The 235989-nt window shown below is 45.0% G+C and overlaps 8 protein-coding genes across 12 annotated transcripts; 3 read left to right on the top strand and 5 right to left on the bottom strand.

Annotated features, from left to right (window-relative positions):
• Positions 1-12486: 12486 nt before the first annotated feature.
• Positions 12487-61298, bottom strand: YLPM1 (YLP motif containing 1). Of its 2 annotated transcripts, XM_089658935.1 has the most exons (21): positions 60858-61298; positions 58425-58625; positions 52571-52765; positions 44314-45347; positions 38587-43146; positions 38285-38393; positions 36980-37175; positions 36710-36811; positions 34703-34859; positions 34499-34611; positions 34289-34425; positions 34141-34203; positions 33025-33144; positions 32768-32944; positions 32239-32322; positions 32077-32160; positions 31779-31862; positions 28339-28390; positions 13638-13765; positions 13349-13499; positions 12487-12940 (listed from the first exon to the last, which is right to left on the bottom strand). In XM_089658935.1, the coding sequence occupies exons 1-20, from the start codon at positions 61257-61259 to the stop codon at positions 13353-13355; spliced, it is 8145 nt and encodes a 2714-aa protein (XP_089515061.1). In that variant the 5' UTR covers positions 61260-61298; the 3' UTR covers positions 12487-12940; positions 13349-13352. The 2 variants fall into 2 exon arrangements, with proteins under 2 accessions (XP_089515061.1, XP_089515062.1); XM_089658936.1 differs by lacking the exon at positions 58425-58625.
• A 20705-nt stretch (positions 61299-82003) lies between these two features.
• Positions 82004-86610, bottom strand: FCF1 (FCF1 rRNA-processing protein). Its single transcript, XM_089658932.1, has 8 exons — positions 86544-86610; positions 86293-86360; positions 84627-84698; positions 84356-84504; positions 83953-84025; positions 83089-83176; positions 82478-82572; positions 82004-82391 (listed from the first exon to the last, which is right to left on the bottom strand). Exons 1-8 carry the CDS (start codon positions 86544-86546, stop codon positions 82343-82345), a joined length of 597 nt encoding a protein of 198 aa, XP_089515058.1. The 5' UTR covers positions 86547-86610; the 3' UTR covers positions 82004-82342.
• AREL1 (apoptosis resistant E3 ubiquitin protein ligase 1) lies at positions 86592-104777 on the top strand. 3 transcript variants are annotated; one of them, XM_089658929.1, is made up of 20 exons: positions 86592-86703; positions 91921-91961; positions 92146-92280; positions 92561-92787; positions 92865-93102; positions 93189-93352; positions 93437-93608; positions 94417-94634; positions 94711-94788; positions 95093-95234; positions 95475-95596; positions 95826-95901; positions 95989-96098; positions 96305-96484; positions 97596-97721; positions 97872-98001; positions 98145-98203; positions 99815-99904; positions 99996-100171; positions 104399-104777. In XM_089658929.1, exons 3-20 carry the CDS (start codon positions 92265-92267, stop codon positions 104499-104501), a joined length of 2427 nt encoding a protein of 808 aa, XP_089515055.1. In that variant the 5' UTR covers positions 86592-86703; positions 91921-91961; positions 92146-92264; the 3' UTR covers positions 104502-104777. The 3 variants fall into 3 exon arrangements, with proteins under 3 accessions (XP_089515055.1, XP_089515056.1, XP_089515057.1); XM_089658930.1 differs by having other exon boundaries at positions 86659-86753; XM_089658931.1 differs by lacking the exon at positions 86592-86703 and adding an exon at positions 86713-86781.
• On the bottom strand, positions 104667-111457 carry LOC149440113 (NPC intracellular cholesterol transporter 2-like). The gene is made up of 5 exons (XM_089658933.1): positions 111327-111457; positions 107889-107975; positions 107632-107739; positions 106897-107069; positions 104667-104989 (listed from the first exon to the last, which is right to left on the bottom strand). The coding sequence occupies exons 2-5, from the start codon at positions 107965-107967 to the stop codon at positions 104900-104902; spliced, it is 450 nt and encodes a 149-aa protein (XP_089515059.1). The 5' UTR covers positions 107968-107975; positions 111327-111457; the 3' UTR covers positions 104667-104899.
• On the top strand, positions 111377-125293 carry ISCA2 (iron-sulfur cluster assembly 2). Its single transcript, XM_089658934.1, has 4 exons — positions 111377-111498; positions 117043-117142; positions 124439-124554; positions 124640-125293. Exons 1-4 carry the CDS (start codon positions 111452-111454, stop codon positions 124812-124814), a joined length of 438 nt encoding a protein of 145 aa, XP_089515060.1. The 5' UTR covers positions 111377-111451; the 3' UTR covers positions 124815-125293.
• A 25612-nt stretch (positions 125294-150905) lies between these two features.
• On the bottom strand, positions 150906-160705 carry LOC149440111 (NPC intracellular cholesterol transporter 2-like). Its single transcript, XM_089658942.1, has 4 exons — positions 160605-160705; positions 152492-152595; positions 152017-152166; positions 150906-150994 (listed from the first exon to the last, which is right to left on the bottom strand). The coding sequence occupies exons 1-4, from the start codon at positions 160691-160693 to the stop codon at positions 150906-150908; spliced, it is 432 nt and encodes a 143-aa protein (XP_089515068.1). The 5' UTR covers positions 160694-160705.
• Positions 160706-170026: 9321 nt separating this feature from the next.
• On the top strand, positions 170027-190181 carry ABCD4 (ATP binding cassette subfamily D member 4). The gene is made up of 19 exons (XM_089658928.1): positions 170027-170150; positions 173694-173812; positions 174680-174807; positions 175345-175484; positions 175614-175730; positions 178236-178361; positions 178860-178910; positions 179250-179344; positions 179441-179562; positions 181586-181677; positions 182486-182563; positions 183780-183985; positions 184248-184339; positions 184528-184564; positions 185191-185240; positions 187608-187660; positions 187757-187833; positions 188626-188741; positions 190018-190181. Exons 1-19 carry the CDS (start codon positions 170038-170040, stop codon positions 190084-190086), a joined length of 1881 nt encoding a protein of 626 aa, XP_089515054.1. The 5' UTR covers positions 170027-170037; the 3' UTR covers positions 190087-190181.
• A 2344-nt stretch (positions 190182-192525) lies between these two features.
• VSX2 (visual system homeobox 2) lies at positions 192526-229953 on the bottom strand. 2 transcript variants are annotated; one of them, XM_089658926.1, is made up of 5 exons: positions 229631-229953; positions 203102-203183; positions 202286-202409; positions 194771-194951; positions 192526-193329 (listed from the first exon to the last, which is right to left on the bottom strand). In XM_089658926.1, exons 1-5 carry the CDS (start codon positions 229908-229910, stop codon positions 192977-192979), a joined length of 1020 nt encoding a protein of 339 aa, XP_089515052.1. In that variant the 5' UTR covers positions 229911-229953; the 3' UTR covers positions 192526-192976. The 2 variants fall into 2 exon arrangements, with proteins under 2 accessions (XP_089515052.1, XP_089515053.1); XM_089658927.1 differs by having other exon boundaries at positions 192526-193266.
• Positions 229954-235989: the final 6036 nt, after the last annotated feature.

Here is a 235989-nt window from a genome sequence, read left to right as displayed (position 1 = left end):
GGGTGAGAACCTTCTTCCCTCAGCCTGGGCATTGAAAATGGGTCATGGATGGGTGTACCAGCATGACAATGACCCAAAACACAGCCAAGGCAACAAAGGAGTGGCTCAAGAAGAAGCACATTAACGTCCTGGAGTGGCATAGCCAGTCTCCAGCCCTGAATCCAATTGAAAATCTGTGGAGGGAGCTGAAAGTTCGAGTTGCCAAACGTCAGCCACCAAACCTTAATGACTTGGAGAGGATCTGCCAAGAGGAGTGGGCCAAAATCCCTCCTGAGATGTGTGCAAACCTGGTGGCCAACTACAGGAAACGTCTGACCTCTGTGATTGCCAACAAGGGATTTGCCACCAAGTACTAAGTCATGTTTTGTGAAGGGGATCAAATACTTATTTCCCTCATGAACATGCAAATCAGTCATCATTTGTTAGACATGCATTTCTGCTGAATTTTTGTTGCTATTCTGTCTCTCAGTGTTACAATACACCAAACATTCGATTTTTAGACTGATCATTTCTTTGGGAGTGGGCAAACATTCAAAATCAGCAGGGGAGCAAATACCTATTTCCTTCATTGTATATACTGCGGTCCTAACATTGTGCACCTTGCTGTAAAGGTTAGTTATAGGTTGGGGCAGTTGCCATTTTTTTGTATTGGAATTACGCACAGGGACGCACTGGATGTCACGTGTGTCCCTGTGCCCTAAAAGCGGAGTTCCACCCAAAAGGGGAAGTTCCGCTTTAAAGATTGGTCCCCCGCTCCCCATTAAAGATTGGCACCTTTGGGGAGCGGGTACTCGCAATTGATAGGTACCCGTTCCCACTTCCTCTGTGATTGCCTAGGCGATCGGAAGCAGAAGTTGTCCTCTCCCCTCCCTTCCCGTAGTGCTGTGGGATACATGACAGGTCCCAGAAGAGGACGGGGCCATTCAGGAAGTGCAGAGCTACTCGCACATGCGCAGTGGGCACTCAGCTGTGAAGCCTCAATCTGTCACAGCTAGGTGCCCACACTGAAGATGCCGACGCCTGGAATACAGGACAGTCGGTAAAACAGGCTGCGGCAGGGGGATCATGGGGCAGGTAAGTAGCTGTTTTTTAAGTCAGCAGCTACAGTTTTTGTAGCTGCTGACTTTTTTTTTGCAGTGTGAGTGGAACTCTGCTTTAAGGAGGGGTGGGTTCCCTCTAGGCACACCTTCCTTTGACCTATCCATTGTTATATGGGCTCCTACTATGAAGGCTCTGTAAGTTTTAAAGTTTGGATCATAGTATATACAGTGGTCCCTTGTCGTGGGCACTGCAGCTTATGCATACATTTGCAAATGTGTGCAAACAATACCCTTTGGTTTTACCATAAACTGTTAGATGGGACCAATTTGCTTGTTTTGCAGGCTGGCTGGTGCATATACTGGAAAATCTTTTGTTTGCGAGGTGCATTGCCTTTCCATGTGCACCTTGCTGCAAAGGCCAGTTATAGGTTGGGGTGGTTGCCATTTTTTGTTCAGTTGGTTAATCTATTGAGGGCCACACATGAGAAGAGAGAAAGCACATGCAGCATAAAAACCAGTGAGAGCTGCACACAAGGACAGAGAGGGCTGCAGGTGGGCCATAAACCCCTAGAGGTCACAGAGAAAAGAGAAGGCTGCATCTGGCCCATAAACCCTTGAGTGCCACAGGTAAGGACAGAGAGGCCTATGAACAAATATGTGCTGCAGAGAAAGAGATTTAAGGGTTGACTGCAGCCCGAAAACCACGAAGGGCTGAGAGGAATGGGATGCATGCAGCCCTTAAACCACTGAGGGCCGCAGAGAAGGGAGAAGGTGGCATTAAAACCAAGGGCCACAAGCACGCATTAAAATAGGAAGGGCCAAAGAGGAGGGAGAGGGCCACAGACAAGAAGCAGGAGGGCTGTATTCAGCTCATCTATGACTAAGGGGTGCAGAGAAGGAGAGAGGAGGCCACCTGGGCACACAAACAATTGGGGGCCGTTTGCAGCCCATAAACCACTAAGGGCCATAGAGAAGTAGGGAGAGAGCCAAAACAGCCCATAAGCCAGGGCTGCATGTGGCCCATAAACCACTGAGGGCTACAAGGGACTGAGAGGGCAGTCAAGGCGGCCACAGACAAGGAGGGAGAGGGCTGTAAGTGGCCCATAAACTACTAAAGGGAAAAGGAGGGAGAGAGACACATGCTACCCATAAACCACTGAGGGAGGAATGTGGCCATTAAAGCTGCAAAGGAAGAGGTTTCCTGTGGCTCCTAAACTGCAGAGGGCTGCATACATCCTATAAACTGAAGTGCTGCAGAGAACGAAGGAAAGGGCCATAAACTACTGAAGGCTGCAACATGCAGCATATAAACTCCTGAGGATGACAGACGAGGGAGAAGGCCGCATGCGGCACTCAGTGGTTTAGGGGTCCTTAAACCACTAAGGGTTGCAAACAAGGAGTGAGAGAGGGCCGCATGTGGCACTTAGACCACTGCTTAACGCACAGAAAGAGGGAAATACATGCAGCCCATGAACCACTGAGGGGCACAGGGGAGGGGGCCATATGCGGTCAATAAACCAGGGGGCCGTATGCAGCCAATAAACCAGAGGGCCGCAGACAAGGGAGAGAGTTGCATGCAGCTCATAAACTACTAAGTGCCACAGGGAAGGGAATGGGCACCATGTGGTTCATAAACTACTGGAGGTTGCAGACAAGGAGAGGGCCGTATGCAGCCCATAAACCATTGATGGCTGCAGTACAGGATGGAGAGGGACATAAGCAGCCCATAAACCTCTGAGGGCCACATGCGGCCTATAAACCAAGAGGATTGCATGTTGCTAATAAACTGACAGCAGATATGGGAGGGCCACATTCGGCCCATGAACCATGAGAGCAGCAAACATGGAGATAGAGGGCCACAAAGAGGCAGGGGGCCAGATGCAGTGCATAAAGCCTTGAGGGCTGCATACAAGGAGGAAGAAGAGTGCACATGACCCATACATCACTAAGGGCTGTAGACAAGGAGAGAGCGAGGTGGAGCAGGAAGACGTCTGTGTACAGTCCATAAATCACTGTAAGCCACAATGAAAGAGGGCTGCATGTTGCCCATAAACCACTGAGGGCCACATGCATTTCAGGACTTATTAAGGGTTGCAGAGAAGGAGAAAGGAGGGCCACATGCTGCTCATAAATCCCTCAAGACCACATGGAAGGACATTTCAGCATCCATTTACCAGATTTTTAAGGCCGTCAACCGCTCTTCTGTTCACACGTTTAAGTTTCACTGGGCAGATGTTCAGGCCGCCTCTTATGCCAGTTTTAGGCATAAGGTACTACAAGCTGCTCTCCGAGTCTGTTGAGCCTGCCTTGACCCATTTTGTTAAGTGGGCCTGTTCCCATTGTTCACTGTGTAGCTCATCTCTCAGGTGCACTGCTTCTGGACGTTCAACAGTAAAGTCTAAAAGGTCCTGTGCGATACAACTAATAAAATAGGATTTTTGACTGCCTGTAAAATCCATTTCTTGGTGTACAGTACAGAACTCAAGACCTTCCACTCTATTCTTTATAATCTCCCCATTGCTTGCTACAAAACCAAAACTAATTGGGAATGGGAGAGGTTATGGAGAGGATGTCCCAGCAGCTTTCCTTTTTATCCAGTGTCCCATTACTTGAAGGTAGCTGCATATAACCCATGTTTAACTCTTTCCCACCGGCACACAGGTATATGTGGCCTCTCAGCGGGTAGGCCTTAACACCAAGAGGCCCAAAGTACCCAAAAAAAAAACAGAACTATGTCGAGAGCATGCATGGTGACCGTTCCCGGCAGTTAACGGAAAGCTTCCGATCTCTACCTGCCATCGGGAGCCTTCCAATCATGTGACTGCTGTAGCAGCCAATCACGGTGGTCACATGATTACAAAAGCCCACCCCACATCTGAAACTCCTTAAAGGGCCAGGAGGTGCCAGCGCAGAGGAGGTTAAAGACTCTAAAGTCTTGTACTGTACTCCAAGAAACAGATTTTCCAAGAAACCCTTTTTCTGACTTATCCCCATGGCAGCAAAACTACCCAAACTGGTGGTATTTTAAGCTGTTGAGAACCAGGGTTTAATGGCAAGCCTACATTTATTAACATCTAGAGCTATGGCATAGAGGGGGTGGAGCTCACCTATGCATATGCTGCTCATGAAAATATGTCAGAAAAGAAAAGTAATGGTATTTGTCGCACATCCAACCACTTTTTGGTCATACTTCTTTTCTAAGTCACAAGAGTGCAATTAGTTCTGCACACCTGTGACCCAGATTTAGCCAAGAGTGGGCTAAAGCCTGTGATCAGCTGACGTCACAGAGCCACTCAAGGCTCTGGAAAGATCCCAAGTCTAATGTTGGATTCCACCCAAATGCCTGAATGGCAGCTGGACTTGCCTCTCAGTGCGCCAGTGAGAGCCTGAGCCAACCGTTCCCATCCCCTCCACAGCCCAGCACTCCAGTGAGCCCTGGAGGGACAGAGCAGAGTGAAGGTGACTGACAGTCACCACTCTCTGTTCAGCGAGAACTGAGTGATCAGTGGTCATGCGATCCCTTAGTTCTCGGTCTTCAAGCCAGCAGTGGACAGCTGAGCCCCATAAGTGAGTATGATATATTTTATTTCTTAGTTCCACACTTCTTTAAGGAGAGGGGAGTTTGCTGCCCTTAAACTGTTCTTTCCTCCAACTCTCCTGAAAGACTCTGCATTGCTGGGGGACTCGGCTTTTTGCTTAAACTTCCCTCTTCTGAAATACCTTGCACGTTGTCATGGAGTGCCTGCTCCTCTTCTGCAAATCCCCCACCAGGAAAGTGACCCCCCGCCAGGAGTTCCGGCACGGGGCCGCCGACCTGTTGCCGCGCCCCCCGGCAGGAGCAGCGCAGGCACGAGGCTTCCCACGCCCTGCACCCGCCGGGGACAAAGGCCGCGCTCTCGAGAGTGTGGTCCGTGTCAAGGGGGCATGCCTCGTTGCCAGGGCAACCGAAAAGCGTCCTGGGCCGGCCTTAAAAAGGCCAGCGTGGGACCTGGCCGGCATCTTCCGCCGCTGCTGTCCACGCAGCTGTTGGGAGGTCCGGGTTGGGACTGGACCTCTGCAGCCATCCCTGCTGAGCACTCTGCATAATACTCCAGGTCGGGACTATTACCCGCTGCCACTCTGCCTAATACTCCGGGTCGGGACTATTACCCGCTGCCACTCTGCCTAATACTCCGGGTCGGGACTATTACCCGCTGCCACTCTGCCTAATACTCTGGGTCGGGAGTACCCGCTGCCACTCTGCCTAATACTCTGGGTCGGGAGTACCCGCTGCCACTCTGCCTAATACTCTGGGTCGGGAGTACCCGCTGCCACTCTGCCTAATACTCCGGGTCGGGACTATTACCCGCTGCCACTCTGCCTAATACTCCGGGTCGGGACTATTACCCGCTGCCACTCTGCCTAATACTCCGGGTCGGGACTATTACCCGCTGCCACTCTGCCTAATACTCCGGGTCGGGACTATTACCCGCTGCCACTCTGCCTAATACTCTGGGTCGGGAGTACCCGCTGCCACTCTGCCTAATACTCTGGGTCGGGAGTACCCGCTGCCACTCTGCCTAATACTCTGGGTCGGGAGTACCCGCTGCCACTCTGCCTAATACTCCGGGTCGGGACTATTACCCGCTGCCACTCTGCCTAATACTCCGGGTCGGGACTATTACCCGCTGCCACTCTGCCTAATACTCCGGGTCGGGACTATTACCCGCTGCCACTCTGCCTAATACTCTGGGTCGGGAGTACCCGCTGCCACTCTGCCTAATACTCCGGGTCGGGAGTACCCGCTGCCACTCTGCCTAATACTCCGGGTCGGGAGTACCCGCTGCCACTCTGCCTAATACTCCGGGTCGGGAGTACCCGCTGCCACTCTGCCTAATACTCCGGGTCGGGAGTACCCGCTGCCACTCTGCCTAATACTCCGGGTCGGGAGTACCCGCTGCCACTCTGCCTAATACTCCGGGTCGGGAGTACCCGCTGCCACTCTGCCTAATACTCCGGGTCGGGAGTACCCGCTGCCACTCTGCCTAATACTCTGGGTCAGGACTATTAGCCGCTGGCACTCTGCCTAATACTCCAGGGCCAGGATTACCCGTTGCTGCTGTGTGCCAGAACTACCTGCTGTGGGTCCCACGATACTCTGCCTAATACTCCGGGGCCAGGATTACCCATTGCTGCTGTGTTCCAGAACTACCTGCTGTGGGTCCCACGGTACTCTGTCTATTACACTGGGGCTAGGATTACCTGTTGCTGCTGTGTGCCAGAACTAACTGCTGTGTAGATTACCTGCCGTGTACTGAGGGTTGTCGTTGCCTGCTGCCGGCCACTGGGAGCCAGAAGGGACCCCTGCCAGAACTGTGAGTGTCTATACCCCTGCCTGGACTGTCCGAGACCCCCCCCCTTACTTTCCCCTGCCTGGACTGTCCGTGAGCCCCTCCATTACCCTGCCTGGATTACAATTTACCAGACTCCAATGTTGCCCACCTGGGGGCGGTTTACAATTACTTCAGCTCCGCCCTCTATTTCCCTTGTTTGGGTACCCGGATGCTACCTTCCTACCGATTGTCTCACATATGTCAATAAAGCTTTGTGTGTTTATCATCCTCCGTGTATGTTCTGTCCTGCCTACACTCCCATCTACCACCTCTAGAGAACTTTGTTCCTTCTCCTGAAATACTCTGCACAACTGGCGGACTTTGCTCCTTCCTCTTTATCAAACTCTCCACCCCTGAAATATTCTGCACTGCTGAAGGATTCTACTTCTACCTCTAACATTCCTGAAACACTCTGTACCACTGAAGGATTCTGCTTCTTCCTCTAACTCTCCTCTACTGAAATTATCTGCTTTGCTGGAGTGCTCTGCTCATTCCTTTAACCCTCTTGAAATACTCTGCATCGCCAGAGTACTCCTTCCTCTAACTTTCCTCTCCTGAAGTGCCATACTGGAGGACGCTGCTGCTTCTGACTCTTCTTCTGGAATTGAAATAAAAGTGCAGCGCTAGAAAATATATGTGACAATATAAAAAAAATGATCAGAGAAAGTCCCAACAACGGTGACTTAGGGTAACAATGCACACTAACCAGAAGTGCACATTAAAAGTACAGTGTAGGAAGGATGGAGTTCATAAAGTAGTCATCAGCATGGGAAGGGTAGATGTATTCCCTTGGTCAGTGAAGGTCCACACCAAATGGTACAGAGCTGGGCAGAAGAAATCCACTAGATGGTAGAAAACGATCGCTGCTCCACCAAAAAAGCACTGCTCCTCCACTGTGCACAAACGATATCTGGGAGAAAAGGTGCTCCCCACTGGGTGAAGATCTGTAGCCAGCAGGAATCATGAGCGGTCTGGTTCCTCCAGGCTGTGACCGCTCATGATTCCTGCTGGCTACAGATCTTCACCCAGTAGGGAGCACCTTTTCTCCCAGATATCGTTTGTGCACAGAGGAGCAGTGCTTTTTTGGTGGAGCAGCGATCGTTTTCTACCATCTAGTGGATTTCTTCTGCCCAGCTCTGTACCATCGTGTGGACCTTCACTTACCAAGAGAATACATCTACCCTTCCCATGCTGATGATTACTTTATGAACTCCATCCTTCCTACACTGCACTTTTAATGTGCACTTCTGGTTAGTGTGCATTGTTACCCTAGGTCACCATTGGGACTTTCTCTGATCACTTTTATATATTGTGTCACATTTATATATTTTCTAGCGCTGCACTATTATTTTATTTTCACGTGAGGATTTTTTTGGTTATCCTGTGTGCCTTAGCTGCTTGTACATTGAAAGCGCTCACTTATTATTCTGTTTTATATCTTCTTCTGAAATACTCTGCAGTGGGAGACTCTGCCCCTCCATCATACCAGAAATGCCATTCAGAAGTTTTCTCATCTTTCCCAGAATGGCAGAGACTGTCATTTTATTGTTCTATTAATAAACATTCTGAGACCAGTAGGATTGTTTTGAGGTTTTAATAAACATAATGCAAGAAGATATAATCCATCCAGTTGTCATCTGTGTTTTTAAGAACATGAACTTTGAAGCTATTCCTGTCCATTTACCATCAAAAGCTGGAGCCCCATCCTCCCTTCATATTGAAATAGGTTAAAAATATTTTTGAAATGGATAAGATGAAAAAAAAAAAAAAACCCACACACTGGATGATGAGAAGTGGTGGGGTTTAACAGTGAACACACACAAAAAAAAAATAAGCAGGGGCCCAAAGCTGGCCAACAACACAATACATATTAGGTCAGGAGAGCAGATATATCTGGATCAGTACAGTGCTGCATCCTTCTACTAGATACTGGTGAATAAAAAAAAACTTGTGTGTCACATATTGGACATGGCTCAGCCATCATTTTATTCTAGTGAAAACTGAGTCGGGATTGTCATTTCATTTCGGCGACTCACTCTAGCAATGTTAACTTTGTATTTTTGTTATATGAATAATAACATGGACTATGTCACTAATCCATTCTGTGAATACTGCAAACTTGTATCTTTCAATTTGAAATACTTCTTTCAGCGACTTGAAAAGGTATCAAATAATGGAAATAAAGAGCCATTTTTTTTTAAGAGGAAGTAAAAAAGAGCACTAATTGGTGCAGTCCTCTGAAGAATAATGTAATTAGCGGAGGGATATTTACTATCTAGCAAGAACTGTCATCTTGAGAAACCAAGTCAGTTGGAGACACAGACCCAAGCCCCCAGTACACAGATAGCCCCCTAATGCCCAGTGTCACAGGTAGGAATGACACATTCAATTAGCTTACCAGCAATTTGGAACCTTGATATACTGTAGACCAGGAGTAAAATGGTCATTGTTTCCACACAAGCTCTGCTGGGGACAATCTCTAGGATATTCCTCTCCCAGGAAAGTCCTGGGCGACATGGAGAAGTCCAGCTTCCTGAAGAGTCCTGGAGGATATTGGAACTTCATCTGCTGGGAGAAACATTGATTACATGGGTCACTCTGCCAGAAGACTACTGGAGACTTGAATGTCCAGCTGGTGAGATACCCATGGAAGAAGTGGACGTCCAACTTCCCAGATAAATGTAGGTGTCCATATAGTGGGAGACGTGAATGTCCAGCTGCTGAGGGCCTCTTGGAAGATGCAGGGAAATACATCTGCCAGGGGCCTCATGAAGAACAATATATTATAGATTTGCTGGGGGACTCATAGAGGACACTAAGACGTCTATCTGCCATGGAACTCATGAAGGACACAGGGCTGTACATTTTCTGGAAGATTTATAGGACACATGGAAGTTCTTCTGTTGAGGTACTCATGGAGGAAACCGTGACATCCAGCTGCTGTGGGACTCGTAGAGGATATGGTAACATCCAGTTGCATGGGATTAGTGGCGGACACTGACATCCAGCTGCTGTGAGACTTGTGCAGGACACAGTGACACTCAGCTGCCATAGGACTTGTGCAGGACACAGGCATCCAGCTGGCAGAGGACATGGGGTTGCCCATTTGTTGGGAGACGTCCATGTGTTGTGGACTCCTGGAAAACATGGGGACAATCATCTGACAGGAAGATCTGAAGGACATGGGTAAGTTCATTTGCTGGGAGACTTCCGTCTGCCTGAGGACACAGGAATATCCATGTGCTAGGAAAATCATGGAGGACGTAGGGCATCCAAAATAAATACATTAACAGCAGGTAAAGTTTCCTAATTTAACGCATGTGTTATAACAATAGAACTTTACAAGTCCAAATGTAAAATGCACCTTGCAGTGAGAACATTAACCTTGCAGCAAAAAAAAGTGTTCAACCATACGTGAGCCTAGTTCTCGGATCCACAGTCAGTCACAAATCTGATGCATACCATTGCTGTTAAACGTCTGGTCTGGGCTTCTGAAACATCTATTTTCACAAAATAATTATACTTCGGCATTACTGTCCATGGGTTTGAGAAACCCAACAGCATTGTCCTGGTACACACAGGCTTGGGTATGGATACCAATTCCAGGGATGGAGTTTCACTTTCCCTCTTCCAGTAGTTGAAACTTTTAAGGGAAAAATTGGTCTACACAGGTTAGGAAAGCACTTTATTGCTTCAATATCTTCATATTCTGTGCAAATCCTAAAAACTTCAAAGCAGGCAAAGGAAAGTATGCTTTCTGTGCCTCAGATGTCCAACTTTGCACCTCCCCATTTCAGTGCTCAGGATGGCCATTTGATTCCTTGACCGCCTCTGATGTTAACAGTCCTAGTCTACAATCTCCTCCTCCACCATCCAGGAAACCCATTCTCATGTCCTCTTCAGTGCTTCTTCTGTATATATAATTACATGGTTGAATAAAGACACCAGTCCATCCAGTTCAACCAGTGCGTGTGTTAGTTGGTAATGTTGACTCCCACGCTGCCATCTTCATCAAATGCAGTCTGAACCTGCTAATGTTCCAACATAATCAAAACAAACCTCTAATAGACGTCCCAGTGCGACCCCCATCAACTTCAGCCTTCTTCGGTTACATTACAGTGCAGGAACTAGCTACCCTTGCCTTCTGCTTTTCCAGCATTGCCACCATCAACTTTGGGCCAATAATGTTCCTATTTGGTCACCAGTTAACAGCATATTAATAGTGTAGTATAACTCACCATCTTTGATTTATTTTCTTTTTTTACACAATGTGATCACCAATATTCTCAGCCTCTTTATGTTTTAGTTGGGGGCACTGGATGTCTCAGCCTTCTTATATTGCAATGTGGTCACCATTATCTTGAGCCTTCTTACATGCAGGAATGTTCCCCACCAATCTTGGTCGCCTGACTTGTCAAATCACCAACCTTAGCATTGTGATGTTGCAGTGTAGCCACAAGATACCATTTGCCTTCAGACAACTGCAAGGTTTAGATAATAGTTACTGTCCAGCGTTGTCATTCTTGAGCCTATTGGCATTCTGGGAAAAAAAAAAATCAGCAAAATTCTCATCCCCATGATTCTGTATCATATTCCCAGAGCTTAAATATATATAAAATACGGCTTCTACATGTACTTGTATATTTTTTTAATAACATAATTTGTTTGTGTCTGTTGTAAAAGTTTATCTTGCCCTATCACAAAATTTGTTCTAGATTTTGGTATTCATTAAACACACACGAGCACAATCTATGGAGTACAGTTTGTCATCTTCGTAGGATGCACACAGCAGGTAGCCAGTTACAAATACTAGAAATACTTTCCTTTATTCAGTTGCATCTGATTGTTAGAGTTATGAACATTTCTGCCCACTTGAACTAAAAATATGGATGTTATTTTAGATTTCCAAAGTTTTGCCAAAGTTTGTTTCCCATCAAAAAATTATACGGTGCCCTAAAAGTCCAGTGTAAAAGTGAAATCTATTGAGACACCTTCCAGCGCAGTCACATCGCTTTAATGGTCCCACGAGGGTACAGCCTTCCACCTCCACTTTGTTCAGCAACAATCATCTTCCGATACTATAGCCAGGAAGATCCTACATCTTCTGTCACTACTTCGACAAGGACAAGCCAGAACAAGGCACTGAAGAGGTGGAGAGAACCCAGACCTTGTATCAAACCCCTTATAGAGATCTTCTACTCTGATCCTAGTATGTGTCTACTAGAGAAGTTTGACAAGAAAGGCTTGCCGAAATCAGATGTCTTGTGTGACAGAATCCAATTATGTATGTGTGGGGTTTGTGGCATATGGTTTGAGATTTGCTCCCTCCTCTTCCTTCTCACAAATCAGAGTGCACAATTATAGAAATAGATCGTGAACAGTGACGCGCGCACGAGAAAAGAAAACCACAAGTGGATTACATAAAATGTTAGCAAATCATTAGGAACAAGCAACATGCAAAAATTAAAGCATTTTGCTACAAAGTGTAACAGTGAATATGGCAGAATATATAGTCTTCAGCTATTGTTTATTAGTCTCACTGTAGCAGAATTGTACAACAAACCGAGAGATAAAGTATCACCAAAGTTCTCATCTGAAGTCACTTTTTATGTCTCGAGAGATCGCGCAGACACAAGGACAAATCTTCTCCATCAGAATCACCTTCTTCCTTACACTGAGGATCCAGACAGCCACATGGAATTCAGGAATAATATCTTCTCCATCAAAATCACTTTCTTCCTTACAATGACTCAGGATGCAGAGCCACGCGTGGATTTCAGAGACAATATCTTCTTTATCAGAATCATCTTCTTCCTTGCAATGGCTGAGGACGCAGAGACACACATGGAATTCAGGGACATCATCTTCACCATCAGAATCACTTTCTTCTCATGAACTCCATATGCACGTTTCTTGGTCGTGATTGTGAAGAAGACCATAACTCCCACGTGACGACCGCGTGAAAATAGAAGTCAGAATATGACACTCTTCTAACCAGGTTCCACGTAGTTTCCAGGAGATTCAATTTTCCACAAGGCTTTGTGAGCAGGCGCTAAAGAGGACACTGCACAGAATGACTAAAAAAGGATTTTATTTATATTAAAAAGCAACATACAAATGAATGCCGAAAAACGCACAGCGAAGTCTAACAAGGATTAAGAAGTAAGCTTCATTCAGACGTTGTGAGCACCACCTGGTATCTTCAGCATCAATGTTACAATAATCCATCTTCCAGAAAAACTGATGTCTACCATGTGTATCTGAAATCTTCCTGGTCAGATAAAATAAATGAAACCACCAATGACATTAAATGTGTGTCCACAGAATTTATTTCTCCAGTAAACCACTTTAAAGGAACTACACCGAATATAAAATTGAACACATGCACATTTCCTGGGACAATAATATTACTACAACCGATTCTAAGACATTGCATCATGTAGTTTTACTTTACATAACAAAATAAAATAAAATATTTGTAGGGATAGAAGTGCATCCACTACCGTCTTCACTGCATTCTGAGGGCACCTGGAAGACAAAAAATCCTCCTTAGAAGTGCAAATAACATGGCAAGAGCTGAATTTCACAGAACAGATACATTATTTAATGGTACTACCAGATAGAAATGAAAAAAAAGGAGCCTAATAATTCTACAAATCAAACCACCAGCTTCAAGTAAAACACTGACAAAACTTAAAACATTATCAGCCATTTATACAGATGTGATCTTGAAGGGGTTGATTTATTAAACTGGAAAGTGCAAAATGTGGTGCACCTCTGCATAGAAACCAATCAGCTTAGTATTTTTTTCTTTTTGCTACACCATGCACAGCTGCACCAGATTTTGCATGCTCTACTTTTAGTAAATCAACCACTAAGTGGCTGAGAGAAACAATGGCGAAAGCACACAGCTTGGGATTTATACACATCACTCACCACCTCAAATGTATTTGGTGCGGTTCAGTGCTCGCTCCGCCAAGTGTCCACTTTTATCAGTTATCTTATCCCAATCCGTCTGGCCAACAACAAAGCCGATGGCCCTTTTCCGATCAGCATCTTTCTTTTCTTCCAGATCGGCCCATCTGACCTGGTGAAACAAGCAACAATCAAAACTTGAAGCAACAGACAGGATATAGAAAATGTATATGGTGACTAGCTATAACAAAATGCCATGGCTTCCTCAAGCACAATATTTTTGAATGACATGGCTTTGAATCTGCTTTACCCTCTTTTTCCCGGGCTCAGACTCCCGCGTGTCATAATCATCCGGAAGTTGTAGGTAATCTTCCATTCGGCTAGCCACTGATTCGTAGTCCCGCTTCCTCTTGTTGACCTTTAAGCCATCCAGCTTATCTGGGGAGAAAGAAGTTATGTTGGGTTACAAACCCTCCTAATAACACTGGACCATTTAGTTACATACAGTCCTGCCCAGGGGAACCAACCAGAGTCCAGTATGTGAAGAGAACTAAATGGTTAGTATGGGCAGTACAGCATGGCCACTTCTGAAGATTTGCTGAGCCACAGATACTATTGGAACTCGTAGCCCAACGTCTTCTCAAACACAGCCTTAACGTTTGAATACAGTGCTGCTCAAACGCATGCATTCAAATAGAAAACATGGCATGTGCCTGCAGTTCACACACCTCAATAGGACAGCTGCACTCGAAGATATGCAAGGCATGCCAGGTCAAACTCGGCCACTGAACTGCTGCCGCCTATGCAGATTCATTGAGGTTAATTGCAATTTGCTGACCTGTATTTCAAATGTCCATTAACAGCAGGAAACCAACGCACAACTACAAGAGAGCTTAAGATTTGTTTTAGTGCTAGCAGAGCAGGGACCCTGCTGTCATTACGATACAGTGCCAATGTGAAACGTCTTCAGTGTGGCCTACTGCGCTATCATCTGCTATGTGATCACGGTGTAGAACAGATAAAGCAATGTAGGAATCTGATTCGGATATACTGACATTGCCATCTGCCATTGGATTTCTCTCTCTGTTCTGCAATTTTTGCAGTGTTTACCTGAAAGTAACTTTTAAATATACATTTTATTTTCTTATAAGTCTGCTCTACACATTGCTATTGCCATGTAATGCAAACCCTAACTTACACACTTGTTCCAGGTCAGGACTGAAAGCATTGGTACAAGAAAGTCAGCATGATGACCAGGCAACTGGTATTTTGAAGCAGCAATGGCAGCCTTCACACTTCTCAGTTTCCTGTGAGGCAGAACTGTCGGCAAAAATCTAAATACACACCTGAATACACTGTATTGCCCAAAGCATTAGGCCAGCCCTCCAAATCATTGGATTCAGGTGTTCCAATCACCTCCTTGGCTACAAGTGTATAAAATCAAGCACCGAGGCATGCTTCTACAAACATCTGTAAAGGAATAGATCGCTCTCAGGAGCTCAGTGAATTCAAGCGTGGTACCGTGATAGGTTGCCACCTGTGCAATAAGTCCACCCATAAAATTCCACCCATAAAATTCTTGCTACTAAATATTCCATGGTTAACTGTTAGTGGTATTATAACAAAATGGAAACAACTGGGAACAGCAACTCAGCCACCAAGTGGTAGGCCACGTAACATGACAGAACAGGGTCAGCGCATGCTGAAGCGCAGAGTGCGCTGAAGTCGCCAACTGTCTGCAGAGTCAATAGCTAAAGACCTCCAAACTTTGTATGGCCTTCAGATTAGCACAATAGTGCATAGAGAGCTTCATGGAATGGGTTTCCATGGCCGAGCAGCTGCATCCAAGCCTTCCATCACCAAGTGCAATGCAAAGCGTCGGAGGAGACGTGTTCTCTGGAGTGACCAGTCACGCTTCTGTCTAGCAATCTGATGGACGTGTCTGGGTTTGGCGGTTGTCAGGAGAACAGTACTTGCCTGACTGCATTGTGCCAAGTGTAAAGTTTGGTGGAGGGGGGATTATGGTGTGGGGTTGCTTTTCTGGAGTTGGGGTTGGCCCCTTCGTTCCATTGAAGGGAACTCTTAAGGCGTCAGCATACCAAGACATTTTGGACAATTTCATGCTCCCAACTTTGTGGGAAGAGTTTGGGGATAGTCCCTTCCTGTTCCAACATGGCTGCACACCAGTGCACAAAGCAAGGTCCATAAAGACATGGATGAGCGAGTTTGGGGTGGAGGACCTTGACTAGCCTGCACAGGGTCCTGACCTCAACCCCATAGAACACCTTTGGGATAAATTAGAGTGGAGACTGTGAGCCAGGCCTCAGGCCTCCACCCCCTCCCCCAACATCAGTGCCTGACCTCACAAATATGCTTCTGAAAGAATGGTCAAACCTTCCCATAGGCACTCCTAAACCTTGTGGACGGCCTTCCCAGAAGAGTTGAAGCTGTTATAGCTGCAAAGGGCGGGGCCAACTCAATATGGAACCCTACAGACTAAGACTGGGAGGCCATTAAAGTTCATGTGCGTGTAAAGGTAGACGTCCCAATACTTTTGGCAATATAGTGTATAAAATATGGGAGGTAGTTAACCTACCAAAGGACAATTGCAACATGTACACAACTCCGCAAGACAGCACAGCCAACTTGGTGACTACACTTTATTGCACTAAAGCAATATAGCTGTTACCAACTCCCCACAATCCTATGACTGGACAATGAGGGAGAAGCACATTAATCATGGGGACCAGCAACCTGTAGATCGCAGCCAGGTGACTGGTGGATTGCGATATGGGCTTGCTGACTGACCGTCCCAGAGCATCAGGGTGTAATGCAGAGGGACTACTTGTAAAGTTTGAACTGTAGAAGGAAGCAAGAGCTGTATAAGCCGATGTCCCCTCTGTAGTGCCGGCTCCTGTGCCATGCAGAGTGAGACCAACTGCACTCCACTTCTTATCCCGCCTAGCGGTCTCCAGAGAGTATCAGCAGCAGGAAAGAAGAGATCTTCAGGTCAGTGTCGAGCGATATACTTGGCATATTAGTATAGGGCTGCTTTCACACGGATATGCTGCGGTTTACCCACACAGTGGGTGCAGTGCAGTGTACCGGCAACTTTCCTGCTAATTTGCGGTGCTTAACACCTTCCATGCATGACCCATTCAAGTGAATTAGGTTGCTCTGCAACCTTGTATAGCAAACAAGGGGTTAAAGCAGGCAGCATTGGGTTGCTTTCTCACCAATAGTTTTAACACCTTGGACCCCACAGAAGCATTCAGTTGCGTGGAGCTTGTAGAGTGGCCCCATGGGTTGTGATTGGCAGAAGGTAGCACCCACCAAAAGTAACAGGGGTTTAATTTCTGCTGCAGCATGTGTACATCTTTGGCTGCTGCCTCAGCAGCTAAGGGGAGTGTAGAGATTGGGGTAAGTTAAACTGCGACTCAACCGCAGAGTTTTACCACCTAACAACTTTACATGTGAACAAGCTGTAAAGGTGCCACTGTCAAAATGTAACCAAGGGCCCATTCACAAGTGCAGCAGGCACTGCTGATCCACTGAAAAGGGATCCGAGTGTGTTTGACAGGTATTGAGGAGGTGATATTTTACCTCCTCACCACTTGATTTAAACCCATGATTGCTGTGCAATGCACTCAACTGCAACATGGTAGTATGGCAATTAGAGGTTTAAATCAGGTGTGAGGAGGAGACATTGTGCCCATTGATCTTTGACTTCTCCCTTGTTGTTCAGGTAGATCTGCACCTCTTTGAGGTTGCCTACCCCTGCTAATAATCAGTATGGATATATATAAGGGTTTACAACCAGTTTGAATCTAGAATTGTGTAAGTCAGCCACTAGAAGGAGCTGTCTGGGCTCAGCACAGGCACTCCTCTCCTTAAATCAGTAAGGCAAGGAGTACAATGCTTTTAGTAGCAAAAATAAAATAAATAATAATCAAAAGGCATTTTGCACCACAGTACAGAAGAAGAGAGCCAGTACATGTAATAAGATATCGCGATGCTCCTATTGACAGTACACGCAGTACACACAGAAACAAGGATCTTAAATCAAGAGTAGGTATAGATGAGGTTATCCACATCAAGAAGATCTCTTACATGTTTATCTAAAGCCAATTTTTTTCCTCCCATTTTGGATGGAGTAGGGGGATGGTTAAAACTGCTGTCAGATTCTTAATTTTCTCTCAGTGGGGAAATTTCTCCTAATTTCCTGTTCTAAAGACTCAACAGCAAGTAAAAAGATCTCTTTTCAATATGAAGGAAATCCCCTTGCAGACAGATTCCACAGAAACAAGCGTCCCCTTTGGAAGAGTTTTCTGCTATTCCCATTGGTGAATCTCCCCTGACTTTTATTCCTGAAGACTTTGCTGACCAGAACAATTGTGGAGATCGAATCTCCTTAACATGGACACAAACAATAAAAACTCAACATTGGTTCTAACCTCTCACCACTACTTCCAAATCTGAAACAAAAGTTTACATATCCTTTGAAAAAACATTGAAAGGACTAAACATTCTCTCTGCATTAACGTTGGACATACATGGGCTGAACGAAAAAAGTCCTAACAGATTCCTCCTATACAGAGCGGACGGACTGTGGCGGCTCTTTTATAATCAACAGCCTGCACCACCAGCTGTCAAAATACCTGAACACTGGCTGCATCCAACAACTTTCCGCTCGGCTCCTTCAATTTTTCAACTGCATTATGTCGGGGAGGAAGGGGTACGGCGGATACCCACTAAGCGAATTACAGACTGTTCATCAGGACCTGGCCAAAAACCACACAGTGCATGGCCAGGTTTTGCTGAAATTTTACTTTGATTCTGTAAAATATCACCCAGGCACCCTTTTCATTGGTGAAAGGCTCCCTTTAAGGAGCCCACCAAACACCCCCCACATTAAAGTGGTAGTAAACCCTGCTTGCTCACTTGATCTCAGGGGTGTCAAACTGGCGTCTCTCCAGCTGTTTCGAAACTACAAGTCCCATCATGCCCCTGCCTTTGGGAGCCATGCTTGTAACTGTCAGTCTTGCAATTCCTCATGGGACTTTTAGTTTGCCAACAGCTGGAGGGCTGCCAGTTTGACACCCGTGCTGTAGGCAATAGGAAAATCACCTAAACGTGCATGGCTTAGAAGATGTCCACCACTTATGCAGCCAGTGATGTCACCAATGCATGCGCACTGCGTTGTGAAGGAATGACATTGTCCCTTCAGTGAGCTGCGGCAATGGCATCCGTAGTGACGACACTGCGGCTCCGCCATTCAAATGGCTGGAGCCCGTGAACCCGGAAGATGGAGGAAATCTTGACATCGGTGACAGTGTGCCGTTGGAGCGCTTAGATTTAAGGCAAGTCTTTCATAATGTGCTAGTATGAGATCCATACTAGCACATTATGCCCAATTTGCAGGGGAAAGATTTTTTTTGTTTTATAAACAGCCTTTACTACCGCTTTAACTCTATTTATGCCAATCAAATTTGCAAACATAGCATCCACCGTATAGGCCTTGCTCTTGCAGTCCTAAGTGCTCTATTACAATTACTTTGCCATTGATTGCCAAAAGAGGTCTTCAACCATTCGGTATACAGAAAGCATCCCTTAGATAGATCCTAGGTCACTACGTGTACCCACCAACCAATACAAACAGGGGTGTACAGCGCCAATTAAAGGAACAGTAAACGTAACATTCTTCACACAAAGCAGTAATGGTAACAATTCTTCATGGATAGATATGCGGCCGCTTTGACAATACAATAATCCGCATATTAATTGCTGCACAGTCACCTGCATCATCAATATCCTGGCCACAGTCAGGAAGACGCCTGTATGTATGAAAATCACCTTCCTCCAGTGGTCCCAGGTCAGGAAATGGAAATGTGATTGTTTAACATGTACAAATTTTAGCTTTCATTTAACCTCCCTGGTGGTCTAACTAATCAATATTTTTGAATGTCAAAGCAGTGTCAAACATTGTTTTGCATGGAAACTTGTTGTTTTATATTGTAGGCCTGTAATTCTTAGGAATAACTCTTAAATCTGTCCGAACGAGTCTAGTAAACATCCCGGGTAAGAAAGTTTGAAACACGAAATCATAAATTATAATAATTTAAAAAATATAATAAATTTAATTCAATAATATAATCAAACCAAAAACACTGAAATTTGAAATAGAGCGCCAAGTTCGCACATCACTGAGCAAAGTCGCAGAATCGTTTTCAGTGTCTGATGAGGAATTTCCCCCACGAATCATTATCACTCAATTCTGCAAGTGATTCTAATTTACTATCGCTGTTTTCTAGCCGGTCTAAAACCGCTTTTGATCTAAAGGGACGCTTTTTGGATGCCATGAACGTTCTCAAGTTTCCAGGCAGAAAGAACGGTAAAAGTGCAGGCAGGGCACTGCACAAAGCACTCGGGACAACATTTAGGTGAAATGGTTTGATACAGTAATGTAAGCCCAAGAAATTACAATGTATTGTGTGTATGTCATGTTTTTACTTTTTTTGAATCTCCCACCAGTTCCGCCCCCCCCTGCGTACAGACGATCGCAGGGAACAGAACCTGAAAGATGGATACCGGCATCGGCCGGAGGACACAGCGGGAGGACATAGGGGGATCACAGGACAAGGTAAGGATCGGGGGATAACAGGACAAAGTAAGGATCGGGGGATCACAGGACAAAGTAAGGATCGGGGGATAACAGGACAAAGTAAGGATCGGGGGATCGCAGGACAAAGTAAGGATCGGGGGATCGCAGGACAAAGTAAGGATCGGGGGATCGCAGGACAAAGTAAGGATCGGGGGATCGCAGGACAAAGTAAGGATCGGGGGATCGCAGGACAAAGTAAGGATCGGGGGATCGCAGGAGAAGCACTATAGAGTAATCCTGAGTGTGGCTCGGGGTGACAGCTTTTGGTACTGTAAATTAACCCCGAGCCACACTCAGGATTACCACTAGGAAGGTAAACTGCTTTTAGGAGGTTAAAGGCCAAGACGAAAACACTTTAATGATGATATTTCAAAGCAGAAAATGTGAAAGACATATTTGGCATTTTATATGCAACAGTTAATGAAGTGCTTTCTGGTGCCCATTAGGCTGCAGCACCAGCCAGCTGAACCCTGCCACCCATGACAGCCAGCTTTTTTCCTCCACTGACAGTCAGCTAATTTCCCCACCTTCATCAATGCCACTTATCCCTCCCCCTTACTAAAAGCTCACCCCCTAAAAAAAAAAAAAAAAAAACACACACAAGGCCTTAACCACCAGTACCACTTGATACAGCATTCAGCTCCACCCACCCACAGCCTGTCATAGACTTTGACAGGCTGCCTACAGTGGGGATGAACGCTACACCTGTTCCTCCCGGTGCCACTCACCCCTGAGAAACTGGGGAAGAGATGATAGGTCAGGACACTAGAGAGGACTCCCACCCATGGGAGACCAGGGAATACATGATAAATCGGTAACCCACAAGACACCAGGAAGGAGATAAGAGACTGAGACAAGGCAAGATGCCCACCCAAGGGACACCAGGAAGGGGATGACAGACCACCCACAGGACACTAGTGAGGAGAGCGAGAAGACAACTGATCACCCACCCACAGGACATAGGGGAGGACAGCAAAGTCTTCCAATACCTTATGATAACAAAGTCTACTTCAAAATAGAGCACATATAAAATAGGTAAATCATGACTTGGTGGGTGGGGGAACAAAGAGAGCACGCCACTAGTCATCAGGTGGATAAATGATCAGATATGGTGGGTGGGGGAACAAAGAGAGCACGCCACTAGTCATCAGGTGGATAAATGATCGGATACGCAATGCTATGTGTCCATTACATGAATAAATTACATTACATACATGCAGAAGCCAGTGAGTAAAAGGTTATCATCACTTCCAGTGCTACAGATTACAAGATATGGGAGAGAAAAGATCTGCGGTGCCTTCTGTTAGTGAGCAATTCGGGTAACAGCAATAGATCACTTGTATAAAAGGGCCACAGTGTATTTATCCATCCCCCTATACATTTCAGCTTATTCCGGGAGTATCAAAAACTCACACAAGTGCAATTCAGAATTTAAATGGATTACAGACTTGCGAAAATTGCATTATGCCATTTTCTGTCTACACAAAGCTAACGTGATCAAATCTTAATGTTACATTAGCGATTTACAGACTAGGGGGACAGAACGTTTTACAGCCAAATCGGAGAAGGAACTGGGGAAGATTACTTCCCAACCAGCCAATCGGAGAAGCTGGAGAAGAAAACTTCTCAAAACAGCCAATCAGCAAAGGAGCTGGGGGAAGAGAACTTCACATGGTTAGAGAAGGAACTGGAGGAAAAAGCTCCATACAAAACCAATCAGGGAAATAGCTGGGGAAGGATAACACCTTAAACAGCCAATCAGGTGAAGGAGATGGGGGGTGGGTGGGTGGAAACTCCTCACACAGCCAATTAGGGAATGTGCTGGGGGGACAGGAAGCTTCACACAGCCAATTAGGGAATGTTCTGGGGGGACAGGAAGCCTTACACAGCCAATTAGGGAATGTGCTGGGGGGACAGGAAGCCTTACACAGCCAATTAGGGAATGAGCTGGGGGGACAGGAAGCCTCACAGCCAATTAGGGAATGTGCTGGGGGGACAGGAAGCCTCACACAGCCAATTAGGGAATGTGCTGGGGGGACAGGAAGCCTCACAGCCAATTAGGAAATGTGCTGGGGGGACAGAAAGCCTCACACAGCCAATTAGGGAATGTGCTGGGGGGACAGAAAGCCTCACACAGCCAATTAGGGAATGTGCTGGGAGGACAGAAAGCCTCACACAGCCAACACTGAGGAATGATCACTTGGAGTGAACTTCTCATTCTAATAGAACATGGATTCATACAAAACAAAATGTAATAAGAAAGCAAATGTACAAAAACAAACTGATGTTCACGTGAGGAGCTACACTTGCAATGGTCAAATGCTCTAGGCTGCTGGTGGGTGGAGCAGTAAACTGCCCCCAAGGATCCTAGGTAGAGCAAGTTATGGTGTGAACACCCACATGATCAGTGCCTGTGTGCACATGGACACATAGGAGAACATGCTGGGGAGTTTATTGGCTTTAGAAAAAAAATAACACCAAAAGCCAAAAACAGCCACCCAGAGTGCATGGGGACCAACTGCTTAATGTTGTTAGAGTTCAGCTTTAATTTGTTTTTCAAGTCCATCTAAATCTGCAAGTGCATCTATCACCATCCTCTTCCCAGACTGACAATGATGCTTTGCAAGGGTGGCTATATTGCTTCTCCATAGATACAGTGGAGGACTGTAGCCTTCCTAAGACAGGAAGTGTGTTACTGGCTGGATTAATAAGTAAAAGCCCAAAAAAAAACAAAAAAAAACTAATGCAGCCACCAAATATAGGAAACTACTACATCACAATGTATTACATTTTTGTTTTGTGGTTTAGATGAGCTTTAATGTGTTCCCTTGGATCAACATGAATTATGGAGCTGCAAAAATGCAGACAACGCTATGCACTGGGCATGATTATTTTAAATGTGCTTGAATTTTACCTTCAGTTCATAAAATACAGGCCCGCAGTATGATTTTACTTTAAAATGACAGGTTTTATCAAATTACAGCAACACTTTTCCATTACAGATTCCCACAAATCACAATATTTGTAAAGTTCAGCTATGGTTTTGGATGGATATAAATATCCCCTTACGTCCTCGCTACAGACATTGAATCACAATGTAACCCTGATACAATGGGAGACCACACATTCTGAGATAGGGTTGGCCCCAGAGGAGCCATATATATATCTATATTTATATATCTATCTGCCAGAGACTTCCTGTCCTCCTCATACCCCTCCATCAGACATAAAATGTGAGCTGAGACATTCATTTATGACTTTCTAGATTTTACAAATTTAGTGTTTAAATATCAAATATGAAATAAAAATGCAGTGTTAGTAATTGTGTATCAATCACAAAACGTTCCAATAACATTGTACACTTTGCATAGAAATCCCCCAACATACACAGATGTGTAAATATCCCGTCCAATCAGAAAAAGGTTCTGTCTTTAATCACAATAAGATTTCTCAAACCAATTTGATTTAAAAAAAAAAAAAATGTATTAAAAGATGACCATGTGTGTAGTGTGATTGTATAAATTTAAATTTCTCTATGCCAGTCACGATCTGTGTGTGTGGGGTCAAATAAAACTCATTTTCTACAAATCACCGTTGGAACATAGAAGCCTGTGAACTGGCTATAAGGTACTGTGTGCAACCGTGCATAAATATGAAAATGGGAAGTGGTAATCAATAATTGAATCATCACTTTGTCCATGACTGATGTAGAAGTCCGCTATGTAATTGGTTACGATACTATGGATACTGATCCTGTAATGTGATTTAAAAAAAAAAAAAAGTGGCCAAGATATGGTGCGGTATGCAGCCCGCTTGATGGATATGAAGGGAGATTCTGGCCAGGTATTGACACTTTCTAGGAGCGTCTCACTCCTCCAACCAGGGTGGATAAAAATCAATGATTTTTTAAAAAAAAAAAAAATCAAAAAAAATCTGATTTTTTTGATTTAAATCGGATTTTTTGATTTAAATCGGATTTTTTTGAATAAAATGCTTTTTGAGGAAAATATATTACCATCCAAAGGTTATTCCATCATGAAATAAAGATTAGTTTTTTAATTATGTAGAATAAGGCTGTATATGTTTAATTTTTTTGGTAAATAAATTCCATGAATCCATTCACAATGTCATGCTCTTCCAGAGGTTTTTGTACGATTATTGGGCAGTTTCTCTGCCTACAAGATATTATCACAGATGCTCAGTTTACTTTTGCAGTTCTCAAAACTGAATTGGACTCAGCGGAGATCACATGCCTCTTCTTCACAGCAAAAATGTTATAACATGAACAGAGTTAAGAAAAAGACCTTCATCCTAACTTCTACAAACCTATGAATACAGAATCAACCCCTTCACTGCTAAGTTTCAAGAAGTTCAGTGAATAGAAGAGAAACAATATTTTTCTGATTGTTTGGAGTGGAATAGATCTGCACAAGAAGAACGTGAAACTAAGTGTGAGGAGGAAGGGGCTGACAGTCTAAGTTTCTTCAAATATATATATTTTGTTTAGCCAAATTAGTTACAAACATGGATGTTTAAGCAAATCACATATGTGGAATGTTATTGTTTCAGATGAATAAATCTATTTAAATTGTTATTATTAAGGGAATGATTATTTTTCTCCTTCCTAAGTACAACAGAAAAGTTGTCCAAATATGAATGATTAACCTATTAAACTGGGGATAAAAAACTAATATGAAAAGTTGTTATTCTAAAAATCTTCATCTACTTGTATATTAAAGTTATACCAGCAAGAATTAGTCTTCATGTAGAAAACTAGGATTTACATCAAGCCTTACTGACTAGTGATTTAAATCGTGATTTAAATCAAATCCACCCTGCCTCCAACGTCCCACCAAGCAACACATCTCACAATGCTGCAAATGGAAAGGGGCTTTTCTTCTGACCAGCAAGAATTTAAGGTGACATATACGGTAATCTGAAGAATTGCTTCTCTTAAAACACAGCTGACATTATAAATAATATAATAAAACAAAACCTTGTGTCAATTTCTTTGTTATAGACTACAATTTAGTCATCTATTCATTCTTAAAGAGATTGTAATAGCATAGTTTAAAAAAAAAACAAAAAACAACAAACACGTCATACTTACCTGCTCTGTGTAATGGTTTTGCATACAGCAGCCCCGATCATCCACTTCTAGGGTCCCCGCTGGTGCTCTTTCCCCTTGCCATGGGCTCTCATAAGCAAACCGCTTGCTATGGGGGCACTTAGGCAGGCTTGCTCCTGAGCCAGCTCTGTGTGTCCAAAAGACAGACTGACTGAGTACGGCTCAGCCCCGCCCCGCCCCGGATTCACTGGCTGGGCTTGAGAGCAGTGGGAACCACTGAGCCAGTGAGGAGTGAGAGAGCCTCTGCTCTCATGCACATTGTTGGATGGATATAGGGCTCGGGTACACAAAAAGAGAATGCATTAAGGTTAAAAAAAAACAAAAAACAAAAAAAACCTTCTGCCTTTAGAACCACTTTAAATTTACTGGGTTTATGTGAAAGTTGCCAACATCACAACTATACAACGCCAAAAAAATTAGTAGCATTGGATTAAGTACATAAACCCGCCACAGAGGGGGATTGGAACAAAAGGCTCGTCCAATAGGAAGAGAAATGCATTTACCGTGCCCATGCTCTGGGATGGTGGGTAGGCAAGCCCAGATTGCAATCAACGGGTTTGCCAACCCGCTATCCCAGAGCACCAGAGTGCATGGAGCCGGCAGCGGAGGAAGCAGGCGGCTACGGATGGAACAGCAGACACATACGATGATGCATCCTCTGTAGCGCAGAATCCTGTCCCATGCGGAGTGATACCAAGTGCACTTCATCTGGGAGCTTTCTAGCAGCATGGAGAGTGATGCCACCAGAAGCTGGAAGAACAAAAAGGTCAGTGTATTAAACATCACATACACTGCACTTTAGCAATGGACATATTAGCACATAAAAAAAAGGGCTATTAGGCTGCTTTCACACTGACCCATAGGTGTAGTGCACCTGCGGGTTAGCTGCATAGAGCCATAGACTTCTATTATATCTTGTGGATTTAGTTTGGAAAGCCGCAGGTGCACTGCACTGTACCAGCGGTGCAGGTAAACCGCAGCACATCAATGTGAAAGCAGCCTTATAGGAGGCTCAGGACAGTAAGGGCTAGTTTACATTTGCGGTTCGGGGGGGGGGGGGCATAAAATCCCATAGTTCATTGTGGCTCGCAGCCTGTTATCGGATTACTTTAGAGGCCCTCACTCTTTAAAACCTTGTCTAGAACTAAATGAACTACTTATAAAGTTCTAAGACCTATTTTTGCATGAATGTGTTAAGGATTATTATGGTCCGTCCTGTTATTTATGGCCCAGCCTTAGTGTATATATATTTAATTTAAAGGTTTCTTTTATACTTCATAGGCTACATGAGTTGCTGTCTCCGTGATCTGGCTTTGGGCATACCTGCATTCCCTTGTGCATACACTATTCCTGATGACTGCTGAGGGTCTATGACCCTAAAGATAAGGCATTTGCTCATCTCTCAGTTTTTTTTGTGGCAGCACATTTAATAGATAAGTACGGCTATTAATGAAGTAGACATACAAATAACATTGTGGATATGATTATTTATATGTTGCATATCTTTTTGTACATTGACAAACCCTTTTGAACAGATTGAAACACGTTGGGATTTTCTGGCTGGGGAACAGTCTGTGAAGAAATACTTGTATGGGGTATATTGTGATTTAATTCTCGCCAGCTACAAATAGGTTTCGCAATATTATAAAAGATGTAATACTCAGCCAAGAGTGTGTTTTTTAATGTAAATTTTAAACAGTTTATGATAAAATATATATTGTATTTTTTAATATATATTCTGTTTTGCCATTTAAAGTCCCATAGGAGGTCACAATTGGTAGAATAGCAATAATTAGAATTTCAAGATTTATCATTTTTAGTGCATATATTTCACCTCTATAAACACAGCAGCCAATATATCAACATATGCAATAGCAAAAATTAAATCACGGAGAACACAGCCCATCCATTCACTACAGACTTCACTGAGAAAGAAGCCTTCGGTTCACAAGTGACAGCAGTGAGAATTTAAAGTGGTTGTAAACCTCTGAATGAAAAATTAGCAAAGCATATCTTCTATAGTGTGTGCTTGCCTCAATCCAAAGACCCTATTGTGATTTTTATCTGCTCTCTCCTTCCCCAGGAGTCACTTCTGAGAATTTAACTCCTCACCAAACCCCCCCAAGAGACAGCCCCACCCCCTCCAGCACACAGTAGGTGATTGACAGCCTCAGATTTGTATGCTCCCCTATGAGATTGTGTAAAGGGGGGCATGTCCATTCCTTCACTGAAGTCTCAGATGACACTCGATCTCTGATGAGCAGTGTGTGATTTCAGATCCCCACCCTCTGTCTTCTTTAGCTGAGAAATGTTGTGCTATAGGAGGCTATGGAGAAGAGAGTGCTACAGATAAGCAGGTACAACTTATGTAGAAGGATTGTTTTATCTGTGTGTGGCACCTGATGTCAGTCACTTCAGTAGGTATATGTAAGGGTTTGCAACCACCTTAACTGTGTGTCAGGGTTAAAAAAAATAAAAATTAAAGTGTAAATCTCTGAATTCAAGCATGTTATATCCCTTTAAACAAGCTGCAAGCACACAAAAATAACTGCCGATTTTACACCTTACTCTTTCACAAATATAGTATGCTCCTACCTTCGACGTGACATTTGGTGTATTCTCAACTCTGAATTCCAAAACACATGGGGTCAGCCCTATCTACTTCATTTCTGAGGAATTACAAAGAACACAGACCCTCTTCTCATCTATATAACACCTCCTTATGAACGAGCAGAGAGTGGCGGAATTTACCAGCTCTGGAAATTTCTGGAAAGTTCAACAGGTATTGTTTGAACAGATGACAAAACACTTAATGGGGTATTTAACAAAGCAAAAGGGAGCAAATAAGAAGTTCATTGCAAGCATTTATATATATAGGAACATGTTTATACAGAACACTGCATAAATACCAAATAGAAAAATCTGGTGCATGCGCATTAAAGAGTCCAGCCTTTCCATTCAGTATACCCTGCCCCATCATTGGCGGAGCTTTAACTCTGGTCTTTCACCACACTGAGAAGCAGCCAGTCTCCGCAGACACCGGCTATTTCATAATTTCTTATCATTGTTGACAATTCAAGATAGTTTCCTGTGGAACGTGTTGTAATATACAATTACTATTCCCCATAAGCAATCAATGCCTGTGACATCAGTCCCAATCCAGGGACATCACCCGGCATGTGAGTTTACCTAGCAATGACATCAGCTCCAGGCAACACTTACCCAGTTTAGCTTCAGAGGTATCCATCTCCCACTTGCTTTTCGGAAGATAGCCCTGTGTCACAGGAAATAAAAACTGCAAGGGTTAACAGGAAGCATGCAATCAGCAGAGGAATGCCTTTATATATCAGGAGACCATCTGTGCAACAATGTGCCCACATAGCCTTGTTACACTCTGAACCAAATCCAACATACACAGCTTAGTAAGGACTGGGCGAGGGTCCGGAAGCCCAAACATTGGCACAAGGAATGTGGTTGGCAGGCAGGGGCAGGGCTGGTGAAGTGTGGCAGAAGAGGCTGGTGACGCGAATGGATGGGCAAGGCAGGCGAGGGTCCGGTGACGCGAATGGGCGGGCGAGGGTCCGATGATACGAATGGGCGGGAAAAGGTCCGGTGACGCGAATAAGCGGCCAAGGCAGGCGAGGGTTATGGTGACGCAAATGGGCGGGCCAAGGCAGGGGAGAGTCTGGTGATGCGAATGGGCGGGCCAAGGCAGGGGAGGGTCCGGTGATGCGAATGGGCGAGCCAAGGCAGGGGAGGGTCCGGTGACGCGAATGGACAACCAAGGCAGGTGAGGGTCCGGTGACGCGAATAGGCAGATGGGTGGCCAAGTGTTAACAGGAAGCATGCAATCAGCAGAGAAATGCCTTTTGTGCAACAATGTGCCCACAAAGCCTTGTTACACTCTGAACCAAATCCAAAATACACAGGTTAATAATTACTGGGCTCTCTCCGGAAGCCCAAACACACTGGCACAAGGAATGTGGATGGCAGGCAGGGGCAGGGTTTGTGAAGTGTGACAGGAGAGGCTGGTAAAGCAAATGGACGAGGAAGGCGAGGGTCTTGTGACGCGAACGGGCGGGAAAGGCAGGCGAGGGTCCGGTGACGCGAATGGGCGGGAAAGGCAGGCAGGCGAGGGTACGGTGACGCGAATGGGCAGGCAGGTGAGGGTCCGGCGACAAAAATTGGTGGGCAGGCGGGAGAGGGTCCCGTGACACTAATGGGCGGGGAGGCGGGAGAGGGTCCCGTGACTCTAATGGGCGGGGAGGCGGGAGAGGGTCCCGTGACTCTAATGGGCGGGGAGGCGGGAGAGGGTCCCGTGACTCTAATGGGCGGGGAGGCGGGAGAGGGTCCCGTGACTCTAATGGGCGGGGAGGCGGGAGAGGGTCCCGTGACTCTAATGGGCGGGGAGGCGGGAGAGGGTCCCGTGACTCTAATGGGCGGGGAGGCGGGAGAGGGTCCCGTGACTCTAATGGGCGGGGAGGCGGGAGAGGGTCCCGTGACTCTAATGGGCGGGGAGGCGGGAGAGGGTCCCGTGACTCTAATGGGCGGGGAGGCGGGAGAGGGTCCCGTGACTCTAATGGGCGGGGAGGCGGGAGAGGGTCCCGTGACTCTAATGGGCGGGGAGGCGGGAGAGGGTCCCGTGACTCTAATGGGCGGGGAGGCGGGAGAGGGTCCCGTGACTCTAATGGGCGGGGAGGCGGGAGAGGGTCCCGTGACTCTAATGGGCGGGGAGGCGGGAGAGGGTCCCGTGACTCTAATGGGCGGGGAGGCGGGAGAGGGTCCCGTGACTCTAATGGGCGGGGAGGCGGGAGAGGGTCCCGTGACTCTAATGGGCGGGGAGGCGGGAGAGGGTCCCGTGACTCTAATGGGCGGGGAGGCGGGAGAGGGTCCCGTGACTCTAATGGGCGGGGAGGCGGGAGAGGGTCCCGTGACTCTAATGGGCGGGGAGGCGGGAGAGGGTCCCGTGACTCTAATGGGCGGGGAGGCGGGAGAGGGTCCCGTGACTCTAATGGGCGGGGAGGCGGGAGAGGGTCCCGTGACTCTAATGGGCGGGGAGGCGGGAGAGGGTCCCGTGACACTAATGGGCGGGGAGGCGGGAGAGGGTCCCGTGACACTAATGGGCGGGGAGGCGGGAGAGGGTCCCGTGACACTAATGGGCGGGGAGGCGGGAGAGGGTCCCGTGACACTAATGGGCGGGGAGGCGGGAGAGGGTCCCGTGACACTAATGGGCGGGGAGGCGGGAGAGGGTCCCGTGACACTAATGGGCGGGGAGGCGGGAGAGGGTCCCGTGACACTAATGGGCGGGGAGGCGGGAGAGGGTCCCGTGACACTAATGGGCGGGGAGGCGGGAGAGGGTCCCGTGACACTAATGGGCGGGGAGGCGGGAGAGGGTCCCGTGACACTAATGGGCGGGGAGGCGGGAGAGGGTCCCGTGACACTAATGGGCGGGGAGGCGGGAGAGGGTCCCGTGACACTAATGGGCGGGGAGGCGGGAGAGGGTCCCGTGACACTAATGGGCGGGGAGGCGGGAGAGGGTCCCGTGACACTAATGGGCGGGGAGGCGGGAGAGGGTCCCGTGACACTAATGGGCGGGGAGGCGGGAGAGGGTCCCGTGACACTAATGGGCGGGGAGGCGGGAGAGGGTCCCGTGACACTAATGGGCGGGGAGGCAGGAGAGGGTCCCGTGACACTAACGGGCGGGCGCGCAGGCGAGGGTCCCTTGACACTAATGGGTGGGCGGGCGCGCAGGCGAGGGTCCCTTGACACTAATGGGTGGGCGGGCGAGGGTCCCTTGACACTAATGGGTGGGCGGGCAGGCGAGGGTCCCTTGACACTAATGGGTGGGCGGGCAGGCGAGGGTCCCTTGACACTAATGGGTGGGCGGGCAGGCAGGCGAGGGTCCCTTGACACTAATGGGTGGGTGGGCAGGCAGGCAGGCGAGGGTCCCTTGACACTAATGGGTGGGAAGACAAGCGAGGGTCCCTTGACACTAATGGGCAGGTAGACAAGTGAGGGTCCCTTGACACTAATGGGCAGGTAGACAAGTGAGGGTCCCTTGACACTAATGGGCAGGTAGACAAGTGAGGGTCCCTTGACACTAATGGGCAGGTAGACAAGTGAGGGTCCCTTGACACTAAAGGGCGGGCAGGTAGGAGATGGTCCGGTGACACTAATGAACAGGCAGGCAGGAGATGGTCCGGTTACACTAATGGGTAGGAAGGCAGGAGAGGGTCCAGTGACATTAACGGGTGGGCAGGCAGGAGAAGTTCCGGTAGAACAAATGGGCAAGCAGGCAGGAGAAGGTACAGTGACACAGGTGGAAGGACAGAGGCTGATGACACAAGCAGAAGGGGGTCAGTGATGTGAATAGACAGGCGATGGTGTGTGGGGTGATCTGAAAGGAAGAGAGACGGATATTAGATAGACAAAAAACAGGCTGCATTTAAGGGTCATACAGGATGTTGGGGCAGGAAGGAGTAAGCCTGTAGTAAAATGGTAAACTGGTATATCAGGTACAGAGCTGGCAGCAACAGGATCCTATATGTCCTGGAAGATTTATCAAGTATTATTTGGAAACCTTCAGTATGCACGGGAAATATATTATATAGAACATCTCCTACAGTTCTCCGTGCGTTGCAAGACACTGCAGCCTCTCCTACCCGATCGTTGTCGTCCTCTTCAGCTGCCTCCTTCTTCTCATCTTTTTGTGGCTCCACTGATGGCTCAGAATCCTCCATTTCAACCTGTGGAGTCAGACACAAGCAGCTCAGCTATCATACAAGATATTAATGAACAAGAATCCTCAACATCCCACAGCCAGGAATCCAAAATGTCCATTTTCCCACCACATCCGACAACCAGGAATCCAACCTTCTCCTCCCCTAATATTCCCAGTAGGAGGAAGCACACAGTTTAGGGTGGAGTCCAGATGTCACCCCCCCCCCCCCAGATAATTACCTCTTCAATTGCGGCATCCTGAAGCAAAGATCGGATGTCCAAGCGGATCATGTGACGTGGAGCCGGCTCCCAATTGTCAAACATCTAGGGAGAGAAGAAGAGGGTAAGGAACGGACCAGACCCCACACAGCAGGGATCAGCAGATACTCCCACAGTATTTACCTTATTTATGTCCTTCAGCTTTCGGCCATGCACATTTCGCTTTCCACAGATCTGTGTGTCCACAGTGATCTCAGCTAGATAGACCTAAAGCAGTAAGAGCAGATTTTATAAAATAGGAAATGAAAGAAAAGTCTTTGGGAAGGGGGGACAATTCTACCAAGGGCAATGTAAAGAACAGTCCTGGAGGGGGTTAGTATATAATGGGGAATGTAAAGCACAGTACTGGGTGTCATTACATAACGGGGTATATGTAAAGGGCTATCCTGGATGGTTATAATACAATAACGCAAGTTCTAGAAGTCCCTGGAGGGGCCCATTATATAAAAGGGAATGCAAAGGACAATCCTGGAGTTTCATTTATAATTATGGTATGTAAAAGGACAGACAGGGGGGGGGGGGTAGCTGGGCATTATATAATGAGAAATTGAAAGGACAATCCTAGGGGATTTTAGTAAAGAAAATATAATAGGACAGTCCTGGGGTGCCATGAAATATAATAGGTTTTAAGTAATTGGTGAATTCACTGCACCTCAAATCCTTTAGTCTTGGCAGCACTCCAGAATTGCTCAAAATGGCGCACGCGATCATGGATACTGTCCAGTATAATGAACGGGAAGAAGCCATCATCCAGAGTTTTCTTGAAAGTCTTCAACATGCCGCTACGATACGTTTCCTCCATTTCTGGCTCATATTCATAATCCATAACCTGAAGCAACAAAAACAATTGCGTGTCACGGTGTGGGAGAGTACAAAAGGACCCCCTTCCTCACCTCTCTCTCTACTCACCTTTGTCTTAATTTTTTTCCCTGATTCTGGATCTTTTTCAACCTTTTCCACCTCCGTGATGAAATAATCGTCAAGACTCAAGACCCTGGGGGCAGATCCACCATACTCCACCTCTTTGTCCTGTGTAACAACATAAAAGAAGACAGTGAGGGGGGGTTCCTGTTTTGTTACATGCCAGGGAAACCCATAGACTACAACATGGGGAAATGTCCTGAAGTCAGTCAATGGGTTATATTGTGATGGATTTGGTAAAATGCCTATTTCGTTTCCTATTGAATATATATATATATATATATATATATATATATATATATATATATATATATATATATATATATATATATATATATCTATATCTATATATATATATATATATATATATATATATATATATATATACGCTATTTCTAGAAGTTTTATAAATATTTACTTTTATACTTTAATACATATGTTGTGTGAATATTTTCTGCCTGCTGGGCTTTGTGGTACTATAAGAAATCTTTGCTTAAGAAATGTCTGCTCACACACACTGCCCCCCTCCCACCATGCCAACTTGAAACAAAGGAATGTTGTTTTCCTATAAGATAAGGCCTGGAAGAATATCACACCTATACCATGACGGAGATTGTTTTCGTGTGGAAATGACCAAAGACTAATATAATGCTTATGCTGTTGTCACATGACTCTTGCATCATTTTGCATATATAAGCTCACTTTCTCATTATAATAAACTAGAAGTATTCATAGACTGAACTTGTGTGTCAGCGTGAGTCTCTTCCAGTGTGCGCACATTCCAAAGCTAGCGTCATTAGGACAGGAACAGATAAGCACTGGACGATTCAGTCCTTGACTAAATCAATATGATACCTTGAAACCAGAGACTGATAGGGGTCTCCCCTTGCAGACACCAGTGATCAATAAGTCTCCCCCTACTGGCCACCAGGTACCAGTAAGAGTCTCTCCCTGTTAACAGAGCTATCAGTATCAGTGACAGATAGAAGCCGCCTTTATGCTAGCAGGGCCTCTCTTGACAGATAGTCTAGAGTCTACCCTGCTGGCAAAGTCCTCCACTGACAGGTAGGAATCTTTCCCTGCTGGAACTGAACACGCACTCACCCTAATCAGTTTGGCAACATGCGTTTTCCCACTTCCTGGCAAACCCCTCATGATTACCACAATCTGAAAGAGACAATTTGTGCTCATTAATGGAATAAAAAATAGTGAAATACACAGCAGAGATATATGGGTATAAAAGCTGACTTACACGATCAGGCCGACTCTCTCGTCCAGGTTTCTTAAGAAGATCGTCTACATTTTTGGTCTCCGGCTTCTTCTCTGGTGGCGGGACAGGCAAGGGAGGTGGTATGACAGGTCGTTCCTCTGGGAAATTCCTACCTCTTCCTGCCAAGACACAAATAGTATATTTTCTGCTCCTCCTAATAAGACACAGGCGTAGTGTGTCAGTCAGCCTTACCTCCATACGATGGGGGGGCCACCTCATATCCCGGCCGATCCACCTTCCGATCATATGGTGGTTTGTCTGAGGTGCTACGTCGGCTCGAGCCATCTTTGTCACGGTAGGAAGACCTACAAAAAGGTATGCAGGCGATTGTGAAATTTATGTTTTTGTTTTTTTTTACACCCTGATAAGCTTTGAACTCAAAAGATGATCACACACCGGTCATCTCTAGAATGACGATCACGATCCCTCTCATGGTCAGCTCGGTCTCTATCCAAGCGATCCCGATCATAATCTCGCCGATCCGCACTTTTCATCCTTTCATAGTAGGGATCCCGGTCCCTGAAGTCACGGTCAAATGAATCTATCAAAAAATCTAAAAAGGAGGAAAAGCTTCAGTGCTGACCTATTTCTGGAGGTAGGGAAGACAAAGAAAAGGCACAAAACACGTACACAATACCAGATGACATGCATGATGAAAAGGAAACTGCTAGAAAATGGGGTGCAGTTAAAAGAATGAGGGTTTGGTTTTGTCTTTTTTTTATTATTATAAAATCATACTTACCTAGGTGGAAGCAGCTTCAGTCCAATACTGTATTTATCCCAAGCTGGCGCTAAGACTGAGAACTGAGTGATTAAAGACCGCTGATCACTCAATTCTCAGTGCTACTCTCTGCTCTGCCATGCCCCCATGCTCACTGGAGCACTGGGCTGTGAAGGGGCAGAAGCTGGCTCAGGCTCTCAGCGTATCGCTGAGAGGCTGAGCCAGGTGCCAATCCAGGGATCTGGATGGATCCCGACTTTAAAGTCTGGATCTTTCCCCAGCATGGACTGCCTGATTGACATCAGTCGACAGCGGACTTTTAGCCCGCTGCTGGCTAAAAACGGGTCACAGGAGTGCAAAACAAACTGCACTCCTGTGATCCACAGGAGTACAGCCAAACAAGCTTTTACTACCTGCAGACCGCCTACTGCAGTTTTACTGTGGCAGAGCGGCCCTACTGTGCCAGATCATGTACATAATTGTGATCTGGCATTTTCAGATTGGGGGCGCATGCCACCCCTTCTGTGCCGGTATTCAATACAGCAATAATTTATGGCCAGGACCTGCTGATTGGCTTAGCGAATGACAGTTAAGAGCCCTGTGTTGCCAAACAGGGCTCTGAACAGAGAGCAGCAGTGTTGCCATTTTATTATTAGTAGTAAAAGCAGCACATACTCCACACATTACACATTAGACACACTGTTGATTGCCCCTAGATGTTAAGCCCTTCCCAGCCAGTGTCAGTAGTACCGTGTCAGTGTATACTGTCAGCACTGATCACTGTATTACTGTCACTGGAGATGTCAGTGTCATTTAGTCAGTTCCCACCCAGTCAGTTAGTGTCAGAATGCCCACCGCACCATCACAATCCCACTATAAGTTGCTGATCACTGCTATTACTAGTATAAAAAAAAAAAAATGAAATTCCAGTATATTTACACACCTACATACCCTTGTTCGTAAACGCTACAGCTTTCGCATACACCAATTAATATACACTTATTGGGATTTTTTTTTTCTTTTTAACCAAAGTCAAATAACAGAATACATTTGTCTTAAGTTTATGAAAACATTAGATTTTTTATTGGATGCGTTTTATTATAAAATTGAAAATATTGCGGGTTTTTTTTTTTTTTCAAATTTTTCAGGTTTTTTTTGTTTATATAATAAAAAATTAAAAACCCAGGGTGATCAAATAACCAAAAGATAGCTCTATTTGTGTGAAAAAAATTATATAAATTTAATGCGGGTAGTGTTGCATGACCACACAATTGACAGTTAAAGAAGTGCAGTGCTGAATAGCAAAAAAAATGCCCTGGTCATGAAGGGGGTAAAATATTCCAGAGCTGAAGTGGTTATAAAACTGTCACACTCAAGGAGCAGTTATGAAGTGACCCATGTGATGCAGGCACTGGTGACATGATACAAGGGTTATAGTGTGACATGTAGCACTGCAGGTGACCTGGCAGGTATAGTGTGACACACATGCAGCATAGACAGGCTAGATCACAGAAGGGGAAGCCGTTATAGTGTGACACACGGTGCTCATACAATGGACACACAAGCAGCACAGATAGGTACCACTGACAGAAGGGTAACAGTGACAGTGTGACACGCATGCAGTGTGGAGGGAGCTACATGTCTGTCTAGAACTCACAGATGGTCATCAGCGTAGCACTCACCTTTCTGGAAGGGGGGTATTCCACCTCTGTCCATTGCTGGCTCTGGAAGTAGCATAACCCGCTCACCGTAGGGAGTCTGCTCCACTTTCCCAATAGCAAGCTCTAAGAAAGAAACATAGCATGAGTCCCAAGTGCACCACATAGCACGTACAGAGGATAGTAATGAAGTGGTCCCAAGTACAGCAGACAGTGCATACAGAGGACAAAAATGGGGGATACAGGACGACAGTAATGGGGTGTATAGAGGATGGCAATGGAGGGGCTCCTCACCTCGGCCATGAGCATAGTCCACAGTTTGGTGAATTCCAGAAAGTTTGGAACCCACAGGAAGGCCAGCAGAATGGCCCCCCCTCCTCTCTTCTTCCCAAAGATCACTGAACTGGTCACCAATAGCTCTACCACCTACTGAAGATGCCAAAGTGGAGGATGCTGGGTCCATTCCAGTCACAGGAACATTAGGTAGTGGCTGACAGGAAACAAAACTCATCATCAGTGTTTTCAAAATCTCCTATTGCTAAAGCTCAACTTCAGTCAAACGTGAAGTCCACAAATACATACATTTAGGGCTAATCAGTTGCAAAATGTTTTGTAATTCTGTTAAGCCAGTTTTGTGATTCACACAGCATTGGTACCCTGCATAATCAGAGGGTGATGCTGTTATTTTCTAACTTGCCAATGATTCTCTGCAAGAACATTATTCTACTTTTGCGACTCTCTGCATTCTCCTCTCACGCAAGCTGTCTCAACGTCTTCCCCCTCTAACTGCCAGCTCTTGAAACACCTCCCTCTCCAGCCCATGCAAGCCCTAAATTAGCCCCCTCTCCAGACCCCCCCCCCACACTTTCTCTCCAGCCCCCCACCTGCCCACACCTACTCTGACTACAAGCCCACAGCCCATAAATCAGCTGTCTCCAGACCCCAGCGCCTAAACCTGCTACTAGCTCCCAGCACCTCAACCTGCTCGCGCTCCAGCCCCCCCACGCCTCAACCTGCTCCAGCTCCCAGTGCCTCCCACACAAGTTACATTTCTGTATTCCAAACATTGACAACCAATGATAACTTGTGCCATAATTACACAACTCTACACAATGCTCAGGTTTTTCCAGAGTCACTACAATCTTAAAATTGGAGCTCCACCAAAAAGGGGAAGTTCCGCTTTAATACATTGTCCCCCGCTTCCCGTAAATGATTGGCACCTTTGGGGATCGGGTACCCGAATTTGACAGGTACCTGGTGCGATCACCTAAGGCGATTGGAAGCAGAAGTTGTCCTCCCCGTAGTCTTATGGGACATGTGACAGGTCCATTCTTCTGGGAAACAGACAGGGGCCATTCATAAAGCGCAGCGCTACCAACGCATGTGCAGTGGGCACCCGGCTGTGAAGCCGCAAGCTGTCGCAGCCGGGTGCCCACACTGAAAATGCCGGCGCCAGGTAGAGACGACATGGTGAGGACACCACTGGATCGTGGGACAGGTGTCTATTTTAAAAGTCAGCTACAGTTTTTGTAGTTGATGACTTTTTTTTTTTTAAATCAACTAGAACTCTGCTTTAAGACATACATTACTAAAACCTACCTGTTGTAGTTTCCCACTGGCCTGAACAGCAGCCATTTTTCCAGTCGAGTTTGATGGCTCTGGATCGCCAAAAAAGTTTTTCAAATTATCCAGCTGCTCCTTCTGCTCCCTTTACAAATCAAATAGAAAATTAAATGCACAATTCACAGAACTATTCATGAAATTCCTATATTTCCTTTAGCACTCTTTTTTAGATGATGTGGAGCATAAGAACTTTTAGAAAAATCTTCTTTACACAGGGATATAAAGGGAAAAAAAAAAAAAAAAAAAAAAGGATCTGTGTTAGCACCGGCATTACCCACCTGAGCATTTTCAGCTCTTGTGCCGCTTTCAGAATGATCTCATGTTGTCGCTGACTCAGTGCTAGAACACCTGTTGCGCCAGGCTCTCCTCCTGGTAACCCTGGCTGTTCAGGAAGAGCCCCTGAAGCTGAATCAACAGGAAGTTGAGGTTCAAGTGGATTCGGGCCTTCGCTCACTCTTCCTTCACGTGGATACCATCGACCATCCTTGAGCTCCAATTCTGATCTTTCAGGAAGCAAATCAGGATTTCGGTCGTCATGCCACAGAGGGCGTTCTGGATATTCTCTAATACGAAGCTCACCACGATCACGGAAATCTCTATCTGACAACTCTCTATCCAATCTCCACCTATCATCCAAATATCTCTCAATTGGTGGGAGTGGAGGTAGAGGGGAACGTGCTCGGACAGGAGAATATGGACGATGTGGAGACAAAGGCCTTCGAGCTGACAACCTCTCTCTATCCCGAAGTGGTAAATCAAGGTCTTCTGGAATCCTGGAAAAGTCTCTATCAAGATCCAGTTCAAATACATAAGGTCTTTCTAGCCTGTTGTGATTTATAACTCTGTCTAGGTCCCTGTCTAGATATCGATCATACCAAGGATCACGTCTTACATCTATATCATGAGGAAGGTGTGGTGGCCGTAAGGGCAGTCGTTCATCTCTCATATATATATCCAGAAATGGATCTCGTAGGTTATCTAATTCACGAGCTCTCCAAAATCTCTCTCTTTCCCAATCATCCAACCTCCCTTCCTCTAGTGCAAAATCCCTTCTTCGTGCCTCTAATGGTGGATCCGCAGAAAATCTCTCTCTATCAGGAAACCTTGGTTCTCTAGGGAAAGGCTCTCGGCCAAATGGCGGTGGCTCATTCAAACCTTCTCTAAATGAAGGTCTCTCCTCTGGCAAGTGCCCTCGTGGCTCAAAGCCTCTGTCATCTAAATCATCCATCACCTCACGACTACCTGGTCTGGGTGGAGGTCGACCACGCATAAACCCTCTTGCTCTTCCTCTCCCACGGTGATCAAATCGCACATCATAATTTTCTGGCCAATCCTGCGCAAAAGGTTCTGGCTCAAAGGATGCATCATCTTCTCTAAAGCCACCTGGCCTGCCTGGCTCATTGTGGAAATAACCTCCTGCATCATCATCCTCTTCCTCAGGAAATTCTGGTCTGCCATGACGACCCTCTGGACCATGTGAATAATTTTCCCCCATTACAGCTTCTTCATCTTCCTCGTTATAGGGGTCCTCACACATAGGATCAGCTCCCCTGGAAGGATCATAAATCTCACTGTCCTCACCTTGATCCATTCTTTCTAGAGGATCTTCCCAAGCAGAAAAGGGTCCCCCAGGAGCACCAGGTCTAATAGGATGACCTGCCCTCGGCCCACCCATTCTAACTGGAGGAGGTGCCCTCGGTCCACCCATTCTAACTGGAGGAGCTCCCCTTGGCCCACCTGGCCTAACTGGAGGAGCTGCTCTCGGCCCACCTGGCCTGATTGGAAGATCTGCCCTCGGACCACCCGGCCTAACTGGAAAAGCTGCCCTCGGCCCACCCGGCCTGATTGGAGGGGCTGCCCTTGGTCCACCCGGCCTGATTGGAGGGGCTGCCCTTGGCCCACCCGGCCTGATTGGAGGGGCTGCCCTTGGCCCACCCGGCCTAATTGGAGCTCCCCTTGGTCCAGTTGGCCTAACAGGTGCAGCCCAAGGGTCAACTGCCCTAACTGGAGGAGCCCAAGGGTCACCTGGCCTAACAGGTGGCATTGAATGAGGAGCTTGTGGCCTGAATGGTGGAGTGGCATAGGGTGGAAAAGGGCCAACTATCCCAGTAGTAGGAGTGGGGAGCAGACCACCTGACCTACTAGGGAAAGAAATCTGAAAAGCATCCTGTTTTCCTAAGGAACGTGAACTATCAGTAGGCTCTTCTGGCTTACTGGCCATGGATAGGGTAGGGACTGGGACATTTGATTTAGCAGCCTCGGGAGCTGAAGTCTGTGTCACTATAGGCTTGCTGAGACCAGGCAAATCTATTTCACGCTTATCAGATGTACTTGTATTCCCTATTTGACCAGTACCCTTTGATGCATCTGAATGAACCGATGATGCAGACAATGGCTCATTTACTTTACTCAGGTCAGGCAAGGTTTGGTCACCCGATGGATCAGTTTTAGGCAAGTCTGAAGCTTTTGTTTTATCTTTATTGGTATCTGCAGCTTCCACTGGTTTGTGCATCTCAGAAGGTGGTGAGGTTTCAGTTTTTGAAGCATCTTGGACAGCTGAACCATCTGCTTTTTTAGGTGCACCATCCTTCGGGGGCTCATCCACTTGTTTCATTTCAACATCTTGCTGCTCTTTTTTTGAATCTTTCTGATCACCAGGAAAAGAATCAGCACTTAGAGAGACATCTGTCTCTTTAAAAATGTGCTTCTTGAATTGGCTTTGATAACTTTTAGTAGGAACATTTGAAGTGCTACCCTGTATTTCAGACTTCTCTAAAGGAGAATCTCCCAGCAAAGGAGGCCTATTCCCCCCATCACCTCTCCCCCGTGGCCAGTCAGGTCTCCCTTTTCTATCACCTGAGCCCCACCTATCACTGAAGGGAACCCGGTTATCTCGATTGTCATGTAAGGGAATATCTGCAGCACCAAAATTGTCTTTATCAGCATGGCTCCAATTATCCCGACGCGGACCATCAAAATCCCCAAATCTTTTCTGTTGTTGAGAAGAGGACATCTCAGGGGTACTAAAGCGGTCTCCAGGAGAAGGAAGCATCGCAGGGCCCTTAAAAGGATCCCCAGCAGGAGGAGGCATCTCTGGGCCCTTAAAGCGATCCCCAGAAGGAGGAGGGATCTCGCTGTCCCTAAAATTGTCCCCAGATGGAAGGGGCATCTCAGGACCCTTAAAATTGTCCCCAGTAGCAGGTTTCACCTCAGGGCCCTTAAAACGGTTTCCAGGAGCAGGTGACACCTCAGGGCCCTTAAAACGGTTTCCAGGAGCAGGTGACACCTCAGGGCCCTTAAAACGGTCTTCAGGGGTAAGGGGCATCTCAGAACCCTTAAAACGGTCCCCAGGAGGAGGGGGCATCTCAGAGCCTCTAAAACGGTCCCCAAGATGAGGGGGCATCTCAGGGCCTCTAAAACGATCTTCAGGGTGAGGGGACGTCTCAGGGCCCCTAAACCGGTCCCCTGGAGGTGGCATCCCAGGGCCCCTAAAATGGTCCCCAGGAGCAGGGGGCATCCCAGGGCCCTTAAACCGGTCCGCAGAAGGAGGGGGCATCCCAGGGCCCTTAAAACGGTCCGCAGGAGGAGGGGGCATCCCAGGGCCCTTAAACCGGTCCCCAGGAGGAGGGGGCATCCCAGAGCCCTTAAAACGGTCCACAGGAGGAGGGGGCATCCCAGGGCCCTTACGCCAGTCAGGAACATCAGGGCCACCAAAGCGGTTATGAGCTTGAGGTAGCTCAGGACCACCAAATTGGTCCTGAGGGGTAGGAATATCAGATCCTCCAAATTGGTGACGGGGAGGTGGCATTTTGGGGTCTCTAAAGCCTTCCTGATATGAGGAAACTTCAGGACTTTCAAAGCGTTCCTGTGAAGGTGGTTGCTCAGAACCTCTGAAGCCTTCTTGAGGTGGTGGTTGTTCGGAGTTTCCAAAGTGGTCACGAACAAGTGGCTGCTCCGGGCCTCCCATGTGGTCCTGAGATGGCAGCTCAGGGCCCCCAAAGTGGTCTCTTGAGAAAGTCTCAGGATAGCCAAAACTCGATGGTCGACCTTCTGGAGCACCAAACCTGTGTCTAGGATGGCTTTCAGGAAATGGAAACCTGCCCCGTGGTGGCATAGAAGGAAATCTAGCTCTACCCCTTGCCTGCAGGTCTGGTGCATTGTACCTAAAGCGTTGAGAACCATCAGGGTGGCCAAACCTATCCTGAAAAGGAATTTCAGGAGCACCATGCTGGTCATATGGTGGACCCATCCCATCTCCATATCTTTCATAGGGAGCAACTTCAGGACCTCCAAACCTGTTCGGTCCAGAACTCTGGGTATTCCCAAATCTGTCCATAGGGGTCGAATTCTCTACACCCCACCTGTCTTGAAAATTGCTCCGCCTATCACTGGACTGTTCATTGGATGTACTCCACCTACTCTCAGGAGGTTGATCCCATTTATTTCCCATGTTATCACCTTGACTACCCCTCTTGTTAAACTGAGGACCATCAGGCCTATTCCACATTTCCGCTGGGTAGTTTGATTCTCTATCTGACACTGGTCCAGGAGGGTAATCAGACATTTCCTTGGCTTCTGTTTCTGAAACATGAGGTGGTTTAGGTCTTTCCCAGGACTGATTAGGATTGTCTTTTGGCCTGTCCCATTTGTTAGCTGGAACCATATGATCACTAGTTTCTAAATACTGCTTGGATGGGTCTGCGGGGGTGGACTGGTCTTTATTTTCATTTGTCCAGTGCTGGTTCTCCTTGTCGTGTGTAGGATGGTAGCCATGGAAACCAAGTGACCCAGGAGGGGGGAAATGGGGAGGTGCAAAGCCATGTCCCTGTGCTGGAAATCTGCAAAAACCAAGATACAAATTGATAGTGCAGCAGACAGAAAACAAGACACACACTAATACATGTCTTTTGGCTCTTTTCCATTTCCTATATTTTCTGCACAATATGAATCTGACAATGCTGTGAAAAAAGGGAGAAAAAGTGTGCGCCCACTAAGCATAGCAATAAAATCATCCACTTTCTTAAAGTTACAATTGGCAACTCACTGGGTTAACATATAAAAGGCATATAAACACAAATACCCGCTGTCAGCCCCACTGACGTCTCTTCCAACTTGTGCAGACACCATGCTCTGTGGGGAAGACTCAGGACTGCTGGAAACTGAAACACGAAATGACAGTAACCATCCTGGAGTGCACAGGGGAGCAGTTGTGGAAGTCATGTCACATGGGTTGCCCTGTGGGCGCAGTTACAGGTTTCAGAGCTCCCTGCTCTCTTCTCAGGCCAAGTAGCCATTTTAACAAAGTGGATAATTTTAATGCTACACTTAGTGGGTGCCCCCTTTTCTTTTTGTTCCATTATAGAGGACTCTGGGGTGGCTGACCTATTTGAGCCTGTGGACAGCATTACAGGGCTATATGTTCAAGTTGGACTTCAGTGCGAACACTCAGCAGGTTGAAAGGGGCCAGCAGCTCAACTGCATGTACTTCACAATTTCTGTACAAGAAGCCACCCCATACCTCCTACCAGCCTACTGGTCTTCGCTGCTTCACAGGGAGGTTTAAGGGGGCAAAACCAGGCTTGAATAGGAAACCGAACCATTCGTTGTTTTGACATGGGATTTTTATTGATCATATTTGTTCAGAACCCACCAAACCTTGTGAATGGACAGCGAAGGAGCAGCAGCTCACTGATGAGGTAATTCTTCTACTTTTATCTCATGCTAGCATTGAGTGCGGCATACGGATGCCATAAAACAGATCTCTGTAGGCATACATTTCATGATTCTTTTAGTACAGAGCTGGAATTCTAGCTGGGATTCTTGAATCCTCCTACACAGTACTGACCAGATCACCATTCTGAACACAGAAGGAATACTCTACAGACACCATGGTGAACACACTGTTGGTGATATAGCAGCATATCAGATTCTTTCATTACAGCTCTCATTTTCTAAACATGAGGCCTTCTCGGCAAAGATTATTCTTTAGCTATAAACACACTTACCTTGATTCTCTGGGCCCTTCGTATGGCCCCCCTGCCATCATGCTAGGAGGCGTGGGAGGGACAGTGGGCGTCAACTCCTGATCAGGGACAGGTGGAAGCCCAGGTGGGTTTGAAAATTTGGTGTGTTCACTTTGCTTGTCCAAGCCAGAAGGAAATTCAGATGGGAGATTATGGGAAGGCACGGGAGGGGCACTCTGGCCCAGTGGTGGTTTAACATTCTTCATAGTCTGCTGTGCCTGATAAGACAGTCCGCTAGATAGAGTCTGATTTCCAGGAATGAATGATCCTGCAGGTACTGGTGGATCTGTTGCTGCTGGAGGCATTGTGGAGGGTGCAGATGACATGACAGATGAGCTGGTGATTGCGGCAGGAGTACTGTCTGAAGTGGACGATGCAGCCATGGGAACAGATAAGGTGGTTTCAGGTTCTGGGGCAGAGGCTCCTACTGGAGGGGGTGGCTGGGTATCGGTGGCAGGGGGTAGAGGTGGTTGAGGTGGTTGTAAAACGTCGGCTGAGGGGGAACTGACAGGTGGTGGAGGGGGTGGAGCACTGGATGACGGAGGAAGAGGTGGAGCAGTCACAGGTGGAAGAGGAGGCGTAGCTTCAGAATATGTAGTTGCAGGTGGGAGAGAGGGAGGTGGGCCAGGACCATACACTGGTGCCACGGGAGCGGTATAGGGAGGCTGTATGCTCACTCCTGTGGGCAGAGCTGTAGGAACAGCCGGGGACATAACTGGCGAATATGTTGGGTACTGGGGTACCATGGCAATGCCTCCTATATAGTGACTGCCACCAAACTGCTGCTTTAAGCTTTTCAGTGAGGCAATTTTGTCCTTTAGATGAGTCTTCGTCGATTTTATGTGGGTCTGCCAGGATGCCCACTGAACTTGGTACTCCTGCAGCTGATCCTTGTGGGGGTAGGTCTGCAGTAACTCCTGCCACTTCTTGAACTGATTCTCCCATTCTTGGTACAGTGGCACAAGCTGCTTCTGCTGCATCTCATAGTGCTGCAACTGGACATCTACAGTCATGGCCTGTACAGAGGAAATGGAGACTGACGTGAGGACTGTGGACACTAGATCTATTGCTGACCCCAAAAGACACAAGACTGATGTCACCTACTATAGGGGCAGCGAGTACATCAGGCTACAACTCCTTGATTTACCTTATAGGAAGAAAATCCATAAGCTGACATTGCACCCCCCCCCCCCCCCCCCCATCTGAATACACAGATCAGAAGTTTAGACTTTCAAACCTGCACGTAGGTTTCAGGTCAGTGACCCAAACTACTGAAGCCACCGAAAAAGCATGACAGAAAAAACACTACCACTTTCAGAAGGAGCTTGGCAATAGCAGCCAACATTTAAGTACAGGTTCCCTTTAAATTTATACCTAGGAGGATAATTACACCAGCACATAAACTTTGGTTGTGTTCATTTGACACTTATTTCACAGCAATGCTTTTTGGAGGTTCCAGAGCTGTGATGTGAAGGTCCCTGTGTGGTGCTGGGACTCGGATATCTGTTCTCACCATAAAATCCTTTTTTGGAGCCCAATGAGGGACATAGGAAATCAAATACTGGCCAGTTATACTGTTGCCTACAGGAGAACACTGGTAAACAACAGAACTCTAAGACAGCAGGTATAACTCATCCTATCAGTATGCTTCAGTTTGTGGCAAAGTAGTGCCAAGAGCATGCTCAAAAAACGCAAAGGAATGGGACCTGAAAACTCAAGTGGATACCAAGAAAATGTTTTTACTAGTGGGGCACTGAAATGAAAATTCTGTTACCGAAAATTCAAAATGCAATTGGCCGAAAAAGCGAAATGCGCAGTTTTTAAAAATGAATATATACATTTTTTGGAAAAAAATACACCTTGACTAAAACAAAAAAAGAAAAAGAATTATATACCCCAATTGTTTTGTAAAATATGTAAGAGGATGTTACGGCGAGTAAATATATACCAAACATGTCACTCTTTAAAATTGTGCACGCTCGTGGAATGGCGTGACACTGCGGTACTTAAAAATATCCATGTGTGATGCTTTAAAAACTTTCTACTAGAGATGAGCGAATTATTCAAAAATTCGATTCGGCTGATTCACCGAATTTGAGGAAGAAATTCGATTCGATGCGAATTAATTCGCTACGAATTTAACTTATTAAAAGGGTTTCTAGGCTTCAGAGAGCCTTTAAATTAGTGCAGAACACTGTACCTTTAATTTAAATGCCCTTGGAGATGAGGAAGGACAAGGAGAAGGATGAGAAGAAGGAGAAGGAGAAGGATGAGAAGAAGGAGAAGGAGAAGGATGAGAAGAAGGAGAAGGAGAAGGATGAGAAGAAGGAGAAGGATGAGAAGGAGAAGGATGAGAAGAAGGAGAAGGATGAGAAGAAGGAGAAGGATGAGAAGAAGGAGAAGAAGGATGAGAAGAAGGAGAAGAAGGATGAGAAGAAGGAGAAGGATGAGAAGAAGGATGAGAAGGATGAGAAGAAGGATGAGAAGAAGGAGAAGGATGAGAAGAAGGAGAAGGATGAGAAGAAGGAGAAGGATGAGAAGAAGGAGAAGGATGAGAAGAAGGAGAAGGATGAGAAGAAGGAGAAGGATGAGAAGAAGGAGAAGGATGAGAAGAAGGAGAAGGATGAGAAGAAGGAGAAGGATGAGAAGAAGGAGAAGGATGAGAAGGATGAGAAGAAGGAGAAGGATGAGAAGAAGGAGAAGGATGAGAAGAAGGAGAAGGATGAGAAGAAGGAGAAGGATGAGAAGAAGGAGAAGGAGAAGGATGAGAAGAAGGAGAAGGAGAAGGATGAGAAGAAGGAGAAGGAGAAGGATGAGAAGAAGGAGAAGGAGAAGGATGAGAAGAAGGAGAAGGAGAAGGATGAGAAGAAGGAGAAGGAGAAGGATGAGAAGAAGGAGAAGGAGAAGGATGAGAAGAAGGAGAAGGAGAAGGATGAGAAGAAGGAGAAGGAGAAGGATGAGAAGAAGGAGAAGGAGAAGGATGAGAAGAAGGAGAAGGAGAAGGATGAGAAGAAGGAGAAGGATGAGAAGAAGGAGAAGGATGAGAAGAAGGAGAAGGATGAGAAGAAGGAGAAGGATGAGAAGAAGGATGAGAAGAAGGAGAAGGATGAGAAGAAGGATGAGAAGAAGGAGAAGGATGAGAAGAAGGATGAGGAGAAGGAGAAGGAGAAGGAGAAGAAGGAGGAGAAGGAGGAGAAGGAGAAGGAGAAGATAGGCTATTTCTGACAGTTCTGTGACATTCCCTCCATACAGCGGTTGTCTCATCCTCAGAAGAAGAAGAGGATGATGAGGATGAAGAGGAAGAAGAAGAAGTAGGATGAAAATAAGAAGAATTCCAAGCCGGCAAAAAGTGTATCTGCAGAGCTCCTCTAAGTTTATCTGCAGAATAGAGGAGCTCTGCAGATACACTTTTTGCCGGCTTGGAATTCTTCTTATTTTCATCCTACTTCTTCTTCTTCTTCATCCTCATCCTCAGAAGAAGAAGAAGAGGATGAAGAAGAAGAAGTAGGATGAAAATAAGAAGAATTCCAAGCCGGCAAAAAGTGTATCTGCAGAGCTCCTCTAAGTGTATCTGCAGAATAGAGGAGCTCTGCAGATACACTTTTTGCCGGCTTGGAATTCTTCTTATTTTCATCCTACTTCTTCTTTTTCTTCTTCTTCATCCTCAGAAGAAGAAGAAGAGGATGAGGATGAAGAGGAAGAAGAAGAAGAAGAAGAAGAAGTAGGATGAAAATAAGAAGAATTCCAAGCCGGCAAAAAGTGTATCTGCAGAGCTCCTCTAAGTGTATCTGCAGAATAGAGGAGCTCTGCAGATACACTTTTTGCCGGCTTGGAATTCTTCTTATTTTCATCCTACTTCTTCTTCTTCTTCTTCATCCTCATCCTCTTCTTCTTCTGAGGATGAGGAGGAAGAAGAAGAAGAAGAAGAAGTAGGGTGAAAATAAGAATAATTCCAAACCGGCAAAAAGTGTATCTGCAGAGTTCCTCTATTTCTGACAGTTCTCTGACTTTCACATTTACAGCGGTTGAAACATTGTATCTGTTTCCGAATAAAAACATCTGTATCCTAAATGGAAACAAATAGATACAATGTTTCAACCGCTGTACATGTGAAGGAACTGTCAGAAATAGCGGAGCTCTCTGCAGGGACACTTTTGCCGGCTGATCGGGAAAAATCCGATTCGCGCACCCGAAGTAGGCTAATATTCGGATTCGACGCGAATCGAATTTTTCCTGAAATTCGAATCGAATTCCACTTCGCCTGGTTCGATTCGCTCATCTCTACTTTCTACAGGTAAGCAGTGTAAAGTTACAGAGGAGGTCTAGTGTGAGAATTATTGCTCTTGCTCTGACGTTCGTGGCGATACCCCACGTGTGTGTGAGCATGGAGGGGGGGTTGTGGGAGCACTTTAAACTTTTTATTTTTTTTAATTTTTTTTTTTTTGCACTGTCCCTTTAAAAAAAATGTTTATCACTTTTATTCTTATCACAGGAAATGCATGCATCCCTTGTGATAGAAATAATTAGTGACATGTCCTCTTTATGGAGAGATAAGGGGCCCATAAGACAATGTAAAGCATCGGATCAAAAAAAGCGTTGATCTAGTGCTTTAGAAAAAAAAAAAAAAATGGACGGAACGGGAAGTGACATCACTCTGGTCCTCCAAGGGCATAGAGATGAGTGGCGGCCATCTTTCCTTCACTCATCTCTATGCCCAGCGCCGGGATGGATGGTTTCTCAGGTAAGGCTGAGAAATACCGAGTGGCGGTAGCAACGGGCGGGGGCGGCTGCAAGTGGGCAGTGGTGAGGGGTGGGGTTTGTATCGGTGCTTTTTTTTTTTTCTCATTGCGGCCAACAGCCGAAAGGGGTGTTTTCGGCCAAAATGTTTTACGTCAATTCAATAATCCTATTTTCTCCTTCGCTGAGGGACACAGGAAGTCACATGGTCTGCATGTCCAGAAACAGTGAAAACAGACAGACAGACTAGCAGATGGCAGCCTTGCAAATCTGAATAACAGTAGACTGATTCCAAACAGAACAAGAAGCACTTAAAGTTGAAATATGCTCACCTTGGTTCCAGCGATGCGTTGTCCTGGAGTTCCCCGCTGGCCGCTGACATCTTTAAGTGGCTAGCTTCCAGGTATCAAACACCAGCCGCTTTCATTGGTTGGGGTGAAGTCACACTCCTGATCGTACACGGGCGTTCCATCAGCTTTGGCATTGTCGAATTTCCAGTGAGCTGTGCATGTGCAGCTCACTGTACAAGAGTAGACAGGCAGATAGGCAATTTTAATGCAGAAGACAAAAAGCATGTCTCTTCTGCATTAAAAATACTGCCTGTTCGCCCATTTTTATTTATTGCCTACCACTTTAATCTACTAGAGTGTCTTGATAAGTGATTGTTGACCCCTGTCCTTCAGACCATAAGCTTGAATGATGGCATGTCTGAGCCATCGAGAAATAGTGGAAACAAGAAGCTGGATCAGAAACGACTCCTCCTTTTTGAAGGAAGCAGAGGCTGTGGGGTGAATTCGTAAAGTATGGACGACATTCAGACAACAAAGGAAATCTTCCAATGGACTGGAACCAGACAGAAGAATGGAAGAACTATATCCTGGTTAAGGCTAAAGGCCAAAACTACCTTAGGAAGTTCAGGGCCTCAACACCATGTTCTCCTTTTGCAAGATCATAAAGTGTTACTCACAGGATAAAGCTGCCAGCTCAGCCACTTATCCCTCAGAGGTGATGGTGACAAGAATCTTATGAGGGTGGAAAGGGAAATATCTCTGATAGGTCCAAAGGGTCGTTTTTAAAATGCAAGGACGACAAAATTCCAATGGGATCACCGAGGAAGCCATCCTGCACAGACGTTTCTTCTTTGGAAAGGAAAGACTCTGGCTTGAGCTATATCTAGGACTAGACCCAACCAATATATTCTAAAGCAAGCCATAGATTATACAATTTTTTTTCTCTTCCACCAGAAAGAAAATTGCTTGATTACTCCACCAACACAATCAGTGTTGATATGGGGAATATCAGTATTCTGCTGGTGAGGAGTCTTCCCAGCTGGCAGAACACACTGATCACTGGCTGCCGGCAGTAATCAAATGCAAAAAATTAGACAGGCTTGTTGTACTGAAGTCAATCAATGGACTACAGTATAACCAGCCTGCCCATAGATGGATGGAAGAGCCAGTCCCTGCTGAACCGGCCGAGATTCGATCCATCTGCGGCGAGCTTCAGAGCGCATTGCTTAAAGACTAATTCCACTTCATGTAACATGGATGCAAGCAGACGCCCTCCCCCCTCCATCTGAATAGTCGTGGCATTCTTAGGGGCTGCACTGGTAGGTCAGTTAGGGACTACAGACTCACCATCAGAGTCTCAGAAGATGATGGCTTGGAGGCTGCTAAGGCCACTGGAAAAACAAATCGATTCCTTAGGGGATAGCGCACAGAGCCAACATGTGGTCTCTGTGATCAGATTCAGCAAACATCAGTAGTATCTGACCCATAAAGTCCTACATGACGACAGTAAAACCATATTTAGACAGAGCAAACAGAGCTGAAGATGGTACAGGCTCAAGGAACAGAGGCTACAAAGGATCTAGGCTGCCAACATAGGCCACATCAGTGGGTTCCCTGCAAAGAGTGCCAGAGCCATAAGTGGAGTGTGAGCTGAAGGCCCTGTTATCCGTGTGTCTAGAATCAGACATGTTGTTCTGCATGGCAGGAAAGCAGCGTAGCTCAGAGTACGAGGCAAGACCTCAGATACTCACAAACCCAAACACTAGCAAGAAGTAGGGTCAGACAGTAGGAGCCGACTGAGTCACTGTAAGGTGAGCAGTAGGAATGAACAGAGGATCCAACTTCCCCATGTAAGCTGCATCAGCAATGGAAAGATGTTTGGCAGGGGAAAAAAAAAAAAAAACACAGAGCACGTGCAACACTCCACCCAGTAGCACTCAGTACTTCATGGTTACCCCTTCCACAGCAAAACCAGCACCAAATGAATAATACCTCCTATTGCTCAGCAAAAATCAACACAAAATCTGGTGCAGCTGTGCATGGTAACCAATCAGCGTCTAACTTCTGTTTGTTTAATTAAAATGCTACTAAACCCACAACAGTGAAATCAGTCTGTATATACAGTAAAGCATGCTTGTTATACTCACTGTAGAACCTAAGGGGTTAATCCTCCGCATGGTGTAAAAAGGCGGTTTGATCCTGTGTTCTCTGATCCCCAATCAAACTGCCATAGTACACAGCAGCAGTGGGAGGTCTGCACCACATGCTCTGTTTGATGTGTACTGCTAGAGGGTTTTTTTTTTTTTTGGGGGGGGGGGGGTGCATGTGATCAGCACAGGGCCAATCAGCACTGCCTGGACAGCGGGTCAGGGGTCATAAAGCCTCAAAGCCCCCAAGGCCAGACTGGGGAAAGCCTAGTCCAGACAGCTGCATTTAGAGACCAGCTCAAGCAGAGAAGTCTTGAGTGGAGAAAACAATCACGGGAAGAGCTGGCAAACAAAGGCTTAGACTTAAAAAAAAAAAAAAAATCCATTGTCCTAGGATACTGGCAAAACCTGAGGCATACTGGTAGTAAACTTATAATAAAGCTTACCTGTAGGTAAAATGAATACCTCCTAAACTTGCAGTGTTTAGGAGATATTCTCTTTCCTAAAGCAGGCGCATACGCTCTGAAGGAACACCATACCCGTGTCGTTCCTTCAGAGCTGTGTGCTGTGACCTGGGACTCCCGCGTGCATGCACAGGAGTGACGTCATCGCGTCTTGGCCTGTCAGACGGCTGGAGATCACGAACCCGGAAGGACCAGGTGAAGATGGAAGCCTCTGCAGCAGTCACAGCGCACCGTTGGAGGGCTTCGTTTTAAGGTAAGTTTCACATAATATACTATTATGCGATGCACACTAGCATATTATGTCATTACCTTGCAGGGAACATTTTTTTTTCCTTTCTTTTCTAGCACTTCAAGAGGGGTGGCCAAAAATTTAGTTTGACAGTGTACAATCCTGCAGAAGACAGTATAAGCCTTTGTGTGTCCCTCAATGGACACGACAGACAGAGCCCCCCCCCCCCAGCTCAAATCGGATCCTGTCTGCACAAAGACAATCCCCTGCACTCCCTCCCCAAACCTCATCTTTGACCCTTCCTGACTGTACAGATACAACTGACCCCCTCCTCATCAGCTCATCTCTGACCCACCCCTCCGCATCACTTACAGCCAGGTGTGGTGGCTCCTGGACAATCTGTTGGTAGCGCTGGAGCAGCTGCTGCATGGCGCTGTGTTTCTGCATGATGCCCTGGTACTGGAACCCAAGGCGGTGTTGTTCATGCTGCTGCCAGTGAGCAGCCGCTTCCTGCAGGGTCTTTAGCCTCTGAGCTTGTTCTGGATCCTCGGTCAGATTTATACCGGACTGGGGGAAAAAAAGAAAAAAAAAAAGGAAGAGGTCAGAACACATGGAAGAAAACATTCCCAGCACATCACATTCACACAGCTCTGATCACACACACAGGCCAATATAATGTCCACTCTGCTTACACAAGGTAGTCACATTTATGGTTACCATTTGTGTCATCTTCTTAACCACCGCCCGCCCGCCATATAGTAATATGATGGACGCAAGGTGGTTCTCTCTTTCTGAGATGACGTCATATGACGTCCTCCCATTCTCACTGCGCATGCGCGGCTCCCGGTGGTGCGCTGTGTTCCTCGGACACAGCCGATCCACGATCCACGGAAAGAGCCGAAGATGTCGGCTCGGTCACTTGATCAGCTGTGTCTAACCACAGCTGATCACATGTAAACAGGGAAATGCCAGTTATCGGCATTTCTCTCCTCTCGAGCTGTCACGCTGACAGCTCGAGAGGAGGGGACAGCCGGTAATCGGCATTCCGTGGAGGGGACATGTACACTGATCATCAGAGCATTGATGATCAGTGTGCCATGATGATCAGTGTAGCCCCAGCAGTGCTACCTGTCAGTGCTCATCAGTGCCAATCAATGCCACATCAGTGCACATCAATGCCACATATCAGTGCCCATCTGAGCTGCTTTTCAGTGTCACCCAACAGTGCCCGTCAGTGCCGCCTAACAGTGCCCGTCAGTGCCTCCTCCTCAGTGCCACCTATCAGTGCAGCCTATCAGTGCCCATCACTGCAGCCTCATTAGCGCACATCAGTGAAGGAGAAAAATCACTTATTTACAAAATTTTATAACAAAAACTAAGAAAAAACTTTTTTTTTTTTTTTTTTAATTTGCAGTGGTTTTTGGTTTAAGAAAAAATAAAAAACCCAGAGTTGATTAAATACCACCAAAATAAAGCTGTCACAAAAAAATGATAAAAATTTCATATGGGTACAGTGTTGCATGACCGCGCAATTGTCATTCAAAGTGCAACAGCTCTGAAAGCTGGAAATTGGCCTGGGCAGGAAGGGGGTATAAATGCCCTGTAGGCTTGTGATTAAAGTTTATTTTAACCCCAACAATTAGCTTTTTTTCTTATTTGCTCTCTTTTGGTGTGTTAAATATACAATTGTGTTTCATTCTAGCTGTTCAATCAAAAAAAACAAAAGAAAACTGTTGATCCTGTCAGGAATAACTTCCCGTGTTGCACTCTTATCAGCTAATAGCGTTCACAGAAAACTCTGGACAATAGAATACCTTTCAATGTGGAGATGGGGAGATGTTCTGTAGTCCTGTTCTAGGGTACGCCTCCATAGATGTTGTACGGCAAGTAAGCATTGCCATGCTAGGACAGGAAGTGTGTTACTTGTCAGATCACCAGGTGAAAATAAAGGAGCAAAAAGCTGACAGCACTGCACAGGTCAGCACAGCAGTGGTTAGCTCCCTATCTCCAAGTACGAGAGGGAATATTCCAGGGGTCCACAAGTTGATAATGTAAGGGTACGCTCACTAGATCTATTTTTACTTTTTATGGATTAACAACTACACTGAATGAGTGATTCATATTCCAGCCTAGAGTTCAGCTTTAACCATCTGCTGTTCAGCGACGTACCAGTCACTAGACTGAAAGGGTGATATGTTGGCCATTGCCGCAGTGATGGGCAGCACAGTGGCTAACTGGTTAGCACTTCCGCCTGGCAGTACTAGGGTCGTTGGTTCGAATCCCAGCCATGGCACCTCCTGCCTGGAGTTTGCAGGTTCTCCCTGTGCCTGCTTGGGTTTCCTCCGGGTACTTCGGTTTCCTCACACACTCCAAAGACATGCTGGTAGGTGAATTGGAACCTGTCTAAATTGTCCCTAGTATGTGTATGTATGAATGTGAGTTAGGGATCTTAGATTGTACACCCCTTGAGGGTTAGGGACTGATGTGAATGTACAATATATATGTAAAGCGCTGCGTAAATTGACAGCGCTATACAAGTACCTGAAATAAATAAAATGACCAAGATATCATCATTGTCAGGCAACGATTCCCTTCACTGGAAAAGTAATCGTAGCGGCTATACAGTCCCTGGATTACACTTACAGGTGGAGTAAGGGGGTCCCCTTCCCTTCTTCCACCGCCTTTACCGGGCTCTACCAAGCGATCGGTAAGGATGCAGCCGGTGGAATCCAGTGGGAAACATTTAGATGAACTGATGTTATCCTTTCCCACCTTGTGACATCAGAAACTGGAAGCGGCAAGGATTTGGTCACTTCCAGTGTTGGTTCTTTGTTTACAAGTGGTTACCGGCTTGTGAAAACATCAGATCAAACCGATCAGATGATTTGGAGGCCAGTGGAGACATCGGGGGTCTAACAGACCCTGGATCTCTCCATAAAGAGGACCTGTCCTGGCCCTATGCCATCACAAGGGATGTTCAGCCTCTGGGGTCAGCAATGAAAGTGACCCAAAAAAAAAAATGTATACAGATAAAGTGTAAAAATGCCTTGTTTTTTTTATTTTTAAAGTGCCCCCACGCACAAATGCAATCACACGTCGGTCCTGCACAGATACGAAAATGGTGATCGCACCACACATGCGAGGCGTGGCCGCGAACATCAGAGCAATAATTCGAGCTCCAGACCTCCTGTGCAGCTGTAAACTGGTAACCGTAAAGAACTTTAAAGTGACTCTTATGGAGATTTTTACATACCGTAGTTTTGGTGCTGTTCCACGGGTGTACGCAATTTTAAAGCGTGACATTTGTCATCTATTTTCTCAGCATAATATACCTTCTATAATTTACCAAGAAATTGGGTATTATATTGGGATTAACAACACAAATAATTTGCGCTAGTAAATAAATATTACAATTATACCTGTGAACAAAGAAAATATAAAAATGTTAACCATGTGAGTAATTATAAATACATAATTGAAAAAAAAAAATTTTATATATAAAAAAAAAAAGTGTCCAAAAACAGTCCAAATTTAAGATGTGTAATACAAATCCGAAGAAAAGTGCACAAAAAATGTGACAATCCACCACCAAAAGCACTAAATAAACTCACCAGAGCTATAAAAAACTGAAGCATATATTGCTCTGGGGGCGATGGTATTAGCAGAGTAATGGACCACTCATGGATGTGTCTTCAGGGAGTAATATTCTGCAGAAACCAGCTCCAAGCAGACCAATTTCAATGAAGCAATGCTCTATAATTAAATACCACTGAGGAAATCCACTTCTCCAAGAGATCACTTTAACCACTTCCCGACCGGCCGTTGCATATAAACGGCCGGACGGTGGCAGTGCAGGTTCGGGTGGCCCTGGGAGCGCGTAGCACCGCGATCCGGTGCCCGCTATGTCCTCTGGACACAGTGAAACACCGATCGTCGGACGGGACCTCTGTACGAGGTCCCAATCATGTGATCACTGATTGGCCAATCAGTGATCACATGCAAAGTAGTAAGCAAGATGTCACTTGTGACATCATTGCTTACTACGTGTGAAACCTATGAATGATCACAGAGGTCACATGGTACAAGCCTATTCACAACAGCCTTGTATCATGTGACAAGCTGTGACCAATCACAGCTCAGTACTTCTCAATGAGTGCAAGAATGCACACAGAGAGAAAGAGAAATTATTGCTTTTACATCCTATATGGGTGTAAAAAAAAAAATCTTCATCACCCCCCACAAGTAGTACAGTGTCACCATGGTGACACTGCGCTGCTAGGGTGACAGTATGTAAAAAAAAAATAATATAAAAAAATAAAATAAAAATGTAAAAAAAATGTTTAAAAATTATAATTTTTGGTTATAAACTAATTTGGATTTTTTTTTTTACTAAAAAGATAACGGAATAAATTTTGGCAAAGATTTATGATGAAATATTTATTTGCAAAATTTTATAAAAAAAAATTTTTTTCAAAATTTCTGGACTTTTTCATTTACATAGCAAAAAAAATAAAAATCCCAGCGGTGAATAAATACCACCAAAATAAAGCTTTATCTGTCTCAAAAAAATGGTAAAAAATTAATTTGGGTACAGTGTTGCATGACCGCGCAATTGTCATTCAAAGTGTGATAGCGCTGAAAGCTGAAAATTGCCCTGGTCAGGAAGGGGGTAGAAGTGTCCGGACTGGAAGTGGTTAATCGTATCCAGAAGGGGTAATACCAGACACTCGGAAGAAAAAACAAAAACTTCATGGTGCAGTATTATTAAAAAACAGCTTCATTTATTATGCACTCATTGCATTTATCTCAAAGGGTGTCCCAGCCGACACCAGCGTTAACAGCATATAGGAATCAGAATGAAACGAACCCAGCCACTCGGCACATGCGCAGTAGATCGCTGGGAAACATAATGACGTCACATCAATCAAGCCCCGCCCTACGCGTTTCGTCATCGACGTCCTCACGAAGCTCCTCAGTGGTATTTAATTATAGAGCATTGCTTCATTGAAATTGGTCTGCTTGGAGCTGGTTTCTGCAGAATAATACTCCCTGAAGACACATCCATGAGTGGTTCATTACTCTGCTAATACCATCGCCCCCAGAAAAATATATGCTTCAGTTTTTTATAGCTCTGGTGAGTTTATTTAGTGCTTTTGGTGGTGGATTGTCACATTTTTTGTGCACTTTTCTTCGGATTTGTATTACACATCTTAAATTTGGACTGTTTTTAGACACTTTTTTTATATATAAATTTTTTTTTTTTAATTATGTATTTATAATTATTACTCACATGGTTAATATTTTTATATTTTCTTTGTTCACAGGTATAATTGTAATATTTATTTACTAGCGCAAATTACTTTTGTGTTGTTTTGTACACTTTATTAATTTATGGTGGATTTTCCAGCTGGTATATCAGTTAGTGACCCACATTTTTCTCTCTCCATAGGCGCCATTATATTTATTTACTATTATATTGGGATTGATTTACTAAAGGCAAATATACTGTGCACTGCAAGCACAGCTGCTCCAGAGCTTAGTAAATGAGGCAAAGCTTATTAAAGAATATCCAATCACATGTAAGGAAAATTAAAAAAAAAAAAACAGCATTTTTGCTTAGACATGATTGGATAGAAATCAGCAGAGCTTCCCATCATTTCAGAGACTCCCATCAGATCTGGAGCAACTGTACTTACAGTGCACAGACTATTTGCCTTTAGTACATCAACCCCATTCTGTTTTTGAGCATTAAAATTCATTAAAGTGCATTTTTTCCAAAAAATATGTATTTGAAAAACCGCTGTGCAAATACTGTGTGACACAAAAATACGTAACACCCACCATTTTATTTTTCAGGGTCTCTGATTAAAAAAATTTATATTTTTGGAGGGTTCCAAGTAGTTTTCTAGCAAAAACATGATTTATACATGTAGGAGAGAAATGTCAGAATTGGCCTGGACTGGAAGGTGTTAAAAACACCTGATGTGAGAGAACTAGCCGAGCAAAAAACACTAGATGCCTGGCTGCCCCCCACATTCTGTACTTTGAGTTATTGACCCCTAATAAGCATGCAGCACTTGAAGTCAGCTCCTCAGTCCAAATACTTTGTTCCAGGACAGTGACTGAGAGGACTGCAGCTAGAAGAGCAGCATGACAGGCTAATCCAGCCGTAACAAGGTTACATGGGCAGATGGCCCTCTCTTCCACTGTCACATACTGAGCTTACCGCAACATTCTCCACTGGTAATGGCGGCTTGGCTTCCTCCACAGGAGGAGGTGGAGGCTGCTGGGAAGGAGGTGCTGCAACATATCCTGCAGAAGGTGGCACCACAGTCTCAAACACAGGAGGAGGGGCTTCCCTACCATGGCTCTTGGCTTTTTGCTGTAGGTTTAGCAGGTGCTGATTGTACCAATACTGCTGCTGGTCCTACAAGAATCCAACACAACACATCACCGCATGCCCATCATCCAACAGTCATCCAACCCCACTCACTAGCCCATCAACCCCCAGTGATCCAACCCTATACATTACTAGCTCATCAGCCAACAGTCATCCAACCCCATACACTACTAGCCCATTACCCAACCCCATTCACACCACTCACCCAACCCCACATTCACTACTAGCCCATCACCCAACACTCATCCAATCCAACCCCATACACTATTAGCCCAAGAACACTTATCCAACTCCAAATCACTAGGCCATCATCTACTCACTAATCCAACCCAATACATTACTAGCCCATCACCAAACACTCATCCAATCCAACCCCATTCACTACTAGCCCATCAACACCACTCATCCAACCCCACATTCACTACTAGCCCATCAACAACACTCATCCAACTCCAATCACTAGGTCATCATCTCACTGATCCAAACCAATACATTACTAGCACATCACCCAACAGTCATCCAACCCCATTCACTACTAGCCCATCACCCAACACTCATCCAATCCAACCCCATACACTATTAGCCCATCAACAACACGTATCCAACCCCATTCACTAGGCCATCATCTATTCACTGATCCAAACCAATACATTACTAGCCCATCACCAAACACTCATCCAATCCAACTCCATACACTATTAGCCCATCAACACTCATCCAATCCAACCCCATACACTGTTAGCCCATCAACACTCATCCAATCCAACCCCATAAACTATTAGCCCATCAACACTCATCCAATCCAACCCCATACACTATTAGCCCATCAACACTCATCCAATCCAACCCCATACACTATTAGCCCATCAACACTCATCCAATCCAACCCCATACACTATTAGCCCATCAACAACACTCATCCAATCCAACCCCATACACTATTAGCCCATCAACAACACTCATCCAACCCCAATCACTAGGCCATCATCTCCTCACTGATCCAACCGAATACATAACTAGCCCATCACCAAACACTCATCCAATCCCATTCACTACTAAATTCCAGATCCTTCCAATAACACATATACACAGAGCTGTACGGTAAACTATAGAAACCTGACCACAGATTGCGCAGTCTTCTCAGAAAAGGGTAAAGTCTCACCCGCTCGCCCAGGACAATTTCACAGGAGATCCCTCTTATCTGCTCAAGACCCTCTTCTGTCTGCTTACCCATGACCCTTTTACAGGGGACTCCTCATCCACTCACCCAGGACCCTCTCACAGGGGATCCCTCTTGTCTGCTTGCCCAGGATGCTCTCACAGGGGATCCCTCTTGCCCACCTGCCCAGGACTCTCTCACATGGAACCTTCGTGTCCACCCACCAAGATCCCTCATCTGCTTGCCCAGGAACCTCTTGTCTGTTCACCGAGGACCCTCGCATCCACCTGCCCAGGACCCTCTCACAGGAGATGCCTCTCATCTGCTCACCACGGACCCTCTTGCAGGGGATTATTCTCTTCCACCCGGGAAGGACCCTCTCATCCACTTGCCACAGATCCTTTCACTGGGGATCCCTCTCATCCACCTGGGCAAAGACCCTCTCACAGGGGATCCCACCATGGACCCTCTGGTCTGCTCACCCATGGGATCCCGTTCATCCACCCACCATGGACCCTCTTGCCCACCCGACCAGGACGACCTTGTCCACTGTTCCAAACCCTCTCACAGGGAATCCCTCTTGTTCACCCATCCAGGAACTTCTCTCGTCTGCTTGCCCAGGACCCTCTCACAAGGGGATTCCTCTCGCCCACCGAAGCAGGGTTCTCTCACAGGGGATCCCCCTCGTCCGCCCGCTCGGGACCCTCTCACGGGGGGATCCAGCTCGCCCGGGACCCTCTCACGGGGGGATCCAGCTCGCCCGGGACCCTCTCACGGGGGGATCCAGCTCGCCCGGGACCCTCTCACGGGGGGATCCAGCTCGCCCGGGACCCTCTCACGGGGGGATCCAGCTCGCCCGGGACCCTCTCACGGGGGGATCCAGCTCGCCCGGGACCCTCTCACGGAGGATTCTTCTCTTCCACCGGGGCAGGACCCTTTCATCCACCCACCATGGACCCTCTCGTCTGCTCGCCACGGACTCTCTAGCTGGGGATCCCTCTCTTCCATTCACCTTTTCCCTCCCATTGAGGACCCCTTTTCTCTGACTCCGGACCCCCAGGGACCCCTCTCATCCATTCCAGAGTCACGCCATGACTTACCTCCAGGGCAGCGTTGTTGCTGGAGGGGGCACTGTCAGGTGGGGGCGGCGGTGGCTGTTGATCGGTTGCAGGGGGTGGTGGGGGCGGTTTTTCGGTGTCTGGAGGCAGTGCCGGGGACTGGTACCCCGGAGGGGGCACATTATGGCTGTAGGGGGGAGGATAGGGGTAGGACTGTCGGGGAGGGTAGTATGGTCTGGGGGGGACAGAAGCGGGGGTGGGGGCAGGGGCCGAGCCTGGGGCCCCTACAGGAAGGACACTCTCCATTTGTCTCTGGTGCATCTTCTGCAGCTGCTCCAACTGGGCCAGATGCTGGTCCCGAAAACTCTGCAGTCCCGGGTCCGCCGGTGGGGGCGTTGGGTAACCGGTGGAGCCGCCATACCGGGGAGTCCATCCCGAGAACATGGCGCCTCTCTGCACACACTCCGTTCAGGACGTGATGTCACGCAGGCCGCGCAGCCGCAGCTCGGGTCATGTGCCTAGCCTGAGGAGGCGGTATATTCCTTCTGCGCATGCGCGAGTGCAATGAGGGCTGTCTGGAGCGCCATCTTGGTACTCTCACGTTTCAGGAGATCATTGACATGTCACCTCTGTGGGAGGGCCGAGCGGCAATTTCCATCCTTGGTTTTGGGAAACAGCTAAGATGGGTGTCCACCTGACCAGTCAAAATTGGACTTGTCAATGTTAGAAATAGGAAAGAGATGAAAAGGCAGAAATTATTGTGGAAATTCTGTGATTAATAAAATGTGTGTGAAAATGACTCCAATACCACGGGTGACCCTGTGTCCCCACCAGTGAAGTGCCCTCGGCCAATCGTAATCCATCTTGTACAAATTTGACCTTAGTCTAGTGAATTCTTATTGGTTGCTATGGGTTACTGTGGTGAGAAGAGGCCCCGCCCAGTGTATGATGGCTATATTGGGAGGTACACCTTGATTATCGCCATCTCAGTGCTGTACTTAACCATTTCAATACCGGGCACTTATAACCCCTTCCTGCCCAGGTCAGCTTTCAGCGCTGTCGCACTTTGAGTGATAATTGCGCGGTCGTGCAACACTGTACCCATATGACATTTTTATCATTTTTTTTCACACAGAGCTTTCTTTTGGTGGTATTTAATCGCCACTGAGTTTTTTAATTTTTGCTAAATAAAACAAAAAACACCTGAAACTTTTTTTAAAAAAGCACTTGTCTTCGTTTCAATTTTGCAAATAAATAACATTTCTTCATAAATTTAGGTCAAAATGTATTCTGCTACATTTCTTTGGTGAAAATAATAATAATAATTGAATTTGTATTTTTTTTTTAATTTATTTTTTATTACATTATATCTTTTTTTTTACTATTTCATTTTTTGAGCACACTGTGACCAAAGCAATACAATGTTACCATAGTAACATCAAACTACTCTGGGCAAGTGATCAGGATTTTTTTTTTAACACATTATGATTGCTAATACCGATGTATTTCATTGATATTTGCAATCATTGTTACTGAATGAAACTGATTCATTCAGTCTTTTGTTGTGATTAGCTGTGAATGGGCAAAGCTGATCACATGATACAGATGGGCTGTGATTGGCCCTGTTGGTATCATGTGACTGCCTTGACCAGTCACAGCTAACAACATAATTGTATACAATGGATGGCATGACAAGAAGCTATCCATTGTATACAACTGACATGTGATCTGCTGTGATTGGTCACAGTGGTCACATGACACTGCAACGGGTCGGTGTAGTGATATGTCATCGGCTGTGTCCCATGGACACAGCCGGTGACAGATCGCGCCCCGCTGCCATGTGGGTGGCTCGTCTTGAAAGGACGTCATATGATATCCAGTCACAACGGTGAGTATCCCACCCAGCCTATAGCAGATTGACGACCGGGGGGGACACTCGCCATTGTGACTGGGTGCGGTGATGGCCGCGGCACGTTCTGTCACCAGCTGTGTCCACGGGACATATTACTACACCTATCCGTTGCCAGTGTCATGTGACCAATCACAGCAGATCACGTCGATTGTATACAATGGATGGCTTCCTGTCATGCCATCCATTTTATACAATTATGTTGTTAGCTGTGACTGGTCAAGGCAGTCACATGATACAGACAGGGCCAATCATAGCCCACCTGTATCATGTGATCAGCTTTGCCCAATCACAGCTAATCACAACAAAATACTGAGGTGTTAAGAAATAGGAAACACGGAAAAGCTCATAGCGACAACCTATTTTAAACATTGTATCAGAAATATACTTCCCATTGCAGAAGATGTCGGAGATTTTACCTCAAGCTCTGTGCAGACTTCCTGGGAAAATAAACAGCAGTGAGCCAATCTTAGGGGGAGGACATCGGCCCACATGGATAAGGCGTCCTCGGTTTGCCTTGGAAAGATTGTGTTGGGGCCCTTTCACATAGCCATTCCAATCATCTCCAACGTCAGTAGTCCCTACGAACAGGCAGATGTACGAGGTGTGACAATTTGCTTCCTGGAATGCTGTAAATGTGTGCTTCGTTTAGTTCCAGATCAAAATTTGGACAAAATTTTCGTTATTCGGAGGTTTAGATGTATCCAAGTTTCAATAGTAATGAATTTAAAACGAATCCAAAACAACAAAACAAAATTTTGTCCAAATTCAAAAACATTTAAACAATTAAAATATCAGCATATTGTTGAATGTTGCTGATTTCCTTCAAAGTCTGTGTGTGCATTAGTGTTAGAATATAGCCGTCTTTCAAAATTCGAATTTCAAAAAGAATAGAACACAATAGAATAAAAAAAAATAATAGAATAGAAAATAAAAGGAATATAAAAGAGTCAAATAAAAAATAGAATGGATTTGAACAGAATAGAATAAAAAGAATACAGCCGTCCACCGAAATTTAAATTTTGAATAGAATAGAGTAAAACAAAATAGAATAGAAAATAAAGAAATAAAATAGAATAGAAAAAAAAGAACAGAGTAGAAAAGAATAGAGTAAAATAGAATATACAGTGGGGCAAAAAAGTATTTAGTCAGCCACCAATTGTGCAAGTTCTCCCACTTTTTTAAGATAAGAGAGGCCTGTAATTGGCATCATAGGTAGACCTCAACTATGAGAGACAAAATGAGAAAAAAAATCCAGACAATCACATTGGCTGATTTGGAAAGAATTTATTTGCAAATTATGGTGGAAAATACATATTTGGTCAATATCAAAAGTTCATCTCAATACTTTGTTATATATCCTTTGTTGGCAATGACAGAGGTCAAACGTTTCCTGTAAGTCTTCACAAGGTTGGCACACACTGTTGCTGGTATGTTGGCCCATTCCTCCATGCAGATCTCCTCTAGAGCAGTGATGTTTTGGGGCTGTCGCTGGGCAACACGAACTTTCAACTCCCTCCAAAGGTTTTCTATGGGGTTGAGATCTGGAGACTGGCTAGGCCACTCCAGGACCTTGAAATGCTTCTTACGAAGCCACTCCTTCATTGCCCGGGCGGTATGTTTGGGATCATTGTCATGTTGGAAGACCCAGCCACGTTTCATCTTCAATGCCCTTGCTGATGGAAGGAGGTTTGCACTCAAAATCTCACGATACATGGCCTCATTCATTCTGTCCTGTACATGGATCAGTTGTTCTGGTCCCTTTGCGGAGAAACAGCCCCAAAGCATGATGTTGCCACCCCCATGCTTCACAGTAGGTATGGTATTCTTTGGATGCAACTCAGCATTCTCTCTCCTCCAAACACGACGAGTTGTGTTTCTACCAAACAGTTCTATTTTGGTTTCATCTGACCATATGACATTCTCCCAATCCTCTTCTGGATCATCCAAATGCTCTCTAGCAAACTTCAGACGGGCCCGGACATGTGCCGGCTTAAGCAAGGGGACACGTCTGGCACTGCAGGATCTGAGTCTCTGGCGGCGTAGTGTGTTACTGATGGTAGTCTTTGTTACGTTGGTCCCAGCTCTCTGCAGGTCATTCACTAGGTCCCCCCATGTGGTCCTGGGATTTTTGCTCACCGTTCTTGTGATCGAGGGAGATTATCAGTGGTCTTGTATGTCTTCCATTTTCTAATTATTGCTCTCACAGTTGATTTGTTCACACCAAGCTGCTTGCCTATTGCAGATTCAGTCTTCCCAGCCTGGTGCAGGTCTACAATTTTGTTTCTGGTGTCCTTCGACAGCTCTTTGGTCTTCACCATAGTGGAGTTTGGAGTGTGACTGTTTGAGGTTGTGGACAGGTGTCTTTTATACTGATAACAAGTTCAAACAGGTGCCATTGATACAGGTAATGAGTGCAGGACAGAGGAGCCTCTTAAAGAAGGTACAGGTCTGTGAGAGCCAGAAATCTTGCTTGTTTGTAGGTGACCAAATACTTATTTTCCACCATAATTTGCAAATACATTCTTTCCAAATCAGCCAATGTGATTGTCTGGATTTGTTTTCTCATTTTGTCTCTCATAGTTGAGGTCTACCTATGATGCCAATTACAGGCCTCTCTCATCTTTTTAAGTGGGAGAACTTGCACAATTAGTGGCTGACTAAATACTTTTGTGCCCCACTGTAGCTATCTTCCGAAATTCAAAAAGAATAGAAGAGAATAAAACAGAATAGAAAGGAATAGAGTAAAACAGAACAGAATAGAAAATAAAAGAATAGAATAGAAAATAAAGGAATAGAATAGAAAAAAATACAACAAAATAAAAATAATATAACCGTCTTCTGAAGTTCGAATAGAATAGAACCAGCTATTCTTCACAATAAATTTGGATTGATTCAATATTTTCAATTCGTATCAAATACTTTAAATCCATTGAAAAAATTTGAATCTGGTCAAAAACTAATCTAAACTAATTTAGTTACAAATGCAATGAAACCAAATTAGTAACCTAACGAATCGATACGAAACAAAACAAATATTTTCATTCTACATATGTCTAGAATACTGTAAAAAAAATGTTTACACATACACTAGTGGCTGCTGCCACCTTCAAAGTAGTCCCCTCTTGACGACTGTGTCACTGCCAGAAATATTTCTGGAATTCGTTTTCCAGAACACTGCGCAGTCTCTGGACGCCTAGAATGTCATCAAATCTGTGTCCTTTTAAGGCATTTTTTAATTTTGGAAACAGCCAAAAGTCGCAAAGTCCTGCAAACTCAGGGGAATAAGGTAGTTAGTCAAGTTTTGCTAAATACTCTGATAAGGCAGAGAACCCCTTTGGGGGTGAAAAATTGGGTGCTAACTAGCCCCGCATTCAGCAGTGCGGCAGGGGCTATGTTCCTCAGAAGTATTGCCTATGTCTGAAGCCGACCTCCCAAAAGTGAGTGGATCCATGGAAGTGTGGCAGCACCCAAATATTGCAGAGTTCCCCTTTAAACTTTAACATTTCTAACATCATCTGTTTGCAAGGTCATCAGCTCATTTCCCCCCTCCCTTATTTCCTGTGGAATAATGTGTTCCAGTCTGTAGCTGGTACCTTAATTTTCAGCTGAAGATAATTTATCTAGCAAGGCCATATTTTCACTGCTTAGAAAGTCTTTTAAATGTACAGAAAGTGAAAGAGGAAATATACGCATTGTGACGTAATTGCTGATAGGTATACCCTGTAAGATGCTTTTTCAAGGCACTCAGCTTTGCATACGTTAGTCTGGCTAAGTCACCAACTGGTTAATAAAGCTTGTTTTCCTCAAGTTCGTGTCCGGAGTTTTACCTGGAGTTCCCAAAGTTGTCATTACTGAAGTGTGACACCGCATTTCCAAGACAAGTATGTTTGCTCATTTTTTGGAATTTATCTGTGAATGTCCTCATAAATTGTGTTACATCTCCTCTTGGATGGGCAATACATTCAGATTGAAGATAGCAGACTTGCGAGTGTAGCACCCTCCTAGGTAGCCAGGGGTAGCTCTAGCATCATTTGTTAGAGGCTGAGCCTGGGTGTGATAGCCAGGTGGGTCCAATTTAGGTCAGAGCCAAGAGGCTCTGCAGACCAGACCTCTGGAATTTCCCCCTGCTCCAGGACTTTGGAGAAAGATCCAGAAACAGTGGGCAGAGGTGAGGAGTGGCTGGTCTGTACTATTAGAGGATCCTGGCCAATCCCCAACAAGAGGAAATGTTCAGAAAGGAATGTTGTACCCAGTGGTGTATTTAGGTTTCCTGCTGCCCTAGGCAACACAAAAATCGTCACCACCACCATGGAGAGACCCTGACACTGACCAAAACCCCTCTCCCACATGAAGAGAGCCTGACATTGACCAACAACACCCCAGCCCTCCCCTCACCCAAGAGAGCCTTCCACTACCACCGCCCCCGATACACTGGCAACCACCCCCCCCTCCACCCTGGCAATAGAGAGAAGAAACTCACCTTCACAGCTCTGGACATCCCCAGAAACAAGAGTCAGGCTCTGCATATACCATCAAGAAGCCCGCAGCCTCTCTCAGATACCCAATGGTCCCCATGCTGCGTGTTTTCCTTCTTCCATCACTTCTTTCGGGGGGTGGCGCTGTCCCCCTGAAAAATGCTGCTGCCCCCCTGAAAAATGCCACCCTAGGCAAATGCCTTGTTTGCCTTATGGTACATACACCCCTGGTTGTACCATACAAATTAGGCTACAGGAAAGAGGTTTTCCATTTTGGAGCAATGAAAGGGGCAGGCATATTGCAGAGGCAAGAGATCCTGATAACCTATTAGGTAACAATAGACATAGATCTAACAGTAGGGACAGAAGATTAGAATGTAACAAAATTACTTTTGTTACTTTTTCTCCAGAGTATAAACAAATAACAGATATTATTAAAAAGAATCTTCCGATCTTATATGTAGATCCAGATTTCCTTCCAGTGTTAAAACAAGGCTGCAGATTCTATTGCCGAAGAGCACCCACGTTAACCACTTCCCATCCGGCCCATGTAGACAAACAGCTGGACGGGAGCACTGCCAATGCGGGTGGACGTTTCTAAACGTCCCCCCGAATCCATTGCCTGCGCGCACTCCCTGGGAGCGCACAGCACCGCGATTGGTGCCTGCTGTGCCCTCCAGACACAGCGGAACACAGATCGCTGTACAAGACCTCTGTGTGAGTTCCCGATTCATGTGGTCACTGATTGGCCAATCAATGATCACATGAATAGTAGTTAACAAGATATCACTTCCTGACTTCAACGCTTACTACTTGTGAAATATATGAATGATCACAGAGGTCACATGGTACAAGGCTATTCACAACAGCCTTGTACCATGTGACAAGCTAAGACCAATCACAGCTTTCACAGTATTTCTCAATGGCTGCAGGAATGCAGCCAGAGAGAAGGAGAAATGATTGCTTTTACAGCCTTTATGGGCAATCAGTGTAAAAAAAAAGAAAAATAAAATCTTCATCACCCCCCCACAAGTAGTACAGTGTCACTATGGTGACACTGTACTGATAGGGTGACAGTATGTTAAAAAAACATAAATAATAATATAAAAATGTAAAAACATTTTTTTTAAAAATTATAATTTTTGGTTATAAACTAATTTGGGTTTTTTTTAATAAAAAGATAGATGAATACATTTTGGCCAAGATTTATGAAGAAAGATTATTTATTTGCAAAATGCAGCCAGAAAGAAGGAGAAATGATTGCTTTTACAGCCTTTATGGGTGTAAAAGCAATCAGTGTAAAAAAAAAAAAAAAAAAAAAAAAAATCTTCATCACCCCCCACAAGTAGTACAGTGTCACTATGGTGACACTGTACTGCTAGGGTGACAGTATGTTAAAAAAACATAAATAATAATATAAAAATGTAAAAACTTTTTTTTTCAAAATTATAATTTTTGGTTATGAACTAATTTGGGTTTTTTTTTTTTTAATAAAAAGATAGATGAATACATTTTGGTCAAGATTTATGAAGAAAGATTATTTATTTGCAAAATTTGTTCTAAATTTTTGGACTTTTTCATTTATATAGCAAAAAAAAAAAATTCCAGTAGTGAATAAATACCACCAAAATAAAGTTTTATCTGTCTCAAAAAAATGCTAAAAAATTCATATGGGTACAATGTTGAATGACCGCGCAATTGTCATTCAAAGTGTGATAGCGCTGAAAGCTGAAAATTGGCCTGAACTGGAAGGGGGTGAAAGTGTCCGGACTGGAAGGGGGTGAAAGTGTCCGGACTGGAAGGGCGTGAAAGTGTCCGGACTGGAAGTGGGTGAAAGTGTCCGGACTGGAAGGGGGTGAAAGTGTCCAGACTGGAAGTGGTTAAGCTCATTACTTTCCCCTGGTCTTTTTACCTCCAAGAATACTACATCCACGGTTGTCATGCACAGGCTCATATGCTTGTGTGTATAAGACTTGCAAATATTGTCGACTGAACCTGTGCACTAAAACTTTTGACTCTTTCACTACAGGAGAAAGCTTTAAAATCTTACATTATGTAAATTGCTACATTACTTATGTAGTGCACCTTATTTACTGTACGAGTTGTCGTTTACAATATGTTGGCTGTACAATACGTCCTTTGAGAATACATATTGGAAAATACTTTTGTGATTCAAGTACTTTTCAAGCAAAACAGTTTTCTAGTGTATCTAGGCACTTTAGAGATGTTCATGCTGGAGACACTACTTTGTTTTGATTTTGTGGCATTGATAGAGTTACAACCCACCCTTGAGGGGGTGATATGCATCATATATTAATACAGAAAGAGGCACGATGGATACACAGCTTACAAACTAGATCACCTCATGGGTTAAACCATAGATGGGATTTGGACATACATCTAGGTTATAAAAATAATATTACAGCGCAAAAATTAAACAAACAATAGTGATTATATCAACAGTGATGAGATAAATAAAAAAAATAATAAAACCTAATATTACAGCGCAAAAATTAAACAAACAATAGTGATTATATCAACAGTGATGAGATAAATAAAAAAAATAATAAAACTAATAAAAAGTCCACTGTCCCAAATAAATGGTGATACAATGTTCCAGTTAACCACATGCCGCCCAGCCACTGTGGAAATACGGCGGCAGGGCGGCACGGCTGGGCAAAACCATGTTTTAAAACGTGTTTTTAAAACAGGTAGGGGGCGTGGGTGAGGCGCGCCGCCGCCCTACCTGTCCCGCCGATCACAGCCGCGCATGTCAGTCGCCGAGTCACAGCCGGTCGTTACTGGCTATGTCCCGGCGATCGGCGGCAATCGCTGACAGAGAGCACAGCTGCAGTAGCTGTGCTTTCTGTCAGTTCCCTGACAGCTCCAGGACATGCTGATCGGGACAGAAGAGTTTCTCTCTCCCGATCAGCAGTGTGCCCTGCAGTACACACCCCCGCCCCCTAGTAAAACACTTCCCTCACACAGTTAACCCCTTCCTCCCCAGTGCCATTAGTACAGTGGTTTTTTTGCACTGATTACTGTATTGGTGTCACTGGGGATGTCAGTGAACCCAAGTCAGTACCCCCCAATGTCAGAATGTCCGCCGCAGTCCCGCCATAAGTCGCTGATCGCCGCCATAAGTCCCTGATCGCCGCCATAAGTCCCTGATCGCCGCCATTATTAGTATAAAAAAAACTAAAAATCCCAGTATCTTTCCCGCCATTTGTAAACGCTATAAATTTCACGTAAACCAATTAATTTACACGTATTGAGTTTTTTTTTGTTTAGCAAAGACATGTCGCAGAACGCATTTTGGCAGAAATTTATGACTAAATTTGATTTTTACATTTTTTTTTACTGGACATGTTTTATAGCAAAAAGTCCAAAATATTGTTTTTTTTCCTCAAAATTGTCAGCCTTTTTTTTTATAGCGCAAAAAATAATAACCGCACAGGCGATCAAATACCACCGAAAGAAAGCTCAATTTGTGGGAAAAAAAAAATGTAAATTTAATTTTGCATTACCGCGCAATTTTCTGTTAAACTAGCGCAGCGCTGTATAGCAAAAAAATGGCGTAAATTGCAGTATCTATACCATAGTTTGTAGACGCTATAACTTTCACACAAAGCAATTAATATACACTTATTGGGATTTTTTTTGTCAAAAACATTTAGCAGAATACATTTTGGCCTAAATTTATAACTAACTTTGAGTTTACTATATATTTTTTATAGCTGAAAGTAAAAAATATCGTTTTTCTTCAAAATTTTTGGCCTTTTTTTGTTTATAGTGTGAAAAATAAAAAGCGCACAGGTGATCAAATACCATCGAAAGAAAGCTCTATTTGTGTGAAAAAAAGGACGTAAATTTTGTTTGGGTGCAGCATTGCATGACCGCACAATTATCAGTTGAGTTAGTGCAGCGCTGAGTAGCAAAAAGAGGCCTGGTCATTAAGGGGGGTAAATCCTCTGGAGGTCAAGTGGTTAAAGAAACTGTGCCAAAAAACCAAATGTGTTCCTTAAACAATATCCCCACACCATCCGTGATCACCTTTCGGTACAATCCACACTCACCAGACATAATGGACTCTTAGCTTGTATGGTTTATGAGTCAAATGAGCTTTTATTGGTGAAGTGTGTTCCCCGGTCTGTGAGAATGCACTGGAGGAGGGGCGAAGTGCGTCAACGTAGTTTCCTTTTTTGGCGAAGGCTCTGTGACGTCACATCCGGTGAGTGCAGCGCACGCTATCCGCGGCGTTCCGCAGCCATCTTTGTTGGTCTTTCACCTGCTGGTCTGAATATTCATTGATTTGGGAACCACACAGTTGTTGGTCTAATACCCATCGATGTGGGAGCCATAATTTGTTTCTGGTCTAAACGCTTGTAATTTATTTATGTATGGTATATATGGTATTTATTTATGTATGGTATATTGTTTGTTTTTCATGGATATATAATTTGAAGTCACTAATTTATAAGTTTTTTAGAGATTGGGAGCGCAACTTTTTTTAGTTATATGGTGTTTTTTACACAGTTTGAGTATGTGATAAATGTTAGCGATCCAGAGGAATATTTTAGTGGCTCGCAAGTTACACACACGAGGAACATCTAAGAGGAGTGAGCAGGGGATCCTGAGCAGCTGAAGGAGGGAGAGATCCCTGCAGGGATAACGAGTGTATAAGGAGAGAAGCATTGTGGAGTACATAGGAGGTATCCAACATCCATTCCATGCTGCAGCAAATTCTAGCAGGTTCCATGTATGTGAACAAAAAGTGTATTAAGCCTGTTAGGCTTGTAAGGAGGTGAGCGCACATCTTTAATGATTTAAGGATTCACGAAAAGTCACAATTGGTGTGTTTGAATCGCGTCATCACAAATCCCTTTTTTTGGACTATAATTTGAGTAATCGGACTGTTTTTTTTTAATTTTATTTGATTCACATCACATTTAACTTGATATTCATTTATTTATGTATGGTATATTGTTTGTTTTTCTTGGATATAATTTGAAGTCACTAATTTATAAGTTTGTTAGAGATTGGGAGCGCAACATTTTTTAGTTATATCGCAGTTAATATGAGCTATTCTTATTGGGCATTGAGTGGTCTGTTGAGGCAGCCTGGTCCATTGCACTAATGAGTACGGCAGCTAATACAATTATAGGAGGGATATGTGATCCCAGAACCACAATATTACTGCTGTATAACCCCACCATGAGCCAGGCAGCTCATAATATAATGAGAATAGGAATGTGACCGTTGATACACATCACTCTTGCATAATCCCATTGTGATTAGTTGTAGTAATAGAAAAATGTCACCAGATGGCCTCAGCTTCTCTCCCAGTCTGCAGCATGGCTCTGAGGAACAATAGGAGGTTCTACCCCTTTCTTCCTAACCTCTGAATGGACTGCTGTAAAGCAACCTCTGCCGCACTACATCAGCATGAGTCTCAGCCAGGGGCGGACTGACCATTTGGAAACTCGGGCACTGCCCGAGGGCCCGGGGTCAGTAGGGGGCCCTATGAGAAGCCCCTGGTACCTTTTTCATAGGCTTTTTTGAGTTTGGGCAAGGACACAGGGGCCCCATGATCCCCTATTGCCCGGGGGCCCCAGGAGTTGTCAGTCCGCCCCTGGTCTCAGCATGGCATTTGCATAGTCACTGTGCACCATTGGCCATTTTGATGGCCTTGTGGCGTAGTTAGCAGGGCTGTGGAGTCGGTAGATAAATGTTCCGTCTCCCGACTCCTAAGTTTTTTGTACTTCCGACTCTGACTCCTCTGTATTAATATGCAAATGTATTTTATACATTCCTTGAAGGAAAGAAAGGCAACATAGATGTCATTAGCACAGGACTACTGGCTGGGAAGCCAACAGTCTACTGTATTAAACAGTTTAAGCAAAAGACAAACACAATGAAAACAACAAAGTTTTATTAATTTTTTTTTATTAATTAATCAAGTGGCTGAATAGTAGCAGCAGGCATAAACATCAGGAACAGGAACTTTACCAGTCCAAAAATACAAACCACATTATTTGGTTGTTTTAGAACAAAAACAAAGCTTATCTATATGAACCAAAAACAAAATCTGTAAAACACTATGGAAAGTATAAGTATTGCCGCTCCTAATTGTGCGTTGCGTGCCATATAGTAAAGCACATGAAAAGCATGCTTCTTCATGGTCACTTAACGTGTTCGTTTTGCGGTTACGTGAGGCACTGCATGCATTGGTCTTTATTCTTACAGTAGAGAAGTCATTAATTATAACTTTTTGTGAATTGGGACATTTAAACTTGCTTTTTTTTAATTCCAATCTAAATTTAATCGGAGTCGGAGCATTGTTTGCCGACTCCGACTCCAGGTACCCAAAATTTCCTCCGACTCCACAGCCCTGGTAGTTAGACCATCTACCCATATGGGAAGGCAACGCATGGTCAGTGAAGGAGGAGGACAGAATGCTATCTAGCACACTACAACTGTAGATCTAACCAGGAAAGGGGGGCTCAGGTAGGAGAAGGGAGAGTGCAACACAATCAGATTCAATCAAATTTACTGCTGTCGGAGTTAACTGATGTGAAAGACCACCAGGTTGGGGCTCCAGTCCCTCCTTATTGGCACATTCAGAGACAGTAGAGACTTTAGTCCAGGACTTTAGTCCAGGAGAAGCTGAACCTAGTCAGAGGCAAAGAAGCAAGTGTCCATAGGTGAGCAAAGAAAGAGAATGATAATCTTTGGCAGGTTAACCAGTCTACCATAGGTTTAAAGGAGCAATGCTAAACCCCATGTATGCTGCCATGGAGCTCACTTACTGGTAAATACCAAGTACCAGGCTACTTCCATCCTGACCCCCTCCCTACTATGCTACCGCACCCTCTTCCCCGCAGGTCGTTACCTCCATTTTCTATGGCTATGGCCCCCTGCACTGTCTGCAGCCCTGCTGGTAAAAACCAAGTACCAGGCTACTTCCCTCCAAACCCCCCCCCCCCTACTATGCCACCAAATTCAAGTCTACATACAATATGGCAATTATAGTCATTGGTGGCTTTATGGTACGATACATACAGATTGTGCTCCACCCCATGTGACTTTATTCCTTCTTTTTCTCCTCTATGCTCCTTCCCTGTTATCATCCATGGCACTTTCCATGCATTGCTCATAGATATGGTCCTTTACCTCTGCCTTCCAACTTTCAGCCTGGGCTTTCCAAGGAGGGAGAATGGGAGGACAGGGAAAGGAAAACCTCAAAATTTTAATCAAACCTGGATGATGTGGACGAGCTTTTGAAAGTGATATAATGTCACTTTATGATCAAATGTATCATGGATTGGAGGAATGCATTAATCAGAGACGCAGCCAAGAGGCCTATGATAACTCTGGAGGAGCTGCAGAGATCCACAGCTCAGGTGGGAGAATCTGTCCACAGGACAACTATTAGTTGTGCACTCCACAAATCTGGCCGTTATGGAAGAGTGGCAAGAAGAAAGCCATTGTTGAAAGAAAGCCATAAGAAGTCCTATTTGCAGTTTGTGAGAAGCCATGTGGGGGACACAGCAAACATGTAGAAGAAGGTGCTCTGGTCAGATTAGACCAAAATTGAACTTTTTGGCCTAAAAGAAAAACTCTATGTGTGGTGGAAGACGAACACTGCACATCACCCTGAACACGCTACCATCAGCATCACATTGTGGGGATGCTTTTCTTCAGCAGGGACAGGAAAGCTGGTCAGAGTTGATGGGAAGATGGTTGGAGCCAAATACAGGGCAATCTTAGTAGAAAACCTTTTCTTCTACAACTGACAAGCTTTGTGGAGGGTCCTCTTTTATAGAGTTGAGTTGCAGTGTTCCTGCGAGTTGTGGGTGGAGCTAAAATCTCAAGTGCTGTCCTGAAAGACTCCTGGAAACATAGTTACCCATAAATCGCATGTAGAAATGTTTGCACTTTATTGAACAGATATAAGAAAACAAATCCAATGGCATACTTCACAGACTGAAAGGGAGCAAATAAAAGATCATTTTGAGGGTTTACACTTTAAGATAGCATCTTCCTGCATATATACAGTAGACACCTTGAAGGCCATGCTTTTTTTTACACAGCAATAGGGTACAGAAAATATCAGCCCTGGTTCACTAAGTGAAGTTGGAGCTGGTTTATCAGCCACATGATCACTTTACGCAGTACAATGGTGTAAGCCATTAACAAAGGTCTGCTATTTCCATTTAGTAAAATGGTTTGCTTGGAGTAAATTATTATTATTATTATTATACAGTATTTATAAAGTGCCAATAGTTCGCTCAGCGCTGTACATTACAAAGGGAGACAGAACATGCGACAGAACAATACCAATACAATGCAAAACATGAGGGGATCGAGGGCCCTGCTATTTGGAGCTTACAATCTAGGAGGGAGGGGATGGTGGCACAGGAGGAGATAGCTGTGGGGGATGGAGTGGTAGGAAGAGTGGAGGAGATCGGCAAGTTAGCAGGGGGTGGGGTAGGCTTTCCTGAAGAGATGGGTTTGCAGGGTGCGCCTAAAGGAGAGGAGAGTAGGTGATAATCTGATGGGTTGGGGCAGGGAGTTCCAGAGTATGGGTGACACCCTGGAGAAGTCCTGGTGGCGGGCATGGGAGGAGGAGACCAGGGAACTAGAGAGAAGGAGGTCTTGTGAGGAGCGGAGTGTGCGTGCTGGGCGGTACTTGGATATTAGGTCAGTGATGTAGTTCGGGGCAGTACGGTGGACAGCTTTGTACGTCAGTGTTAGGATTTTGAATTTGATCCATTGCACAATCGGAAGCCAGTGGGGGGATTGGCAGAGGGGGGGTGGAAATGGAGCGGTTGGAAAGGTGAATGAGTCTGGCAGCCGTATTCAGGATCGACTGAAGCGGTGATAGCCAGCGGTGAGGCAGGCCAGTAAGGAGGGAGTTGCAGTAGTCGAGTCGTGATATGATGAGGGAGTGGATGAGCTGTTTAGTGGTTTCTGGGGTTAGGAACGTGTGGATTTTGGCGATGTTGCGGAGGTGGAGTCTGCACGAGTTTGTTAAAGATTGGACTTGGGGCTGGAAGGATAGGTTGGAGTCCAGAATGACACCAAGTACTCTGGCCTGCGGGGCAGGTTTGATGGTGGCGTTGTTGGATGTGATGGAGAAGTCAATGGGGGGTGGGGTCCGGGCTGGGGGGGAAGACAAGAAACTCGGTTTTGGAGAGGTTCAGTTTCAGGAAGTGGAGCGACATCCAGTCTGATATGTCGCTCAGTAGGTGTGTGATTCGGGCGGAGACCGAGGGGGTGAGGTGGGGGGTTGAGAGATAGATTTGTGTGTCGTCGGTATAGAGGTGGTAGTTGAAGCCGTGAGTGTATGAGTTGGCCAAGGGAGAAGGTGTAGATGGAGAAGAGAAGGGGCCGAGGACAGAGCCCTGAGGGACCCCAACAGAGAGGGGGAGTGAGGGGGAGGTGGTAGCGTTATAGGTAACACTGAAAGAGCGTTGTGACAGGTAGGATGAGAGCCAGGAGAGAGCGGAGTCTCTGAATGTCCTTTAAAAGAAATTGACAACACTTTCGTATTAATCCCTCACATATTTGGACTGAAAAGAAAACTCTGTAGCACAAATAGTGACATTTATTCATCTTAAAGCAGAACTTCGCCTAAAAAGGGTAGTTCCGCTTTTCCTTCTCTACCACCACCATTAAAGGTTCGATTTTTTTTTCCTTCTTGGCGCGTGTATCTATTTCTGACAGGTACTTGCTTCACATCCAAGCAGAAGTTAGCCTCCCTCCTGCCCACAACCACCTAGGACACGTCAAAGGTCCCAGGGGGCTGTGGGTCTATGGCAGGGGTGGGCAAACTTTTTGACTTGAGGGCCGCAATGGGTTCATATATTGGACCCGGGGGCCGGACCAAGAGTAGATGAATGATGTGTATGTGTCATCCATAGTAAGTATAGTAATATTCCCCCATAGTAATTAATCCCCCATATAGTAATTCATCCCCCATAGTAATTCATCCCCCATATAGTAATTCATCCCCCATAGTAATTCAACCCCCATATAGTAATTCATCCCCCATATAGTAATTCAACCCCCATATAGTAATTCATCCCCCATATAGTAATTTATCCCCCATATAGTAATTCATCCCCCCATAGTAATTCATCCCCCATATTAAGTCCCCAAGTCCCCCCTGTGTCAATTCACTTACCTTTGGAACGGCCGTGTTCCCGCGCCGTTCCGGTGTAGCATGAAAATCTGTCTCCTATGAGGATCTGTCCCCCTCGACGTATCTGCGCATGTGCCAGTTTCAGGCATTAGCAGCCGATCGGCGATCTCCGGCACATGCGCAGATACGTCGAGGGGGACAGATCCTCATAGGAGACAGATTTTCATGCTACACCAGTCTTCAGGGCGCACTGTGAGAGGAGCCTAGCTCCGCGGGCCGGATTAAAAGGTCCGCCGGGCCGTATACGGCCCATGGGCCGTAGTTTGCCCATTGCTGGTCTATGGAGATAGTGCAGTGGGGGAAGCAGGCTGTGAAACACCAGGAAGGCAGAGCTGGCATCCCACATCCAAGATGCTAGCACCGGGCATCTGAAGACCAGCGAACAACCAGCCAAGGTGAGGCCAGCACTGGTAAGTTCATGTTTCCTAAAAGTCAGCTGCTACAGTAATTGTAGCTGCTGACTTTTATATTTTTTTTCCATAGCAAAATTCTCTTTAAAAAAGATCTCTGGGAATTCAGCCACTTTTTAATATGTTCTGGTTTGCAATGGGTTAAGTCATATGAGTTATATGCTTTTGTTAACAATTTATATTTTTAATGAGTGCCAGGAGTACAACTATCACTATACTTCCAGCGCTCCAATGCCAATCCTTTGGGTCTCAAATGCATAATATGCTTGCCCCTCCTTTCATCCTGCCCAATCATGTTGCACTTTATATTTTGTAAAGGAGTTCATAAAATGCAAAGTATTCTGTGACTGGACAGCGAAGGGGAGGGGGCATGCAAGCTGCTGTATGAGGAAACAGCATCGCCCCTGTCATATATACTGTACAATGACCACTGTCTCTGTGTGTTGGAAGGGGTAGAGCACAAACCAGATGTATGCTGCCATGGACAGGCACAGAAAAAAAGAGAATTGTGGCACATAAAGAAGCAATTTTTCATTACCCCCTGAAACAGAACTTCTGGCTGATTTAAAAAAAAAAAAAAAAAACAATAATTCAAGTAAATATCAAGATATTGGATGAAGCGCTCTGCTATAATAATGCTAAAAAAACAAAATTTTATACACAAATGTAAAAGTGACTAATACTTAAATAATATATGTGCTAAAATTATATAAAAAAATTTCATATAAGACCAGTCTGCCCCCAAATGGCTAAAACTGGTTATACATGTGCACACACAGCAAAAATAGAAAGTGACCAGGTGCTTGGGTACATAAATAGTGTCTTAATAAATACAAAGGTTTTAAAATCACAGTGAAAGGTGCCAAGTGTTTAAATAACAATAAATATACATATAATATAATCATGTGCAAAAAACATGCTATCACTCTTCTATGAAGAAAATATATATATATTAAAGTGCTTTTGCATTCAGATAGTGCTCAGACCAAAGTGTCACTCCAGTGAATCAATCCTAAATATCCAGAGTGCCTCCTCACCTCCAACATTCGACCCCTAGAGGTCACAAATCATTTATTTAAATGATATTCCAAAAAAGCGACATCAGGATATAACTTGCCCCACGACTCAAAATCTCAATATATACGATGCCTCAGCCATATGTCCATGGACCATGGAAGATTTAAGCACAAAGAGAGATCTCCATAGCGCAATATGTAGTTTTATTATAAAGAAAAGCAGATAGAAAACTCACATGTTCTCAGAAGTGTACAAGCAGTTTCCCCATATCCTATGGGTGTAATAGGAAATCGTGTTTGCCGAAAACCGGAAATACGTCACCGGAAGTGCATCACCGAGCTCCACCCGGAAATAACGTCAATGAGCTCCACGCGTTACACCACTGTCACGTGGCTTCTTCAGGATCCTGAAGAAGCCACGTGACAGTGGTGTAACGCGTGGAGCTCATTGACGTTATTTCCGGGTGGAGCTCGGTGATGCACTTCCGGTGACGTATTTCCGGTTTTCGGCAAACACGATTTCCTATTACACCCATAGGATATGGGGAAACTGCTTGTACACTTCTGAGAACATGTGAGTTTTCTATCTGCTTTTCTTTATAATAAAACTACATATTGCGCTATGGAGATCTCTCTTTGTGCTTAAATCTTCCATGGTCCATGGACATATGGCTGAGGCATCGTATATATTGAGATTTTGAGTCGTGGGGCAAGTTATATCCTGATGTCGCTTTTTTGGAATATCATTTAAATAAATGATTTGTGACCTCTAGGGGTCGAATGTTGGAGGTGAGGAGGCACTCTGGATATTTAGGATTGATTCACTGGAGTGACACTTTGGTCTGAGCACTATCTGAATGCAAAAGCACTTTAATATATATATATTTTCTTCATAGAAGAGTGATAGCATGTTTTTTGCACATGATTATATTATATGTATATTTATTGTTATTTAAACACTTGGCACCTTTCACTGTGATTTTAAAACCTTTGTATTTATTAAGACACTATTTATGTACCCAAGCACCTGGTCACTTTCTATTTTTGCTGTGTGTGCACATGTATAACCAGTTTTAGCCATTTGGGGGCAGACTGGTCTTATATGAAATTTTTTTATATAATTTTAGCACATATATTATTTAAGTATTAGTCACTTTTACATTTGTGTATAAAATTTTGTTTTTTTAGCATTATTATAGCAGAGCGCTTCATCCAATATCTTGATATTTAATTTATGTGTCCCATGGTATAGGGTGTAGATGATAGCAGCTAGTTATATATAAGGAGTCTGTGGAGCGCAGGTGGATATATATATTTAATAATTCAAGTATGTGTTGTTAAAAAGAAAAATATGCATTTTTAAATTAAACACGGATGCATATTTAGTCTGGAGATAGCCTGAAAATATGACTAAACCCACAACAGTAAAATCAGTCTGTATATGCAGTAAAGCATGCTGGTTATACTCACTGTGGGACCTAAGGGGTTAATCCTCTGCATTGTGTAAAAACGCTGTTTAATCCTGTCTTCTCTGATCCTCTTTCTTTCAGTGCCACCTCTTATCTCCTAATAAGACATATTGTGTGGAGTCATTCTGCACATGCTCAGTGTGGTGTGTATTGCTAATGTTTTTTTTTTTTTCTTGGGAGAGTGCATGTGATCAGTACAGGGCCAATCAGCACTGTCCAGACAGGTCCTGCATCCTCCTAGAGCAGAATGAAAACTCCTCCTACAAGCTTTATCCAGTGCTCGGCTGGACACCAATAGTAGTCACAAGACTACTCTAACTGCTGATAAGAAAAGACATTTAGCAGTTTATATTTAGTAAAATAATTGCACCTCCATATCCTGTGTACTGTGGGAGACCAGATATAGTGAATGCAGGGTCCGGGGAGACCGGATACAGTGAATGCAGGGTCCGGGGAGACTGGATACAGTGAATGCAGGGTCCGGGGAGACCGGATACAGTGAATGCAGGGTCCGGGGAGACCGGATACAGTGAATGCAGGGTCCGGGGAGAGCGGATATAGTGAATGCGGGGTCCTGGGAGACCGGATATAGTAAATGCAGGGTCCTGGGTTTAGTAACACTTTAAGACTAAGGCCCTTTTCACAAGGGACAGACTCTCGTTTGATCAGCAGGGAATCTGTCTGCTGATCCCCTGCTGATTAGAACAGAGTGGGTGGATAAGCCATCCGTGTCCGCTCAGTTGGACACAGACAGAGCCCAATCTGCTCTACGGGTGGCTGGGAGTAAACAACCTCTGCCTGTCTGTTTACACCTGACTACCCTCTAATTTGACCCGCCTAGACGGAGGAGAACAGATCCCCTTTCATTTTTTTTCTAGTGGACCGGAGGTAAGCGGGTGTAAATGAACACAAGTCCGTTTACATCTGCAGGTCCATAGGAGTGAATGGACCATCCAATCAGGTCCGCCTGAAAAATTGATTGTGGATTTGATCAGACCATTCATGCGAAAGGGGCCTTAGACTTCTGTCTTATCAGTAATCCCCACTATGTGCCCGCGTTAGCTCCTCCCACACCCACCACTGCACGTACCATTCTCTACCTTACCCTTCCCACTATGTGCCATTCTCTTCTTCCTCTGCTATGTGTCGTTCTATGTCTCTCTGCCCCAAAATCCACCCCCCCACTACATGCTACCCACTATCTCTTCATTCTTTCTCCTCTGCTTTGTGTCATCCCCAGTCTCTCCACTCTCTACCTCCACCCCATTATGTGCTACCCTCTATCTCTTCATTTCCACCACTCCACTATGTGACTCTCTCTCTATTCCTCCTCCAGCACCCCCCCCCCCCCTCCCCATCAGTGGTAAGTGCCCATCTTCTCTGCAGTGACTCGTAAGTGTTTTGGGGTAAAGGGGAAGGGGGGTACACTGCATTTTGACACAGCTATAAACAAGGCTATAAAAGTAAACCTGCAGTCAGAAGGTTGCAATGGTGAGCTCTCCTTGCAAGTACATGATGTCTCTAGCTGTTATGCTGGTCAAGTGGCTTTGGTAGTTTCTGAGTCACCGATTCAAGACCACTTTAGGAGTTCTGACTTACCCCCATGCTAATGGATCAAGCTACTGAAGGCATTTTCAGGAGGAGAGAAGCAATGGTTTGTAAAAGTAATTCACACAAGTAAGATGACAGCAGCAAAGAATCAAGGGGTGGATTGTTTTAATTGTGACTTTACATATATAAAAACACTGGGTGTGTTTATAGAATCATTTTTGTACAGACAGATGATCAGAGGGGCCACAAAGAAACTGTACGCAACACCGGAGTGACACCCTGCCATATAATGTATGAATACATTCACCAGCCTGGGAGGTGGGGATGGAGGTCACCTTAGAGAGTTACTCAAAGAGGCTTCCACAATTCTTCCATTTTCTCTGGACCCAAATAAACCTGTCTACAGGTTACTGAAAGCCCTTGGAGGAACATCATGGGATGCTAGCAACTGACCAATCAGAACCAGTTCAACAGGAATGCAGCAATCCTAAAAACGTGGCGCTCCGTAGTCATCTGGCATTCTCTCAATATTAAACCTGAAGGAAAAACAATGAAAAAGGTAAACCACCATTATCATGGAGACAAGCAGACCTATGGGAGGGGCACCCAGAATGCATCTAACCTGTGATTGGAAATGTACATGATGGGAACTCCAGGAATCTTCCTGATCCTCCTTTTCAGGTCTCGGTCCACTGTGGCTACAATGTAACACTTATGCTGCAAACAAAAGAAATCTTAGAAAAGAGACCCCAGAATCCCTAGATGCATACCTTCCTATAGATGTACTGTATACAATATAATAGATGTATACCTTTCCATAGATATACTCTATACCCTACCATAGATTGGAGCTTCCTAAAGATGTACTGTATATCCTTTAATAGATATATGCCTTCCTACAAATATACTATATACCTTCCTATAGAAATATTCTATACCTTTTACTAGATGTATACTCTCTAATAGACTGTATACTTTCCTATAGATGAATAACCTTATAGATGTAGTATATACCCTCTAGTAGATATACACCTTCCTATAGATGCACTTTATACTAATAGATGGATAGCTTCCTATATATGAGTAACCTCTTATAATTGTACGGTTTACACTATGGACCTATACAACTCAACCAAGCAATGACTTTTCACTCATTGTCACCACTGCCAACCCATAAACTGTCATGTCCACCACAAGGACTGGTATACCCTTCCCACCCACTACAGTACTTACTTGGGTGACTCTCTGTACCAAGCAGTCATCAGCGTATGTTCCTGCATGTGTGCATGGCAGCCGCTCAAATGTCGGATCCTTGGCAATCCTGAAGGACACCAACCAGAAAAATGTAGTGCCAATGACAAACACAAAGGAAGCACAACTTTCTGACATAACTCACCCATGACAGTGTAAAATACAAGCACACATCACAATTCTGGAGTTTAAACAATTCACAAATCCATGGAGAGTACATCACATTACAGACATTGGCCATGTGGGATGTACAATATATCAAAGTCAGCTCATCCACATACACAGCTCAGAAAAGACTAGCGTGGCTGCATGCGGGGCAGCGGTATGGCCCAGCGCAGCTGCACGCGGGGCAGCAGTATAGACCGGGGCTGCCCTATGGTGTGGCACAGCGCAGCAGCTATAGATGGAGTAGTGGTATGGCCTGACAAACATAGCTATACATGTAGTGGTATAGACTAATACAGCTACACATGAAGCAGCAGTATGGCCTGCTGTTCCTGCAAGTGGAGCCACAGTATGGCCTGATGAACACGCCTATACATGGAGCAGCGGGCATGGCCTGACGCGACTGCACGTGGAGCAGCGGGCATGGCCTGACGCGGCTGCACGTGGAGCAGCGGGCATGGCCTGACGCGGCTGCACGTGGAGCAGCGGGCATGGCCTGACGCGGCTGCACGTGGAGCAGCGGGCATGGCCTGACGCGGCTGCACGTGGAGCAGCGGTAAGGCCGGTCACGGCTACACGTGGAGCAGCGGTAAGGCCTGAGTGTAACCTCTTCCTAGGTATTTAAATAAAGAACACATCAACCTTAGCCCCTCCATCCAGAAATGCTAACCAATCACTGACCTGAGAGCCACTCTGTACTTCTGTCCCAGTTTTTCCAACTCAGCCATAACACAGTCTGTGATACATGGCACACCTGGTGGAAAACAAACAATAGCGATGGCATAGAGACACTACAATGAGAGGTGAAAGAACCAACCCTAGGCAAATGGCTGAAAAGTGGAGACTGGTGCTTTGATTTAGCAAAAAAAAAAGAAAAGGGCAGCTACATTTGGGATGCAGGTAATGTGGGGACACACTGGGTACAGGTAGCAGAGGGAAAAGACAGGTAACGTGTGACTTCTGGGGGTACAGGTCATATTGGGGATAAATAAGGGGATGAATACTAGTGGGCATATAAAGGGAACTCACATAAGTGGTATAGACGGCGGGTGCAGGAAATACTGGGGACAGATTAGGTACTCACATTTGGCATACAGACAGTCCATCATAGATTGTACTATGTCCAGCTTTGCTTTGATAGAGAAATTGATAAAGTTGGTATCAACCAGGATGTGGTACGGAGGTCCCAGGTTTGTATTATATTGGAAAAAGAGACAGGACGGCACCTGAGGACTAATAGAGAATAAATGTGTCAGCAGGCAGGCTCATACCCCCAGCCCAGACTCAAACTCTGAAGGGACTCCAGCAGAAGCCCTCCACATTATTTGGGGTGGAACGCCATCACTGTTACTTACACTTCTCGCTCTTTAATTGCACTGGGATCCTTGTCCTTCTTCCGCTGCGGTTTGGCCCGGTCTTTCTCCTTGCTAAACAAATAAAAGATATTAATGACAAAGAAAATATACACACCTCACCGGGGGGGGGGGGGGGGGGGGGTGGACAACATAACACAGACAGTTCTCACTGGGAAGGGGGTGGGAGGAGATAGATACAGTGTACAGACTTCAACAGTAAGTAACATACAACAATCACACAAAGCACAGACCTCAGCGGGGGATGACATACTACACACAGCCCTCCCTGGAGAGACAATGAGACATAAAAAGTAGAGACCTCACTGGGGGCTGACATACAATGTATAGACCTCACTGGGGAACAACATAAAACCTGCAGACCTTGCCGAGGGGGAGACATACAATGTACAACCCTTACTGTAGGGATGAAATACAATATAACCTTCACCGGGGGGACAGCGTCAAATGTACAGCTCTAACCGGGGAGATGACATACAGCCCTCACCAAAGGGACGACCTACAACCCATGGTGCTCACTGTGGGAATGACATACAACATATCAGAACTCATCGGGAAATGTAAAAACATTAAACATACAGACCTCACTGAGGAAGGAGGGGGGGGGGGGGTGACATACAATGTGTACACCTCACTGGAGGATGACATACAATGTACAGCCCTCACCAGGGGGAGACATACAACTCAGAGCCCTCATTGAGGGGGGGGATGACATACAACGTACTGCTATCACCAGAAACATATACGTACAGCTCTCAGCGAGGTGGGGACAACATACAATGTACAGCCCTCACCTGGAGGATGACATACAATGTACAGCCATCACTGGGGGATATGGGGGGGGTCAACATACAAAGTATGGCCATCCCCTGGGGCGGGGGACACCATACACATACAGACCTAACCAGGGAAATGACATACAGCGCATGCCTTACCTGGGGGGGGGGGTTAACGACATACAGCATACCGTCCTCCTACCTGACGGGGGGGGGGCACATATAATGCACGGCCGTCCCCGGGGACGGGGGGACAACGTACAGCCTTCCCCTGGAAACGACAACATACGGCCCTCTGGGTGGGCTATGACATACATCGTACCGCCCTCCCGGGGTGGGGGCGACATACGACGTACGGACTTCCCCAGGGGATGACAACGTACGGCCCTCCCTGGGGGGGGGGGGGGCGACATACGACGTACGGACTTCCCTGGGGGATGACAACATACAACGTACGGCCCTCCCTGGGGGGGGGCGACGTACGGACTTTCCCGTGGGACGACAACATACGACGTACGGCCCTCCCTGGGGGGCGACATACGACGTACGGACTTTCCCATGGGACGACAACATACGACGTACGGCCCTCCCTGGGGGGCGACATACGACGTACGGACTTTCCCATAGGACGACAACATACGACGTACGGCCCTCCCTGGGGGGCGACATACGACGTACGCACTTCCCCAGGGGACGACAACATACAACGTACGGCCCTCCCTGGGGGGGGGTGGACAACATACAACGTACGGCCCTCCCTGGGGGGTGGACAACATACAGCCCTCCCTGAGGAAGGGGCAACATACAGCCCTCCCCGTCCCCGGGGGTAGGACAACATACAACCCTCACCGGGCATCAATGTACACACTTACATGCGCTGGTCGGTGAGGGAGATTCTCCGCTTCATCACCGCATACTTCCTCGTCTTCTTTGCCTTTCCCTAACAAAACGAGAGACATGAGATAGATGATCAGGAAAATATTTACATACCCCCTAATGCCGGCGAACCCTAAGGTACCTGCCCCCCCATCACACCTCCCCCCCATCGTTCTCGGTACTCTTCCCCCCCTTTCTCTGTACTTTTGGGGGTCCCCTGCACTAATACACATAGAACATTCCCCACCATGCTGCTGCCGGCGCACTACGATGACGTACACAGCCCCGCCTCCTTTATCTGCTCGTTATTACAATAAAAACTTCCCAGCCGGAGATGCCCCGCCCAGCTCCGTAGCCGGCTGACCTGTCACGTGACCTGCCAGTCCAAAACAGGAAACCGACTGGATGTAAGTGAAGGAGCCAACCGAAAGCGGAATACCGGCGGAGAAGGGTCGGCGTGAGTAGGGGAGGAGAAAGGACAGTTGGTAATGGTGGAGTATAGGAGGAATGGGGAAGACAGTTGCAACGGTGGAGTATAGGAGGAGGGGGGAGGAAATGACAGTTGACATTGGTGGAGTATAGGAGGAGAGACAGTTGGTAATGATAAAGTGTAAGTGGAGTGGAGGAGAAGGGAAGAGTCGGTGATAATGGTGGAGGAGGGGGCAGTTGCAGTGGTGGAGTATAGGAGGAATGGGGGAAGAACTGTTGGTAATGGTGAAGTATAGGAGGAGGGGGGAGGAAAGGACAGTTGGTAATGGTGGAGTATAGGAGGAGGGGGGAGGAAAGGACAGTTGGTAATGGTGGAGTATAGGAGGAGGGGGGAGGAAAGGACAGTTGGTAATGGTGGAGTATAGGAGGAGGGGGAGGAAAGGACAGTTGGTAATGGCGGAGTATAGGAGGAGGGGGGAGGAAAGGACAGTTGGTTATGGTGGAGTAAAGGATGGGGGCAGGAGGGGGTTATGGGAAGGGATGAATGGAGGTGGAGTATAGGATGAATCAGGGAAGAACAGTTGGTAATGGGGAAGTATAGGAGGTGGGGGTGGGAAAGGGGGGAGGGCTGAGTAGAGGTAGAGTATTGGAAGAGGCAGGGCAGTTGGTAATGGTGGAGTATGGGGGGGAGGAAATGACAGTTGACATTGGCAGAGGAGAAGGGGGGAGAGACAGTTGGTAATGATAAAGTATAAGTGGAGAAGGGAAGAGTAGGTGATAATGGTGGAGGAGGGGGACAGTTGCAATGGAGGGGTATAGGAGGAATGGGGGAAGAGCTGTTGGTATTGGTGGAGTATAGGAGGAGGGGGGAGGATATGACAGTTGATATTGGTGGAGTATAGAAGGAAGGGGGGGGGGACAATCGGTAATGGTAAAGTATAAGAGGATTGTGGAAGAAGGGAAGTACAGTTGATAATGGTGGAATATTATTATGTCGAGTTTATATAGCGCCAAAGGGTTTGCTCAGCACTGTACAATAGAGGGGGGGGGGACAATACATGAAACATTACAGCAACTACAAACAGCACACGAGGGGTAAGAGGGCCCTACTCTTTCGAGCTTACAATCTAGGAGGGAGGGGGTAGTGGTACGAGAGGAAGTGGCTGTGGGGGATGGAGTGGTAGGAGGAATGAAGGAGAGCAGCAGTTAGGTGAGGGTGGGGTAGGCTTCCCTGAAGAGATGGGTTTTGAGGGAGCGCCTGAAGGTGAGGAGGGAAGGTGACAGTCTGATGGATTGGGGTAGTGAGTTCCAGAGGATGGGGGAGGACCTGGAGAAGTCTTGCAGACGTGCGTGTGAGGAGGAGACCAGGGAGCAAGATAGAAGGAGGTCCTGTGAGGAGCGAAGGGTACGGGTAGGGTGGTACTTGGGGATCAGGTCGGTGAGGTAGTTAGGGGCAGTGTTGTGAACGGCTTTGTAGGTCAGAGTGAGTAGTTTGAATTTGATGCGTTGGGCAATCGGGAGGCAGTGGAAGGAGAGGTAGAGGGGGGTGGCAGAGGTGGAGCGGGTGGTGAGGTGGATGAGTCTGGCCGCTGAGTTGAGGATGGTCTGAAGCGGGGAGAGCTTGCACTGGGGTAGGCCGGTGAGGAGGGAGTTGCAGTAGTCAAGGCGTGAGATAATCAGGGAGTGTACGAGTAGCTTAGTGGTGTCAGGGGTAAGGAAGGAGCGTATTTTGGCGATATTGCGGAGGTGGAGCCTGCATGTGTTTGTAAGTGATTTGACATGAGGTTGGAAGGAGAGGTTAGAGTCCAGAATGACTGGACTTTGGCTTGCGGGGCGGGATTGATGGTGTTGATGTTAGTAGTGATGGATAGGATGGGGGGGGGGGGGCGCGGGCAGGAGGGAAGACGAGAAGCTCGGTTTTGGAGAGGTTAAGCTTGAGGAAATGGAGCGACATCCAGTCAGAGATGTCGTTTAGGAGGTGAGTGATGCGGGCGGAGAAAGGTGAGGTGGGGGGTGGAGAGGTAAATTTGAGTGTCATCAGCGTAGAGTTGGTAGTTGAAGCCGTGGGAGTGTATGAGTTTGCCAAGGGAGGAGGTGTAGATGGAGAAGGGGTCCAAGGACAGAGCCCTGGGGGACCCCAACAGAGAAGGGAAGGGGAGGTGGCACCATTGTAGGAAACGCTGAAGGAGGGCCGGGATAGGTAAGAGGAGAACCAGTAGAGAGCGGTGTCTCTGATGCCAAGGGAGAGTAGTTTATTAAGGAGGAGGGGGTGGTCAACTGTGTCGAAGGCCGCGGAGAGGTCCAGGAGGAGGAGGACAGAGTAGTCTCCTTTGGCGGTTAGTAGGTCGTTGGTGATTTTGAGGAGGGCGGTTTTGGTGGAGTGTAGGGGACGGAAGCCGGACTGTAGTGGATCAAGGAGGTTGTTGTCAGTTAGGTGGGCGCTTAGGCGGTCGTAGACTAAGCGCTCCAGGAGTTTGGAAGTGAGTGGGAGCAGGGAGATGGGTCTGAGGTTGTTTGGGTCAGAGTGGTCCAGGGAGGGCTTTTTGAGTATGGGGGTGATGTGCGCATGCTTTAGGGGGGAGGGGAATACGCTGGTAGAGAGGGAGAGATTGAAGATGTGGGTGAGGGAGCAGATGAGGGAAGAGGGGGGTGACTGGAGGAGTCGAGAGGGGATAGGGTCCATGGGGCAGGTAGTGAGGCGGGCTTCTGAGAAGACCCTGGTGACTTCCTCAGTGGTAGCAGGGCTGAAGGAGTGCAGAGCTGGGGGGGTTACGGTAAGCGGGTTCTTGAGGGTGGAGGGGGGCAGTGCGGTTGCGAGGTCAGAGGAGGGAAGAGATGGGGGGAGGCTAGGTGGGGAGGTAGATTGCGAGTTGACTATGTCATGACGGATTGCATCAATCTTGTTGTGGAAATGAGTGGCAATTTCGTGGGCGGTGAGTGAGGTACTGAGTGGAGGAGGGGGGGGGTAGAGAGTAGGGAGTTGAAGGTGGAGAAGAGTCGGCGAGGGCAGGAGGAGAGGGTGTTGATCAGGTTTACGAAGTAAGCCTGCTTGGCGGCGTGGAGGGAGGAGGTGTAAGTGAGGAAGGAAGATTTGTAGAGGGAGAATGAACGGGGGGACCTGGTTTTGCGCCATAGTCTCTAGCGCGACTGCGGCGTTTGAGGCATTTAGTGCTGTCGTTCTGCCATGGTTGGAGCGGTCTGGGTTTGATGTAGCGTGTGGTTAGGGGTGCCAGAGAGTCTAGGGTAGCTGATAGTGAGTCGTTGTACGTGTTAGTGGCTAGGTCAGGACATGACAGTGGAAGGATGCTGTCGTGTAGGCGGTCGGCAGCTGAGTGGAGGGGGGCCGGGTTCAGGTTGCGGAGGTTGCGGCTGGCGATGGTTTGGCGCTCTGGGGGGGGAGTTAGGGGAAGGGGAGATGGAGAACGTGAGGAGGTGGTGGTCGGAGAGAGGGAAGGGGGTGTTAGAGAACTGGTTGAGGGTACAGAGGTGGGAGAAGACGAGGTCCAGGGTGTTCCCAATGGTGTGGGTGGAGGATTGAGTGTGCTGTGTGAGCGCGAGGGAGGAGGGTAGGTGGAGGAGTTGGGAAGTAGCCGGGCTGTTGTCATTGATGGGGATATTGAAGTCCCCGAGGATGATGGTTGGTAGCTCAGAGGAGAGGAAGAAGGGAAGCCAGGCGGCAAAGTCATCCAGGAAGCGGGGTATGGATCCGGGAGGCCTGCAGATCACTGCGATCCTTAGGGGAATATAGGAGGAGGGGGGAGGAAAGGACAGTTGGTAATGGTGGAGCATAGGAGGAGGGGGAGGAAAGGACAGTTGGTAACGGTGGAGCATAGGAGGAGGGGGGAGGAAAGGACAGTTGGTAATGGTGGAGCATAGGAGGAGGGGGGAGGAAAGGACAGTTGGTAATAGTGGAGCATAGGAGGAGGGGGAGGAAAGGACAGTTGGTAATGGTGGAGCATAGGAGGAGGGGGGAGGAAAGCACAGTTGGTAATGGTGGAGCATAGGAGGAGGAGGGGGGAGGAAAGGACAGTTGGTAATGGTGGAGCATAGGAGGAGGAGGGGGGAGGAAAGGACAGTTGGTAATGGTGGAGCATAGGAGGAGGGGGGAGGAAAGGACAGTTGGTAATGGTGGAGCATAAGAGGAGGGGGGTGGAAAGGAGAGTTGGTAATGGTGGCGCATAGGAGGAGGGGGGAATAAAGTACAGTTGGTAATGGTGGAGTATAGGAGGAGGGAGTGGAAGAAAGTACAGTTGGTAATGGTGGAGTGTAGAAGGAGGGGGGAGGAAAGGACAGTTGGTAATGGTGGAGTGTAGGAGGAGGGAGGAGGGGGGAGGAAAGGACAGTTGGTAATGGTGGAGTATAGGATGGGGGGTTATGGGAAGGGACGAATGGAGGTTGAGTATAGGATGAATCAGGGAAGAACAGTTGGTAATGGGGAAGTATAGGAGGTGGGGAAGGGGGGGCTGAGTGGAGGAGGAGGGGGAAGCTGGTAATGGTGGATTATAGGAGGAGGGGGGAGGAAATGACAGTTGGTAATGGTGGAGTATAGGAGGAATGGGGGAGAGGGAAAGGCAGTTGCAACGGTGGAGTATAGAAAGGGGGGGGGGGGAAGGACAGTTGGTAATGGTGGAGTATAGGAGGTGTGTGTGTGTGGGGGTGGGGGGTAGAGGTGGAGTATAGGCAGAATAGGGTAAAGAGCAGAATATTGTTGTGGTGGAGTGGGGCTCAGAATATTGTTGTGGGGCTCAGAATATTGTTGTGGGGCTCAGAATATTGTTGTGGGGCTCAGAATATTGTTGTGGTGGAGTGGGGCTCAGAATATTGTTGTGGGGGGTGGGGCTCAGAATATTGTTGTGGGGGGTGGGGCTCAGAATATTGTTGTGGGGGGTGGTGCTCAGAATATTGTTGTGGGGGGGTGGGGCTCAGAATATTGTTGTGGTGGAGTGGGGCTCAGAATATTGTTGTGGTGGAGTGGGGCTCAGAATATTGTTGTGGTGGAGTGGGGCTCAGAATATTGTTGTGGGGCTCAGAATATTGTTGTGGGGCTCAGAATATTGTTGTGGGGCTCAGAATATTATTGTGGGGGTGGGGCTCAGCATATTGTTCTGGGGGTGGGGCTCAGCATATTGCTGTGGTGTAGCACAGTGGAGGCTGGATACGTGGATAGATTTGTGAATCAATGTTCTCTTTTATAGGAAGGATGCATCCGGCCGATGATGCGGCATGCTGTGCCTAGGTGAGTGTGGTGTCCTTTGGGTGGCACTGGTGTCCAGCAGTTGGCTCCACTCCATGATGGTCTGGGCCTATTGTGCTTGTCCAGTCACCAGTCCTTCCTGTGACCTCAGTAGCGGGATACTTGGTTGATGGGGGTTAGACAATCTTCATGGCGCCTTGTACTCATGACGTCCCTTTTGTCGCAGGTTCCTGTTCTGGCAGATGTGAAGGTTGGATCTCCAGTCTCGGCAGACCTGTCCGCCCGAACCTGAGACATGTGGAGGAGATGCTATGACCCTTCTGTCAGTTTCCACCCTGTGCACTGATGTTGTACATTATCGGTGAGATGACACTGTTGGCGCCCCCTGTGGTGTCAGTCTGTTAGTAGAGGGTCTATACTACTACTACTGCTCCAGTACTCCTATAGCAGAGTTCTTTGGTTAGGTGTTTCCCGTTTGAGTCAGATGGGCCTTTAATTTTTTCATTTACCTCCCCCTCTATCTTTGTGTTAATTTTTATGGGGTTGTACCCCCAATCCACACACATTTTGTGTAACCCCCCCCCCCATCCCTTTGGCCTGAACTGTGTCCTTATGCAACCATTTTATTTGTCTTTGAACAGGCAGCGTTACAGGCTTGATGTGTGTCCTTCTCATCACCATTAAGTTCCTGTTTGAACTCAGTTCCCGTGTCCTCACTTTCTGGCACCATGAGGGACGTGAACGTGGGACAGAGCGTACCATCTACAACTATGTACGGGGGAAATACCTGGAGCCCCGCTCCTGTCAGGTCTCTTGGGACTGGAATGAGCCATGTGAGGTTGGACAGCCCATGGGATTCCGAGTCCATGTAAGAGTGAGCAGGTCACATCTTTCAGATTATGTCTGTGTGTCTGTGTCTGCCATGACCTGTGCCTCTCTCCACAGCTGTTCTACAGGAATGGTCACCCGTTCCCCATCAGTGGTACCATGTCTCTGCGAGTCCACATCTCTCACACAGAACTGTCCCTGGAAGTCCCAGTCACTCTGGAGGTTCTCCAGGATCCCCTGAGAAATGTGGTGAAAGCAGCTTTTACTGTGAGGAAGTCCGGGAGATACCAGATCACTATCAGTGTTGGAGGTCTCAATGTTGGGCATAGTCCATACTACAAGGTCTTCCACCCAGGCAAGAGGCCATAGATGCAGGACTAGATCAGGTGTTGTGTGGTGGAGTATACTTGTGGCACTCCTCTCACTGCTGTTTTCTCACAGGTATTGTGGATCCAGCAAAGACACAGATCACAGGCCACTTTTCCACCCTAGTCCTCACCTGTGGAGAGCAGCACACACTCCATATTGCTCCATGTGACCAGTATGGAAATCCCACCAATGATAGTTTGAGAGAGCTGGAGAGCTACTCGCTGTCACTCAGTGAGGTAAGTGCCCCTCTGTGATAAAATGGTGATATTTCAAAGTCAATATTGTTGCTTCCAAAGTGACTTTTTCTTTTGTTCTCATAGCTCGGTGTTGTGGGAATGGCAGATGGCTGCTGCCAAACCACTGTTTGTAGTGGGAAGCAAAACCGGGTCCTGCTTCACCTGACTCTACTGCAGACTGGATGTTTCCAGGCAACCCTGCGCTACCAGGGCCATCCTGTCAGCAATGGACACTTCAACATCATTGTTCTGAGTGGTGAGTTCAAGGTTTGGTGATCTCTGTGTATGAAGGTGCTTGAAAGGTGCCACAAGTTAGCCTTTTGTTTGTTTATTCGTACCTCCTTGCTGCTCCTGATTCCATTCACATGTGTGGTTTGTCTGTGCCCACATATGGGCGTCGTCTGCTATCCTCTGGGTTTTATTTCCTTCCCTTCCATCACTTCCTGGCCCGCCTCCTAGTTTGCTTGTCTATATATAAGACATGCTCAGTCTAGCCCACATTGCCTGAGCAACTTCCTAGTTGTTGGAGATCCTGTGTTGCTACTGCCTGAATCCTACATTGACTACTTGTGTACCGACCCTGGCTTCGGTCTCTGACTTTGCTTGTTTTCCGCCTGTCCTGACCGCGGCTAGCCTATTTTATTCAGTTTGTCTCCTCCCATTATACTCTGCTCCCGTGAGCGGTCTCCTCAACCTCAGCTGGGCCTACCTGGGGGCTGCAACCTGGTCCCAGCTTGGTGCAAGTCCATTCTCACCATCAGGGGCTCTGGTGAAGAAGCAGGCTGGGGCTTGGACTCCGCGCCATGGAGAACCCCAAGTTGAGTATCAACAAGGGCTCACTACCACAGGTGCTAACAGAGAGACTGTATGAAGTGTCGCAAGCGGAAAATCTGCTTGTAAATGTCTGTTTCCAGGCTGAAAAGGGAAGAATGTAAGTGGTTGCTGTAGGGCAGCAGACAGATTTTGTTTCAGACATGTTGTTTATTTTTGGCCGTGCTGTGCACCCTGCATTATTAGTTATGTTTTCTGTCTGTGTGCATCATGTTGTGCATGTTCCTTTATAGATGAGGAGAAAGCCACTGTGGATAACAATGTTTCACGTTCTGGAGTCGGAGTTTTCTTCGAGGGTTATCTCTACCCACCCTCCAGTCCACCCAGCGTCTCTGGACAGCAGAGTCCATCATCTGCCAGCCCGAAAGAGGATCGAACTGCGTCTTGTAATGGGAGCTCCCTGGAAAGAATGAAAAAACCTAAAAAGGTGTACTTTTACATTTCCCCAAAGGTGAGTCCCGTTTTGTCTGGGCGAGGAGGCTCTCCTATCTTGCCAATGACCTGAATGTCTGTATGCTTTGCTGCAGCAACTGTCCATAAAAGAATTTTACCTGCGTATTATTCCATGGAGGCTCTTCACTTTCCGAGTATGTCCTGGGACCAAGGTGAGACAGAGACTTCTTGTGACCCTCACCTCCATATATCACGCCTCCTTTCTATGGCCCATCTCTCTCTTCTTTCTATTCACTCAATTTATCACACTTTTTATGTGTAGCCCTTTTCTATCTTCTACCACTTCACTATGTTGCATCTTCCTCTTATGGACCTTTTACACCTGGTGCCCAGCCTAATGCCACTTTTTCTTTATGCCATTCCACTTTCCACAAACTCCTTACCTTAGTCTCTTCTGGCCCCTTGCTAGGTGATAAGTCTCTGAATAATTCTTTGTGGCTGTATTGTTGTGTGCAGTTCCTATACCTCCCCCCAGACCCTCTGCATGGTCTGCTCTCTCTACAAGTGGATGATGGCCTGCAGCCGCCAATAGAAGTCAGTTGCAAAGACCGCAATGTCATGGCTGCCACCTTCACACGTTTCCTTCACCTGAATATTGGTGAGTTTTTAAACCCATAGATCCTATATGGATCTCTGCAGGGTGATAGAGGGAGTGGGGTCTTTTCAGGAGGATGTAGTATAGCAAGGGCGAGGTTTAGAGGGGATATACCAGGCCTGGTGAGGTATAGTGGAGGTAGTATGGGGTATAGTATACAAGAATGAACCTTTTGATGGGCTATGAGACTGGATAAATAAGAGATATAATGTTGATGGAGTCATCTTGTGTCACCTGTTCTAGGTGGATCTGAGACATTCCATGATAAGGTTGCCTTCTTCCAGAAAGAGCTTAAAAACATTCACTGCAAGAAGAACCGCAGCAAAATAATCCTACGCGTGAACAGGCACTCCTTGCTGGAGAGTGTGAGTAGCTGTACTTTATTACCGCCCTCTGAAGAACTGTCCCCACACCCTGCTCTCTATTGCTGCAGGGTGCGGTCATCACACCTTCCTGTCTATTGCTCTGAGGTACGATCCTCAGACTCCCCTGTCTGTTGCTGCGAGGTTTGGTCCTCACATCCCTTCCTGTCTGTTACTGTGAAAATGAAGCTGTCTTCTGGATGACCTCTTTCTCTCTCTTTTTCTGTTATAGTCTCTTCGAACAACAAGAAACTTCTCTGTGTCTGACTGGAGCAAAAACTTTGAAGTGATTTTCCAGGATGAAGAAGGTAGATTGTGGGTGGAGCAGATGATTTAATTCTAATATACAATAACATGGCTTGTCTTACAGCTTATTAATATTGTTTTGTCTGCAGCCCTGGACTGGGGTGGACCGCGCCGTGAGTGGTTTGAACTGATCTGTAAAGCTTTATTTGATACAAACAATAAACTGTTCACTCGCTTCAGTGACAATACCCAGGGCCTGGTGAGTCCTTCAGCCTCTTTTAATCTCAGGGCCTGATGAGTTCTCTGGTTTCATGTCACCCTATTCACCCCCCTCTGCCAGTGTGAGCCAGTGGCTAGTGTAAATGAATGGCTGTGGTCTATGGGAAGATAATAAGGTGGGGTTTTTCCTCTAAAATAAGTGTTCATGTTCTCCCTGCATTTTCTGCATATTATGTTTTTTTTCAGGTTCACCCCAACCCTTGCAGACCCTCTGGGCTCCGTATGAAGCTATATGAGTTTGCTGGCCGGGTGGTTGGGAAGTGCCTGTTTGAATCATGTCAGGGAGGAGGATATGAACAGCTGGTGAGGGCCCGATTCACCCGCTCTTTCCTGGCTCAGATCATCGGACTTCGAATGCACTATAAGGTACAACAAGCACCCAAGGGATCATGTTGTGTAGTGGAGGGAATAATCCTATCATTCAAAAAGGAGAATCGAGGCAAAAGGATCTAAAAGCTAACAGCAGCTAGCAATACCAATTTGACCAAAATTGTATAATAGACATTAAACAGAAAAAAATGCCATGCTAATGTTAATAAAGATTACATCACATATAAATCATAATAAATCCATAAATAAACATTAAGTCCATATCAAAATCTTAAATTCCCAAAGCGATATATGTGAAAGTTGAATTCAAGCAATGGGGACTTTCCTCCACAAATTCCAAATATCAGTGCTGTGCCACCACCTTAGATACAAAGAGAACTCTCACTAAGGTGAGTGGACTTTTAATGGGGAAAAAAAGAGTCACATGCAGCTGTGTTACTGGCAGTGGTGCATTTGTTTTGTGCTGCCAAAGGCAACACAAAAATTGTCTGCCCAATGGACACCGGCCAACTCCCCCCCCCCCCCCCCCCCCTTCTGCTGAGAGAGTATGACATTGACCAACAACACCCCTACCCCCCATTCGGGAGAGCCCTCCACCATCCCCCCCCACGGCGCTAGAGAGAGACACTCATCTTCTGAGCTCCGGACATACCTGGGAACGGGAGTCGGGCTCTAAATACATCATCAAGCAGCCCGCAGCCTCTCTTGGATCCCCCTTGGTTCCCATGGAACTTGTGTCCCTTCGTTCATCCCTTCTTCTGAGGGGAGGTGCTGCCCCTCCTGCAAAATGCTGCCCTAGGCAAGTGCCTTGTTTACCTTGTGGTAAATACGCCCCTGGCTACTGGACTATATAGACACATCTGGAGACTGCCCATAGACTTCAGATCAACATGGTTAATATCCACAGCATCTCATCCAACGAGAGAAAACATCCCATGGACACATGGAAAAATAGCCAAGGGCAACCACAAAAGGTAAAACCAGAAAAAAACTTTATTAAAAGTAATAATCACTCCCATAGATCACTCCAGTCCTGGGATAGTCCAAACACTTCCTGGTCAAGATGAACGTGGCTTTGAGTGTTACACTGACACGTTACACATGTTTTGATAGTGAGCGGTCTTCCTCCCTTTTTTTTGTATTCCAGTATTTTGAGACCGATGACCCAGATTTCTTCCAGTCGAAGGTCCTCTATCTCCTAACTCATGATGTCACAGATACAGATCTGGTTTTCGCAGAAGAGAAATATGGACGTGGAGGTCAGCTGGAAAAGGTCAGTGCCAGTTTACTTATATGTAGCTTGTATCAGTTGTTCAGCCAGCTTTCACTAGTATCATGTGATGAAAACATGCACTGGTAGGACACTCCCTATGCAGGATTAACGCACCTTTTGTCTGGGTCCATTTTTATATGCCTCTTGTAGGTGGTGGAGCTGATTTCGGGCGGAGCTCACATTCCTGTCACCAATGAGAACAAGATTTACTATCTCAATCTTCTGGCCCAGCACCGTTTGTGCAACCAGGTGCGGGAAGAGGTGGAGCATTTCTTAAAAGGTGAGGAAATGGGAAGAGTATGGGTGGAATTGTCTTGTTCTGAGACAGCCTCTAAGTGTGCATGTTGGTTGGAGCTATCTTGTTAGAAGGCCATCTCTGACTGTGTGTGACATTGTGTTCTGAGGTGTCCTTTCTTCTCACAGGGCTGAATGAACTCATCCCAGACAATCTTCTTGGCATCTTTGATGAGAATGAGTTGGAGGTGAGTTTTTGGGGATCATACAGTCATGGTGGGGGTGAGTGTCAGGGGTCAAGCAGTCATGATGGTGAGTGTCAGATGATCTTAGGATCATGCTGGAGGTAAGTGTTGGATAGACATACAGTCATGGTGGAGGTTAGTGTCAGGAGCTCATAAAGTCAACTGGGGGGAGGAGTGTCAGGTCATCAAAAATCCTGCTAGAGATGAGTGTCAGGAGGTCATACTCATACATTATGCTGCAGGTGAGTAACGGGCAGTCATATAATTATAAAACAAAAAAGGTAGCATTATAAAAATTAAATATTCAAATAAAACGATGAATAAATTTATGACCAAAAAATTGTCTTTAAGAATTTTCTTTTTCATCAGCAGTGAAAAATGTCCATCACCATAAGAACAATTTTGTGCAAATCCACCACCAACAGAAATTAATAAACTCACCAGAGCAAATTGCCAGTTAAATTATAAACCAGCAATGGCACTTGTTTGCTCTGGGTGCAATACTCTGCAGGCAGACTCAGCAGTGATCAGCTTTTCAAATTCTTTTTCTCTCAGCTTGTTGATGTAGTATATTGCAAGTCAGGGAGACTCAGATATCCAGACATTTATTTATCCTCTCTGGGAGCAATACTCTGCAGATCTACGAACGCAGCAGCGAAAACTTCCAGACCGCATTCCAAGAACTTCGTACACAGGCTCAGAAAAGAAAAAAACAAACAAACAAAACAAACGATCGTGTGCTACCGTAGGACACGTTTATTCATAAAGACTCATCATAATCCACTCACATGGAACAGTGTCATAGCCGACACTAGCAACAAACACATTTCGTTTAAAATCACAGAAAGCCGAGATGCCAGCCTCACACAGAACGTAGTGACAGTCCTTCCGCTCTGTGAAGACAGATGACGAAACGCGTAGGGTAGAGCTTCGGACTAACGTCACTACGTTCTGTGTGGGGCTGGTGTCTGGGCTTTCTGTGATTTTAAACGAAATGTGGTTGTTGCTAGTGTCGGCTATGCAGTGAGTCTTCAGACCCAGCACCTGGGCCTGTGCCATGGCTCTGGACCTGGAAAGCGCTCCGTGGCTAACACTGTGCAGACAGGTCTGGAAAGCATCACAATGTAGAGCCCAGTGCTCAGAAGTCACATTCCAGGTGCCCGCACCTCCGTTTGAGCAGGGTCCGGGTACGGCACAACAAACTTAATGTCTATCTAGATAGCTGCTATGTGGAGACCAGCTGAAGCCACAGTGTAGTGAGGCAGAAAAAAGAAAATCTAGCAAAAAGTAGAGCAGAACTGAAGATAAGGTGCCCACCCTCCTTGGACACTAGAAACTGAAATATGATGGGTAGCAGAAGGGCTATACAGAGGCTGGTTGGTAAGCAGACAATTGCTAAGAGTCCAATCCTCTTCTAGCCACCAGTATAAATTGACTGTATCTGAATCCCTGTGTTCCTCAATGGACAAAAAAACTGAAATTGTTTTGTGCTTCCTCTCCCTCATATAGGGATTGTCCTCCATGGCATATTGATTGCTGTGTACCCCCCCCAGTCACTGTATACAGCTTGTTGTGTGCTCTGAGCATGTCATACCATCTGCTCTGTTTCCCCAGCTCCTCATGTGTGGCACCGGGCACATTGCTGTGCAGGACTTCCAGGCCCACGCTGTGGTCATTGGAGGATCTTGGCACTTCCGAGAAAAGGTGAGCACCGTGTGTGATATATGCATTTGCACTTTGTTCAGCATCTGTGTTGTCATTAGTTTGTATGATCTGGTGTGGCTTTCCCTGGCAGGTGATGAACTGGTTTTGGGCTGTGGTTTCCAGTTTCACACAGGAGGAATTAGCCCGGCTACTACAGTTTACTACAGGATCTTCCCAGCTCCCACCAGGGGGGTTCACCGCCCTGTGCCCAAGCTTTCAGATCATTGGATCCCCCACCCATGGTACACTGCCTACTGCTCACACCTGGTAAGTGTCTGTGCTATTGTAACCACTTAAATGGCTCGGTGTTTGCTGTACAGCACTACAGAATACGGAAATGTAAAATAATACGTTTGTAACTTTGGTGGGCATTAGAGCATAAACACCTCTGGTGCACAGACTGATGTGACTGGCCCAATGTTCTCTGTACAGCAGTGTGGAATGTTAAAACCGGGGCGGACTAACCATTTGGAAACTCAGGCACTGCCCAGGGTCAGTAGGGGGCCCCATGAGTTGCCCCTGGTACCTTTTTCATAGGCTTTTTTGAGTTTGGGCAAGGACACAGGGGCCCCATGATCCCCTATTGCCAAGGGGCCCCATGAGTTGTCAGTCTGCCCCTGGTTAAAACCTAACCCCCTCCACACAGGTAAGTGTGCATTTTACTACAAGACAGGTTTGGAGCGAGCCGTTAGGTCCGACACATAGAATGAATGCCCATGTCCTAACACATTGGTTATCCTTGTGCACATCAGAAGTAGAAGAATCATTTTGGGGTTATCATTTAGGTTGAACTCTAAAATGATTAGCTATAAAGGTTTTTAAAGTGTTACCTACTGTATTTTTTGCTTTATAAGATGCACTTTTTCCCCCCAAAAACTGGGGGGAAAAATGTCTGTGCGGTTTATGGAACGGCCGGCCTGGTATTCCCCCTGTCGCCGTGTTAGAATAGCGGAAGAGCCGCTAGGCTCTTCTGTGCAGCAGAAACTGCAGACTTCCAGCGATCCTACCTGTTCCTTGGTCCAGCAGTGTCCTCACTGTCTTCTCTCCCTGGCTCCGGCATCTATAGTGTCGGCACCCAGCTGTGACAGCTTGCAGCTTCATGACCAGGTGCCCACTGCGCATGCGCGAGAAGTGCTGTGCTTTGTGAATGGCCCTGTAGTCTTCTGGGACCTGTCATGTGTTCCAAATGACAATGGGTGGGGGGAGGTGGAGGACAACTCCGTGGGAGTGGGTACCTGTCAAATTCAGGTACCCACTCCCCAAAGGCCCGCAATCTCTGGTCATCTCCTGCACTGTGGCTGCAGTCCCTGGTCATCTCCTGCACTGTGGCTGCAGTCCCTGGTCATCTCCTGTAATGTCTGCAGTGCATTGGTTCAGAATATTTTTTTTTTTCTTGTTTTCTTCCTCCTAAAACCTAGGTGCGTCTTATGGAGTGAAAAATATGGTATTTGCAAATGTGGGTATCAGGCCTGGTTCACACTTGTATTTTTTTTTGTATTTTACAGAAACTCTCTACAGTCTAGTTAACATGGTTTCTTATGGGACATGTTCACATCTAGGTGTTTTCAGCTACTGTGTTTTTGGAAAGGATCAGACTTTTTTTTTCCCTCAGCAGATTGTAACACCCATAGATGTGAACGAGGCCTCATCGTTTGTTAATTGTACATCACAGGATACAGAGGACTTAGTATTCATCATGACCTTTGTGCAGCAAGTCACGTGGATTGTTCTGCTTATGCAGCCCCCTTTTCTCACAGTCGGACCTTAAGTTGGTCTTGTCGATTTTGAAAATGTCTCTTTTTAAACCTCTCAAAGAGATCTGCTTGTTGCTCTTTACGTGCAAGTTTTTCTCTTTAAGTTGCCATTACCGTGACTTGAAGGGTTACGGAGTTGACTGTGCTTTCCTGCAAGGGGGACTTTCTTGGCTCTTCACCAGGATAAGGTGGTGTTGAGGCCTCGGACCTCCTTACCCAAGGTGGTTTCTTCATTTCACCTAAATAAAGACATTGTGTTGCCATCTTATTGACCTAAGCATGCCCAGGGGAGCGTTTCACGCTTTAAACGTCGTTCAAGTTGTTTGAATTTAGCTGAAGTCTACAGCTTCATTTCAACAACCCGATTCCCTGTTTGTTTTGTGTTACGGTTCTCGCAAGGGTTGGGCCGCTTCTCCAGCTACTGTTTCCAGGTGGATTTGGTAGCTCTTTTCTTAGGCCTATGCTATCAAGGGCTCTCAGTGCTTTCTAGTATATTCAGCATCATGTTTATGTAACACAATTAGTCTGGCTGAAAAAAGACAAAAGTCCATCCAGTTCAACCATTAAGAAAAGAAAAGAGTTATAATCCTATACGCAGTTGACCCAGGAGGAAACCCCCAGCAAAGCACGATCCACTTTGCTCATGCTGGGAAAAAAATTCCTTCCTGATCCCCGAGAGGCAATCGGATATTCCCTGGATCAACATTAACTATAAATGTTATATTCTGTGTATCTAAGAAAGAATCCAGGACTTTTTTGAAGCAACCCACTGAGCTGGCCAGAACCAACTCTTGAGGGAGTCTATTCTCTCACTGTGAAGAAACCGTGTTTCTGGGTTTGGAGATTAAATTTCTTTTCCTCCAGACATAGAGTGCCCCCTTGTCCTCTGTAATGACTCCAGGGTGAATAGTTCTACATGCACTATATGGACCACTGATGTATATATACATGTTGATCATATCCACCCTTACCCTCAAGAGGAAATAAATTCAGTTCCTCTAATCTTTCCTCATAGTTGATCTCCTCCATGCCTCTTATCAGTTTGGTTGCCCTTCTCTGTATTTTCTCCAGTTCGCCAATGTTCTTTGTGCCCAAAACTGAACTGCATATTCCAGATGAGGTTTTGCTAATGATTTGTACAGGGGTAAAATGTTACGGTTTATAAAGCTGAAATCTGGTCTTCTCGCACATTTCCCAAGTTCTACCAACTTGATGTTTACACCTCCTATGCATGCCAAATTTGCCCAAAATGTCTTGCAGATGCCATTGTAGTGGTTTCCCCTATTCTGTTTTGGGTATGTTCAGTGATGTGGGACATCTCAAGTAGTCCTAAATATGAAGTCCTGTGATGTACAATTAAAGTATGGCCCTACTTCTATGGATCTCAGGAATACACTTTGTTCTGCTCTCCTGTCACCCTTTTTCAGCCAACAGGACAAGGCCTGCAGTCGGCTGACATTACTCAGCCAGTCCAGGCTCTGTAAAGATCTTGACCATACTGTTGGAATCCACCCAGATGCTTGACCGGCAACTGGTTCAGCCTCTTAGCATGTCGCCAAGAGCCTGAGCCACCCTCTACACAGCCCGGTGCTTCAGTGAGTGCTGGAGGGGCAGAGCAGAGAGTGGTGACTGCCAGGCACTAGTTTCCTGCTCACAGAAGATCAAGAACCGAAAAATCATCAGTCTTTGATTGCTCAGTTCTCAGTCTTAGAGCCAGGGGCCTGATGCTGCATCCACCTAGGTATGTTCTGGGGTTTTGTTTTAGACTCCCATACTTCTCTTTTAAAGTATGGGATTTTTTTTTTTGGCATTTCACTTGAAGGTCATAGCATAACCCAAGTAGTCATTAAAGCGGAGTTCCACTCAACGTATCAAAAAATAAAAGTCAGCAGCTACAAAAACTGCAGCTGCTTTTAAAAAACAGCCACTTACCTGTCCCTCTGTCCCCTGCAGTAGCGCTGTGCTTTTTGAATGGGCCTGTAGTCTTCTGGGACCTGTCATGTCCCAAAAGCCTACAGGGAGAGAAGACACGTTCTGCTTCCGATCGCCTAGGCAATCGGACTGGAAGTGGGAGCAAGTACCTGCTCCCCCAAGGTGCCAATCCTTAACGGGGAGCAATCCTTAAAGCGGAACTTCCCCTTTTGGGTGGAGCTCCGCTTTAATAAAAAGTCCTCAGTTCTGCAATGTACTTCAAGAAAAGTATTTTACAGATACACAATTTTTTTTATCATGTAGCACCTCTTTTATCCCTGCTGACTGTATACACAATCTTCTCAGCGCTCCCAGTGAAGATATGAGTTGTTTAGTGTTTGCCTAGCCATATAGGGAACAGAGATTGAATTGAGGAAGTGAAAATAAGATTAATAATGAAACTTTGGTTTAGAACAGTGGGGGGGGGGGGGGGGGGGGGGGGGAGAAGGGTTATCCATGGACACTTGGGTTAGAACAGTGGGGGGAAAGGGTTATCCATGGACACTTGGGTTAGAACAGTGTGGGGAAAGGGTTATCCATGGACACTCGGGTTAGAACAGTGGGGGGGGAGGGTTATCCATGGACACTCGGGTTAGAACAGTGTGGGGGGGGGGAGGGGGAAGGGTTATCCATGGACACTTATGTCCTGGAGGTGGGTGAATTAGAATTCTGTCATTTGCGGTCAGGGACAAGGTGGCTTTGAGATGAAGGCAGGAAGTTGGATTGATGTGGTCTGTGTTTCTTATGATGTGAAATTTCTCTTTTCCAGCTTTAACCAGTTGTGTCTACCCACATATGACTCGTATGAGGAGATGCACCACATGCTGAAGCTTGCCATCAGCGAGGGCTGTGAAGGGTTTGGGATGGTCTGATCATATAGACCCTGTGTGACTCATTTTCTGGAGTTCAGTGACTAGAAGCACAATGTTCCCCATGGAAGGACAGAACGCCCGGCCTGGTGGAAACCCTTCCCTATCACCAGGCCAGGCAGAGGGTTGAAAAATGACCCCAAAAAATGCTGATTACATGACAACAGAGACAAGCAACTAAGATAATACTTTATTGGCTTTGAATGTCAGTACCAAGTGTTAAATCAGCAGAGAATCAATTTAAACTTTTCTTTTTCAATAAAAATTAGCAAACACAAACATTTGTTGTCCATGAGTGTGAATGTGAATTGTTACAACTGCACAGCAGTCAGAAGGAAGCAGGTCCTAGACAGAGGATTAAAGACAGCAAATTGCGCCAATATCAGAGACTCGGGTTGTGTTCAGCCATCCACAATCTGCACCGGGATTTTCCAGCAGAACAGATTATTGTTGCTGGCGTCACGCAGCTCCCATTTAACGATCAGCTTCATCTGCAGGTGACACAAGTAGAGATCAATCACAGGGCACAGTGGGGTAGGGAGAGGTCATGTGACCATAGAACAATGGTAACCCTAATTTTACTGGATGCCCAATGTGGGGATGAGAATATAAACAGTCTGTGACAGGGCTCTATATACAGACAGGAAATCCACCAACAGTGACTATTCAATGCCCTGTCCTCACTGCCAGGACCACCTTCCATGTGTATGGCACAAGCACAGCCCCCTCCATGTTACCAGAGATGTGTACCATCACATGTACTGGCTGCAATTCTTGGGGTGCCACCACTTAGGAAGCTTGATAAAGGGAACTTGTCATGCCAGAAATATGGGCACTGCTATTGTTTAATAATGCTGGACCTTGCTTGTTCCCCAGCCATCACCTTCATGCTCCAGCTTCTTAACCACTTGCTGCCTGGGCACCAGCTGCAGGCTCAGCAACACATTGTGGGCCTGCACGCTGGCGTTGGACACTATTTCATCAGCTGGTCCCGGCCAATGATTTATGGCTAAGACCTGCTGATAGGCTGTGTCCAATCACAGCACAGAGCCCTGTGTTTACAAACAACACAGGGCTCTGTACACAGAGCAGTGATCTGGCTTTGCAGGGAGGGAAACAGCCAAATTTCGTAGTAAAAAGGAGCACGTATAACACTTGTTAGGCACACAGTTAATCCCTTCCCGTGTCACTAGTACAGTATAAGCACTGCTCACTGTTTTACTTTCACTATTGATATCAGTTAAGGTTCCTCTCAGCTAGCACCAGTTTACCCGCCCCACTCTCACAGTTCCACCATAAGTCGCGGATCACCGCCATTGCCAGTATAGCGTAATAGCTATATAAATTCCAGTGTGTGTGTGTGTGTGTGTGTGTGTGTGTGTATAAAATCTTGTGTAGAGAGGCCTTGCTTCGTGTCTGGACCGCAGCTAGGAAACGCTTTCTACAACCCAATCATTTTAGACAGTGGCCAGATTCTCCCCCCTCCAAGTGTGGGCTCACTACAGTGTTAGGACCCATAGAGACATTACGCCTATGGGCACTTTGTGTTTTGGTAGAAAAAATCCTAGCAGGATGTACTTTAGATACCATCAATTGTGCCACAAGCACAATTTTACACTCCCCCTAGACTGGAGACTGATCCAATAGAGGGGATCTTCTTACGCAGGAGTCCCTTTTCTAAACCTCATTCTTCCCTCTATTTGGCTCTCCTCAGTGTGGATTCTCCCAAGATGGATAAGTGGAAGGAGGATATTTCCACTTTGGATATGGAGTCCTGGGAAGAGTGTTTGAGAATAGCTCCAAATTGGTTATCTCCTCCAGAGATAAACTGATACAATTTTTGCACACCGTGTACTATACGCCTCGGATCCTGCACAGAATCTACCCACAGAGATCTGCCGACTGTCCCCACTGTCATACATGTAAAGGTACTTAACTTCCATATGTCCTGAGCCTGTCCTAGAGTGGGCTAATTCTGGACAGAGGGGTTCACCTGTATCAATGCCCGGCTCCAGCTGTGTGTCTCGCTCTCTCCTGAGCTTGCATTATTGGGTATACAGGATGATGAGCAAAGGCCTCACTATACTAAATTGCTCCTTTCTTACCTATTACCTTAGCTCCAGTTCTAACCCACCTTCATCTCTATAATTACTGTAGTCTGTAGGGTGGGTCAGTGCAGGTTCAGAGACGTGGTTGTGTTGAGACACCCTAAACTAATGCAAATAACGTCTTTCTAATGTGGGCATTTTATAACAAGTTTGGAATCTACAGCAGAGCTTTGAAGGAGTTTGCTAGAACACTCTTCAGTGCCAGCTTTACAGAATCACATTTTCCAAAGCCCAGGTGCGGTATAGACAGCATCCATTTATTGATGTAGTACAAACACAATTTTACTTACTTTGGGGTACTCGGGCTTGATGGGCAACTTGGTGAGGTAGGTGTAGGTTGTGCCTGCCTTCAGGGGGCAATCTATTCCACTCTTACACCCATCTGCTTCTGGCAGAGGGAAGGGTATAGGAATTTCTGACACCACACCGTAGACAACAGCCTTGCAGCTTGGACTGTCCTCCTCTGGCAGATGAAACAGACATGGTCACCAAGTTGTTGAGGCCACACCTGTACAAACCTCACACCCTTACAGCACCTTACATACAATGTTCATACAGTGTCTGCACACAAACACCACCCACCTCCATCACCTCTACACCCCATACAGTGTCTCCACACACCACATTCCCCGTACATCGCCTCTACACACCATGCCCCATACAGTGTCTGCACACACTACATTCCCCATACATCGCCTCTACACACCATGCCCCATACAGTGCCTGCACACACTACATTCCCCGTACATCGCCTCTACACACCATGCCCCATACAGTGCCTGCACACACCACATTCCCGTACATCACCTCTACACACCACATTCCCCGTACATCACCTCTACACACCACATTCCCCGTACATCGCCTCTACACACCATGCCCCATACAGTGCCTGCACACACCACATTCCCCGTACATCGCCTCTACACACCATGCCCCATACAATGTCTGCACACACACCACATTCCCCGTACATCACCTCTACACACCATGCCCCATACAGTGCCTGCACACACCACACTTACCACTGGTGAAGGTGACATTGATGGTGTAGCTGCTACCTTTTACCAGAGGACAGGGCTGCGTGGGACATGGAGACACGTCGACCAGCAGCAGCTTCCCCTTCTCACAGCCTGCAATGATAAAACAGTCAGTCAAAGCACTGAGATTATTCTCTTGTATTAGCTGACACTCATTCCATGTTCCACCCTCAATTCAGTCCGGCAGAGATGAGGAAGAGACAACTGGCTGACACCATCTTATGATATCCATACTGACTCACCACATTCCTTGAACACCAGCGGCTCCCCGACAGTGATGGCGGTCAGTGACAATAGAAGTGCGATGTGACCCAACAACATGGTGATAGCTGAGGAGAGAATGTACAGCGAGGATGAGTTATCTGCTTCTTCCCTATTTACAGCCACTTCTGCATTCTCACTCCCCCTACACCCCCACCCATCCCTCTTCTCCACCACACTATCCCTCTCCCTTCCCCCTCCCAGTCCCTCTTCCTACCCCTAACTGGAGCTGTATCTGTAAATTATACACTCCATTCTACACCACATTTCCCCTGGCATGGCCATCATTCGTATTAAACTGACCATGGAGCAACCACAACGAACAGCCAATCACAGTAACCCAAGTTCCTTGTAGGGAATTCTGATTGCTGTAATTTGCTACATTAAAGCGTTATTAAACCCAAATGCAAATATTATATCACATCTTACCAATTCTTATATGTGGTGGCTGCACTAGTTTTCTTTTTTTAGGCTTTCTTTCCTTTAATTTCACCTGCTGATGTGCCCAGTAAGTCTGTTGTTTTTCAACAGAAAAAGCTGTCCTGCAGATGTAGCAGTTAGAGGGTTGAAACAAACCATTTACCACTGACAGGGGTGCTTATAATAATCAGCTTTTATATATGTAAAACCTTTATCCCAAAAGGAAAAAAAAAAACAAAAAACTGGTTTGCTGTAACTGCCTATAAAGTATTATCTGGAGTTTGGCTTCCCCCTCCCCCCAGACTGACAATGTGCCCACTGTGCTCCTTCATCCAGAGTGGATGCAGAGGTTCTTTACTGGCCAGATCACCAAATGAAAAGAGAGGGGGGAAAAAAAGCCTAATAATAAAAAAAAAGAACTAATGCAACCACCACATCTAATGATTGGTAAGCTGTAATATATTACTATAATGTAATTGGGAGATATATATATATATAGATAATGTAGAGGGAGTGTGTAAATGGTGGTATATATAATATAAAGGGTATGTGTGTATGTATATATATATATATATATTTATATATTATAAAGGGTGTGTGTATGTATAATATAAAGGGTGCGTGTATATATAGGGTGTATATATAATATAAAGGGTGTATGTATATATAGGGGTATATATAATATAAAGAATGTGTGTATATATAGGGGTGTGTGTATATATAGGGGTGTATGTATAATATAAAGGGTGTGTGTATATAGAGGTATACATAATAGCCACTTGAGCTCCAGCAATGTACCCGTATGTCGCTGGAGTTTCAGCTGTTATACCAGGAAGATGTGTGCAGCTGCAGGCATCACCTTGTTACTGTTTTCCCATTTTGTAGAGGCGATGGACGGCTCTCTTGTAATAGCAATCAAAGCGGCTAACTAGCCGCTTGATCACTATTAGAAGCAGGAGGGGAACCCCCCCCCCCCCAAGCTTTACTAGGATCTCTTGTCCCACCAGAAGTCCTGATTGACCTTGTGACGCTTCCACCGGCTGATCATACAGCCGAACAAAGACTTTGTTTGGCTCTATGATATACTACCCAGGAAGTGAGGACCTAAGCATCACTTCAGGTTTACTCAGATATAAACACCACCATTTTTAAAAAGGAAAACCGATCTTGGTGTGATTGAATGCTTTTAAGAGCAGAGGAGAGGTTTGGGCTCTTGAGCCCCCATCTCTCCATAAAGAGTAGCGATCACTATCTATTGCTGTCACAAGGAATGTTTACATTCCTTGTGACAGCAATAAAAGTGATAAAACAAAAGTTTTTAAAGGAACAGAGAAAAAAAAAAAAAATAGTTAAAAAAAAATAAACTTCCCCTGTCACTGCGAAGGTCAGAGCATGGGCAATAATTCTAGCACAAGACCTCCTCTGTAAATCTAAAGTTGTCATTGTTGCGCAGGCATGCGTAATTTTAAAGATCAACATGTCTGGTATCTATTTACTTGGTGTAACATCATCTTTTATATTTTACTAAAAAAAAAATTGGGATATATATATATATATATTGTGTTCTCTTTCATTAGAAGTGTTTTTGCAACACCCACCATTTTATCCTCTAGGGCCTCTGCTTTAAATATATATATATATATATATATATATATATTTATATATATTATGTTTTAGGGGATCTATGACATTTTCTAGCAAAAATACTGATTGTTACATGTAAACATAAAGTGCCAGAAAAGGCCTGGTCTTAAAGTGGATATAGAGGGTGTCTGTGTGTATTATATATATATATATATATATATATATATATATATATATGGGGTATATATAATATACAAGATATCCAGTATAGAAGAAATGGATATAAACGGCGTGTATATAGATGGGGATATAAATATACAGTTCTGTGTAGCAAGGCGTACAGAGGGAGGGTCCGCGTGGAGCGGGGCGTACAGGGGGAAGGGTCCGCGTGGAGCGGGGCGTACAGGGGGAAGGGTCCGCGTGGAGCGAGGCTTATACAGAGGGAAGGGGCCGCGTGGAGCGGGGCGTACAGAGGGAAGGGTCCGAGTGAGCGGGGCGTACAGAGGGAAGGGTCCGAGTGGAGCGGGGTGTATACAGAGGGAAGGGTCCGAGTGGAGCGGGGTGTATACAGAGGGAAGGGTCCGAGTGGAGCGGGGTGTATACAGAGGGAAGGGTCCGAGTGGAGCGGGGTGTATACAGAGGGAAGGGTCCGAGTGGAGCGGGGTGTATACAGAGGGAAGGGTCCGAGTGGAGCGGGGTGTATACAGAGGGAAGGGTCCGAGTGGAGCGGGGTGTATACAGAGGGAAGGGTCCGAGTGGAGCGGGGCGTACAGAGGGAAGGGTCCGAGTGGAGCGGGGCGTACAGAGGGAAGGGTCCGAGTGGAGCGGGGTGTATACGGAGGGAAGGGTCCGAGTGTAGCGGGGTGTATACGGAGGGAAGGGTCCGAGTGTAGCGGGGCGTACAGAGGAAGGGTCCGTGTGTAGCGGGGCGTACAGAGGGAAGGGTCCGCGTGTAGCGGGGCGTACAGAGGGAAGGGTCCGCGTGTAGCGGGGCGTACAGAGGAAGGGTCCGCTGTAGCGGGGCGTACAGAGGGAAGGGTCCGCGTGTAGCGGGGCGTACAGAGGGAAGGGTCCGCGTGTAGCGGGGCGTACAGAGGGAAGGGTCCGCGTGTAGCGGGGCGTACAGAGGGAAGGGTCCGCGTGTAGCGGGGTGTATACAGAGGGAAGGGTCCGCGTGGAGCGGGGTGTATACAGAGGGAAGGGTCCGCGTGGAGCGGGTGTATACAGAGGGAAGGGTCCGCGTGGAGCGGGGTGTATACAGAGGGAAGGGTCCGCGTGGAGCGGGGTGTATACAGAGGGAGGTCCGAGTGGAGCGGGGTGTATACAGAGGGAAGGGTCCGCGTGCAGTGGGGTGCATATAAACACATCTCGCCCATTATTGGGGTACATCAGCCCCCCCCAAGCCCCGCACTAACCTCCTCTCCGGACACTCAGTAGAAGTCTTGTGACTTCCGGGTGGCCTCACCCTCCTTTGCATCACATCACCAGACCGCGTTCTCCCCAATCAGTGTGCGGTGGGCGGAGCCCGGGAGCCCAAACCATGGCGGCAGCTCGTCTCCTGAAGGGTCTGCTGAGGCCGGAGCGGAGGTGAGAGGTATTTCCGGTCACGTGTCCACCGGCCGTGAGACCGGGGAGGTCACAGCGGCGGTTATACTGTTATTTATTCCGGTACTAACCGCCTGAAAACCGATCTCTACTCTCCTCACTGAGCAGGCCGGTGCTGTATGTGTGGAGCTCCGGTCTCGTTCCTTTGTGTCACATCCCGACACTATCGGCGTGACTCATCATGGGTTCAAATGATGTGACCCCGACACCATGACCCGGCCAATCCTGCGATCATCAGATAACAATGACATAACACCTATGCTGTAATACTAACACTGTCATGGTGTCAGCGCTCCATAATAACGCTGTCATGGTGTCAGCGCTCCATAATAACGCTGTCATGGTGTCAGCGCTCCATAATAACGCTGTCATGGTGTCAGCGCTCCATAATAACGCTGTCATGGTGTCAGCGCTCCATAATAACGCTGACATGGTGTCACCGTTCCATAACAACACCCCAGTAACCCCGGAGGGTCACTAATGTCTCGCTCTGATCATTAACCCCTTCATGACCGAGGTGAGAACACACGAAGCAAACCCAATCTGGCACCTTTTGTCCCGCATGAGTAAAACGACATATCATCGCAGCCGCTTCCTGCGGATCACACCGCAGGGTTTTCTACGGACAGATTGGACTTGTATTTGGCGGTAAACGGTGATAGAAATCTGATTTTGTTTTATGATGGAAGGAAAACCGGCCCAAAAGAACTTTTAAAAAAATCTTTTTAAAAAAAAAAAAAAATTGAGTTGTATATTTTGATGACCCATCCCGCCAAAAACCTGCAAAGTAAATCCTCCCACTCTTGGTGACTGCGGCGACAGCACGTATGTGTGCGTTTCGTCTTCCTTGTCCTCGTAGTCAGGCCCAGAATCCGTAGTGTTGGGTTTCTTTGTCCGAACACACTGTCTTCTGAATAGAAATCCTATGGGGTGTTTTCCGTACCTAAAACATGCTGACCCCAAGACTGCCACTAACTGAAACCAACACGAGCGCACTGCCACTAACACACTTACACTGCCACTAACACACACTGCCACTAACACACTTACACTGCCACTAACACACACTGCCACTAACACTGACATTGACCCTTACACTAACTGGCAAGCACTGACACACACTGCCACTAACATGCACACTGACCCTTACACTGATACACAATGACACTTACACTGATACACACTGACACTAACATACACTGCCACTAACATTGACCCTTACACTAACTGATACCAACACGAGCACACTGCCACTAATACTGACATTGACCCTTACACTAACTGGCACGCACTGACACTGCCACTAACATACACACTGACCTTTACACTAACACTGATGCACACTGACACTAACATACACACTAACACTGACACAAACTGACACTAACATACACACTGATCCTTACACTAACACTGACACACAGTGACACTAACATACACACTGATCCTTACACTAACACACACTGACACTAACATACACACTGATCCTTACACTGATACACACTGCCACTAACATACACACTGACCCTTACACTAACACTGACGCACACTGACACTAACATACACACTAACACTGACACAAACATACACACTGACCCTTAGACTAACACTGACACACACTGCCACTAACATACACACTGATCATTACACTAACACTGACGCACACTGACACTAACATACACACTGATCCTTACACTAATGACACATTAACACATAAACTGACACGTGAACTGACACATGAACTGACACCAACACTGACTCGTGAACTGACACCAACACTGACACGTGAACTGACACCAACACTGACACGTGAACTGACACCAACTAGGGATGCACCAATACTGTCTTTTTAGCCAGCAAGTACGAGTACCGGTACTTTGGGTCACGTTCAATCATCTGCTGACCAATCAGATGCTGTCTAGCCTGAACTGTCATCGCTGCAAGTGAAGAGAGCGACAGTAATTTGAAATCCCCGCCGCATTCTCTCCTCGCCTACCACTGTCACTTAGCATGGGATGCCTGCAGGGAAGTTTCCTGTACCCCTCCTGTGTGAACTCGGAGCTATGACAAGTCTGGGCTCACACAGGAGCAGTGGGGAAACCGCATGTGATTTGGACAGGAATAACATTTATGTTCAAATTGCATGCTAATCTTTGCGGTGCAGTTTGCGTCCATTAATGCAAATCGCACAGCAAAGTATCAGTTAAGTTATCGGTATTATTTTCACGAGTACTCATTAAAATTCTCGGATCGGTGCATCCCTAACACCAACACGGACACTTACACTAATGCACTGACACCAACACGGACACTTACACTAATGCACTGACACCAACCCTGACATACTAATGCACTGACACCAACACTGACACACTAATGCACTGACACCAACACGGACACTTACACTAATGCACTGACACCAACACTGACATACTAATGCACTGACACACTAATGCACTGACACCAACACTGACACTTACACTAATGCACTGACACCAACACTGGCCATTACACTAACTGACACTTAGGCCTCGTTCACACCGTATGTGCATGAAAACGGACCTGCAGATTTCACTTGCAAAGACATCAGTTTTCATACACACTTCAATGAGTTTATACATGTTGCAGATTCCTGCACAGAAAAAATCTGCACATGATACTAGTGTGGTGTGAACATGGCACATAGAGAACAATTGATTTTATTGAGCCCTTAAAGAACGCTGAATTAGATTTTGCACTCTCCAGTTTTAGTAAATCAACCCCCATTGACACTATAGTGACACACTACACACGGGACCCCCATCTCCTGGTGATCTACTGACATGCTACACACGGGACCCCCATCTCCTGGTGATCTACTGACACGCTACACATGGGACCCCCATCTCCTGGTGATCTACTGACACGCTACACACGGGACCCCCATCTCCTGGTGATCTACTGACACGCTACACAAGGGACCCCCATCTCCTGGTGATCTACTGACACGCTACACACGGGACCCCCATCTCCTGGTGATCTACTGACACGCTACACACGGGACCCCCATCTCCTGGTGATCTACAGAGACACCGCTCTCTCTTGGTTCTCGTCCTATCTATCCCAACGCTCCTTCAGCGTTTCCTACAACGATACCACCTCCTCTTCCCTCCCCCTCTCTGTTGGGGTCCCCCAGGGCTCTGTCCTTGGACCCCTTCTCTTCTCCATCTACACCTCCTCCCTTGGCAAACTCATACACTCCCACGGCTTCAATTACCACCTCTACGCTGATGATACTCAAATCTACCTATCCACCCCCCACCTCACCCCCACATTCTCCGCCCGCATCACTCACCTCCTAAACGACATCTCTGACTGGATGTCGCTCCATTTCCTCAAGCTCAACCTCTCCAAAACCGAGCTTCTCGTCTTCCCCCCAGCCCGCGCCCCCCCCCCCATCCTTTCCATCACTACCAACAACACCACCATCAATCCCGCCCAGCAAGCCAAGGTCCTTGGCGTCATTCTGGACTCTAACCTCTCCTTTCAACCTCATATCAAATCGCTCACAAACACATTCAGACTCCACCTCCGAAACATCGCCAAAATACGCTCCTTCCTTACCCCAGACACCACTAAACTACTCGTACACTCCCTGATTATCTCACGCCTTGACTACTGCAACTCCCTCCTCACCGGCCTACCCCAGTGCAGGCTCTCCCCGCTTCAGACCATCCTGAACTCAGCGGCCAGACTCATCCACCTCACCAGCCGCTCCACCTCTGCCACCCCCCTCTGCCTCTCCCTCCACTGGCTCCCCATTGCCCAACGCATTAAATTCAAATTGCTCACCCTGACCTATAAGGCCATTCACAACACTGCCCCTAACTACCTCACCGACCTGATTCCCAGGTACCACCCTACCCGTACCCTTCGCTCTTCACAGGACCTCCTTCTATCTTGCTCCCTGGTCTCCTCCTCCCACGCACGACTGCAAGACTTCTCCAGGTCCTCCCCCATCCTCTGGAACTCACTACCCCAATCCATCAGACTGTCACCTTCCCTCCTCACCTTCAGGCGCTCCCTGAAAACCCACCTCTTCAGGGAGGCCTACCCCACCCTCACCTAACTGCCGCTGCCCTTACCTCCTCCTACCACTCCATCCCCCACAGCCGTTTCCTCCTGTGCCTCTACCCCCTCCCTCCTAGATTGTAAGCTCGAAAAAGTAGGGCCCTCTTACCCCTTGTGTACTGTTTGATGTTACTGTTCTGTTTCATGTATTGTCCCCCCTCTATTGTACAGCGCTGAGCAAACCCTTTGGCGCTATATAAACTCGATAAATAAATAAATAAATAAATCTACTGACACGCTACACACGGGACCCCCATCTCCTGGTGATCTACTGACACGCTACACACGGGACCCCCATCTCCTGGAGATCTACTGACACGCTACACAAGGGACCCCCATCTCCTGGAGATCTACTGACACGCTACACAAGGGACCCCCATCTCCTGGTGATCTACTGACACGCTACAGGCGGGACCCCCATCTCCTGGTGATCTACTGACACGCTACACGCGGGACCCCCATCTCCTGGTGATCTACTGACACGCTACACGCGGGACCCCCATCTCCTGGTGATCTACTGACACGCGACACACGGGGCCCCCATCTCCTGGTGATCTACTGACACGCGACACACGGGACCCCCATCTCCTGGTGATCTACTGACACGCGACACACGGGACCCCCATCTCCTGGTGATCTACTGACACGCTACACACGGGACCCCCCATCTCCTGGTGATCTACTGACACGCTACACACGGGACCCCCCATCTCCTGGTGATCTACTGACACGCTACACACGGGACCCCCATCTCCTGGTGATCTACTGACACGCTACACACGGGACCCCCATCTCCTGGAGATCTACTGACACGCTACACACGGGACCCCCATCTCCTGGTGATCTACTGACACGCTACACACGGGACCCCCATCTCCTGGTGATCTACTGACACGCTACACACGGGACCCCCATCTCCTGGTGATCTACTGACACGCTACACACGGGACCCCCATCTCCTGGTGATCTACTGACACGCTACACACGGGACCCCCATCTCCTGGTGATCTACTGACACGCTACACACGGGACCCCCATCTCCTGGTGATCTACTGACACGCTACACACGGGACCCCCATCTCCTGGTGATCTACTGACACGCTACACACGGGGCCCCCATCTCCTGGTGATCTACTGACACGCTACACACGGGGCCCCCATCTCCTGGTGATATACTGACACGCTACACACAGGGCCCCCATCTCCTGGTGATATACTGACACGCTACACCCAGGACCCCCATCTCCTGGTGATATACTGACACGCTACACACAGGACCCCCATCTCCTAGTGATATACTGACACGCTACACACAGGACCCCCATCTCCTGGTGATATACTAACACACTGCACACAGGACCCCCATCTCCTGGTGATATATTGATATGCTGACTTCCCACTCATCTCTCCCCACAGGATCTGCTTTCCTCGTTTACTTGCATGCAGTCAGCCTGTCCGAAGCCAGTCGGGTGCTCAGGCTGAAGAAGAGATCCACCTCACAGAGAGCTGTGTGAGAGTAAGAGACACCTACTATATCAGACACATTGCTATCCTGAACTCTAAAGAGAACCTGTCATGACTGAGCTTCATCTTAGGGCAGCACAGTGGCTAAATGGTTAGCACTCCCGCCTGGCAGTACTAGGGTCGTTGGTTTGAATCCCAACTATGGCACCACCTGCCTGGAGCTTGCATGTCCTCCCTGTGCCTGTGTGGGTTTCCTCCGGGTACTCCGTTTTTCTCCCACACTCCAAAGACATGCTGGTAGATTAATTGGCCCCTGTCTAAATTGGCCCTAGTATGTGTATGTATGAATGTGATTTAGGGACCTTAGATTGTACGCCCCTTGAGGGTTAGGGATTGATGTGAATGTACAATATAGATATACACATGTAAAGTGCTGCATAAATTGACAGCGCTATATAAATAATAGGCTTTAGATCACTATAAGGCTACATTTACATGGGTGATGAGTTGTGGATAGTTTGCTGTATTCAGAGGCTGCTAAACTCACCTGTGGATGCAGCAACACACCATGCTATGACCGCATACAAGCTGGCCGTTTAAATGCGGTCAGTGTGTTTGTAGCCAAAACTCTGCAGAGATGCAGGAGAATGTAAATGCAGAAAATGGACACACATTGGCCGGGTCAGAGGCTCTACTCATACAGTCAGGTCCATAAATATTGGGACATGGACACAATTCTAACATTTTTGGCTCTATACACCACCACAATGGATTTAAAATGAAACTAACAAGATGTGCTTTAACTGCAGACTGTCAGCTTTAATTTGAGGGTGTTTACATCCAAATCAGGTGAACCGTGTAGGAATTACAACAGTTTGCATATGTGCCTCCTGCTTGTTAAGGGGCCAAACGTAATGGGACAATTGGCTTCTCAGCTGTTCCATGGCCAGGTGTGTGTTATTCCCTCATTATCCCAATTACAATGAGCAGATAAAAGGTCCAGAGTTCATTTCAAGTGTGCTATTTGCATTTGGAATCTGTTGCTGTCAACTCTCAAGATGAGATCCAAAGAGCTGTCACTATCAGTGAAGCAAGCCATCATTAGGCTGAAAAAACAAAACAAACCCATCAGAGAGATAGCAAAAACATTAGGCGTGGCCAAAACAACTGTTTGGAACATTCCTAAAAAGAAGGAACGCACCGGTGAGCTCAGCAACACCAAAAGACCCGGAAGACCACGGAAAACAACTGTGGCGGATGAGCGAAGAATTCTTTCCCTGGTGAAGAAAACACCCTTCACAACAGTTGGCCAGATCAAGAACACTCTCCAGGAGGTAGGTGTATGTGTGTCAAAGTCAACAATCAAGAGAAGACTTCACCAGAGTGAATACAGAGGGTTCACCACAAGATGTAAACCATTGGTGAGCCTCAAAAACAGGAAGGCCAGATTAGAGTTTGCCAAACGACATGTAAAAAAGCCTTCACAGTTCTGGAACAACATCCTATGGACAGATGAGACCAAGATCAACTTGTACCAGAGTGATGGGAAGAGAAGAGTATGGAGAAGGAAAGGAACTGCTCATGATCCTAAGCATACCACCTCATCAGTGAAGCATGGTGGTGGTAGTGTCATGGCATGGGCATGTATGGCTGCCAGTGGAACTGGTTCTCTTGTATTTATTGATGATGTGACTGCTGACAAAAGCAGCAGGATGAATTCTGAAGTGTTTCGGGAATATTATCTGCTCATATTCAGCCAAATGCTTCACAACTCATTGGACGCTTCACAGTGCAGATGGACAATGACCCAAAGCAGACTGCAAAAGCAACCAAAGAGTTTTTTAAGGGAAAGAAGTGGAATGTTCTGCAATGGCCAAGTCAATCACCTGACCTGAATCCGATTGAGCATGCATTTCACTTGCTGAAGACAAAACTGAAGGAAAAATGCCCCAAGAACAAGCAGGAACTGAAGACAGTTGCAGTAGAGGCCTGGCAGAGCATCACCAGGGATGAAACCCTGCGTCTGGTGATGTCTATGCGTTCCAGACTTAAGGCTGTAATTGACTGCAAAGGATTTGCAACCAAGTATTAAAAAGTGAAAGTTTGATTTATGATTATTATTCTGTCCCATTACTTTTGGTCCCTTAACAAGTGGGAGGCACATATGCAAACTGTTGTAATTCCTACACCGTTCACCTGATTTGGATGTAAATACCCTCAAATTAAAGCTGACAGTCTGCAGTTAAAGCACAGCTTGTTCGTTTCATTTCAAACCCATTGTGGTGGTGTAGAGAGCCAAAAATTTTAGAATTTTGTCAATGTCCCAATATTTATGGACCTGACTGTATGTAACCACTCAATGGTTACATGTGAACAGTGGCAGCTCCAGCCATTCATTTTTGCAGAGACAACGGCTGGTGGTTGCACAGTGTGTACAGGCAGCATTTACAGCCCTGGCCAATAGTTTTGACACGAATATTAATTTACCTGCCAGGAAACACGTGCAGTTATCATTGCTTTGCACAAAAAAGGGATTCACAGGCAAGGATATTGCTGCTTCTAAGATTGCACCTAAATCAACCATTTATGGGTCATCAAGAACTTCAAGGAGAGAGGTCCAATTGTTGTGAAGAAGGCTTCAGGGCCTCCAAGAAAGTCCAGCAAGCTCCAGGACCATCTCCTAAAGTTGATTCAGCTGCTGGATCGGGACATCACCAGTGCAGAGCTTGCTCAGGAGTGCATCTGTACGCTCAGTGAGGTGAAGACTTTTGGAGGATGGCCTGGTTTCAAGAAGGGTAGTAAAGAAGGTACTTTTCTCCAGGAAAAACATCAAGGACAGACTGATATTCTGCAAAAGGTACAGGGATTGGACTGCTGAGGACTGGGGTAATGTCATTTTCTGTGACGAATCCCCTTTCCGATCCGGAAAAAAACCTTGTCCGGAGAAGAAAAGGTGAGCACTACCATCAGTCCTGTGTCATGCCAACAGTGAAGCATCCTGAGACCATTCATGTGTGGGGTTGCTTCTCAACCAAGGGGTTGGGCTCACTCACAATTCTGCCTAAGAACACAGCCATGAATAAAGAATTGTACAAAAACATCCTCCAAGAGCAACGTCTCCCAACCATCCAACAGTTTGGTGACGAACAATGCCTTTTTAGCATGATGGAGCACCTTGCCGTAAGGCAAAAGTGATAACTAAGTGACTTGGGGAACAAAACATCAACATTTTGGGTCCATGGCCAGGAAATTCCCCAGACCTTAATCCCATTGAGAAGTTGTGGTCAGTCCTCAAGAGGCGGGTAAACAAAAAAAACCCCACAAACTCCAAGCATTGATTATGCAAGAATGGGCTTCCTTCAGTCAGGATGTGGCCCAGAATTTGATTGACAGCATGCCAAGACAAATTGCAGAGGTCTTGAAAAAAGAAAGCTCAACTCTTTGCATAAACTTCATGTCATTGTCAATAAAAGCCTTTGACACTTATGAAATGCTTGGAATTATACTTCAGTATACCATACCATATCTGACAAAAAGATCTAACAAACACTGAAGCAGCAGACTTTGTGAAAATATTATTTGTGTCATTCTTTAAGCTTTTGACCAGGGCTGTAGTGCTGCCACCAAGAATCTGTTGATTCTCACCAGCAGCTGCCCCTATGCACCTGTGTGAATGTACAGTGAATGTCTTTTGAAGTCTGACAGCTGCCGTCTAGTTAACAACCTAAACCCATATATCGGGGTTGATTTACTAAAACTGGAGAGTGCAGAATCTGGTGCAGCTCTGCATGGTAGCCAACCAGCTTCTAACTTCAGCTTGTTCAATTAATCACTTTAAAACCACGCTATAGCCTAATGATGGCTACAGTGCGGTTGTCCAGTTCTGGGAGGGCGTCATATGACATCCTCCCAAACCGCGCCCCCAGCGGTGTGCCCCCGGCGCTGTCAGTGATCGCTGTGTCTTACGGACACAACTGATTACATGACCAGGTAAAAGACCAATCACATCGGCCTTTTACCACGTGATCAGCTGTGTCCAATGACACAGCAGAACACAAAGTAAATACAGTTACCAGTTATCGGCAGCACTTTCCTCACGCTGTCACAGAGCACAAATGTCACAGAGCACACCCGCACTGATTCAGTGCCTTGATCAGCAATGACACCCACGAGTGCCCAGCAGTGACACGTATCAGTGCTGCCCAGCAGTGCCATCAGTCAGTACCACCTGTCAGTGGCCATCATTGCTGCATATCAGTGTAGCATCATCAGTGCCACCTCATTAGTGCCCATCAGTGCTGCCTATTCGTGCCACCTCATCAGTGCACCCTCATCAGTGCACATCACTGAAGGAGAAAAATTACCTGTTTGCAAAATTTTATAATAGAAACAAAGAAAAACTTTTTAAAAATTATTTTGTTTATAGTGCAAAAAATAAAAACCCCAGTGGCGATTAAATACCACCAAAAGAAAGCTCTATTTGTGTGAAAAAAAATGATAAAACTTTCATATTGGTATAATGTTGCATGACCGCGCAATTGTCATTCAAAGTGCAACAGCACTGAAAGCTGAAAATTGGCCTGGGCATGAAGGGGGTAAAAGTGCCCAACAGGCAAGTGGTTAAGCCTTGGCAAAAAAAAAAAGGGTAAGCTGATTGGTTTCTGTGCAGAGCTGCAGCAGATTTTGCACCATGCAGTTTTAGTAAATTAGCCCGATTGTCTTCCAGCTCCCAAGTGCACATAGTTAGTGCCTGTAGTTTTCCACAGTCTTGTTTTCTGTTATCTTGTTATGTGCTGAGCTGTGATAATGCTTTATCCTGTAATCAGCTGCTAATCTAAACATGGGGAGTTTGGAGAATAATAACTCAGGGAGTGGGGGGAATAATAAACATGGGGGATGGGAAGGAACAATGATCACTGAGGGTGAGGGAATTATTAACAGGTGGGTGGGGGGGAATGATGAACACGGATGATGTGGAGGAATAACTTAGGTTGAGGGAATAATAACTGGGAAAGGGGGGGCTGATATTCAACACTGAGGTCGAGGAAATGGTGATTGTGGGAATGGGGGGTTATAATGAGTATGGGGGTCAAGAGAATAATGAACCAGGTGGGGGGAGGAATTATGAACATGAGGGGTGAGGGGAATTATGAACACGGTGTTGAGGTAAGAATGAACGGGGGTGGTCAGAAGAATAATAAACATGTAGGTTGGGGGAACAATGAAGAAACGGTCTGAAGAATAATGAACAGAGGGGGGCTGGAGGAATAATGAATAAGCAGGGTCAGAGGATTAATGAACACATGGATGGAGTAATAAAAAACACAGGGGTTGGGGGAATAATGAACATGGGTGGTGGGGGAATAATGAACATGGGGGGTGGGGGAATAATGAACATGGGGGGTAGGGGAGAACAAACATGGGGGGTGGGGGAATAATGAACATGGGGGGTGGGGGAATTATGAACACAGGGTTGGGGGAATAATGAACAAGCAGGGTCAGAGGATTAATAAACCGTGGATTAAGTAATAATAAACACGGGTTGGGGTTATAATGAACATTGGGAATAATAAATGTGGAGGAAAATGAACACGGGGTTGGGGGGTATAATGAACATGGGGGGAATAATAAATGTGGGGGGTATAATGAACATAGGGGATGGGGGGAATAATAAATGTGGGGGGTTGGGGGAAATGAACATGGGAGGTCGGGGTATAATGAACATGGGGAATGAGGGGATAATAAACATGGGGGGTTGGGGGAATAATGAACTTGGGGGATAATAAACATGGGGAGCACAGTGGCTAAATGGCTAGCACCTCCGTCTGGCAGTACTCGGGGCGTTGGTTCGAATCCCAGCCACAGCACCACCTGCCTGGAGTTTGCATGTTCTCCCTGTGCCTGCGTGGGTTTCCTCCGGGTACTCCGGTTTCCTCCCACACTCCAAACACATGCTGGTAGGTTAATTGGATCCTGTCTAAATTGTCCCTAGTATGTATGAATGTGAGCTAGGGACCTTAGATTGTACACCCCTTGAGGGTTAGAGACTGATGTGAATGTACAATATATATGTAAAGCGCTGCATAAATTGACAGTGCTATATAAGATGGGGGATAATGAACATGGGGGGTTGGGGAAAATGAAAATGGGAGTTCGGGGTATAATGAACACGGGGAATGAGGGGATAATAAACATGGGGGGTTGGGGGGAATAATGAACACAGGTATAATGAACTTGGGGAATAATAAACATGGGGGGTTGGGGGAAAATGAACACGGGTATAATGAACTTGGGGAATAATAAACTTGGGGGGAAAATGAACATGGGAGTTTGGGGTATAATGAACATGGGGAATGAGGGGATAATAAACATGGGGGGTTGGGGGAATAATGAACACAGGTATAATGAACTTGGGGGGGTTGGGGGAAAATGAACATGGGAGTTTGGGGTATAATGAATATGGGGGATGGGGGGATAATAAACATGGGAGTCTGGGGTATAATGAACATGGGGAATGAGGGGATAATAAATATGGGGGGTTGGGGGAATAATGAACACGAGTATAATGAACTTGGGGGAAAATGAACACGGGGTTCAGGGTATAATGAACATGGGGGGTTGGGGGAAATGAACACGGAGTTTGGGGTATAATGAACATGGGGAATGAGGGGATAATAAATATGGGGGGTTGGGGGAATAATGAACACGAGTATAATGAACTTGGGGGAAAATGAACACGGGGTTCAGGGTATAATGAACATGGGGGGTTGGGGGAAATGAACACGGAGTTTGGGGTATAATGAACATGGGGAATGAGGGGATAATAAATATGGGGGGTTGGGGGAATAATGAACACGAGTATAATGAACTTGGGGGAAAATGAACACGGGGTTCAGGGTATAATGAACATGGGGGGGTTGGGGGAAATGAACACGGAGTTTGGGGTATAATGAACATGGGGAATGAGGGGATAATAAATATGGGGGGTTGGGGGAATAATGAACACGAGTATAATGAACTTGGGGGGTTGGGGGAAAATGAACACGGGGTTCAGGGTATAATGAACATGGGGGGTTGGGGGAAATGAACACAGGGGGTTTGGGGTATAATGAACATGGGGGATGGGGTGAACATAAGCATGGGAGTTTGGGGTATAATGAACATGGGGAATGAGGGAATAATAAACATGGGGGGTTGGGGGAAATGAACATGGGAGTTTGGGGTATAATGAACATGGGAATGAGGGGATAATAAACATGGGGGGTTGGGGGAATAATGAACACGGGGTGGGGGAAATCATCTGAGCGAGTCCCCGGCTCCGTCAGTCATGTGATTTGTGTTCTCACAGAGGCTACGTGAGGTGACCAGTGGCTCGGAGTTCCTCAGGCTCCAGGTGGAGAGCGGAGGCTGTTCTGGGTTCCAGTATAAGTTCTCCTTGGACACAGACATGACAGAGGAGGACAGGTGAGGCGACACGCAGGGGTCCTGGAAACAGACAGTATTGTGTGGCCACTACATGTTCCAGTAACATACTACTCTCTCTTGACAGGGTGTTTGGCATGGACGGGGCCCATGTTGTGGTGGACACTGGGAGCCTCCAGCTGGTGAAAGGCAGCACCATTGAATATTGTGAAGAGTTAATCCGAAGTTCCTTCCAGCTGACAAAGAACCCTCAGGCCTCCCAAGGCTGCTCATGTGGAGTATCCTTCTCTATCAAGCTGTGACATTCTGGGAGGAGGGGGTGCACAGGCTGTTCTCCAGGACTCTGCAGGTCCCTGATTACCCATATGTGTATTATTACCTCTTTGTAAATAAACTTCTGATGTGTACAGACTCGGCTTCATGCCAGCTCAGTCCGGCTCTCCAGGTGAAGTGTCAGCGATTGTGCAATGCCGCAGGGGGAACTGCTGTCACACTTATCTGTTGTGCAATAAAAGTGCTCAGCAGACAAACACTTCACTTCGGAATGTGATGACTCTTCATCTCCTGACTCTCTACTCCCAGGGAGGGGGATATTGTTTGTCCTTATTTACATCTGGCTGATTGGAGGGAAATATTCTGTGCATCCATCTGGACTCCTGAATTGAGTCATGTGACACATGAGATTTCTCTTCCTACCTGGAAACAATTCCAAATTAAAACACAGCTTTTTAACATAGTTACATAGTAAGGCTCAATAAAGACACCAGTCCATCCAGAACAACCTGAGAGTGTGTGTGTGTCACTACCATTTTCCATATCCTGTATATTGTGTTCACTAAAAAACATCTAAAAGGTTTTTGAACATATCTACACTCTCCATTGACACCACCAAATGTGGACCTTTCGCATCTTTACTGCCCTAACAGTAAAGAACACCTTTACAGCACATGCTGTTATTGTACCATGTCTAGTGATGGGAAGGCCTGGAAAAAAAAGACAGAAAAATTGGGGGGAAAAAAACTTTTCCTAAAGCCATTTTTGTTTTCTAGAAAAATTGAAAAACAATTAGTGTCAAATATGTTCTTTTAAAATGAAAGAAAATATATATATCCATGACATAGTATTCAAACTATACGACATGAAGACCTAACGAAAGATTTCTGAGGCTCAGCTGAAGACAAGCAAATTCTGTAATACAATTCAAGTAACACTACTTCTCAATGCATTCTCAGACAAGAGCAATATGTATTTCTGCCACTAGGGGGAACTCCAAATTTAGTTTGCTTCTGGGCTCCGTCTTGTACCTCCCACAGTTGGGTGATTGTTGGGATACAGTAAATGATAGTTTCTGTCCTCCTCTCAGGCCTTAACTGACAGGGAAGAGGGTAAATTTGACAAATTAGTTTATATTGATAACCTTTAAAACATCTTACTAATGTTCTCACAGTGTGGCATCACTCAGGAGGGACGAGAGAGGAGGGCGGGTGGGGATCAGCATACCAGATATGATCCAGGAGCTTTCCTGAGCTACTCTGCATGAGGAAAACCCCTACAGACTCCTGTATTGTGCCCTCCAGCACTGCTTCCTCCTGTATAGTGCTGTGCTCTACTGAGCCCCTGTACTGTTTCCTCCTGGCCCCCCATACTGTTTCTTCCTTGCCTCCCTATACTGTTCTCTCCTGGCCCCCCCATACTATTCCCTCCTGCCCCCTCCCCCCTGGGCCCCCCATACTGTTTCTTCCTTGCCTCCCTATACTGTTCTCTCCTGGCCCCCCCATACTATTCCCTCCTGCCCCCTCCCCCCCGGGCAGTTGTCTCCTGGCCTCCCTGTACTGTTTTCTCCTGCCACCCCCCCCCCCCCATACTGTTCATTCCTGGATTTCCCATACTGTTCTCTCCTGGCCCCATGTACTCTTCCGTCATGCCCCCCCATCCCCACCCTGTACAGTTCGCTCCTGCCCCCCCCCTCCCCATACTGGTTATTCTTGGATTTCCCATACTGTTCTCTCCTGGCCCCCCATCCCCACCCTGTACAGTTTGCTCCTGCCCCTCCCCCTCCCCTCCATACTGTTCATTCCTGGATTTCCCATACTGTTCTCTCCTGGCCCCCTGTGCTCTTCCCTCCTGTCCCCACCCTGTGCAGTTCTCTCCTGCCCCCCCTATACTGTTCCTTCCTGGCCCCCCTATACTGTTCATTCCTGGATTTCCCATACTGTTCTCTCCTGGCCCCATGTACTCTTCCGTCATGCCCCCCCATCCCCACCCTGTACAGTTCGCTCCTGCCCCCCCCCCTCCCCATACTGGTTATTCTTGGATTTCCCATACTGTTCTCTCCTGGCCCCCCATCCCCACCCTGTACAGTTTGCTCCTGCCCCTCCCCCTCCCCTCCATACTGTTCATTCCTGGATTTCCCATACTGTTCTCTCCTGGCCCCCTGTGCTCTTCCCTCCTGTCCCCACCCTGTGCAGTTCTCTCCTGCCCCCCCTATACTGTTCCTTCCTGGCCCCCCTATACTGTTCATTCCTGGATTTCCCATACTGTTCTCTCATGGCCCCCTATACTCTTCCCTCCGGCCCCCCCCCATCCCCACCCTGTACAGTTTGCTCCTGCCCCCCCCCCCCCCCCCCCCAATACTGTTCATTCCTGGATTTCCCATACTGTTCTCTCCTGGCCCCCTGTGCTTTTCCCTCCTGTCCCTACCCCGTGCAGTTCTCTCCTGGCCTCCCTGTACAGTTCTCTCCTGCCCCCCCCCCCTATACTGTTCCTTCCTGGACCCCCTATACTGTTCATTCCTGGATTTCCCATACTGTTCTATCCTGGCCCCTGTACTCTTCCCTCCTGCCTCCCCATCCCTTGTCCTCTCTGGTGAATGGAAAGGCTTTATCCTCGTTGTCCTCTCTGGTGAATGGAAAGGCTTTATCCTCGTTGTCCTCTCTGGTGAATGGAAATGCTAAGTCCTGTCTCAGATGAGTGGATAGGCTATATTCTCAGCTGAGTCTCTCTGGCGAATGGACAGGCTGCATTCTAAGTGCGGTCTATGGTAAATAGATAGGCTGCATCCTTGGGCCCCATCACATCTGGCGATTTGGGATCGCCGCAATTCTGCCCACCATTCCAATTCGCACTGTAGTAGTGGCAAAATGCACCACACAAGTTTGGGTACCATTCATTTTTAATGGCACCCAATCCTGGTGTGGTCTTGCTGTGATTTTTGTGCAGTAACCGCAACAAACCACATTACAAGTACTTTGTTGCCCAAAAGAAGCTCCTACTCCTTTTTGGGAGACAAGCGTCTCGTGATGGGGTTTACCACGACTGACAATTGTAAGAAAACTATACCGCATTTATGTGCCATTAAAAGTGAATGGCACCAAAACATGCGTGGTGCGTTTTGCCACTATTGCAGTGCAATTTGGAATCATGGGCATAAGCGCGACAATCATAGGACTTTAAATGGGACTAAATTGCACCACTTTGAAATCACATTTGGTGTGAACCAGGGCTTGTACATATTTTTTTTTTTTTTAAAGGAAACTTTTTGAAGAACCCTCGTAAAAAACTACGTGGAAAGTTGTCATTTTGTTTGTAACATTCCAGGAGCTGAACATCAGGCCGATTACAATGAGTATGTGACTGGCTCAGTTTTCTCATTATCACAGTTACTATGAATTACATTTTATTTATTTGCTGGTCGCAAAAATGAACCCATGCATTTCCTACACCCCGTGTACTTCTCATGTGTGGGATAGGCTGTTGCTAACCTCATATGCAGCATACAATGTTGCTGAGATCTCTTTGCAGATGGTCTCTGTAGTTGTACAACATGATGACTTTTCTTTTTAATTGTAGCAACAAGTCATCAGACTTTCTGTTTCATCTTCCAACTTGTGCCACAAGCAGGAAAACAGAATCTTATTGGTTGTTCTCAACATCAGACATTTCCCACCAAAGGGAAGTTGCTGGATTGGTTGGACGATCATGTGAATAATATGGTGCTTACAAGGCAGAACCAGCGACATTCTCTTTATATCATAACAATTGTTCTAATAGGAGAGGCCTCCATACTCCACCTAACCTGTGCTGTCTTGCCCTTTCCACTGCACAGCCTTTCACGATGTTGCCACTTCCACTGCCCAGCTTTGCACCATCCAGCTACTTCCTCTGCCCCATGCAGCCACTTCCCCTGCCCAGCCATGCACCATCCCAGAGCTTCTTTTGACCAGCCTTGCATCATCCTGACGCTTCCGCTGCCCAGCCATGCCGCTTCCGCTGCCCAGCCATGACGCTTCCGCTGCCCAGCCACTTCCCCTGCCCAGCATTGCACTATTGTGGCACTCCTTCTGACCAGCCTTGCACCATCCCATCCTGACGCTTCCACTGCCCAGCCATGCCCTTTCCAGCCGCTTCCCCTGCCTGGCATTGCACTATTGTGGCGCTCCTTCTGACCAGCCTTGCACCATCCCATCCTGACGCTTCCACTGCCCAGCCATGCCCCATCCAGCTACTTCCCCTGCCCGGCATTGCACTATTGTGGCACTCCTTCTGACCAGCCTTGCACCATCCCATCCTGACGCTTCCACTGCCCAGCCATGCCCCATCCAGCTACTTCCCCTGTCCAGCATTGCACTATTGTGGCGCTTCTTCTGACCAGCCTTGCACCATCTCATCCTGCCACTTTCCCCTGCCTCTATAGCTCCCTTCTCTTGGGTCTAACATTGCTGTTCCTCAGTACAGACTGACTCACAAATGTTTCTAGAATGAAAGGAGGATGATGACCCAGTGCTATGTGATCTGTGCCCCTCCCCAATAGCTGGATGAGTACCCCTATCAGGCAGATGGGCACAGTGTCAGCACAAACTGAGGGCACAGACAGATCTTGGATGAGTTAATCTAGTTTGGGGTTTTTGTTTAGTAATCCTGGTCCTCCAATACCCCCAAAAGCTGGATTTATCTGACACAAGGTCCATATTCTCGCAAAGGGAAGTCCTGTCAACCAGACTGGCCTGGCAAGGACTTGTTGGGAGGTGCAGTGTGGTGCAGGTAGTAAATACACAGAGTCCAGTTGTAGTAAAACTTGGAACTTGAATAAAATGCCAACGTTACAAACATCCTGTCAGGAGAAAGCTCCTCTAGGGAAACAGAGTTCAATGCAGTAGGTGTGGCCGAGGAGAGGTGCCGACAGCATCTGTTGCAGTGGGAGACATTCAGCCTGGCTTGTCCCGTCCCAATAGGGGAGATGCCATCCAAATAAACAAGTCCTTGCCCTTTCCCCCCTCATCAGGAACCTTTCTTTACCGCTAGTTGCTCTCCCTAGCAAGCAGGGTCTCTCTCCCTACACTAGCCATTCGCAGAAATGCACGCCAAAACCCTGGATCAGGGACTTACAGTGGGGCAAAAATGTATTTAGTCAGCCACCAATTGTGCAAGTTCTCCCACTTAAAAAGATGAGAGAGGCCTGTAATTGGCATCATAGGTAGACCTCAACTATGAGAGACAAAATGAGAAAAAAAATCCAGACAATCACATTGGCTGATTTGGAAAGAATTTATTTGCAAATTATGGTGGAAAATAAGTATTTGGTCAATATCAAAAGTTCGTCTCAATACTTTGTTATATATCCTTTGTTGGCAATGACAGAGGTCAAACGTTTCCTGTAAGTCTTAACAAGGTTGGCACACACTGTTGCTGGTATGTTGGCCCATTCCTCCATGCAGATCTCCTCTTCAATGCCCTTGCTGATGGAAGGAGGTTTGCACTCAAAATCTCATGATACATGGCCCCATTCATTCTGTCCTGTACATGGATCGGTCGTCCTGGTCCCTTTGCGGAGAAACAGCCCCAAAGCATGATGTTGCCACCCCCATGCTTCACAGTAGGTATGGTGTTCTTTGGATGCAACTCAGCTTTCTCTCTCTCCAAACACGACGAGTTGTGTTTCTACCAAACAGTTCTATTTTGGTTTCATCTGACCATATGACATTCTCCCTATCCTCTTCTGGATCATCCAAATGCTCTCTAACAAACTTCAGACAGGCCTGGACATGTACTGGCTTAAGCAGGGGGACACGTCTGGCACTGCAGGATCTGAGTCCCTGGCGGCGTAGTGTGTTACTGATGGTAGCCTTTGTTACGTTGGTCCCAGCTCTCTGCAGGTCATTCATTAGGTCCCCCCGTGTGGTCCTGGGATTTTTGCTCACCGTTCTTGTGATCATTTTGACCCCACGTGGTGAGATCTTGTGTGGAGCCCCAGATCGAGGGATATTATCATTGGTCTTGTATGTCTTCCATTTTCTAATTATTGCTCCCACAGTTGATTTGTTCACACCAAGCTGCTTGCCTATTGCAGATTCAGTCTTCCCAGCCTGGTGCAGGTCTACAATTTTGTTTCTGGTGTCCTTCGACAGCTCTTTGGTCTTCACCATAGTGGAGTTTGGAGTGTGACTGTTTAAGGTTGTGGACAGGTGTCTTTTATACTGATAAAAAGTTCAAACAGGTGCCATTGATACAGGTAATGAGTGCAGGACAGAGGAGCCTCTTAAAGAAGAAGGTACAGGTCTGTGAGAGCCAGAAATCTTGCTTGTTTGTAGGTGACCAAATACTTATTTTCCACCATAATTTGCAAATAAATTCTTTCCAAATCAGCCAATGTGATTGTCTGGATTTTTTTTCTCATTTTGTCTCTCATAGTTGAGGTCTACCTATGATGCCAATTACAGGCCTCTCTCATCTTTTTAAGTGGGAGAACTTGCACAATTGGTGGCTGACTAAATACTTTTTTGCCCCACTGTATATAGACCCTGCTGACCCAAGATGGCTGTCATGGGTCACATGGCTGCAGCGTAGCCAACCAGACCACTGCGCCGTTGACCCAGGAAACCATAGAGAAATGGTATCTTCCCTTGGCTTCCTCTCCATACTGTGGTACCACTCAGGTTGAGCACCACTTTGCTATTGATTGTTGGGTGGTCAGGGAGTCAAATTCAGGATCTTTTTAATGGTGTGAAAAATCTGTCAAATTTCCCTCCACTACCACACAGAAATATTTTTGTCCTGGTGTACATAATCTATATGGTGCAGATATGGGTGGGCCTTTAATCATTAATGGGGTTATTTGTGGTAGGATCAGAGGATGACTTGGGATGTGGAGTTTTTTTGTGCCAGTAACTCATCAGTTTCACCAGTAACATTTCAACCCCACCCTTCACATTTGTCTATTACTCCTATCAGTATGCCATCAGATCAGTGTACCGCTCTTATCGGTGTGTGTTGTAAGCTTTGTGTGTGCTGTCAGCTTTTCTATCAGCTGTGCAACACCAAGCAGTACTTCAGCAAACAGGTCTGTGAACTGTCGCAAGGTGATGACGCAATATTTACTTTACAAAACATGTCTACTACACTATCAGTGTGGAACACAATCATTTTTCTGCCACCGCGGCACTGATGAGCGCTCTTGTAGTCCATTCACAAGCCGTGCCGCTTTCAAACTGACAGCTCATACAGGAGGTACAGGCTAAAAGCTATAGTGCTTGTCTGCAGGAGCCTGATTTTGCACCTGTGATCCACTGATCATGGGTGCAATGCTTTGCAGGCTGCTTGGGGAAAAAAATAATACATGCACATTGTTTTTCTGCAAAAATATGTGCATTTATTCTTTTTTCACAAAAGGTGTTTATTTATCCTTTAAAGCAGTGGTCTCCACACTGCAGCCCAGAGGCTGGATGTGGCCTTTTGTTTGCCTATATCTGGCCTTTGGTGCACTATTCCATCTATTGACAATAATGATGGTACACCGATCCATCCACTGAAGTCAATGTTGAGGCACATTCCATCATATGACACCAATGATGCGGCACCATTCCATCCACTGAAACCAGTGATGGGGCACCATTCCATCCACTGACACCAGTGATGGGGCACCATTCCATCCACTGACACCAGTGATGGGGCACCATTCTTCCCACTAATACAAGGGGTCACTATTCCTCCAATTAAAGCCAAGGATGGGGCATTGTTTACTTCCACTGACGCCTGAGCATTGTTTACTTCCACGGATGCCAGGGCATTTTCTACTCCCACTGGTCAAATTTTGCCCCCTCTAAAGCCTGAAGGACAGTAAACTGACCCTTTGTATAAAACGTCTGAAGACCCCTGATTTAAAGTGATGGAGTTCTGTTCCAGAACCAGCTGTGTGGAATATGCCACCTATTCCTCTACCACCTATCTTTCTCCTTTCTCCCCCTTTCCTCTACCTTCTCTCGTTGTCACGATCTGGGTCAGGTTCAGAGACCAGTTGCTACAGCAGTTGTAAGGCTTACCTGAAACCAGCAGGATTGGTACACCAGCGGCCCACCCTGGGAATGACGCAGGCTCACCTGAGGTGCGGGGTCTAAGCATCCACCAGTCTTCCCCAGAGCTCCTAATGGTGGAGATGGATTTGGCTGCGTGTGAATGCCAGGTCGCAGATCTCAGGATCACCCCACCAGGGAATGAGTAGGCTGGAAACCAAAAGCGGATCAAACAGTTCAGGGATCAAACAGAAGTGGAGTCAGTCACAAGCCAAGGGTCGGTCACCAATGGTAGTAGATAGGATGAGGCAGAATCGTAGTCAGTAGCAAGCCAAAGGTCGGTAACGTAGATGAAGACAGCAGCAGGAACAGTAAGCGGGATATTGGCTGGTAAGGCACAATAATCTGGCAACCAGGAAGTGCAGAGACATGGCTTTTATAGGAAGTTCATGGGAGGAGCAAGGAGTTCAAGGTTCAAGACAAAACAGGGCAAAGGCAGGATCATCCAAAGAATTGTCAAGGGAGCTGTCCAGCATTCCAGGTGGCTCAGTGAGAAGAAACACTGTCTCTCACCGCAGAAGGCCCAGGTTCAATTCCAGGCTCTGACAGTACTCCCCTCCTCACAGGACGTCCCCTGGACGTCTTAGGACCAGGCTTGTGGGGAAACCTCTGGTGGAATTCTCTTGTTAGTCTAGGAGCATGAACATTTTCCTCAGGCTCCCAAGAATTTTCCTCTAGCCCATATCCTTCCCATTGGACCAGATATTGCAACTTTCCTCTAAACATCCTAGAATCAAGAATCTTCTCCACCACATATTCTTCTTCGCCCTGGACCTCAACAGGTGGAGGAGGTGGAAGAATTCTTCCAGAGAAAGGATTTTCATGAAATGATTTGAAAAGCGATACATGAAAAACCGGGTGAATCTTCATACTGTCAGGAAGTTTTAAGCGAAAGGTAACTGGGTTGATCTGAGCAGAAATCTGAAAAGGACCAACAAACTTTTGACCCAACTTAGCAGATGGCACATGCACCTTCAGATTCTTCGTTGATAACCAAACTTTGTCACCCACATGAAACGTAGGAAGTGCTCTCCGGTGTCTGTCAGCAGCCTTTTTGTAATATTCCTGAGCTTCCCTCAAAGTCTCAATCAATTTCTCCTGAATCTCCTGCAATGTAGTTAGTCTGTTGGTAACAGCAGGAATTGGAGTTGTGATAGGGAGATCAGGAATAAAAACTGGATGATAACCAGTGTTTAAGTAAAAGGGACTTTGAGAGGTGGAACTATGTTTAGAATTGTTGTATGCAAACTCTGCAGTGGGAAGACAGTCCACCCAGTCATCCTGAAGATAAGTGACAAAGCATCGAAGATACTGCTCCATTGTTTGATTAGTTCTCTCAGTCTGACCATTAGACTGGGGATGAAAAGCAGAGGACAGATTGATTGTAACACCCAAGGCTGAGCAAGAGCTTTTCCAAAATTTCGAAGTAAACTGCACACCTCTGTCAGACACCACATCATCAGGGATTCCATGCAGTTTAAATACTTCTCGAACCATTAGTTCTGCAGTCTGTTCAGCAGTGGGCACCCCCTTCACTGGAACAAAATGGGCCATCTTTGTGAGACGGTCAACCACCACCAAAATGGTGGTCATTTCTTTTGAGGGAGGTAAATCTACCACCAAATCCATAGAAATAGACCCCCATGGTCTCGATGGGACAGGGAGTGGCTGAAGCAACCCCAAAGGAGAGGCTCGGGGAGTTTTATTGCGTGCACAGGTCAAGCATGAGGCCACATAGCGTTTGACATCCTTCTTGTACCCCGGCCACCAAAAGGAACGTGACAACAGTTCTTCGGTCTTAGTAACTCCAAAATGCCCAGCAAGTTTGGAATCATGAACCAACTTGAGAGCTTCCACCCGAACAGATTCAGGTACATAAAGATGATGTCCTTGAACCCAAAAGCCATTTTTGTACACCAGGTTCATGTCCCTAGGAGGATCATTGAGAAGTGGGTCATTCTCATACCCCTCTTTGAGAAGACTCAAGAATGTCTTTGCACTTGTGGCCCATAGGAAGTTCTTTTGTGTTAGGATGGAATATTCGGAGTTGCCCTCCAGGGGAGGCTCGGACAGCATTCTTGATAAGGCATCGGCCTTACCATTCCTCGATCCCGGTCAATATGATATAACAAAATTAAATCTGGAAAAGAATAGAGACCAGCGAGCTTTTCTAGAAGACAATCTCTTGGCCGAACGAATAAATTCCAGATTTTTATGGTCTGTGAGAACAGTTACAGGATGATTAGCTCCTTCTAGCAGATGCCTCCATTCAGAAAAGGCTTCCTTAATTGCCAGTAGCTCTTTATTCCCAATGTCGTAATTTCTTTTGGCTGAGGACATCAAACGGGAGAAGAAGGCACAAGGATGAAGCTGCATCTTTTCACCACTTCGCTGAGACAGGATCGCTCCCACGGCAGAATTGGAGGCATCCACTTCCACTGTAAAGGGTAGTTCAGGATCCGGATGTACCAAAATTGGTGCAGAAGTGAAAAGAGTTTTTAGTTTTTCAAATGCAGCTTGTGCCTCAGAGGTCCACACAAAGGGTACCCCGTTCTTTGTAAGCTGTGTGATTGGAGAATATCACTTTAGAAAAGTTTCTTATAAATTTTCTGTAAAAGTTGTCAAACCCAACGAAACGTTGAATTTCCTTAACATTTCCAGGTGCTGACCAATCTACCACTGCTTTGATTTTCTCAGGATCCATGCTCACGCCCTCTGGAGAAATGATATAGCCTAAAAACTGGATCTGGGTTTGTTCAAACTCACATTTTTCCAATTTAATGTAGAGTCTATTCTTCCTTAATCTTTCAAAGACTGTGCAAACGTGTCTGCGGTGCTCCTCCCAATTATTGGAAAAGATAAGGATATCATCTAGATAGGCAATCACAAATTGGTCCAACAGATCATGAAAAACATTGTTGACAAAATGTTGAAATGTTGCAGGGGCATTTCAAAGTCCAAACGGCATCACCAAGGACTCGAAATGCCCATACCTAGTTCTGAAGGCAGTCTTCTATTCGTCTCCTTGACGAATGCGGACAAGGTTATATGCCCCTCGTAGATCAAGCTTGGTAAAGATCTTGGCAGAGCGAAGTCTTTCCAACATTTCAGAGATCAAAGGTAATGGATAGCGGTTTTTAATAGTAATTTTATTCATGTCTCTGTAGTCAATGCATGGACGCAAGGTGGAATCTTTCTTTTCAACGAAGAACAGGGCTGCCCCCGCTGGAGAAGTTGAGTGTCTAATAAAGCCCTTCTCCAAATTCTCATCGATCCACACCCTGAGTACTTTTATTCAGGTTCCGACAGATTGAAGAGGCAGCCAAAAGGTATTTCTGCCCCTGGGAGTAGCTCAATGGGGCAATCATATGGGCGATGAGGGGGTAATAGATCTGCATTCTTCTTGTCACAGACGTCCCGGAACTCATGGTAATGTGTGGGCAAGTTGTCATATGATTGGGTAGCCACTATATCACCTTGCGCTTCCTTGGTCGGTGATGAACTTGGTCGGCAAGGTTTTTTGCAATGTTTTTCACAGTGGGAGGACGTAAAATCTATAGTCCGTGCTCCCCAGTTGATGGAAGGATTGTGAGTGGAGAACCAAGGAATGCCCAGGATGATGGGAAACTTGGGTGATGTAATCAGCTGAAAGCTGATGGTCTCACAATGGTCAGCCTCAAACAACAGTTTCAGGGGGACCGTTTTATGGGTAACAGGTCCTGAAGATAAGGGTGACCCATCAACTGTCTCCTTATCAATAGGGGTAAATGTGTCTCTTGCTTCAATATCATTGCTGTTGGCAAACTCTATATCCATAAAGTTCCCCCCCGCCCCGGAGTCCAGTAAAGCTGAGCAGGAGATTTCATGGCCCTCAAATACAAGTTTTAATAGGGATAACAAAGTGAGAAAGTAGGGAGCTCACTTTATTCTCTTCAGAAATCAGTGGGGAGACAGACTGGCTTATAGAGTTTATGTGTTCAGGCTCAATCACATCAGTCACCGCAATAGTTCTTTTAACCTTGTTAGGACAATTAATTGCATAATGACCAGAATCCCCACAATAAAGACATAAGTTCTCTGAACGTCTTCTCTTTTTCTCCTGGATGGAAATGGATCTCTTGATCGCATCAACGTGCATAGGCTCAGGAGTGTTAGAACCCAGAGAGACTCTTGAATCCTGCTGAACAAACGGACTAGCAGAGAGATGCATGCCCCTATTACTTCCAAACATTCCCAACCTCTCCTTCCTCCTTTCTGTAAGCCTTTGATCGATTCGGATACACAATTGGATAAATTCCTCAAGATCATTGGGAATATCTACTCTGGCAAGCTCATCCTTTACCTGTTCAGAAAGCCCTTGGCGGAACTGGCTCTTTTGTGCTGCAGGGTTCCAAGTGGTATCTGCCATCCAACTTCTGAATTCAGCTGTATATTCAGAGACCGAGCGTCTACCCTGCCGCAGACTATGCAATTTTGCTTCGGCAGTAGCACAACGGTTAGGATCATCAAAAACCTGATTCATTGCGGTCAAAAAGGTATCAAAATTATTCAGAATGCTATGGTTCTGCTCTATATAAGGGGAGGCCCAAGCTAGAGCTTCCCCAGTCAGAAGCCCAATAATAAACATTACCTTCTTTTTCTCTGAAGGAAACGCAGCAGGGTACATTTGGAAATATACACGACATTGACTAAAGAAACCCCTGTAGTGGCGGCGGTCTCCATTAAACTTAGCTGGTTGGGGCTGGGGCCTATGTGAGCTAGGATCATCTCGGTTCAGCATTTGTCTCTGCAGAGCCTGAATCTCTCCCTGTTGCCTTTCTACTATACCTTGCAGTTCAGAAAATTTTTCTTGGTAGGTAACACCAAACTCTTGCAGCTCTGAAATTTGCTGCCTGACAGGAGCCATGGCATTTGCTATAGCGGCCTCCATGTTTTAGGCCAGATTATTCTGTCACGATCTGGGTCAGATTCAGAGACCAGTTGCTTCAGCAGCTGTAAGGCTTACCTGAAACCAGCAGGATTGGTACACCAGCGGCCCACCCTGGGAATGACGCAGGCTCACCTGAGGTGCGGGGTCTAAGCATCCACCGGTCTTCCCCAGAGCTCCTAATGGTGGAGATGGATTTGGCTGCGTGTGAATACCAGGTCGCAGATCTCAGGATCACCCCACCAGGGAATGAGTAGGCTGGAAACCAAAAGCGGATCAAACAGTTCAGGGATCAAACAGAAGTCAGTCACAAGCCAAGGGTCGGTCACCAATGGTAGTAGATAGGATGAGGCAGAATCGTAGTCAGTAGCAAGCCAAAGGTCGGTAACGTAGATGAAGACAGCAGCAGGAACAGTAAGCGGGATATTGGCTGGTAAGGCACAATAATCTGGCAACCAGGAAGTGCAGAGACATGGCTTTTATAGGAAGTTCATGGGAGGAGCAAGGAGTTCAAGGTTCAAGACAAAACAGGAAAAAGGCAGGATCATCCAAAGAATTGTCAAGGGAGCTGTCCAGCATTCCAGGTGGCTCAGTGAGAAGAAACACTGTCTCTCACCGCAGAAGGCCCAGGTTCAATTCCAGGCTCTGACACTCGTCTTTCTCCCCCTTTCCTCTACCTTCTCTCATCTTTCTCCCCCTTTCCTCTGCCACCTCTCGTTTTTCTCCCCCTTTCCCCTACCTCCTCTCGTCTTTCTCCCCCTTTCCTCTACCTCCATTTGTCTTTCTCCACCTTTCCTCTACCTCCTCTCGTCTTTCTCCCCCTTTCCTCTACCTCCTCTCGTCTTTCTCCCCCTTTCCTCTGCCCTCTCTCGGTTTTCTCCCCCTTTCCTCTACCTTCTCTCGTCTTTCTCCTCCTTTCCTCTGCCACCTCTCGTTTTTCTCCCCCTTTCCTCTGCCACCTCTCGTTTTTCTCCCCATTTCCTCTACCTCCTCTCATCTTTCTCCCCCTTTCCTCTACCTCCTCTCGTCTTTTTCCCCCTTTCCCTACCTCCTATCTTCTTTCTCCTCCTTTCCTCTACCTCCTCTCTTCTTTCTCCTCCTTTCCTCTACCTACTCTCTTCTTTCTCCTCCTTTCCTCTACCTACTCTCTTCTTTCTCCTCCTTTCCTCTACCTACTCTCTTCTTTCTCCTCCTTTCCTCTACCTACTCTCTTCTTTCTCCTCCTTTCCTCTACCTACTCTCTTCTTTCTCCTCCTTTCCTCTACCTACTCTCTTCTTTCTCCTCCTTTCCTCTACCTACTCTCTTCTTTCTCCTCCTTTCCTCTACCTACTCTTGTTTTTCTCCTCTTTTCCTCTACCTCCTTTCGTCTTTCTCCTCCTTTCCTCTCTACCTCCTCCCTTCATCATACTTTATTGGCTTTGAGCATCAGTAGTACTTGCAATGATAAAACAGCTAGTCAAAGGGCATAAAAGCCCTGAAATTATTCCCTTGCATTAGCTGCTCCATCCTTATTTCAGTCCGGCAAAGATGAGGAGGAGACAATTGGCTGATACCAACTTATGATATCCATACTGACTCACCACAGTCCTTGAACACCAGTGGCTCCCTGACAGTGACAGTGAAGGTGGTCAGTGCCAGCAGCAGTGCGATGGGACCCAACGACATTGTGACAGCTGAGGGGAGACAATGTACAGTGATAATGCAGTAATTGAGGGTAATAATAATTATACTGCAATAACACCCTGGACTCCGAAAATACTCCAATACCCTGGAGAATAAAATGGTTGCTGCTGTTGCAATTTTTTATGTCGCACAGCTGTTTATCAAGTGCAGATTATCAATAAAATACAGATCTTCTTCAGAGTGCAACACTAGTGAAAACTAGCCCTAACTGTTTGTGTAGCTGAAATCCTAAGGTTTGTAACCGCTTACCCGTCGCCGTATAGCAGATATACTGTTACATGGCAGCACGGGTGGGCTAAATCACGTATATATGCATAATTTTGTATTTCTGAGTAGGGGGCGCACGCCCTACCCGCGCCGCCATTCGCAGCTGCTGATATCAATCATCAGGTCTCACCCGAATTGCATCTTGATTGAACTATATGCCAAGCCAAGCCCATATTCAGTGCCGACTGCAGCATCTCTAGTATACTTGCGATGCTTGGAACCAGCAGGGAGAAGTTATGCGAATGTAGTCTGGCTGATTCATAAGCCAAGCCATCAATTGTAATCTCCGCAGGTTGGGATGAACCCAATGCTCTTGCTGTAACAAAACTTTCCAGAGAGGTAAAGGTACTGGCGGGGCTGCCATCAGCTCCACGAGCAGAGGAAACCACAGCCTTCAAGGCCAGAAATAAAGGATTAATATGGCATGGGCTCTCTCCCTCGCAATTTTTAGCAGGGTCCTCATGGTTAGAGGAATCGGAGGGAACATAAACACTAGAGGGAACTGCCAATGTCAGGGCTCTGGGTATGACCAGAGGTGTGTGGACCGACACAGGGAAACACAGACTTCAAGTATAGCGTGTAAAACAATATAATTTATTAAGGGCAACACAAACATAAACGCAGTGCAACAAACCAAACCCAAAATTAACACAAATACGTACAACAAGGTGCAACAAACCCAAACCTTAACTGATATATATATATATATATATATATATATATATATATATATATCTCTCAATATGGAGAACAACGTAGTCAGGCGGGCCGGGTCGGTAGCTAACGGGCAGACAAGGTACAAGGAGTAGGCAGAAGATTGGTCAGGAGTAGCCGAGGTTGGTGCAGGCAGAGTTCGAGCAGAGTCAGGATCAGGCAGGAAGCAGACAGGATGCAGGTACAGGGGCTCATGGGAACAATACACCAAGGCCCTGACTGCAGGCCTGGCCATTCCTTAAATACACCTCCTGCAATCAGCCTCAGGTGATGGCTTGATTGCAGGAGTGAGCTTCTGGCTGCCCGAGAGCACCCGCTGGCCAGCCCTGGTACTGCAGCCCACAAGGCAGGTGAGTCCCACCACCATTGGCGAGTCCATTTCTAACAGCCAAGGAATTAAGAAGGCATCCTGCGCTAATTCCTTGTCGCATGCGGACCTCGTCATGAATTTCGTCAGTTGTGCATTCTCTGGTATCGCCACCAGGTCCAAAGTGGGTGTTCCCCATTTGGCGAAGATTGGTTGCAGGTAGCATTTGTTGATTGACCACTCGCTGTTGACAGGGAACTTCCGACTTAGCTGGTCTACTATATGGTTGTGTTTGGCTGGAATGTAGGCTGCTGTAAGAGCTTCCACATGAATCTCAGCCTAGAGGAAGATCTTGGTCTCCTACTGGAGCAATGGCAGGCTCCTGGTTCTACCCGGTCGGGCTATGTAGGCTACTGACATCTGATTGTCTAACATTAACTTGACCCTGGCTCCCTGAATCAGTCCTTCAAAAGGCCCGTAGGGCCCGGTATGCTGCCTGCAGTTCCAGAAGGTTTGAGTGCCTGGTTTCTGTAGCATGCCATCTGCCCTGGGCTTGTCTCCCGAGACAGTGATCCCCCCAGCCCCAGAGGCTGGCGTCCTAGGTTACAATAATCCAGTCTGCTGGACTGAGAGGCATGCCCCGCAAGAAGGTTTCTGGTGCTGTCCACCAGACTAGGCTCTGTCACATCCGCACTGGCACACGGATCTTCTGGTCCAACGAGCAGCCATACCATTGGCTTAGGAAGGACATTTGGAATACCCTCATATGGAACTTCGCCCAAGACACCACCAGAGTGTCTGTGGTGAATATCCCTAAGAGCGTCATACAGTCTCTTAGCGCCAGTGCCAGTGATTCCATCACACTGGAGACGCCTTTAGTTCGACTCTTTTGCAGTAGGACAGGAATATTTGTCCCAATCTTGTGTTTAAAACCATATCCAGGTACTCCATCTCCTGGGTCGGTATTAGAAGGCTATTCTTGCTGTTTATAAGCCATCCGAAAGTGAACAAGATCACTAATACTTTGTCACATTGTAGTGTTAGCTCTTTGCTTGAACCAGGAGATCATCCAGATAGTGATAGATCTTTATCTTTTGCATACGAATAAACTCTACGGTTGCCAGTAGGACCTTGGAAAACACTGGGTGCTGTGTTGATTCCAAATGGCAAATATCTGAACTGACAGTGCTCTTCCCCCACTGCGAATCTGAATTATCGCTGATGATGCTTGCTGATTGGGACATGCAGATATGTATCTGCCAAATCAATTGACCTTCCTCAAGAGTTTTCCCAGACAACATCTTGCTGTTGTATTGGAAGTTACACAAGGCTTATTTTGAAGCTGTGTCCAAGGTCCAATGCCGCAACCAGGGAGCCCATTTCACCTTACTAACAGCTTCACCAGATCTATGGAAGACTCCGTCAAGAAGACTGCCGTCAGGTTGAGCTCTGAGGGCCAAAAATGTATTTGCTGCCTCAATCCCTGAATCTAATGCCATCTCCACATTCAAGACGCAGACCTATAAAGCCCTTGAGATGGATGTTAGGGCTATGGTTGGCCAACAGGCTGCTACTGTGTCCAAATAGATCCTTTAAAGGTCGGCATCTGCCCACCTATCCATAAGATCTCCTAAATCGTCTTCCATCTTACCTGTCAGCAATATCTAAGGCAGGGAGAGTGGACTCCGGACAAAACCTGTAGAGCAAAGATGCAGTGGTGAGCAGAGAAAAAGAGTGCCTGAGAACTCTTCCAGCAGCCCAGCCTGTGTTCTTACCGCTGTGGACCAGAATGTCAGCTGTGGTGTTCAGCGCCGCCGCCACCACCAAGGCTTCCAGCCTTTAGCTGTTCTGTTGCTAGGTGACCGGCGAGATGCTCCAACCGCACCCCACCCCCTGTGACGTCCCTGTTGGAAGCTGAAGAAGCAACTGGCACGGCTCTTAAGTGAGCCTCTGGAGGAGGAAGGAAGGATACAGTGTAAGTCTTGTGCCCCATACGCAAACCAAAGCCTTAAAGTGCCATTTAAGCACCATATGCCCGCAGCCCCGGCACCCAGAGCAACCAGTATTTTAAGAGGGTTTAATTCTATTGTTTCTGGATCCTCCAACCCCAGGTAAGGCTGAACTTGGGGGGGGGGGATTCGGTAGGGGGAATTAATTTTTCTTGTACCTTCAGGTGGCTTGGAGCGACCAAAAAATGAGAACAGGAAGGGAGGGGAAAGCCTCTTTTTTAGTAAGCTGGAAAAGGTGGTCCTGAGGATCCAAAGGGAGGGGTTAACCCATTGTGTTCTGATGGGAGGACGACCAGGAAATATATGAGTATATTCAATAGCATCCAAAAAATCTCAGTGCATTCCCGTGTAAACTTGTGAGATCTTCTTGCTTCTTAATAACTCTCAATATTCTTCAATGAAAAATTCCTCCTCTTCCTCTTTTACCTCAAAAATAAGCTACACATTACCCTTATCACATGACTAGAAAAATAGTATAGTGTATTCACATAACAGTGTTCAAAACGTGCCCAAAATAACCAGGTGTCATTCCAGCGACTGTAATTCCTACTCTTACTCTCCTTAGATGAATAACTTGCTTTACAAGAATTCTTGACTAGTGAAATCCTTCTTCAGAGATTCCTCCCAATAAAATCAGACCCTCCAAAAAATGTAAATCAAATATATTGTAATATTGTCAACACAAAATCGTCATATTATGTGACTCAGTGCTTAAAATTCCACACCAGTGATCACAAACAGTGAAACAGCCGAGTGATCCATCACCTGTCAATCCATGCACTTTACCGGAATGATGGGACAGAGTCTTTGGTCAAATGAGCTCAGCTCCAGACTCTGTGGCTTTCAATGCTCCAACAACAATGATAGTGTATGCCCAGAAAAAGAATAAGCAATCATGGCCTATCAACTTCAAAAGCTCTGTTTATTAATTAAAAAGTGCTTACATATGCAGAGTAAACATCAGCAGTTTGTATGTTCCTTAAACCGGATCTCCTTCACCTGGTGAAGGAGATCCGGTCTAAGGAACATACAAACTGCTGATGTTTACCGGTACTGATGCTGTGTCAGCCCCAGGAAAATGGTTATAGGGTGCCTGATCACGGCAGCCAGGCAATGATTAGTACTGTCATGATCGGACTGATGCGCTGGTGTCGGAAATCCTACTCTTGACCCAGCCATAAGAACCGTTCCTGACCCATTTAACTCTCGTCACTTCAAAACACAGATCATCCTATGGGCTGGGATGGGAACATCCTCCAGGGTTGATTGGCCAAGGGCTAAAATCCAGCCCACATCCAAATTTCAATAATTTGAAGACCCTGAGATATGGACAGGTTGATTCATATGGAGTCAGTCCCATTTGACTGGTGGATTGTGGATTATTCTGACTTGCTCCAGTCATAGGATAAATCTTTGTAAAGTTTTATTCCTGTTTTTATCCCTTTTTGTCTTAGTGATTAGCCAATTGTGTGTCTTTTTTGTATTTTTTTTATTCTTTCAATATATTTTATGCACTGGCCACTTTTGGAATGTTAAATTATAAAATTAATAAGGGACTTCTGTGTGCTAAGCTAGGGTCATATCCCTGGGGAGATTGTTGCATTTTAGGGTCTATGTGCATTGCCAATCTGTATGCCATTACAATGTGTGTTAGCAGATTGTAAACTAGCAGATTTTCTGGACAGATTAGTGTGTGTGGTTGCCTGGCAGACCAGTCTGTGGACAAACTTTAGTGTGGTGGCAAGCTACCGTTTGTTATGTGTCTGGTGTGGGAAGTGTGATTAACACCAGGGTTCTAGCTCATAGGATAGCTGGAGGAATCCTAGAATTGTGTGCTAATTGGTAGACTGCTCCTCAACCCTTAGAGTACACCAGAATGTATGTAAAATTCATATCTGACTGTGTGGTCAGTTAGCTGGATTGGAGTGGAGTCTCCCCTTAGTGGTGGCCAGAGGTAGTGCAGGCTGTGAAAGTGTAGCACGCCCACTCTTTATTGCTCAGAATAAGCTCCCCCTCACTCTTTTACCCTAAGTAAAAGACCACGCCCTGGTTTGCTGCCCTGGGCATGTGTTTTTGGTGACACTTTATTTTATCAGACCAGAGAATCCTGATTCTCACTGTCTGAAAGTCCTTCAAGTGCTCTTTTGCAAACTCCAAGCGGGCTTTCATGTGTTTTTTACTGAGGAGAAGCTTCTGTCTAGCCACTCTGCTATAAAGCACAGATCATGGAGGGCTGAAGTCATGGTTGTCCTTATGGAACTTTGCCCCATCTCCACACAGGATCTCTGGAGCTCAGTCAGAGTGACCATTGGGTTCTTGGTCACCTCTCTTACTAAGATCCTTCTTCCCCGATTGATCAGTTTAGCTAGGCGACCAGCTTATGGAAGAGTCCCGGTTGAGCCATTTGAAAATTATGGAGGCCACTGTACATTTGGGAACCTTCAGTGCAGCAGTATTTTTTGTAGCCTCCCTCGATCTGTGCCCTGCAATAATTCTGTCTTTGAGCTCTGCAGGCAGTTCATTTGATCTCATGGCTTTTTTTCTGATACAGTATGCATTGTCAGCTGTGGAGCCTTTTACAGAGAGGAGCATGCCTTTCCAAATCATGTCCAGTAAATTTAGTCATCAGATTTTCAGTTGAATTTTCCATCCTGTTCCACAAGCAAAAAAACAGAATCTTACTGATTGTTCTCAACCCCTGGACATTTCCCATCAGAGGGAAGTCACTGGATTGGTCGCACAATCATGAGAATAATATGGTACTTACAGCACTGAACCAGCAACATTCTCTTCACATCATACAACATGTTCTTCTAATAGGAGGAGCGTCCATAGTCCACCTAACCTGTGCTGTCTTGCTCCTTCCTCTGCCCAGCCTTCCATGATGCTGCCACTTCCTCTACCCAGCCTTGCACCATCCTTCTACTTCCCCTGCCCCATGCAGCCGCTCTCTCTGCCCAGCCTTTCACCATCCTTCTACTTCCTCTGCCCAGCCATGGCCCATGCTGCTGCTTCCTTTGCCCAACCATGCACCATCCTGGAGCTGCTTCTGACCAGCTATTCACCATCCTGGAGCTTCTGCTGACCAGTCTTGGACCATCCTGCCACTTTCCCTACTTCTACAGCTCCCTTTTCTTAGGCCTGACATTGCTGTTCTTCAATACAGACTGATACACAAATATTTGTACAATGAAAGTGCTATGTGATCCTTGCCCCCCCAATAGCTCCCCCCAATAGTTGGATGAGTACCCCCATCAAGTAGATGGGTACAATGCCCTCACAGGGTGAGGGCACGCACAGGTCTTGGGTGAGTTAATCTAGTTTGGTGTTTTTGTTTAGTAATCCTGGCCCTCCAATACCCCCATCAGGTGGGTTTATGTTTCACAAGGTCAGTAATCTCTTAAAGGGAAGTGCTGCCAACCAGACTGGCCTGGGAGGGACTAAATCTGATATATGGGGAATTTATCAATTGGAGCAGCTGTGCATGTCAACCAATTTTCAAACCTTAACTGAATAAGCTGAATATAGAAGCTGATTGGTTGACATGCACAGTTGCTCTAGATTCTGTCAGCCCCAGTTTTGATCAATTGCCCTGATAGTGTTTTGTAGCTCTAGTATATCAGATGCTGAGAGGCAGAACAAGGATACCCCCACTCATTCTGGAATGTTATAATGAAGCAGGGATAGCCCTTTCTCTGCCTTATGTATGAAATATGTCTATGTCAGAGCCTTCACATCACTTAATCAAACCCTTTTTCTGGTTCTGCACAAGGTAGTAATCATCTACCAGGTTGACATCCTGCCCAGTCAGTTCTATGGTGTTCTGTGTGATCAAGACCTGACCAGCTTCAGGAGGATAGCAGTGATGGCTGCTGCTCTGACTTTTGTCATTTCCGTGGTGAGTTTTCTCTTCCATTTACCCACCAAGAATGTCTTCTCTTCTGCCAATCTCATCTGGCCAGTCAGATTTCATTTTTACCCTGAGTATCATTCATCAATCTGTCTGTCAATCAAGGTTTCCTGTGCACCCACCAATCAGACTTGAGCATCCTGGGAATACAGGGAGGCTTGTATGAATGAGGTCTGTTGCACTTTATTATTGTTTATTGGGTGGTCATACTGTCTGCTGGTCAGGGAGTCAAATTCAGGAACTTTGTGATGGTGGGAAGAATCAGCCAAATTTCTCTGCATTATCACATGGAGACATTATTAATCCGCCATACATAGGCTATATGGTGCAGATATGGATGGGACTTGAATCAGTCATGCGATTATTTGTGGTAAGATCAAAGGGTGACACAGGATGTGGAGTTTGTGTGCCAGCATCTCACCAGTTTCACCAATAAAATTCCAACCCCATCCTTCACACTTACTTCTATCAGATCAGTGGATCATGTGTGGAACACAATCATTTTTCTGTCACCGCGGCAGACAGCATGTAGTTCTAAATGAACTGTGAGGGCACTGATGAGCTCTTGTAGTCCATTCACAAGCCCAGCCATTTTCATATTGCCAGCCCATACAGAGGTACAGGCTAAAATCTGTAGGGCTCGTCTGTGGGAGCCTGATGTTGCACCCATGATTCTCCACCTTGGGGGAAAAATATTAACTGCACATTTTTTTCTGCAAAAATATGTGCATTTATTCTTTTTTTCTCTAAATGTGTTTATTTGTCCTTTAAAGCAGTGGCACCAAACTGCGGCCCGTGGGCCGGATGTGGCCCTTTGCTTGCCTATATCCTGCCTTTGAGGCACCATTCTGTCTATTCACAATAGCAATGGTGCACCAATGCATCCACTGATGTCAATGATGGGGAATATTCCATCAATTGATACTAGTGCAGGGGCGGACTGACCATTTGGAAACTCGGGCACTGCCCGAGGGCACAGGGTCAGTAGGGGGCCCCATGAGATGCCCCTGGTACCTTTTTCATAGGCTTTTTTGAGTTTGGACAAGGACACAGTTGCCCCATGATCCCCTATTTCCCGGGTGCCCAATGAGTTGTCATTCCACCCCTGTACTAGTGTTATTATTATTATACAGGATTTACCAGTACATAGCGCCAACAGTTTCTCAGTGATATGGCACCATTCCTCCCACTGACACCAATAATGGAGCACCATTCTTCCCACTAACACCAATGATGGAACACTGTTCCTCTCACTGATACAAGGGGTCACTATTCCTCCCATTAAAACCAAGGATGGGGCATTGTTTACATCTGCTGATGCCGGGCATTTTCTACTCCCACTGGCCATAGTCTGGCCCGCCTAAAAGGACAGTAAACTGATCCTTTGTTTAAAAAGTTTTGAAACCCCTGCTTTAGAGTCATGGTGTTCCAGCTGTATGGAATATGCCTGAAGAGTTACCACCCAGAAGAAGCTGATGTATCTGGAACTATGGCTTGTGTGTAGGGAAATGGCGTATAAGGGTTTGGGGCTTGATATGGAACCCCAGCCAGGTGAATAATTTGTTGGCCTTTATCACAGACAGTTGGAACAAACATCTTTGATTATCTGAGTGGAATCCTAAGTTATATGACTATCACTATTCCCATCTTCTCTGGAGTGTACTATGACCTGAGTGCTGGTGAAGTGAGCACGCTTATCAGAAACGTAACAGTTCTGCCCATACCCACTCCCCAGCTGATTTATCCCATCAAACACCTCTCTTCTCCTCCCCTTACCTCTCTCTCCTTCCCCCCCATTCTTGCCCCTTATCTTCATACTCCCAATCTTCCCCTCCTTTACTAATCCTCTCTTAATTTTCTTCCTGCTTTTTTCCCTTCATTCTCTTTCTGTCTCCCCTACCTCCTTCCCTTCTTTCTACATGTAGTGCTAACCCTGGAGGAGCTGCTTGCATTTTTTCCCAGGTTTCACCCTTTTTTTGCCCCACAGCCAGGCACAAAGTATTTTCCACAGCCAGATACATGCACACACTTGCACATTGTCTTCAATGACCAGTCTAAGGGATGGTTGTTTATGGAGTTTTATTGTAGAACTGGGGATTTAGTAGGATACACCAAAATTAGAACTATTCACAGTCAGGAGATCTAGCTGATCTCTTAGTTGAATACTATTGAAGTCCTGGCTAAAATCAGATAGCAGACTTCTCTTAGAATTGTAGCAGCAAGTAGTTTAGAAGTGACCAAAGTCCCTTTTTGTAGAAGCGGTTACAGGGCTGAGCTCCTCGGGTACAAGCCAGTTACGACAGACTGAGATAGCCCAAAGGTAACTTAGCAAAGTCCTTTGCAGTAGCAACAGTGTCACAAGCTCTTCAGAACACCAGCCTTGTTCCCTTTTCTCAGACCCAAGCTGACTATAAAGCACCAGAGGGGTAGTAAAGCACACAGAGTCCCCTAGATCTCTATGTCTGTACTTGCATGCCCAAGGACACAATGGCAACCACCTCCTTCCAAATGACTCTCTCTCTCCAGTGATACTAGAAAGATCTTTGGCAGATGGCTCCCCTCAGTCAGTTAACTGTAGAACCAGGGTCACTCTCTCTACATTTTTTTTTTTTTTTTTTTTAAGTCCGCAAACGTGCGAAAAACGAAAAGCCCGTAAGTGTTCACAAAAAAAGTGCAAGTGCAAAACACCACACTAAAAAGTGCACTTAGGGGTGTGCTTTGTCCTTCCCCCGAAGGGGATGGACCACTACCCTGATCCCCCGGGGCACGAAGCTCCTGACAGGGACAAGGTTCCCATTTGGTCCTCCTGGCCAAAAGGCCTGGTGGACCACCGTTCCTTGTGGCCAGCCGAAGCCAGCCACCCAGTACTTGGTCAGGGGGCTCTCCCAAAAAGAAAACCCCCCAGGGACAGGGGAGGAAGGAACCAAAAGGCCACACATCCTCCCCCTAGACTTCAGGGCAGGCCCAAGGACCCACACCCTCCATCCTGTGAGAAAAACACACAGATAAGACAGAAGAAAAGTGACAAAACGTGGGAGTGAAATAAATTAAATAAATAGAAAATAAAAAAGTGGTCGTGCCAAATTGTGCACAGACCAGGCCCTGAGGCCTGTAGCAAAAATTGCCCCGAACTTAGCCAGAAGGCCTGGTCCTGAGGGCGCTGTGCAGATAAAGTTGAAAACACAGTGACCATGTGCCTTTTCACACTGTGGGGTCCCACACCCAGGTGTTACTAAGAGCACCCCTGAGGCGACCACTCAGGGGGCACTGGTTTGCGGACTTTCTGCCTTCCGCTCGAATCAGGAGGAACTGGGTCCTTCCGGTCTTCCCGGGAGAATTACTCACGGGCCCCAGCTACTACTCGTGGGCGCCTCGCTTTCTGTTCCAGCCGGTACTAGCCGTCCAGACCCCCATCATTCCAGCAGGGGTACTATACAACCAGCCATCCCCGCAAAGCTAGAATGGCCGTGGAGTACCCCCGCTGGACACTGATAAGAACAGATACTACACTTGATCTTAGCCAAAAGGTCACTCTCTCTACCTTCAGGCCCTTAGGTCGTCTACGTGAGGCCTGCATGGGAGCAGGTGCCAGACGAGGCAAGCCTGCTTCCAGCCTGACTTGGTGCAATCTTCTCTAGGGAGAGACACTGACCCCTCCATGTGCTCACAGAACATAAATACCACTCCCAGCTTGAAATGGGGCCACCCTCCCCTGCAATTGGCTAGAGCTTTATCCATATTCATGCTGTTCATTTGCCTAGCCCCTACCCATGTTCTGGAAGGCTCTCTCTCATAGCTTCTTGAAGGCAGGTGGAAACTCAAACAACGCCAGAGCAGACCTAACTGATCAATCACAACACTCTGGTAAGCAAAGAGCCCAATTAGATTTTCCTAACAGTCTCTCTATCAAGCATAGCCGTGTTTCTCGCTTATCCTAACTATACAAATCCCAGCATCTCCTAACTATACAAATCCCAGCATCTAAGTAGAAGGGTGCTACATGCATTACTGGATTTGAGCATTAGTAACAACTCCTGAAATGTGTGCAATCAGCAGAGTATCTATTCAAATTTGTCTTTTTCAATAAAAATTAGCAAACATTGCTGTCCATGGATTTGTGATTGTGAATTGTTACAACTGCACAGCAATCAGAAGCAAACAGGTCCTAGACAGAGGCATTAGAGGATTAAAGACAGTAAATTGTGCCAATAATAAAGGCTCAGCTCATATTCAGCCATCCACAATCTTGACCGGGATTTTCCAGCAGAACAGATTCTTTACTTTGGCATCAAACAGCTGCCATACAATGGTCATCGGAACTTGCAGGCAACAAAACAACAGTTCAATCACTGGCCACAGTGAGGTGGGGAGAGGTCACGTGGCCATAGAATGGTGGTAATCCTGATTTTACTGGATGCCCAATGTGGGGATGAAATATGAGTTTTAATAATAGTCTATGTGACAGGGTTGTGTATGTAGAAATGTGGCATTACTGAAACCCATCCCACAATGGGGCACTGCGACTGCCTGAGTAGTTACATGGCACCCCTCAGTATAGCCCTTCACATCAAAGCACCAGTTCTGATCCACCTTCAGCTCTATAATTGTTGTAGTCTGGTGGGTCAGTGCAAGTTCGAAGACGTGGCCTCTCTTTGTGCTTGTGTTGGGACGCCCTAAACTAGTGTTTCTCAACCTTGTTTCAATCAAGGCACCCTTTAAAATTATGGACAGTCCCGAGGCACCCCATTAGAACTATTTTAATAGTTTTATATAATGCAGCAACTTGTAGGACACCCAACATTAGAGGTGACTTATGCTTCCAAAACACACTTTTGCACACTGGTACTGACTAGTATACCAATGTTTCTCTTCTCCCTCAGTTTTTCTCCATCACCTAATGTGACCCCAGCACTGATGGAGAGGGGCAGAGGAGGGTCAAACTAGGATGCTGTGCAGGCAGCTGACATCGTCCTTATCAACTGATGATGTCATTGGTTTTCAGGAAGCTGGCGGCTAGAAGGTCGTAATGGTGCACAATGAAAACCTGTGGCTTTGTGTAACTAAAAGGCAGGCTTGTACTACATGTTGGCTTGTATACAAGTTTTGGGCAATTTTTAGACATTTTGCCAAGGCACCCCTAAAGAAACCTCAAGGCACCCTAAACCAATGCAAATAACATTCTGATGTCGGCATTTTATAGCAAGTTTGGAATCTACGTCAGAGGTTTGAAGGAGTTTGCAGGAACATTTATCAGTACCAACTTTACAGAATTACATTTTCCAAAGCCCAGGTAGTGTACAGACAGCATTCATCCATTAATGTGGTATAAACATGATTCTACTTACTTTGGGGTAGTTGGGCAATTCGGTGACGTAGTTGTAGGTTACACCTCTCTTCAGGGGGCAGGTTATTCCACTCTTACACCCGTCTGCTGCTGGTAGAGATAAGAGTATAGCTGACCGTAGACTACAGCATAGCAGATTGGAGTTACCTCACCTGGCAGATGAAACAGACATGGTCACCAAGTTGTAGAGGCCACATTTCTACACACATCACACCCCTGCGGCGCCTTTATAAGCAACAACCATACAGTGTCTGTGCATACACACACAACCCCTTCCTCACCTCTACATATACCTTCACCCATACAGCTCCTGCATGCACGCACATACACAAATATCATGCCTCCTACATGGCTTCTACACACACCAAGCCCCGTACAGCACCTGAGTGCACATACATGATTCCTTGTATTGTGTCTTTGCACACACATACACCCCATGCCCTTATGACGCCTCCAAACACATCACACTTACGACTGGTGAAGGTGACATTGACGGTGTAGTTTCTGCCTCTTACTAGAACACACGGCGTCTTCTCCCATGGAGATATATCCACTTTCAGCAGCCTCCCTTTCTCACTGCCTGCAGTGATAAAAAGACCAGCAAAGCACTGAGATTATTCTCTTGTATTAATTGGCACACATTCCATACTCCATCCTCAATTCAGTCCAGCTGAGATGAGGAGGAGACAGTTACATAGTTAGTCTGGCTGAAAAGACAAAAGTCCATCCAGTTCAAAAAAAAAGTTATAATCCTATACCCACAGTTGATCCAGAGGAAGGCAAAAAAAACCCAGCAAATCATGATCCAATTTGTTCCTGCAGGGGAAAAAATTCCTTCCTGGTCCCCCCAGAGGCAACCAGATATTCCCTGGATCAACTATAAATGTTAGTATCCAGTTATATTCTGTGTATCCAAAAAAGAATCCAGGACTTTTGGAAAGCAATCCACTGAGCTGGCCAGAACCAACTCTTGAGGCAGTCTATTCCACATTTTCACAGCTCTCACTGTGAAGAAACCTTTCCGTGTTTGGAGATTACATTTCTTTTCCTCCAGACGTAAAGAGTGCCCCTTGTCCTCTGTGATAACCTCAGGGTGAATAAATCTACACAGAGTTCACTATATGAACCACTGATGTATTTATACATGGAGATCATATCCCCCCTTATGTATTATACATGGAGATCATATCCCCCCTTATGTATTATACATGGAGATCATATCCCCCCTTATGTATTATACATGGAGATCATATCCCCCCTTATGTATTATACATGGAGATCATATCCCCCTTATGTATTATACATGGAGATCATATCCCCCCTTATGTATTATACATGGAGATCATATCCCCCCTTATGTATTATACATGGAGATCATATCCCCCTTATGTATTATACATGGAGATCATATCCCCCCTTATGCATTATACATGGAGATCATATCCCCCTTATGTATTATACATGGAGATCATATCCCCCTTATGTATTATACGTGGTGATCATATCCCTCTTATGTATTATACATGGAGATCATATCCCCCCTTATGTATTATACATGGAGATCATATCCCCCCTTATGTATTATACATGGAGATCATATCTTCCCCTTATGTATTATACATGGTGATCATATCCCCCCTTATGTATTATACATGGAGATCATATCCCCCTTATGTATTATACATGGAGATCATATCTCCCTTATGTATTATACATGGAGATCATATCCCCCCTTATGTATTATACATGGAGCTCATATCCCCCTTATGTATTATACATGGAGATCATATCCCCCCTTATGTATTATACATGGAGATCATATCCCCCCTTATGTATTATACATGGAGATCATATCTTCCCCTTATGTATTATACATGGAGATCATATCCCCCCTTATGTATTATACATGGAGATCATATCCCCCCTTATGTATTATACATGGAGATCATATCCCCCTTATGCATTATACATGGAGATCATATCCCCCTTATGTATTATACATGGAGATCATTTCCCCCCTTATGTATTATACGTGGTGATCATATCCCCCTTATGTATTATACGTGGTGATCATATCCCTCTTATGTATTATACATGGAGATCATATCCCCCCTTATGTATTATACATGGAGATCATATCTTCCCCTTATGTATTACACATGGTGATCATATCCCCCCTTATGTATTATACATGGTGATCATATCCCCCTTATGTATTATACATGGTGATCATATCCCCCTTATGTATTATACATGGAGATCATATCCCCCCTTATGTATTATACATGGAGATCATATCCCCCCTTATGTATTATACATGAAGATCATATCCCCTTTATGTATTATACATGGAGATCATATCCCCCCTTATGTATTATACATGGAGATCATATCCCCCCTTATGTATTATACATGGAGATCATATCCCCCCTTATGTATTATACATAGAGATCATATCCCCCCTTATGTATTATACATAGAGATCATATCCCCCCTTATGTATTATACATAGAGATCATAACCCCCCTTATGTATTATACATGGAGATCATATCCCCCCTTATGTATTATACATAGAGATCATATCCCCCCCTTATGTATTATACATGGAGATCATATCCCCCCTTGTGTATTATACATAGAGATCATATCCCCCCCTTATGTATTATACATGGAGATCATATCCCCCCTTATGTATTATTCATGGAGATCATATCCCCCCTTATGTATTATACATGGAGATCATATCCCCCCTTAATCTCCTCTTCTCAAGAGAGAATAAATTCAGTCCCTCTAATCTTTCCTCATAGCTGTGCTCCTCCATGCCTCTTATCAATTTGGTTGCCCTTCTCTGTACTTTCTCCAGTTCCCCAATGTTCTTTTTGTGAATTGGTGCCCAAAACTGAACTGCATATTCCAGATGAGGTTTTATTAATGATTTGTAGCGGGGTAATATGATATCTCTCTCTCTGGAGTCTATACCTCTCCTAATACGAGAGGATTTTTCTCGCTTTAGAATCCGCAGCTTAGTATTGCATGCCATTATTAATCTTGTGATCTACCAGAACCCACAGATCCTTCACCATTAATTCCCACAGTTGTACTCCCCCTAGTATGTATTATACATGCATATTCTTAGTTCCCAAGTGCATAACCTCACATTTATCAACATTAAACCTCATTTGCCACATAGTTGCCTGTAACGGAACCGACCCAGCCTGCGCTGAGTACTTCCATTAGAATACCGCTTCCCCGTCAGAACACAACAGACACCACAGCTGACCAAACAAGAGTAGACGACACCAATCTTGAAGTAATCCAGAAGGTAGACTACTTTATTTAAACACAGATACAAGATATATACACTCAAGGGACAATCCCCCCTCCCTGCATAATGACACAGGGTGGGGCAATCTACATTTAGTAACAAGAGACCCACAGGTATTCAAACTTCACACCAGCAAACAGTCCCATCATAAGGGAGGGCTGCTGGAGGCCCCCCCTCTAAGCTAATACATATACATCCCATAATAGTTTGCTCCCAAGCAAGACAAACAATAGAACAATGGGATGCAGCCACACAACACCATACAATCCACAACCCCACCTATCTCCTAGACATGTCTACACAAATTAGGACAGATCACCCTGTACCCCTAACAGGCACAGGGTGACTTACACATAATAGGGATATGGGGAGCTTAGAAAGGAGTCTCCCCACCTTTCCAAAGTGAGCTGGGTTCCATGGGCCCCCCACCCAAAGTGACTCCTGTCATATTGCCCAATTACACAGTGCATTGAGGTCAGCTTGTAAGTTGGAGACATCCTGTAAGGACGTTATTCTACTGCAAAGCTTGGTGTCATCTGCAAAGACTGAAATGGTATTTTTAATCCCAGACCCTATATTGTTTATAAATATATTAAAAAGTAAGGGTCCCAACACTGAACCTTGGGGTACACCACTGACAACCCTAGACCACTCAGAGTACGAATAATTAACCACTACTCTTTGAATACGATCTTTCAGCCAGTTGTCTATTCATTTACATACGGATTTTTTCAAGCCTTTACTTTACCTTACACATTAGCCGTGTGTGGGGAACTGTGTCAAATGCTTTTGCAAAATCCACGTCCACATAAAATGAAATCAGATTTGTTTGACAACTTCTGTCTTTGATGAATCCATGCTGTCTGTTACTTAAAATATTTTTTTCCAGCAAGAACTCCTCTATGTGGTCTTTTATTAAAATCTCCAGTATCTTCTCAACTATAGAAGTTACACTAACAGGTCTATAATTACGTAGTAAAAATTTTGACCCCTTTTTAAATATTGGCACCACATTGGCCTTATGTCAATCCAGTGGTACTATGCCAGTCATTAAAGAGTCCCTAAAAATGAGAAACAATGGCTTTGAAATGACAGAGCTCAATTCTTTAAGGACCCGTGGGTGTATGCCATCCGGTTCAGGTGCTTCATTCACTTTTATTCTGTCTAAATATTTTTGGATCATATCAATTGTGAGCCAATGTGGATCATCTGGAGCTGTGTCAGTACCATGCCCATTATGGACATGAGCTCCCCCATGCTCCTCTGTATACACAGAGCTGAAGAAGGTATTTGATAAATTTGCCTTCTCTTTGTCCCCAGTCACCCACTCTCATTATTTTGTAAAGGGCCTACATGCTCGGACCGAACCTTTTTACTATTAATATATTTGAAGAATTTTTGGGGTTAGTCCTGCTTTTGCAATCTGTCATTCGTTTTCAATTTTTGCAGCCTTTATTTCCTTTTTGCATATTCTATTATATTCTTTGTAATGTTTAAATGATGATAGCGTTCTTTCATTTTTATACAGTCAGGTCCATAAATATTGGGACATTGACACAATTCTAACATTTTTGGCTCTATAGCCTTTTTAACTTTGGCCATAAGCCACATAAGTTTGATTTTTAGCCTTTTAAACTTGTTGCTCATGGGAATATATTTTGCAGTGTGTTTACATACAGTCTTTCTAAAGAACTCTGATTTCTGTGTTGTGTTCATTGATGCCAATATTCCCTATCAGTCTAAGTCTTGGAGAGCAGCTCTCAGCCTTGGAAAATTAGCTCTCTTACAATTGAGCATTTTATTTTTTCCGTATGTGCTTGCTGTTTACACCTAACAAATGAAATCATATTATGGTCACTGTTACCCAGATGTTCTTTTATATGGACATTCGTAATAAGCTCTGCATGGTTTGAGATTAACAGGTCCAGCAGAGCATGATTCCTAGTTGGGGCCTTTATGAACTGTACCATACAATTGTCCTGTAGTAGGTTTAAAAATTTTTGCCCTTTAACTGTTCCTGCAGTACCATTACTACAGTCGATTTCCAGGTAGTCAAAATCCCCCATTATTATCACTGTCCCAGCCTTTGCAGCCCTTTTGATCTATGCAAGGAGCTGAGTTTCCACCTCCTCTTTAACACTAGGAGGCTTATAACAAACTCCAATGATTACCTTTGTAATATGCACCCATTGTGCAGTTCCACCCATAATACTTCAGTCTCATCACACTCTCCATCAACTAGGTCCTCTTTCGCACTCGCTCTGAGATCACTTCTCACATAGAGACAGACACCACCACCTTTCCTATTTACCCTGTCTCTCCGAAAGAGAACATAGCCAGGAATATTAATGGCCCAGTCATGTGAGGAATGAAGTCAAGATTCAGCAATACCAATTAAATCATAGTTCTCTTCATGCACCAAAGCTTCCAAGTCCTCTATTTTGCTTGGCAGACTTCTGGCATTGGTGAACATAATCCATTGACTCCTGGTTCACACGTATTTTGCATATTTTTATTTTCATACAAATGGTACCAATTCCACTGGTTGTTTGTAACATGGGAACCTTCTTATCATCTGCCATAGCCTTCCCCCCCATCTTTCCCCATTCCACCCACCAATAAGTACTGGCCTCTGTCTGATCTGTCTACCCCGTTATAATCCAATTCTCCCTCCCCCCTCAATCCTAGTTTAAATACTCCTCCAGCCTTCCCATAAACCTCTCCCCCGTCACAGCGAACCCCTTCCATTTAGGTGCAGACCATCTCTAGCATATAGGTTGCACCCCAATGAAAAGTCAGCCCAGTGCTCTAGAAACCAAAATCCTTCCCTCTTACACCAGGTCTTCAGCCATGCATTGAGTTCTCTAATCTCCCCCTGTCTTTCCTGAGTTGCGCATGGCACAGGTAATATTTCAGAGAATATCACCTTGGAGATCCTTCCCTTCAACTTGCAGCCTAGTTCTTTAATTTGATTCTTAAGGAGCCTCCACCTTCCATGTATTCTGTCATTGGTTCCAACACCAAGACAGCTGGGTCATGCCCAGCCCCTCCCAGTAATTTATCAACCCGGTCCACCACATGCCGAACACTGGCACCAGGGAGACAGTTGAGGCGATCCTGGCGACAAATTATTCTATCAGTCCTTCAGATTATAGAATCTCCTACTACCACCAACTCTCTAGGTCTTCCTGCACTACCCTCACCATCCCTCCCAGATGGTCTGCCCCCCTGGCTGTTAGGGATAGCAGTGACATCCAGGGCTGCCACCCCTGAGCTTTTGACCCCCATATCTTCACACAATTTGGCAAATCTGTTTGGGTGCTCAAACCCAGGACCAGCCCTCCTTTTCAGTGAGCCCCTACCACTCTCTCTCGCTACAGTAACCAATCTTCCTACCTGATAATCCTGATTAGCCCCTCTGCCCTCCACATCAATCCCATTAGCTACCCGCTCAGAGAGTAGAAGACCCCTTTCAACATTGCCGGTTCTGCCCAGTGTTGCAACTTGCTCCTCCAGATCTCTAACGCGAGTTCCAGAAGGGCAACCCACTCACATCTGTCGCAGCGGTATCCTGCATACCTGTTGCTCCATTGTTGCATACATGCGGCACACTGTGCACTGCACAAAACCTTCCACCGTGCTAGCACACATTATCCCAGTTACAATATTAATAGGAAATATCAGTTGTCACTTACAGGTTAGTAGACTCCTGTTATAATCTTCTGTTTTCCACTCCGGTTTTTTAACTCCACAGATCAAATGTTCACTCATGCAGGCCATAGATGGGTCAAAAATCGTCCGATTTTTCGGCCGAAAATAAAATCGTCCGATTTTTGGATCGTTAGTGGGTTAATAGGTCGGCCGTTTTTTCGGTATTTTGGCAGATTTTTTTTATCGGTAAAGTTGGGGAAAAAAATCGGCCAATTTTCGCGGCAATGATGGGCAAATCGGCCGATCTTTTTACCGATAAAAAATCTGCGCATGAGCAGTGACCTGCAAGAGGAAGACAAAAAGAAGAGGATGAAGAAGAGGATGAAGAAGAAGAGGATGAAGTAGGAGAGGATTAAGAAGAAGAGGATGAAGAAGAAGTAGAAGAAGAGGATGAAGAAAAAGAAGAAGAAGAAGAGGATGAAGAAGAAGAAAAAGAAGAGGATGAAGAAGAAGAGGATGAAGAAGAAGAAGAGGATGAAAAAGAGGACGAAGAAGAAGAAGAAGAGGATGAAGAAGAAGAAGAGGATGAAGAAGAAGAGGAATTCCAGTTCTGCAAAAAGTGTCTCTGCAGAGAGCTCCGCTATTTCTTTGACAGCTCTTTGACTTTTATAGCGGCTGCAACATTGTATCTATTTGTTTCGGAATAAAAACATCTGTATCCGAAATGGATACAAATGGATACAATGTTGCAGCCGCTATAACTGTCAAAGAACTGTCAAAGAAATAGCGGAGCTCTCTGCAGAGACACTTTTTGCCGGCTGTAGACGGGATGAAAATCGGCCGATTTTTTTTACCGTTCCTGGTAACGTTGGCTGATTGAATGATCGATTTTTCATTTTTTTTAAAGAAAATTGGCAGGTTTTCTCCCCATCTATGGCCTGCATCAGTCAAAGGTCTAGCAAGCAAATAACAGGCAAGCTCAGAGTGAGCTCTACAGCAAGTTATATAGGACCTGTATCACCTGTGACCAATTAACCCCTCCCCTTAATTAGCAGACTGAAGGAAGACAAGGAAAGGAAGAAAAATAAATGCTATTTAAGGCTTGGTTCACATATCTGTGTTTCTGCGGTCCGTGTTTTGCGTGGGCACGAGAGCCCATTCATTTGAATGGACTCCCGTGCCCGTGACACGCAGGGAGAAGTCCCTGCACTTCTGAAAACGCAGCCCGCACGGAAACCTCAGTTCCCAGTACGGTTGCAATTTCCAGTACAGGCGACGTGCCATTAAAATTAATGGCACCCGTCCATGGGTCCGCATTCTTCTGTACGGGAGGTGCGGCTGCACGGATTTTAGTGCGGATCCGCAGCGGCAACACCCGCACATATGTGAACCTAGCCTCAAAAGTGACAGAAAAAGTGATTTTAAAAAGTAAAAGCTTTTAGCAAGACCCAAAGAAGAAAATAAAACAACTACAAGCACCAGTAATCACCAGCAGTCAAAAATAAAACTTTTTCACTCTCCACTCAAATTTCCAACTCTTTTTAGCTACCAGCCAGCAAAAAATGCCAGACAATTGGCTAATTCCATCTTATGACATCAATACTGACTCAGCGCAGTCGCTGAAACTCTGTGGCTTCCCAACTGTGACAGTGAAGGCGGTCAGTGCCAGCAGCAGTGCGATGTGACCCAACGACATGGTGACAGCTGAGGGGAGACAATGTACAGTGAGGACAAGTTCACTGCTTCCTCCATATTTCACAGCTACCTCTGCTTTCTCACTCCACCCAAGCGTTCGATGTAAATGGGGTTATAAACAGCATCCTTACAGGACTAGACAGTCACATTTCTCCCTGGCATGTCCATCACCCAGGGCTGCTGTTAGAAACCATGGGGCCCCATTCAACCAACCTGACAGCCCCCCCCCCCAAAAAAAACACAGTTTACTATGCTTCAGTTATGAATGAACACAGTGAGTGATCAGTACCGATCTCTCATCGTGCTCATTCAGGAAAGAAAGGGGCTGGTAAATGTGATCTTCCCCCATTTTCCATCCTGAAGGATCCCATTGTGTTTCTGCAGCTGCCGGTGGAAAGGAGAGGAGGGAAGCCGGAAACACTGTAGGGGCTGGGGCACCAGATGCAGGGATCGGTTCCAGTAACTGCCCTTCTCCCGCTGTGCCAATCACCTTCCCTGCTCACATCCGATTTACCCAGCTGCCTGGGCCCCATGCAGGAGGACTGGTGGTACCCCCTTATCCATAGCCCTGCCATAATAATGGGGGAAGCCAAACAAACAGCCAATGACGATGCTCCAAGGTGCTTGTAGGGAATTCTGATTGTCTGCTGCAACTCGTTACATTAAAGATTAAGAATCCTCGATTGGGCACGGCTGTGTTCCTCATGACATGAGGTCACAATTGGCAGCAGTGCTTCCTCCCCCATATCCTGCCTGAGACTCCGGTGACCTGTATCACATATGGAGGAGGCATCACAGGTCCCAGCATGTGCAGAGCTCCCTAACAATAGGAGAACATATAGAACCACACTACCAGTCCCAGCATACCTGGATGACCCCAATGATAGGGCAAGAGCAGTAACCATACACTAAACAAGAAAATTCTCATCTTTCCTGGAAGTAAACAGGATACAAGTTGTGTGTGTGTGTGTATTTATCTATAGCGGGTGTTTGTATAAAGGGGTATATATCTATAGAGGGTATACATATATACACTCACTGGCCACCATATTAGGTACACCTGTTGAACTGCTTAGTAACACAAATTGCTAATCAGCCAATCACATTGCAGCAACTCAATGTATTAGGGCATCTAGCTGTGGTGAAGACGACTTGAAGTTCAAACCGAGCATCAGAATGGGGAAGAAAGGGGATTTAAGTGACTTTGAATGTGACGTGGCTGTTGTTGCCAGACGGGCTGGTCTGAGTATTTAAAAAACTGCTGATCTACTGGGATTTTTACTCACAACCATCTCTAGGACTTACAGAGAATTGTCTGAAAAAGAGAAAATATTCAGTGAGCGGCAGTTGTGTGGATGAAAATGCCTTGTTGATGTCAGAAGTCAGAGGAGAATGGGCAGACTGGTTCGAGATGATAGAAAGGCAACAGTAACGCAAATAACTAATACAACCGTTACAACCAACATATCGAACCGTGAAGCAGATAGGCTACAGCAGCAGAAGATAACACTGTCAGCTAAGAACTGAGACTAAAATTTGCCAAGGCTCACCAAAATTGGACAATAGAAGATTGGAAAAACATTGCCTAGTCTGATGAGTCGCAATTTCAGCTGTGACATTCAGATGGTAGGGTCAGAATTTGGCGTAGACAACATGAAAGCATGGATCCATCCTCCCTTGTATCAATGGTTCATGGATGTGCAGCTGACAAATCTGCAGCAACTGCGTGATGCTATCATGTCAATAAGGCCCAAATCTCTGAGGAATGTTTCCAACACCTTGTTGGATCTATGCCACGAAGAATTAAGACAATTCTGAAGGCAAAAGGGTTTCAACCCGGTACTAGCAAGGTGTACCTAATAAAATAGCTGGTGACAGCCATATACATTACAGGGTGTGTAGGCAGGTGCTGTTTTCTCCACTGTAGGTGGTACTTGACCTAAGTTGTTCCACAGCCTGGAGAGGAAGTCCAAGGGAAAAATGCTTTCTCTATGGTTTCCTGGGTCAATGGAGCATCGTTCTTACTGGCTACACTGCAGCCATGTAACCCTTAGTGGCCATCTTGGGTCAGCAGGGTCTATTTAAGTCCCTGCTCCTGAGTTTTGGCACGCTTTGTTCGAGTGGCTAGTGTAGAGAGAGAGACCCACTTGTCCGGGACAGCAGCTCACAGTAGGGACATTTTCCTGACGAGGAGAGAAAGGTTATGGACACGCTAACCTGAAAAAAGCCTCCCATCTTGGGACTGGGCTGGCCAGGCCGCACTTCACCCTCTATACAGCTGCCGGTACCTCTCCTCAGCCGCATCTTTGTCTATATTGAACTGTGAGTTATTTCCCAAAATGGCGCTCTCCCGCTAGGGTGTTGGTAACATTGGCATTCTGCTTAATACACGTTTGCAGTTTTGAAACGACTGGTGTATGTACTGCCTGTACCTCCCCACAGTTGGCAGCAGTCGGAAGGATATGTCTCTTGCAGCAGGTGCAGAAGGAGGACTGGGCTCCAGCATGGCCCCGCTCGGGTTGGCCCTAACTGTGACACCTACAGTTGCAAGAAAAAGTATGTGAACCCCTTGGGATTACATGGAGTTTTGCATGAATTGGGCAGAAAATGTGCTCTGAACGTCATCTAAGTCACAACAATAGAAGAACACAGTCTGCTAAACATAATACTACACAAACATTAGATGTTGCCATGGTTTAATTGCACATAACATGTAAACATTCACAGTGCAGGGAGGAAAAAGTATGTGAACCTTTGGACTTAATAACTGGTTGACCCTCCTTTGGCAGCAATAACCTCAACCAAACGTTTCCTGTAGTTGCAGATTAGACCTGCACAACGATCTGGAGTCATTTTGGACCACTCCTCTTCACAAAACTGTTTCAGTGTAGCAATATTCTTGGGATGTCTGGTGTGAATCGCTCTCTTAAGGTCATGCCACAGCATTTCAATCGGGTTGAGGTCAGGACTCTGACTGGGCCACTCCAGAAGGCGTATTCTGTGCTGTTGCAGCCATTGTTTTGTTGAATGACTTGTATGCTTTGGGTCATTGTCCTGTTGCATCACCCATCCTCTGCGGAGCTTCAGTTGGCGGACAGATGGTCGTACGTTTTCCTGCAAAATGTCTTGATAAAGTCTGGAATTCATTTTCCCATCAATGACAACAATCCGTCCAGGCCCTGAGGCAGCAAAGCGGCCCCAAACCATGATGCTCCCTCCGCCATGTTTTACAGTGGGGATGAGATTTTGATGTTGGTGTGCTGTGCCTTTTTTTCTCCACACATAGTGTTGTGTGTTCTTCCCAAACAACTCAATCTTGGTTTCATCTGTCCACAGTATATTTTGCCAGTAGTGCTGTGGAACATCAAGATGTAGCCGCTTTAAAGCAACACAGAGCCTCTTACAAAAAGGACTCTCCCCAACCTCTGGGGGGTGAGAACCCGCTGCACAGTAAGCTAGAGGAAGACTGCAAATGCTGGCACTGCGGCCGGTATCAACATATTTACAGGACTGTGGCTGCTCTGGATCCACAAGCTTTTCCGGGCCATCTTTAAACTAGTGATAATATTGAAAGGCCTGGACTTACCCCACCTGCTAGCCAAACATGAACACTCAGGTAGACAAGCCCATAACTTTTAAGCAGCATGGCTTAGAGTGCTTCAGACTTTTGAGGTCCAACATAAGGCAGTAAAGCAACAACCGGAACAGATAGGGTTGGTACGCATGCCCCCTAAACAGAAGTTATTACTATCACCCCTACAAGAGGGGATCTGGTCCCTCTCCATCAAGGCTCACCGGAAATTACAGGGTGTCACTCTCATGGCTGTCAATTTAACAAGCAATGTCCATCAGTAACTGGTATATCACTTGGATTTTGAGAAAGTGAATAATGCGTAGACTATTTATGGATTGGTATACCAGTAACTGATGAACATTGCTTGTTAAATTGACAATTGGATTGAAGGACAGCGCACCAGAATTTTATCATTTGTTTATGCTAGGTGTATGAGAGTGCACGTTAATAGTGGTTGCAGCAGTTCAGGAATGTATATTTATTTTATTATCATTCTACACTTTATAGGGTATTTGATTTCTATGTTCTGGGGATCAGCATCACTATTCTGTAAAGCGTAAGGATTTGAGTGACTTTGACAAGTTCTGAATTATAATGGCTTGACAACTGGGTCAGGGCAACTCCAAAACTGCAGCTCTTGTGGGTTGTTCCCGGTCTGCATGGGTCAAGACTGACCAAAAGTAGTTCAAGGAAGGGAAACCAATGACAGGGTTATGGGCGGCCAAGGCTCATTGATGCATGTGGGGAGCGAAGGTGTACTCCAATCCAATAGAAGAGCTACTGGAGCTCAAACTGCTGAAAAAGATATTGCTGGTTTTGATAGAAAGGTGTCAGAAGACACAGTGCATTGCAGTTTGTTGTGTATGGGGCTGCGTAGCAGCAGACCAGTCAGGGTCGCCCATGCTGACCTGTGTCCAAAGCCAAAAGCACCTACAATGGGCATGCGGCATCAGGACTCGACCACAGAGCAATGGAAGAAGGTATCTTTGAAGTGTTGTCTTGGTCTCCAAATCTCAATCCAGTCGAACATCTGTGGGTTGTGCTGGAAAAACAAGTTTGATCCATGGAGGCCCCACCTCACAACTTGTATGATTTACAGGATCTGTTACTGACAGCTTGGTGCCAGGGGCTGAATGAAAAAAAAAAAAGAACCTTACAGATTCCTCTATTCACATTGATCGATGTGGATGAAGAAATCTCTCATCCACACACTGGCCTCTCCAGGCCCCCATGCTTGGGCATATATGCTCTTTTTTAACTGCAGATGAAAAATCTCATCCAACAGCGCTGCACACATTTACTTATGTATATTCTGAGAGTAAGACCCCGGTTGCTGTCAGAATAAACAGATCGGTGTTGCAGCTGAATGGCATTCCTGCAAAGAATGCAGCAATAGTTAACAATAAAACAATAACAATAAAACATTAACTTGATGAAACAACTTTTTAGTGAAAAATGTGCCAGAAAATATTATAAAATATATATATAGAAGCACAAGCCCCGGCCACCCCAGGCCCCGATGCTTGGGCATATATGCTCTTTTTTAATTGCGGATGAAAAATCTCATCCAACAGTGCTGCACACATTTATGTATAATCTGAAAGCAAGACCCTGCTGCTGTCAGAATAAACAGATCGGTGCTGCAACTGAATGGCATTCCTGCAAAGAAAACAGCAATGGTTAACAATAAAACAATAACCGTAAAACCCTACCAGTGTAACAGTAACTCGACAACAACAAAAAAATGACAACTGTTTTTGGATTTTAACATTTTTTATTTTTTTTTACTTTTACTTTTTGTTTTGTTTTAAACTTTTTTTTTACTTTAACTTTAACCAGATTGTAGAGTCTTTCAAAATGCGATAGCCAGTTTCCTGACTACCTAACATCTTTCGAGACCCTGTGTATATATGTGCCCTAGACTGTGCCGTACTGTACCCTATACTGATACTCCATTAGTATATGGTAGCAGCGAAAGCAGTCCTTGAGGCAGAGACCAGGTTGGCCAGGACAGGAGGTACAAAAAGAGCAGGTGTCACGCCTAATTCCGTGTCTGCTACAGACACGGCATCTTTTTTGGGGTGTCGTCTGGGTTGGAGTACCAGGAATGGCATCGAAAAAATGCCTCTCATGCAGCCGGTTAACTGCATCTGGGTTGGAGGTTTGGGCCATAGCACTTTCTGGATACAAAAGGGCCATGATGATTTCTTCCTGGAATTTAAGGAAGGATTCATTTCATCCATTTGCTTTGTAAAGCACAAAAGCATTATACAGAGCCAATTGAAATAAATGAACGGACACTTTTTGTACCAGCGTCTGGCTTTTCGGGAAACTAAGTACGGCTTCATCATCTGGTCGTTTATGTCCACCCCTCCCATGTTAAGGTTATAGTCGTGAACACAGAGGGGCTTCTCAACAACACCAGTTACCATGGCAATTTGGATGGTCGTATCTGCGTGAATGTAAGACAGGACGAAAACATCCCATTTGTCCTTCCACGTCACTGTGAGAAATTCCTCATTTCTCAAGCAGGCTTTTTCCCCTTTCTAAGATGGGTATTCACAAGCCATTTGGGGAAGTCCCGGCGAGTAGGTTGCACGGTTCCACATTCGCCAATTCCAAGATTGTACAAATGTCTAAATAGTGGCACGCTTGAATAAAAATTGTCCACATATAAGTGGTACCCCATATGGAAAAAGGATGACACCAAGTCCCAAATTATCTTGCCACTGCTCCCCATGTAGTCTGGGCATCCAGGGGGCTCCCTCGTAAATCCGAAACTTATATGTACAGCCTGTTGCCCTCTCACAAGTCTTATATATCTTGACCCCATATCTGGCACGCTTGGTGGGGAGAATTGTTTGAATACAAGGCAGCCAGAAAAACTAATGAGGGACTCATCAACACAGATGTTTTGCTGGGGAGTATAGACATCTGCAAATTTTTGGTTAAGGTGATTTGCAAGGGGCTGAATTTTGTGGAGCTGGTCAAATTCAGGGTCACCCAGAGGACAACAGAGTGTATTTTTGTTGAAATGTATAAATCGCATAATATTCCCATATCTATGCCTGGCCATGGCAGCAGAGAACACGTGCATATGATGAATCAGGTCTGTGGACCAATACAACCGCAATTCATCTTTTTTTAGTAATGCCCATGTTGAGGGTTAGGCCCAAAAAAACTTTACATTCGGAAACCGTAGTGGGTTTCCATGAGAATGGTTTGGCAAGGTTTGAATTTGGGTTGGCAGTGATAAACTGTTGTGCATATAAATTGCTTTGATCCACAATCAATGCATACAGATCTTCCATGAAAAAACAATGCACAAAATTCAAGGCGAGTAGTTAAATTTGCTGTTTCCACCTGAATTGAGCAGTGAATGGGGAAAGTACGTTAAGCAGTTAATAATATCAGTTTAAGAACACTTACATATAGATTGTGCGAAGTGACACATATCTTTTGATCATAAAGTAGACAATGTATCAACTACTGGCTCCTGCCTCTCCTTCCAGTGTTCCTGTGCTTCTTGGCACCTCTCACCAGAGTGGTTATAGGAGGCAGCTCTGATTATAATTACTCCTTTCAACCTGTCTCAAGTACTAGTCACAAGCTGCCAGTCACAAGTACAGTTCCACACACCAGGCTAGTGGATGTCTTTTTTAGTACACTACTCACAAAAATTAAAGGAACACTTTTTAATCAGAGTATAGCATCAAGTCAATGAAACTCCTGGGATATTGATCTGGTCAGGTAAGTAGCAGAGGGGGTTGTTAATCAGTTTCAGCTGCTTTGGTCTTAAATAAATTAACAACAGGTGCACTAGATGAGCAACAATGAGATGACCCCCAAAACAAGAATGGTTTTACAGGTGGAGGTCACTGACATTTTTTTCCTACTCATGTTCTGACTGTTTTTCACTAGTTTTGCATTTGGCTAGGGTCAGTGTCACTACTGGTAGTATGAGACCATACCTGGACCCTACAGAGGTTGCACAGACAGTCCAACTCCTCCAGGATGGCACATCAATACGTGCCATTGCCAGAAGGTTTGCTGTGTCTTCCAGCACAGTCTCAAGAGCATGGAGGAGATTCCAGGAGACAAGCAGTTACTCTAGGAGAGCTGGACGGGGCGATAGAAGGTCCTTAACCCATCAGTAGGACCGGCCATTAGGTCAGTGCATCACTCTTTTTTGGTGTGCCATGACTTTTGTTTGTGCTGTTTCCTATGTTTACCCAGAAATATACACTATATTGGCAAAATTATTGGGGCGCCTGCCTTTACACGCACATGAACTTTAATGACATCCCAGTCTTAGTCCGTAGGGTTCAATATTGAGTTGGCCCGCCCTCTGCAGCTATAACAGCTTCAACTCCACTGGGAAGGCTGTTTACAAGGTTTAGAAGGGTGTCTATGAGAATGTTTGACCATTCTTCCAGAAGCAAATTTGTGAGGTAAGGCACTGATGTCTGATGAGAAGGCCTGGCTCGCAGTCTCCGCTCTAGTTCATCCTAAAGGCATTCCATCGGGGTGAGGTGCAGGCCAGTCAAGTTCCTCCACCCCATGGTGTCCTCATGGAGGGGACTGCTGAGGATGAGTCCTCATGGAGAGGACAGCCCTGGTGATCAGTGTCCTCATTGAGGGGACAGCACTGGTGATCGGTGTCCTCACGGAGGGGACAGTGCTTGGGATCAGTGTCCTCATGGAGGGGGCAGCACTGGGATCAGTGTCCTCACGGAGGGGGCAGTGCTTGGGATCAGTGTCCTCACGGAGGGGGCAGTGCTTGGGATCAGTGTCCTCATGGAGGGGGCAGCACTGGGATCAGTGTCCTCACGGAGGGGGCAGTGCTTGGGATCAGTGTCCTCATGGATGGGGACAGCCCTGGGGATCATGGAGGGGGCAACACTGGAGATCATGGAGGGGGCAACACTGGAGATCATGGGGGGGGCAGCACTGGGGATCAGTGTCCACATGGAGGGGACAGCACTGGGGATCGGTGTCCTCATGGAGGGGAAAGCACTAGCATCAGTGTCCTCATGGATCTTCTGGAGGGGGTAACACTGGGAATCATGGAGGAGGTAACACTGGGGATCATGGAGGAGGTAACACTGGGGATCATGGAGGGGGCAGCACTGGGGATCGGTGTCCTCATGGAGGGGAGAGCACTAGCATCAGTGTCCTCATGGACCTCCTGGAGGGGGTAACGCTGGGGATCATGGAGGCGGCAACGCTGGGGATCATGGAGGCGGCAACGCTGGGGATCATGGAGGCGGCAACGCTGGGGATCATGGAGGCGGCAGCGCTGGGGATCATGGAGGCGGCAGCGCTGCGGATCATGGAGGCGGCAGCGCTGCGGATCATGGAGGAGGCAACACTGGGGATCATGGAGGGGGCAGCACTAGCATCAGTGTCATCATGGACCTCATGGAGGGAGTAACACCGGGGATCATTTTCCTTCTCTAGGGCACTGAGTATTGAGCCCTTTTCCAAGATGGCAGCACTGGGTGTCAGTACCCACCTCCAGGTAGCAACACTGAGGATCATCCGTTTCCTCCTCCAGGGGGCAGCGCTGTACATCAAATTCTGTTTACTCTTTAGCCATGATTTAGCTGTGGGCGGTGCTCTTTGTCACCTGATTTACTTGTATCCGCCCTCACACCTATCAGCGAGACTCTAGAAATGGGCACGGAACCGGAAATGTCGCCGCTATATGGTACCGCCATATTGTTGGTTATATACTTATTTATCCTTTAGGTGTGTGGTTGATAGCCAACATGATGGTTGTGCTCTGTAAACGCGACACTTCCGGTTCCGTACAATCTCTAGTCCTAGAGGTTCCGCTGATAAGAATGGGAATGAGGAGTGTGAAGGCGGACAGAGGAGACCGGTGAGAAGAAGAAAGACTGCGGGGGACGAATAGGGGGTGTACAATCTGCTCTATATGGAAGATATATGTAGAGGGTGTATCTACAGTATGTGGGGGATATATAGGGTGTATATACTGTATGGGGGGATATATAGGGTGTATATACTGTATGGGGGGGATATATAGGGTGTATATACTGTATGAGGGGGATATATAGGGTGTATATACTGTATGGGGGGATATATAGGGTGTATATACTGTATTGGGATATATATATATAGGGTGTATATACTGTATGAGGGGGATATATGGGGTGTATATACTGTATGAGGGGATATATGGGGTGTATATACTGTATGAGGGGATATATGGGGTGTATATACTGTATGGGGGATATATGGGGTGTATATACTGTATGAGGGGGATATATGGGGTGTATATACTGTATGAGGGGGATATATGGGGTGTATATACTGTATGAGGGGGATATATGGGGTGTATATACTGTATGGGGGGATATATAGGGTGTATATACTGTATGGGGGGATATATGGGGTGTATATACTGTATGAGGGGGATATATGGGGTGTATATACTGTATGGGGGATATATAGGGTGTATATACTGTATGGGAGGATATATAGGGTGTATATACTGCATGGGGGGATATATGGGGCGTATATACTGCATGGGGGGATATATGGGGCGTATATACTGCATGGGGGGATATATAGGGCGTATATACTGCATGGGGGGATATATGGGGCGTATATACTGTATGGGGGATATATGGGGTGTATATACTGTATGGGGGATATATGGGGCGTATATACTGTATGGGGGGGATATATAGGGTGTATATACTGTATGGGGGATATATGGGGTGTATATACTGTATGGGGGGGATATATAGGGTGTATATACTGCATGGGGGGATATATAGGGTGTATATACTGTATGAGGGGGATATATAGGGTGTATATACTGTATGGGGGGATATATAGGGTGTATATACTGTATGGGGGGATATATGGGGTGTATATACTGTATGAGGGGGATATATAGGGTGTATATACTGTATGGGGGATATATGGGGTGTATATACTGTATGAGGGGGATATATAGGGTGTATATACTGTATGGGGGGATATATGGGGTGGATATACTGTATGGGGGGGATATATGGGGTGGATATACTGTATGGGGGGATATATGGGGTGGATATACTGTATGGGGGGATATATGGGGTGGATATACTGTATGGGGGGATATATAGGGTGGATATACTGTATGGGGGGATATATGGGGTGGATATACTGTATATGGTGGATATACTGCATGGGGGGATATATAGGGTGTATATACTGCATGGGGGGATATATAGGGTGTATATACTGTATGAGGGGGATATATGGGGTGGATATACTGTATGGGGGGATATATAGGATGGATATACTGTATGAGGGGGATATATGGGGTGGATATACTGTATGAGGGGGATATATGGGGTGGATATACTGTATGAGGGGGATATATGGGGTGGATATACTGTATGGGGGGATATATAGGGTGGATATACTGTATGAGGGGGATATATGGGGTGTATATACTGTATGAGGGGGATATATGGGAAGGATATACTGTATGAGAGGGATATATAGGGTATACACTCCAAAGACATGCTGGTAGGTTAATTGGATCCTGTCTAAATTGGCCCTAGTATGTGTATGTATGAATTTGGGACCTTAGATTGTACGCCCCTTGAGGGTTAGGGACTGATGTGAATGTACAATATATATGTAAAGCACTGCGTAAATTGACGGCTCTATATAAGTACCTGAAATTAAATAAATAAATAATACTGCAAGTGTACAATCCAAATGCACACATTCCTACGTTAAAAATGGCGGTGTGTATAAGTGGGTGCTGCAGCGACTGTCGGCTGGAACCGACCAGAATCAGGGAAAATGTCACATGCCTGATGAAGGGGTCCTGCGAGACTCCGAAACGTTGCCCTGCTGTAACTATGTGATCGTTTATTAAAACTTTTGGACCCATATTGGTGATCCTCGGGGTGTAATACTGTCACTGCATACATACACAGCACACTACCACTGCATGCATGGAACACAGCAGAGTATACACTAAGTACAAAAATACTTAAACTGGAGCACTCAGAATCTGGTGTAGCCAGTGCATGGGAGCCAATGAGCTTCTAACTTTAGATTGTCCAATTGCAGCAGGAAACCGGCTGTGAAGCCGGAAAGCTTCACTGCGCGTTTCCTTTGCTTAGGATGCGAGCTCCCTAACCCAAAGCCGATTGAAGAATCGACTGGGCTGAGGACATCGCGGGACCCCTGAACAGGTAAGTGTCCTTGAAAATCAGCAGCTACAGTATTTGTAGTTGCTGACTTTTTTTTGCGGGGAGCTCCTCCTTAAATTTTGGCTATATAACATAGAAGCTGCTTGGTTTCTATGCAGAGCTGCATCAGATTTTGCACTCCCCAGTTTTAGTAAATCAACCCCATAGAGTCTATATATGGTATAGTGGATGTTTAGAATGTGTGTGTGTGTGTGTGTGTGTGTGTGTATATATGAAAATATATATATATATTGTAACAGGGTTAGCTCGGCAGCGGGTGTGTGTGACCCCCTGGATGGGTGCACAACACAAAAAGATAGGCACAGCACAACAATAGTGGAGGTGAAAACAAACAGGTGCAATTTATTTACAATATTTACAGAAAAAATGATAAACCAAAAAGAAACATCAAAATAAATCCTGGCCAACTTGGCTACTTACTACAACAACAGCTTTCCCTAGCTACCCACTAGGTACAGCCTGCTGCTATACCTAGTTGCTAGTACTGGGAGGTTAGCCACACAGGCTTTGGTCTCTCTGCACACAGATAACAGGTCAGCTCCCCAGACAGTTCAGGCACAGCTCTGGTTCCAGGGTGGAGCAACTCCCTAAGCACTCTGGGAAGCTTTATACAGGTGTTAATGAGCCCACTACCTTCAGCTGGGCTCATTATCTCAGTGCTGAAGGACTCAGCACTTCCCTCTAGTGGTACAAATCCCCATAAACCCTGAACCTCGGACAAATATATCGTCCATCCAGGACGCAACCAGGTGATTTCACCTGCCTACTGTCACAATATATATATATATATATATATATATATATATATATATATATATAAAAGGTGTGTTCAGAAAATAATGAGAATGATACATTAAAAAATCTGTTTTGGAAAATTTTACAACTGAACAACATTGTCTCGTGTTCAGTATGCGGGATATATAGGGTTTACGTAATGTATGAAGGATTTACATTTTGTATAGTGGATATATAGAGTATACCTGCTGTATAGGAAATGTACAGTATATATTATATGGAGTGCATATACTGTATGGACATGTCTTCTATATGGCACATGTATAAGGAGTATATACTGTATATGGAGTATAAGTACTGTATGGAGAGATCCTATATAGGTCTAATTGATGGTGTTATAGTACATATTACTGTCTTAGCCTCATTCAGTGTTGGTTCTGTTACAGGGCTCGTCTGGACTGGATCTTCGTGCGGCGGTTCTTGGCTCTGCAGTCTGTTCTCTTCCCACAATGGACAGCCCGGAATACGTTGATGATGTTGACACTGCTAATAGTGGCCCTGACAGGTCAGTGGGCTCCGCACCCTCCATGTGCTTCTCATGTGTAGGATACGATGGTGCTAACCCGATATATAACATTGCAATTCTGTATGTATAAGGAGCCATCATGTGTAAAAGGCAGGTGGGCATCACCCTTGGAGAGTGTTCTGAAAGAGGAAGAGCTGTCTAGTATAAGACACAATGTTGTTGAGATATCTATGAATGCAGATGGTCTCTGTGATTGTACAAAGTGATGACTATTCTAGCCGCAGCAACAAGTCATCAGAGTTCCCTTGCCCAGCCATGCATCATGCTGGTGCTTCCCCTGCCCAGCCTTCACCGTGCTGGTGCTTCCCCTGCCCAGCCTTCACCGTGCTGGTGCTTCCCCTGCCCAGCCTTGCACCATGCTGGTGCTTCCCCTGCCCAGCCTTCACCGGACTGGTGCTTCCCCTGCCCAGCCTTCACCGTGCTGGTGTTTTCCCTGCCCAGCCTTCACCGGACTGGTGCTTTCCCTGCCTAGCCTTGCACCGTGCTGGTGCTTTCCCTGCCCAGCCTTGCACCGTGCCGGTGCTTTCCCCGCCCAGCCTTGCACCATGCTTGCATGGCAACCAGTCAGCTTCTATCTTTCATTTTCAAAGCTTTACCGAACAAACTGAAGTAAGATGCTGATTGGTTGCCATGCAAAGCTGCTCCATATTCTATCTGCTCCAGTTTTGATAAATTCTATAGCTGTATAAAAATCTCAGACACTGAGAGGCAGTGACAAGGATACCCCCACTCATTCTGGTATGTTGTAGTGAAGCAGGCAATATCCCCTTTGCTGCCTTATGCATGATATATGTAATTGTTAGAGCCTTCACATCACTTAATTGTATTTTTTATTTTTCTGCACAGGGCAGCTAGTCATTTACCAGGTTGGCATTCTGCCCAGTCAGTTCTATGGTGTTCTGTCTGATCGAGACCTGACCAGCTTCAGGAGGTTGGCAGTCATGGCCACTGCTCTGATCCTCGTCATTTCCATGGTGAGTTTTCTCTTCTCTTCCATTTGCCCACCAAGAATGTGTTTTTTCTTCTGCTAACCTCATCTGAGCAGTCAGATTTCATTGTTATCTCGAGTATCATTCATCGGTCTGTCTGTCAGTCAAGGTCTCCTGTTTGCTGGGCACCCTCTAATCAGACTTGAATACAGAGAGGCTTGTGATAAATTATGTCTTTTGCTCTATTTTTGTTTTTTGGGTGGTTGGACTATTTGCTGGTCAGGGAGTCAAATTCAGGATCTTTGCGATGGTGTAAAGAATTAGCCAAGTCAGTACTGGCCCAGCATCTATATGGAGCAGATATAGGTGGGCCTTTTATTTAGCCAGTGGATAATTTAGGTGAGATAAGAGGATGACATGGGATGTGCAGCGTCTGTGCCGGGAATTCACCAGCTTCACCTGTAAAATTCTAGCCGCACCCTTCATACATATTCCTCTTCCTCTATTACTCCTATCAATGTGCCATCAGGTCAGTATATCACTCTTATTGGTGTACTGTGACCTGTTTGCTTTGTCTTTTAGCTGCGCAGTGCCGAGCAGTACATCAGCAAACTGGTCTATGTGAACTGTCGGAAGGTGATGACGCAATATCTGCACCAAATTTACTTCACTAGACAAGTCTACTACACTATGAGCGTGGAGCACAGCCATGTTGATAACCCGTATGTGGCACTCTGTGTGTGTGTAAGGGGGGGGGCGGCACTGTTTGTAGGAAGATGGATGTGTGTGGTGTGCTATAGACATCTTGCACACAAATAAATTTCTTGCTGAATTTCTTTTCGTTTTTTCAGAGATCAGAGGATGACACAGGATGTGGAGCGCCTGTGTCGGGAACTCACCAGTTTCGCCAGTAAAATTCTGACCACGCCCTTTACACTTGGATATTACTCCTATCAGTGTGCCATCAGGTCAGTGTATCAGCTGTATTGGTGTACCATGACCTGTGTGTGCTATTTGCTTATAAATACTGTATATCTGCATCGCTTTCAGGTTTAGTATGCCTTTCCAAGTGCCCAGTAATGAAAGTTACCTTTGCTAGTTTGTCTCTCCACCCCAGGGTGGATAAAAATCAATGATTTTTAAAAAAAAATCAAAAAAATCAGATTTTTTTTAAATTTAAATCGGATTTTTTTTAAATAAAATGCTTTTTGCGGAAAATATATTACCATCCAAAGGTTATTCCATCATGAAATAAAGATTAGTTTTTTAATTATGTAGAATAAGGCTGTATATGTTTAATTTTTTTGGTAAATAAATTCCATGAATCCATTCACAAGGTCATGCTCTTCCAGAGGTTTTTGTAAGATTATTGGGCAGTTTCTCTGCCTACAAGATATTATCACAGATGCTCGGTTTACTTTTGCAGTTCTCAAAACTGAATTAGACTCAGCGGAGATCACATGCCTCTTCTTCACAGCAAAAATGTTATAACATGAACAGAGTTAAGAAAAAGACCTTCATCCTAACTTCTACAAACCTATGAATACAGAATCAACCCCTTCAGTGCTAAGTTTCAAGAAGTTCAGTGAATAGAAACAATATTTTCTGATTGTTTGGAGTGGAATAGATCTGCACAAGAAGAAAGTGAAACTAAGTGTGAGGGGGAGGGGCTGACAGTCTAAGTTTCTTAAAATATATAGATTTTGTTTAGCCAAATTAGTTAACAAACATGGATGTTTAAGCAAATCACATATGCTGGAATGTTATTGTTTCAGATGAATAAATCTATTTAAATTGTTATTATTAAGGTAATGATTATTTTTCTCCTTCCTAAGTACAACAGAAAAGTTGTCCAAATATGAATGATTAACCTATTAAACTGGGGATAAAAAAACTAATATGAAAAGTTGTTATTCTAAAAATCTTCATCTACTTGTATATTAAAGTTATACCAGCAAGAATTAGTCTTTATGTAGAAAACTAGGATTTACATCAAGCCTTACTGACTAGTGATTTAAATCAGCTTGATTTAAATCAAATCCACCCTGCTCCACCCCTTCCAAAATGGTGGGATTTCCATCAGTAATTTGTGTCACTGCCCCTCCCATAATGGTGAGATTTCCTGGTGTAGTTTCTCTCCCTCCTCCCCCCCTTCCATTTCCCACACACACTGGTCTGTAATAATAGTGACACCATCCCATATCCATTTTCTCCAAATGATTTTGCATCCTACATTAAGAAGTGGTCATCGGGGAGGGTGCCGCCATTATTTAGTTATGTGGTGGCAGATAGGTGGAGTCTGGAATTTTAGTGGCAAAATCCCATTACTGGGTCCCAGAGAAAGATATGCAGGGAGCACAGAATTTATGAGTATCGGTGTTGCTTTTCAGTATTTGTATTGTTTGTGTGTCTTTTAAAGCCAATTTGCTGGTATGTAGATTTTTGCATAGGTACATTGGTTCAGCTTGGATCATTGTAAGCAGGGGCGGACTGACCATTTGGAAACTCGGGCACTGCCCGAGGGCCCGGGGTCAGTAGCGGGCCCCATGAGATGCCCCTGGTACCTTTTTCATAGGCTTTTTTGAGTGTAGGCAAGGACACAGGGGCCCCATGATCCCCTATTGCCCGGGGGCCCCATGAGTTGTCAGTCCGCCCCTGATTGTAAGTATGTATGCGCCATACCTGGCTGATCCCTGTGGAAGTTGAAAATCATTGTAGTGGGCACCACTACTACAGTGATCACTGCTGGCTTCCAGGTCCTGCGTTGAGCGCCTGCCCTGCAGCTTAGTAAACAAAAGAGATTGATCGCTTGGCACAGGCTCCATTCAGAGTACATTTAGCATTTTCTCAATGAATGCAAAGTGTTCTTTAACTGGATGAGGTGGAGTGTTGGGGCGGTGACATCACAATCTCCACCTCATCCAATCAGAGAATGCTTTGCATGCCAAGTGAGCAACCTGTGCAGAATAGGAAGGGCAGACCTGGGAGCTAACTGCGATCACTGTAGTAGCTGTGTCCACAGGGCTGGACCATGCATAATTACATTGGTCCAAGCTGCACCATGGTAACTAACTGGAGGAAAGTTCAAAACTAATTTCAGAAAGTATTATTTTACTGAAAGAGTAGTGGATGCTTGGAATAAACTTCCAGCAGAGGTAGTGAGCCAGGCAACAGTAAATAGCTACAGACATGCTTGGGACAAGCATAGATATATACTCAGACAAAAAGTTAACGGAAAAAAAAAATGGGCGGACTCGATGGACTACTAGGCCTTTTTCTGCCATGTCGTTTCTTTGTAACGGTGCAAAAATATCCATACTTGGAATTCAGCTTTAGGCTGCTGCTGTGGCTGGTGTGCCGCCATGTGTCTGTGTGCTGCTCCTCCTGGTGTGTATTCCTGTGAATAGACAGATACATTGTTTGTTTCATGCCATGTGTATCTTATACCGTCCTATGTTTCTCCATGTTCACAGTACAGGCTGGATGGGTCCTGTGTCTATCTTTGGATATTTCGTTGTCGGATCTCTGGTGAATAAACTTCTGATGGGTCCTGTTATCCCCAGACTGGTTGAGCAGGAGAAGCTGGAAGGTGATTTTCGGTAAGTGTGGGTTGTGTTCTGTCAACTGAGGGGTCCGGTGAGTATGGATGGCTACTGCCTTTCAGGTGAAAGACCAGGGAATGAGGGCAGCATTCTTGCTTGTAAGATGAGGAGTCCAGTGATTGTGGATGACGTTTTTCCTGTAAAGTGAGGGGTCGAGCGAGTGTAGGTGATATTCTTGCCTGTCAGGTGAAGGGCCCAATGAGTGTTTTGAAGGAGTGCCTACCTGTTAGTTGAGGGTGAATAGGTGAGGGGTCAGGTGAGTGTGGGTGCAATTCCTGCCTGTTGGGTCAGGATGAATGGATGAGGGATCCGGTGTTGAGGCTACATTGAGGTTGGGGGGGGTGTAATTTTGTCTCTTATATTGTGCAACGAATTACATTTTTCCACCAAACAGTTATTCTTGCATTTTCTATAAAATGGTTAGTTTGACCTCCAGTAATGTTCAGTCACCCCCGTAATATTCAAGTCACCTATCTCTGAATTTTTCCTCTGCAGGTTCAAGCATGTACAGATTCGTGTCAATGCAGAAGCTGCAGCCTTCGCCAGGTGAGAATTCAGGCTCAGTCTGATGATATGGGGCTGAGGGGGAAATTTTCACATTTGCACCAGCCAATTTGATTCCTTGTTTGACTTTTGCTGAGACTAAATGGTGTATTCTGGTTCGTCACTGTGGACATTTGCACCACTTCCCTTGAGTTGTAGACCATAAGGAGGAACTGATGGTCTGTGATAATCATGTTATGCCTCATCCTCCAACGACAAAAGTCTCCATTACTCCTTTGTCATGTGACTGCAGAGTAGGGTGGGATGATACTGACTCCATCACTCCTCACCTGCTCCTCCATCTTTGCTATGTGACTTTAAAGTGATGGTGTTCTGTTCCAGAGCCGGCTGTGTGGAATATGCCAGAACAGAGCGCCGCCTGAAGAGCCTTATTGCCACTCAGAAGGAACTGATCTATCAGGAACTATGGCTGTCTTGTAAGTAGAGAAACAGGTACCAGGGTTTGGGGTTGGTTGTGGAACCCCGGCCAGGGTCAGCCAGGTGAATCATTTGTTGACCTCTCTTGTAAACAGTGGGAACAAACACCTTTGATTATCTTGGTGGAATCCTGAGTTATATGACTATTGCTATTCCCATCTTCTCCGGAGTGTACAATGACCTAAGTGCCAGTGAACTCAGCGAGCTTATCAGTAAGGTAACAGTTTTTCCCTCAACACCCCCCCAGCTGATTTATCTTGTCAAATCTCTCCACCATTTTACTTTTGCTAGTCCTCTTTACCTCCCGCCCAGCCTTACTATTTTTAGCCCTCTCTACTCCCCCTCTTCTAATCCTTTCTCCTCATCTTCTTTCCCCTTTACCTTACATTACCTTTCCTTCCTTCCTTCCTTCCTTCCTTCCTCCCCATCTCCCTCTTTTTCTCCTCCCTTCTTTCTTCTCCCATACTCTCTACCCCCTCTTGTTTCTCCACCTGTCTTTTTTAGCTCCTCCTTTTTGTTTCTCCTCCCATTCTTTCCACCTCCTCCCTTGTTTCTCCTCCCATTCTCTCTACCTCCTTCCGTTCTCGCTATTGCCTCTCTTGTTTACCTACCCATCCCCTGTACCTCCTCTCCTCCTATTTCTCCTCCTGTCCTCCTCTACCTCCTCCCTTGTTTCTCCTCCTGTCCTCTCTACCTCCTACCTTGTTTCTCCTCCTGTCCTCTCTACCTCCTCCCTCCTCCCTCCTTTCTCCTCCTGTCCTCTCTACCTCCTCCCTTGTTTCTCCTCCTGTCCTCTTTACCTATCCTTCCTTGTTTCTCCTCCTGTCCTCTCTACCTCTCCTCCCCTTTTTTTCTCCTCCTGTCCTCTCTACCTCTCCTCCCTTTTGTTTCTCCTCCTGTCCTCTCTACATCTCCTCCCTTTTTGTTTCTCCTCCTGTCCTCTCTACCTTTCCTCCCCTTGTTTCTCCTCCTGTCCTCTCTACCTCTCCTCCCTTTTGTTTCTCCTCCTGTCCTCTCTACCTCTCCTCCCTTTTTGTTTCTCCTCCTGTCCTCTCTACCTCTCCTCCCTTTTTGTTTCTCCTCCTGTCCTCTCTACCTCTCCTCCCTTTTTTGTTTCTCCTCCTGTCCTCTCTACCTCTCCTCCCTTTTTGTTTCTCCACCTGTCCTCTCTACCTCTCCTCCCTTTTTTGTTTCTCCTCCTGTCCTCTCTACCTCTCCTCCCTTTTTTGTTTCTCCTCCTGTCCTCTCTACCTCTCCTCCCTTTTTTGTTTCTCCTCCTGTCCTCTCTACCTCTCCTCCCTTTTTTGTTTCTCCTCCTGTCCTCTCTACCTCTCCTCCCTTTTTTGTTTCTCCTCCTGTCCTCTCTACCTCTCCTCCCTTTTTTGTTTCTCCTCCTGTCCTCTCTACCTCTCCTCCCTTTTTTGTTTCTCCTCCTGTCCTCTCTACCTCTCCTCCCTTTTTTGTTTCTCCTCCTGTCCTCTCTACCTCTCCTCCCTTTTTTGTTTCTCCTCCTGTCCTCTCTACCTCTCCTCCCTTTTTTGTTTCTCCTCCTGTCCTCTCTACCTCTCCTCCCTTTTTTGTTTCTCCTCCTGTCCTCTCTACCTCTCCTCCCTTTTTTGTTTCTCCTCCTGTCCTCTCTACCTCTCCTCCCTTTTTTGTTTCTCCTCCTGTCCTCTCTACCTCTCCTCCCTTTTTTGTTTCTCCTCCTGTCCTCTCTACCTCTCCTCCCTTTTTTGTTTCTCCTCCTGTCCTCTCTACCTCTCCTCCCTTTTTTGTTTCTCCTCCTGTCCTCTCTACCTCTCCTCCCTTTTTTGTTTCTCCTCCTGTCCTCTCTACCTCTCCTCCCTTTTTTGTTTCTCCTCCTGTCCTCTCTACCTCTCCTCCCTTTTTTGTTTCTCCTCCTGTCCTCTCTACCTCTCCTCCCTTTTTTGTTTCTCCTCCTGTCCTCTCTACCTCTCCTCCCTTTTTTGTTTCTCCTCCTGTCCTCTCTACCTCTCCTCCCTTTTTTGTTTCTCCTCCTGTCCTCTCTACCTCTCCTCCCTTTTTTGTTTCTCCTCCTGTCCTCTCTACCTCTCCTCCCTTTTTTGTTTCTCCTCCTGTCCTCTCTACCTCTCCTCCCTTTTTGTTTCTTCTCCTGTCCTCTCTACCTCGCCTCTTGGCCTCAATAACCTTCTTCCTCCTTCTGTGCTCTCTACCTCCTTCCTTCTCCAATAGTTCTCATGCTGGGTGTCTTCTTACAGAATGCATTTGTTTCCATCTACCTGGTCAACTGCTTCAGTCAGATCATAGATTTATCCAGCAACCTGTGTGACGTAGCTGGGTACACACATCGGTGAGTGCGGAATGGGAGAGACAGTGGTCAGTGGTGTGTGTTAATTTGGCTTGAGCTCTGTAGCAGAGTGTGATGGCTCTCATTGATGATAGTGGTTGTAAGTGTGATATGTGGGAGGTTCTCCCCCATTAATGGTGGTGAGTTTGATTGTGTGGGAGTGGCTCTGCCCAGTGATGGTAGTGGCAGATATAGGTGGGAGGGGCTTGTGGTAATTGTAATTTCTGAGAGAAGCTGTGCCCAGTGACAGTGGTGGGGAGTGTGATATGTGAGAGGGGCTCTGTCCATTGATGGTAGTGGCGAATGTGATATGTGGGAGGGGCTTGTGGTGGGCAGTGTAATTTCTGGGAGGGGCTCTGGCGAGTGATGGTGGTGTTGAGTGTGATATGTGGGAGGGACACTGTTTTGGTGATGGTGAGAATATGTTGTAGCTCTGGCCAGGGGAGTACGTGTGAGAGAGGATGTAGCCAGTGATTGCAGTGGAGTGTTTGATATGTGGGAGGGGCTCTGGTCAGGGGAGTTTATGTGGGAGGGGCTCTGATCAGGGGAGTTTATGTGGGAGGGGCTCTGATCAGGGGAGTTTATGTGGGAGGGGCTCTGGCCAGTGATGGCAGTGGTGAGTGTTATGTGGGAATGGTTCTGGCCAAGGAGGTATTATATCTGGGAGGGGCTCTGGCCAGCAATGGTAGTGATATGGGAGGGACTCCAGCAATAGCTATTGTGTGTGATTTGTAGGAGGGGCTAGTGATTGTGGCGGTGAGTGTGATATGTGAAAAGTAATTTAACTTGTCAGTAATTTTCATCTTCTCAGGATTGGGGAGCTGGTGGAGGTGATGATGAAGATTGTACAAGAAGACAAGGATGTAAGTCCAGCGGAGGAAGAAGATGGGTGTGTAGTGTCCTTTTCTGTATATTAGTTCTGTATACATCAGGAAATCTGTGTCTGACATTCCATTACTTGCATATATGGGGGTGCTAATACCCGACACTATCTGTGTTCATACCTAAATCTCCACTGTCTGTATATATGAAGATGTCCTTTTTGGACACTATATGTATATGGGGAGGTGTCCAAACCTGACACTATTATACGAGTCTCCCCTACCTGACTATCTACTATTTGTATATCTGGGGGTTGTCCAAACCTGATCATTATATTAAAATGGATGTGCTGTCTCCTTAAATATAATATGGTAACCTAATAGAACATCCATTTTAATATAAGGCCTGCATATCTTGTGTTCAGGTATTGGATTGTTGCAGTCTTTAAAGGTTGTTATTTTACAGTGAGCACAAGTGGTTGCTCAACATACCTGAGCATTACCTGTATGTATGGGAGTGTCCATAACTGATTATCCGCTATGTGTGGAAATAGGGGAGATATATATAAATTAAATATAATGTGTGTCCATGCTTGACCCACCTCCATCTATATACATTGGTGTGTCCATATCTGTCATGCCATTATCTGTATATATGGGATTCCCCATACCCAGCACTGCCCTACACATATATAGGGTGTTCACATCTCACACTCAGTTGTCTGTATATGTGGGGATGTACATAGCTGACACTGCAGTTGTCTGTATATATGGGGGGGGGGGGGTTATTATTATTATTATACAGGACTTGTATAGCGCCGACAGTTTGCTCAGCACTTTACATTATGGAGGGAGACAGTACAGTAACAATACAGTTCAATACAAGAGGAATTTGAGGGCCCTGCTCCTTGGAGCTTACAATCTAGGAGGGAGGGGATGGTGGTGCAAGAGGTAATTGGCTGTGGGGGATGGAGTGGTTGGGGGAGTAGGGGATTCCAGTAGTTAGCCGGGGTCGGGGCAGGCTTCCCTGAAGAGATGAGTTTTCAGAGTGCGCCTAAAAGTGAGCAGAGTAGGAGTACTAAAACTGCATAATGCAAAATCTGGTGCGGCTTTGCATAGAAACCAGTCAGGTTTCGTTGTCCAAGCTTAATGAAATAAGCTGAAGTTAGAAGCTGATTGGCTACTGTGCACACCTGCACCAGATTCTGACTGCTCCAGTTTTAGTAAATCTCCCCCATGGTGTCCATAACTAACATTGGTGAAATTTGCTTTTGCTACTGGCAGGTCCCCACAGGAGAAGCCACAAAATGGCGATGGGGTATTTATCTTGGATAATGTAACGGTTAGCACGCCGGTGTCCGAGTGCACATTAGTGCGAGATCTCAGCCTGCGTGTGAGTAAGGGGAATAGTCTTCTGATCAGTGGAGAGACTGGCAGTGGGAAATCCTCCATTCTACGTGTTTTAGCCGGACTGTGGAAGACCAAACAAGGTATGTCACTGTATTTGTGTGAGAGATGGACTCTGCTGTCTCCACTTTCTCTCCTTCCTTCTCTCCCCATCGCATAATGTTTCTCAGATTCAGTTCTGTGTTCTCTAGGGACTTCTTACTGGTTATATGTAGATACATCGTGCAACTATATTTGGTTGGTGCTGATTGCCTGCCATGCCACCATCTTGTCTCTGGCACTCTTCTTTCTTGTGTTCTGACGCCTCCCTGTTCCTCTGTCTCACAAGGTCGTATACCTCCTTAGGTCGGGTATCTGTCCACACTCCGTTTGGTCCTCATGGTGTTCTTTTCCTGCCACAAAAATCATTCCTGAGTGACGGAAGCTTGAGAGAGCAGGTGAGGCCCCCGTGTGTCGCATGATGTGTGGTGGGGGTCATTTTTATGGTAGAGATAGTCCTCTGAAGTAAGGAATTTTGCTGGAGTCTTGTACATATAACGTGTGATGGCACCAGTAGCTCTGTATACAGTATGGTGACAATATTTGCCCTGCCACAGCACTCACAACACATATTTTGTGCTTTCAGGTGATCTACCCACTGAAGGAGATATACCCAAAATCTGGTGAGTTACCCAGGCTGGCCAATTTGACATCTGACAGTTGCGCTTACTTAGCCCTCATGTATGAAAGTGTCTGCAAGGAGGACTGTCTGTGCTTCAGAGTATAAGGATGTGACAAATCACTGGAAGGGGGAGGCAGTGCAGTGTCCCATCTCTGGAAGGGGGAGGCAGTGCATGGACACATCCCTGGGGGTATTGGCAGTGCAGTGACATGTCTCTGGAGGTGGTGATGGTGCAGTGACACATCTCTGGAGGTGGTGATGGTGCAGTGAAATCTCTGGAGGTGGTGATGGTGCAGTGACATGTCTCTGGAGGGAGAGACGATGCAGTGACACATGGACATGGTTTAGTAACACATTTCTGGACTGGGAGGTAATGTGGTGATACATGTCTGGAAGGGGTAGATGGTGCATTGACCTATCTGGGGCTGGTGGTGGTGCAATTACACATGTCTGGTTGTGGAGGCGGAGCAGTGGCACATCTTTGGTGGGTGAGGTGGTTACATTTCTCTTGTGGCAGTGGGTGGTTGAAGTCGCATATCTCTGGAAGAGGAGCAGGGGTTGTACAGTGACTTGTGGAATGGTCCTATAGTGACACACATCTCTTGACACTTTTTATTCCTGTCTCAGGTCGGATGGATGACGAAAGAATCCTAAAATCACTGGACATGTCAGGCCTGGTAAGACAAAGGAGAGCCTCGTGTGTACATGCAATGAAGTGTGTCTTCTTCCTAGTCCTGTTCTTTGGTGGGTCTTTGCCCCCTTTCTGATTCTCTTCTACAGTGATTGAAAAAGTCTTCATACCCCTTGAAATTTTCTCCATTTTGTCATGTTACAACCAAAAACGTAAATGTATTTAATTGGGATTTTATGTGACAGACCAACACAAAGTGGCACATAATTGTAAGATGGAAGGAAAAATATAAATGGGTTTTCAAAATCTTTTACAAATATCTGAAAAGTGTGGCGTGCATTTGTATTCAGCTCCCTTTACTCTGATACTCATTAACTAAAATCTAGTGGAGCCAATTACCTTCAGAAGTCACCTAATTAGTAAATACCTGTCCACTGGTGTGTAATTTAATCTCAGTATAAATACAGCTGTTCTGTTAATCCTTCGGAGGTTTGTTAGAGAACATTAGTGAGCAAACATCATCATGAAGGCCAGGGATAAAGTTGTGGATACGTTTAAAGCAGGGTTAGGTTATAAAAAAAAAAAATATATCCCAAGCTTTGAACATGTCATGGAGCACTGCTCAATCCATCATCTGAAAATGCGAAGAGTATGGCACAGCTGCAAACCTACCACGACATGGATGTCCACCTAAACTGACAGGCCGGGCAAGGAGATCATTAATCAGAGATGCAGCCAAGAGGCCCATGGTAACTCTGCAGGAGCTGCAGAGATCTACAGCTCAGGTGGGAGAATCTGTCTACAGGACAACTATTAGTCGTGCACGCCACAAATCTGGCCTTTATGAAAGAGTGGCAAGAAGAAAGCCATTGTTGGAAGAAAGCCACAAGAAGTCCCGTTTGCAGTTTGCGAGAAGCCGTGTGGGGGACACAGCAAACATGTGGAAGAAGGTGCTCTGGTCAGATGATACCAAAATGGAACTTTTTGGCCTAAAAGCAAAACTCTATGTGTGGGGGAAACTAACACTGCACATCACCCTGAACACACCATTCCCACCGTGAAACGTGGTGGTGGCAGCATCATGTGGTGGGGATGCTTTTCTTCAGCAGGGACAGGGAAGCTGGTCAGAGCTGATGGGAAGATGGATGGAGGCAAATGCAAGGCAATCTTAGAAGAAAACCTGTTAGTCTGCAAAACACTTGAGACCGGGGCGGAGGTTCACCTTCCAGCAGGACAACGACCCGAAACATCCAGCCAGAGCTACAATGGAATGGTTTATATCAAAGCATATTCATGTGTTAGAATGGCCCAGTCACAGTCCAGACCTAAATCCAATTAAGAATCTGTGGCAAGACTTGAAAATTGCTGTTCACAGACGCTCTCCATCCAATCTGACAGAGCTTGAGCGATTCTGCAAAGAAGAATTGGCAGAAATGTCCCTCTCTAGATGTGCAGAGCTGGTAGAGACATCCCCAAAAAGACTTGCAGCTGGAATTGCAGCAAAAGGGGATACTACAAAGTATTGACTCCGGGGGGCTTTTCAGATATTTATTTGTAACAAAAATTTGAAAACGATTTCTCATTTTCCTTCCACTTCACAGTGAAGTGGCACTTTGTGTTGGTCTATCACATAAAATCCCAATTAAATACATTTACATTTTTGGTTGTAACGTGACATAATGTGGAAAATTTCAAGGGGTATGAATACTTTGTCAAGGCGCTGTATGGCGTGTCCCTTTCCCCTTCCTGGTCCTGTTTCATGGTGCGTCCCTTTCCCCTTCCTGGTGCGTCCCTTTCCCCTTCCTGGTCCTGTTCTACGGCATGTCCCTTTCCCCTTCCTGGTCCTGTTCTATGGCGGGTCCCTTTCCCCTTCCTGGTCCTGTTCTATGGCGGGTCCCTTTCCCCTTCCTGGTCCTGTTCTATGGCGCGTTCCTTTCCCCTTCCTGGTCCTGTTCTATGGTGCGTTCCTTTCCCCTTCCTGGTCCTGTTCTATGGCGGGTCCCTTTCCCTTTCCTGGTCCTGTTCTATGGCGCGTCCCTTTCCCCTTCCTGGTCCTGTTCTATGGCGCGTCCCTTTCCCCTTCCTGGTCCTGTTCTATGGCGCGTCCCTTTCCCCTTCCTGGTCCTGTTCTATGGCGCGTCCCTTTCCCCTTCCTGGTCCTGTTCTATGGCGCGTCCCTTTCCCCTTCCTGGTCCTGTTCTATGGCGCGTCCCTTTCCCCTTCCTGGTCCTGTTCTGTGGCGGGTCCCTGTCCTCTTCCTTGTCCTGTCCTATGGACTGTTGAGAAAACTAAATAATTTTCACCAATCAGCTCTCAGTGTATGTTTAAAGAGTTGTATGTACACCCATGTATTACAGGGTGTCTGAGGTCAGTTGTATGTTGGGGTCTTTTCATGTTGTTTTCTCTGTGGCAGACATCTCTGGTGAGCAGGACGGGGGGTCTGGACCAGGCTGTGAACTGGAATTGGTGAGCCTGATACATCCATTATATATTACATGGGGCGTGTGTGCGGTATGATCTGTCCTGCATTGTATTATGTCATATATTACTGTATTTGTACAGGTCAGAGGTTCTGTCTCCAGGGGAAATTCAGCGTTTGGCCTTTTCCCGCTTATTTTATCTGCAACCCAAATATGCAGGTAAGATATACATAGAAACTCTGTATGTATGTATGTATACTGCAGTGGAATCTGCCAAAATGGAGAGTCTCATTCAGGGGACCCAGCCCAGGAGGGCAAAAGATGGGAGGGTGGGGGTCTCATCCAAGGAGACCCAGTCTGGGGGAGTTAAAGGACAGGGGTGTCTCATCCAGGAAGACCCAGCCTAGTAAGACAAAGATGCGGAGTGGAGTCTCATCCAGGGAGACCCAGCCCAGGGAAGTCGGTTTTCTTTCTTTCAGACTTCAGTTATCAGCACAGCTGGCATTGTGTGTGATGGCTGGAAATGTTTTTGCACTGTAATAAGGCAAGAAAAGACTGGGGGAAAATGGCGACATGAACACTCGAGTTGTAATCATTTTTTTTTTTTTTTTTTTTTATATTCCTCTTAATTTAGTTCTCATATTTTTCTTTAGTTACTTTTTCACTGCTCATAGTATAACCTGAAACACTGCTCCTGGTATGATTTAAACTGCAGCATGTTCTATTTGTAATACGCTGTAATGCTGATGTCCAGACAGGCCAACAGGATGCCCCATATTTTTCCTACTGTTAGGAAGAAAAAGATTTAAAAAGCAACTCATTGTGACTACACACCATCAGGTGCTCAGAGGAAGCACCAAATGTTGTCAGTGCAGATGCTGCTGTGGGGTCCCCTGGAGATGTCAGTGCGGCTGTCTACTGTGGGGTCGCCTTGAGTTGTCCATGTTTTCCTGTCTCGCTGTCCCACCTGATCTCTCCAATACATGCTTAGTACTGTTTCTGTCTTCTCAGTGCTGGACGAGGCAAGCAGTGCGCTCAGTGAGGATGCAGAGGCAGAGTTGTACTCCCACTGTACCCAGATGGGGATGACGTTAATTAGTGTTGGACACAGACGCAGCTTGCAGGAGGTGAGAGACCCTAAACTGTGTGAAATGCCAGGAAATGAGTGTGCAATGTCCTAAAGAAAAAGTATAGCAATGTATTTATTATGGCCAGGACTAAAAAGTAAAATGAAAAGTAATTGTTTTGTTTTTTTGTGGGGTAGATATAAAATAATGTATATGAATATTTTATATTTTTCTATCTAGTCAGCAGGAGGAGATCTGGTTTTTTTGGGGTTTTTTTGTTTTTTTTTAGTTTTCAACCTCTAACTCCCATTGAACATAGCTCGGTGTTTATAGAGTTCAGAGAATTATTCAGAAGAAACTCCACCTCTTCTTAGCCTGTTTATTTTAGGCCATATATAGTTGCAGTCAGAGAAACAGTCTGAAGGCAGACGGCTTCTGCTGTGCTGCTTAGCTAAAATACAGCTCCATGAATTTAGTGTCATGTATAAATGTGTATTTGTAATATGTGTGTTTTGTAAGCATTTGTTTAGTTACCATTATTTTTATTAAATTTGGCCAAAAACCATTATAGTTCTCTTTAAGCATTGGTGAACAGGCCTGTGAAGTGTAAGGGCTTGGTGAATGATCCTAGCATACATATGACATGGTGGGACCTGTCTGTTCTTTACATATATATGACATGGAGGGGCCTGTCTGTTCTTTACATACATATGGCATGGTGGGGCCTGTCTGTTCTTTACATACATATGACATGGTGGGGCCTGTCTGTTCTTCACATACGTATGACATGGTGAGGCCTGTCTGTTCTTTACATACTTATGACATGGTGAGGCCTGTCTGTTCTTTACATACATATGGCATGGTGAGGCCTGTCTGTTCTTTACGTACTTATGACATGGTGAGGCCTGTCTGTTCTTTACATACATATAGCATGGTGAGGCCTGTCTGTTCTTTACATACATATGGCATGGTGGGGCCTGCCTGTTCTTTACATACATTTGACATGGAGGGGCCTGTCTGTTCTTTACATACATATGGCATGGTGAGGCCTGTCTGTTCTTTACATACATATGGCATGGTGGGGCCTGTCTGTTCTTTACAACATATGACATGGAGAGGTCTGTCTGTTCTTTACATACGTATGACATGGTGAGGCCTGTCTGTTCTTTACATACATATGGCATGGTGAGGCCTGTCTTTCTTTACATACATATGACATGGTGAGGCCTGTCTGTTCTTTACATACATATGGCATGGTGAGGCCTGTCTTTTCTTTACATACGTATGACATGGTGAGGCCTATCTGTTCTTTAAGCCACTTTCTCTCTTCTCATAGTTTCACCACCTGGAGCTCAGACTTGGTCCTGGCGGACAGTGGGAATTGCGACGATTGAGAAAATCATGACTGCTTGCTACTAACCAGACATCATGGCCCACCATGGTCCACCCTCTACTTTGTTAATCAGGAAGTGATGGACAATAAATACTTTTTTTTTTTTATTTACAGTCTGAAGTTTTTCCTTTATCTTCCCTTGTGACCCCTTGTAGGAAGATCTCTTAATCTGGTTGTGTTCTCATGGCTGCACTTCCCTCTGAGAGATGGACAGAGCTGTACAGTAGACAGAACAGTTCAGACAGACATCTGGTGCCTGCAGAACCAGATTGTAGGGAGGATTTGGGGAACATTTTGGCAGGCTTCTCCCCTTTCTGATTCGTCCATCTCTTGCAGCCTCGACTGGAATTTTCCATGGCAATGAAGATCTGTTCTCTGTGCAGTCCACCTTTATATGCCCTACCGAGGTGGGAACCTACACCCAAACTTACCAGGCCACATTAATCTGACCTATTGTCCCTGGATTCATCTTTACTGTAATGTCTTTCAGGAAAAAAAGGTGTGTATTATCTCAGAGCAAAAGTCAGGCTAGAAGTGAAGCGACAACCAGTACAATGCCTTCAAGGGTTGTGTTCATAATCAGGTCCTTTTTATTTCCTGGCAGCCAAGATACTGGTACTAGTGCTCCGCTGCCCCCATTGATTGATTTTTAATTTTTTTTTAATTGTGCAGTTGTATTAACCAGCCGTTTATGTACATGGGCCGGACGGGAGCAGTGCCGAAGCGGGTTGCCGTTTATAAACGGCACCCCCATTCCCTGCCTGTGTGTGCTCCCTGGAAGCGCGCGGCACCATGATCCAATGCCTGCTGTGTCCTCCGGACCAGGGGTGGACTGACCATTTGGAAATTCGGGCACTGCTCGAGGGCCCGGGGTCAGTAGAGGGCCCCATGAGATGCCCATAGTACCTTTTTCATAGGCTTTTTTGAGTTTGGGCAAGGTCACAGGGGCCCCATGATCCCCTATTGCCCGGGGGCCCCATGAGTTGTCAGTCCGCCCCTGCTCCGGACACAGCAGAACACCGATTGCTGTACTCTGTGTGAGGTCCCGTGTACTCTGTGTTGGCCAATCAGTGATCACTTGAATAGTAGTAAGCAAGATGTCACTTCCTGACATCATTGCTTACTACTTGTGAAATCTGTGAATGATCACAGAGATCACATGGTACAGGGCTATTCACAGCAGCCTTGTACCATGTGACAAGCTGTGACCAATCACAGCTCTCACAGTATTTCTCAATGGCTGCAAGAATGCAGCCAGAGAGAAGGAGAAATGATTGCTTTTACAGCCTTTATGGGTGTACAAGCAATCAGTGTAAAAAAAGAAAAAAAAATCTTCATCACCCCCAAGTAGTACAGTGTCACCATGGTGACACTGTACTGCTAGGGTGACAGTATGTTAAAAAATAAATAATATAAAAATGTAAAAAATGAAAAATTATAATTTTTGGTTATAAACTAATTTGGGTTTTTTTTTACTAAAAAGATAGCTGAATACATTTTGGCCAAGATTTATGATGAAAGATTATTTATTTGCAAAATTTTATAAGAAAAACACTTTTTTTTCAAAATTGTTTGGACTTTTTCATTTATATAGCAAAAAAATAAAAATCCCAGTGGTGAAAAAATGTCACCAAAATACATTTTTATATGTCTCAAAAAAAATGCTAAAAAAAATTCATATGGGTACAGTGTTGCATGACCGCGCAATTGTCATTCAAAGTGTGATAGCGCTGAAAGCTGAAAATTGGCCTGGGCAGGAAGGGGGTGAAAGTGTCCGGACTTGAAGTGGTTAAAGTGGCTGTAAACCTCAGACATGAAATACGAACAAAGCATATCCCTTTACAGTGTGTACTTGTGTCTATTAAGTGCAAGAAGTGTCATTTTTGCTGTCTCCTTCCTCTGCTACCAGCATGTATCACTTCTGACAGGTTTCCTGACACCAGGAGAAAAATGGTGACGGGGAGGGACCTCCAGTTGATTGACAGCCTCAGCTCTGTTCCTATGATCTGTGTGGAAGGGGGTGTCTTCCTTCCCTCCAATTGGCTCTCAGAGCATTCCTCACTGAACTCTGCAGAGTGTAACATCAGCTCTCCCCCTTTTTTCTGAACTCTCTGACAAGCTGTAAATTCAGCACTTTGAATAGATGTAGAGAAGAGAAGACTGCAGATAAACAGGTTCAACTTTATGTAGGTGGATTTGTTTAATCTGTGTATCACCTGAGGCCAGTCACATCACTGGGTAATGTAAGTGTTTACAACCACTTTAAATGAACCTATTACCATTTTACAACTCATTATTATGCTTTTGAGGGTCAGTCTTGATATTGGTAGATGGTGCAGACTCTCCATCGCAGAGTAGAGAGTCTGTTCGAGTTGGGCCACCATAGCAGGTACAATTGGTTGCACATATGATCCATGTATGTCATGTATGGAATGACTGTTGACACCCCAGGAATATGTACACTTGTTTATTTTACAGAGTTTTCACAACAATCACAGTTAACCTAACCAGGCGTTCAGTGTCTGTACATATTTACATGGCTGACATCCAGCAGACAGGAGCTGAACTGTCCATTGTATGTAAAAGCAGAATGGAAATCATTCGAGTCTTCCTGACAGATAGGGCTGCAGGCAGGTGTCATGTATCCTTGTGTGTAGAGAGACACGCAGAACACATTTTCTGCACACACTTGGCACACACATATGTCCATCATAGGCAGGCTCCATGTATGCAGAAAATCCACCATTGCTCTATTCTGACTCCTCTGCGGCTTTTTGTTTCTAGGTAAAATATGGGTGTGATGACGCTTGTGTGAATAAGCGCCCTTATCCGTGGCTGAGAAGTTGTTACAGGAGTAACTAGCATTTCCTGGTAATTGGATCCGCGGTAAAGTCATTTTCTTTTAGACACTGGAGTCCTCCTGGACCTCCGCTTCCCCCTCTGTCTGCCCATCGTGTGCCTCCTCTCTGGTTGCCTCTTTCACTGGCGTTTCGCAGTTTGTACTTCTAAGGACCTTGGCGCTGTGTTCCTGTGCTCGAGCACGCAGGGCAGCAATACTGTTTTCTCTTAGTTCCTCCTCAGAGATGGCAGCTGGGCGCTCGGCCTCTCTTCTTTCTTTCACCTCTGCGTTGGCTATTGCTGGTGCCTCTCGCTCTGACTGTTCGGCTGCCTCTAGAGACTTCTTGTGCATCCCTGCAAAGAATTGTTGGTATTCTGGTTTAGAAAATCGTCTGGGCATTGACAGGCCATCTTGAACTGAAAACAGCAAAGATAAAGAAGATTTTAGAGAAATGAAAAACAGAGGCTCTAACAGGCTGACCAGAGTCCAGGGAGCACAGAATGGGCCATGTGTCCCACAGAAGACAATGCAAATCCCAGAATAGTTATAGTACACATTACTGTACGCAAAAATAGAACACAATAAGAAATGAACTCTACAAAGCCAAGCCCAAGCTATGTAAAGTGCCAGGGAAGAGAAGACATGGAAGGTAGTAGGCAGGGATGGAGAGACTATAAGATTCCAAGTGAGGATGGGCAGTAGTAGATTGGGTAAGCGCATGATTATATGGAATGCAAGTGGAGGAGATGTGGGGTATATGGTGAGGACAGAACGTATAGAAATGGAAAGGGTAGAAGATGAGGATGGCTAAAGGGAGACACTGTAGGTTTAGCAAGGGTGGCAGAGGTGGAGACAGGGGTAGGAGATGCAGAGATATATAAGAAACAAGAGTTGGAGAAAGAGACTACAGACAGAAACGTCAAGGGTACCAGGTGTAACAGAAAATGATCCAGGTAGGGGAGGAGAGACTAGAAGACATTGTGAGTGCATGGGCAGAGACGGAGACACAAAGAATTCTAGAAATACCAGGAAATAGAAGAAATACCAGGTGGGGAGAGGAGCAGGAGACAGAGGTTATAGGAAGAGATATGTAAGGTACCAGTTGTGAGGAAGAGGAGACACAGAGGGTACAGGTGAAGGCACATAGTGTGAACATGAGGTGGAGACACAGAGGGTACAGGCAGAATTATGTTGGATACCAGGTGGGACTTTTTTAATACAGGCTTGGGACAGGAGGCTGAGATATGCAAAATACCAGGTAGGGGCAGGAGGTGCAGAGACTACAGTTAGACACATAGGGAACCATGTGCAAATGGGTGAAGGACACATGAGCAATGGATAAGGTTAAGAAAATAATGTGAAGGGACTGAGGACCCAGACTGGCATTTATGGAATAGACATTGGCTTCGGGTTTGTAGCGCCAGAAGTTATTAAACAATGGTCACCGATTACTAGTGAACAATTGAAAATTTACTGGCCATGCGTGCACTTCAGTATCACCTGTCACATTTTATCCATCTCTGGGTCACTTATATTACAAGTAACGTTGAGGGGGCAGACACATATTGCATTTCCCTTGATCTGATATATGGGGCAGAACAAATCCTGTATATCAGATCATTGTAATCATGCAAAGGTTTGCAACGCTTGTCAGATGGATTCATTGTGGCAGTTAGTGGAAAAAGTGGCAAACACTTTCCTGCCACCACTGGTAAGAATTACATAAACTAAACTTTTATAGGGCTTTTGTGTTGGTGATGAGTACCTAAGACATAAAGGAGACACTCTCCCTTCTGGCTGGGGATGGGGGAAGAAGGGGGTGATTCAGGATCTAATTGTATAGAATGCATTCCTTACCCAGCAGCCAGGGGGCACAAGACTCCATGATGCCATCCTTGGCGGATTTCAAGATGGACTCTGGAAGTGGGATGGAGTGTCGCACCATGGCACCATACAGACCATATTCCGCCATCACGCTGCTTCGGCCCCAGCACTTCTCCCGCTTCCTCCATTTAGCACGTCTGTTCTGGAACCAAACCTGAGGGTGAAATATGGCCATTTTTAATGCTTTATAATACACACACAAACAAAAGCAAACTTTAGATATAAGATCAGACTGGGTCTTGTATATCTATCACTAGTACTGTCTATTTATACACATACCCAGTGTGCTCAAAGGGTTGAGGTTTTGTGTGATTTGCAAAAACATCATTTTGGATTTCTTAGCACAGTTTCTAAGAATCAGAAGTGCCCCTAGTAGTATACATGTAGGCTGTGTGATTGAGCTCAGAGCTAGTACAATGGAGTATTCAGTATTTTCAGCTTAAGATTGATATCGTCTTGTGATAATTCCCCAGGAGGAGGCAGTTTAGACATAACACACTCCACACTGGAGATATTTCTCCTCACTTCCTGCAAGATCCCTGAAATGGGAAGTGAGGGGTTATCTATACAGGGTTAGATCTAGGCATAATAAAACATGACAGGTTTTTGCCCACTTTCTCTTTGGACTAAAAAGTAACAATTTGCCAAGTACCATTATGTTCCTTCCCTGGTCCTCATACTTCTATGCCTAATACCTTACTATTCATGTCAAAATACCAATCATCTATGTTCACCTTAGAAACCCTCCAAAATACTACTTACAGAAAGAGAGGTGTTGCTTTCAGTTCCCCTCATAAATATATATTTATGGTGAGAATTTGTCCTCCTTTCCTTCTCCTCCATCATTTCAACACAGCAATGTGATCTAATGGCAAGTAATTACTGCAAAACATTTTTTTACAGGGAACAGCAGTGGTAATGATACTGGAACCATACTAAGAACAGCCCTAACCACTACATACATTTTAGAATGTCATATGAAGGTGTTGGATGAGGACCAACTGGGTACCCTGTAAATTGTTTCTGGTGAACCCCTAGTATAGGCCACAGAGGAAGCCACTGTATCTCTAGCGAAATGAGCAGAAATCTCTGCATCTTCTTGAGTTTGCAACACGTCTGGTTAGTTTTTACAATCCAAAGATAAGTGAGCTGTAGCTGGATCTCTCTTCTCCCATCTCTTATCAGCAAAAACAAGAAGTCTCTGAGAGAGCCTGTATGAGCTTTTTCTAATGTAACAGGAAAAAGGACAGACCATATCCAAGCAAAGTAGACAATAGTCCAACTCTGGTGAAGGCACAGGAACATTTTAGAAATTACTTTTGGAAAAGTTTAGAAATTACTTTTGGATGAAACCTAACTAACCATTTTAAGACCTCGTTATCTTCAAACGAGGGACTTCTTTTCTGGAGGCCGGATCTTCAAAGAGGTCTTAAAAAGTGGTCAACAGCAGAGTTGAGGTCCCGCTGAGTTCTATCAAGGGATGAAACTGCTAAAATTTGGACCTTGATAATATTATCCACAGTGCTTTTCAAGAAATCCAGAAACATTCTGTGATCGCTTTAGATGGAAATAACATTAGATTTTTTGGTTCAGGAGAGACTATATAGCTTCCGTAGATAGTCTAATTTCATCCCTGTCCAAACAGGATGTCTATGTGATAACTCTTATGCAACTCATTAAAGATAATCCACCTGGTTGAGATGACAAACTCTTCTTTGCAAGAGAAAGTCCTTTGATAATATTAGAGGAAATTCTGAGGCCAATCTGCAGAACAGGGGACACCAAGGCATGCAAAGCCAATGCAAGAAGATGCTAATTACTGAAGATTGAGAGGGAATGGTAGAAATACATAGACAAATTTAAAATCCAATGGGATTATAGAGACCAGTAGCAAGAAAATAAGTGTAACAGTTTGGTGTTAGAGCAAGTGATTAATGCTCCCGTTTTTTCTGAAGATCTCTCTCAAGGCAAGACTGTTGATGGACCATTTATTGCAATTGTGACATATTCTATGGTGGCCATGCAATAGAGTTCAGGAACACAAACTGCAAAAGATTCTGACGATGTCTCTTTGACCAGGCCAGAATGAAAGTAACCTGCCAAAGAAGACTGTCATTTTCTGTCCTCCTTGATCAAGAATTTGGCTTCAGTGGTATTATCCAGTTATGGTTTGCCCTGCACCACCTCCACAAAACTCTTGAAATCTCAGGAAATTCCAAAAAGTACAAAACTGATCAGGAACATGAAGGCAACCATATTAGGTAAGCTATTCCCAAATATACCCTCTTCTAGGGGCAGAGGAAACATTTGGAATATCTTTTATGACAGATATTTTTGTGGTAAATTGTGTTCGCTGCTCCTTCTTGAAATCTTGGATCTCTGGATTAGGAGTTAACGTAGGCAGGGACCTAGTAAAGTAGTATCTTTATAAGTTTAGAATAAACCCTTAGGTAGTATTGAGGGGAAACTTAGAAATAATGAGAGCTGGAGCTCCTAGATTGCCTGGAGCATTGTCTGTGATGTCTAGGTGTATGGGTCAGGGGCATGAACATGGTAATAATGGTCCTGGTGTCCTGATCCTTAGATTTCCTAGTGAGGTTTCTACCCCTTGAAGTCCTGCATAATGAACATTGGTGATATACAGGTACTTTATACCACTTAGCAAACCTTACACAGAGAAGATATTCGAACAATGAGCAAATTTATGGGTGAAGGCGAGCTTTCAAGCGAGGCAGCACAGATAAGGGAACATGGAAAGCAAGACTTCTATAATCTTGCTCGAAGGCTTTTCTGTGGGTCAAAAATGGAGGCAGACCTATGGCGTGCTGACATGATGGAGGACCAGAAAAAGAGCTGTGGTTGATAACCTTGTCAGGAAGGAAACATGGAGGCCACCATTGCTGACATGGCTTTTTGAAAAATTGTCAGCTCTTTAGGGATTATGATGTCAAAATCCACCTTTTCTGTGTGAGAAACTAGAACTACATAGCCCAGTGAGAACTAAACTGTCTGTGGGACACACAAGTATGGAAATGACACCACGCACATATGTATGTGTGTGTGTATATATATGTATGTATGTATATATATATATATATATATATATATATATATATATGTGCGTGCTGTCATTTCCATACTTACACTATATTGCCAAAAGTATTGGCACTCCTGCCTATACACGCACATGAACTTTAAAGGCATCCCAGTCTTAGTCCATAGGGTTCAGTATTGAGTTGACCCACCCTTTGCAGCTATAACAGCTTCAATTCTTCTGAGAAGGCTGTTCACAAGGTTTAGGAGTGTGTCTATAGTAGTGTTTTGACCATTCTTCCAGAATCGCATTTGTGAGTTTAGCCACTGATGTCGGACGAGAAGGCCTGGATCGCAGTCTCCACTCTAATCCATCCCAAAGGTGTTCTATGGGGTTGAGGCCAGGACTCTGTGTAGGCCAGTCAAGTTCCTCCACTCCAAACTCGCTCATGCATGTCTTTATGGACCTTGCTTTATGTACTGGTGCGCAGTCATGTTGGAACAGGAAGAGGCCATCCCCAAACTGTTCCCACAAAGTTGGGAGCGTGAAATTGTCCAAAATGTCCTGGTATGCCAATGCCTTAAGCATTCTCTTCACTGAAACCAAGGGGCCAAGTCCAACTTCTGAAAAACAACTCTGCTCCATAATCCCCCTCCACCAAACTTTACACTTGGCACAATGCAGTCAGGCAAGTACTGTTCTGTTAACCGCCAAACCCAGACACATCCATTGGATTGCCAGACAGAGAAGTGTGATTGGTCACTCCAGAGAGCACGTCTCCACTACTCTAGAGTCCAGTGGCAGCATATTTTACACCACTGCATCCAACGCTTTGCATTGCACTTGGTGTAAAGTTTGCATGTGGCTGCTCGGCCATGGAAATCCATTCCATGAAGCTCTCTATGTACTCTCTTTGTGATAATCTGAAGGCCACACGAAGTTTGGAGGTCTATAGCTATTGACTCTGCAGACAGTTGGCAACTTCTGCGCACTGTGTGCTTCAGCATGCGCTGACCCCGCTCTGTCATTTTATGTGGCCTACCACTTGGTGGCTGAGTTGCTGTTGTTTCCAGTTGCTTCCACTTTTTATAATACCACTAACAGTTGAGCGTGGAATATTTAGTAGCCAGGAAATGTCACGGATGGACTTATTGCACAGGTGGCCACCTATCACGGGACCACGCTTGGAGTCACTGAGCTCCTGAGAGCAACCCATTCTTTCACAAATGTTTGTAGAAGCAGTCTGCATGCCTAGGGGCTTGATTGTATACACCTGTGGCCATGGAGGTGATTGGAACACTTGAATCCAATGCTTTGGAGGGCGGACCCAATACATTTGGCAATGTAGTGCATGTATTTATATATACCGGTGTGTGTGTGTGTGTATATATATATATATATATATATATATATATATATATATAATAAAAACAAGGTCTCCATGGCCTTAAACCCAGGTGTCACCCACTTACTCTTGGAGGGTCACTTTTCCTGGTGGTATTATTTTGATTTTTAGGCGATGCTGATAACTGATTGAAAAGTCACTTAATCTCAAGTTGAATCAATGCTGCGGAATTATCTGGGGAAATTAAATGCTCTGAGCTGCGGAGCCGCATTGACCCATCCTAATTAATATCTGCAGCCAGCAAAATACTTCCTCCCATTGAACTAATTACTGGGGGAAGGGGAGGGGCTGGGCCCTCGGAGGACGCCACTCGTCATCAGGTCATTAGCACATTAACGAGATGTGCCGATATTTCCTTCACTGACAATAAGAGCTCCAATCGGCTGTGCAGGAAATGAAAATTATGCCAGTTATTACACTGAACTACAATCTCTCCTTGTGATGAGCCATTGATAATATAAACGTTTTCTATAATGACCCGCTGTCATTCCACTTGACCAGCTCCTAAGTATATTGATTTTCCATTGTACAGCTAATCATGCTGTAAACCATTTTCCGATCGCTTGTACAAAACTTACAGTCCTTCCAGGGATTCCACCTTAACTACACCACTGATATCACCTCTAACTATATGACTATTTAAATGTATGTAGAATCATTCTATACCTTCCCAGTATTACATATTCCACTCACTGTATATTCTGTACATTGCTTCCTATATCTCGCCTATACCCCATATCACCTCCATTCTTTATTCTGTATTGTCCTTCTAATGCATTTCATTTACTGCACTTCCCCTTCGTTATATACAGTGGATATAAAAAGTCTTCACACCTCTGTTAAAATGTCAGGTTTCTGTGATGTAAAAACATGAGACCAAAGATAAATTAATTAATTTTAGAACTTTTTCCACCTTTAATGTGACCTATAAACTGTACAACTCAATTGAAAAACAAACTGAAATCTTTTAGGGAGGTGGTGGGGGTAAACATAAAAAACTAAAATAATATGGTTGCATAAGTGTGCACACCCTCATATAACTGGGGATGTATCTGTGTTCAGAATTAAGCAATCACATTCAAAATCATGTTAAATAGGAGTCAGTACACACCTGCCATCATTTGAAGTGCCTCTGATTAACCCCAAATAAAGTTAATCTGTTCTAGTACGTCTTTCCTGACATTTTCTTAGTCGCATCCTACAGCAAAAGCCATGGTCCGTAGAGAGCTTCCAAAGCATCAGAGGGATCTCATTGTTAAAAGATATCAATCAGGAGAAGGGTACAAAAGAATTTCCAAGGCATTAGATATACCAAGGAACACAGTGAAGACAGTCATCATCAAGTGGAGAAAATGAGGAGCAACAGTGACATTACCAAGAACTGTACGTCCCTCCAAAATTGATGAGAAGACGAGAAGAAAACTGGTCTGGGAGGCTGCCAAGAGGCCTACAGCAACATTAAAGGAGATGCAGGAATATTTGGCAAGTACTGGCTGTGTGGTCCATGTGCCAACAATCTCCCGTTTTCTTCATATGTCTGGGCTATGGGGTAGAGTGGCAAGATGGAAGCCTTTTCTTATGAAGAAAAACATCCAAGCCTGACTAAATTTTGCAAAAACACATCTGAAGTCTTGCAAAAGCATGTGGGAAACTGTGTTATGGTCTGATGAAACCAAGGTTGAACATTTTGGCCATAATTCCAAAAGATATGTTTTGTGGAAAAACAACACTGCACATCATCAAAAGAATACCATACCCACCGTGAAGCATGGTGGTGGCAGAATCATGCTTTGGGGCAGTTTTTCATCAGCTGGAACTGGGGCCTTAGTCAAAGTGTTGGGAATTATGAACCATTCCAAATACCAGTCAATATTGGAACAAAACCTTCAGGCTGCTGCTAGAGAGCTGAACATGAAGATGAACTTCGTCTTTCAGCATGATAACGACCCAAAGCATACATCCAAATCAACAAAGGAATGGCTTCACCAGAAGAAGATGAAAGTTTTGGAATGACCCAGCCAGAGCCCAGACCTGAATCCGATCAAAAAACCTGTTGGGTGATCTGAAGAAGGGTGTGCACAGGAGAAGAGTGAGCAAATATTGCCAAGTCAATATGTGCCATGCTGATAGACTTGTACCCCAAACGTCCGAGTGCTGAAATATAATCAAAAGGTGCTTCAACAAAGTATTAGTGTAAGGGTGTGCACACTTATGCAACCATATTATTTTAGTTTTTTATTTTTACTTCCCTCCACCTAAATGATTTCAATTTGTTGTTCAACTGAGTTGTACAGTTTATCGGTCATATTAAAGGTGGAAAAAGTTCTGAAAATATTTATCTTTCTCTCATTTTTTTACATCACAGAAACATGACATTTTAACAGGGGTGTGTAGACTTTTTATATCCACTGTATTCTGTACAGTACTATCTATACCCCTCGTACCTCAAATCACCTCCATTATATATTCTGTACAGTTCTTCCTATACCTCCCCTGTGCCACGTATCACCACCATTATATATTCTGTACAGATCTTTCGGTATCTACCCTGAATTCCTAGTCGACTTATGTAAAATTCTCCCTATACCCTCGTGCACTCCATATATTATATATTCTAATAGTCCATCTCGTACATCCCCTGTACCTTGTATCGACTCCATTATATATTATGTACAGAATATATAATGGAAGTGAAATGGGGTAGAGGGGAGGTATTGAATGGAATGGACTGTACAGAATATGTAACAGAGATGTTCTTCATAAAAAGATTTTTAAATACACCTACTAATTATCTGTATGTCAGATTGTGCAATAAACATATATACAGAATAACTAAAAAGATCAATGAATGAAAATGAGAATGTGTTATACAGTAAGACACCCATGTGAAAAGCCTCAGCCATAAGCTGCCTGGACCTAGTATGTTGAAATGAAGTTAGTCTCAGCCTCAAAACAATACTGGTGATTTTTAACACTGTTACAGGTGGACCTTGGAGATGGGTGATTTTATGGAGAGAAGTGGTGGTCCTCTTTGCTAAGGATATGTTACCTGTATCCGATCTTCTGGCAGTTCTGTCTTCATTGCCAGCATCTCCCTGGCATACACATCAGGATAATGGGCCTCGTTGAAGGCTTTCTCCAGTTCCTCCAGCTGGTACGAGGTGAAGATTGTCCTGGGAAGGTGTCACATATTGTTAGGATGACTCTAAACTAGCATTCCCACTTCCTGTACCCACTGTATACCAATAACAACTGATTAAACAAGTCTTCCAGGGGCTGCAGCCTAGGGGACATTCCAGAACCCAAATGTATGGCCAACCCAACCAAAGGACACTGATGCTAGTTCTTTTTTGAGACTCCATGGAAATAATGGAGACATTTAGTTCACACTGGGGATTTTCTAGTTCCATTATGAGTGTTGTACTATACTGTCATGAAGCAGAACTCACACTTTATAGACATATACAGAGCAAAGCCTTCCCGTCCCAGCAAGGGGAGAGAAGAAATGGCTTCAGCAGGCAAACAGGTGCTCACATCTATGCAGCTGGTCTAAAATATTGTTACCCTCTTGTTTTATTGTGGCTTGGACTAGAGTGCAAATGGATGCAAACGTAGTCAAAATGGGTGTGGGTGTCCCAGAGATCCTTTCACCATTCCCAGCATGCACTATGGCCCAATCTGTGCCTAGTCTAGAACCATTAATGATGAATGTATGATACTTTAAAGATTAACATTCACTAATATTGCTAGACAGAGAAATGTGAGGAGTAATAGAATATTCACCCTCTTCCCAGACTGAAGGTAGATGAACGAAGGGATGGATGGATGAATGGATGGACAGTCGGATGGATGGAACGTTGGGTACCTGTGCCTCCTCTTCTTCCGTTTCTTGTTTTGGTTGAGGGATTTGTTCAGCTTTCTGTCAGTGGATGAGATCTCCTCAGAGTCTGTAGAGAAACATAAAATGTCCATTAGACATTCCATGTGAAATGCAGCATATACTGTACACAATTTGCAAATCATGATAAGAAATTATGCTTTGTTTTCTCTCACTGTTAGGTTACAGTGGGTACAGTCACCATGTTGTGTCATACTGTCAAAAGTAAAATTACCATAGGCAGACCACAAGCTTTATGTATCAAAACACCTGAAGATCATTCACATCCAACCAGCACTGGAAAGACAAAAGGGACAACCTTTTTGGCTGCCACTGGGAAGAACAGTCTCTCTTTTTTAGACTTTTTTTTTCCAGACACTACATGTAAATCACTATGTCATTATCTAAATAGCCTCAATATGGCCCTATTCTTGCAAGGGACTTACACTGCCATAAATGGATGAAAAACTACCAGGAAACTGCAATACAGATAGCTGAACCCAACTCTCTGGAACACCTACAAGAGTGAGTGAATGGAGGTAGGGGAGGAGTAAGGGATTGATGGACAGGATGGAGAGATAGACCAACACAGAAAAGGAGGGAGATAAAGATGGATGAGTAGACAACATGGTTAGACAGGCAGAGGGAGGGATGTACAGTCATGGCCAAAAATATTGGCACCCCTGCATTAATGTCAGATAATTCACCACTTCGCCCAGGAAATTGTTGCAATTACAAATGTTTAGGCATTCTCATTTTTATTTCACTTGTTTGTATTGGTATCACATAAAAGTGGAGAAACAAAAAGCCAAATCTAGCATATTCCACGCAAAATCCCCAAAATGGACTGGACAAAATTATTGGCACCTTCTTAAAATTATAAGAAATAGTTATATTCCAAGTTTGTGATGCTCCTGTAATTTGTAGTTAAACTCATCAATTAACAGATTCTGTTCCTGTGTCCACTGTGCGCAACATTGTCAAGAATTTACAGCCCATGGCACTGTAGCTAATTTCCCTGGACAGGGATGAAAGAGAAAAACTTGATCAAAGATTGCAACAAAGGATTGTTCAAATGGTGGATAAAGAACCTCAATCAACTTCCAGACAAATTCAAGCTGATCTTCTGGCACCGGGTACAATTGTTTCAGCTCTATACGTTGTCATCTTAATGAAAAAGGGATGCTATGGTAGGAGACCCAGGAGAACTTCACTGCAGACACAGAAACATAAAAGAATTCAGATTGGAGTTTACCAAAACTATCCTTTTGGGAGAATGTGCTATGGACAGACGAAACAAAATCACAGCTTTTTGATAAAGCCCATCATTCTACTGTTTTCACAAAAAGAAATGAGGCCTTTAAAGTAAAGAGTACAGTCCCTACAGTCAAACATGGTGGAGGTTCACTGATGTTTTGGGGTTGCTTTGGAACTGGATGTCTTGACCGTGTGCATGGCATTATGAAATCTGAAGACTTCCAAAGAATTCTGGGGTGTCGGGCCCAGTGTCAGACAAAGGGATGGAGCGTACTGAACTGGCAAGCAATGAGTCCAGAACTCAATCCCATAGAGCACCTGTGGAGACATCTCAAAACATCAATTGGGAAAAGGAAACCTTCCAGTCTGAGACCTGGAGCAGTTGAGGAAAGAAGAGTGCTCCAAAATTCCAGTAGAGAGATGTAAGAAACTCATTGATGGTTACAGGAAGGGATTAATTTCAGTTATTATTTCCAAAGGGTGTGCTACCAAATATTAAATTGAGGGTGCCGATGATTTTGTCCAGTCCATTTTTGGTGTTTTGCATGAAATGTGTCAGATTTGGCTTTTTGTTTCTCCACAGTTTTGTGTCATACCAATACAAACAAAAATAAACACGAGAATGCCTAAACATTTATATAATTGCATCAATTTTCTGGGCAAAGTGGTGCATAATCTGACAGAAATGCAGGGGTGCCAATATTTTTGGCCATGACTGTCGGATTGACTGTATGGATTGTCGCAGGAACAAACTGGGTGGACATATGGATGGGCAAAAAATGGGATGGTTGGATGGATGAAATAGATGAACAGAGAGAGCGTTTTATAAAAGAAAGGATAGCATCAACAGTTGGACAGAGGGACAAGATGGATGGATAGATGAATGAGCAGAGGAAAGGCGGGACTGGGTAGATGAAAGAACAAAGGGATGGGAAGGGTGGATTGATAGATAGGCAGAGAAAGGGAGAGCTTGATGGAGGAGCATGATGGGTAGATAGCTGGACAAGATGGATGACTAAATAGATGAATGGAGGAAGATAAGTGAATAGATGAGAGGGATTAAGGCAAGGGAAGGTTGGTTGGATAGATAGATGGACAGCGAGACTGGATAGGTTAATAGATGGACAGGCAGAGCAAGGGAAGGGTGGACATACAAATGGGCAGAGAAAGGAGGGATTGGGTAAATGGATGGATGGAGGGTAGGAATGGGTGGACAAATGGATAGGCAGGGATGGATGGACAGACCGACAAATGGATCGGATGGGTGGATAGATGGAATGGAGGAGAAAGGGAGGGTTGGTAGGGTAGATGAACAAATCAAAATCTTTGCTTTACTGCTACTATGTCAGCTGTGAAGGAAATAGCACACAGAGTTCTGCATGCAGGTTGTGAGTAAACATAAACCATCCATGGAGATAAGGAATGGGAAGATGCTGAATTCCCAGCTGTTCTTCATACTTTTTTCCTTCCACGCAAGAATAAAGCAAATTAATGATAATTTTGACTGTTTATCGCAGTTCATTTGCTGTTTTATATCATCCCCGGAGACTCCAAGGGTGGCTTCACTATGCCAGAGGAGCCAAAGAGACTGTCCCCAAGATAATGGCCACAGTTCAATGGTAGAGCTAGACTGCTGCCAGAGCTTAGAGGTGGCTAAATGTGTGGGAATCTAGACAGCAGGGAAATATCAGCTTTCAGTGAACTGTGCCACTAAATAATTCCCAGCAGCCTGACAACATACAGTTGTGTTCAAAATAATAGCAGTCAGACATCACTAACCTGATCCATCACTGTTTTTGGTAGAAATGATATTTCTGCATGGCAAATAATTTACTAGCAGGTGTAGTAGAGTAATATAAGTCCAACAGACCCAACAGTCATGACATGCATGCTGCTGATTCTGTGTCATTGAATCACTAATTGAAAGGGGCATGTTCAAAATAATAGCAGTGTGGAGTTCTATTAGTGAGGTCATTCATTCTTTGAAAAACAGGTGGCAATTATTGCCCTTATTTAAGGAAGGAAGGCAGCAAATGTTGTACATGCTGGTTACAGTGCATTTCTCTCTGAAATTCTGAGGAAAATGGGTCGTTCCAGACATTGTTCAGAAGAACAGCTTACCTTGATTAAAAAGTTGATTGGAGAGGGGAAAACATATAGCATAGATATATATATATATATTTATGGTCTGGTCCCAGTTTCTTGGTGTAGCTACATACACAACATTGCCAAAAGTATTGGGAAACCCCTTCAAATCATTGGATTCAGGTGTTCCAATCCCCTCCATGGCCAGAGGTGTATAAAAGCAAGCACTTAGGCACGCAGACTGCTTCTACAAACATTTGTGAAAGAATGGGTCACCCTCAGGAGCTCAGTGAATGCAAGCGTGGTACCGTGATAGGTTGCCACCTGTGCAATAAGTCCATCCGTGACATTTCCTGGCTACTAAATATTCCACGCTCAACTGTTAATGGGATTATAACAAAGTGGAAGCAACTGGGAACAACAGCAACTCAGCCACCAAGTGGTAGACCACGTAAAATGACAGAGCGGGGGTTAGCTCATGTTGAAGCGCACAGTGCGCAGAAGTCACCAACTGTCTGCAGAGTCAATAGCTAAAGACCTCCAAACTCGGTGTGGCCTTCAGATTAGCACAGCAACAGTGCATAGAGAGCTTCATGGAATGGGTTTCCATGGCTGAGGAGCTGCATCCAAGCCTTACATCACCAAGTGCAATGCAAAGCGTTGGATGCCGTGGTGTAAAGCACACCGCCACTGGGCTCTAGAGCAGTGGAGACGTTCTCTGGAGTGACCAATCACGCTTCTCTTTCTGGCAATCTGATGGACGTGTCTGGGTTTGGCGGTTGCCAGGAGAACGGTACTTGCCTGACTGCATTGTGCCAAGTGTAAAGTTTGGTGGAGGGGGGATTATGGTGTGGGGTTGGTTTTCAGGGGTTGGGCTTGGCCCTCTACTTCCAGTGAAGGGAACTCTTAAGATTTCAGCATACCGAGACATTTTGGACAATTTCATGTTCCCAACTTTATGGGAAGAGTTTGGGGATGGCCTCTTCCTGTTCCAGCATGACTGCGCACCAGTGCACAAAGCAAGGTCCATAAAGACATGGATGATTGAGTTTGGGGTGGAGGAATTTGACCGGCCTGCACCTCAACCCGATAGAACACCATTGGGATGAATTAGAGTAGAGACTGCGAGCCAGGCCTTCTCAACCAACATCAGTGCCTGACCTGACAAATGTGCTTCTGGAAGAACGGTCAAACCTTCCCATAGACACCCTCCTAAACCTTGTGGACGGCCTTCCCAGAAGAGTTGAAGCTGTTATAGCTGCAAAGGGCGGGGCCAACTCAATATTGAACCCTATGGACCAAGACTGGGATGCCAGTAAAGTTCATGTGCGTGTAAAGGCCAACGGCCCAATACTTTTGGCAATATAGTGTATTTCACCAATCAGACAATGATCACACTGGGACCAGCAGTCGGTAACAGTGCTCATTCGATGCTATCTGCTTCCTCTTCCGATCGGTAATCACAGGGTTCAGCAGACTGATGTCTTCCAACATTGACTTCTCTTTCAGTACTTCAATTTCATATGACTAAAAGACAAAGAATGTAAAAGGAAGCTGGTGCTGGAACAAATACATTTGTCCCTATTGTCGAGGGGTCACTTGATTGTATTTGTCCTCCAGGATAAAGGTTCTCATTTCTTCCGTGCTTTATAGCATCCAACCTCTGATCCATGCTGTGCTCTCTGGCATCCCACCTACACAAGATGTTGTGCTCTCCGGTATCCTACCTCCGCTCCATGTTGCGCTCTCTGACTTCCCTCAGCATACAGAGTCCACTAGTACCTGGAGTGGTTAGTGGAGCATTCACTTGGCATCAAGTTAGAACTTCCCTCTTCTCTGATCTGGCTAAGCATATACTCTTGATAGATGAAATTTTGGAAGTCCATAAATTTTTATGTGATTTATGTTTCCCTCATTCAACAAAAAAAGAACCTACAATTATATCTAATGAGAAAACCAAGTAAAGAATGAAATATTAGCATTTCTGTGGTGATGCTGTTTGAAAAAAAAATTTTTTTTACAAATATATTTTTGGCAGTCTTCATTAGTGATATAATTGCAAACTTTATGTATGACATTCCTACATGAAAAGCAAATGTAACCTGACTTGTGTAGGAGAGCTCAATTGATCATTAAAGTGGGACTCTAGACAAAATATAAATGACCATATACTGTATATGATGCAGTTTGTCAGTACTCAGTAGTATTTATTAACACAGCAGTCTCCCAATTTTCTGAGTCCACCTGCAACATAGTTGTATTACCTATTAATCCTGCCAGTAAATCGGTTATTTTTTTTAACTTCACTTAACAGACCAAGCTGTCCAGCTAATGTGGCAGTTAGACAGTTTAGACAAACCATTTCACACTGACAGGGGTGTTTTACAAAAGTCAGCTTTTATTCATACATTTTTATATGATTTACTGCAAATGTGCATTTTCATTAGTGAATCATCCTCACAGATTCTGTTTCTCTGCCACCCTGGGGTCTTCCTGTCTAGTTCAGATTGAACCAGTAAAATATCTGAGATAGAACAGCTAAAACGCAGGGGAGGACTGCATGAAAAACAGGAATCCACCCAGGGGCAGACTGACCATTTGGAAACTCGGGCACTGCCCGAGGGCCTGGGGTCAGTAGGGGGCCCCATGAGATGCCTCTGGTACCTTTTTCATAGGCTTTTTTGAGTTTGGGCAAGGACACAGGGGCCCCATGATCCCCTATTGCCCAGGGGCCCCATGAGTTGTCAGTCCACCTCTGAATCCACCTGTAGGGTAACTGCTGTAATACAGAATGGATATAATAGAATGCAGCTGATAAATTAATCTGTCATAATCTCCATCATTGTCTAACCCCAGCAAAATAGAAGTCATCCCCAATTCAATTTTAAGTCACATGACTGTATAATGATCCACAACTCAATCTGATGTCACATGACTATTAAAATACCCCCAAGAACTCAACACACCCAACTCAATCTGATGTCACATGACTATGGAATGACCCACAACTTAGTTTGATGTTTCATAGCTATTGAATTACCCCCAACCCAATCCCCCACCCCATGCAATCTGATTTTATATGACTATGGAATGACACCAAAATACCCGCACCTCAAAACCAATCTGATGTCTACGAGAGAAACCACCACCCCTACCATTCCAAGAGACTGACAATCACCCCCATCATTCCTGAAGACTGAATAAGAGGGAGAGATGGACAACCAACCACATCATTTTCTGTAAACTAATGCAGGCCATACATGAGTCGAATTGCAAAAGAATTTTCTTTTGAAAAACGTAACTAAAATTTTCTTTCGATTTTCGCACTATTAGTGAGCCGCAGCATCGTCCACTTTTTGTGCGGCAATTGAGTGATTGGGCATGTTGAAAATTTCTAATCATTGATGGGAGAATCATGCAAGAAATGTAATCAAAAAAGAAATGAGCATGAGCTGTGACCGAGAAAGAAAAGAAGATTCCAAGCCACAAAAAAATTCTGTAGCAACATGAGGTGAAATTGAAGGTACGCCAGGAATGCATGCATTGAGAAATAATGAGAGAGACCACCACCCTCATCATCTCTGTTGAGTAAGAAAGAGAGACCACAATCTTCATCATTCCTGAAGAGTAAGAGAGGCTGATGATCATCCCCTTTATCCCTACTGACTGAGAGAGGAAGAGAAACTGTCACTCCCAGAAAAATCACAGAAACAGAGAATCCCTTTGTCATCCCAGGAAACTGTCAAACAGACCACCACCCCATCATCTCTGGAAGCTGGATGAGAAAGAGATAACCCTCATCTTCACTGAAGAGGGCTCACTGCCCAATATGACAGACCATCAGTTGCATTATCCTTGGAGACTAAGAGATCCTTATCCACATCCTGATAGAAACCACCACCACCCCCATCATCCCAGGAAAGTTAGTTAGTTAGAGATCCATACTCCCATAAACCAAATGGATGAAATAAAGATGATCACCACCATTATTCAAAGAGACGGAATCAATGTCACCCCATCATCCTAGGCAACTGAATGGTACTATCATCCCCATCATTCCTGGAAAGGGATTACGACTATCCTAGCCTTTATCCCAGGAGAATTAGAGACAATCTCTCCCATAATCTCTGAAGACAGAAAGAGAAGAAAAGAGAGATACCATCATCCTCACTTTTCTAAGAAACTGAACCCTATCACCCCCATCGTCTCTGGAGACCAGTTCAGACTATCGAGTCCGTAATCCCAGGAGACTTAATTATACTGTAAACTCAATCATGCAAGGAGGCTTAATCACACTATCATTCCCATCATCCGAATTAGATTATCACCCCGTCATCTCAGAAGACTGTATCACTACCATCATCCCAGAAGACTGAATTAAACTCTCATGTCCATCATCCCAAAAGACCTAAGGCTCATTCATATTTGTGCATTGGGGCAGTGTGTGCAAGAACCTGCATGTTAGCATGTGTTGCCACAAGGTACAATTACGCATCTGTTCTATGTGCAATATGTTGCCTTTACGTCATTGTCAATGTCACCCTAAAACACTGTACAGTAGAGTGCAATGCATGATGCACCACAGCACAAAACAATGTGCACACCTTGCATTGTGGTTCGCTGCATTGAATGAGTTCAATGCATTTCAGGGGTCCAACCCCTCCTCTTCGCACCTTCATCAGGGCTTGATTCAAAACAATGTAATTTGACTAGAAATTAACTGGCCTTTTAATATTTTTTTTTCCATAGCGATTGCAAGCACAGATGTTATCTGCAGCTGGTTTAGGTATGTTTTGGATCAATCCCCGATGGAGAAAGTATTTTTGGACCCCCGAAATGTATTGGTTATTCTTTGGACTGTCCCCCTAACCTTTATGAGAAAAAGGTTGTATCTGCTCTTAGCAGTGGTGTGGCTCTTCAATTTTCATTTTTGTTACATTACACTACTAGCCAAGGAGACCATGGAGATCCTTTGGGTGTAGAAGCCGCCTGCCCAGAAACCATATTATTTACATTAAAACCAATACTTTAGGATTGCAATACCAATGAGATAACCTTACAGGTCCAGTGCTATTTTTCTACTTTCCTCAGTACTGAATTGGACTACCACCCCCATCATCCTATGATACCAAATCAGACAATAACACCCATCATCTCAAAAAAACTAAATCACAATATGACCCTTATCATCCCATGAGATTAACTGAAGCTATCGCTATAATCATCCCAGGAGGCTGCATAGGACTAAGGCTATCAATGCCATCATCCCAAGAGACTAAATCAAACTATCATCTCCATCATCTCTGGAGACTGAATGGGGCTATCACCCCCACCATCCTTTGAGACTGACTCAGGCTATCACCCAAATCACCCCTGTACACTTAATCAGACTATTACTCCATCATCCAATTAGTCTGAATCAGACTATCACTACTATTATCCCTGGATACTGATTCAAACTACATCCCCATCATCTCTGGAGACCAAATAAGATTATCACTCAGCCATCCCTGGAGGCTGAATCAGAATATTACCCATATCAACCCTGTGGTCAGAGTGTCTACTGAAGCATCCTATGAGACTGAATTAGACTATCACCCTCATAATCATTGGAGAATAAATCAGACTATCACCCCCATCATCCGCGGAGACTGAATTAGACTATCCCTGCCTTTATCCCTGGAGACTGACTTAGACTTTCAGCCCAATCACCTCTAAAGACTCAATCAGCCTATTACCCCCTCATCCTGTGAGACTGAGTCAGACTATCACCCCCATCATACCTAGAGACTGAATCATACTATCATGCCCATCATCCCTAGGAAATGAATCAGAATATCCCCCCCATTACACCAGGAGGTTGAATCAGACATTCACCCCCATCAACCAATGAGACACAATCAGACTATCACTGTCATTATCCCAGAAGACTGAATAAGATTATCACCCACATCATCTCTTGGGACTGAATCAGGCTATTACTTTCATCATCATATGAGACTGAACCATACTATCACCCCATCATCCATGGAAACAAAATCAGTCTATCACCCCCATCCTTCCAGAAAAATATCACCCACATCATCCAATCAGGAAGAATCAGACTATCACCGCCATTATCCCAGGGTATTAAATAAGACTATCACCCCCATCATCTCTGAAGACTGACTCAGACCATTAACCCCATCATCCTATGACACTGCATCAGACTATCACCTCTATCATCCCCAGAGACAGAATCAGCCTATGATCCCCCATCATCCTTCGAGACTGAATTAGAACATCGACCTCATCGTACCAGGGAACTGAATCAGACTATCACCCCCATCATCCAATTTAGATTTGATCACACTATCAACCCGATAATCAATCGCAGGATACTGAATCGGACAACAACTCTCGTGCTTTTTGTAGATTCAATCAGACTATCACTCTCTTAATTTCAGGAGTCTGAATCAGGCTATAACCCCCATCATCCCTAAAGAATGAATCTATCACCCCATCATACCAGGAGACCGAATAAAATGATCACACTAATCCAGTGCGAATAAATCAGACTTTCACTCCCATCATCCTGGGCCCCTGAATCAGACTATTGCTCCCATCATTCCTGGAAATTTATTCACACTATTGTCCCCATTATCCCTGAAGACTGAGTCAGACTATCACCTCCATCATCCCTAGAAACTGAATCAGACTATCACCCTGTTCATCTTTGGCAACTGAATTAGACTATCACCCCCATTATCCCATTAGACTGAACAAAACTATCACTGCCTTCTTCCTAGGAGACTGAATATCACTGCCATCGACCCATGAGACTGAATCAGCCCATTACCATATTCATCTCTGGAAATTGAATCAGACTATCACCCCCATCATCCCTAAACACTGAATCAGACCATGACCTCCATCATCCCAGGAGACTGAATCAGATTATCACCCCCATCATCTCAGTTAGGCTATCACCCCTGTCACTCCAGGAAAGTAAAAAAGAAAATTATCCCTGGAGACTAAACACACTATCAATCATATCATCCATGGAGACTGGATCAGCCTGTTACACCCATCATAACAGGAGAATGAATCAGACAGAGGTATAGACTCCAGAGAGAGAGAGATATAATTTCCCCCGATACATATCATTAGTAGGACCTCATCTGGAATATGCAGTTCAGTTTTGGGCACCAATTCACAAAAAGAACATTGGGGAACTGGAGAAAGTACAGAGAAGGGCAACCAAACTGATAAGAGGCATGGAGGAGATCAGCTATGAGGAAAGATTAGAGGAACTGAATTTATTCTCTCTTTAGAAGAGGAGATTAAGGGGGGATATGATCTCCATGTATAATACATAAGGGGGGATATGATCTCCATGTATAATACATAGGGGGGGATATGATCACCATGTATAATACATAAGGGGGATATGATCAACATGTATAATACATAAGGGGGATATGATCTCCATGTATAATACATAAGGGGGGATATGATCTCCATGTATAATACATAAGGGGGATATGATCTCCATGTATAATACATAAGGGGGGATATGATCACCATGTATAATACATAAGGGGGGATATGATCTCCATGTATAATACATAAGGGGGGATATGATCTCCATGTATAATACATAAGGGGGATATGATCAACATGTATAATACATAAGGGGGATATGATCTCCATGTATAATACATAAGGGGGGATATGATCTCCATGTATAATACATAAGGGGGATATGATCTCCATGTATAATACATAAGGGGGGATATGATCACCATGTATAATACATAAGGGGGTATATGATCTCCATATATAATACATAAGGGGGGATATGATCACCATGTATAATACAGAAGGGGTATGTGATCTCCATGTATAATACATAAGGGGGATATGATCTCCATGTATAATACATAAGGGGGATATGATCTTCATGTATAATACATAAGGGGGGATGTGATCTCCATGTATAATACATAAGGGGGATGTGATCTCCATGTATAATACATAAGGGGGGATATGATCACCATGTATAATACATAAGGGGGGGATATGATCTCCATGTATAATACATAAGGGGGATATGATCTCCATGTATAATACATAAGGGAGGGGATATGATCTCCATGTATAATACATAAGGGGGGATGTGATCTCCATGTATAATACATAAGGGGGGATATGATCTCCATGTATAATACATAAGGGGGGATATGATCTCCATGTATAATGAATAAGGGGGATATGATCACCATGTATAATACATAAGGGGGATATGATCACCATGTATAATACATAAGGGGGGATATGATCTCCATGTATAATACATAAGGGGGGGATATGATCTCCATGTATAATACATAAGGGGGATATGATCTTCATGTATAATACATAAGGGGGGATATGATCTCCATGTATAATACATAAGGGGGATGTGATCTCCATGTATAATACATAAGGGGGGATATGATCACCATGTATAATACATAAGGGGGGGATATGATCACCATGTATAATACATAAGGGGGATATGATCACCATGTATAATAGATAAGGGAGGGGATATGATCTCCACGTATAATACATAAGGGGGGATGTGATCTCCATGTATAATACATAAGGGGGGATATGATCTCCATGTATAATGAATAAGGGGGATATGATCACCATGTATAATACATAAGGGGGGATATGATCTCCATGTATAATACATAAGGGGGGATGTGATCACCATGTATAATACATAAGGGGGGGTATGATCTCCATGTATAATACATAAAGGGGGGGATATGATCTCCATGTATAATACATAAGGGGGGGATATGATCACCATGTATAATACATAAGGGGGGATATGATCTCCATGTATAATACATAAGGGGGGATATGATCTCCATGTATAATACATAAGGGGGATATGATCTCCATGTATAATACATAAGGGGGGATATGATCTCCATGTATAAATACATAAGGGGGGATATGATCTCCATGTATAAATAAATCAGTGGTTCAGATAGTGAACTCGGTGTACAGTTATTCACCCTTCTTCACCCTTGTTCTCTACAAGGGGGCACTATGTACGTCTGGAGGAAAAGAGATTTAATCTGGAAATACAGAAAGGATTCTACACAGTAGGAGCTGTGAAAATGTGGAATAGACTCCCTCAAGAGTTGGTTCTGGCCAGCTCAGTGGATTACTATAGAAAAGGCCTGTATTATTTCCTAGATTCACATAATATAACTGGATACTAACATTTATAGGTAAAGTTGATCTAGGGAATATCCGATTGCCTCTCAGGGGATCAGAAAGGATTTCTTTTCCCCTGCAGGAGCAAATTGGATCATGGTGTGTTGGGGTTTTTTTTTGCCTTCCTCTGGATCAACTGTGGAAATAGGATTATAACTTTATTTATGGTTGAAATGGATGGACTTTAGCCTTTTTTCAGCCAAACTAACTATGTAACTATAAAAGATTATCGCCCCCTCCCCCCCAGACACTGGATCAGATTAACACCCCCATCATCCCATGAAAGTAAGGCTATCACCCAAATCATCCCATGAAACTGAATCAGATTATCACCATCATCATCCCTGGAGACTGAAGCAGACTATCACCCCCATCATCCTGGGGGACTGAATCATCCAATTAGATGTAATCAGACTAGCACATCTATCATTCCATACAAATGATTCAGAATAATACCCCCATCATCCCATGATAGGTAATTCGACTATCATCCCGATCATCTTCGGAGACTGAACAAGAATTTCACCTCCCATCATCCCTGGGGACTGAATTAATTTTCCCTATCATCCCAGAAGACAAAATCAGAATATCACCCCATCATATCAGGAGACTGAATCAAAAAATCACCCCCATCATCCCAGGCAATGAATTCTACTATCTCCCCCATCACCCCAAAGGACTAAATCAGACCATCATCCTCATTATCTGTGAAGACAGACCAGATTATCAACCCCATCATCCCAGGAGACTAAATCAGCAGATCACCCCATCATCCCTGAGAACTGCAACAGACTATTACCCCACCACTCCAGGAGACTGAATCAGACTGTCACTTCCATCATTCCATGAGACAGAATCCAACTTTCACCCCCATGATCCATGGAGATTTAACCAGAATACCACTGCCAGGAGAGTGAAGCAGACTACAAACCCTATCATCCAATGAGACTCAATATGACTACACCCCTATCATCCTCAGAGACTTAATAAGACTGTCACCCTATCATCCCTGGCGGCTGACCTAATCTACCTCCCATATCATCCTAGAAAACTAAACCAGACTATCACCCACCCCATCATCCCTGGGGACTGAATCAATCTATCACTCCCACCATCCCAGAAGACTAAATCAGACTATCACTCCCATTATCGCTGGAGACTGAATCAGACATTCACCCCATGAAACCAAATAAGATATTCACCCCCATCATCCCTAAGGACCAAATCACCCCCACCACTCAAGGAAACTTAATCAGACTATCACCCCCATCATCTCATGAGATAGAATCACACTTTCAATCCCAGGATGCACTTGAATATACAAGCAACATTAAACACTACATTGCTTGTATACCAAGGGGCACGACAGCCCAGAGAAGAAATACAAAACAGTCAAGTGAAATAACAATATCCAACAGTACAGTGCATATGGATATACCTTCGGAAATCCAAAGGTGAAGTCTGTAGATAATAAGTACACAATCATTAACCCAGACTGTTGTTGCAGGTACAGAAAACCTTAAGTTTATTTCCGGGCAGGTTAAGGGTTCATGGTATCTAACGGCAACAAGCTAGGGTAGTGTGCATCCATTTTTTTTTTTAGGTATATAGGAATGAAGAGGGGGTGTTTGGCGAAGGGGAAGGATGGGTACTGTTGGGGTAGGTGGGAGGGAAGGGGGAATTGGAAAAGAGGTCCAGCGAGGTTGTATGTGGTGCAAGGACAGGTATTGCCGTAGAGGCAGCCATGGCTGTGCATTAGCCTACGTGCATTGGGACTGATCCCAGTACAGTAAAACCACCTGGTCTGATGTTCCTCCAATTTTTCCCGAATGGCAGAGGCCAGGTGCTCCATGCTCTCTATGTCGTTCACTCTGGCGAACCATTAGAATACAAGGAATACAAGCTCTGGCTGCATTGAGCAAATGTTTGGTATTTTTTCCTAGAAAGAGGAGAGAGAGCAGATTGAGGAGGACCGCTGCAGGGTCATCAAACAGGGAAATTATTATTATTACACAGGAAATGTCTGTAAATGTATGTACAAATTGCAGAACTTGCTGCCAGAATGGACGGATACCAGGGCATTCCCAAAAAATATGAAGAAGCCTGCCTGAATGGGCTCCACAGCTCCAACACCAGTCAGACATTTGTGAGAACAGTTTGGCCATCGAGTCACAACTTTATAGGCTGTCTCCTCATACTTGCTGCACAATGAAGATTTATAGCAAATAAGAGGATCTGATTTTTCTGTGGTTTGGGAAAAGTGGTTTGTGGGTCTTTTTCCCATTTTTCAAGGAACGGAGGATCAAAGCTTGCACATAGTGCCAGTAAGTGTTGGTAAGAAGATGATAACGATTTTCAGATCGGTCCGTCTCCCAAGCAGAGTTTCTCAAACTGGGTTAAGGGCCTCTGAAAAAGATGTGGTTTGGATAGTGCGTGCAAAAAATGCGATAATCCCAATCTTGCGAAAACATTATTATTCGGCATCCATCCTGTTGGTCTGAAGAAGAAAGATGCATGCAAAAGTCCCTGAGGAGCTTGCTCAACAAAAACAGGATCCAATAGACCTGGGTGAAACTCAGGGTGGCCCATTATCGGTGTAATCAGAGAGGGGAAACACTGCAAGGACGAGTGCTTATAAAACCTCCCAGTTTCAGTCACAGTGGGATTGATCAAGGGGTTAGAGGAAAGATAAGTAATATGTGGAACACCTGCCCAAGGTAGACCCATCATAGGTGCTTTTGCAAAGTCCTCTTCCAAAGAAACCCCTAGTTTATGAGAGCCATGTCTGCACCAGTCCACCACTCTGGTCATGTGGATGGCAGTATAATATAATGCCGGGTCTGGAAACCCTAAACCCTCTTTCAGTTTAGGTCGAAGCAAAAGTTGCTGTTGAGGTGTGGGGTTCACCCATGCCACGCAAAGTTTACAAAAGCTCACAGCATGGAAGTATGTCTGTAGTATCTTAATAGGAAAGGCCTGTAGTAGATATAAAAGCCTAGACATGGCATTCATTTTAAGCACATTGCAGCATCCAAACTATGATAAGACCAAGTTACGCCATTTTGCTAAGTCTTGCGACACGAAGGATAAAAATGGCTAGAAGTTAAGTTTAAATGTGGTGGTTAGGTTCACAGGAATTTTCGTTTCAAGATATTGGATGTGGTTTGTGGCCCACCGGATTGGAAAATATGGACCTTTGAAGCAGTTTTACTTCGGATTCTAGTCCATGTCTCCCGGAAACACACAGACTCTGAGAACTGGACAACCAGGATACAGATTTGGGGTCTCTGTGTCCAAACCAGCATTGACTGCTTCAAACCCCCTCCAAGACTCAGACTCTAAGCAGATGCAGGGGTGGACTGACAACTCATGGGGCCCCCGGGCAATAGGGGATCATGGGGCCCCTGTGTCCTTGCCCAAACTCAAAAAAGCCTATGAAAAAGGTACCAGGGGCATCTCATAGGGCCCCCTACTGACCCGGGCCCTCGGGCAGTGCCCGAGTTTCCAAATGGTCAGTCCGCCCCTGAGAAGATGTTAATATAACCAGCTCAAAACAACCTGATGCTGACATCTCTTGATGTAATCTGTTTATTAAGATGTGATTTGTTTACCGTTGTGTATTTATTCCATTCTTAATTGAGTTATTGAGTCACCTATTGTTTCTGTCTGTTGGCTAGTCCTCCTGGAGGTTCCTACATGATGGGATTAGTCTGGTGTCAACTTTACCTAGTTATCCAATCATTGTGGGATGTTTATCATGATGTGTAATATTTGTTTTTACTGTTCATTTTACTGTGCAGTGTATAAAAACCTTTATTTCTGTTCAAAAAAGAGCTCCAGTTTGCACCTAAGCTAGTGTTGTCTAGTTCTTGGGTGCAACACCCAGCTATGATACCTTGGCCCAGCGGCGAAGAAGCAGCTCTCTGACGGAAGCACCCAGGCGAGGAGCAAGGCAGTACGTCACATCATTTAGTCGATCCACAATCTCCAGAGGCTGTATCAGACTACCACCCCATCATCCCAAGAGGCTGATGCAGACATTCACCCCCATCATCCCTGAGGACAGAATCAGACTATTACTGCCATCATTTCAAAAGACTGAATCAGACTATCACCCCCATCATCCCATAAGATGCAATCAAACTATTACTCCCATTATCTTGCAAGACAGATTCAGACTATAACCTATCTCATTCCTGGGAAATTAATCAGTCTGTTAATTCTGCTATCCCAGAAGACTAAATAACTTTCATCCCCCTCATCCCAAGACACTGAATCAGACTATCACTCCCATGCCCAGGATACTTAATCAGACTATAACCTCCATCATCCCAGGAGACTGAATAATTTTATCACCCACATTATTCCAGAATATTGAATCAGACTATCACCTCCACCATCCCATGAGACTCAGACTATCACCCTATCTTTCTATGAGACTAAATTAGACTACCACACATCCCTGGAGACTGAATCAAGCTATCAATCCATCATCCCATGAAATTAAATTTGACTTTTACCCCCTTTATCGCTGTGGACCAAATGAGACTGTAGTGCACCGCTGGTGAGCTTAGTTCTATTCCCCCAGTTACTTCACTCACAGCCAGTCACACAGCATTTAATTTACTTTTCCACTGGCTCAAAGGGATAGTCTAGGGGTGGCTTTTTTAGGTTTTATTGGAACATAGAACTTGAATAGGGAGGGGGGGAGCATGGTATACCCCAAAACTAAGGAACTGAACAACTTGAGGATTCTTTAACTTAGGCCCGCACTGGGACAAAAAATAGGCCTGGGCATTTTAGACTGAGCAGCCAATGTTTACAGGGAAGGGGGGGTGCAAGGGCATTCACAGAGGCAGTTGGTGATGAAATATTCATGGAGTTGGTCCTCTGCACTGCAATATAAAGGAGCACTGTGATATAAAGAGAACTGCACTGTAAAGTGGCACTGTATTAATTACAGTGTTCCTTTACAGCGCAGTCCCCTTTATATAACAGTGCCCCTTTACATTACAGTGCCCCTGTAGATCTAATCACAGTGCCCCCTCTATATTGAAAGAGATGGCCAAATCCAGCAAAGAGACATCCTCATCCAGCAAAAAGACATCCCATGTAGCAAAGAGACAGCCCAGTCCAGCAAACAGACATCCCAATCCACAAAGAGACGGGATATCTCTTTGCTGGACAGGGATGTCACTTTGCTGGATGGGGATATTCCTTCTTGGACTGGGCTGTCTCTTTTCTGGATTGGGATGTCTCTTTGTGAACCCAATCGAGCAAAGAGACAGCCCATCCAATAAAGAGACATCCCCATCCTGCAACGAGACATCCTGTCCAGCAAGAGATATCTCAACCAGCAAAAGGACATCCCATCCAGCAAAGAGACAGCCCATCAAGCCAAGAGACATCCCAGCCAGAAAAGAGACAGCCCATCCAGCCAAGAGACATCCCAGCCAGAAAAGAGACAGCCCATCCAGCAAAGAGACAGCTCATCCAGCAAAGAGACAGCTTGTCCAGCAAAGAGACAGCCCATCCAGCAAAGAAACATCCCATCCAGCAAAGAGACAGCTCAACCGGTAAAGAGACAGCCCGTCCTGCAAAGCGACATCCCCATCCAGCAAAAAGACAGCCTATCCAACAAAAAGATAGCTGGTCCAGCAATAAGACAGCTTGCCCACCAAAGAGACAGCCCATCCAGCAAAGAGACAGCCCAATCCATCCTCTGCTACAAAGCTGTCACAGTGTGCCGGCCGTTGAAGGAGAGAGGCCACCGTTGTCCCTTCAGTGTAGCTGTGTGTGCAGCGGCCGGCCAGGGAGGTGTCTGTGTATCCTTGTCGGCACTTCCTGCTTGTTGCTGGAGGCATCTCTGTCTCTCCTCCTGTTGGCCCTGCTATAGGCATAGCCACATAGCAGGAGGTGAGCGGTGACTGTGGACTGTGATAACTCTGTCCAGACCATGGTCGCCACTTACCTCCCGCTGTGCGGCCCAGTCATCAAGAGGCTGCTCTTCTTAAGCCCGGTGGACCCTATGGCCAGTCCATACCTGCTTTAACCATCTTGCTGAACTATGAACAGAGAATGTCCCAGAGAATCTCTATGCTGACAGTGATTAGTACTCCTTCCAGAGACAAAAGCTGCACACAGTCACTTTCTATCTCTGGAGTCATTTACTCACATAGCCACAGGATCATCAGTTGCCTCCTGCCGATATCTACCAAGCTCTTCTTAGTAAGGGAGATGCAGACTCACAACATCATAGGACAGCTGGAGTCTTTCCCACCAACTTATTCCTGGCTCTCTCCAATGAGGTCCTCCAAACCCAACCTGATTCTAGGACTTCAAGCTTGTGAATAGGCCCCCCAGCTAAGCCTACCTGGGACCTCAATGTCTTCCTGATGACTCCTTCTAGTGATCTAACCCAGAGGCAGAGCCCCAGCACAAGGGTCTCCTCCAGCAAGACTGGACCCAGAAACTCTGCTCCTGCTGCCTCAAGCCTCAGACTACTTAAGGGCTCTCCATCCACCTATTGGGCACACCTCCTCAGGGATTGGCTGGAGTTCCATAAATATTCAGGCTGCCCACTCTGTTTTCTCTCCCATTATAAATCTAGAATCCTCTAGCATACCAGGGGAAGTAATCAGAGCAGCAGCCTATGAGACACTGAGCAGCTCTAAATAATCAATCCCAGCTCCTCTGATTACAGAGAAGCCAACTAAATTAACCTAACAGCTTACACTACACTAGGATGGTGCTATAAGACTATCACTCCTATCTCTCCAGAAGACTGAATCAAACTATCACCCCCCCCCTCCATCATTCCAGGAGACTGAATCAGTCTATCACCCCCATCATCTAATGAGACAGATTCTGATCAAAACATCTTTCATTCTCAGGGAATAAATCAGACTATCACTCCCATTATCCCTGGTGACTGAATCAATCTATATCACCCAGCATCCCAGAAGACTAAATGAGACCATCGCCTCCATTTTCTCTGCAGACTGAATCCAACTATGACCCCATCATCCCTTATAGACAGAATCTGACTATCACCTCCATCATCCTCAGAGTATCACTCCCATTATCCCTGGAGACTGAGTCAGTCTATCACACCCAACATCCCAGAAGACTAAATGAGTCTCCAACCCCCTCCACATTACCTGTGGAGAGTAAATGAGACTATCACCTCCATCATCCCAGGAGACAAAACCCTTATCATCTTATCATCTCAAAAGACTGAATCAGACTATCACCCCAGGCACTCCAGGAGAGTAAATCAAACTATCACCCCCATCATCGTTTGAGACATAATTGGACTATTACCCCCATAATCCATGTGGACTGAATTATTCAGACTATCACCCGGATTCATCTTTGGAAACTTCATGAAACATTTACCCCCATCATCACAGGAGACTCAAACTATTACCCCCATTATCCCATTACACTGAGACTATTACTCCCATCAGTCATGGAGACTATATTAGACTATTACCATCATAATCCCTGGGAAAACTTTAACCTCCATCATCTCTGGAGACTGAACTAGACTATTACTCCCATCTTTCCAAGACACTGAAACAGACTACGATCCCTATAATCCTGGAGACTGAATCAAACTATCACTTTGATTTTCCCAGAAGTTTCAGACTACTACCCCTGTCGTATCTGGAGACTAAACCAATTGCCTCCATCATCCCTGGAGACTGATTCAAACTATCACCCCCATCATCCCAATAGACTGAATCCCACTATCACCCCTATCATCCCATGAGACGGAACCAGACCTTCACCCCATGATCCCTGGACACTGATTTAGACTACCATCCCTGAAGATAGAATCAGACTATCACCCTCATCATTCAATGAGACAAATTGATTCATTCCCAAAATACCAAGTGACTGAATCAGGTTATCACCCCCATCATCCCAGGAGACCGAACCAGACAATCACCCCCATCATCCCAGGATATTGAATTAGAATATCCCCCCTTTAGAGACAGAATCTATCACCCCCATCATCCCAGGATATTGAATTAGAATATCCTCCCCCCCCCTTTCTCTAGAGACAGAATCTATCACCCCCATCATCCCAGGATATTGAATTAGAATATCCTCCCCCCCCCCCTTCTCTAGAGACAGAATCTATCACCCCCATCATCCCAGGATACTGTATCAGGCAATCCCTGTTTTCCCCCCGGAGATTGAATAGGAGATCACAAAGAGCTGATCATACAATTTTCACACACATGGCCGATTATTACCATATTATTCAGAATTGTTGCCACTGACCTGTCTTGTATTAGGGTTGGGAACAAATTACATCGAATTTTTCCGATTTCAGAGTAAAATAAACAAATATAATAATAATGATACTGATAATCTGTTAGGATCCGGGTCATTTCTAGTGATCGATATTATGTATTATAATATAATATTATGCTATATAATATATACTATTGTTGCTGGTTGTGGTCGGGCGGTGACTGCTCCGATATCGTAAGGAGATCAGATCTGAACGATATACCGCAGAATGATTTATGGGATGATATCGCACAGGGAATATTCGTTTCCTTCCTGATCCGCTGATTTGTCTTCCTATCCCCATCCAATTAGACGTCTATGGGGGAATAGCGCGAGGATTATCTTGAATTAGAAGCCGATTCCTGTTCTTTGTCCTCTCCATTGGCCGATTCAGAATACACAATCGCACAGTTCCTGTCCCATGACGTATAAAGTCGTCCGTCTTTCGGGTCGTTGATAGAGGTCAGATATTTTTTTTTTAACGATAAAGGGAGGTTCTCCACCCTACATTATATCACACCAGGCTTACTGAGACCAGATCGGGCTGTAAGATTGACAGGTGTATCTGCCAAAATGCCAATAAGATTGCATGAGCCGATGTAGGAATCACACACAATAGGATCGGAAAGATTCTCCATTTTGTTCTGGTGATCGGGCAGAAGACACTGCAGGAAATATAAAATGTTTTCTAGATAATGTACTGACTATACGCCATATACTGAATTATATAACATACACTGGAATATATCCTTTATTAGCCCATACATCATATACTGGACTATGTACCATTCACTACAATGAGTTACCATATGGACTATACATCATATACTTGACTATGTACCATTCACTACAATGAGTTACCATATGGACTATACATCATATACTGGACTATGTACCATTCACTAGAATAAGTTACCATATGGACTATACATCATATACTGGACTATGTACCATTCACTAGAATAAGTTACCATATGGACTATACATCATATACTGGACTATATACCATTCACTAGAATAAGTTACCATATGGTCTATACATGATATACTGGACTATATACCATACACCAGACTACACACCATATACTGGACTGTATACCATACACCAGACTACACACCATATACTGGACTATATACCATACACCAGACTACACACCATATAATGGACTATATACCATACACCATACTACACACCATATACTGGACTATATACCATACACCAGACTACACACCATATATTGGACTATATACCATACACCATACTACACACAATATACTGACTTATACACCATTTGAGACTATATTCTAAATACTGCAATATATACGATATACAAGAATGAATTATTGTGTGGATTATACACTATATGCTGGATTATACATCATATACTTGAATATATCCTATATATTGGACTATACACCATACTCTATTATTTATCTTATACAGGACTATACATCATATACTGGACTATATATTATATGGACTATACATCATACTGGATTACATATCATATACAGGACTATATACCATAAACTCGACTATACATCACATACTGGTCTATACACAGTATACTAGATTGTACATTATATACTGAATTATAGACTATATTTCATATACTGGACTATATACGATTCATATTGCCATATGGACTATACATCATATACAGGACTGTGTCCCATATGGTGGACGATATACTATATACTAGACTAAACGTCATATACTGGATTATATACCATATACTAAGCTATATAACATATGGACTTTACACCATATACTGCATTATAAACCATATACTGGTCTATATACAACATCATGGATTATATATCATACACATTACATAATATCCTGTAGAAAGTACAAGATTATCTATAGGACTATACATGACATTATATGATATAAATGATATTAAATATACTGCACTGTAATATAAGAGGTTATCGAAAGCTGGAGGATCTCTGTGTCCTGTCTTATAGAGGAATATTTGTATTAATGATATCAACAGAACAGATTGTTCCATATGATTGTATTGTGGAATGGCTTATGCTGAATATTCATCTTATCAGATGGAAATGTTCTGGGGGGTGGAGGGGATTTTGTAGGATATTTTTTGTTACAATTTACCCCACATGGAGGTCATTGTCGCTAGACTCGCTAAAATGATTTCACCTTAATATCAAAGAAGATATCTCCTTGTAGATGATTCCAGGAATCCACCAGACAGAAATGTACAAGGGATCCGATTTTTATATGTTGTTATAATTTTCTCCACATAGAAAAAAAACGTCACTATAATTATTACTTCTTGATATCAGAGATCACTTTGTACAAGATCCTGTAAATTCCTTCTATCATTATCTAAAACTAAACTGGTCCTTATCAGGAATGATCTTACCATACTGGAATATTCCTCCTATCGTTGTGTCACAATGGGATATCCCTCCTATCATTTTATCACAAAGGACTATAACCCCTATCATTGTATTAAACTGGAATATCCCTCCTATAATTTTATCACTCTGTAATAAAACTACCATCATTGTATCACAATGGATCATAACTCCTATCATTGTATCACACTGGAATATAACTCCTATCATTGTATCACACTGGAATATAACTATCATTGTAACACACAAGATCATAAATTTCATTTTATCACACTGGACTATAACTCCAATCATTGTATCACTCTGTAATAAAACTATCATCAATTTATCACAATGGACCATAACTCCTATCATTGTATCACACTAGAATATAATTCCTATCAGAGAGGACTATTCCTTTTATCATGGTATCACACTGGACTATAACTCCTTAATATTGTATCACACTGAAACATTCCTCTTATCATTGTATCACACTGGAATATAACTATCATTGTATCACACTGGAAGATAGTTCCCATCAATGTATCACTCTGGAATATAATTTCCATCATTTTATCACACTGGAATATAATTCCCATCACTGTATCACTCTGGAATATAATTCCCATCAATGTATCACACTGGAAGATAATTCCCATCACTGTATCACTCTGGAATATAATTTCCATCATTGTATCACTCTGGAATATAATTCCCATCAATGTATCACTCTGGAATATAATTCCCATCATTTTATCACACTGGAATATAATTCCCATCACTGTATCACTCTGGAATATAATTCCCATCAATGTATCACTCTGGAATATAATTCCCATCAATGTATCACTCTAGAATATAATTTCCATCATTGTATCACACTGTAAGATAATTCCCATCAATGTATCACTCTGGAATATAATTCCCATCATCGTATCACACTGGAATATAATTTTCATCATTGTATCACACTGTTATATAATTCCCATCACTGTATCACTCTGGAATATAATTCCCATCAAAGTATCACTCTGGAATATAATTCCCATCACTGTATCACTCTGGAATATAATTTCCATCATTGTATCACACTGGAATATAATTCCCATCACTGTATCACTCTGGAATATAATTCCCATCATTGTATCACACTGGAATATAATTCCCATCATTGTATCACACTGGAATATAATTCCCATCACTGTATCACTCTGGAATATAATTCCCATCATTGTATCACACTGGAATATAATTACCATCATTGTATCACACTGGAATATAATTCCCATCAATGTATCACACTGTTATATAATTCCCATCATTGTATCACACTGGAATATAATTTCCATCAATCTATCACTCTGGAATATAATTTCCATCATTGTATCACACTGGAATATAATTCCCATCATTGTATCACACTGGAATATAATTCTTATCATTGTATCACATTGGAATATAATTCTTATCATTGTATCACACTGGAACATAACTCCCATCATTGTATCGCACTGGAATATAAATTTCATCATTGTATCACACTGGAATATAATTCCCATCATTGTATCACACTGGAATATAATTCTTATCATTGTATCACACTGGAACATAACTCCCATCATTGTAGCACACTGTTATATAATTCCCATCATTGTATCACACTGGAATATAATTCCAATCATTGTATCACACTGGAATATAACTCCCATCATTGTATCACACTGGAATATAACTCCCATCACTGGATTGTTATTCCTAAAAATTACTACATCGTTAGAAATTGCATGAAATGATTATTTCTTGATAACACATCCTATAGGAATGATGGGAGGTTACAAAGGAAAAGCCTGTGATCCACTGGATATTACTGCTGGTTGTTATAATAATAACATTACTAATACTAATAATAATTTTAATAATCATCATCGGTACCATTGGTATTATTATTATTATTATTTATACTGATACAACTTGTATCACAGATTGAGGTCAGATGAGGAATTGGATTGTTCTGAAATGGTTGCGGTGTCTATGATTAAACTGGGTGCAAATGATTATGATAAAAATATTTGCACTGATATCATGTATGAAACGGTAATAATATTGTTATACATTTTATAAAGCGTATATTACAGATACTATCATTTGTAGGATATTGATAAAATCTGTATGAAATAGATACAAATTACATGACACTCACAGAAAGTAAAATATATATTTTTAAACTGTAACATATTGATGTAAATAGAACAATACTATATAATACAGATACAACATATAACAGTATCTTACAACTGATATAATAAAATATACAGCTTATATCATACAGTTTATAACAATGTACATCAATTTCTAATATAAACGTTAATACAGTATATTCTTTTTAATTATAAGATGCTAAAATACATTTTATGAAGCTGATAATAATTGTAAATTATTCTTAAAAATTGTATTAGTCATTTTAAACGGTTTATTAAAAAAAATGTTATATCAGCATTCTACAAAGTTTACTAATATCTGAGAGATATTCTTATAAATCGTATATTATTAACATTAACTGTAAGTTATTGTTACAAAGTATAAGCTAATGATATATATTGAATAATGTTGATATAAATCATTAAAATCATAAATTTTATATTATTTATATAAAGTGTATACATTTTATATACATTGTATAATATTCATATAAATTGTATAATATCGATATAATTTGTATATTGTAGATATCACCCGTATAATGCTTGTATAATTTGTATAATAATAATATAACTTTTAATTTATACTATTTTTATGAATTGTAAAATATTGTTAGAAATGAGAAGAAACTGCTATAAATTGCACAATATTGACGTAGATTGTATATTGTAGATATAAACCGTATTATATTATTGGTATAATACAAATATACACCGTATAATGTTGATATAAACAGAATAAAGCTGATATAAATGAAATAATGTATGAATTGTTTATTGCTAATATAAATTGCATAATACCAATTACAAATGTATAATTTTGATATAAATTGTGTAATTTTTAGATGAATTGTATAATAATAATAATACTGATATAAATGACATAATAGTAATATAATGTGTAGAGTATTGATAACTCCTATTATTGGTATGGTAGAGAGTTGTCCTTCCTATGGTGTGATGTTCCTGCGGAATGATATCGTTCGTTATAATCAGAGAAGACCTTACTGACATATCGGAATGAGCACCGGAGGATCTCCTGACTCACCTGAGCTGCAGGTCCGGCTCTCCTCCTCGGGCCCTGGACTTCTGTGGGGCCCCTGTTGCTCCCCAAGTAATAGGGCCGGCTGGCTGTAGAACGATGGGATGGCTGTGGCCCCCAAGAGCCCCAAACCAGAGCGTGCTGCCAGTAGATGGGCCCCTGGGGGGATGGGGGTAATGTGGCCCCTGGGAGGGGTCGGTGGGTCCTTATTGAGTCCCAAAATCTCCTGAATGCCAAATCCTGTGCTTCGGGGGGCTCCTGGGGGCCCCTCTCTACCTGTCATCATGTCCAGTCCGGAGCCACAACTGACTGGCAGCCGTACCCGCGGCTTATATAACACCCCACCCGGGTTAGTGATCAGGCCCCGCCCCCTTGCAGGCGGCGACCAGCGGGTGTGGACAGGAGAGATGTTATCACTGAAACAACTCATTATTATTATTTTCAACATTATTAATATTATTATTTTTCAGCAGAAGGGAGAACATCCAAGGGGAAAATATACGAGACTGCAGACTGGTCTATCTATCCATCCATCCATCCATCCATCCATCCATCCATCCATCCATCTATCTATCTACATGTCCACCTTTCTACCTTTCAATCCATTTTTTTTCAAACCAATTTATCTATTAGATAATTTTTATCATTCAACTTACCTGCCATCTACCTATATGTCTATCATATTTATTCTATTATCTATACATACCTGCCCATCTATTTATCTTTCAGTTAACGTGTCCACTATCTATCTATCTATTATCTATCTATCTATCTATCTATCTATTTATTATCTATCTATTTATCTATCTATCTATCTATCTATCTATCTATCTATCTATCTATCTATCTATCTATCTTTATATGCTTTTTTAAAAATCTGTCTACTACAGTGTTATCCATTATCTATCCATTTTCTTTCTTTACTAACTTATCTATTATCTTTCTATCTATCTATCTACATGTCCACCTTTCTACCTTTCAATCCATTTTTTTTTCAAACCAATTTATCTATTAGATTTGTTTATCATTCAACTTACCTGCCATCTACCTATATGTCTAGCATATCTATTCTATTATCTATATGTACCTATCTATTTATCTTTCAATAAACTTGTCCATTATCTACATTATCTATCTATCTATCTATCTATCTATCTATCTATCTATCTATCTATCTATCTATCTAATATCTTAATTATTATATACTTTTTTAAAAAATCTATCTACTACAGTATGTTATCTATTATCTATCCATTTTCTTTTTATTTACTAACTTATCTTTCTTTCTTTCTTTCCATTTTTTTCAAACCAAGGTATCTATTAGATTTGTTTATCATTCAACTTACCTGTCATCTACCTATGTGTCCATCATATCTATTCTATTATCTATATATACCTGCCCATCTATTTATCTTTCAATCTTTCAGTTAACGTAACCATTATCTCTATCTATCTATCTATCTATCTATCTATCTATCTATCTATCTATCTATCCATTATCTATCTATCTATCTATCTATCTATCTATCTATCTATCTATATCCATCTACTTAGTAACTTAGCAGATAGATATATTGATAGATGAATAGGTAGATAATAGATAATTTGTCTTTGTCTACCTGTCCATCTAACTATATTTATCTACATAGTGTACTTGTCTATCAATGTACTATCTAATCTATTATCTACCTATTGTTTTGATAGACTGAACAATAGATTATAGATAGATAGATAGATAGATAGATAGATAGATAGATAGACTGATAGATAGATAGATAGATAGATAGATAGATAGATAGATAGATAGATAGAGAGATAGATTATAGATAGATAGATAGATAGATAGATAGACGAAAAGGATAATAGATATCTTAGTAAATGGATAGATATTTAAATAGGTAGCTAATAGATAAGTTAGTTGATAGATTGAAAAGTAGATAGATGGACAGATAGATAAATAGTAAATAGAATAGATGAGTAGATATATATAGCAGATATTTATTTCAGGTACTTATATAGCAGCTTCAATTTATGCAGCGCTTTACATATATATTGTACATTCACATCAGTCCCTAACCCTCAAGGGGTGTACAATCTAAGGTCCCTAACTCACATTCATACATACACATACTAGGGCCAATTTAGACAGGTTCCAATTAACCTACCAGCATGTCTTTGGAGTGTGGGAGGAAAGCAGAATACCCGGAGGAAACCCACGCAGGCACAGGGAGAACATGCAAACTCCAAGCAGGTGGTGTCGTGGTTGGGATCTAAACCGACAACCCCCGTATTGTTATATACTTATTCATCTATCTATCCAATAACATTTTTAGTTTAGCTTTCTTTAGCTCAGAGTTAAGCTGGCCATACATGGATTGAAATTTGGCCAGTTCAGAAGGGACCTGTCGATCAACTTGTGTACATCCACCCTGTTGGAAAATTCTCACTGGATGAATGAAAAAAAACCTACTAATTTATGGTGATTTGGCCAGGCTTGGAGATATCATGACAGCCATATAAATATCTTTCTATCAACTAAATTATCTATTATCTACCTATTTGTCTATCAGTATATCTATCTGCTAAGTGGATAGATAGATAGATAGATAGATAGATAGATAGATAGATAGATAGATAGATGAGAGAGAGATAGATGAGAGAGAGAGAGAGAGAGAGAGGGGGGGGGGGAAGAAAGAAGATAGATAGATAGATAGATAGATAGATAGATAGATAGATAGATAGATAGAGAGAGAGAGAGAGAGAGAGAGAGGGGGGGGAAAGATGGAGAAAGAGAAAGAAAGAAAGAAAGAAAGAAAGAAAGAAAGAAAGAACGAAAGAAAGAAAGAAAGATGATAGATGGATAGATGATAGATAGATAGATAGATAGATAGATTCTATCTATCTATCTATCTATCTATCTATCTATCTATCTATCTATCTATTTAAAAATAATCATATAGCCTGCAAGTGTGGTGGGACATTAGAGTGTAAGCTCTCATGGTGCAGAGACTTGCAGAGACGTATGTGACTGGCTCAGTGTTATCTGTACAGCATCATTAAATATGTTGGAGCCATATAATAACCATGGATTGAGCTGGCAGGTCGTAATGGAGGATATAGGACTCATATTTGAGGTTGGTTGCTGCCTGGCAGACTTTTCAATTGTCTTGGTCCTATTTGGTGTACCTCCAATCACTATCATTTTTTTCACAACTGTTGGGTTGTCATTTGAAGGATTAAACCCCATTGGCTGTCCAGAGTAACAGTTGCGTTTTTGCTTCAGTCTTTTAGAAATGCAGCCAATCAGGACTCTATGACTGGCAGCATCTATTTTCCAGTATTCTGGGGATCTCCTGTGACCAATCTCTCCTGAATCTGGCAGTATTGCACTTTTTGACAGGTAAAAGCAGAATTCCAAGCAAACAACTAGTGAAAGGCACATATGTGATCTTATCAACAACTGCAATAAATTATATGTTTTTATCTGCCTACTAATCGGACTCAGATGGCATATAGTCACAGGCTGTAGGTAACAAAGGTGTCACATAGTCACAGGCTGCCAGAGCGTCCTTATCCATCCCCTGGACACTTCACAGTAAGGGCAGTGAAATACTATTTAACACTTCTTTGTGTTATCACAAATAAAATAGATTTTTCATTGTACCTGAATCTGTCTTGTTTGGAACCCCCTGTGGCAGGAGTGGCCAATCAGGCTCTACTGCATACACATACGCTCAGTGTTGCCAACCTCCAGAAGTGAAATATACTGACAGGACACCAAAAATGTATTGTCAGCACCAATTTTTATTTTACTGGCAAACTCATGGAATTTACTGATAGAGCCAAATTTTTTTTTGCTGACACTTGAAAAAAGTACATAAAATTATAATTTTCAGTGCAAATATCAATATTTAAGCTACAAACATGAGCTAGTGCTATTAGAAATATGTTTAGGTATACCAAATGGCAAAGAAAATATTTCCCCATTTACACGGAGGTGCGGGTAAATATAACCCAGCACAGAGTTCCCCCTTACAATGCAAGGGCTAACTCTGCGGACTCTGATGTAAAAGGGAACTGTACAGACCCTGACGTAAAAGAGAACTCTGAGGACTCTGATGTAAGGGGGATTGCCACAGACTTTGGCATAAAGGGAAACTCTGATAAAAGGGGCTCTCTGGTCACCAGAGCCCCCCTTACATAAGAGTTCACAGAGCTCCCCTTAACATCATACTCCACAGAGATCCTTTTACATCACAGTCCACAAAGTTCTCCCTTACATTAGAGTCCACAGAGTTACCCTTTACATTAGGGTCTGCATAGGTCCCCCATGCACTGTAAGGTGGAATCCTGCAGACTCTGAAGTAAGGGGGAATGCCGAGAACAGACCACGTTCCACAAAGTTTACACACTAAGGTAAAGGAGAGTTACTGATACAAGGGGAACCTTTACATCAGTGCCCTCCCTTACCTTAGTGTATTCATTCCCCATTACATCAGTGATCCCCTCGCAGACTTTGTGTGGCCACTGGTGGCAGGAGCTGCCTGTCACTGACCTCCTCCATTGCTGGACCGTGTACAGAGCAGTCAGATACATTCCTCCAGGTGGCTCCTCTTATCACCACCTCTGTCCTCTTCTCCAAGTTCTCCTCCATATTCTATGTCCAGTCTTCCAATGAGTGACACGGTCCCGGCCAGGGGCGGACGGCAGGCCTTACCCCCTATTCCATCACTCATCTCTACACCCCCCAATCCACCACTTATCTTTGTACTCCCCATTCTGGCACTCAACTCTGCACCCCCCCCCCCCCATTTCCACCACTGACCTCTGTACCTACCCCTTCCTTATTCCAACACTCACCTCTGGAGGCATCTTGCCATCAGTGGGGGTGAGGGGGGTCTCTCTCCCCCTCAATGGACTTTCACTGCTCTCTTTCCCTTTGTCTGCAGTCCCCCCATCTCAGCCCAACAATGAGTACAGAAGGAGACAAAATTAATAAAACAGCCCAAAATACCTCCCAACACCCAACTCATCCTCATGCAGTACAGAAGATATATTTCATCATCTCTATCCTCTTTATTCTACAATCAAGCCATCCTCTATGTTCTACCATCATCTCCATCCTCTGCATTCTACCATCATATCCTTCCTCTGTTTTCTACCATCATCTCCATTCTCCGTGTGTATTCTACCATCATATACAGTATATCCTCTGTATTCTACCATCATATCTATCCTCTGTATTCTACCATCATCTCCATCCTCTGTGTGTTTTCTACCAACATATCCTTGATCTGTATTCTACTATCATATCCATCCTTTGTATTCTACCATCATCTCCATCCTCTGTGTGTGTTCTACCATCATATCCTTCCTCTGTATTCTATCATCATCTCCATCCTCTATATTCTACGATCATCTCCATCATCTGCATTCTACCATCATATCTATCCTCTGTATTCTACCATCATCTCCATCCTCTGTGTGTGTTCTACCATCTATCCTTCATCTGTATTCTACCATCATCTCCATCCTCTGTGTGTGTTCTACCATCATATCCTTCATCTGTATTCTACCATCATCTCCATTCTCCGTGTGTATTCTACCATCATATACAGTATATCCTCTGTATTCTACCATCATATCTATCCTCTGTATTCTACCATCATCTCCATCCTCTGTGTGTTTTCTACCAACATATCCTTGATCTGTATTCTACTATCATATCCATCCTTTGTATTCTACCATCATCTCCATCCTCTGTGTGTGTTCTACCATCATATCCTTCCTCTGTATTCTATCATCATCTCCATCCTCTATATTCTACGATCATCTCCATCATCTGCATTCTACCATCATATCTATCCTCTGTATTCTACCATCATCTCCATCCTCTGTGTGTGTTCTACCATCTATCCTTCATCTGTATTCTACCATCATCTCCATCCTCTGTGTGTGTTCTACCATCATATCCTTCATCTGTATTCTACCATCATCTCCATCCTTTGTATTCTACCATCATCTCCATTCATTGTGTGTATTCTACCATCAAACCATTAAAAACAGCCCCTGCCATTGCTAGCTACAGCCATCTTGAATAACACAGACAATTCATGTAGCATTTACTTCCTGGAATCCACCTGCCCTTAGCTCACGCATGCAGACAGGAGGGTGTGCTTGGCTGACAAAGTTTCTCCCCCCTTCAGATGAAAGAAGAAAATGGGTATGACATCATTTTGGACAAGGCCAGAAACCAGGAAGCAACCGAAGAAATAAAAAAAAAAAAAAAGTCAAATTATCAGCATAGCTCCAAACTGTCCCTGATTTTGAGGGATTCTCCCTCATTCAGAACAAAGTCCCTCTGT

The sequence above is a fragment of the Staurois parvus genome, unplaced genomic scaffold (assembly GCF_062004578.1).
Source record: "Staurois parvus isolate SC_StPar_1 unplaced genomic scaffold, SC_StPar_1.0 ptg001112l, whole genome shotgun sequence".
Taxonomy (NCBI): Eukaryota; Metazoa; Chordata; class Amphibia; order Anura; family Ranidae; genus Staurois; species Staurois parvus.
This window is presented reverse-complemented; position numbering and strand designations above follow the sequence as displayed.

What these genes read in the sequence shown, in the direction of transcription:
- AREL1 (XM_089658929.1), top strand. An exon ending in CAACATCATTGTTCTGAGTG is followed by an intron (nt 93,609 to 94,416) that starts GTGAGTTCAAGG and finishes GTTCCTTTATAG; the next exon opens with ATGAGGAGAAAGCCACTGTG. An exon ending in GTGGAGGTCAGCTGGAAAAG is followed by an intron (nt 97,722 to 97,871) that starts GTCAGTGCCAGT and finishes TGCCTCTTGTAG; the next exon opens with GTGGTGGAGCTGATTTCGGG.
- LOC149440111 (XM_089658942.1), bottom strand. Translation starts at nt 160,693, where the DNA reads ATGTCGTTGGGTCACATCGCACTGCTGCTGGCACTGACCGCCTTCACT. An exon ending in CAATGTCACCTTCACCAGTC is followed by an intron (nt 152,167 to 152,491) that starts GTAAGTGTGATG and finishes CTGCCAGGTGAG; the next exon opens with GTAACTCCAATCTGCTATGC. An exon ending in GCCCAACTACCCCAAAGTAA is followed by an intron (nt 150,995 to 152,016) that starts GTAGAATCATGT and finishes GTTGCCTGCAAG; the next exon opens with TTCCGATGACCATTGTATGG.
- LOC149440113 (XM_089658933.1), bottom strand. Translation starts at nt 107,967, where the DNA reads ATGTTGTTGGGTCACATCGCACTTCTATTGTCACTGACCGCCATCACT. An exon ending in GCTGGTGTTCAAGGAATGTG is followed by an intron (nt 107,740 to 107,888) that starts GTGAGTCAGTAT and finishes TTATCATTGCAG; the next exon opens with GCTGTGAGAAGGGGAAGCTG. An exon ending in TCAAGCCCGAGTACCCCAAA is followed by an intron (nt 104,990 to 106,896) that starts GTAAGTAAAATT and finishes TGTCACCTGCAG; the next exon opens with ATGAAGCTGATCGTTAAATG.
- VSX2 (XM_089658926.1), bottom strand. Translation starts at nt 229,910, where the DNA reads ATGATGACAGGTAGAGAGGGGCCCCCAGGAGCCCCCCGAAGCACAGGA. An exon ending in TGCCAGAAGATCGGATACAG is followed by an intron (nt 194,952 to 202,285) that starts GTAACATATCCT and finishes TTTCACCCTCAG; the next exon opens with GTTTGGTTCCAGAACAGACG. An exon ending in TTGTGCCCCCTGGCTGCTGG is followed by an intron (nt 193,330 to 194,770) that starts GTAAGGAATGCA and finishes TGCTGTTTTCAG; the next exon opens with TTCAAGATGGCCTGTCAATG.
- YLPM1 (XM_089658935.1), bottom strand. Translation starts at nt 61,259, where the DNA reads ATGTTCTCGGGATGGACTCCCCGGTATGGCGGCTCCACCGGTTACCCA. An exon ending in GCAACAACGCTGCCCTGGAG is followed by an intron (nt 58,626 to 60,857) that starts GTAAGTCATGGC and finishes GGATTCTTGTAG; the next exon opens with GACCAGCAGCAGTATTGGTA. An exon ending in GGCCCCCCCATCGTATGGAG is followed by an intron (nt 34,426 to 34,498) that starts GTAAGGCTGACT and finishes GTGTCTTGGCAG; the next exon opens with GAAGAGGTAGGAATTTCCCA.
- FCF1 (XM_089658932.1), bottom strand. An exon ending in TGGTACAGAGAGTCACCCAA is followed by an intron (nt 82,573 to 83,088) that starts GTAAGTACTGTA and finishes TTTTGTTTGCAG; the next exon opens with CATAAGTGTTACATTGTAGC. An exon ending in ATGTACATTTCCAATCACAG is followed by an intron (nt 82,392 to 82,477) that starts GTTAGATGCATT and finishes TTTTTCCTTCAG; the next exon opens with GTTTAATATTGAGAGAATGC.
- ISCA2 (XM_089658934.1), top strand. Translation starts at nt 111,452, where the DNA reads ATGGCGGCAGCTCGTCTCCTGAAGGGTCTGCTGAGGCCGGAGCGGAG. An exon ending in CTGCTGAGGCCGGAGCGGAG is followed by an intron (nt 111,499 to 117,042) that starts GTGAGAGGTATT and finishes CTCTCCCCACAG; the next exon opens with GATCTGCTTTCCTCGTTTAC. An exon ending in TCACAGAGAGCTGTGTGAGA is followed by an intron (nt 117,143 to 124,438) that starts GTAAGAGACACC and finishes GTGTTCTCACAG; the next exon opens with AGGCTACGTGAGGTGACCAG.
- ABCD4 (XM_089658928.1), top strand. Translation starts at nt 170,038, where the DNA reads ATGATGGTTGTGCTCTGTAAACGCGACACTTCCGGTTCCGTACAATCT. An exon ending in TGATCCTCGTCATTTCCATG is followed by an intron (nt 174,808 to 175,344) that starts GTGAGTTTTCTC and finishes TTTGTCTTTTAG; the next exon opens with CTGCGCAGTGCCGAGCAGTA. An exon ending in ACGGAAGCTTGAGAGAGCAG is followed by an intron (nt 184,340 to 184,527) that starts GTGAGGCCCCCG and finishes TTGTGCTTTCAG; the next exon opens with GTGATCTACCCACTGAAGGA.